The 288,358-nt window shown below is 37.6% G+C and overlaps 7 protein-coding genes across 7 annotated transcripts; 2 read left to right on the plus strand and 5 right to left on the minus strand.

Annotated features, from left to right (window-relative positions):
* Positions 1-15,025: 15,025 nt before the first annotated feature.
* On the minus strand, positions 15,026-21,538 carry LOC140169168 (cilia- and flagella-associated protein 44-like; the record flags this gene model as incomplete). Its single annotated transcript, XM_072192425.1, has 4 exons — positions 15,026-17,766; positions 18,477-18,545; positions 20,626-20,643; positions 21,443-21,538. Coding segments are annotated over 4 exons (324 nt in total), but the record flags the coding sequence as incomplete, so codon positions are not given.
* Positions 21,539-21,560: 22 nt separating this feature from the next.
* Positions 21,561-78,751, minus strand: LOC140169169 (cilia- and flagella-associated protein 44-like; the record flags this gene model as incomplete). Its single annotated transcript, XM_072192426.1, has 34 exons — positions 78,673-78,751; positions 74,232-74,360; positions 68,725-69,699; positions 67,169-67,552; positions 66,211-66,397; positions 64,377-64,539; positions 63,658-63,805; positions 63,112-63,283; positions 62,061-62,340; positions 61,067-61,225; positions 58,623-58,770; positions 58,042-58,136; positions 57,677-57,889; positions 55,841-55,951; positions 54,757-54,909; positions 53,299-53,425; positions 52,507-52,607; positions 51,451-51,611; positions 50,266-50,578; positions 49,479-49,694; positions 48,686-48,816; positions 47,908-48,059; positions 46,230-46,432; positions 45,004-45,192; positions 43,163-43,347; positions 41,886-42,030; positions 40,416-40,705; positions 38,811-38,925; positions 28,470-28,656; positions 28,110-28,222; positions 26,425-26,601; positions 25,402-25,598; positions 23,460-23,685; positions 21,561-21,578 (listed from the first exon to the last, which is right to left on the minus strand). Coding segments are annotated over exons 1-34 (6,591 nt in total), but the record flags the coding sequence as incomplete, so codon positions are not given.
* A 5,352-nt stretch (positions 78,752-84,103) lies between these two features.
* LOC140169664 (ammonium transporter Rh type B-like) lies at positions 84,104-179,157 on the plus strand. The gene is made up of 10 exons (XM_072192950.1): positions 84,104-84,399; positions 100,146-100,332; positions 140,691-140,841; positions 142,929-143,073; positions 157,477-157,640; positions 163,050-163,187; positions 164,948-165,081; positions 168,741-168,916; positions 169,793-169,869; positions 173,662-179,157. Exons 1-10 carry the CDS (start codon positions 84,234-84,236, stop codon positions 173,749-173,751), a joined length of 1,428 nt encoding a protein of 475 aa, XP_072049051.1. The 5' UTR covers positions 84,104-84,233; the 3' UTR covers positions 173,752-179,157.
* An 11,346-nt stretch (positions 179,158-190,503) lies between these two features.
* On the minus strand, positions 190,504-194,891 carry LOC140169661 (small ribosomal subunit protein eS25-like). The gene is made up of 4 exons (XM_072192947.1): positions 194,815-194,891; positions 192,795-192,884; positions 192,069-192,252; positions 190,504-191,076 (listed from the first exon to the last, which is right to left on the minus strand). Exons 1-4 carry the CDS (start codon positions 194,815-194,817, stop codon positions 190,982-190,984), a joined length of 372 nt encoding a protein of 123 aa, XP_072049048.1. The 5' UTR covers positions 194,818-194,891; the 3' UTR covers positions 190,504-190,981.
* Positions 194,892-195,089: 198 nt separating this feature from the next.
* LOC140169662 (uncharacterized) lies at positions 195,090-207,769 on the plus strand. Its single transcript, XM_072192948.1, has 3 exons — positions 195,090-195,187; positions 201,602-202,517; positions 205,472-207,769. The coding sequence occupies exons 2-3, from the start codon at positions 201,629-201,631 to the stop codon at positions 205,909-205,911; spliced, it is 1,329 nt and encodes a 442-aa protein (XP_072049049.1). The 5' UTR covers positions 195,090-195,187; positions 201,602-201,628; the 3' UTR covers positions 205,912-207,769.
* Positions 195,922-197,739, minus strand: LOC140169170 (uncharacterized). Its single transcript, XM_072192427.1, has 2 exons — positions 197,363-197,739; positions 195,922-196,294 (listed from the first exon to the last, which is right to left on the minus strand). Exons 1-2 carry the CDS (start codon positions 197,737-197,739, stop codon positions 195,922-195,924), a joined length of 750 nt encoding a protein of 249 aa, XP_072048528.1.
* Positions 207,770-211,603: 3,834 nt separating the features above from the next.
* Positions 211,604-262,572, minus strand: LOC140169663 (phytanoyl-CoA dioxygenase domain-containing protein 1 homolog). Its single transcript, XM_072192949.1, has 10 exons — positions 262,484-262,572; positions 259,612-259,701; positions 253,773-253,910; positions 228,097-228,246; positions 224,159-224,262; positions 223,032-223,151; positions 221,510-221,576; positions 220,329-220,441; positions 214,503-214,605; positions 211,604-213,499 (listed from the first exon to the last, which is right to left on the minus strand). The coding sequence occupies exons 1-10, from the start codon at positions 262,496-262,498 to the stop codon at positions 213,437-213,439; spliced, it is 963 nt and encodes a 320-aa protein (XP_072049050.1). The 5' UTR covers positions 262,499-262,572; the 3' UTR covers positions 211,604-213,436.
* Positions 262,573-288,358: the final 25,786 nt, after the last annotated feature.

A 288,358-nucleotide genomic window follows, 5' to 3' on the forward strand; every position in this document is an offset into this window, starting at 1 on the left:
AAGAGAATCGTTTTGTATAGAAACAGTTCCATATGAACAAAGTAGTTGTTTTGATGAAGGTAATAATGTCGATGTTATGGTAGGTAATGTAATGATTACAATGATTGTGATGATAAATGATATGATATGATAGGATAGGATAGGATACGATAGGATAAGATAGGATGGGATAGGATGGGATATGATATGATGGGGTGATGTGATATGATGGGATGGGATGGGATGGGATGGGATGGGATAGGATGGGATGTGATGTGATGTGATGTGATGTGATGTGATGTGATGTGATGTGATGGGATGATGTGATGGATGGGATGTGATGGGATGTGATGTGATGGGATGGTGATATGATGGGATGTGATGGGATGGGATGGGATGGGATGTGACGGCGCTCTTCCGATCTATATGCGCAGATATAGCTCTGATGTGATGTGATGCGATATGATATGTTACGATATGATGTGATGCGATGGGATGGGATATGATGGGATGGGATATGATGGGGTATGATGTGATATGATGTGATATGATGGGATGGGATGGGATAGGATATGATATGATACGATATGATATGATATGATATATGATATGATATATGATATGATATGATATGATATGATATGATATGATATGATATGATGTGATACGATATGATACGATATGATATGATATGATATGATATGATTGATATGATATGATATGATACGATATGACATGATATGATAGGATAGGATATGATGATATGATATGATATGATATGATATGTTATGATAATGATACGATATGACATAAACTAAGCAAATGAATTGTGATTTATAATGGGCTGTTCCATTTAAGATCCACACCCCTATGGAAGATTTTGGAAATATATTCCACATAGGGAGTATGAATTTCATAGAATGAACACATTAGGCAGCTCCATACACCCTCTTAGAAAGATTCAACCTGAGGGAGGGTGAGTTTCAAATGAAACTGCTAATGTGTTAATTCCATTTGAAATTCATACTCCCCCTATGGAAGATCAAAATCTTCCACAGGGGGAGCGTGGATTTCAACTGGAATAGCCCAATTGAAACATTTATAAAATATTGATGATAAAAGATGTTAATCTGGATGGTCAGTGATGATTTTATCACTCGCTGTCATTATTTTATTTATGTTGAGATTGATAAAAATGGTTTAGAAATAGTACAGAGTTAAAAAGCTTAAAGCATATTATGATAATCATTGAAAGACATGAACAACGTTTCTAAAAAAGGAAACCATCGTTAAGTTTATAGCTTAAAGCTTAATGTGATTGTATTACTTATCTACCGTATATAGTTAATGTAATGGGTATTTGTACTAAAAATGTGATTTCAAGTTGATTGTTGCTTTGTATACAGAACCTTTGATTACATAATGTCATGTAATATTATAAAACAAAACTTGTTGTTTTGATGAGAATAATTATGGTGATGATATGATAATGATTATAAAGATTGTGCAAGAATACTTTAATTCACTCAGTGGTTTAATATTTTGGGCAAACATTTTTCGCAAAATATTTTTTAAACCCCAGAATAACATTCTGTTTAGGATGTTTTGTATCAAGTTTTAAAAAATGTTTTTGGAATGTTATTAAAACGTTTTTATACCCTTTATATAACCCGACATTTAAACGTTTTCTGTAATACATTTTGTGCTTGCTGGGCAGTAGATTATCAAAAAATGTTTTTAATCTTATGAAAACGTTTTATACCCTTAATATAACCTTTATATAACCCGACATTTAAACGTTTTCTGACAACCTTTTATAACCTTTTGCGAATGATGTCGAAAACGTTTTGTGTTTGCTGGTACGTTACTAAAAATGACAAACCATCGTTAAGTTTACAGCATAGCGGTAATGTATTTATTTATTTATTTATTTATTTATTTATTTGATATGTCTTTGTATTAAAATGTGAATTCAAATTGATGTATTAATAGATCTTTCGTATCATATATATAACCTTTGGTGTTATGAATGTTAAAATACTATAACATATCAATTTGTAAGCGCTCTTTTTTAAAAGTCATAGATCATTGAATTTACAACCGTATGACAAAACAGGCGAAAACAGTAACTTTTTGCACAAGATTAGCAATTTAAAGAGAATTGACCATTGCTTATTCTAGTGACGCTAGTATATGGACAATATAAGTGTGCTTTTTCATTTAATGACATAAAATGTGAAAAATATTGTAAGGAACACTTCAGGTTTTGACTTTTAAAACTTACATTTTGGTCAAAAAATGTGCTTGGATAGGTAGTTTCAACAGATTTTCCACATTCGCCTTGCTATAACATTGAATTGCGTTATCTGTTACCATAGGATATGATATATGATATGATATGATATGATATGATATGATATGATATGATATGATATGATATGATATGATATGATATGATATGATATGATAGGATGGGATGTGATATGATGGGATGGGATAGGATGGGATAGGATAGGATAGGATGGGATGTGATATGATATGATATGATATGATATGATAGGATAGGATATGATATGACATGACATGATATGATGGGATGGGATGGGATGGGATGGGATATGATGGGGTGTGATATGATATGATGGGATGGGATATGATATGATGGGATGGGATGGGATAGGATGGGATATGATATGATACAATATGATATGATATGATATGATTGATATAATATGATACGATACGACACGATATGATATGTTACGATATGATAGGATACGATATGATATGATAGGATAGGATAGGATATGATAGGATATGATGATATGATATGATAGGATAGGATAGGATAGGATATGACATAAACTAAGCAAATGAATTGTGATTTATAATGGGCTGTTCCATTTAAGATCCACACCCCTATGGAAGATTTTGGAAATATATTCCACATAGGGAGTATGAATTTCATAGAATGAACACATTAGGCAGCTCTATTTGAATTTCATACACCCTCTGAGAAAGATTCAACCTGAGGGAGGGTGAGTTTCAAATGAAACTGCTAATGTGTTAATTCCATTTGAAATTCATACTCCCCCTATGGAAGATCAAAATCTTCCACAGGGGGAGCGTGGATTTCAACTGGAATAGCCCAATTGAAACATTTATAAAATATTGATGATAAAAGATGTTAATCTGGATGGTCAGTGATGATTTTATCACTCGCTGTCATTATTTTATTTATGTTGAGATTGATAAAAATGGTATAGAAATAGTACAGAGTTAAAAAGCTTAAAGCATATTATGATAATCATTGAAAGACATGAACAACGTTTCTAAAAAAGGAAACCATCGTTAAGTTTATAGCTTAAAGCTTAATGTGACTATTTTACTTATCTACCGTATATGCAGTAAGCCAAATAATTAAGGTACCAGTTACGTTCACCCCCTGTATATCCTAAACAAAGGCAGGTGTGTCATAATTGGAACCATCAGCCAATAGCTGCATCTTTTAGCTCGAATTTAAGACCTCATTCGTTGAAATTGTTCAAGAAATAAAGACACGACGATCCAAGGAAGATGCAAATATAAAAGTCGCAGTTTGCCACATTGCATGTCATATTGATTTGTACACAAAGTGTTCGCGAACAAGAGAAGTAGCGCCGTGCTTCCATTGATTTAGCACGAAAAAATTTTGCTGAGATATTACCTATGCAAAACCCCAATTGTACATTTTTTTTTACATTTTTACCCCCCTGAAAACCAATGTCAGACATTTTGCCCCACCATCAACTTCAGGTATGTTGAAGATATGTCCTTGGACATCATTTCTGAGAGATATTGGCTTTGGGACTCGATGGCTTCAACACATCACTTAGGTTTGCCTACTCCATAGAGTTGTACACATTTTTGATTTCGCATGTATAATGACCTATGTACAACTCTATGGAGAATGCAAACCTCATGGGTAATATCTCAGCTAAAATTATTCGAATATGCTCAATTTTGGATAAGAGTAATGTCCTACCAAAGGGCTCTGACTGGCCAAAAAAATGGACTGTAAAATTATTTTTACTTTTGGAGTTCTGACCCCCAAAGTTGGTCCTGGATGGACGAAGTTGCATTTTCAGGGCCCTATATCTTTTAAAGTAAAGGAGTTACAAGTTTTCTGATGCCAGATTTGAATTCTACACAAATAAGTACCCCAGGATACATACTTTTCAAAGTTGTAAAGGGTTCCTTTATACATTTGTGGACCTCCAAACGTCGTCTTTCGCGTTGCGACACATTTTTATGCTGACCCCCTAAATTTCAAATTGATGCCACGGGAAAACGAAATGGAGTATGAAGCTCAAATTTTCGGGATTGTACTTTCTCATCAATATCTACCACCACACAGAAAAAGAACAAAATTGAAGAGGTGCTGCGGTGCACATCCCTGGAGTTGACATGGAATGGGTCTCGTGCTTTTATCATTGATTAGAACACAAAATTGCAACTTTTTATTTCGTATCTTCATTAGGTTTTGGATCACCATTTCTATAATTCTCAACCAATTTCAACAAATAAGGTCTTAAATCAGAGTTAAAGAGTACAGGTATTGACTGCTTGTTTTAATTTTGACATATTTGTCTTTATTTAGAATATACAGGGGTGAACATAACTGGTACCTTAATTCTTTGGCTCACTGTAGTTAATGTAATGGGTATTTGTACTAAAAATGCGATTTCAAGTTGATATGTTGATTGTTCCTTTGTATACATAACCTTTGATTGCATAATGTCATGTAATATTATAAAACAAAACTTGTTGTTTTGATGAGAATAATAATGGTAATGATATGATAATGATTATAGTGATTGTGCAAGAATACTTTAATTCACTCAGTGGTTTAATAAAAGTGATCTATTTGTGATAATTTTGTATTATGTGTTCATTTATTTATACATTGATTGTATTTTGACACCTTGTATTTTTAAGTATTTTGGTTTAAATCTTTTGGCGTGCCTAAAAATCTTTATCCACTCCCCTAAGGCCCATTCAGTAATTTACTCATCCGGACGATTGTAAAAATGATCAACATTCAGATTTTGGTACCTTTGTCATTGTCATAGATGTGCTAACATGGCCTGCTAGTGGTTCAGCCGGAAACCGTGTATTTAAGACAAACTAAGGTATTTTACATGAATCTATCATTTATATACTTCATTTTTTGCCAAATTCTTCATTTCAAAAATACTAAATGACAATTTGAATGACTTATCCTTCACCTTTAAGCAATTTATAAACAATTTCGGGTTTTTTTACACTTGCGCTGGGATCACTGAATTATCTCTGAATTTGACAGGTGCTAATTGACGTTTTAATGTTATTGCATCAATTAGCACTTGTCAAATTCAGAGATAACCTTGTCACTGATTAATTTGATAACTAGGCAGGTTTGGTTTACCCCAGAAGAACTGCTCTGGCTTCCTCTTTAACGCATGTGCGATATATTGGGCAACCCAATTATATATATAATCATACGGTGCGAGCAGCAGGAGTATTTGAGTTAATGCTTTCCTAAATTATGAATGTATCCCAAACAGCTGTGTCAAGAATCATCCCCCCTACCCTACCAAAAATGCCCGTAAAATGATTGGCCCTCTGTCGGCTTGGAACCTAAAATACATTCCTCGGGAAGGTAAAGGAAACGAAAGGGGCAAGGAGCCTGTTTCCCATCAAAACTCACCATTTTCCTGATCGTGTGCCAAAATAGTGTAGAATACTAAAATGAAGTTTCATTTTGAAGCTCGCACCGTATTGTACGGTAATTTATCAACGCTGAACAATACGAAATTATATCATTTGGCTATTAACCAATGAAGGATAGGATATGATATGATAGAATATGATAGGATATGATAGGATATGATAGGATAGGATAGGATAGGATAGGATAGGATAGGATAGGATAGGATATGATATGATATGATAGGATAGGATAGGATAGGATAGGATAGGATAGGATAGGATAGGATAGGATAGGATAGGATAGGATAGGATAGGATAGGATAGGATAGGATAGGATACGATATGATTGATATGACAAAAAAAATGAAAGAGAAAATCCGGGAGGGCAAAGGAAAAGAATAGGGGCAATGAGCCCCTTTTCCATTCAAATTCACCCTGATCATGGGCCAAAATAGTGTAAAATACAAAATGTTTGCACGCTGTTTGCGCACATTGTCACATTACCAGCAGGGCAGACTGCCCCCTGACAAAAAAGGAAAGAAAAAGTGCCCCTCTGACCAAAGGGCAAAGGAAAAGAAAAGGGCAAAAGGAGACCCTTTTCCATAAAAATTCACCCCGATCATGGGCCAAAATAATGTAAAATACAAAATTTGTGCACGCTGCGCGCGCACATTGTCACAATAAAGCCATTCTCATATCGATCATGAGCAAAAAATAGTATCAAAATCAAACTTTTTACGCGCTACACTGGCAGCAAATTTTCCGATTATCCCGTCAAAACAGCAAATTACGGAATAACCGGAAAATTTGCTGCTTTCACTGGTCAAGCTGTTGATGTCAGTGGCGGTACCACGAAGGGTTTTGGATGAAATCTGGGGGGTGATGTGAAATCTGGGGGTAAATTCAAACTTGGTGATTTTTTGTTCTAATTGGGGGAAACTGCCGCAGATTAGGGATCTTCCCTCGCCACGGGTTTTCACATACGCACATTGACGTTTTAATGTATGAAAAGAGTAAAGTGATTAAGACGAAAAAGTAAAAATTGTTGATAGGCATGCCATATTTCTGTTTAAATAATAAAGGATGAAAGGAAGCAATACAATAGCTAAATCGCCATATTTAATATCAACAAAACAAATAGTTGATAAGGAAACAAAAGAAGCTAATTTTATCAATATTTTAATAAGAAAAGAGCAAAGTGATTAAGACGAAAGTAAAAAACAAGCTACTTTTACACATATTAATATCAATAGGTCTGCAGTTCATTATCCGTTTAGTGCAAAAAACAACCAAAACAAAACAAATGATATACACTGAGATAAATTGCAATGAGGCAATTGCTAAACAATAAAAAACAAAGAGACGAATTCAAGGAAACGAAATTCAATAAAGGGGTGTAACGAGTTATCCTTGGGTCATAAAAAATACAGGATATTAAAGTTTCTTATTTTATCATCTGGACAAATGAGTTTTGTTGAAAAACAAAACAAGAAGCAAAGCAGAACCTAAAGGCACGACACAGGTTGGCGCACTAAGGACAAAAATGGCAACAAGTTGAGTGACCGACTGGCCATGCTGTTCATGCCAGTGAGGAATGAAACTCGGGAGATGGTAAGGTGAAATCGAGGGAGGGGATCTTTTTCCTACAATTTAAAGACTATTTGGTAATTTTTTGGTTCTGACTGGGGGTTTTGCAAGTTGAATGACCGACTTGCCATGCTGTTCATGCCAGTGGCGCGGCGGCGAGGAATGAAACTCGGGAGATGGTAAGGTGAAATCGGGGGAGCGGGATATTCTCGCTACAATTTGGAAACTATTTGGTAATTTTTTTTGTTCTGAGTTCATTTCACTAAATATAAAAACGGTCTATTGGGTTATTTTGATAAAACTGTACTTTTGTGTGCGAATTCATAACAATGTCACATTTAAAAACGTTGCTTTTACAACTCTACTAAGCTACATTCATGCTGTTTCATGTTTATAATAATGACCTTTGGTGACTTATTTTTTCAGCAGCGCCCTCTATTTTCACTCAAATGTTGGATAGGCCGAAAACGGGTTATCAATGTTTCTATTTTTTACACTCAGGGCCGGATTTACCTTTTTGGGGGCCCTGGGCCAGGCTAAAATTCGGAAGCCTCCAAATTCACTGCTACCCTCAGAAAGGCATGCGCACTCAAGTGACCAAGTATTGGTTTCCGTATAATATCGACAGTGGCGGCGGAAGCATTAAAGTTTTGAGGGGATCAGGGAGTCATATTTAGTTCCGATTACATAAGGAGAGTTGCGCGAGAAGCGCGCCAAAAATTTCAATTTCAGACTATTTTAGCCCAAAATGAAGGTAAGTATTGTTTTTTGTTGAACCAGTGCGCGCAAAGCATGGGCTGAATGGGAAGATCGATGTGCAGGGCAATTTGAGGGCCCCAAATTTTGGGGGCCCTGGGCCCATCTGGCCGCTGGCCCCACGGTAAATCCGGCCCTGTTTACACTGACCACAACTGACATTTCACTTGATTTTCACCACTGTTGATAGGCAAACCATATTTCTGATTAAATAATAATAAGGGATGAAAACAAGTAATAAAATAGCTACATATCACCACTTTGTAATATCAACAAATCAAGTATATACTTGATAAGGAAACAAAAGAAGCTAATTTAATTAATATATTAATAAGGAAAGCAAGTGATTAAGACGAAAAAGTGAAAACAAGCTACTTTTATTCATTTTAATATCAACAGGTCTGTTGTCAAAAATAAAACAAATGCTACACACTGAGATAAATTTGACAAAAATTGCTAAACAATACAAAACAACGACACGAATTCAAGGAAACGACATTCAATAAAGGGGTGTAACGAGTTATCCTTGGGTCACAAAAATACAGGATATTAAAGTTTCTTATTTTATCACCTGGTCAAGGAGTTTTGATGAAAAACAAAACAATAAAAATCCCCTTTAAAAGGGAAAGCCAGCCTCAATGTAGAAGAGGTCTTGTAATTAGTTTTGGTCAATGTGAAAGGCATTTTTAGGATCACGCTTACATCTACATGGCAGTCCACCAAACCATCAACGATGAGAACATGCACACTGAAACAGCAGAAAACATTAATTCCTAATCTCATGTCAACTCTTTTAATTCATTACATGTACTCCAAATTGTTCTGGTCTGTTTGTTTTGTTGTTGTTGTTGTTGTTGTTGTCGTTGGTTTTTTTGTCTTTTCAGCTTTTTACCCACGATATCTCAATTTCCAATTTTGTAATGCCAGAACTTACGAACTCAATATCTTCGCTTAGGAATGTCCGATTTCACTGCTTTCGATATATACACTGCCGGTTTGAGTTAACTTACATGTACATTTTATTTTAAAATAACTTAATTAATTCGCAATGTATAGTTTAAGCCTACTATATTATAATAGATAGTGGCCAGCACATTTATAAAGGACTGGTTACTCACTACAATCTTCACTCTTAAACTGTGTTTTTCTGAATGTGCTGATCATGTTGATTGCTAGTCGGAAACTCCTGCGAAGCTATGGACATGGCATCTTACATACTCCATTCTATAACAGTCTGCCTAGTGCCTTGTGTGTTTTCTCTTCAATCATTTTGTTGAATGTAATTTTATGAATCAAATAGTTATGTGTCATTTTATTTATAATAAAGAAGTTATTAAATTAATAAAGTAAGACAATTTATTTATCTATAAGTGCATGTCAAATGGGGTACATTGTTCAATACTATATGCATAAATTATGCCCATATTATAGCTAGGCCCTAAAAACTTTATTTTGCATCGGATTTTTCCCGTTGAAAAGACAAAACTGATGTTTATGATAGCAACCATTTCATCAATAACATTTTGAGTCATTTTTATCCATAAAACGACACAGGATATGATAGATAACTACTTTCACATCAATATGGTCCATATGATCACAGATTGTTGAGAATCTGTGATATGATCCGAGGATATGATGAAGATTTTGATTCTATAGATCTGTTATCAACATGACATCACGCTGTTCAGTGTTCTTCTGCTGACCATATGATGCTATATATATTAACTATTATTGTTACATTTAGGCCTTTAAACTTTTAAAGTCATAATTAATTAGTTCAAACATAACTTTGGTAATACTCACTCGTTTTCGTTCGTTGAAACGGCAAAACATACTTACTTTTCCTAACAAATCGAATTAAAATATTTTTAAAAAATTTAACCACAAAAGTAAAAAAAAAAAATCATTCCAATACCACTAAAATATAATCTCTTGAGTAAACTGACCCCAAACCTGAAACAGGTACCAGCCCCGAATGGGCTGGCGAAAAGCAAGAACCTATTAAAAGGCATGACACAGGTTGGCGCACTAAAGAGCTACTAAGGACAAAATGCCAACAAGTTCGGACTGGCCATGCTGTTGATGCCAGTAGCGGTACTACGAAGGGTACCGGGTTTTTTCGGGTGGAAATCCGGGAGGGTAAGGTGAACAGTTCATGAATCGAATCTGGGGTAAATGGGATATTTTACTTCAAAATTAAAAAAATATTTGGTGGTCTTTTTTTGTTCTAATTGGGGGGAAACTGGGTAAGCCCATGATCTGACAAGGCGGTAAACGTAGCGGAACGTCCTCTTGTTATCCAAGACAGATTATAGAGATTATATTCAGCATCGAAGTGGTTACGTAATTCTCTTGGTTACCGGATCACGCTACTTTGGTATGCCTTCGAGTGCCATATACTTTATGTGGTGATCATTTCGATCGTGGTTCATTACTCTAGCGCGCGTGATCCCGTTGACATAGTAACATTACGTAACTTCGATACTGAATTGACCGACGAACTCCTAGAGCAGCTTACCCAATATCAAGTGCACCGATCAATCGATCGTGGTGACCTCTATCTATCAATTACTATTGATCATGTTGAGCACGTGATATACCGTTATGCTACCGTTATGCTGGTACTTGTCCGTATTGATGTGCGTTTGATGCTATTGTTTTGTGCCCGGGTTCATATTATACACGTATTAAAATGTTATTTTCTTCTCTCTCTCTATTTATTTTTTATTATAATCCATTTGTTTAGTATATTAACCTTGTTTATTTATTTATTTTTTATTTTATTTTAATTTATTCCTTTTAGAATTTATTTATTTATTTATTTATTTATTTATTTATTTATTTATTTATTTATTTATTTATTTATTTATTTATTTATTTATTTTTATTTATTTATTTAGTCTTATTTATTTGTTTAAATTTGTGCAAGTGCATGTTATTTTCTCTGTTTATTTATTTATAATTAATCAATTTATATTATTAGCCTGATTTATTTATTTATTTATTTATTTATTTATTTATTTATTTATTTATTTATTTATTTTTGTTTGTTTAATGTGTATGCTATTCTCTCTCTCTCTCGCTCTTATTTTAATATATATTTATAATAATTCATTTATTTATTTAATAGCCTTATTTATTTATCTATTTATTCATATTTGTTGATTGTTTCTTATTTAAATGTCTTTAATATTTTCACAAAAATTGATAATATATGTATTTTTTATATTTGTCTTTTCTTTTCTCTAATTGTTCTTTCACTCTCCCTCTTTCTCCCCCTCTCTCTCTCTCTCTGGCTCTCTTGTTATGTATCCTTCGAGTAAATGGTGTCTTCCCTAGGGGTGTCCTCACTTTCAGTTGATACAAATAGTAACCATAAACGTACACACTTGCCAGATGAATAAAATATTCAACACCTAGCAAGATGTGTAAATCTGTGGCCCCATCTGTTGCGGTGAGTTTGGTGTCTGGGCTGATGCAGAATGGACGTGATGGATGCTGGTATATATGGTGCGGTTTCAGTGGTGCTGTCATTGTAGGCCTAACTGCAGAATTCGCAAAACCAGTCTCCTTCAGGTTGCTCTTTCAAACCGGCACATTTCCTGCAGAAATGAAGAAGAAAACACAAAATGTGGTTATTTTATGTTGGCGATTGATATACTATTTTTTCAGAATCATGTCAGTAGAAAGATGTGATAAGCAGAGGTAGAACCAGGAAGGATTAAAATGTCACCGTAATAACATAGTTCTTAAAATTTTTGCACATTACATACTTCAAAAGCATTCAAATAACATTGATCAGGTGTATAGCTTTATACATTTTATTTTAACCTAAGTTAGTTCATCAAAACTTACCAATGAAGCCACTTTTCACAGCTGCAGCATTCCACCATGTTTAAGGCGTGGGTAACCAGTGGACAAACAAGACACTCCCAGATTTCTCGCTTCTTCTTGACTGTAACAGGAAAAAACATAACGATAAACTTATTAAAACAAAGGCCATTATTGATGGGTTTTTGAACGTATTTAAATCAGTTTATATGGTACAAATTGTTATTTCATTGTAACATTATACTAATATGCTTACTTGTTTGTCTGTAGACTAGCCAACCATCGTCGGAGAAAAACTCCCTTAGATGTTCGTCGCCCTTAAAATCAACAGCTGGGTCCGGGATCTCTTCGGGTCGGGTTTCCACCTCACTTTCTTGGATTGGTTGTCCGCCATTCAATACAGCACGTGCGTAGGCTTCCTGGTCACAGAAGTGCTGGATGTAGCTATGGTCATAGTTCCTTACAGGCTGTAAAAGTTGCATGGAATTATTGGAAATGTTCTAGGCACTTTTCTTTGGTTTGCCTCAAATTCAGCAGTGACGTCAATGTCTTTTCATGGCTGCGCCACACGAACCACCCTTTTTTTTTTTTTTTTTAACTATACGCACACGATTCAATACGGCGCCCACTAAAATATGCACCTACGTCACTACTGAACTTGAGGGGAACCAATGTATAGCCAAGGTTCCCTAGTCCAAAAATACGGATCGCTAGTCCGAAAAAATAGGAAATGGTTCACAAGTCCAAAAATAAATAAGGTTTACAAGACCTTAGCAATGGAAAATCTGCAGCCATTAGGACTAGCGACCATTTTTTCTTGGACTAGTGACATTTATGACTAGCGCACCTTAGGATTAGCGGATGCAGGATAGAGTAATTGTAGACCAAATTGTTTAGTAGCTGCTACTGGTTTACCTTCATCCCCGTAAATATGATGAGTATCCAGTCCACTAATCAAGGGTTTAGGACCAGAAGGCCTAACTGCAATAGCTGCCCCATAGACATTTTGATAATTTATCTAAAATATGACACTTGGCAGCTATTGCAGATAAGGCCTCGTTAATGTCTGTTATTTATTAAATAAATAAAAGAAGACCCTACATGTAAACCCTTAACATAAAACTAAAATAAAAGAAGGTCCTACATGTAAACCCTTGACTTATAAATGCTTTTAAAGGAGTGTAAGTGATCTGGGACCGAGTAAGTGCAAGGTAATGTAGGTTTGCTTCACGAGGGAACCTCCTGACACTCCTAGATGTAGGTGGGTGTGAGTTGTATGAATGTGAGTGTGAGATTTTGCCTCAGCAAGTGCAATTAATTTCTTTAAGCAATTTTATTGTGATTTTATGTATCTTTTATTTGTTTTTATGTCTTTTAATGTAAACAATTCAAATGTAATATTTGATGTAATTTCCCTACGGGCCACGAATTTGAATTCGAATCTAATCCGACAGAGCAGACGGACACCGCTGAAATTTGCTGAATAGTTTAGTATAAACTTCATTATGGTCTCAAAATAATAAAAGTTAAATTCTGGTCGTTCTATTCTACATCCTCTGTACCAGGCCAACTCTGGCCAGGAAGGCAGCCAACATCTGTTTTTCTTTGGTTATTGACGTACCGTATCTTTCTTTTCTTTCTTTTTTTACACTGACCACCGCTGACACTTGATTTTTACCATTATTGATAGGCACATCATATTTCTGGTTTAATAATAAGGGATGAAAACAAGCAATACAAGAGCACCACTGGTGCTGTAGCTCATTTGTTATGGGTTATGGTCAGGAATACCATGCGTAGCTATGTATAGCCATGCATAGATATGTATAGCCATGCATAGCTATGTATAGCCATGCATAGCTACGTATAGCCATGCATAGCTATGTATAGCCATGCATAGTATAGCCATGCATAGTTATGTATAGCCATGCATAGCTATGTATAGCCATGCATAGCTATGTATAGCCATGCATAGCTATGTATAGCCATGGATAGCTATGTATAGCCATGGATAGCTATGTATGGTCATGTAACCATGTCATGGCCATGTATAGCCATGTATAGCTATGTATACAGGGCTGCCAACTTTGAAAAACACATTTCAGTATTCTCAAAATCACCATAGTGCTGTGATCAAGCACAAATCAGCATTTTGAAAATATACTTACGTTCTCAAGATATTTATTTATTCAAGGCATTTATTTATTTGTACCTTTTGCTTGTCGAGTATCCTTTGATTTTATTTTGTTTAATACAGTTTTGTTTGTATATTTAATGTCTCGGATGCACCATCGGATAGATGAGTGCCACTGATGTAAAAGCAATTTCCAAATAAAAACTTGAAACTTAAAAACTACAACACTTTCATGGTAAATGGCATGCATAGCTATGTATAGCCATGCATAGTTATGTATAGTCATGCATAGCTATGTATAGCCATGCTCCCTTCAATCTTCAGAACAGGGAAAGGCCACTAGCCTAGTGTTTACCCCCAGCACTTCCCTGTTCAGACTTTCTGTTTGTCTGTTTTGTAATGTCAGAGAGGGGTTGTCATGGTCCCATATACTGATATACTAGGCCAGTGCCAGTCAAAAGGACATTTCACCTTGATTAAATGTTTACATAACTAATTGGGTCAAGATGTGTGATATAAAGTGTAAATGAGTGAGATGTTTGTTCATAGTCAGGGTTGCCAACTAACAATTTGTTAGCCCAATTAGTTCTGATTTGGGAGAATTTGAGACACTATTTGCTCATGGCTCTTGCACAGAAGTAAGGGCCTATAGACAGCACAAGCCCAATTGGTGCTAAAAGCAACACTGAAAAGCAGACATTGTCCTATTTTGCTGTGTTCTTAACCAATTGTCCTTCATAGCAAACAATTTGAGACCATTTTCATAAAAATCAGAGGATGGTCCTTTGGCTATTTTAAATTGTGTTGGTTCATGTTTGTAAATTCGTATATACCTGGGTACTTTAAGATAGCCAAGACCACGCAGAAGATAAAAATTATTTAAGCAGCTAAATACACTGGTTACTGGTTATAAGAATATTTCTTAATTTATCTTAATTTTTTTTTTTAATGAGCTGTATTTTGCTGACATCATGAGTTAGCCCACACAGAATAAATACAACAATCTTGTGTCATTTATAGCATCTTTATCAATAATTTTATTGGACGGAAAAATACATTGTAATATTTTGTTAAATATTAATAGTTACACTGTAAAATTTACTTAATACTGAAAGTATATACTATAAATCACACAATACGGATGCACAGAAGTTTGCATTTAGCAGGATATTTGGCGCTTTAGAATTTTTACCAAGCAAATGCAACGTTCACCCCAGAACTTTGGGAAAATATCAAATTTTGAGAAAATCACACACAAAAAGGTTTTTCCACCCAAAATCAAAACTTTTAACCACCACACAAGTTATATGCTCACTCTAAAACTTATAAAACAGAATATCATTATATCTCCAGCCAAAAACTAGTCACTACTTTTAAGGGTCCTCAAATTTGGTTTATGGCCCTAAACATTTGTAAGTTTATGGGAGTGGGGAATGCAAATTTTGGCAATTTCTTGTCCATATTTTAAAAACTGGGCAGAATTTGTGAAAATTGGGGAAATTAAGATAGCAGTAACTAGATTGTTGTCTCTAGATCAAAATAAATGTTCCCATTTAATTTACAAATGTAAGCGATTAGTACATGTTATGGTGTTTAAACACGTTTAGGTGGAAACTCCAGTTTGAGTACTTTTATTTTACAAATGGATCCATTTCTCATTTCAAAAACAGTTGCATTGCAATCCTTGCAATATTTTATGCCAAACACAACCTTTCATGCATCCTTAAAGAAGATCCATTAAGATTTTATTGCTAACAATAATGAAAATAGCACTTTGATAACTGGACGGTATAATTTGGATGGAGAAGTACATTAATGGACGGAATATGCTCAATAATCATTTTTAATACCTTATTTGATTAATAATATTACAAATTAAAGGCACTAGTCTATCATTACTTACACATTTCTCTTAAAATTTATATTATTTTATTGCATTACAATTTGATAATATATTGTAATATAAATATATAAACAGATTCAAAAATTAAACCGACAAAATAAATACTTTTCATCCTGTTGAGGATTGGCATTTTGATTAGTCCAAGGTCCTGGAAAAATTGTGAATACACAAGTCCTAAGTTCCCCCTATGACTTTTTAAAAGAAATCGAAAAGTTGTTGACAAAATTAAAAATTTGTAAAAGTCGTTGATAGCCTATTTTATTTTGCACACCTGGTCTAATTTACAACGTCAGACGTCCTTGCGTTTGGTCATAATGGCTTATCAGGTAACAAAAGTTTAGAAAGTTGCACTTTTTTTCATTCAACTTTCACGAAGCATGTACATGTAGCATATTCTAAACCATAACATTAAATTCTGCTTTAAGATTAAATTTGATTTATTTTAAAAAGTCGGAAGAGGAAACTTGTGAACCCTTTTGGGTCTGAAAGCAGTTTTGGTAAATATATGGTCAAGATGGAAGCATTGTATTGTATAAAAATTGATATTATTCTATCCTGCTTGGTGAGTTCTAATAATATATCACATTGAAAAAAGCCTCTATTTTATGACTTTGAATACAGTACATAACTCGGACAAGAGGGCATAATGTAACAATTACTGAATCAGTAAGCTATTTGTTAACCATCATTAGTCTCACTTACTGACACAACTTTTTCATTTAATTTAGTATAATTAGATTGTTGGGGACAATTTGGTGACAGACTGACAGAATATAATAACATCAATTTCATAAGAAGAGTGATTCAAACCAGAGAATAACAGGAGACACAGATAATGAATGAATTTGCACATCACTTAAAAGTAAGGAAATGGAGCTCAGACAAACTGGCATTATAATAAAGGAGAGAAAAAATCAGAACCGTTCGGATTCGAACCAGCGTGCACCCACGGTTCCATGTCATTGAGTTCACCACCACACCCCACAACAGCTCATGGAGTATCTGCTGGCGAATTGAACTTGTAATGTCTCACGGTCAATGTAAATTAATTATAAATAGAGAGGCCGCCATCTCTATTTATAATCACTTAAAAGTAATAAAAGCCAATTGGTCTTTGATGTGGGAAAAACTTAACCAATAGCCTTTTCCTTGCACAGTGTAAAGGTGGGGCTTCAATCAAACTTGAAGCATATAAAATAAGAATTAAACCAGTTATATAACATTTGTGTAAAGTGTAAAGGTACAAAATTCTTCCTTTCATCTCTTTTGCCAGTTTGTAGCTCTGCCTAATATGGCAGAACCATGCAAGGGGTGAATAGAACCACATATTTTTCCAAAGTGCAATACTATTTTTCACATAAACTTAAGGACACTCTAAAACATGTATGCATACATAATAGGCACATGTCATAAAACGACAGCCCCTCACGAATATGGGACAAACACAGTCTCATGTAAATCACCTGGATTGTCAAAATTCATGCCTGATCTGCGATTAACGATTAACACACTCTGCTGTATAGCTGAGAATATCACCTAACTTGAATACACTGAAGAAGGACATCAAGTTGTGGAAAGCTGCCATAGTTCTCAAGACAGTATTTATACTCAGCTCCAAGAATTATTCTTTTTGACACACCAATAAATCTAACAAAAGATTGCAACACTCTAAACAACATTTTTTTATGTACATGTGTTTATTTTATGTTGTCCCACTCATGGGAGGTCTGACTAAAGGGGACCCCTGGGGTATTGGGGGCTGGGTAGGGGGAAGGATATGTCCACCTTTCCTGGAGAGTAAGCTGATTTCTTCCTTCAAGGCTTCTACTTCCTGTGCTTGAAGCTGTAACAAAACAAAATAAAAAACAAGGGTTAAATTTTGATTTTAACGATAATTTCCAGTCTACCAGGTAATTTCTGTCAAACGTTTTCAGCTTGACTGCTATTATAGTTATGTCCATAAGTATCTCAACCCCACAGCCACTACTTCCTTTCGTACAGACGCCCTGATTGGTTAATTACATGATTTAATCATTTGAGAAACCAATCAAAATAGAGCTTTCTTCTCTCTTAGCAATTTCAAGCTTAATTCCTTCAGCCTTATCGCCTATTCTTACAATATCTATGATTGGTCAATACATGATTTTACCGTATTTCCTGGAATAGTTGACCTGGGGGTGTTGCATTTTCCAAAGGGTGGCATTTATTAAAGGTCATTTTTAGAACGATAATTAGGTAAGCTGAAATGATGAACTATGACCATAGGAATGACGACTTCCTATTCACTTTCGAGTTTACGATAAGATTTTTGTCAACTTCCGACACCATGTGTGCACCTTGGTAATCTTATTCCACAAGATAGCATAAAATATCGGCATTTTTTAAACATCGTGTTTGAAAAAAGTGGTGGTGGCGTTTATTTCAAGAGGGCGACTATTCGAGGAAATACGGTAGTCCTCTTTGTAACCAATCAAAATAGCTCTAAGATGCTGATATGGGGTAAATTATTTAAGTTTGATAGGCATAGCCAACTAATATTGAGACAGTATTTACCTGTACAAGTTGTATCAATCGTTGTCGTTCCTCTACATCAGCTTTCCGGACACCCTGAAACTCTCCACCCTGTGTAAGAGGAAACATGCCATATGGTTATCCATTGATGTTGTGTAACATTCTTGACTGACCTAAAGTTTCCATAATTCAAGGGTTAAGACCAACCTTAATTTACACTCGTATCATCTACTTCTTTCCTTTAGTATTTGAACTAATAAAAACTAAAAAAATATTCTGCGATTAGCGGTTGGATCAACTAAACACATTGATTTCTAACAGCCAGGTATCGGGTCACATGCGCAATGCAATTTGAGCCCCATTCCTTTGCAGCCAGTTTGCCAGGTTTTGAAGTTGGCTAAAAAAGGGCTTCAATGAAACTGTATTAAAATTGCTAAAGTTCAAGAAACAAAGATTTTGGTAGTTTATGGGGCACTATGTGCATATATTGTGATATTAAGTTAAAAAAAAGATATGGCAGCTTTAATGGCAGTGGTGTAAGGATTTCTCTACAGCTTTCTATTTATATTTCAAATCGTGATTGTGTCACTGCAAAAACAAATATACTGCGTAAGTATCCTTACACTTCGAAACTGAACAATATTGGGGTAAATTTGTTTTTTTAATAGATGCACTATTTAATCCTGAATGTTATGAGACCACATTGAATACAATGTGACCTCAAGAGGTAAAGTTACAAGCAATTGAATAGACGAAGGTCCAGTTTTAAAAGTGACATACAAGTGCAAAAAGATTCCAACAAGCGCAACAAAGAGACAACACAGTTTCGTCAATGAAGCGTTATTTAAAGCGGTTTTTATTTCAGTTTTTACTTCTCTGTACTTTCATAACTTAAATTTTATTGTCAGTTCTTTTGTTTCAGTTTTCTTTTGTTCCTTTTGTTTTAAATTAAAGCCAAACGCATAAATTAGCCATTCACCACTCTCAAACCAGATGTCTAGTCTGTGGAGTTTTGAATAGGCCAGATTGTCACTTTAAAAACTGGACCTTCGTCTAATCAAATGCTTGTAACTTTGCTTCTTGAAGTCACATTGGATTCAATGTGGTGTCATGATGTGCAGGATTAGATAGTGCATCTATTAAAAAAGAAATTTACCCCAATATTGTTCAGTTTGGAAATTGTGATTATTTTTCCAAGTGTAAGGAAACTTTATTGGTGTAATATATAAGTTATCAAGCAAGGCTCCACAGACTTGCAAATTCTGTAACTTTTTTGATGTATTATTTCTGGAATTTCCCTGACCATAATCAAAATTCCACAGCTTTTGTCTTTTGATGAATTATTTCAGAATTTTCCTGACCATAATCAAAATTCCATGACTTTTGTCTTTTGACTAATTATTTCTGAAATTTCCCTGACCATAATCAAAATTCCATAGCTGACCCTTGCTGGAACTTCCATAACCAAAATCAAAATTTCACTTTCCCATGATTTTGGCAAATTTTTAACATTTCAGAGAATTTGTAGGTACCCAAATAAGTCTGTTAATTGATGCCTTACACAGGCATGCCAAATGGGTTATTTAAAATCATTTTATAAATGTGCATAATTGTTTTCTTGGCTTTAATCAGTTTCATATCAAGTTGTGCACACATCAAATTCACACAATGTATTTTTTTCATCCTCATGACAGCATACTCAGAGTTAGCCTTGTATCAAGACAGGGATTAAACAGCTGATGGAATAAAGCTGTGTAATGCTGGTTTCATACTTTCTGCCGCTTGCCGCTGAGCGGCATGACGCTTCATCATGCTGATTGTACTTTTCTGCAAGCGGAGTGGCACACCGCTGAGCGGCATGACTCTGAAAGCCATTGTTGCCGCTCAGCACCACTCCAAACTCGTATTTTGTTAATTCAACTCCCATCGATGCTGCCGCTTGGGCAAAACGGTGAAGTGGTCGATATATCGGCTTCCCACTGGTCACCGCTAGCGTTTCTGGTGTGACTGCCTAGTAAAACAAAATCATCTTCAGAGCGGCAAAGCGACAAGTGGCAGGAAAGTATGAAACCAGCATAATCCCTCAATAAAATCATGACAACAGGCTAATTTAGTGTATACTGACATGAAGGATAGACCCAGAGATTAGATGTGCGATTGGTTAGATTGTGCATATTGTAATTGTAATTACCGATTTGGATCCCAGAGTCTTTGATTGCAGAAAAGTGACAAGACAAATTATTATTTAACAATCATTAACATTTTTTTTTTTAAAGCATTAAAATTAAAATCATTAAAATTATCCAAAGCAGTGACAATGCATGGAAATTATAATTAACACTTTTAGGAAAAGAAGTGAATCTGTCTTAATGTAATTTTGACTAAATACAATTGAAACACACAGCTTCAACAGGGATTAGACTAGAAAATATTTCAATAAATCTGACTTCATTTGTAAGTAGACGTTGGTATCCTAGGTATCTGAAGTAATTTGGACCTGCTGAATACACAAATGGTGATTACCAAGCTTTATATAGCTTTTAATGAGTCTGTAGAACATTTTAGTGATGTACTTACTGGCTCAGAAGCAACTTCCCAGTAGCGCTACCACAGGGGCTCAATTTCATCGCACTTTGCGCCAATTAAAATTAATTGATGTTCTCACAATTACATCTAGCAAGAATCAAGGCAGAATTAATTCTACTTCTTGCAAACTAAGTTTAGGAGATTATTGTTGCGAGAATCGATCATCTCATTCTCATCAAATTTGAGGCCCTGCCCTCAGATGATTAGTTTTGATTTCAAAATGCAACAAATTTATTTTTAAAAAAAACAAATTAAAAATTAAAAACAGAAAAAATAGTGGAATTTTTTTCTAGCGATTATAATCCACAGACCATCAAAAATTATCTGTTCAACAAAAACATAATCAAATAGTGCTATTTTTTTCAAGTTTATATAAGGTCATTAAAACCATGCTATTATGCTATAGCAATATAGTAACTTACCAAGCTTGTTTGTCTGGTGTCTAAAGCTTTCTCCAAGACCTTATTCTCACCGACAAGAAGTGTAAGATGACGGAGGCGCTCTGTGTTCTTTTTTTTCAATTAATGATACGTCGACTTTTGTGTTGCTTATCTTTCCCTACACAAATATAAATTTAAAAATTAGAGGCACATAAATAAGGTAACAGGTTAGACATTTAAAAAGAATATTAGAAACCTTTCAAAACTTTACAAGTAACAGGTTCATGTTGATGCACAGATCAGGGATGTAAGTAACCCTGAAGAAAAAATACGGAAAATACGGAAAAAAGCGCGTAAATTCAGGCTAAAAAGCCCAAAATGGGCTGAAAATAAAAGAAATTGCGTAAATCTGGACTACAAAATTACAGAATTCTGTAAAAATACAGAAAATTTACATCCCTGACAGATCAATGTGCTTGTGCAGCTCGTCAACAATAATGCAGACCTTAGCGAGCAAACAAATAATTATATCAGATAATCTGGACTTAGCATTTTACATGGTTGCAGTATTACATCTCATCATCAGGGGCACTTAAAGGCCCTTTCAGTGATTTTACAGGAATATTAAAAAAATGGAAATTTGTCAGAGTTGCTTAGAAATAAAGAATAAGTCTACAGAATTTCATTAAACCACTTTTCCCTGAATACATCGACAAATTAGTCAAAAAAACAGAAGTTTTAGAAAGGTTTTCTACTTCAACTCAGATCGACTCGAGAAAATCGAGATTTTCGTACAGTGCGCCACCAATCGACTGGAATAACTTCCTAGTCCAGTGTTTCTAACACGGGGGAAGTAGAGTCTAAATTGATTTAAAACAGACGCTTAATTTTTGTAGTAGAAAACAAAATAAGCAATTAAAGGTCACCGAGGCAAACTAACGGTAAATTCAAATATGAAAAACAGTTAAAATTGTGTATTTTGTTTAAAATAGTAGCTACTGATGTAATAAGTAGTAGAAACAATACGCAACGCGTGTTGGTACGTGGAGAGTGAGCTTCTTTCGATCTCGAGTCGGACTTTTGTACTGTCAGTATCAAAAGTCCAGAATCATGCAAATGCTTTATTTTGTCTAAAATACACGGCTTTCGACCGAACCACTAGCAGGCTATGTTAGCACATCTATGCCAATTACAAAGGTACCAAAATCTGAATTTTGATGATTTTTACGATCGTCCGGATGAGCAAATCACTGAATGGGCCTTTAACACAAATGACCATACGCATATATGCTCCCCTAGCAAGACCCACATTTTTAGAATTTATCAAAACAGAGTACTGAAAGACCCCTGCTTTTAATAATTTCAGCTCTAAAAGATCCCTTAATTGACCATTCCTCACATTTTTGTCTGTTCCAGGCAATTTTCAACCGGAAAGCCAACACAGACCCTTGATTTTGGCCATTTGCACCAACAAAGAACACCAGGCAAAGCCTAATTAACTGTCACACTGTCAAAAAAAAAAACCACTTCTATGGGGTGCTGATAGTGGTAGGCAGTGTCACTACCAAGTTGGGACTTTATTGATGCACACAATAACAAAAACAAAATATTTTTTGCCAAATTATAAGCTGAACAAAGAAAAGCTATATCCTGCTATTTGCAGAGCATAAATAATTCCTTTCAAGAACAGATTTTTGCCTACTTTAAGGGGGTACTACACCCCTGCCCAATTTTGTGCCTATTTTTCTCAAAAATTATCGAGCATTGGTGACAAGTAAGATATGTATATTATAGGGGCAAGGACTACAACTGCTACACTGGAAATTTTATTTCAGCACAGACAACAGTTGTGGAGTTACAGTCAAAAATGAGGGAAAACCAATATTTGATCAATAAATCAATAACTACTTGCCTTGAGTTGCTGAATTTTCAGTGCAGTAGTTGTAGTCCTAGCCCCTATAATATACATATCTTACTTGTCACCAATGCTCTATAATTTTTGAGAAAAATGCAAAAATAAGCAAAAATTGGCTAGGGGTGTAGTACCCCCTTAACTTACATTCCATTTCTGCAGCTCCTCTGCATTATCTCCTTCATTGATACGCAACCTTTCTTTCAACTCTTCCACAGTCCTATTCACTCCTACTGACTCCAGTTTCTCCAGGTCTACAAGGCGTCCAAACTTGAGTCGCATCATCTCGTTGCATTTCTCTTGCAACTCTTCGATGCGGTTCTCCATCAGTTTGCGATCTTTGATCAACTGCACATGCTGCTGACGGTGTTCCCTGGAATTGGTAATTAAAAGAGGTAATTAGTGATTTATTGCTGAATCAGAACATTGGGCTATTCCAGTTGAAATCCACACTACCCCTGTGGAACATTTTGGAAATATCTGCCACAGAAGGTGCCCCCTGCATTATGGCTTAACCTATATCTTCCACAACAGGAGTGCATATTTCAAATTGAAGTAATCCAATTGTCAGGGTAGTGTGAATTTTAAAATGGAATAACCCAAAATTCAGATTGAGGCATTTTTGGAACTATACACCCCTGCAAATAGCAAAGCCATCTAATAAAGACCAAGTCACAGACATCACAGACAATCAATGAAGTCCACCATCAGCTTGTACACATTTACGGATATATCATACTAGCAATCACAGCATGCTACTCAAAAATCGCTAGTGATCAAATCCTGCTAGCATTTTCACTTTCAGTCCTCGCAAGCCACGTACTGATAAAGTTACCTTCAAGTCACTCTGGTTGTGATTTGATGCCAGGTCTTGCTAGCGACTTATCAATCAGGTATCAGCAATCCCTTTTCTGATGAGTGACGGAAGTTATGTCACAAAAAACCAGCTTTGCTCCTTGCGATTTTGATGACATGGCCATTATTCAGACAACACGCACTAGGATCTCAGACAAACTCATCTGTCAGGACAGAGTTCACTAACCTTGATATATTTATACACTGAGGTCAAATTTTGAGGACTGTTTTTTAAATGGAGGCTAACCCTAATACGGACCCTGTTTTTTTGCTACTGGAAGACAGAGATGGAACAAAAAAGGATAGAAGATGAACAAAGAAGTCACTTGGTACCTCCAAGAATTGAACTTGGGACCCCTCACATGCCAAGTGCGAGATCACCAACCTCTAGCCACGGGCGTTTCCGTACGTATATATGACTTAGGATGATTGCGTCATGGCAACACATGGTATACATGCATGCACAGTAGTTTTCCTTGCAGTTAAGGGCTGGGGTATGAACGTTTGGACAGTATTTATTGTGGGACATTAGAACACATCAGGCATATCGAATTGCATTCTGAATACGAAGAATGTCATTCTGATATCAAATAATTTTGATTTTTGAAATTCGCAATTTAATACACATTTTATGGCAAATCATTAAAATTGATATTTTTGATATTTAACAGTACTTGAAGTAAACTTTATAAATCTGATGATTTATACTTAAAGTGTATGTAGGTGGGATGAAAAGCCGACGATCAATTGAAAATTTTGACCTTTCAGATGATGGATTTTTTTCCCAAAACACCAAAAAAAAATTAGGTCTTTTGGGAAAAAATCCATATCTTCAATATGAAAGGTCAAAATTTTCAATTGACCATCGGCTTTTCCTCCCTGCTACATACACTTTAAGAATATGTCATTAGATTTATATAATTTACTTCGAGGACTGTTATATATCAAAATTTGAAAAATATCAAATTTTTATAATTTGTCATAAAATTTGTATTATATTGTGATTTTCAAAAATGAAAATTATTTGATATCAGAAAGACATGCTTCAGTATTCAGAATGCAATTCGATAGGTCTGAGGTGATCTCATGTCCCACAAAAAATACTGTCGAAACGCAATAAACGCTCATTTTAGATCCCTTAATGAACTATTAAGTGTCCCACTGATTTAATAAAAATAATACTTCCAAGTAAGAACATTTTTGGCTCATGGTGAAGGTTTGTTCAGTCTCTTACTTGTAATGTCTCCTCTGGGCTGATTTCTCTTCCTTCAGTTCTCTAATACGTTTCTGTAGTCTAGTCATACCAGCATTGTTGAAGACCAGACATGAGGTGAGGTCCTGAGGCATCTGACCATTGACAACATGCTCCACTTGGTTTAGATTCAGTGTAACCACCACATCTAACTCGTTCAACTTCTGCTGCTTCTCTAGCTATAAGGGGAGAAAGAAGATGGAAGGTGATGGTTCAATTAAGCTGTATATGCTCAATGCACAGCACACGACTCAAAATCACATTGAAAACAATTAGTAAATTTACTTTGTAGATCAAATTCAGACTCCACTCTCATCCATGGTCCATTTAGAATTGAGTAAACCAACCATGAGGGTACTTCGTCCTTATGAGGGGAGGTTAAACCGTCAGTCCCGCATAGAGTCATACTACATGTATATCACATTGCAAAGAGTTGGGTCTTTACTCCTGGTTTTCTACCCTGGCTGACCCCGGAGGGGGGTACTTGGTACAAATGACCATACGGGGATGTGCCGCAAACATGGGTAGCATTTTCCGAATTTTGGTATATCAATGACCACTTCTTCTAGGCCAATCCATCTTCTTGGTATATGGATTGGTCCTTTGTTCAAGATTTTCTCAATTTATTCAACATTTTTTTGAAATTTCGCCAAAATTTGGGGAAAATTTGTAAAATCTAAAACAATTTCGTTTGAATTTGGCCGAAAATTTTTGACTTTTGGTATATCGATGGGTCCAAATGTCTTGAAAAAATGGTATATTAATGAGTCAACTTTTAAATTCTCAGTAGCACACCCCTACCAAAACTAAACTTGAGTATTATTATTATTATTATCATTATTTGACCCAATCCGTCTAGCTTGTTGATGGGGAGCCCTTAAGTTTGCATATATAGGTAGGCCCTACCCTTCTGCTTAAACAGTAAAACTGTAAAATCTAAATAAATGACACGAAATGAGAAAAAAATTGGAAACTAAAAGAAAAATGGACATAAAATCAGCATACCTGGAAAGCTTCCAGATCAGCCTCAGCCGTCTTCAGATTGCTCTCAATGATCTTCTGTTTCTTAGTCAGTGCATCAACTTCTTTCTTGAGTCCTTCAGCTGTCTTCTTCTCCTCAGTCATTGCTTCCTCAATGTCTAGACGCTTCTCACGCAGGGCGCAGGTGTTGTCAAATAATGCCTGGGAATATATCAGGAGATTGTTATTGGTAAGCAGGCTTAAAAAATTGATTTCCTCGGAATAGGCCAAATTTTCCACAAAGATAACTGAATTTCTCACTATGTATTTCTTTACATGTGACAAAAGAAAGACGAATGAGTCTATAATGTCAACAATATTTAATTTTGAGTGATTCTCTAAATTGAAACACAAAATCAACCATGATAATGTATCATATATTTGTATCAATTACTCAAAATCAATATTTCTCTTGATCATGTCACATATGGCGAGCAAAATCTCCCTCAAAATGCCATTTTCCCTGGAAGGAGTTTCCTGGTATCCATTTTTTTAAAGCCCTATAAAAGGTAAAAAGGCATCATGCTCTTTCTTGATCAGTTTCTTTCTTTCTGTCTTCTAACAGCATATTTCCTAACTACTTTTCCTTACTCTTACTGCTATACTCTACACCACCCAAGTGGGTAAGCAGAAAGACTCCTAAATTTTATGTTATTGTTGATGAAATATGTGTAATGTGTAATATGTTAATTACGGTATTCTAAATGTGCAATATCTAATATTTATGTTTTGAGTTCTCTTGTCTCGGTGGGTTGGAGGGGTCACACCCCTCGGGTGATAGTGTTCACGCTCCTGGCTCCTCCTGGCTAGCCTACCGGGACAATCTTTTATAATTTTTATTTTATGACATGCTTTGTATGTGTATTTTTTATGTATTTTAGCCAGTTATGTAAATAAATAAATAAATAAAGAGTGTGGTGTGGTCTGCGTATGTTGTCTTGAATCCTTTGAGTCTGGTTGCTGGGTTAATAATTGTGGCAATGAGCTTCCTATACCATGCCTGCACACTAAGTGTAATGCTCTTTGCTATCTACTATCTCTGCATATGCACACACCCCTACTCACACAGAAACCCACTTCCTTTCTATTTCATTATCTTCAACCTGGTATACTTGATCACATTCAAGACAACACACAGAATCATCACTGTCTGTCACCCCCCCCCGCTTCCTTTCATCTTTCATCACTTCATGAAGTTCATCCCCCTCCTACTATCTAATGCCACCTCACACCCACCTCCAATATGACTACCGTAAACGTTTGCCTAATGGCGCACCTGGGCTCCTTTGCCTTGGGGTAAATTTCATATACAAATAGAAATCTCCCTCCTCTAAAAATCCTAACAATTAAGGGTATGTGCCCTAATTTGCTGGTGGGGTTTTATGGGAAGACACTTTTAGTTTGTATCTTAAATTCCAGTTATGTCAAGGGAGCCCATAGCGCAATTTGGCGAACGTTTACGGTATATAATATAAATGATCACACCAAGGACAGACATAGTCATCTAAACCATCTCGATCACTCTCATCCTCTTGCCTGCCTGACAACTCAATACTTCATCCTCATCTATCCAATACCACCAAAACACTCCACTTCCCATATGCTTACAATTAACCAACCCTCTTGCTCAATCCCTCCTATCACCCCATATTATCATGCTTACAACATACCTGATCACACCCTGGAGGACACACAGAGTCATCTAAACCATCTTCATCACTGTCTTCTTCTTCACTGTCCCAATCTGACTCATCTTCAGAACTCTCGCTCTCTTCATCTGATCCTGTGATGAAAGATAAAATATAATTAAATTAATAAACATGGTAAAATAAAGTAATTACAAGTTACAATTACTAAAAGTAAAAGCAGGGAGGTAAGTAGGCCTGAAGAAAAAAGCATGAAAATCTGGAGAAAAAAAAAAGCCCGAAAAATGCCTGCAAATATATACCCAAACAATCTGGAATTTCATATTAATCCTGAAATCTTACATCCTTGTAAAAGATGCAATTTAAGTACATAATTTTCCTCACCTTCTCCAGTGCTCTCCTTCTTTTTTGCTCTTTTGATCTTCTTCTTGAAGACTTTATTCAAAAACTCAGCAAACTTATTGTTCTCTCCTAGCGATGCTTGGAATGTCGCATACAAAGCCTTCTCTTTCTCCTGCAAGCGTTCAATATCCTTTCGTTTGCTGTCTAGCTTCTGCTGACAATCAGATACCTAAAACAACAAAAAACATCAGAACATATTGTTTAAGGCTATGAAATACAAAAAGAAACAAAAATCATGAAAAACACCATATCATAGATAGGGAAAAATTAAGCATTCATTGAACATTTTGAAGCAAAAAAAAAACCTGCAAAAAATACCCGAGAGTGTGTTTAATAAGATCTGAATATGAGCTATATTTTACCCGAAAAAATCATGAAATTTGCCCAAAAATTGGGTTTTTGAAGAAATAAAAACATTAAACAGAATTCAATACAAGAATGGCTCAATTGAAAGATTTAGTTTCTTCTTTCATCATCTGACCGGACACCAAATTTGAGTTGGGAGCACTTGTAGTTTAAGATATCAAGATTTTCCATTTTTGCCAAAAGTTTACTTTATGTGGAATTTGTTCAGTTGAGTTTAAAATTTGCCAATTACAGACATGCTCGTATTGGAAAATAAAGCTGTAAATCAATATTATTGAACAAAAAAATTGAACTCATTCTGGAAGTATTGTTGTCATCAAGGTATTTCATACAAGCTTCAATAAAATGTATCATTTTGCTATGTTATCATTGACCAAAGTGGTAATACATTGCGTGAAAAAAAGGCAAGGTCATGCTCCAAAATTTGATTACAAATTTAAAAATATTTTCTTCTGGGTTTGTTCTACATGATTGTGTTGGTAAAAAGCATTTGTATTAATGAATAGGAAACAGTGGGGTTCGTGTGACTTAGGCCAAAAAAAAAAAAGCTCACGAGAAATTAAAAAACAAATACGAAATGCGATTTTTTTTTTTTTATTCCTGACTTTTTTTCATGGTATTTTGAGAAAAAAGTCTGATTTTCGCCGATTTTTTCTGGAAAAAACTATAAAAAAAAATTTTGAAATAAAAAAATTTCCGATTTCTTTTTTTGTCAAATCGTATGCGATTTTACAAACGCTGCGTCGCAAGCTTTGAGACAAACCTTTTTTTTTTTTGCCTTATCAGTGTGCCTTGTAACAAAATGAAAAAATGAAATTACTTTTGAAAATTTTCACAACACTCAGTTGAAAATGCAATCAGGTATATATCAGTGATATCATCCTATATTATTCTTTACTCACCCTGTACACCAGCTACATTTTAGCACAGTTGGATTCCTTAGAACATAAGCTTTCATATAAATGTATCTAGTTTTGTTGGCGTGAATTATCCAGTGTAAATCACACCCGGGATCACACCAAACTATTTTTCAGTGCAAGAATAAGCATCTTTTAATTATTCCAAGTGTTGCACTTATTTTATGGGAACCCCTAAACATTCAAAAAGTGTGGACAGCTAACATGTTGTGTGTGTTCAATTACAAATACAGCCACAGGTCACAAACAGAGTATTTGTCACCATTTCCCTCATGATCAGTCAATATTTGTATGCTTGCTATCAGTGAGAGTTCATCATAGATTGTAAATATGATTACAATGCTATTAATAATCATAATTATGTCTGTTGTGGCATAAGAAGTGTTTCAATTTAGAAAAAAAAAATTATTACCAAATCTTATAGCCATTGGTCTACTTGATCTTCCTTTTTTTATCTTTTATATATTTTGCATGATATGTTTTAATCATTGAAATGTACATTGGTTTCATAATTTGATCTTGTTTTCTCCATAAAAGTAAGCATATAGAAAAACTTGGAAGTAATATTTAGAGTTACTAGATATACATAGAAAATTAACCAGTTAGAGTAGGTCTGTAGTTTACGCCCCAAGATAACATATAAGCCAAGTGTTGGGGCAACATGGCGGAAGCCAGTTCCCTGGCATCAGCGATAGACAGACATTTTCTAGAGTGTGTGATCTGTTCTGACCGTTTCAATGATCCAAGAATTTTGCCATGTCAACATTCTTTCTGTTGTGAGTGTTTGGAAAATTGGGCCAAAACATGCAGTAATGATAATAGCATTGTGAGTTGTCCTCTCTGTAAAAAGATCTACCGGATTCCAGAAGAGGAAGGAATAAAAGGTTTTCCTGTTCATTTTCTTGTGACTAATTTGCAAGACACTGTAGCAAAGCAGGTATGTAGTGTACTTTTAATTGAGACTAGCGGGTACCCGCGCTTCGCGCGGGCCCCCGCTAGATGAGTAAATGGTAGCGGTTAGTAAACGGAGCGGTTAGTATAAACGATGGAAATGGTAATCATGGCAATTGGTATCGCTTTTAACAGCTCAATTATTACGCGGTTATTGATGTGGTAGGCCTACCATTTGTTGCCTCTACTTTTGCAAACGACTTCCTTAGCATAAAATCTTTTATGTAATTTTTGTACCAAACACCCTTTTGACTTATTTTTTTTTTTTTTTTCCCTTTTTTCTTTCAGTTTCTCTCTCTCTCTCTTTCCTCGTTCCATTTCTCTTTTCTTTTTTCTTGCTTGTTCTCTCTCTCTCTCTCTCTCTCTTCTTTCTTTTTTTTGTCTAATTTTCTTTGTCTTTCCCTGTCTTTCTTTTCGTTTATCTCTCCCTTTCTCTCTCTTGCTTTCCCGTTGTTTCTCTTTTTTTTTTTTTTTTTCTTTCTTTCTCTCTCTTTCGTTCTTTCTTTCCCTCTTTCTTTCCCTCTTTCCTTCCCCTTTTTACTTCTTTTTCTGTCTTTCCCTTTCTTTCTTTCAGTTTCTCTCTCTCTTTCCTGCGTTTTTCTCTCTTTCTTTTTCTTGCTTGTTCACTTTCTTTCTCTCTCTCTCTTCTTTCTTTTTTTCTGTCTGTCAATTTTTTTCTTTGTTTTTCCCTTTCTTTCTTGTCGTTTCTCTCTTCCTTTCTCTTTCTTGCTTTTCCGTTGTTTTCCTTTCTTTCTTTCCCTCTTTCTGTCCCTCTTTCTTTCTCTCTTTCCTTCCCTCTTTCCCTCCCTCCTTCCTTCTTTCCCTCCTTCCTTCCTTTTTTCCTTCCTTCCTTCTTCTTTCTTTACATAGGCATAAATCCCGGGGTGAGTACCGTAATAAATTCCTCAATATTTTGATAAGGGGCATGGTCTACTGAATCACCTCCATGTTGACGCATATGTGGGTTTCTTTCTTTCTTTGGTTCGTTCTTTCTTATAAATTTGTTTCTGTTTCATCAAGTAGGCCTATAGCAACATTGGGTTACAAGAAGGTTGAGTTACATGCTGGTGGTATGGGGTGGGGAATACCCCCCCCCCCACAATATTTTGATAAGGTCAATGGTCCATACAATCACCCCAAGTTGACACCTGTATACATATGTACATGTGGGTTTCTGACAAAATTAACCTCATATTTGGCCAAACTATAAAAAGTGCCCATTTTTGCGGCCTTCGTGCGAATTTGTTCCACTTTTGCACGCATGTATTGTGGCCGTTTCTTTTCTTTCTTTCGTTCGTTCTTTCTTTTAAATTTGTTTCTGTTTCATCAAGTAGGCCTAGGCCTATAGCAACATTGGGTTTCAAGACGGTTGAGTTACATAGGCGTAAATTCCCAGTGGTGGGGTTTGATAAGGGCAATGGTCCATACAATCACCCCCAAGTTGACACCTGTATACATGTACATGTGGGTTTCTGACAAAATTAACCTCATTATTTGGCTAAAAAAGTCACAGTGGCAATTGTTGCGGTCTTCGTCGTGCGAATTTGTTTCACTTTTGCACCATATAATTCACCATTTTAGCTTCAAAATTCATCTGTCGCCAAAAGGTGCTGGATTCACTGTAGGCCTATTTCAAGAAATTGATTTAAACGGACCCCATCCTCCATGTCAAAAGAAACCTACGCCATCATCGTTAATGTTGCCAAAAGGTGCCAGATTCACTATTAATATGCCTACTTCTAAGAAATGCTTTTCATCCCTATCCCCCCAATGTCAAAAAGAAATCTACGGAGCCATTGTTAATGCTAATCAGGCCTAGGCCTACCTTAAAATCTTTGGAAAGTCATCACAAAAGAAGTTTCCGAAAATCATCATAAACGAATGCAGTTGATTACGGTTGTGATTTATACCGTGCTGGAAGTTTTGTTACCATTAGCGCGTCGGGAAGTTGCCACGACCTGTGCGTAATCCGCGTATAACAACGCAGCAACGGACCGTAAATAAGCGGGCCACCATTGGTGGATGCATCAAACAAATCCAAATAATTATTTGTTTTTATTAATTTATCTATCTGTCTATGCATTAACCATTAATCTGGAAATGCTAGAACTTATTTAATCATCTATTTATTAATTTATCTATAATCTCTGAGATGATACCGATGAATCGATCCCAAGAAGTATCGATTATCGGCAAGTTCCTCTTCAAAATATCGATTATCGGCAAGTTCCTCTTTAATAGTATAGATATCTGCTACATGTAGTGCTTCTAGTGCACAGCTTGATTGCTAACCGCTAAGTGGTCCTATTCTTGGCATTCATTTTGTAAAACTCAGAGCATAACATGTTTAACTAATCTCAATTTTCAATTTTGCAATTTATTTTACACAGGGTATAATTCGTAGGGGCATTAAAAACAACAAAATTGTGTTGCCCTTATAACTTTTTTGTTAGGGTCAGCTGGTCATTTTTTGTTTTTGTTTTTTTTTTAGAGGGGGGGTACATTGTACCCGTGTAATTGGGTATTTTTACTCCCACCGAAACTGGTATCGTCCACAGGACATCATCATTCTTTTTGGGTATGTGTCCCCTGAAAATTAAAAATGGTGTCTGTTTCTGTTTCTAATAAGAACAATACTGATGATACATATCACATAAAGATTTTGCTGTGCTGTGCTCTGTCATGCAGTGGTGTAGCCAAGTGAACCAACAGAAATATTTTTTTGCCAACAGAAGTTGTGAATTGTTGAGTGTTGACCCCAATATTTTTGGCCCAGTGTGCTAAAGAATCTAAAAAGTGGGAGGGGCAGAGCAAGACATTAATATATCAATATCCTTCTTGTGGCAACATAAACAGGCAAAATGTCAAGGGTCACATCCAACCCCAAGTATTAGAGGAGAAACATGCATGTACTTTTGTTTCTTGCACAGTGCACACAAATTTGTCTATTGTTGACCCCAATTTTTTTACCAAGGTCATGAACCCCGCCCCCGCCGTACTACTGCCGTGTTGAAATAGCATAGGCTGTTTTAGAGCTGGAAACTGGCTGGAAATTATGTGCAAACATACTAGTCTCAAAATAATTACTAATAAATTGAGTAAATAAATTTAAAAAAATAAAGATTAACAATGAACAACAAATTATAAACTTCAATTTCAAATGCTGACGCAGTTTGTTTTACATTACATAAACTATTTGCCCAACTAGATGCGAAGAGTAAATTAAACTTAAAGCCATATTATAACATTTCTTTAAAAATAGATTAGTATTCATTTTCAATAAAATGTTAGCATTTACTGTCAGATATGTCCCCTTTTAATTTTGAGCCGAACAAGTGAGGTAAAGCAAAGAAAATTGGAATTTACTACTAGCGCCAATGCATGTTACTCCGGCGGTTGTAATATGGTACGATCCTCTGGCATGTGTGTGTGTCCCGCACGCCGTGTACGTAGTACTGTGTTGACATCGAATACGCGTTCGACTAATATTTCCATCATAATAATAAAACACAGATTCCAGCGCTTTATTCAAAATCTCACATTTTGACAAAACTACAGCACCAGAACTCTTGATTTTTGCAGAGAATCTTTATTTACTAAAGTACATTACAATCGTGCAAAAACCTGAATTTAAATATTTTTTGAGGGCGTTCTACTCAGCAAATGTTATAATATGGCTTTATAACTATTGTGTAAAAATATTACACAAATTCTGTTGTTCGCATGGTTATTTATAGACAGGTGTCCAAAATTAAATGGAATGAAGTATTTTTAGTTGTTTTTTCAATTGAATTTAAAAATACAATAGGTGTGTGACTGCAAACAATCTCTTCAAAGAAGGTTCATACAAAATTACTAATATTTACCGAAATGCATTAAATTCTATTTATCTCCTAACATTGTCTTCTTCCTCTTCTTTTCTTTTTACCACAGAAGAAATCTACCACAGAACGCTGTGACAACCATGGCCAGGAGAAGAAGTACTTCTGTGAGAATTGTGGCTGCACTGCCTGCTCTGACTGTGCTGTTCTTGACCCCAGTCATAGAGGCCATTCATTCATCCGGCTGAAAGAAGCATCACAGCAACTCTGCCGCCCTTTGGAAAACCTCACCAGAAGAGTTAGAAATGTAGAAGAGAAATATACAACTGCCATCCAACAAATGCAGCAGGTAAAACAGAATCTTGACCGAGATACAGATGCAAAGATACAGGCCATAGATGAAGCAAGGAATGAATTTATGCAGCAAGTAGACAATCTAGTTAGAGCTTACAAGCAAGATGCCTATCGTAAGAAAAAGGAAAATGTGAGAGCAATTGAACAGATTGAGGAAAAGCTCCAGGTTGATCTAGCCAGTTTAAGAAATTCAACTGAACTAGCCAGCAATGTCATCGAGTCTGGCTCTCTTTCTGATATCATCTCCCTCTACCCATCATTGTCATCATCACTACAACAACTTGCTGAATCACAACCCACTCCAGAAGATAGTACACTTGGTCAGATCAAACTAGAGCCTACTACCACCGATTTGCCTTCTTTAGAGCAACTGCTATGTAATAAGTTGCATATCACTGTTGCACCTACCCACCACACTCAAGTAAGCCATCAAATGAGCAACTTATTGGCAAAACCAGCAGCAACAAAACCTGTGTCATCAGCAACAGCAAAAAACTTGCCATCATCAGCAGCAGCAGCATCAGTTAGGTCCCAATCTGTGCAAAGTACCAAGCCAAGCACTTGTAAAAAGTGGAAAGAATGTAGAACAATTAAAACTACACCACACGTCCGATATCCAAACGGTATTGCCATTCATCCTAATGGGGATATTTTGTTGACCAGCATGGATTCACCTGTGACAGTGTTCTCTAGGAATGGTGATTTCAAACATGTCAAAGGCTCTCATTCTGGTATCTTTGACATTGCTGTTACTCCAAGCAACCAATACATCATACCTGGCAAGCCTGGTACGAAGGAATTCTACATATATGACAGTCAAGGTGTCCTAGTCAGTACTACTCGCACATATGATATCAACAATCAGCCATCCACACCTAGATCAGTTGCTGTAGATTCAACAGGTAGAATCATAGTAGGATTAGGTTGGGATTATCACAAGACTGTGTCCATTCATCAGCCTGATGGGACTCTGATATCCAAGTATGAAACAAAATCATCTCCAGGAAAGCTAACCTGTACACCAGATCATAAGCTTATCATATCATTTGTTGACAATACCCTGCAAGTAATGGATCAATCAGGTCACAATGCTAGCATCATTCAGCCTCCTCCTGGTATTCAATCATGGAAGCCTTGGTATGTGTGCTGCAGCAAACAAGGGGAACTGTTTGTTGGCAACCAGGGTAATCCTAATGCTGTGTATAGATATGTGTGTACTGATGGAGAATACAAGTATCTAGACTGCATCACTAGGATGAGAAATGATCCAGATGGTATTGATATGTCTGCAGATGAACAGGAATTGTTTGTAGTTGATCGGTTGTCACATCTTGTCAAAATATTTAGATAGAGACAAATCAACATTAACAATATTTTTTAGAAATATATAAAAACAGTTATTATTTACACTACCTAGGAATTACAATGTAAGTGTCTTGTTGTACTTGTGCAAGAAGCCAATACCTGTACTCTTTAGTTCTGATTTAAGACCTTAGTTGTTGAAATTGGTTGAGAATTAAAGAAACGGTGATCGAAAACCTAATGAAGAAACGAAATCAAAAGTTGCACTTTTGTGTTCTAATCAATGAAAGCACGATTCTAGTTTTAACATGCTATTCAATGGAAGCACGGCGTTAGTTCTCTTGTTCGCGAATGCTTTGTGTATAAACCAATAGGACTTGCAATGGAGCAAACTGCAACTTTTAATTTGGCATCTTCCTTGGGTATTTGGATCGTCATGGTTTTATTTCTAGAACAATTTCAACAAATGAGGTCTTAAATTCAAGCTAAAAGATGCAGCTATTGGCTGCAGGTTCCAATTATGACATATCTGTCTTTGTTTAGGATATACAGGGGGTGAACATAACTGGTACCTTAATTTTTTGGCTTACTGTAGACCAAAATGACAGAGCACAAAATGGAACAGTTATAGTTTAAATTGAAAAGGGTAACTTTCAAGAAAAACATTGTTAATTTGGAAGAAAGTGACTAATTTTAGTGTTCAAGAAGACTATTATGTACCACATACGACCTTTTATTTCAAATGAGGTTCGCAAAATATTAGTGCAAGAAAATCATGTACCACATGTATACAACCTTTTATTTAACATGAAGATTGTGAAATAGTAGCGTAAGAAAGTCAATAGGACTACAATTATTCTCTATGATGTCAGAGGTTATCATTATAACACTGTTCTTATCAATAGCTGTAACTGTAAATAAACCTTTGGATTTAGGCCTCAGATAAAGTGTAATGATCAGAATGATGCCATAATGGTTTAAATGTATTCGGCTAAAAATAAGCACTGGGCCTGTCATGGGCTAATTGAAAAATTACCGTACGGGGATGTGCCAAAATTGAAAATTGAGTTACTATAATTACTAACTTGCTCAAACTTCCTGATGTTGAATCCCTAGGTCTCTTGAATACTTGGTTGCAAAGTTATGAGCATTTTATATATCCATTTTCTTATGATTTCTACTGTTTTTTTCTCCTCACTTTTTGCCTATATCTCAGTTTCATTAATGCGAACTTTAGCCTGATTGGACCAGATCCGGTCACATTTGATTTATATTGTAAGGATTGTATTTATCTAAATTAGCAAATTTCATATTGTGTATTTGAATGTATGTAGCATTTTTAATTTTAATTTTTAAACCTTTTTGAATTATGTAAATGTTGTACTGATCCCTGGGCCTCAAGGAAGAACAGACAATTAATTGTGTTTGCAACTGATTGATTGTCCCAGGTTACAGAAGAAATAAAACAAACTTTCCTATCAATGGTACTTTTGGTCAATTTAATTGGGGTTTCTTTTGGCCACTTCAATTTTTTTGTTCAGCTATGGTGTGGTAACCGATCTTGTTTTGAATATAACACAAAAAAGAAGGGAAAAAATCAACAAAATATATATTTTGCATTAAGTTTTCAATAATATATTTTATACCATTTATACAACCTGACATTTAAATATTTTCTGTAAAACATTATGTGTTAGCTGTGTATGCATGCAGTCTTCCGAGTGACACATTTTTTTTATTTGGCCTAATAATAAAAACACTGAATCTCTTGCATGCTTGGTTTAAAAAAGAATTGAGGTTTAAGGTGTGCGAGTGCGATCGCATACCTTAAATTACCTGTCCAAATGCCATTTATAGTACACCTCAATTCCTAAACTTCTTACCAAGTGCTATTTTGTAGCAAACCTGACAGTCCCCCTTAACAATTTTAGAAGTGCAATTTGTAGCACGTCTGTTATTTTCAAAACTCAACCCCTGTTAAGAAATTTAGAAAATTCCTGTTTTTCATCAGGTTTCCTATTACTTTTTTGCAAATGTTTTGCCTGCTTCTCAAAATCTAAATTTTACAACATTGGCCACAGCGGAATGTCACAAATTGAAATACTGAATAAATAATGGACTTGGAATTCCCTTCCCAACACCATCCGCAATATCACTTATCTCGCTCAATTCAAATTTAGTCTTAAAACTCATTTTTTCCAACTTGCTTTCCCTGAATCTTAAGATTTTTTGTGTTTCACTGTGTGTCCTTTGCTTTTTTGTTTTCGCACCCTGAGATCTTTTTGATGATTTTTGATATAAATCGCTCCATTATTATTATTATTATTAAATAAGAAGAATGATCATTAGGCCCTGTATCCATAGGCTGTTCCCTTGTGGTGTGTGCCCTTGTTCCGTGTTCACTTGTTCCCATGTGACCTGACACACAGACAAGGTGCTTAGTGGCCGCTTCGGCCACTAAGCAAAACAAAGGTTCGTTGTCTGTGTGGCAGGTCACATGGAAACAAGTGAACACGGAACAAGGGCATATGCCACAAGGGAACAGCCTATGGATACGGGGCCTTATAAAGGAAGACATATCGCACACTTATCTCATGTTCTCTTTATCATACCTTTTGTTGCATGTCATTCTTTTCCTTGGCTTTGGCTTCTACTTTCTCAGCAAACACATCTTCTCTCTTCTCAAAGTCCTTGAGAAGTTTCAGCTCTTCAAATAGGGTGACACATCTGCAAGTGTACAAAAAGAATAATTTAAAATTGTCTTCCAAATTCTATCAATGATGTCAATAATATAGCAAAAAATATTTTAAATGTTTGCAAATTACAATGCTACCTTTAGGTCTTGGAAACTTATAGCTCTAGATTTGCACAGAAATGTGACCGATTCAGTCTTCACTTCTAAGGTTTTATTTGTATGTTTAGATTTTGACATTAGAATCTGCATATGCCGTTAAGATGGCTTAATGGCGCATTATGCGCTCCCTTCACATCACTTGAAACTAAAAGTGCCCTCCCACACAAGTGCCCTCCCACCAGGCGAATCATTACAGTATAAATAATAATATTACTAAATGTTTTTTCTATCTTTTTAAATATGTTCTGTTTAATGTTTTTTTGTACATTATATGTACGATTTAAACATAGTTCTGGTTTTATCATAACTAGCGGAATGCCTGCGCTCTACGCAGGCCTCCGCTAGTTGAGTTAACGGGAGCGATTACTAAAACGGGAAGTATCGCTGAACAGATTACATGATGATAGAGACTATTTATAGGCATAGGGCCTAATGCTTCCTTCCTTCCTCCCGTACCCTTACGATATATAGTAGGCCTAATCACGTTATCCCATCCCGTATACCATAAACCGTACCCGTGTGAAAGTTGGCTATGCGCACCCGCGTGCGAGCCGAGTCACGCGCACGGACGGTACGCCGACCCGCTAACGACGGCGCAATTTCTGCTAGCCAAGTGGACGCGTTGGTTAATTGGCATAGCCCGTAAACAAACAGCAGCTAGGGGATCTATATATTTGCCCGAAAAACCAAATAAACTTTAAACACATTGTCATATATTCCTTGATTTCCCGTGTGAATTTGGCGACATTTGGATTGAAACTGACAGAGCTGGTTCGTTCCCATATATACACACACACAAACCCATAACATTCGCCTATTTATAGTAAGATGTGCAAACAGAACATTAACAATCCAAAATTGGCTCAAAACAGCAGTGTGTGTCCAGAAAAAGAACTTGCAACCATGCAACACTGTGTGGGAGTAGTAATAAGGGTCCTAAGAGGATTGCATGGTGATAGTGTGGCCAGGTTCGGTTTGATCCTTATTTAATGTCAAGTGTCTGAATTTGTGAAATAAACTAACCCCGAAAATCAAATCAGCTCCTTAATCTGTGCAAAGACAGCTATTAAGTTCCTGGTTCCTAGTTCCAGACTCAACTTCTCATGTCTAAATCCTAAACATTTCCCTGAAGTCTTATTATTTTTAGTCCTAACTCTAAACCTAACATTCTTCAAAATCCATTTCCAGATCAGCTTCCCATGTCTTAATCCTATGTCTACCCATCAATTCTTAATCTTAACCCTAATCTTAACCCCAAAACCTAACATTAATCCCAATGTCTTGATGCAGCTGCTGTAAAGTTTTGCCCCATCTCTCTAACTTTGGTTGAATATAAAAAAAAAATCATGAAACATTTTCCCACCTCAAATCCGCATTCTTCAAATCCACTTCCAGCTTGAACTTCTCATGTCTCAGCATCCGTAACTCGGCATCAAAATCCTGAATCAAATCGTAGATCACCTGGATCAGTTCCTCCTGCCGATATACCAGACGTATCTCCTCCATGGTACGCAACTGCTGCTCTACAGGGGTGAGCTCACGTCCTGCTGCAGCTGCATCCATCATGCTTGGGATAGGGGTTCTTAGAGACATGCTAGAGAATATACGCTGTGACGAAGGTGTGGCAGCTTTGTCTGCTGTTGCGCCTGGTTTCTGTGGGGTTAGAATACATACAAAAAGTGAGATGGAAGCTGTCTTTTTAACCCTATGGCCACTTTGGCTACTACAGTGCCAATGATTGGTTGATTACATGATATTTGGCCTAAAAATATATATAATAATAATAATAATAATGGAGCGTATTTATAACGCGAAAAAATCATCAAAAAGATCTCAGGGCGCGAAAACAAAAAAGAACCAAAGGACACACAGTGAAACACAAAAACCTTAGGAATCAGGGAAAGCATGTTGGAAAAAATGAGTTTTAGACTACATTTGAATTGAGCAAGAGAAGTGATATTATGGATGTTGTTGGGAAGGGAATTCCAAGCTACAGGGGCAGCATAACGAAAGGCACGATACCGGCAGATGATAAATTAACACGCGGGGTCCTGAGTAGCTTTTCAGATGATGAACGGAGGGAGCGTTGAGGAACATAAGTACAGAGAACCGCGGAGAGGTAAGGCGGAAGGGTACCCTCAAAGTGCCGGTATGCAAACACACATAATTTAAACTGAATCCGGAATTTTATGGGTAGCCAATGAAGCTCATAAAGTATGGGGGTGATGTGATCATATTTCCGTTTTTTTTTTTTTTTTTCATATATATATATATATGTATATATATATATATATATATATATATATATATACATATATATATATATATGTATTGCCCTTTGACAGACCCTAAAATCTGAAAAAAAAGGGTTCCATTTTTGTTACATATTTGAATTTTATATTCTTGTATAATATTTGCAAATTGCTTTGCCTGGTTGTACGTGTAATTTGTACTGCACAACTTTTGATATATTACAAAATAATTTAAAGAGCCTGATAAACCTGTATTCTTTGTTAACCATCATATTTTGTGGTGAACTTGCGTTTTTTTTAAATATTGTATTTGGCTTTTTTTTTTAATACCAACCATGACATGGGAGCAAATTTTAGAAATTGAGTTATAACCATTTAATACTAACTTGTTCAGTGCTTAAGCTTACTGACATTGATGTCTGTGGTATACTTGGTTGCAAAGTCACACATATTTTATATGCCCATTTTCTTGTTACTGTTTTATTTGCCTATATCTCAATTTCAGTATTGCCGACTTCAGTCTGATTGGATCAGATCATATGTCACATATCACCCTACTTACTACCACATCATTTGCATACCTGTTCTGTATTTCCACCACCACCACCACCTCCACCAAACCCTCCAAACATGCCCCCACCATCTCCACCAGTCTTCTCATTGATAGCCTTCTGAGCCATCTCCTCTTTAAACTTCAGCAGGCTCTCCTTCGTGTATTCAAGTTTCCTGCATTGGGTAAACAAAATAATGAGATAAAATCCAGTAAATGATTTGCATCTAATGAAAATAACACTTTTGCGATTTTTTAAAGAAAATATCAATATAATGCTGAAAATAGTACCAAGTGGTAATTTTGCAAGAATTTTATTTTCACCAATACACCAATGTCACAAATTGAACGACACACAAATATGAACTTTTACCGTATTTTGTTAACATACTAACACGCCCAAAAGTCTACTTCGTCGGAAGTCATGAAATATAAATGATCCTACACAAGCTGGTAAAATTCTGTTCCGACCATTAAAAGTTCATAGTGGGTTTCTGAACCACAAGTGTCACCTGATTTTGTGATTACCATGAGGGATTGTATTCTCTATATGAATATGTGAATAATATCAAGTTGCACACTGTTTGGTCTTGATGTCTTGCATATAACAAGTACAGTATCCTAGTTAGAACTGCCAATGGTAACCAACAACTAAAATTCCTAAACGAGCCCCAGTTCACTCACACGGCCGTTACTTGAGAATGCATGATTTACCCCAACTTTCCATATTTGGGTCTTCCCTACAATGCACTTTGAATCTTACTTTAATATTAACATCACAAATTATTATTGCCAGCCCCTTTTTTATGTCTGATTACATCAATGAGGTAGAACCAATGAGTACCGACTCTGCTATGTTGCATGTCGTTCACAGAATAGTGTACCTATACTTAATTTTTCGCTATGCATCCAACAAATTTGCAAAGAGCCCAAAATTTAACGATAATTTGCATCGTTAAGCTTGAGTATTACACAAATTTGTACACTCAGTGCTTAGCGCACATTTTTGTAATACTCCATCGCTGAGCGATTGGTATTAGACCAATGAGGTAGTGTATTTTCACTGACGCAACAGAAAGCGTGCTTTCTCATTATCTAGAAACCAATCGCTCATCGATGGAGTATAAATTTAGCTTAATGCTCAAGTTTAAAGATTCAAATTATCATTCAATTTCGGCCTCTTGTCGAAAAACTCCGCAGGTACACTATTTACCCTCCATGAGTGATAATCCAATATAGTGGATTTACCATAGCATTACACACAGGGAAATTTTGAATCTATGGGTCAAATCTCTTTGCATAACATACTTTTCTGGTGTTTCACACGGTTGAAGCTCAGGGCATTCAGGCAGTTCTTTACACTGCTCCTTGGTAAGCTTAGTCTGGATGTTAGACAACTCCTCCAGGTATTTCTTGATGGTATCGATAAGATTGATCTTCTTATTACGCAGTGCTATCACCTTGATGTTGAAGTTCGACTTGTGCTGGTGGATCTGTAAAAAAAATCATGACAATTTTGAAAACACTATCAGTGGTTTGGTAATCAGTAAATCAAAAATAACTTCGAAAATCAGATTTTTGCATTTTTGTCAAAAGGATATGTGGCTATAGTCTGTAAACCTTCCTCGAGTCAGTAATTTAGATATTGTTTTTTATTGTTTCAACAAATCTTCCTATACCTTTGCACAGGAGCCAAGCGTTCTTAATCCATGATGAATCCACAGTCCAGTAGCGTATACGCGAACGCAAGGTTACGCGTACTGCGTTACGCATGAGCGCGTAAAATTTGTCATGTCTGGAATGTATGCGTAAACATGCACGAGATCTCTTTGGCGGTAGCAGCTAAATACATGAAATATTACCGCTTTATTCTTTAGTTTTATTGCTGATATAAACTGAGAAATACCGCGATCTTCTTGTAAGGTTGAGTGGCAATGACAAACGAACATTCTGAATGAAAGAATCATGTGAATTAGATGATCTTTAGCTTGTTTTCGTTGTTGAAAGGGATTCAATCATGTATCACCGTTGTTCATCACCGATTAACAACTCGCGTCCGGCGTGCCTGCGTGGTTTACTTCGCTCGGTACTTCCTCGCGAAGTAAACCACTCAGACGATGCTGATGCATTGTTGTTAAACGGTGATGAACAACGGTGAAACATAATTGAATCCCTAAATCTATAAATGTAATGATGAGAAGTATATAAAAGTATACATTTTCAGAAAGAAAATGATGTAAGGAATAGCATAACAGATACCTGCAAAAATTAACAGTTTTGAGAAAATTGCAAAATTTGATTTTACTAAACTGAGGAAGATATACAGAATGTAATATACCCTGCAAGTTTTAAGACCAAACATGGCATAATAAAGGTAGATGGTCACATTTAGTCAATTTTGGTGTAGTCTGTCCATATACACTAATCCGACAAGCCAAGTGATGGTCAGAATTCATTCCGTCCATTACAGGGGGCCATCCACACCAAACTGGTGTTGTAACTGCCCAATTGGGTGGAAAAGTGCTGCTTCAAAATCAATCTTATATCGTATTGCATTGTAAACATTCAACATGCTTTTGTCACACGGGTGATGGAACACACTTTAAAATTCCTGCATAGGCTGAATCATTTCACACTTCAATGGCTGCCATTGTGGTGTAGGAATGCGTGGAATCGGATTTGTGTATAGACACAGCTGAATGGAGCTTCGTAATTTATCACCACTGCCGTTTTCTTCATTTTTCTATAATGTTTCTTGTAAAAAAACACACAAAGACAATGTTAATAACAGGGGTGTGATTCAAAGCTTGTGAAATATCCTGAAAGTAGAAGAAAATCCTGAAAAACAGCATGAAATTGAGCTAAAATACCCCAAAATGGGCTGAAAATCAATATAAATGCGTAAATTTTTGCCATAAAAAATCTTGAAGAATCACACCCCTGTCCCCTGTAATAACTAACTAGTCCTTCATATTTAAGACATTCCTCACACCCGATGAAAGACATGACCTTAATCTCCCACACATTAATTGCATGTATAAGGTTCATATAGTTGCCCTACTTTTACATCATAAGGTTTTGCATATGACCTTTGACATTACATGGGATTTATTCTGCCCAGCGACAATATATATATTGATTTGCCTTACCAGTTCTTCTAATGTGAGCAGCTGATTGCGTTTCTTGAGTGCATTCATTCTAAGATGTTCAGGGACCACATAATCTTTGGCAGTCTTCAGCTTGAAGTCTCCCATGTGTTCCTGAGCTTCCTTAATGGCTCCAACATCAGCTGGGTCCTCAAAGTCTTCAGGGGGTTTACTGCTATATAATGCATCCCACTGTAACGGAAAAGAAAATTATTTAAAAATTTAACAAATACTGCTCAACAGAAGCTTTTGTTTGGTTTCATTATTTGTTGATTTCAGCATAGAAATATTTCCTATATTTAAAAAAATTAATAATAACCCAAAAAATGAACTGCCATATTTTTACTGTTAACTGACTTAATTCAGATTAATTTGACAATTATTTTAATGCAGATGGGCAACTTTTTGAACTCTGCGGGCCAGAAATAACCAAATGAAAAATTCCTTGGGCCACAGATTAATTTTTAGAATAGTGGGGGGTACAAGAAATTTGTTTGCGAGAGGAAGGGCATGGAGGAATTTAAGTGAATTTCAAAGGGGTCAAAAATCATGAAATTTTCACAAAATTGCTGCAAAAATTGTTAATTTGTGTATTGTATTTATTTTTATTGGGGGTAGTATCTGGGGGAAGATCATGTGATGGGGGAGAAGATCTCTGACTGGTGGCATTTTCATCTGATTGTCCGCATTACTTTATCAAGTTAAGTTATAGATGTAATTGTTCCCTTTGCGCAGGTCTAATAATCGCTGTCCCAAATTATTGACAAGATCATTGAAACGTGTGCCTGTAGCGACATCTTTCAATCCCCAAAACAACAATAATTGTACAGAACAAAACATTTCACATTTATAACAACAATATTTTCCTGAATATGATCGCTGTCAAGATGTTCTCCGACATGGTCAAGTAAATAATTTCAGTGATTTCACCGTACCACTTCCGAGAAATCATGCTCACGAGTTCGAACAGGCTGATGAATGGACAACCAGGAAACACAATGTCTCCGGTGGAAGCATTATGGGCTATTGCAGTTAAATACCACACTCCCCCTATGGAAGACATGATATCAATCTCCAACACAAGGGCTGTAGATTTCAAATGGAGTCGCCCATTTAGGTAACCCCATTTGAAATTCAGACTCCCTGTGTGGGAGATTAACGCCATGTCTTCCATACGGGGTGTGTGGTGTTTAACTGCAACAGCCCAATTCTCCTAGCATATTACCTACCTGTGCTTGTCTGGCTAGTCTCTTCTGTTTAATCTTCTCAGCTTTCTGTAGCTGCTTAGCAATCTTGTCTCCCAGCCTTCCTTTCAGCACGGTATTCTTCTTGGCCATATCCTTAGCCCCTGGGGTCAGCAGAGTGTCTGACAAACTCTCGCTATGTTTAGACTGGCCTGTCAATGTGTCCCTTGTTGCATCTCTGGACAAACCTAACAAGAAAATAAAATTACTTGTATTATGAAATGTTTTTGCTTTATGTTCAATTTCTTTTCTGTTTGACCTTTACACGACCTTTGACCTCAGACATAGCTGTTTACATCTACAAAGGATGACTAAAGAGGTAAGTAACACTAAATCTGCCTGTGAAGCAGTTTCCGGCAAAAGTTTAACATGCCTAGTCCCAACTTTGCATAAAATTGTGCAAAATTGGTACAATATTAGTGTTGAAAATCATGTTTTACTAGAACTTGTGAATGTGATCTCTACTTAAAAAGAAAACATGAAACTTTGAGTGATTTTACGATGATGTGCACATGAGTACACAAAGTCAAAACACGGTTAACAGTCGGATGTAAATATGTAAAAATCTGGCCTTTTTATATAGTGCTAATTTTCTCAATAAGTAGACGGAAAATGTGGAGTCATTTTCAGATATATTATGCAGAATTCTGTCCTGATTAAGATAATATAAAATACATGTATATATTTCAAAGCTGAAGGTAACTCGACTTATGGCTTAAAACATGACCCCTATTTAGCACGTAAAGTCTATGGAAAGCTAGTTTGTCGTCTGTACCCTTAACATTTCTATGGCATACATTCACAGAGCTTGTTCTATGAACCTCTCAAGTTAATTTGCCAGGAACCAAAAAATGCAACATATGAAAAATCAGTTGACAAAAAAGAACCAAAGGATGTCACAGGAAGACCTTTGTGGACCGACTTCAAAGGAAACACACGATACACAGTAACAGAAATTAAGACCAGCACACAGTGTCATCGACCCTATATCTTCATGGGAGGAATCCCCATGGTAGGTTAAATCCACAGCCACGATTAGCCATTTGGTTCAAACCTTTAAAGCTCTTTTAAACTAATAATTAGTCGAGGGACATAACTAAGGCTACTCACAATAGCCGGGTAATCGATCTTGGTTGTGCGTGATTAAGCTTGTATACCCCATTGAGGTCAATGGTCATCGACTTTTATACTGCCTACAGTGAGTGCAGCTGTACTACACGCGCGCTGCACGCTGTAGTCCATAACAGGACCAACGCAATATAAAATGGTCAAATTTTGAGTTCAAAGCGCACGGCCAATTTTCAAAGCGCATTCTAGCGACTATCATATCTGTTCAACACGTATTTCCAAGTTTATGAGACCAAATCTGGTTTCTTGAGAAAAAAAAATCATGACGGAGATATTCATCATTTTCTAACCCGGTATCAGAAGATTTTCGTCTGATATCAAAATCGTGCATAGCAATTCACGTGTATCGATCCCGTGTATTCATTTTAGTGTCCCTTCTGCACCAAATAATTATTAGCCAGGCGGTGTCGGTGTGCAGCATGCAGGACATGCGGTTTTGGTGATGCCCGACAGCAAGAGTAGACAGAGTAAGAGAGAGTTGACAATAATAATTTTTCTATAAAGAAGCAATTTTTGTCTTGTTCAAGTCAAATACCTTTTTCAGTGAGCATGGTTGCCCGGCGTGTTAATTCTCGTTTTGTTTGTATAAACTCATCTGTCATTTGTGTGGTTCTGTACGTGGCTACCTGATGTGATGACTTGATAGACACTACCACAACACGCTCACATTCCAACTCAGCTTTGAATCTGAAAAAAATTTATATAGGTTTGTATTTTACATTTTATTGTGCTACTGTGTGTTAACCTGCTCTGTGTATTAGCACTAAGTATGTGATTTTCGGGTTATTTTGTGCCTATCTGCAGGGATCAAGTAAAAGTGGAGTGCAAAATTTGCATTTCTTTTACTCCAAACAGTTGTGTGTATGTAGCAATGATATTTATTCGAAATATATACATGCAAAATATAATGTAAACAGGTTAAAGATTAGCTTTCTTTCACATTGAACTCAGGCCTCATTGTAATTGGATTTTGGCTACTACATACCACAGGGACCAAGTTGATCAACTCACTATGATGCCATTCAACTTTGAAGGCAAATTTGTCACACAAACTAGGGATGGCAAGGCTTGTAAATATATTAAATAATGTCCTTCGGGTACCAAGCAGCTGGTTTTTGTACCCAGATAGCACGATTTTTGGGCGGGACTTGATTTCCCAGGTATTACTAACAGGCTTAATTAGCACCCACTGACTGATTGGCTATTGCAACAAGACTGATTGACCTTTTACATGTATGTCACAAATCATTGTGTGAGTGCAGCAACAATTTGTATAACATTTGAGTTATGTAGTACATATATTTCAAACTAACCTTTCCTTGAGTTTTTCCAATCCGATGCGATGTTTCTCAGCTACCCAGGCAAGCTCCCTGTGGACCATCTCTATTTTCTCAGCTGTCTGTCTCTCCAACTCACGCCTGATGCCAGGATCCATTTCAAATTCCTGGAAAAAAAGAGAAAATGTGAAAAATATCTTGTGAACTATAGATGCCGTCAGCGTGACGTCATATGCCGCCATCTTGTGGGTACACGCTGTGATGGTCGTTCGATCTCCATGCGAGAACAGCAAAATCACTGTGTTGATGCGCGATAACAGCTGCGTGGCAAGCTGCACCCTGCGTGTAGTGTCCAACACATGAACACATAGATCATTTGTACCCACAAGATGGCGAAAGGCTGACGGCCTCTATTCCATTTCCCTTATGTATCATTAGTGCCATGAAACCGTCATATTTCAGCTGCAGTTCTGTGCGTCTGCTTGTGAGCTTCACAAGACAACCGGTACTGATATCCCGCATATATGGCGAGTTGCACCGACCACTAGGAACTGTGACGAGACAATGAGGTTATATACACTCAGAGGGAAATAGTAGTACGATTTCCCGGGGAAATAATACTTCCAATAGTACCCCGTTACCTGATCAATCAGCTTTTTGACTACTTTGCAAAATAGCAAAAATATTTTTGGTCACATGATACTCGTCTAACCAATTAATGAACGAAAATATATTAATGAAGGGTATAATAGTATATATGTTGACAACAAGTGATTTTGAATTTTTAAATAAAGCAAATTACAGAAGATGCATGACTTTAAAACAATACCTTTCTTTGTAATTGAAGATGTGATGGTAGTTCTTGGTTCTTCACCAGCAGCGTCTTGAATTGTCTTCTCAACTTTGCGATGGTTCGTCTGACATCCATCTTACGCTGCTCTGCTAATTTCATCATCTTATCATGCTCAGCCTTCTGTTTCTCCAATTCTATGCTGTAGTGGTCTGTGCTTTCGATATCCGTCACTTTGCGTTCTTCGTCTTCTTTCTGTTGTGAAATGAATGTCCGGGAATTCATACCAAATGAAAAAAAAAATTCCACTTTAGAATCAACATGTGGCATTTGGCAAAAAGAAAATAATTTGTTTGTTTGCCACAAGGTGACAAAAAATGTATTCTACACACCAGGCCAACTCAGATTTTGCATTTTGCTGCATGCATGGAAATCAGCAATTTTTTGGCAAAAAAGTGGATTGATTTTGACCTAAAAAGAGGGAAGCAAGGGATTTCTTTGAGTCACTTGCAAACAAAACAAGTACATCCCCCAAAAAAACACCCTACTTAAATGGACCATCCACTTGTAAAGTTTTTTCGGCTTATATAAGGTGGAAAAATAAGACTGATAACACGGTGTATTGATATAGAATGGCAAGCACGCAGTTGGGCGCAATGCTTACACTAGTTGTGCGTTACGTAATGCATGACTGGCGCACACTTATGTGACATTACGCGAGCGTGAGTTGGGACTTTATTGACGCATGCAGTGACAAAAGCCGAATAATTTCTGCCTTATACAAGCTGAACAAACTTTAGAACAGGTTTATTTGATTAATTCCTACCTTTGCAGATGGGATCTTTGCCCTAGCAACCGCCTTAGACTCCTCCACCTTCTCATGACTCATCATCTCAAACACAAACATGTTACCATCACTACCAGATGTAAACAAGTACTGATCATCCTCGCTCATCTTAACACCTGTGATCTGACCGTAGTTGTTGTCATGGACGTTCAGCATCCAAAAGGGTCCAAAAGTCGAGAAGTCGGCTTGAGAAGAGTTGGGGATGTGTTTGCGTTTGCCGTCCTGGTCGTCTAGAGTCTGGATACGGATCATGCCGTTTTCCATACCGAGGATGACCTGGTGCCCATGTGACCTAGAAAAAGATAACATAGGTGCATAAAGTTAATAAAGTGCACCTAAAAACACACTTTTTATTAATATGGTTTGTTTTCTCTTTTTGTTCTTTTTACTACTTACATGTGTCTTATTTTCATGCTTCATCATTAAGCCTGTATTTCTGCTTCTATCGATCACTTCTACAGACAATTAATGCATTTAAACAGCGTTCGAAATAGGGCCGGTCAGCCGGCCATTGGCCTGTAACTTTTTGGCCTGGCCTGTAACTTTTCTGACTGGCATCTATTTGCCGGCCCGACTGGCCGGTAACTTTTTAAGGTCAAGCCTGGCTGGCCTGTAACTTTTTGAGGCATATTTCGAACACTGCATTTGAAGTGTAGTATATTTTAAAATGGTTGTTTTAGGGTCATTGGCGAAAAACACCCAAAGAAACCAACAAAAAAAACCAATACCTCTCACATGAATACACTATACATTTATTATGTTCATGTGAGAGGTATTGGGTTTTTTTTTTTGGTTTCTTGGTTTTTTTTGGCCAATGACCCTAAAACGACCATCAACATCTGGGTAAAAGTTTTTGCACTTGCTTCGCTCCTATTTTTTTCAGTGCAACCAGTAACTTATTGCATCAATTGCAGAAATTTCATGGAAAGAGGACCCTGCAGCATCTAAAGCATCAGCCTCTGGATCGTCACTGTGGCATAAGTCCTGGACCCTAGTAGTGGTACTTAAGCAGTCCCTAACTAAAACAGTGAGATATGTTCCACTAGCATTGCTCTGGTTAGTAGTGGAGTTTGTTTCACTTTATTTTACAGCTGCACTTGACAAACTAATTGAGATTGTCTGATGAATGCTTTTCTCTGCTTGTTTGTTTGTTAGTCAACTTACCCAAAGTGCATGGTACGTATTGGTATATCATCACCGTCTAATACAGGCACAGCTCTGACTGGTTCTCCTATGGCTTCTTCTCTTCCTTCTTTTATCATGATAGCTTTAGCTGCATCATCATGGAATTTACACTCATACAGATAACCTGCATCAAAATCACCCTGAAAACAAAGCAATACGCAAATTAATTGTATGCAACCATAAATCATTGCGACTGAGGGGACAACATCCAAACTAAATCTGCAAAAGGCAGCTACTACTAACATACTTACAAATCACATGATTACAATAGTTGCCTTTGTGCTATTCGCTAAATTTTTTATCAGACGTCAGTGGTGAAAAGCCTATAGTGGAAATTTCATTTGAATGTACACAGCTGCCAATGGATAGTAGTCCACGTACACTATGTGATGAACGACCGCGTGTGTGTGATGCTGAAGTGAAGCCAACTTTACCAACTCGGGTGTGATTGATTAATATTTTCATCAAGTATACAAGGTTGTGCGTTTGCTTTGTATTTTGAAATATTATTTTTAATGTGATCAAGCAACAAACTTTGATTAAAGAATCACTCCTTTGATTTTTATATCAATAGAAGTTTCCTAACCTTCACCTCCAGATGTTAAATAAAAAACTTGTTCACCCATAAAAATGTGTGGTTTATCCTTCGCGTACAGAACAAAGAATTAGCCTAGCAAAGAAGTCTTCTGTTAAAGGATTAAACAGCTTTATTCCGCATATATGAATCCTTACAAAATTAAATTAAAATTCATCAATGGAGTCTTTACACTAGTCTAAGTCATGAATATCTTACACCTAGGATACACCCAGCATTAAAGCATTTTCCACCCTGATGCGGCAGATGTCAACAAGTTGAGGCAGCTATTTCGCGTGCGCATCTATGCGACGTCTTTTACTGCGTGCGTGTGTACGCCAGCGCTTTGAGCGAACACTAGTGACTTGTAGCTGCGCCCAATGAAATACGTACTGACGTCACTGCCACATCAGGGTGGAAAATGCTTGAGCCTTTGTTTCCTATTTCCAGTTGACACTCACCATTGAAACCCAGAACCTATGTGGATCTTCAGGTGAGTACACGCCACAATGAATTGCACTGGGATTCTCTGGGATGTATAATGGTCCTGGGTCTTCCTCCTCTGCAACACAATGATAACATTTTAAGTTAACAGCCTACATATATTTAAGTGATCCCAGTGAAAGAATGACAAAATCAAATTGCCTAAAAGTGAAGGATAAGTCATTAAAATTGTCATTAGATATTTTTCAGATGAAAATTTTGGCAAAAAACAATAATTTTAGTTCAAGCCCCAATCAATAAAATGTATCTAATTTCTGTACTTAGAGAAATTACAGATTCATGTAAAATGTCTTATTTTGCCTTTATTTTGCTTTCAGGTTAATCACTAGTAGACTATGTTAGCACATCTATGACGCTAACATTGAATTACGATGATTTTTACGATCCTCCGGATCAACAAAATCACTTAATAGACTTTTAAGTAAACAAAAAGTTATTGATACCCATCTCAAAGCGTAAGCATTAATAGTTTGCACAATTAGAGCTGAGTAAGCATTGCAATATTGTCACAACACATTAAATTTAAGTGATGGAGTTTGTATGTCCCTTTCTCCACCTTTGGTGTCCTTCATGTACAGTGTCCTGTAAAGTGTGCTGAGGCTTGTGGATCAACGTCTAGGCGTTGTGCCTGTGCGTAGCGCACTATAAATCACTGCGCTTTGCGCTTCATAATGATTGTATCAGGACAATGTAAAATGGATGGAGCTCAAGTCCTTGCTGGAGTAATGTTACTCATTATTACATCTCACCTTGTTCTTCCTCCTCCTCTTCCTCTTCATCCTCCAATCCTCTTTCTCTCCTTATTCTTCTCTGACGTTCTTTCTCCTTCCTTCTCTCTTCCTCTTCTGCTGCTTTGCGTGCTTCCTCCTCTTCCCTCTGTAATTTGTAAAAACAAAAAGTTCAAGAATAATAAAACTCCAAAAACATGACCCAAAACATAAGACTAACTTATTCCTATTTTGATATAATATAAAAGTTGTGATTGATAATCCCTCATCCTGCTACTAATTTTAACTCAAAACTCCTTTCTTTGTGTATTCTTTAAGTAAAATAGAGTATAATATTTTCCACGGTTCCTTTGACAGCGTTAACCATCGCGTATACATGCGCGACGTCAAGCGTGTGCATTGGACCTTGTGCAAAATAATATGCGCTGGACGGCTACACTTAATTTGTAAAAAGGAAATCTGAATAACATTATACCCTCAAATAAATGGCATTATGTGCTGTTTATTCCGTCATGCATTTAGTATGGGCAGCCATCAATAATCTTGTTTGGGATATTGTTCTCATTTCTCCTTGGATTGAACTTGTGAAACTTTTGGCATAAAAAGCTCTTAAGGTGTGGTTTAAAGATGTCAAAATTGAAATTGATTGTGCTTGCAAAACGACTGTGCATGTCCCGTAAGAACAATATTCAATGCAAATGTGACACTTTATTCTGGGTGTCCTTCCCAAGAGTAGTAAAAAAAACCATGCAAATCCTGTCCAGTTGATCAAGGTCAAAGACGAGACTGTGTATTGGGATATTCAAACATTGTGACACATAATAATAATTTATTAGACTTCAACATTACTTGTTTATTTCGCTTACAGAGAGCGCTTTCAAGGAACCTCCTCCACGTCAGCCAATGTTGTTAACTCTGATGTTTTCTTGCAAAAGGCTAAAGCTAACAACATCAGAGCTATAATTTGGTTCACCTCAAGTTTGGTAGTGACGTCAATGCTCTTTTGCGGTTGCGCCGCAAGCGTGCTGACAAACCGCCCCTGTGCACGTGTGTGTACACTCAGGGCGTTTAACTTTACGCGCGCGATTCGATATTGCGGCGAGCGAAATACGCACCTACGTCACTACCGAACTTGAGATGAACCAAATTATAACAACAGCGGCTGAGGAAGTTCCTTGAAAGCACTCCCGGTAAGCAAAATACACAGGCATGAGAATGCACTTTTCTTTTTTAAAAAAAAAAAAAATGAAAATGTGCATGAAATTGGGCAAAAAGTACCAAAAACAGGCTAACATTAAATAAAGTTGCAGAAATAAAAAAAAAAAAAAACTGAATTCAGTTTAAAACTGAAAATTCTCATGCCTGACAAGCAGTGTTGAAGTCTAATTTTGAATAATTCTCATTTTATTACCATATACGAATCTGCAATTCTATATTGCAACACAAGTTTCATTGCTAAAACAAAAATAATCTTCTTACCCTTAACCTGGACTTGATACTCTTGAACGTTGTCTGTCTAGATGGCAATCCGGTTATCTTAAACGTCTTTGATGTGTCATAATTACCAGATTCTGGTGCCTCGATTTCCACCACTTCACCGCTCTCACAAAATACCAGCAATGTGTTCTTTTCCTGTTGAATGGGGAAATATCATAAAAGTAATATAGAATGTCGAAATATACATTCATTCGTATAAGACAAAAATGGACACAAAATCGTACCAAAAATCAATCATACATAAATCAACACAATGAAAAGTTATACACCAAAAAGATCGTACACACCAAAATGCTGAATTGCCAGGATGACCCATAAAACTCTATCTTCCTGTGTAGACTTAATTCCAATTGGGTCTCACGAACCCATTGGAAACAACCTCAGAAACTCACCTCAGACACAGAACAGTGTATGCACCAACAAAAAATCATGGTTTTAATTAAGTGCAGTCTGCCAGTTTGGACAAGCCTGCTAGCGTACAAAAGTATTCACATGCTAAAGAATGGGTTATTCCTGTTGAAATCCATACAGGACCTATTGAAGACCTAATTTGCACCCTCCCCTAATAAGCACCCTCTATGGATTTTTTTTTACAACTAAAAGCCCCTTTTTTTCATGCAGTTGTACAACTAAATGTGGTCAAATGTCCTAATAAAAGTTCCATCAAAACAATCTGGCTTTGCACTATAATGATATGACTTTTGAAAAATTGTATTTGTCCATGATGCAAGTAAATGGCAAATTTGAACTTCAATTTCATGATTTTATATACAAGCGCTTCCCGAATATGATTAACTTTTTTATGCGCCAGGGATGATCAAGGTTAGAACAGGTACACTTAAACAGGAAGCCCCACTTGGCCAGTTCTCCACAGAAGAACTGACTTACACCTGTTACTTTGATGACAGACAGAACAGAATTTACATGGATAAATTTTAACCTTGACTAATTCCCTAAGGAACTTGAACCAAAAGTGGGGCTTTCACTTTAACATACATTGTAGTAAACTGATTCTGATCCATTAAGTAATTTGTGTGAATAACAATAATTAATGTACTAAACTTACAAAATATCCGGGTGACCATGTCATGCAAGACACAGGTCCAGGCACTTCAATAAAACCAATGGGGTTGAAAGTATTGTCTACATTCAGGAAAAACACTGTACCATCAGCTCCCTGCAAAGAAAATATAAACAAACCACATACTCAATTAAATATCAGATTGTGTTGTACAAGTCCAAAATTTTACTCATGTTTTAGACGTTACATCTTCTGTGCGGAAGACCAGTAATGCACCAATCTCACTCACTGCACCCACAGCAGCTGATAGGTGTATCCCATCATGCTCTGCGGTAACATTGTAGAACTGTACATGCCATAGAAAGTGTACACAAAATCCCTCACTTCAACTTTCAATTACTCACTTTTATCAGAGGAGCTTAGACTTTTGTTTGAAAAAATATGATCTCTAAAGTATTGTGAAACTATCCATAGCTTTCAATATTTAAGCGGCCCTTACTTATGTTATGTATGTATTTGCTATGGAGCAAACAAATAGACTGCAATGCATGATGGGATACTCCTCTCAACTGCTGTGCACTGTACCACCTAGTCTGGCAATCCACCTACTCTCATCCCCAGGGTGTGTAGTTTCTTGCAGTGTTTGCCATCTAACTTTAAAACTGACAACAATTTCTTTTGTTGCATATTGTTGTGGAAACACTTCCAACTGTTCAAATCTTAGGAACTGAATGTTCAATTTCAATGGGGTTTTTGCAAAATGTACCTTTATACAATCATGTAAAAATATGAAAATTATATATGCCTGACTTGAGATTTTGCTTGATCACAACACAAATTACCATATCCCTGGAATCATACATGTAAGTCCAATTGTGATGGAGTTCTAATCTCTGAAAATGGCACATATAATGAACTTTGAAAATTCAATTTTGATTTTGCCAGACAAACGACTCATTTGCTTGATCTATCTGCGTGTTTACACTGAGCACTCTGTATTTTTACCCGGTATTACCTGGTAACCCACAATCCGGTTAAGGCAACAACCAGCATGTTTCTACTGATGCTTAAAATAAGCATTGTGGTGTGTACCGGAAGCACTGAAAATATTTTCCTGACCCCCAAGCTGCTTTTAAGGTCACGATGTGATACATAAAATGTACATAAAAGAAATTCAACACCCAGCAACCGTTAACCGTTGTGTTTCCACTGACAGAAATACCGGGTGACATACATGGTCTATCTCATGAGGTAGATCATGGTTGCCGGGTGTCCACACTGCATCACTCTGAACCGATCTGTTTCCACTGAGAACATTAACCGGCAACACTCTAAACTAAGCCACATTACCAGCCAACCGTTCCCCAGTAGAAACACACAGATTTTGCCCGGTTTGTCTGGCAAAATCAAAATTGAATTTTCAAGTCACAATCTGCGTGTTTACACTGAGCACTCTGTATTTTTACTCGGTATTACCGGGTAACCCACAATCCGATTCAGGCAACAACCACCACGTTTCTACAGGCGCTTAAAATAAGGGTTGCGGTGTGTACCGGAAGTACTGAAAGTATTTTCCTGACCCCAAGCTGCTTTTAAGAGCTTTTAAGGTCACGATGTGATACATGAAATCAACATAAAAGATGTTCAACACCCAGAAATAACGGGTGTCACACCACATCGTCTACCTCATGAGGTGGATCACGGTTGCCGGGTGTCCACACCGCATCACTCTGAACCGATCTGTTTCCATTGGGCACATTAACCGGTAACACTCTAAACTAAACCACATTACCCGCCAACCGTTCCCCAGTAGAAACACGCAGATTGATACTCCACTGTTCTAAAGAGTCTTTGCAAAAAAATGATTAAATACACACTTACACCAGTAGCCAGGAATTCTCCCTTTGAATCAAGCGCCATGGCAGTCGTACGCTTTGTATGTGGTTTGAATGCTTGCTTGAGTATCAGTGAGGCGGTAGGGTGGAGATTTTTCTTGGGGTGATGATGATCTTGAGGGTCCTTTCTTGCGATGGTCAAAGCTCTCACCACACCATCCTCAAAACCGGCTAGGACAGTGCTACCTTTGGGATCAACCTGAAAAATGTGAAAAATAAAGTACATAATGAAATCCCTATATGGAATAATTTCTTGTGTGTTTGGATCAAAAGTTTTATATTTCAATCATTTAATATACCAACACAGATGAACTGTCCTGAAAGTTATCAAAGAATGCAAAAAATACTTACTATTTCTGGTAGCCACAGTAGAGAAGTGGCTCCAGCATTGAATGATGATGAACAAAGTGGTGTTTTAGAAGCATAGTCATAAACACTGACGGACTCTGTAAGAAAATAAGAAATTAGTATTAGTTTAAGTTTGCAATGTTCATCATCCATACTTTTAACATTTTCTTCTGTTGGGTATAGTTTACAGTACAGTCATATTATTTAACATAAAAAGTTTCAACTTTTCTCTGACATATTAATTAAGATTTACATCCGCTATAGAAGATATGACCTTAATTTCCCACAAAGGTACTAGTGTGAATTTCAATTGAATGGGCCACCTTGTTATTCTCAAGCACTGTTAGAAAAGACCGAAACATAATAACAATGCTAATGTTACACTGAACAAAATTTTTTTTAAAGACCCTCCTTTCTCATCAATTCATGAAAACTCTCCTGATGAGAACCAACCAATTTCATGTGGCCTAATACAATGCCGCCAGCATGTTTGATAAGCATGTGGCATGATATGATCGTGTGTGTATCATATATGGATGCGACTGCCTCAAGAAACCCAAATGAGATATAAATAATATACTTACTGTCTACAGCAGTAGAAGCTACAAGCTGTGATACAGGTGACACATCAATGGCAGTGATCTCTCCGGCATGATATGACACCAGTCTCTCAGGAGCTTTGGTTGTATGGGAGAAAGACAAGTCCAGTCTCCATATGGCACCATTGCTATCCTGAAGATTCACACAAAAATAAAGACAATAATCTAGACTGGATGATAAAAGTTGTACTTTTGTTCAAATGGAAGCTGCAAATTTGTATTCGTCGAGAGTGAAGTTTTAGATTTTGTAACACCAGGCGTAGATAACGTTCCAGGTGAGCTTGTTCAAGCAGCATGTGATACAGCTATTGACATGCTTACAAAGATATGTAACAACATTTGGAAGACCGGCAAATGGCCTACACCTTGGACACAGTCTCTAGTGATTACACTCCCCAAGAAAGGAAATCTCCAGCTTTGTCAGAACTACCGCACAATCAGCCTCATCAGCCACCCCAGCAAAATAATGTTAAGACTTATCGTGAACAGACTGAAACCTCTGGCGGAGAACATCATCGCTGAAGAACAGGCAGGCTTCAGAGCAGGAAGGAGTACCGCAGAACAGATATTCAACCTGTGTGAAAAACATCTCCAACACCAGCAGGACCTATACCATGTTTCATTGACTTTAAGAAGGCGTTTGATAGGGTGTGGCATGCTGCTTTTTGGGCCACTATGAGGACGTATAACATCAACCCAAGATTAGTGCGTACCATCGAACAGCTGTATAGTAATGCCACAAGTGCAGTGCTAGCAAATGGAAACATAGGAGACTGGTTTCAAACATCAGTCGGGTGAGACAAGGTTGCCTGCTATCACCAACGCTTTTCAACTTGTTCCTGGAAAGAACTATGGCTGATGCACTAGAGAACCATGAGGGAACTGTTAGCATCGGAGGCAGAGCAGTTTCTAATTTTCGCTTCGCTGATGATATAGATGGTTTAGCTGGCAGTGAGAAAGAACTCAAGTGCCTGATTAATAACCTTCATCAAACATCACAGAGGTATGGAATGGAAATAAGTGCAGAAAAGATCAAGTTTATGACCAACAATCCATCAGGAATCAATGAAGCAGTGGAAATAAGTGAGCAAAGGCTAGGCATAGTAACCAGCTTCAAATACCTTGGTGAGCTTGTATCAGATGAAGGGTCAAAACCTGAAGTGCTTTCCAGGATTGCACAAACAACCAGTGCCATGGCAAAATTAAAGCCATTATGGAATGACAAGAACATCTCACTGGGATCAAAAATCAAACTGATGCGCACCCTCGCCATATCCATCTTCCTGTATGCCTGTGAAACGTGGACACTGACAGCTTACTTGGAAAGGAGAATACAAGCACTGGAGTTGAGGTGTTTTCATAAGATCCTTTTAACATCTCATATAAAGACCATGTGACCAACGAGGAGGTGCGGACCAGAGTGAAGCACGCTATTGGTCCCTACGATGACCTACTAACAACAGTCTCTCGCTCCTCTGGTTTAGCAAAGACAATCCTACAGGGTACAGTGGTTGGGTCAAGAAGAAGAGGAAGACAGAAAAAGAGATGGGAAGACAACATAAGAGAATGGACTGGCCTGAACTTTGCTACCTCACAGAGGGCAGTGGAAGACAGGAACAGATGGAGAGAGATTGTCAAGATGTCATCAGTGGTGCCCGACGACCAAGCCGGTTAAGGGAGCAGTAAGCAGTAAGTAACACACGATTGCAAGTTTAATAAATTATCTAATTCATTTACACAATTCATCACAACATCAAAAATATTGTATTGCACTGAGAAAGAAATGGGCTATACAAAACTTGCTGCCATCCACTGCAAACACATGCAAATTAAAGAATTATTAATTTTTCAATTACATTTTGAAAACTTGGCTGACAAAAATGTTTCCACTTTTTCTTCATTTATAGCGGCTACTTTCATCTTCAGTTTTTTGAAGGCTGTTTTTGAGTACAAATGAATACAATTCTTGCGTAATGGCCGGTTACCTAAGCTGAGAATTTCTGACATCATTTGTCATTCATACAATTCATCACAGTATTGGCAATTAACTTTTGAACACAAATGATGAATGCCTTCAAAAGTTACTGGCCCAACAAAAAAACTAAAGTTAACCCCAAAGAAGTTATCTTAAACTTTCCCATAATGCACTTCTCCCATTTCATACTGATTTGCTATCTGGTACAACATGGGTCGATAGTGACGAAAGGTACCTCAATGAATGGAGAACATCCAGACCTTGCAAAATATGTTTATTTCTTGACTATCGACCCATGTTCAGCCAGTCTATGCTCAAAATAAAACCAAAGAGAACCTGCATGTACAAAGTAATGAGAGTGTCATTTGATGAAATGAGGTGATGTATCATGTTGCAAAGGCTTCTGGGAAGGGTAAGCTTTCTTCTCTGTTAAACCCTATACACACCCACTCACCTGAGCATACCAGATGTTCTCAACTTCAGGGTCCACACTCTTAACCATAGATAAGAGATGTACATCGTTACCAACTTTGAGTTCATTCATACAATCCATTTCAAAGAGACCCGAATCATCTGTGGAATCTGCTGTATCTATCTTCTCAAAATCCCATACCTGTCAAATAAATAAATCGGGTCAAATGCAAAGATGAAATTAACTTTTCTAACACGACTCATTTTTGGAAAAAAGTGAGTCCTGGTTTGCCTCAATTTCGCCTCAATCAGGACATACTTTGGCTTACCAGGACTCACTTTCTTTCAGAAAAAAATATTGGGAAATACTGTCTAGAAATACAAACGTCACCATTGCTAAAAATCAAAATTGTGGTTATGCTGGCAATCGGACAATTTACACGTGTTACCAAGCTTAAACAAGGCAAAACAGTGCCATATTATGACCCCTGGAGGCAAATATCAAGAAAAGCTGGCGAAATATTAGGTAAAAGATGAAAATTGGTACTGCATTTTGTTGAAAGAAATGGCCCATAATTTGGTATTTTCTATATATCTTTCATATGGCATGACCGGTGTTTCTTTGGGATAAAAGTATGACCTGATCCTTTTTTGTCATTCACAAGTGACAGGTGAGTCATGGGCATGGAATACACCCCCCCCCACCCGTTAGATTTCACCCTGGGTCAAATGTATATGTCATGTCATTTGAAGTTATTTGATATGACATCGCAGAATCATCCGGGAGGGGGGTTCACTTGTTTCATTTTTAGGTACTTTGTTCTGAGGAAGTCAGAACTACTCCTGATGAAAGCTTGACAGTTCCAAACTGTCCGATGGCAAACACGGTAAACAACTTACTAATTGTTATGAACTCCTGTCGTAAAACCCTATCAAACAATTTGTTCTAGGCCCAGTCAACTATAATTGAGAGTGTCAAATTTCTACAAACTGAAGAAAAAAAATGTCATTGATTTGATATGATTCCAGACACCTACCCTGACAAACCCATCTTCACCGATAGTTAACAGCTCTCCTTCATCCATTGAAAACTGCTCAATATTCCCCACGTGACACGGTTTCTTATTCTTCCTTGATATCTGCACTTTGATGAGTCCACCATCCCATAACAACATATTGCCCCATTCTGTTCCTGATAAGACTTTGCCATCTGGGAGTTCCACATAGCCGTGGATGTCGGAGATCTCTGTGCGACCAAACTTGCCGAGTTGTCCTTGAAGCTTGAGACCGGTGAATGTGTCCGCCATTTTCCAGAACCTGTGTGTGTGAAAATACAACATTTGTTGGCACTGGGATACATGTCTGGGTACAGTTCTGGGAAAGAACCATTATTGCACATCAAATCAGATCAGAAAGCTGTTCGTTCCCATTTAAAATGTGACAGAAACAAAATATGTTACAGTTAAATAATTATTTGCAATATTATTATGAGCTATAAAGTTGGTCCGCTATGGAAATGATTAGTTACTTTTTGCAATGAAAAATAGGAATAAATGACAATTTACTATCCACAAAGAGCACAATCGTAATTTGTATTTACTCTGGTCTATGCCGAAATGGTATAAACGCATACAAAACCAATGGATCTTTACTATTTCAGCATAGGCCAGAGTAAAATACAAATTACAACTTTACACTTTGTGGAAAGTAAATTGTAATTTTTGGGTAACTTTTTTTTAACATAACAATTGTTTATATTGACAAATTGTTTATATTATTTCAATTAATTTCCAAAAACTAGATATAAATAATAGGAACCGTTTTTCAATTTTGACCAACATTAAAAAATATTCACCAAACAGAGTTGAACAATGCACAATTTTATGCAAAATTTTTGGGGGATTTTTTTTCCAAAACTGAGCATTTTTACAAAATTTCACATCACAGATGGATTCAAATGGAGTCAAATGATTGTCATTCTAATATGTATACTTTTATGTACTTTAGTCCAAATAATGTAGCAGTTATGAGGCCTAAAAGTTTTCCATAATTCCAGGGTCCAAGTTACTTTTCACAGATTAAACTTGCCTTATATGACCAGTACCACTAGTCGTCAGCTGTCCTTCATTGTCAGGTGAAAACGTCACCCGGAAGACATCTTGGGAGAAAGCTTTAGATCTCAGCATAATCTTCTCCTGCATCCAGTCCCATAGGGTCAGCATGTAATCTGGTGCTGAACCTACTGAAGCCAACAAAGTACCTGCAAAATACAAATAATAAGTTTTGGTCATTTAGCATACTTAACAATGACCCAACATGAGTAAAAAATGAGGTACATCATAATTATCATTGTAAACCGTGACCCCTATTTTGCACGTAAAGTCTATGGAAAGCTATTTTGTGTTATTCCTTAACCATTTCACTGAGTTGATCAATGGTGCCAGTGTATGAGCTCGGGATATCAAAATGGCGAGCGTGGGCTTCCAAATTCTTACTCCGGAGTAAAAAACATCAAAGCAAATTTGATTTCTTGCAACCATTTTCGGACAACTGACAAGGACAAGTACAACAATGTAGAATCTGAAGACAACAATCCATTTTTCCTTATTTTAGACGTTGTCCTTCATTGCTTACCAGACGGATTGAAGTCCACAAAGGAGTATGCCTTCTCTGTGCCTTCCCTTAGAATTCTGTAGAGCTTGAGGGATGGGAACTCATAAACATTGATGTTTGGCATAGTGCCTTTCTCAGCTACAGCAAAGTATTTCATACTGGGATGAACCTGGAGGGTATACAGGGAAAAAGATTCTTGTCAATTAAGTCTGGTCTAATATAATGTATCATGTACAAAATGATAATCACAAAGGGAATACAAAGCCCTGTCTATGTCAATCATTGCCAGCGTGCATGCATCACTCAGAGCAAGAGAGGTCCATTCCTCTCTGAAGCTAATAATGTAGTTGATACCAACTTAATAAACGGTGTGAATGTTTTGATCAACAATGTCTTACTTATTGTCATCCGGTAATGTACAGGATTAATAACAAGATACCATTACTTGAACAAAACCTTCATGACTTTTTATTTTGATTATGTAATGTCAAATGGTAAAAGTAACTTTCATAGTTGATAGCAAGATTGCCCTAAACTGTTGCACCAAGATTTGTTCTGTTGTTTGCTTTATTTCTCATTTAACCTCAGTGGTTATTTATTTAGTGTATACAAGTAATCAAATCCTTCTTCCATGTGCCCCGGGGGTATCAATCTTTTATACCCCGGGGGGGGGGGGGGAATCTTTTATATATATGCCTCAAAATAAGGTGGCCAGGTATGTGTGAAGAAATATATCCTACCGTGATTGCACCAATACCGCCGCCACTAGTACTGCGAATGTAGCGTTGTTCTTTGGTTTGTAGATCTAGCAGCTGTACTACGTTACCAGCAGCAAAGATGACAGTGTCCTTGTCAATCATATGCAAATTAGCCATCTTCTTGCAGTCATATCCAAATGAATGACTGAGGAGGTTTCGAGTTAAGGAAACCTTTGCATACACTAGCCCCCATACAATTTTTTGGAAATGTACCTTTGGCATGGTGTTAGAATTACTGCTGCCACTCACAGAAATTAAGATTAGGGTTAGGTTTTAAGGTTAGGATTGAGATTAGGATTATGGTTATTATTAGGATTACGTTTAAGAGACTGTGATGCCGAGTTTAGCATTATGGCTTGAATAATAGTTGAGGTGTTAACCATTATTCTAAAGTTGGTCTGAACTTACAAATAAGAACTTTTTGATTGGTTACAAATAAGGCTATACAGGGTGTAACAATAAAATTTGTACAATTTTGAAAATAGAATGACACAAGTATGCTGCTTATTTTTTGGTTTGATATTTATATGTCTATCAAGATAATTTCTTTAGCCACCAGATAAGCTTTGTTCCAATAAAATCGTAGGTATACAAGTGAAGATATAGCCAATTATGTAACCTAGTCTTAAAACCGCTTGGGCCACTTTTGTCACTTTTGTCTAAAAGTGACTGAATAGAGTTGAACCATGGACCAGTTGGACGGTGCTCTTATAATAGATCGTTTTAAACAATGGGGTATATTCGAAGTGGTAGAAATGATTACATAATAGAATATCTCCTTGAGTTTTTGAAAGTCACAACTAAGCTCTGACATAACAACCTCATTTACTAGAAATCGTAGCTGCAGCTGAACAACTTCAACCCCAATTTACTTTTGAAGAGCGCATTTTTATGGTTGTTACATTAGGTAGCACATGGAGTCAAGCAGAAACCATAAGATTGTTTACATCTCATTTTCCAAACTCTGGTCTTCCATCAAGGCATACAATTACATATAACTATGAGAAGTATGTAAAATTTGTTGATAGAAATGCTGGCAATAGTGGTCGGCCCAGAACAGCTAGAAGCCCAGCTGAACTTAATTTCAATTTTTTATTGTTTTGTACTTATGGGTGCAAAACTGTTCTCAGTTTTACCAATGATATTTCAGGGATATGAGAAATTACTTTATTTATAAGATAATTTGAAAGAAATATCATGACTTCATTTATAGATTTTAAAGAAATATCATATTATTATTAAGTTCATGTTAATTATATGAAGAAACACCACTTATAATTCTTTTGTGTCAGTTCTTTGATGTTTAATCATGATAAGCACAATCGAATCTACGCGGTTCAAACTTGATATACGCTAACATGGCAAAAGTGGCCCAACACGTTTTTCTGGACGGTTTAATTAATCGGACATAACTTTTGAACCCAAGCTAGTAGAGAAACCAACTAAACGTCTTCTTTTAGCCAAGATATTACTAATTCTATTGCATATAACATTTGTGCCGTAACTTTTTTAGTTTTTTCCTGATAAGTCAAAATGCAATTGTACAAATTTTATTGTTACACCCTGTATTATGAATCGAGTCAATCGTATATAAGAAAAAAAGTTTTTTGGTTGTTCTCGACCACCTTGTGGAAGACAGGGTCGATAAGTTGAGGACAACAAAACAACTTTTTTTAGCCTAAGAATAGTCAGTAGATAAGCTTCAAATTGATATGAGATCTAAAAGTTCAATTTTGATTGGTTACTCATTATGATTATATCATGTAATGAACCAATCAGGGGCTCTGTTAGAAAGATAATTTCAAATCAAGGATACTATAATGTAATCATATCCTCTGGCAATCCCGATTCCTCTGTGATCTTAGCTTTGGATGCATGCTCCTCATAGTTATAAAAGAAATCTTCCGCTATCTTATTCTCGTCTTCTTCCTTTGCCTTCGTCCCTTCCTCTCCTTCACCTTCTTGGGTTTCTCCTTCAGCAGCTGCTTCTGTACTTGTGGTTTCTACAAAAATTAAAATATGCAGAATTAATAACTTGCACTTCTGACTTTCAGATAATAACAAATTTTTCTTGTGTTTCAGCAGAAAAATAACAAATTAAACATGCACAATTGACTGGCAAATAACTATCCATAATTGCTGCAATAATCAATTTCTTGCTCACAGGTGAAACTATTCGGGCATAGACATTAAAATGTTCTTCTTTTTATCACTTTGATGACTAATACTGTTTGCTACTTTGTAGGTGACAATTTTTGAGTGAATTCTAATTTGTAGCTGAAAGAAACTTATATGCATTAAGTTTATGGTTGGGGCTCCAAATTTAGCATGTACAAAGTTGTGTACGGTATATGATTCATATAATTTCACAAAAAATTGTACTTTACTATTTACTGACAGAAAGATTCGAACCAGGTATACCAACAATTAGGTTGTAATTTTGTTAACTTTGTCTACTATCCCTGTGGTTTTGGATTTCTTCTAGTGCAGTAACAATGTACACCATTCTGGTTTACATACTGCAGTAGTTTTTATCTTGTCTTTGTCTTTATTCCCCACACCAAGTTGGTACCCTGGCTCGAATCTTTCTATTTTTATAAATTCTAGGTATCCTCTTGTATTATCCTTTGATCCTTGGTGTGTTTTGTACCTCGTCCGTTGGAGGCACCATTACCTACTTTGAATTTACTGACAGTCTTAGCATTTAACTTGGTGCCACATACAAATAGTACTCAGCAAATGCCTCAGGGCTTCCGACCTTCAACCTTGCATACCTGTCTTTTCCTGTCCATCAGCAGGCTCCTTTGTTTCTTCTCCATCTTTCTTAGTCTCATTAGTGGCATTTTCCGGGGCATTTTCTGTGCCATTTTCAGCAGTAGCTCCACTTTCTCCCTCTGTTGCTGGTGGTTCTTGATCTCCAGCTTGCTCCCCTGCTGTCACTTGGTCTGTATTCTCAGTACTTGCATTTTGCTGGTTTGCATCTTCTTCCCCTGCTGCTTGCTCATCATCTCCGCCATCTGTTTCATTGTTGTTGTTTACATTGGATGTCTCTTCCACATTTTCAGGTGCATCATCGTTGTTGTTGTTTACATTAGCTGCATCCCCACTACTTCCAACATCTTGTTCTGCTGATTTATCTGTAGTAGATTCGTCTTGAGCTGATAAAAAGGGAAGCAAAAAATGAATTTCAAAACAGAATATTGGATTGTCCAATTTCAAAGGGACTCATAATGAAAAAATTAGTTCCACTTCCAACAGAGAAATATATTTCATACAAGTACCTGATACCATACATTATGTATTCAAATGACTGGTACCCAACAGTTTCCAGTGATTAGTATGGATAAGACTGCACCAACAAAATGTAACATAAGATCCACTTAATTTGTAGATTTGTGTCATCAAATAACTACACAAAGTGTGACCAGTCAATTCAAGAGGATCTCATGTGTACATTACGAAGCAAGTTTTTTAAAAAAAGAAGAAAAAAACAGATCAAAACTGATGTCTGGGTACTTTTGATGCAACCTGTAGAAATGTTAGTACTTGTGTCTGAATATTATTTTATTACAAGCTGCATCCCCAATTTGAGAAAAATGAATTGGCAAAATAGGAAAAATGACATAATGGGTCATCTGTCTTATGTCAAGAACGGCTTTCTAAATTGTTTTCAGCAGCTGATAATATCTAAACCTTAATTCGCAACAAAGTGTGAGGATCCTTTTGGAATCTCCCAGTGGAATTTTGCAAGAAGCCACAGATTCTCGCCATATAACTTTGTATGATAAACTAAAATATTTACGAGAATCAATTTAGATTCTTGCAATTTTGTTGACGAGAATCTTTGTGAGCATGGATTCTCGTCAACAAAATTTCTGAAGGTGACCAGAAATGTCACAAAATCTTTCCGATTGTGAAATCAATACATAAATGCAAATGTCCATTGGCACCTCAGTTCCTGGATAACCGGGGATGGCTGGGCAGTTGACATTTGGATGGAGCGATGACACAAATTTGTCCCAGCAGAGCCATGTATGTGCTGGGCCTTGTTCAGGAAGTAGACCAAGTCCAAAGAACCAGGAATTTGGGCGGGGACTTAAGTCATGGCAAAAATCTGTGGTTTGCAGCAATTGCCCTGGTAGTGGTGTTGGGCCCTGGGGTCAGGACTTGGCTGGGGTTTTACATGCAAGTATTGCCCTGTCAGTCAGGGACTTGGTCGGATGGTTTAACATATAAAAATGCATCTCATGTGCACGGCCCGACCATCCCCTAGTACCCAGGGGCCAGGGCATCAACTGCCAAGTACATTAATAAGCTCTAGCTATCTTACCTTTGTCAACATTAGCCTTTACTTCTTGTTCTTCCTCCACTTGCCCTTCATCTTTGGCTGCATTCTCTTCAGTCTTCTCTGCATCATCTTCTTCTTCCGATGGCTTCTCACCCTCGGCATCCTTTTTATCATTGTCAGCACGTTGCTCTTCTGTTTTCAACTCAGCATCACCAGGCTTCTCATCAGTAGTTTGAGGATCTTCACTTTCTTGCACCTCCTCCCCAACTGGAGCTGTTTTGTCTTTCTGTTCATCCTCCCCAACTGGAGCTGTTGTATCTTTCTGTCCTTCCTTCCCATCTGGTGCTGTTGTATCTTTATGTTCTTTCTCCCCTTCTGGTGCTGTTGTATCTTTCTCTCCTTCCTTTCCATCTGGTGCTGTTGTATCTTTCTGTTCATCCTCCCCAACTGGAGGTGTTGTATCTTTCTGTTCATCCTCCCCAACTGGAGCCGTTGCCTCTTTCTGCTCATCCTCCCCAACTGGGGCTGTTGTATGTTTCTGCTCATCCTCTCCAACTGGTGCTGTTGCATCTTTCTGTTCATCCTCCCCATTTTGTTCTGTTGTTTCTTTTGCCTCATTGTTCCTACTCTCTTCCACTGTTTCATTCTTTACATCCCCTCCTTTTTCTTCCAGTGTCTCATTCTTTTCACCCTCTCCACTCTGATCTGATTCTTTCTGTCCATTCTCTGCCCTCTCTCCTGGTGTCTTCTCCTGTTCAGCCTCTTCACCTCCTGCAGTCTCTTGGTCTTTCCCACCTTCTCCTTCAGCCACTCCATCCTTCCCACTTTCTTCCGGAGCCTCTTTCTCTACACCATCACCATCTTGTTTTGGTGGTTCCTCTTGTCCATTCTCACCACCAGTATTGGCAGCATTGTCATCTGCAGTATCTCCTTTAGTTCCATCCTCCATGTTTGCAGCTTCTGGCTGTTCTACTGGCTGTCCCTGCTCCCCCTGTGTATCACCTCCTTGATCAGGTCCTAGTTGGCATGAAATGAACAAAATAAAACAAGATAATCTTGTTAGACTTCCATTTGATATTTTGGAACAAATTAGCAAATATCACCTGAGCAATAACTGAACATTCTGTTAGTAGGTTGAGATACACACTGATACATGCAGGATGATAATAATTATTTAAATTGGAATATTGAGGACATAAGATCCACAGATCAAAATAACTGAAGAGTACCAATATGATTAGGCTCATTCAATCAAAGATTTGCCTTATAACTCTCAAACATTTACGCAGACACATATGCCATTAAAAACTTTTACCCTTGAATAGCCAGTATCGGGGGTAATAAATATGCTTTCTGATCCCTAAACTTATTTTCAAATACCACTGTCAGCAGGGTAGAAGGGCAAGGGTTATTACACATGTCTTGGTTGGAGCTCTCCTCTGCCCTGCTGACCGTGTTATGTGAAAATAAGAGCAGGGTAAGAAAATTTTTACCCAGATACTTGCTATTCAGGGATAAAAGTTTTTAAGGGAAGGGGTATGAACGTTTGGACAGTATTTATTGTGGGACATGAGAGCACATCAGACATATCGAATTGCATTCTGAATACGAAGAATGTCCTTCTGATATCAAGTAATTTTGATTTTTTGAAATTCGCAACGTAATACACATTTTATGGCAAATCATTAAAAATTGATGCTTTTGATATTTAACAGTACTCGAAGTAAACTTTATAAATCTGATAATTTATACTTAAAGTGTATGTAAGTGGGATGAAAAGCCGACGATCAATTGAAAATTGTGACCTTTCGTATTGAAGATATGGATTTTGTTCCCAAAACACACACAAAAAAAGGTCTTTTTGGGAAAAAAATCCATATCATCAATATGAAAGGTCAAAATTTTCAATTGATCGTCGTCTTTTCCTCCCAGCTACATACACTTTAAGAATATGTCATTAGATTTATAAAATATACTTCGAGGACAGTTATATATCAAAAATTTGAAAAATATCAAATTTTAATAATTTGTCATAAAATTTGTATTATATCGTGAATTTCAAAAAATGAAAATGATTTGATATCAGAAAGACATGCTTCGTATTCAGAATGCAATTCGATACATCTGAGGTGCTGTCATGTCCCACAAAAAATACTGTCGAAATGCTCAAAACGCTCATTCCAGATCCCTTAAGGACATGTCCACATAATGTTTAATACTTCACAAACATAGCTGTCTTGGTAACCTCTTGTCTTACATGAATGGTCTTGAATACAGAATACAATACCATACATTTAACTTCTGATTGCTAAAATTTGAATCAACCAAAATTGTGTGTGCAGTTACAAGATAAATTGTGGCATTTACAATATGTCACTCAGGGCTAGAAATTTGGAGAGAATCTGAGAATTGATTCTCACAAAGATTGCCGTAAAAATGTTTGTGTGATACATTACGCAAAATAGAAGTGAGTAAATGAAAAGTAAATTCTTCAGCGAGAATCTAAATAGATTATTGCAGAATATACAAACTTCTAGCCTTCAATGCTCATACAAATTAAAAATGGCTACTTCATTCTTTGAGTGAAATTAACCTCAAGTATAATGAAGGCTGAATAATTACATGATCAATGCATACGTGAGAATGTTGTACGGTACCACAAGACCCGTACTTTACATGACAATAATTTTTCTTAAAGGAACACTCAAGCAATCATAACATTATGCCTTATAATTATGTTAGAAAAATAATAATCAAGCACAAATCACATGGTTTTATTTTAACAAACTCATATTGACAAAAACAAATAAAAACAGCCGTCTCTCATGACAATATTCAAATTTCCCTGGCACCAAAATTGTTTGTGGCACTGACGTGCCAGTAACACAATAAAGGCTGACGACAATTGAGCAATTTTGGCACAAGAATTTTGAATACCGCGTGTTGGGAGGCTGTTTTTATTCATTTTTTATGGTCACTATGAGTTTGATTTAAATAAAACCATGTGATTCGTGCTTGACAATTGTTTTTCTTAAGGCATAATATTGTGATCATGATTGCCGGAGTGTTCGGTTAATAGTGTACTGTGCCCAGGACAATAATGTTGTGCAGCAATGAGTGCCCATGATATGACGTGACATGAAGTTGACATCAAATTGCCAATTTTGTTTTCAAGTGTTGTCATACCTGTGAACTATTCAGCCATTCTTTGGAGGAAATGAACTCTCTTTTATAATGTTCATAAAATGTACATTAAAGGTACACATTTTATACATTTTGGCATAAACAATATACATCTATAAATTGGGTTTCAGGTGTTAGGGTTTTCGGGTGTTAGTGTTATACACCCAGCTTGAAAATTATCACACAGCTTGAAAATTATCATCATGAGATCAGTAGAGAGCATACAGAAATCCTTCCACAGAACCGTATATTCAAAACATGCCTTTCAAACAAGACTTTTATAGTTAGCACTAAGTATGCAGTGCATGTCCATGGGAAATTTGAGAGCAAGACCAATATATTCTCATCATGCACCATTCCAGGGTACTGCAGAAATCCATACACCCCTATAGAAGACATGACCTTAATCTACCACAAACATGGGAGTGTCAACTTCAAACGGAGTACCCATTCAGGTAACCCCATTTGAAATTCACAAGTGCTCCCTGTGTGTAAGATGAAGGTCATGTGTATGGATTTCAACTGGAATCTAGCCCAATATCGCAGACAGACTTAACCCTAAGACTGGTGGTTTGTGTGATGTAGGGAAGTCAGATCTCATGGAATAGCACTATAGGAGAAATATGTTGTACAAAATACAATTATTATACATTGCACTAGTATGGTCAGGAATCAGGATATCTTGAAGTTGTGTCGTAACCATATACTAAACAGATACAGACTATCCACAAACAGGTAAAAGGCCCATTCAGTGATTTGCTCATCCGGACGATCGGAAAAATCATCAAAATTCAGATTTTGGTATCTTTGTCATTGTCATAGATGTGCTAACATAGCCTGCCACTCTGCCAGTGGTTCAGCTGAAAGCCTTGTATTTAAGACAAAATAAGACATTTTACCCAAATCTGTAATTTAGATGCCGACTAGTATTAGCTTTTAGTTAGCTAAATTTGTCTTTTCAAAAATACCAAATGACAATTTGAATGACTTATCCTTCACTTTTAAGAAATTTATAAACAATTTTATTTTTTTACACTTGCGCTGGGATCACTGAATGAGTCTCACCTGTTAATGAGGGCCAAAGCGCGACAAACAAAAGTCTTTCGCGCCAACGCAAAGACACCCAATGCTCTATCACATATAAAGCAAAAGGCACACAATGCTGGCGTGATTGTTAGACACATACGATTGAACGACCATGCAACCCTCACGAATATGCGAGAATTCACATATGGACTTTGGCTGTTTGCGAATAGTCTATAGATCTCTTTAGTTTATGGTTGTCATGCATGCTATGGGTAGAATATTTCAAGGCGAGGTCAAAGTTTCCAATCCATGCAATGTTAGCTGAAAAGGGGATCAAGATTAATTAAAGCATTAAAATTGTAAAGACATTATTTGAGAAATTCAAACATTAACATTTTTTAATTAGAGCTAGGTTTTGTCAAACAGGCATGCCAATTAAATTAAAGAACAGGCAAGACAACAAAATGAAAATTAATATGGCACAACAAATGACTCGCATTACTTGTGTATGATGCTAGGGTATTACACTGTATATGAATGGTTACATAATTGGACATTATGGCCTCAAGTTCGTCAAGAATCAGAGAATCAAAATTGATTATCGTGAAGTCATATCTGTTACTGTACCTGGTATATTAGGATGACCAATCGATTCTCACATTTTCGCCAGATGAGAATGCAAGAATCGATTTTGATTCAAGTATATTGCGACGAAATCGAGCCCCTGGGACATTATTGATACATATAGACTTCCTGGGGTTGGATGCGTGGACTGAAAGTACACTGACTTACATGGGATTGTGAATGATGAGAGGGTTGCACGACTTACGTTTTTTGTTATATTTTAAGTCTACAATGTAGGACTATAAAATTTAAAAGCACCATGCAAAATAGTTGCATGTGACCATTGTGACTATTAGAAATGATAATTTTTAAGTTACATATGTATTGTTTAAAATGTTCAAACAACAGATAACATGAACAATGCATTGTACGACTCATTAGGCCTATAATAGCCAAACCGGTTTGGGGGACTTAAATATTAAATGGTTTTGCAAAATAGATACCGGTACTTGACTATTACCACATCATAGCGCACAGCCCTTTAAGTCAGCTAAAAGTAAGGTACCGGTACATGACATTTTGCAGTACGTACGGCAACAGTACACACCGCACTTTGGCAATTGCTGCGTAGTATGAACGGACCAGTTTAATCGTGCAACCCTAACAAAGATGTAGGTATAAAGTGATCCTTGATTGGTGTTCTGATATTCATAAAAAAGGTGAGAGGTAAAATAATATATCGGTATGATCATAACGTGCAATGCATGCATCTCTACCTTCCCCTGTAACCTCATTATCATGATCAGCAGCCTCATCCTCAGTATGCGCAAGTTGATAACGCCGCAATGCCTCAGCCTTCAGTCGATGTGTGGCGCTACGTAGAGCTCTGGGTTTGGAGTATTCTCCTGAACATTAAAAGGGGCATATGATGTGTTTTGACGATTAGAACAAAAAAGATTACAAAGCAACAACAACAAAGCAAATTCTATTCATTGTACGTACAGATAATACCCTTGGCCTTGCTAACCAGGGGTAGCGTTTTAAGGGGTCTCGGGGTCCAGGACTCCTTGATTTGGCAGGTCCCCGTGATTTGGACCCCTTAATTTTGTACGTCTGTGTAGAATTAGATGCCTGGACCCCTTTATTTGCCAATTTGGACCCCTGGACTCAGCAGGTCACCGCTAACCCTGTTGCTAACCTTACGTTACGTGTAGGCCTACCCGTTTTAGTGCAAATTTACAAGCAGCAAAGCTTTTTAAAACATAATATTAATAACATTTATATCTGCAATTTGTTTTCATTACATATATCTCAAGGTACATCGACTAGTTCATTAATGATCAGCTTTACTTATTCCGAACCATTAAAAATTGCAAAGTTCGACTCATTTTCTGAATCTGAGTTCAAATTCAAGAGGGCAACAACATGACTAACATAACAACATACCGTTACGAGATCCAGCATTTGGGCAAATTCATTATGGGTAGGCCAACCGTATGTGGCCCCTGGTTCATCCAAAGTTCATCCACTTTTGTTGCCAAAGTGGCCCCTGGTCAAGGCTCAAACTCTCTTATTTTCACCCTTGGCGACAGCCACAGAAGAAAGCATACACGCTTAATGCGCTACATGGATTTAGCGCGCATTTTCCAGTTGCCCAAGAAATACTAAATTTTATTATAATCAAATTAAGTAATTCTTGGCCAAACTGGAACATGCGCGTTGCATCCATGTAGTGTACTAAGCGTGTACGCACTAAGCAAGGCGCGTGTGGCGATCTTTTCTTTTAGACCACCCGAGCTATATAAGGTTAAAATTACGAATTTATCAAATTAAACTTTCGCATCAAGGTTAAACATGTTCTTAGCTATACAAACATACCTTTTATTTCGTCGAACAAGCTTTATTTTGTTCCAAAATCCATGTTTTTATTGCAATTTTTGATGTAAAAGAGCTGAATGCAAAACCGGTGATGCAAGCTCCAAAACTTTAGCGTAGCACGGGCGCTTGGTGTACGCCGCTCGTTTGACGGTGATTTACGCTCAGCGTATCAAGCATTTTCAAGCGGCGTTTGAGTGTACTTTACTGCAGGGCGCAATTCTGCATTTATTCAAGATGGCGAATCCTCAAAAAACACGATGTATTTTTATTTACAAAATTACTTTATTTCACAAATTCTTTTCCACTTTCCACTGATCTATTCATCTTTTTATGTGACGGAAGTGATGCTGATTTTATGAAGGTATGTTTCTTGCTTTTCCAATAATTTTTTAATTGTTTTTTGAGGCAAAACTTTCCTAGCAAAATGGCCGTTTTCACCTATTTTCAAAAAGTTGTTTTAACCTTGTTTTTTACCCCATAATTTCCCTCATTTATCGAAGCCCTGCCCTCCATCCACTACATTAAACCTTGACTTCAAAGTGTTTGGCAACTGTTTAAGCTTGATGCAAAAGTAAACCTTGATGCAAAAGTAATAATTTAGTCCCTATATAGCGAGGGTGGTCTAAAGGAAAAGATCGGCGCGCGTGTATACTTTCTTCTGTAGGCCTACCACGCTATATTCGCGTGTGTTTATCGTGGAGCCACTAGCGTTCACTGTGTTCCAGTTTGGCCAAGAATTACTTAATTTGATTATAGAGTGAAAGTGGTGCTAGTACCTACACTACACCCATCGAATGTGTGTCATCAGCCCGGTTATCGGCCCTCAGTCCCAGACACACACACACAGCCTCAGGCATAGAGTTCTGCAGTAGCATGCTTTGTTGACATTGTTTTAATGTTTATTTTCATGACAGTTCTAATACCATCATCTGACAACTCAAATACAAAGGATATCAGTTGGTAATCTTAATGTTATGCAATCAAGTTTATAACACTTTCAGTCTTACAATGAGCAGAAAGTCAATGAGTCACGCCATTCAAGTACCGTACCAATATTGATTACCTCGGCTCAAGTGGCCTACTTTATAGTCCTGCCAGCAAGACTTCAGTCTTTATCATAAACATAATGACATAGACAGACCTGAAGTCTTGCAGCAGTACATAGGGATGCACTGTACGTTTAAGAAATCCAAACTTCAAGCATCAAGAAATATACCTTGTTAGCCAGGCTCACATCACACACTATAGGTGGCGCTATTCGTCCATAGGGAAGTGGAATGTGCCTGTACGGTCCAAAAATGGCTTTACTGTGAGGCTCAATGGAAAAAATTACTAAAAATTAATTTTGACAACCAAAACCTAAGTGATGTTGCCTTATGTTGGTACTGGCATAATAATGGATTCTTAAGCTATCACATAGTGCAATCTATGTTCCACCAAGTGGACGCTCGTTAAAGCGCAAAAGCAATTTGTGTGTAAATCAAGACCATCCAAAACAGCTTTCTTACAGTAAAGAATAGGAGGTCATCTGGGGTCACATACAGTAGTGTACATTGTACATGTGCCTGCTGTCACAATTTCACACACAAAATTTTGGACAATTTGGTGACACTATTTTTGTCTGTAACTTCAAAAGTATATGCACTAGAAACATGATTGACCCCTTATTGTTTAGGTAATTTGATTCTCTTTCAAATGAAAGAACTTTCAGCTAAAAATATTGAACTTCAAAATTTTATGAACATACCTAACCTTGTATTTGTCAGTTTTACCTCTAGGTATGACGAGTTACAGTTACTGGAACTACCTACTTTAGTGACCAGATATGAACCTGTGTTATTTCCATGATATTTTGCATTAACAAAACCATGTTTTCCTTGATTTTGGTATGAAATTGAGCAAATAAAAGTCATGTCAATTTGGAGTTATTAAGGCAAGCCACACAGGGCAACTAAAACTGATTTGAGGTAAGTTTTATCTGTTTGGAATCTGTAAGTATTGACTATCAGTATCATGACTATTCTGAGGTAGCCAGGCTCACATCACACACTGTAGGTGGCGCTATTCGTCCATAGGGAAGTGGAATGTGCCTGTACTGTCCAAAAATGGCTTTACTGTGGGGCTCAAATGGAAAAAATTACTAAAAATTAATTTTGACAACCAAAACCTAAGTGATGTTGACTTATGTTGGTACTAGCATAATAATGGATTCATAAGCTATCACATAGTGTAATCTATGTTCCACCAAGTGGACACTCGTTAAAAGCGCAAAAAAGCAATTTGTGTGTAAATCAAGACCATCCAAAACAGCTTTCTTACAGTAAAGAATAGGAGGTCATCTGGGGTCACATACAGTAGTGTACATTGTACATGTGCCTGCTGTCACAATCTCACACACAAAATTTTGGGCAATTTGGTGACACTATTTTTGTCTGTAACTTCAAAAGTATATGCACTAGAAACATGATTGACCCCTTATTGTTTAGGTAATTTGATTCTCTTTCAAATGAAGGAACTTTCAGCTAAAAATATTGAACTTCAAAATTTTATGAGCATACCTATCTGAGGGAATTACTGCCAATGTAAACAAACAAACTAAACTCATGGCCCATATGAACATGCTGTACTGGTTTTCAGTACCCTGTTTTCCATGGGTGACTGTAGGAACCCAGGTGGTGTATGACGTGCATTCCCTAAATTCAGTAAATTTTCATCACAACCGTGTAATTGAATGGGATTATTTTGAAATTTTAAAACGCTTGAAATATCACAAACAAATAGGCCTATGTTGATAAATAATATAAATACAAGCTAAAACCGTTGGGGTTCGATAATGAACATGGCATGGATTCGATCCATGTAGCGAGTACCTCGCATGCTCGGGCTTATTAGCCTGAAACAATAAATAAACCGTCACGACCGTCAAAACAAAGTCAAAGAGCAATGCAAGGCAATGGCAATGCAATGAATTTTGCCAAACGTTTTCTTTCATTTTACCTCATTATTTCGGTTTAAAATGGTCAGAAAACCTCCCTAACATTTATTACTTATATTATCTAGTTATTAATGCGTTGTAATAAAATAACAACATTCAAAATTTGACCTAAATCGGTCATGGGTATATGGCTTAAAAGTTTAAGCTTACCGTACATGCGTATGCAAAACATTTGACATGTCACCAGCAGTTTACGTTTCGTTATTGGTCACAACCCGCGGCTTGAATTTAAAATGTAACGATATGAATGAGCGTAACATAGCTAACAATCTGTCCGTTCATCTAATTACATGTTTAATTCCACATTAAAAGAGAAATGACATAATTTTTAATCAATACGCTACCTTCTTTTCCTGGCTGATCATCCTCCATCTTGAAACTTTACAGCGGTTGCCATGGCAGAGCAACTGCGCATGCCAGGACTGCAAAGTTTGTGGTTATAGCGCCATCTAATCGTAATGCAACTCTCACTTGGATTTTTTTTAAAGTGATGGGGTACTTTATACTTATAGGACCTATTCAGCTGCATTTCAGACTGACATTTACCGGTAGGCTGGGCCAGAAAACGTTAATTAAATAAATATTCTAATGAATTTGGCAAAAAAATGTTTGTATAAATATTTTGCAATAATAGTTTGACAACATGATGTTGTTGCAGGCCTAGTGTGTTTCATACAAAACAAAATCCGCATAGGCCTAGGCCTAAGCCAAAACTCAAAATATAACATTTTAAAAACGTTTTGTGAGTACGGTTGAGATTTCAATGAGGGCCTGTGGCTGTGGGCCCGGGCCTGTGGGGTTTAGATTTATTAGACCTCAACCCGTGAGGCTAGGCCCCTATAGGCATATAATTGGCCAAATAAAAAGATTAATTCGTTTCACGTCCACCTTCATTGGTCCCTCCTCACTTTCTGCATCATGGGATCATTTTATCAGTCTATAAGTACCCGGCTATTATATACCAGTAGTAGGCCTATTATATAAGCCTTTTTTTCAATTCTCATGTTAGTTTTTATTAATACTTAAGTAAAATGTTAATGCCGGGAGGAAATGCTGATAAATAAGTTTATTAGCATGGCTATATTTTTGGGCTGTTTTTCGCAAAATATAGGTCACATAGAACCCATTTTCCCTCTATTTTATCACAAATTTTTAACTTCACCTAGGATTGTTGGGGGGGGCGGGGAGGCTGAAAGGTATTCCAGCCCGCACTGACCAAAATTATTGAGAGGGCTGAGCCCACCCCCGGTTCCTAAGCCTATGATCGATTAGTCAGCAGCATGAATCACTTCCAAGTGAGTTAGTCGAATTAATGGTCTAACCACTCATCGTAATCCTAATTTCAAAAAAAAGCCTCATCGTTTTCTGATGCTGAACTGCTATAGGCAGTGGCGTACCGTGGCCGTACCCCGGGGGCTGAAGAAAATTCAATTTTGCCGCCCTTCCTCAACAGCCCGAAAAGGTTGACCCTATTTTTTTCGGTGGTTTGAAAAAGAAAAGAGCCAAAAAAAAAAAAAAGGATTATAGGCGCTAGCGCCCTAAAAGCAACACATTTTGATGTACAGTGCCATTTTTTCACTATTTTTTAATACTTTTTCACATTTTCCGCCCTTTTTCTGTACTAATTCCTTTTGCCGCCCCTTCTTCTTCCGTCGCCCCTTCGCCTCTGCTTTTACCCCGGGGGCTCGCGCCCCCAAAGCCCCCCCCCCCCAAAAAAAATACGCGCATGAATTAGGGGGCCTAGTATTGTCCGTTACCTGAAAACTGATGTATTTTGTCAATTTAAATTTAGCAAATGAAGGTATGAAAATACGCTGAATGTTTTTGGTTTGTGCACTCTTAGAAAAAAGGAGGAACTTAGAACCCTTTTTGCCTGATATAGGCCTAGGCCTAAGCAACGATAAGTGTAAAGAACCTTGAAAGTTTCTAGGAAGAACCTTAAATATTTTAATAGGCATGTTAGAAATGGCCAATTCATTAATTTAGGGACTCCTCGCAAAGTTAAGAAAAGTGAAAAGGAGTGTCAAAATTTTTTTGGTTCTGGAAAATATTTTTCTTTGCTACTTTTTATATTCTATTTAGAACTCTTTAAGGGTTCTTTATTAAGGGTTCATTAAAGGTTCTTCAAGCTTAAGGTTCTACATAGAATCTTTAAGGAACCCTTAATAAAGAACCATTCAAGGGTTCTTTGTAGAAAACAAAAAAGATTACTTAGCCAAGAAAATGGTTTTGTTGAACCAACGGTTCACGATGCTTTTCATTTTTTCTTATTTTTGAGTTAATTAGAAAATCCTTAGGCCTATTTAAGATCTTTAAGGTTCGTTTAAGAACTTTTTATACGGAAAATAAAGTTGCACCTTTGTTTCTAAGAAAGACCTATATAGATAAAATTTGCTTTAGTAGATTTTAATAAATTAAAGAAATCTGGTAAATGACTAAATTTTAGCTTAGATTGACACCCAAAAAATTAGTTATATTTTGGGGAAAATAAAATGTGTTCATAATTAACGTAAAGTTCTATATTTTTAACAATCTGTTTTTGGATTTGTAGTGAAAATTGTGTCATTACATTTTGTAGCGTAATACACCTAAATTTCGGGTGGCACGAAGAAGAAAAAATAAATATTATTTTTCAGGGTTTTTTGTGGGGTCGCGTCGGGGGCATAAAAAATTCGGTAAAGACAAAACAAATTCATCAATTTTACCCAGTATTGTCGGTGGGATATGTAGGCCTACTGTTTTTTTAGAGAGACTTACATTTAAACTATTACGTTTTTCTCTTAAAGTGACACCACTCGGGGTACCTTCTTGGCATCATCAGTGGAGATATGTCCATTTCAGACCAAACAGTAAAAGTAAACAAGGAAGTATAGGATAGACTAATAGGCTGAGCTGAGACCATCTCATGGTTCAGCAAAAAGTCTTCAAGCTTTTGCATTTATGATCGGGGTTAATTTTGGAAGGAAACTGGCTCCTTGCCCCTTTCATTTGCCCTCCCGATTTTCTCTTTTATTTATTGTTAGGTGGGCACTCTTCTCTTTCTTTCCTCCTCCTCCTAAGAGCCCAGCAATAAGAGTAAGATTCAAATAACATGCATCGTCCCCGTCCTCACCAATTTTTTGATATTTTCAATGATTTTTGTTATTATTTGTTCTCTATACTTTGTTTCTAAAATTGTTGTGATGAAAAGACATGTTATTGTTAAGAAGTTCTTTGTGATCATTTTACATTGCAAATATCTTCTTCAAGCTGTATCGTAGGGCTCAGTGGTGGGGAAATAACAAAATTATGACGGAGGTGTGGGTAGGCCTACCTCGGGCTACTTACTTACCAACAGACATAGGCCTATCGTGTACACTACACACACACATCTGCGTAAAAATATACCACTTCACATAACTACTATCAGCAGTAGATAGCACGGTGGTTTTCAAACAATAGAGAGCTTGCGAAATGAAGTTACTTTAACTTTAACTTTAACGTCTAGAGGATTGATTATAGAGGATTATGTATTCAAAACCAAGGTGGTTTTGAATACATAATCGATCCTCTAGACGTTAAAATTAAAGTTAAAGTAACGTCATTTCGCAAGCTCTCTATTGTCATATACCATGCAGTGTTACGAGTCGTACTTGACTCAAGGCCAAAATCACCTTTTACCCGAACTCACACGATTCACACGAATGCACAACACAAATACACTGTTTGATTAAGCTAACAAAATCTAAGTCTTTAATTGAAAGCACGTTATGATTGGTATAATATATGACAACAAATGCACATACACAACAATCAAATATAATCACTCTTTGTCTATTTAGTACTTAGCCAGCATTCTTCTTCTTGGTGATCATAAAGTTCTTGCAATGTTCTGGACGACTGATGTAATATATCTTTTATATTCACTTGTCCTGTGAAAATCAGCGAAGTCCAGTGTGCATTGATATCCTTGCGTATATGAAATCCTCACACAAAAATGGCGTTGCTTTCTCCTTGCGCTGCTTTCTCTAAACTTAACTCCTTGCGCTGCTTTCTCCAAACTTGGTGCTATTTCCACCTTTCACACAATATCTTAAGGAAGCAGGACTGCGATGCAGTTGTCCCCACTTATTTTGACAGTTGTGTTGCTCCTTTAACCAGACTTCAGCAAATCGGCAGAAGAATATATATTCCTTTCTTGGAAGAAGTACGTTCTTTGACGTATTCTATAGTCTTCTCCGACAACACCGGCAGGTAGTAGTGCATTGACTTAAATTAATTCTGGTTAGCAATTTCCTTTCTTTGAAGGAACTGGACTGTAAGCATATTAGCTAGCTAGCCCAGACCAACACTATAAACTGTGACAATAATTGTGTTTACATTTTCTTATATATCAAGCAATGGGAAATCCCAAGTATTAATAGCCAAGTGATCTTGGAAATTCCCAAGCCTTAATTATAACATTAACCTTTCTCATCACTTCCTTAGGGGAATTCCATTACATCATTCTCACTTTACAACCTCAGGGGTTGTATATTTCCAAATATTCCAAATTAGATATGATTCAACTTGTTTTGCTCAATTTGAGAGGGGAATTCCCCCAGAATGTCATCACTCATGTAACTTTGTAAACAAAGATAAATCATCAAATTAAATTACTGAGGGCACATCACAACCAGCAGTGGCGTAGCTGCCGGGGGGGGGGGGGGGGGGGCAATTGCCCCCCCTGGCAAAAAAATTGCCTATTTGGGCCCCCTGCCCCCCTAGTGCAAGGAAAAAGAGGAAAAGGAGGGAGAAAGAGAAAAAGAGAGGAGAGAGAGGGAGAGGAGGGCAGAGAGATGGGGAAGCCATACGATATGCAATATTTTATGATTATTATCAATAAGCCTGGCAAAATTGTCTATTTGGGCCCCTGCCCCCCTCCCCCCCTAGTGCAGGGAAATTTGGTAGATTTGGGCCCCCGCCCCATACAGGCTTGCCCCCCCCCCTGGAAAAAATCCCAGCTACGCCGCTGACAACCAGTCATAATGAATGTGTGTGAGCTTTATTTTTGTCAATATTTGAGTGCAAACATGGTGCAAACACCGTTAGTCCGCTATGCTATTAACCGGGCTATTAACGCTCAGTTTAGCCCCTATAATTAATTATAGGCCTAGGAAGACCAACGATTTTTTACATTATTAGGCGTATAAAGCATGGTAAGCATCAAATGTTATCATTATGTTTCGGATCAATTTTATTTTGACAGGCTTCTTCGATCCCTAGGGACTTGAATGCACCAAACATTTAAATTTTGATGATTTTTACGATCCCCGGGATTTTCCAAATGAGCAAATCGCTGCAATGAAAGTTTTACCGTGTTTACGTTCGTTTTCAACCACACACCATCACACACCTCTGCCACGCCCACTACTCTGCATTTCTGGTAGTATCCAACAACTTTTTGACACCAGTTTGGCACTACCAACTGTCGTATTTTTCACACCAATAAAATTTATCTCAAACATAACTTTACTTTCGTTGAGTAGACTGAGTACGTGCAAATAGATAGAACTATATTTATTAAAGACAATGATGGCCTTTTTCTGAAATTCATACAAAAACAAATCTTTAATTAAATTTGAAATCCATTGAAATTTGAATCGTGAAAAACATTGACCGTAAAAATAACCTTGAACGTAAACAAAAGCGCATGTGCGTGTTTAGTGTTGACTGATTTCATTGGCGTCCACAGTGACTCCACCGAGTTTACCAGTTCAGTAAGTTTGCATGTGGCATTGCATTGGCAGGTTGCGGTCACGGTGGTGTACTTGACAGGGATTCGCCTCGTTTGTTGATCAACATTAGTTATCAGATTTAGTGATCGAAAGTGGTTTCTACCCATCTTCTCATCTAGTTCTAAAAGTAGACAAACAACTGATCAAAAATGGCGTGGTACCGAGGCAAATTAGCGATGTTTTTGCTGATTTTTCAGGCCATATTCTTGGTTCTGTTTGGCGTGTTGGTTGAGTATGACCCAGCCGCGGATGCTCGGACAGAGCACATCGAGGAGGAGCACGGCTACCAGAATCCCGTGGACTTCTATTATGCAAGTAAGTGTAGGGGAGCAAGTCCAAATTTTCGTCCATTTTGTCAATTTGTTGTCCCATTTTTAGTCATTTGAAGGAACACTCTAGGCTTATTTTCTGTGGCTGGGCAGTTTAAAAATTGCCCCTTCCCCGACTCCCCGATCCCCGGCCCTGTTTAAAACCGAAGGCATGAAAATTGCATGTAGGCCAGCCTACTACATGTAAGTACTAGGCCCTATATAAGTACACGCATGTACTATAAAAATAAAGGCCTACATGTTTGCCCCCAATCAATTTGAAAATATTTAGAAAATCCAATAGGGAAATTGTCAAAAAGGTGTCCCCAATCTGGCCATGAGTTCACCCACATGCCTGGCAAAATGACTGGCAATTGGATGACTCTAACTTTAAATAAAGCCACAGATTCTGAAAGCAAAAATATTATTTTTGTATACCAGTACCAATTTGATTTTCATAAAATGGTCCATAAAAAACGTGATAAAAAACGGTCCGTTACCCCTAACACCAGTAAAAACCACAAAATACCACGATGAAAAATTCATAACATGCATGCATCCCAGGGTCTCATGATGCGACGCAATCACCCGAAGTGTGATATGATCACGGAATTGCTGGCCGGGCAGCAATAACCCGAGCAGCTACCGGTCCGCGTTCGCTCGCTTGGCATGCGAGGGGTCAAAGGTTCAATCCCAAAAGCCAAGTCAAAATTCTTCTTCTTCTTGAACAAATCGGATCTTCTCTGACTTCCGATACCAAAAAGCATGGGTCAGTGTTAGGGTTAAAATACATGTATTTTTCCAGATTAGAGTGTCCTTTACCCCTAACACCAGTAAAAACCACAAAATACCACGATGAAAAATTCATAACATGCATGCATCCCAGGGTCTCGCGATGGCGCAATCACCGAAGTGTGATATGATCACGGAATTGCTGGCCGGGCAGCAATAACCCGAGCAGCTACCGGTCCGCGTTAAGATTTCGCTTGGCATGCGAGGGGTCAAAGGTTCAATCCAAAAGGGTGCCAAGTCAAAATTCTTCTTCTTCTTGAACAAATCGGATCTTCTCTGACTTCCGATACCAAAAAGCATGGGTCAGTGTTAGGGTTAATAATATAGTAAGTCCATTTGTTGTGTGTAAATAAATTTCAGCTTCTCCCAGGGATAATAAAATTAAAATGCTGCAATGTATAACCACAGATCCTGTGGGTATAAACCTGTATTACTGGTACTACTGTATTGGAGCACAACGTGGTCAAACGGCCGTGACCTGCAAATAATGAAAGTGAATTCTGATTGAAAGTGTTTATTTTAAAATAATAATGACTGGTGTCAAAGAAAATGCATTTAAATAGCCATATTATTATACTTGGTACATATAATATGAAGAGTTCTGGTGCAAAAGCTAGAAGGCCATAAAAAATAAAATGTTTGTCTCTGAAACATTTGGTCAAAAAGCTATGCAGTTTATTGTGTTTTTTAATTGTTTTAATATATAATTAAATTGATAAATATTAATTAAATTAATTAACATAGGCCTATACATTATGTGCAGATTGGGATTAGGCCTATCATGTCAGTTTCATCAATAATCAATATTATGTTATGGGTGGCATCTGGCTGTTTTACAAGGCCATGGTCATGGATGGTCCTCACCATGCAGTTGCCATGCACCAAGATCATGATCATACATGTAGACCTAAATGTTTATTGTTTATCATGTAGAATACTCGGCAAAGTGATTTTGTATTTGGCCCTTCACAATGATTCTTAGTTTCCTGTTTCATGGTTGAAAACAAGGCATGGGGTGACTTTTAATTATTAATTATTAATTATCTATTACTTTCTTTATTTAAAAAAAGTGGTCACAAACCTATAACATCAAGCCATTTTGACAAGGAACATGCATTTAATTATTTAACAACTATGTTTGATTTTATACATAAGTAATATGGTACAGTTATGTTCTTTGTTTATTCATCGAGCCAAGTCAGAAAGTAGCAAATGGAAGTCATTAAAAGTTATTTTAAAAGAGAAAATCCAAAATATAAATAAAATAATTAAATATTTTGCAATTCTACTTTGGACGCGGGCGGGAAACAGGAAACTAAGAATAAATTGTAAAGGGCCTAAACTATGGTGTGTGTGTGTGGAGCAGAGGCGTAGCCAGCACTTTTTCAGAGGTGGGGAAAGGGTGGGGGGAAAGACAACTTTTAAGGGGGAAAACTTTGACGAAAATGGTCAAAATGGGCTAACAAGTACAAAAAGGGCTATAAGCCTTACTTTTAATTAGGCCAGCATCTCACATGGGGGAAAGACTTCTCATGGGGGGTGGGGAGCTTCCCCCTTGCCCCTCCCCCCTGGCTACACCACTGGTGTGGAGAGGGGGGCTAAACATGCTACATCTTTGCCAAACGGTGTGAGCCTACACCAGGGGTTGCATTCTTGCGCGTCTGCATGTCTGTAGACTGCTCAGCATCCCCTTTTTGAACAATTCATACCATTCCATGCATAAAACACAACACATCCCCAGTGACTGCCTGCCCAGAGAAAAAAAGCCATTTTTCTCATGGATAGCTAGCTGTTGGATCAGAACAGGATTGGTTGATTTTCCATGCATGGTCAGAGGGATGATAAATTAAAATGGTCTACTACAGTAGACTAGCATGTCCTGGGACCCCTTACTTTTTTTTGTTTGGACCCCTTAGGGCTTAAATTAGTAAGATCAACGGGTCCGATCAAAACTGCATGGACCCCTTACATTTTACGATGCACAGAAGCTTAACTAAATGTAAATCCTTAGCCGAGTTGCTCATAATAAAATTTGGTCATTGTCCATACATAAGAAAAAGGAACCAAGTATTTTATGCACATTTAAGATTACTAACTTGAACACATAACTTGAACCCTGAGTGAGATGAAGATTAGATTTGGCCAGGAGGGGTGCAATAACCTCATTTTAGGTCATGGGGCAATATTATATAAAAAACAAAAATATTTGTGTAACAAAATTTTCATAGTATTTATAATATGCTACTTGAGCAAGTACAACAGCGGAAATGGGAAGAGGGTGCTATTAGGCCCCTAACAGTCAATTTTGAGTTTCCCGTCACATAATTTTTGAAAACAAGTGAGGTAACTTTTTCATTATTCATTATTCATTATTTGTCTGCCTTTCATTATATGACCAACACGCATGTAAAATGTGTTGTTGTTTGCCGCTCACTCACTTGAAGATGGATGTTTAGCCCAAATGAGATTCAAAAGTATATTACAAAGAGTCTGCAAGGTTGACAGCAAAATGTAGGTACTATGTTTTGATTTTTCCACAAAAAATAAAGGGATATTCATATTTTTTTTGCAAATATAACCAGTTTTATTGGTATTTTTGGAAAATCACAATAATGAATTCAAGTGAGGGTCAGAAAATGAAGTGAGGGCGGGTGACGGGAAACTCAAAATCGACTTTCCTTGGCCTTATACTGCATGTACCCAACACAACCAATGTCCAATTACCTCAAAAAGTGGTGGTAGAAAGGTGCATGGGCCCTGCAAGCAAATAAGACCCCCTGGCATAAAACACTTTGGTGTTTACATAAATGCGTCTTTCATGGTAAGATTAATTCCAGTTTTGCTTCATTACTTTTTATAGCTTTGATTTACTGGTAGAGCTCATTTGTACTGGTATTAGTACCGTAACTGATTTTGTGATTTAGCATGCTTGATCCAAAAATGTCAAAATATGAAAGTACTGCATACTATTACTTGTGAATTTTATGATGTTCTGGTTCAGCAAGTCAGTCATGGTGTGTGTGGTAAACTAAATAAATCATTTCTAGGGTCTGTGATAAAGCATAATATTAATTGTTTAGTTTGGCGATTGATCACTAAATAAAATATTTGTTTTGTGCATGATAACTGTTGCCCATGATCATCAATCATGATTCAGGCTTTGGCTCTGTTCAAGGTTCACAAATTTACTACAAACTCTGTTCAAAATAGGCAATTATTTTAGCCCACATGTTCAATCAGTGGTGTAGCATCATAGGGGCACGGAGGGGGGGAGGGGGGTGACCTCCCCCAATCGATTGCAAAATTTAGAAAATCCCATAGGAAAATGGTCAAAAACAGCTTGTGCCCCAATCAGACCCAGTGCCTCCCCCATATGATGACCCATGCTACGCCTCTGTTTTCAATATTTTTCTTTATTATTACTGCAGGAAAACTTGTGAAAGATATGTCACACTTCTCCTAAGTAATTATTTTAAAACAGAGACCTGAGAGAAATCTGAAGCTGATTTATGTTTCCAAAAAAGTAGGCCTATACATGTCATGTTATGCCAGTTCCAAAGGTACCAAGAAACCTTTATCCTACCCCCCACCAAATTGATTTAAATTGATTTTTCCTTTATTGACCAAATTTTAGCAAATCAGAAATTTTCTGCCATTTTCAACAGTGTGTTTATCACTATGAGCATTTAGAGAACACAAATTGACAATTACACATGAGAATTAGAAAACATTGTGCAATTTGCCAGTCACTTAATTTATTTTGTGCCACTTCTTAATTATTGTTCCCACGTTACTGCCTTTTTCTATGCCCTGCTCACATTAATACGTTTGTATAGACAAAATCTGAGAAAGTGTCTATACAAATATCAACATAAGCTTGAAAACAATGATGTTGGAATTAAAGATGACAGCAAAATCAGCAAAGAATGTCTACTCAACTTTTGTAGAAAAAAATGTGATTATAAATCTGGCGCCACAATCATAGGATGCAACCAGCCATTCAATATTACTTATAAAGTGGATGAGCTTTTAGAGAAGAATGCAACCCAATTTGTAAGATGATTAGGCCATGGTTGTCTGGTCAATTATCAGTTTATGGAGTAACACTGTTTGAAAGAATAACAAGCACACTTTATCAATTCATTTGAGAAGGAGGTCACAACAGAATTTACTATACAATTAGTAAAAATAAAGTACTAGGCTATACAAAAGGACCTTTGTTAACAAACCAAACATTTAGGCCTACTTATTTATCTGTCTACCCAGACACACCTCTACAAAATGCTGGGAAAGTGCAATGCACCAACTATTTATATTTCTTTGGGCACATGTCTCAGCTGCTAATGGTTCCAATATTTAATAAGCGGAGTAAAAAATAAAACATGTTTCTCGTCCCCCCCCTTCCTTTCTTGAGGCCACTTCAATTTTATTTTTTATTTTTTATTTTTCATAAATTCAATTATAACTTTTGAAAATAGATGTCTAGGAAATTGAGATACTTTCTATATTTAGCCTTGAGCAAAATGTACTTTTAAACAAAGAAACTCTCAGTGGAAGGTTTTGTGATCATTTTAGTTTGGCCTAAAATAACAAGATCTTCCTTTTTTCCAGGCATTTTGTATGTAATGCTAAATACAGGGCCAAATATAGGCCTACACCTATCTTTCAAAAAAAAGAAATAGCTCCTCATGAAAATAAAAAAAAACCGGTAGGAGGAACATGGTTTTAATTTTACTTGGCCTTAACCAAAAATGCACCCAAAAAACAAACCCATTCCCCTGCAGTGCTGTGCGCAAGGGGGGGGGGGGGTACCCCACTTTTGTCAGTCAGTTGGAGGAAATGCACCCAATTAGAGGAAAATTGGGGAATTGGCTATTTTACATTGATCAATGTGAGCTGAAAACTTTCAAAAAAGCTGTGGACGCCACTGTTCCACTGTAGTTACCTGGTTGGTTCCACCATGGATTGTAGAAAAAGGGTGATTCACTTCCAAATGCAGACCTTTTCAAGAGAAATCTTCATTTTGACAAAAAGTAAACCTTATTTATCTCATTGATTTTTGAATCATATTTTAAATTAAATTCCACCAAAAGTTCATGATTTGGGGTTAGCCTATATTTATCAAAATGTTTGAAATTTTGGCCCAATGTTGCTATACAGACAATGCAGACCATCACAGATTTTCAGGGGTGTGTCGCCCTCACCTCACACTATTTGCTAGGGCTAGTGCCTGGCTATTTTGTACACTTGTAGTTACTGTACCTGTACAAGCTGAGACAAATTCATCTCAGGTACAAGTACATCAGCTCCCAAAGCAAGTAAGTTGACATTGGAGTCAGCATGGTCAGTGGCAATCCTTTTCACTATAAAAACAGTCTTGCTCTTTACTAAACTTGACATTTGATCATAGGTATTTGACCTTAAACATGACCTCTTAATTGTGACTTTCTGACTAGCATGAGAAAGCTACTGACCTTGTTAGTACTCCATCAGTATGGGTCCCAGCACATTAGGCCAAGTAAAAAATAAAACATGTTTCACGTCCGGGTTTTTGAAAAAAAGGAGGAAAAGGGGGCTTTTTATTTTCTATTTTTTATCGCAAAATTGGTGTAAATACCCATACTTAGATATGTTTTAGCGTACATAGGGAGCCTACAATAATGCCTGGAAAAAGGAGGAGGCCTTTTTACAATCGCAAATTTCCAATTTGCGAGTGTTCTGTTTTTGGTCAGTTCTTCTTTCTTTCTTTCTTCTGTCAAACTTTTAACGAGCCATCGTAGCTATATGCTTTAAGCCAATGTGACCATATTTGGTCACAAGGACCATTGGGTGGGGGGACAAATGTTACATGACCAACTCGGGGTCAAAGGTCATCCAAAGGTCATTATGGCCAAAATGTGATTTTCACTAAAAATACTTCTTCTTCCACAAATTACATAACACTATGCCGGCCGTTGCATACCTGCATCGCCTTTAGCCAGTGTCTAAAAGTTGTACAAAGAATTGGGGTCAAAGGACATTAAGGGGGTAAAATCTTACAATTGCGGTAAAATCTTACAATTGCATTATCTCAACATCCGTAAGGGGTATGGGGCTCAAACTCAGTGACAACAAATCTCATGACCAGGGGAACATTTTACAGGGTCAGGTCAAAGTTCATGCAGAGGTCAAATTTAAGAAATGCATTTTCTGTACATCTGTAATGGGTACGGGACTCAAACTCTGTGACAACAAACTTAATGACCAGGGGAATATTTTGGAACACTTTGCAGGGGTCGGGTCAAAGGTTATCTTGGGTCAAATCTTACAATTTCCTTTTCTGGACATCTGTAAGGGATATGGGGCTCAAACTCAGTGACAACAAATCTCATGACCAGGGGAACATTTTGTAGGGGTCAGGTCAAAGGTAAAATTTTAGAAATGCATTTTTGGGACATTTATTGGGTACGAGACTCAAACTCGGTGACAACAAACTTAATGACCAGGGAGAATATGTTTGCAGGGTCAGGTCAAAGGTTATCTGAGGTCAAATCTTATACCGTAATTTCATTGTTTGTAAGGGGTATGGGGGCTTAATTTCGGAGACAACAAACCTTGTGACCCGGGAAACATTAAGGTCAAAGGTCAGGTCAAACGGCCATTAAAGGATTACATGCCTTGCGATTGTCTCGCGCTCTGTGAGCGCAAATTATCTCTAGTTTTATTTGTTGTTCTGAGAGTTAGGCCGAGTAAAAAAACAAACATGTTTCTCGTCCGCGCCCTCCTCATTTTTTGAAGATTTTTCAAATTTCTTTTTATTTTGTAAACTTTCAGTTATAACTTGTAGAAAAAGATGTTTCAGAAGTTGAAACTTATTTTACGGTTTTGTAAATGCATAATACATCATTTAAGAAGAGTTTTGTGATCACTAGAGGGTCTACCTCTCAAAACAAAAAATAAAAAGGGCGGCCTCCTCCTTTTTCTCAGATATCAATCTGTATGTCGAATACCGAAACATGGTGCCAAATACAGGTATTTAGCGTCGTTTTTCAATAAAAAATAAAAAATAAAAAGCCCCTCATTCTCCTAATTTTTAAAAACCCGGACGAGAAACATGTTTTTATTTTTACTTGGCCTTACACCCTCTCTAATGATCCCAAAACCTTTCTAAAATGTTTCTTGTATCTTAACAAGGCTATAGAAAGCATCCCAACTTCCTAGACATATTTTTTGAAAAGTTATAGCTGAATTTCAAAAAATAAAAATATATTTCAGGAAACCTCGAAAAAGGAAGCGGGAGGGGATGTGAAACATGTTTATTTTTTTATTTGGCCTTATAAAAACAATAATGGAGTTTCTTGTGGGACCTTCATACCAGTTTCAATTTTCACTTTCACTGCAGCCAATACATGTGCAGTCTTTGCCAATCTTTAACTTGACATTTGATCTACAGGTATTTTACCTCAAGCTAGAGATGACCTGTTTATGGTAGAGATTTCCAAGGTGCATACAGTGTAGGCCTATGTGCATATAGGAAGCATTGACCCACAGTGGCATTGACCTTGTTGACTGCATCATTAGACTGCAGATGGACTCCCTGCTTTATTGCACAGCTTTTCCAGTTCCTTTTCCATTTTAACAATTCACCCATGCCCTTCCACAAAACCCAACCAATTTAGACTGCAGATGGACTCCCTACATAAAAGTTCCTCAAACTTGATGGGTGGGTGTACATGTATCTTGACCCCAGACAGAACCTTTGGTATTGGTTAGTGGGTTAAGGTCACTGAGGTCATCCAGTAAAAACTGTGGTATGGGCATGAAACTTGGTGGGTACGGTCAACATTTAAGGCCAAATTTTGGAAGGTCATTTTGAGGTCACCGGGGGTCATCTGAGGTCAAATTAGTAAAAACTGTTGGATGGGCATGAAACTTGGTGGGTACAGTCTACATTTAGAGCCAAATTTTTGGAAGGTCATTTCGGGGTCACCAGGGGACCGCCCAGCCAGGGGGATCATGTGGTTCGAGAACCGCCTATTTTTGACCAGGTTCGACATGTGACTCATTCCCCTTGATCAGGTCCAAAAAAAAAAGATGGTATGCTTGTCCTTCACCGACCGACCCTTAAATCTGGAAAATCTGGAAAAAAGTTTTTACTGTACGGTACAAATGAATACTGACCCTAATTTTGGAAATTCAAGAAAAAGTTGTTTTTTGTCTTTTAACATTTTTGACATCCAGAAATGTATTTTTTACAGTTTCTACACACTTCTAAACTGTTTTAACTAGAGCGGTTACCACACCATAGCTGAACCATGGGGCTTCGGCAGTATATTGTGGTACATATATGTGGTATATTATGTCTCACATTGTGGACATAAAAACCAATCCATCAAAATATTCCCACAAATGTGTCAGATGCAAAGTTATCCAATCATTTTCATAATGTGTACAGTAAAAGCTGCCGACTCTTTCTCCACAAATGAATTTGACCTGAGCTGAAATCTTTTCTAATCTGTTATTGAGTCAGGCAGGGGCTGTGCAATAATTATATGTACCTCTGGGGACTGGGGTAGTGAATTCTCAAAATGGTGTGCCAAAAATCGCTCCCCTCCCCCCTTTGGCTGTGCCAAAAACATGCATTTTGAAAACTTGACCTTTGACACCTTTATGGCCCCTTAATGACCTTAAATGAATTTGAAAATATTTTGAACATGTTTAGAATGTCATAAGGATCATTGCATTTAAATATCGACTCAATTGGAGCATTTTTGAAAACTTGACCTTTGACCCCTTTATAATGACCTTAAATGAATAGTAAAATATTTTTAACATGACTAGTTTAGAATGTCATAAACTCAGATTAATAAGTAAACAGTATACAGCAGAGAAATATCCCAATTCACAACTGTTTGGCTATTTATTAAGCTAATTAAAGGCATGTACAATCATGTTTTGACTGTGAGTTTAAAAAAAAAAAAAAAAATCTGACCGACCGACCCAATTCTGAAAAAGTTGTGGAGCACAAGCAAACAATCTTTTTTATTTGGCCTCATGTCATATATAATTTCAAAAAGGCTTATTGCCTAGTCTTTGTCAAAATACTGTGGGCATTGGCTTAAGAAGATTTTCAACATTGGGGTGGCAGGGGGTGGGGCTGACCAAACAAAACATTTTTGTGCTCCATCCCCGGGGGTGGCCAGTCAAGGGCCCCCCCTCTGTGTCAGGAAATTTTGTAAAAAATAGGTCAAAACCACCCATTTTTCCTGGTATCTGGAAAAATAGGGGGGACTGAGCCCCACACCCAAATTATTGAGGGGGCTGAGCCCCTGCAAGCCCCCAGTTCCTAAGCCTATGGTGGGTCTAGTTTGCTGTGAGTTGAGCACTGAAGGCAAGATATGATACAGTAGGCATAACCCTAACCGAACAAAACATCTAATATCCTCAATTCACAAAAGCATCTGCAGATGCAGGTATCCCATGTGAGGTGCAGATTATTTCATGATGCGAACCAGCAGTCATATCATGGGCACAGAATTTTAGCTTGGCTTGCCAAGTTAGACACCGTGGCAAGGTATCCCCTGTGCACATGTGTCTGGCACCCACCCGAGGGGTCCATGATTCAAAACCGCACCCGAGTGAAAAAGTTTCTCTTTCCTAGCTTCCTTTTAATCCCCCTTACCAAAAAGTGCAAATGCAGTATTCTTTCTCAGTGCAAGATTCTCAATGAGTGGGTGAAAAATCATATTGATCGACCAATTTGGACTAAAAAACAGACTAGGATAGATTCCTATTCTTTTGTATACAGGCTGAAAATGTAATTTTCTAAAATTCGGAACAAAACCATGATGTCTCCCAGAAATATGATCTTGTGCTCCAAAATGCTGGCATCCTTCAGACTTGAAACCTTGGATTAAATTTAAAAATCATGGAGTATTAGTACAAATCCATGATTAAAATACTGTGGGAAATGCATGGTTTGGTGTTTTCACTGTTTTGTTTGAAAAATTAGTTGACATTTTAAAATTATAAAGGCTCAACATGACATGTTATTTTATATGATGAAAGTCCTTGTGACCTTAAAAAATCCTGTCTGCTATTTTATTTCTATTTTATTTAGTTGTGTTCACATTTCAAGTTACACCCGGCAGCATTTAAACTTTCCCTATAGATAAACATTTCCAAAATTCCACAAATATTTTCTTACCCCTACCTCCATCGTACACTTAGCCTACTCCTACTTAGCACTTACGCTGACCAGTTCTACCAAGCATTCACTTCTGGTCGGCATAAACATTGGCTACCACTTCCAGTGTTTCTATCTGTGACCTTTTTCAACCATGGGAAATCTGGGGAAATGTAGCCCTATTTCCCCAGATTTCCCATGGTTGAAAAAGGTTTTTTTTCTTTTCAAATTTGTGCATTCTGAAGATGTAAATAAAAATAGAGCTTGTGTTCAACATTTTAGTTGTTTTGTTGTGTTAGTTGATTCTTTTTGACACCAAAATTGTCTAATTTTTCATATGTGGAGCCTTAAAAATAATACAAACAGTAGAGTTTGCTAGTAATTAAAAAAAAAGGGGAAAAAAATCAGTCCGACCGACCCAATTGTTAAAATTCATTTGAGGGCAAGCAAACAATTTTTTTTTTCTTGGCCTAATTGCATTAAATGAGTACAAACAAGGCTAACAAGCCCATTTAATATTGGTTCATTAGTTTGATCTTGAGACAGCTCACTTAGGACCTTTCATGTTGAAAGCCTCCTTGAACTCTCTTGACGCGGGTGTCGACTGCAGTCGACAAGTTTCAACATTTTTTTTTAATTCAAAAATTTCAGAAATGTGAATTTTCATGACCATATTTGGAATCAGCATGAAAAATGCATTAAAATGAGTACAAACAAGCCTAGTATTGATTCAGTAGTTCTTAAGATAGCTCTTGATTTTTTGAAATATTTCAAAACTTGAACTTTTTTCATTGAAAAGCTTCACAGAATGGAAGAAAAGCCATCAAATATTTTCAGAATGGATTTAAATGGAGGTAGGCCTATTATTTGTAAACCTTCAAAACCAATCAGACAGGTCATTTTTTAGATGTTTTGATACAATGGAAGGGGTGGGCATATTTTGTGGTACAAGTTGTAATTTTCAATATAGACTAGACAAGATTTCAATGAAATAAATAATGCCATTTGTTACTAAAAGTTCAACTGTTAACCTTGATATCTGAAAATTACGACCTGCTGAATCCAATCTCACTTCCCTGATCCAACAAGCCTTCTGAGTCAATTACCTTCAAAAGGACCCTGGAAATGAGCCCATAGGGTTATACAGGGGTCAAAAATTTAACATGCTCACTGGTTGACAGAAAAATATGTTAATTTTGGTATTGTGTACAATTTTGCAAGTTTATGCCAATAAAGGTAAATTTTCAATATGTCTTCTATCAAACTTTGTGAGTTACACAAGTTTCAACTTTGGTGGCTCACTCCGAAAACAGCTCAACCCTGATCGCCGCCTGGGATTGCAGGGAATGCCAGGGATGATAAATTAGAAGGGGGCTACAAACCCGGGGTCACTCCTATTGTGGCCTGTACACCATCCGCGATAATCAGTGGCGTAGCCAGTGGGGGGGGGCAGACTCCCCCTCCCCCCCGGACAACTAAAATGGGGACAGAGAAGTGGGAAAATGGGGACGGAAAAAAGAAGAGAAAAGAGAAAAAGAAGGGAAGGAGAGGGAGAAAGAGAAGGGGGAAGGAGAGGGAAGAAAAAGGGAAGGAAAAAGGAAAAGAGAAGGAAAAGGAGAGGAAGAGAAGGGAAAGGAAAGAAAGAAAGAGGAGAGAGAAAAAAAGGGGAGAAGGAGATTTAACCCCAAAATTTATTTCATCGCGCTTCTGTACGCTTCGTTATTTACCACAACATGTAGACTCGCGTGCTACGCACACTCGATATTGCGATAAAAAGAATAGGGACGATAACGACGTTTTAGGGACGATAAAGACGTTTGCCCCCTCGGACTGACATTGCTGGCTACGCGCCTGGCGATAATCAACTTTTGAAAAGCACCCTAAACAAGGATTTAACCCTTGGCTAAAACGATACCCTAAACAGGGATTTTATTCCTTGCATCAAATTTCATACCCTAAATTTCATGAACCGCGTATTAGCAATTGTGATTTTGCTACCCTTTTTTCCAATATTACATGTTGTTGACACCCTAAATGTGTTACTCGCGTATCGTGCATACCCACAAAAAACTACCCTTTTTTTACGCGTTTTCATTATCACGGATGGTGTACAGGCCACAATGGGAGTGACCCCCGGGGCTACAAAGTAGACTAGATAGAGAAAGCATGATGATTGATGAAGAACCCTTCCCAAGCAGGACTACCCACAGGCCCATGCATAGCCAGCGGGGTGTGGTGGGGCGACTCACCCCCATAAATCTGCAAAAGGTCTGTTTTGTCTGTAAAAATTGACAAAATTGGGCCAAAAATGTCAAAAATTTAGCTAAATATACCCCAAATCATGAACTTTCTGTGAAAATCATTAAAAACAGAATCCAAAAATCAATTGCAGAGGGGATAAAGGTCTACTTTGGGCTAAAATAAAGATTTCGCTTGAAAATTTGCAACCCTGCCCCAGGCAATATTCTGGCTACGGGCCTGGTCATCCATAGTCTTTGTCAGAGACTACTTGTGATTCACGAGCCGTGATGCCCCACGAAGAGCGAGTGTGTGTGGTTCCCAGTAGTTTATCTCCCTATGGGTAATATAGGTACACTTAGCACAGACTAGGTCATCCATACCATCATGTTCAAAAATAATTTGCATAGGACCTCTTAATCCATTCGTAATAAATCTCAGAATGTATAACATTTTTTGGTGACTTGTTTTCTTTAATGTACATGCAGCTATGCACTGTGAGAGTATTATTATCACATTCCCACCATAGGCCTGATTGCCTGATGCAGTATCCATTGACAATTTTAATTGTTCCTACCTGTTATTCAGGGAGTGTTATTCCAAAGGGGATTTAGGGACCGTTCACAAACACTTGTTAGGGGAGCCTGATGCAAAAAGGGGGCTCTTAGTTTTGACCCTCCTAGGGGGGGGGGGCTCTGAAAAAATTGACCATAAACTTTCCTGGGAAAATTGAGTTTATATGCTTTTCTATGGGTTGACCCATAATTTTCATGTCAAAAGAGGGCCCTGAATTTTTGAGACCTGAAAAGTGGGGGTCCTTAAAATTTTCGCGATGAGATTTTTTGCATCAGGCCCCCCTGGCTATATGTTTGTGAACAGTCCCTTATTCCGATTTGAACAAGAGGTGCATTATTCTGAAATTTTGCAAAACCCTAGCATAGCCTTAACACTAACCTTAACCTTGGACTTATCTCATTGTGGTCTGGAATTATGTGTGATTCGACTGATTCCTCTGTGTATGCAAAAGTCATGGAATTGAAAAAAACTGAAAGCCTTCAAATGTACTTTTAAAATGCATTGAAACATCATTGAAAGCATTAGGCCAAAAAAAATAATGGTTTGTCTCAAAGCTCACGAGTGGTTTGAAAACAAATGCGAAATGCGATTTTTTTAAATTTTTTTATTCCCGACTTTTTTCATGGTATTTAGAGAAAAAAATCTGATTTTCGGCGAATTTTTTTGAAAAAACTAAAAAAAAAAAAAATTGGAAAAAAAAAAAAAATGCATTTCTTTTTTCCAAATCTCACGAATTTACAAATTGCGCGCGCGAGCTTTGAGACAAACCTTTTTTTTTTGTCCTTATTACCCTGCAGAAATAAACTGTGTTATTTTTAAAAGCAAAATGAACAAAACTGGAAAAATATGGTCTGGAAGGCTTCAAGTCGCCTTTCGGCATGAGATTAAGGGGGTACACCCCTGCCCAATTTTGGACCTATTTTTGCATTTTTCTCAAAATTCATAGCGTATTGGGGACAAGTAAGATATGTATATTATAGGGGCAAGGACTACAATTACTGCACTGGAAATTTCATTTCAGCACAGACAACAGTTGTGGAGTTACAGTCAAAAATGAGGGAAAACCAATATTTAATCAATAAATCAATAACTACTTACTTTGAGTTGCTGAATTTTCAGTACGGAAGTTGTAGTCCTTGCCCCTATAATATACATCTTATTTGTCACCAATATGCTATAATTTTGAGAAAATGCAAAAATAGGCAATAAAATTGGCCAGGGTGTTAAGTACCCCTTAATTGTATCTGATTGTATTGTATCATACCGTAATATGTTTATGGGTCTGCACATAGTTTCATGCACTGCCTATAAAATGTTGCATGATTTGTTTTCAAGTAATACCGTAGTTGATTGTCAAACTTCCTTCCAGGGGCCTAATTCATTTCTTTACACTTGACGATTTTATTGATTTGTAAATAATGCAATTTTATAGTTCTAGCATGCACGCAACAATGGAACAGAAGTTTATGCTAAATAATGGTTGCCTCAAAAGATTGGGCTCATAAAGGGTAAATAAAATGCCCCTAAAATGACAAAACATTTTCGTGCATAACTTCGTGCGCATTTTGACCATTTGGCAAAAACCTGTGAAAAGAGGAAACAACAAAATAAAGTTATCCCATTTCAAAATTATTTTCCCTCTTTCCCAAAAAAAAATTCACACATTTCAAAAATGATGTTTTTATGCAACTTTAAAACATCCAACCTGTACAGTGAAGTTATAGACAATGATGTTGGACCCCCTGATTATCAAATATTGATGAATTAAAATATGGTTTTATTTTTCTCATTTGAAAAGATAGTTGCCAGAAAAACCTTTAAAAGTGTTGGGTAATATATAAAGAGTACGAGTATATTTAGGGAACAAACCAAAAGACCAGATAAAGGGTAGATCAATTCTTTTGAGCCCTCTCCACCAGAAAGGAATGATACCTATAATAATTGGTAACTAACTCATTTTATCTCCCCATTATTCTATCCAGTGTTCCAAGATGTCCATGTCATGGTCTTCGTCGGTTTCGGCTTTTTGATGACATTCCTCAGGAAGTACTCATTTAGCAGCGTAGGTTTCAACTTCCTCGCAGCTTTCATGATAGAATGGGCGACGCTTATGAGAGGCTTCATGGAACTGGGACATCATCATGGCAAGATTACTGTCAACATTGAATCGTAAGTTGGTTGCAGGTTTCTATTGTTGGGAGGAGGAGGCTGGGGTTGTGGTTAGTCCGGGGTACTCAGTTCAAAGGCTATGCGACCGCAAATGTGGGTAGCATTTTTGGCCTTTAAGTATATATCAATGACCCTTTTTCCCAGGCCAGATTTGCTATGGATGGGTCTTTTTTTTCAAAATGTTCCCAATCTTCTCCAAAAGAGAATGTTCTCCAAAATTTGGAGGAAAATTTCAAAAAACGTAAGACAATAAATTCTCAGGCTCAACGGCACAGTGCCCCTACCAAAACCAAACTTGAGTACCCCCGGGTTGGTCACCCCACTCCAATTTGACACTGACCACATTACTTATTCGCTATAATGGGTAATGCTTAAATGAGACTTTCTGGAGGATTGCAAGATTCATGTCAATATTGAATCATATAAGTTGGTTGCAGGGTTCTATTGTGAAACTCATCAAAATTGTGAGATAATTGATACTGTTCTTTGTCTCTGTTCATGGTGGTACCACTCCTCTTTTTATCAATTTTTCATCACATTTTCGATGAGTTTCTTCATCAGGGACCAAGAAAATCCTCAGATAAAATAATCAATTGACAACTCAAAGCCCTGGGAGCACTCGACTTTGGAAGTGATGGGGTCTTTCGGTGAGAACCTTTCAGTGAGAAAGCCCCAAAAAAGGGGGTCTTTCCACGAGACTGGTGGAAATCTTACCAAATAGGGGTTCATCAAGTGAGACTGGGAAAAATTGGGTCAAAATATAAAAGTTGATAAAAAATGTTCAAAAGTTTTGAAAAATTTGAAAAAATTTGGAAAATTTTATAAAATTTGATGTTTTCCCAAAATTTTGAAAAAAGGGAGTCTTTTGGTGACAGGAAAACAAAAAAAGGGTCATTGGGTGAGAGGGAGTTCATTAAAACAAAAAAGGGGGTCATTAGGTGAGAGAGAGTTGAAAAATGGGTTCAGTGTGGCTGCACATCCCCCTCACCCATCTTAGTGAGTGCCCCCCGGGACTCGAAGAGCTGCGAGATCCATCTAGCATCACTTGCCAGTATACAAATATTAACTGTATTAATTAATGAGTGTGATGGTCGAAATATAATCACGAGGTGAAAGATGGATTGTTCCATTTCACGAGCCGGAACGGCGAGTGGAATGGAACAATACATCTTTCACCGAGTGATTATATTTCACCATTACACTAATTTAAGACAGTTAATATTTGTTTTATATCACTCATGCATAAATTCTATTACTAAAATACTATTTAAGGTAGCAAATACATTTTTTCATCAACATAACACCATGTTTTGCCGTGATATACTTCACATTTTGGGGTCCACCCCATAACTAAATCGGCGAGTCCAAGAGTCAGCGCACGGCTTGGCTTGGCGCACTACGGCAGAGCACATGATGGTAAAGACTATCACACGGAGAGGGTGATAGTAAAAATGATAAATGTTAATCAACCAATGAACTGTCTAGAATTTATGTATGAGTGATATAATAGCAGTAACTCATCATCAAGTGTTGACAAAGGTAACAATGTTTTATACTGAAATGTACACAAGAAAGTGCATTTTCTGGGTTAGATACAAGAACCTTGTTTACTACGTTTACTCTGCCGGGTCGGAATGAATTTGTTCAAGCCATCCCGAGCTATTTGTCGCGGATCCTAACGGAAATAAGCGGTGCTTTAGATGCTTTGTTGGATTATCCAGGGTTAATATCAAGTAATCCAAATAATAACAAACACTTACTACCTTCACATGTATGATGTACTAGTATTCATGATTCAATCAAATATAGGTCAGAAAATCTGTATGTTATATTTTATTTTTCATTTTATCACTTTGAATTGATTGAACATTGAAATTTGCTGAAATCCCAAATATAGTACGTCAGCCCAGGACAATTTGGTCAAATGAAAAAGGTTTCAACATCCAACCCCAGGGACATTTATGCCATTTGCATATATGTCTTCTTCTTCTTCCTTATAAGTGCCTCCCTCATATGTATGAGTATTGTCGCTTTCATGTACAGACAAGCTGTACTTATTTTTACTCTGGAACCTAGAGTAGATGAGTGTATTTTGAAGTACAGTCAACATGACCGGATGATCCCTGCTCTTTTCGAATAGCCTGTGACGTTCTTTAACGTGCACACTACATTAATGTGAGAAAATATGCATGTACACGGGACAGACAGATTAAAGTCCCCTCCGAAGCACTAAGCAAGTAGAGTGAAGTGTCTTGCTCAAGGACACAAAGAGCCGGACCTGGGATTTGAACCCTTGACCCTTGGGTTCACAGTCCTATGCCTTAACCGCTAGGCCACGCTCTCGCTATGTGCGTCTGGCGGGTCTCCCCCACCCGCTGAGTTTGACCCGGGGGGGACATAAAAAATTTGGTGGGTATGTTTCTCTTTGGGAGCTGACGCCGTACAGGTTAAAGGGGGTCTTTTGGAGCTGCGCACAAGTAAAATGGGGTCTTTTGGAGCTGCAAACAGTCAAAATCAAGGGCCTTTCTTGGCTTTTTGGTTGAAAATCGCCTGAAAAAAACAGAAATATGAGGAATGAGAAATTTTTGGGTCTTTTTGAGCTGAAATTATCAAAATCAAGGGTCTTTCAGAGCTCTATTTTGGTCAAATATAGGGGTCTTCGAGCTGCAAAATCCAAAAAGGGGGTCTTTTCGGGGAACATACCCGTATGGTCATTTGTGTTGAGTGCCCCCCTCCCCCGGTTTGACCCCTGGGTACCTTAAAAGGGGGGTAAAAATGTGTTAGATCAAACAGAAGAGGTACCACCTCAAACCTATTTTAAATGAACAAGTATATCACACAGAGTACAGAATGGACCCTGCCAGACAAATTATTCACTGTAGGCCTAAAGGGGGTGCCAGACATCCGCAAAGGACCCCACACACTTGTGCTAGATCAAACATAGGAGGTACCACATGAAACCAATTTCATATGAATAGTTGCATCCCATAGAGCACAGAATGTAGTTTGCCAGACAAATAACTGCTGCGAAGGGGTGCCACCCTTGCTTTACCCCAAAGCCCCCTCAATATATGCGCATGCAAACCAGAAAAATTGTCATGCACTATGGTATATGTACTATAAAAATACTGAATCAGTAAATAATTTTTAAGTTCAATTCTGAAAAACAAACTTTGGGTAAGTTCTGGGGTAAAAATGCCAAATTGTGCTCTTGAACTTAAACTTAAACTAAATTTATATTTATAAACAGGATTAACATTCCCCCACAGAGATTGACATACATGTACTAAATAAATATTTACTGAGCAAACAATAGCTAACAATAAGACTGGTATTATAGTCTGGCGTCATCATGCGTGATGGATTTTCGTCATTGTGTTATAATTTTCATCCAAATCACAGCTGTACTGAGCATGCCGAGGCCTAATTCCATAGTAATTTGTATTTCAAATTTTGCGACACATCATACGACTTAAAAAGTGGAGTGTATATCAAAGTTAAAAGTGTTCTATTGCAAGAAATATCTATTTTTATGGAAATGTTACAGGCCTACATGTAAATAGGCCTACATAAAGAGTCTTTGTTAGAAACTTGATTCCCATCATTTGAGTCAAAGTGTCTGTCTTCAGCTTCAGCAGCCAAACTGAGGGATCTGTGATTTCAAATGTGAATACTGTATCTAGGCGATGAAAAAAACCCTGTTCTTTGGGTCCAACCGACCCACAAAATGTGAAAATCAAGAAGTAGTTTGCATTTGTTTACCTGATATAAAGGATATAAAGTCAACTTCAGATTTATTGACTTAAAAAGTAGTTTGCATTTTGTTATGTAGTGAAGGATATAAAGTCAACTTATCAGATTTATTGACTTAAAAGTAGTTTGCATTTTGTTATGTCATGGTGAAGTCAACTTATCATACTTATGGACTTTAAAACTAGTGCACTCTTACATTAAAAGTCAACTTCGTGGACATTAATCAAAGTAACAGTGACAACTTGATTGTTGGCGCCTGAACATGTCAGAATTTGTGCGAGAATAAACTAGATTGCCTTTATTGCTATTGAAAAGTAATGAGAATCAGTGTGAAAGGAAAATGTCTGCTAATAAATGATAATTGCATGGGCGGGGGCATGGGTGTAACGAAGCATTTAATACGACGTAATTGCATAGTGTCACGCAAGTCCTGTCACTGATAATTTTGAAAACATAACCCAGGATTTTTGTAAGACTGGGTTATTTTTTCTAAAAGGAGAATGTTAACTTTACCTGTAGGCCCAGTACTAAACTAGGTTCCAGAGAAGTAGGCCTACATTACTCCTTTGCTTGTGGTGAGCAAACACAGTGTAAACACAGAGGTGGGGTTCCGATTGACAATCATCTGACAATCATAACAACATATCAATCTGACTGACCGATTACGCGTCAAAGTGATTGACGGAGAGTGGTGCTCATCAAAGCCCCGGCCCCCAACTCAACCCAAAATTGGCAACCATGAGAGTTACCAAATAGCGTGGAAAAGGGGTAATTTTTTTACCAGTAGCAAGGACCACGAAATTGGCAAAATAGGGGGTATTTAAGCTGGACTGTCCGCAAAATTTGGTGCTTGAGAAAATCCGGTAATTTTATGTCAATATTTAGTGTCATTGAAAAAGGGATGTTTGAAATTCTAATCATTGAAAAGGGGTGTTTGAAATTCATTGAAAAGCACAAAAAAGGGGTTGTTTTTGGCCAAATTTTGTCCTTGATTTTGCATGAAAAAGGGGGGGGTAAATTTGATGAAAAATCATTGCAAAGGGGTCTTTGAAAGATTTGGTAACTTTTGACAACTTTTGTGTTGAGTTGGTGGGCGGGGTCAAAGCCCAGCGTATGGCACTCATTAATAGGATGTGTGCATCAATGGCGCGTCCATAAGAGCAAGAGAGTGCTTGGTACCCCTTCACATGATCACCAACCGGTACGGTAGCCACAGGGCTGGCCAGCGATTCCGTGCAATAGGACTTGTGGTGATTGCGTCTTGGCATCACATGGGATGCAGATGCATGCATGCACAGTGGTTTATGTAAAGTCTGCACAAAAAGTAATGCAGCTGTTATAAGTACGCCTATAGCTTCATAAATAATAATTGTTACCACAATATTTCTACATAGAAAGAAGGCTGATTTTATTATTTATGTGCATTTTGACCGGGCATTTTGATACCCCATTTGTCAAATGTCGTTCAATATTAACAACACAGTAATGCTTTTAAAGAAAAATACCCAAATTTAAAAGTTGCACGCTTTTATACAGCGATCAATGGTTATTATTATGCAAGCATTGTGGCACGTCAACCTACCATCCTTAATATACAGAGCTGCTGTGTAGCCAATCGAGGGGCTGCAGAGAATGCAAATAAGATGCAAGGATGCGCAGTGCCAATGGATTCAAGGTTGCAAAGAGGATGCAAAACAGCGTGTGCAGATGATGCAAATTGGATGCAAAAGAATGCGATGGATGGAATGATGCGGGGAGGTTGCATATGCCCCCTCAAAAATAATTTTTACATACATCATTAACGAAGTACATCACTCAAACTATCAAAGCACTTGTGATTTTAAGCTTATGACAGTATCAGACAGTTTTAGGCCAAATAAAAAATAAACATGTTTCAAGTCCCCTCCCGCTTCCTTTTTTGAGGTTTTCTCAAATATATTTTTATTTTTTGAAATTCGGTTATAACTTTTCAAAAAATATGTCCAGGAAGTTGGGATGCATTCTATAGCCTTGTTAAGATACAAGAAACACTTTAGGAAGGTTTTGTGATCATTAGAGGGGGTGTAACTCTCAGAACAACAAATAAAAAAGGGTCTCCTCCTTTTTCCAGGCATTATTGTATACGCTAAAACAGCTCTAAGTATGGGTATGTAGTACTATTTACACTAATTTTGCGATAAAAAAATAGAAAATAAAAAGCCCCCACTTCCTCCTTTTTTTCGAAAACCCGGACGTGAAACATGTTTTATTTTTTACTTGGCCTTATACAATAAATACAATTGTGCATTTTATGTAACCACTTTCCTGATATTATAAATACCGTGATTGTCGAATAAACGCCCTGGGGCGCGTACATTTTCCCAAGGGGGGGCGTTTATTAGAGGTCATTTTTAGCACGAAAATTCCCGTTAAAATCATTAGGTAAGCTTAAAAGTCACGCTAAAATGACGAACTATGACCTTTTGACACTGACTTTTGGTTCACTTCCGGTTCGGATGCAGATTTTCGCCATTTATTGCTGCTACTCATGCGACCATGTGAGCAACTTGGTAAGCTTACTACACAAGATAGCATGGAAATATCAGAATTTGTTTAATATCTTGGTTGAAAAAAGTGGTGGGGGGGCGTTTATTTGAGGGGGGGGGCGAATATTTGACGAAATACGGTAGGCCTACTTGACTTGTGTATAAACAATAAAATGAGCTCATAACTACTAGTAATGCATTTATGAGTAGGTATGGTTCAAATACAAAATGGGATAATATTTCCAATGGTTGCCTTGTGTAAATATAGGCCTATATCACATATGTGATGACCATCCATCTCAGGCGGCGAGTGGCATGATCGAGCCGGCAACTCGTGAAACCGCCCGGCCGTATGGCATTTTCCATATACTCGGTTAGTTTTGTGGGGTTCATTACCTATCCATGTGTCTGATAGGTAGGGGTCACTGAGCAGATTTCCATCTTGTAATAATGTAATGATGTGTACATCCATATCGGGAGGGTGGGCTTGTCGGCTGCTGCATGTGTCTCTTTTCATTTGTTGGCCTTGGGTGGATGCCGGACTCGTCCTGGGTCCCGGTCGCGTGGGGTCGGCACCGGGTTGCCTGGTTTGGGAATGTTTTCTGTATTCCTTCATGTAGGCAATGTGGCTTGGGGATGATTTGGAGTGGCCTCCACGTGGCATGGGTCTGGTTTTTGTTCCTGGCTGGTGGGTGGCTGGCGGGTGCATCCTTGTAATGTGGATGTACACACAATGTGTTTAAACAGTGCAATAGTATATCTTTTATGTAATTGCCCCAATGGGTTGGAGGAGTCACACCTTTTGGTGACAGTGTCTTGATGCTTCTGACTCTTCCTGGCTAGCCCATTGGGTCTATTTTTAATTTTGTTTCCTTTTGTATGTATTGCGTAATTTTACTTTGGTTTTTGATGTATTTTTAGCCGAATTTGTAAAATAAATAAAAAATAAAATAAAATAAATCGAACCCCAACGGTTTTAGCTTGTATTTATATTATTTATCAACATAGGCCTATTTGTTTGTGATATTTCAAGCGTTTTAAAATTTCAAAATAATCCCATTCAATTACACGGTTGACGATGAAAATTTACTGAATTTAGGGACTGCACGTCATACACCACCTGATCCATCTCAAACCGCTCGTAAAGTCGGCAAATTGTATTTCGAGTTACAGTGCAAAATGTGCATAAAGGTTGTATTCATATTTACCTAATGCTTGTCCTACATGTTTCTCATTTTAGTGTCAGTTAAACACCAATCTTTAATCCTATTGTTGAAGAGGATAAGCTTATAAATACTTAGTTAGTAAATAGCTCTAGTCTTTGTTTGCTTTGGCCAAATCCTGTTCAAGTGGTGGGTTAACTAACAATCAACAATGAGAGGACAATCTTGAACCTCGTTGACTTGGGGATGATTTGAAGTGACCGCCAATTATGACAATTTGATATGTAATAGGCCTACCACCGATGTGGAAAAAGAGAAATAATGTAGCACCAAAATAATGTACCCTTTTACTGAAGGAGCAAAGTTTAACCATTTATTTATATACCTCCATGGTTTAACAAGCCATAACTCCGCTTCTGGATATTGTTTGAAGTCAAATGATATATCATTGTAAAGCTTATGATATATAGGCCCTATTTTCTAGACACGGAAGAAAACAAAATCGACCAGGGGCCGACTATACAAGCGTTTCAACGTGGACGGTCGCATATATTGTTGGGAGTGTACAAAATAATGCACACATACTGAGATGTTAAATGTGTCTAATGTACGAGGGGGCATGTGCCCTGGGCACCACCTTAGGGGGCACACCGAATTAACCAATTCACCATCAATTGTGCGCCCCTCCAAGCGATGAAAGTCAAAATGTTTATGTGTTTTGTGTGCATTTCAGCACAAAATCGTCTGACAGATCAATTTAAGACCGATATTCAACTTTATTATAATAGTGATAGGCTGTATAAGGGTGTAGTTGCAAACAGCTTAGGGTACCAGCTTATTTGATGCAGCTTGTTGTTCCGAGTAATTTGACACCAATTTTATTGAAATCGGCCCAAAATTGAGACAGTGCCGGCCAAATAACGACACACAAGGGGGGGGGGGCAGATTTGGCCTTTATTTTCTAGTTTTAAGGGAATTTTATCACATTAAGGATTATGTAATGCATTTTTGGTATCTACTTACATAGTTTTAGGTCCATGAAGGTCATTTATGCACATAGTGTCAAATGAAACTTTTTAGTGTCCTTAAAATTAACGTTTTTGGGTAAAATTAGGCCGTGAGGGCGCTTTACCTTTTACTGACCCCTTTCGCAACCATTTTTGATTTTTAAGTTAATCATACTAGAGATAATCATCAATCATCCATATTCTGAAATTTTCAGCCATTTATCACAGTTGGTGTGACCGTGGCACTAATTTTTAATACAGGGGTAACCTGCCCATAGCAATATACAGGGGTCAACGAACTTTGTATCACATGTAAGTCAATGGAAGCGTCTCTACACATATTCAGATGGGTACCACGCACAAGTGAAATAAGGTTGAGAGTTCAAATTTGGACATATGATGTTATTTATCAGTAACTTTGATTTGATAATAAGAAATGATTAAATTTTAGTAGGGGGGATACATAACAGCTATTAGGCTGAACAGCGCCCTCACATCCTAAATTGCCCCTTAAACTTGCATCAAAACATATGATTTGTGTAAAAATTGCATAAATATATCCAGGGGACCCAAAATTATGTAAATAATCGGGTTTTGATTGAGCAAACTTCAATCAAAACCAAAATTGTCATTGGCGTAATAAGCCCTGGGTTTTGTTGAAAAGGGTTTCATTGTCCTGTAGATCAATAAAAGGTGGAGCCATGCATGTTGTGACATCAGGCCGACACCTGTTGTGCATCCATGCCCTGTGTCGAGTCGCGTGCCAGTAGCCAATCATAGGCAGCGGTTCTGGGGGCGTGGCTGTTTTCTCAGAAATTATTGCCGGGAAAATTCATAAGCTGTTTTGATACCATCCGAAGAGGTCAGGAAAATTTTAAAACCCACCCACCACTCCCTTTATGAAAAATATGATATTAAATGGCATTGTTTCTTTTGCTTTTTACCATTTTGTCCAATATATGAATCAAAATGGAGATACATTGCTGCATTTGAGCAAGTCATTGGGAATGTTTTCACATACTTAATATTTAATGTCAATTCCAAATTAGGCTGTTTGGAAATTGAATGGGGTTGTCCTAATTCCGGAAATGAGTAATGATTAGGTCCAAGCCAAATTATGCTGTTTGGGATTTGAAAACCGTAAATGGCATCAGATGATATAGCTGTCTGATTGCGTAAAAAGGTATCAGATGATATTGCTGTCTGGATACATATATGATTGCTGTCTGATACATAAAGCTCAGATGATATAGCTGTCTGAAGTGATATTAAAAGTATTAGATAATATAGACAGTTGATTTCCTGTCAACTGTGTATACTCTCAGATAATACAGCCGCCTGAGGTGATATTAAATGAGTAATTGTTTAAGTCCTAGCCAAATTATGCTGTTTGGAGAATGGGACAGGTATCAGATGTTGTAGCTGTCTGATACATCTGAAGTAATATACATGTAAGAACCTCAGATGATATAGCTGTCTGAGGTGATACAAAATGTATGTGATATTAAATTAAGTATGAAGAACACAGTTGACACTTGATCAACTGTGTAAATGAAAGGAAATAAAAGATTCGGATGGTAAAGATCCAGCTCCGGCAATAGTTGTGTTTGATCTACTTATTGCGTCCATATGACAATCATTAGAATCCCACAAACAGCAAAGAAAACACCCATAATTGTCAAAATAGTGAAAAATAGGGGGTCCCAAGAAATCCCCTTATGCGTAGTTTTTGGCCGGCACTGTCTCATTTTTTCAACCGATTTTTTTTTAAAAGGTGTCAAAATGCTCAGGATGATTAGCTGCTTCAATTCAGCTGGTACCCTAAGCTTTTTGAAACATCACCCTTTTTTTTGGCCTGTACAGCCTATCGCTAATTATAACCATTGAACTCAATTAGTGGTAAGGCCCTATTTGTGCAAATTTTTGCACGCTCTGCATGCATTTGTGAATTTGGGGAGGGGGACATTATGCATAATTATGTATCCCTGGGCACCACAACCCCTACATGTATGTAGGCCTACTTGTAGCCACGCCACTGATAAAACAAAGAACACATGATGAATCCTACAATGTAAAAGCATGACATAAGGCCCATGAAAATCAATTCCGAGTTTATATCGTCCCTTTTTTTTCCCAGGTTGATGAGGTGACTTTTTCATTATTTCATCAGATTTCATTATTGACCTAAAATGCGTGTTGATTAAAAGCCACACTCATACATGTTATTTATAAACATGTTTTCATATGGGTAGGGACTAGAAAAGTTAGAAAAGAGCCTGGTTCTGCTTCCAAGTTATGAATTTATATGTTTTACAAACAAAAATATAAGTTTCCAATTGCTAAAACTGGTGAAAACACTGATACTTTGAAAATAATGAATTATTTTGGCATTTTTGAAAATTTGACGCGGGTGTTTTTGGTTTCCAAAAGTGACGCGGGCAGGGGACGATAAACTCGGAATCGACTTTTTACGCACCTAATGCGTGACATAATGCAATCAATATAACAATTTTGATAAAAGATAACCCACAAGGCAGCAATGATGGACTTTACATTTTGGCCAGAACTCTTCATAATTATAATGTGTCATCTGGTGTCAGGCAGCCAATATGCATGGCACAGATGGGTGGATCCCACATGTAATATCAAAACTGTAAAATCTAGTCTTGTTTGATCAAAAACCTAGAATTTGAGAACTATAGAATTTGAGGTATGTAGGCTATAATATTGAGGTAAATGGTCACACAACTAAGAAAAAATTTGACTTACATAGTCTATACATTTTGTACATGCATGACTTTCATTTATACCCCTATTGTCTGATAGTTTCAGACCGGAATTTAACTGGCATCTGGTATTTTTGCAGACATTTTTCTCAATATTTAAGATATGTATAAAAAACACTCAAAATTGATAACCTCAGCAGCCCAAAAGCCAGGCCCAAAAGTCCGGGGGCACTCAACTTTAGAAGTGACGGTATGTGCCTACCGGTGTCGCTAAGTAGGGGCCTATCGGTAACAAAGCGTTATTTTAAAAAGGGGTCATTGGGTACAAACAAAATAAAAAAGGGGTCATTGGGTATAATATTTTGAAAAAAGGGGGTCATTGAGTATAAGATTTCAAAAATGGGTCATCGGGTAGAAAATTTTGAAAAAATGGAGCAAAATTTGAACGTTTCGGGAATTATTTTGTTGCATTTTCATGATGCTCTTCTAGAAAATCTAGGAAAAAAAGGGGGTCATTGGGTAGCCGCAACCAAAGAAAGGGGGTCATTGGGTAGCCGCAACTTTAAAAAAGGGGGTCATCGGGTATAGTCGACTTCAAAAGAGGGGGCCTATTGACAGGCACATACCGTCACTTCCAAAGTTGAGTGCCCCCCCCCCCCGGGGCCAAAAGTGTCCCCTTTTGATATACAATGCACCGCGCCACAAAGATTCAAAGTTGAATGAAAAAGTATGAATTGGGCTTAAGCTACTTGTTGCCCTTGACCGATTTCACTTTTGAAAACTTAGGAAAGCCATGGCAGTGAAATATACCTTGCTGTTTTGTAGTTGTATCATGTTGCATGCTGGTATGGTGCATTACCATGGGTGCATGTAGGGCTTTGTAGGCCTATTGTTGGATTGAGGTTTGTGTTGTAAAACTACTTGTTGCCCTTGACTGATTTCATAGGAAAGTTGCAGATTTCAAAAACTGATATCATGAAAGAGCATTAACAAACCTTACAATATGCTTAATACGGTACCTTTATATGCACGGTACCCTTTAGCTAAAAATTTTTTTAGAAAGAGGAAAGTTTGTTTGCCCGTACGTAGGCTGCGCTGTGTATGTGGGTTTTTTGGGGGGGGGGGAAATTTTACCACATTTTTTTAATTTTTTATTTGAGTAAAATATTTTAGTTGGGATCTTCATTTCATTTCATTTCAATTTTATTTATACACGGAAAAGCCCAGATCAGCCCTTGAGCTGGTCTTCCCTGGGGCCGTGTTGCTACATAAATTTACATGTTACATTACATCATTAATCAAGGATATTAAAAGTAAATGGAAATACAAAACAAGTATAAAAACTATATATGACAAAGTGATAAAATATAAATTAAACATACAAAGCAAGTACAATTGACAAAGTAATAACCAAAAGCAAACATCATCTTCTTCAATCAGCCCCCTCCCCCTCTTTATTAATGGCTCCCATTTGCCTCTGGGCATGTCCAATTCAAATTCAGCAATGAGCCATAGACCCTGGAAAAAGAATGTGTGTAAGCCATTGAAGTTCACCAGTATGCAGTATATACAAAGTATGTACATGTCCTTTTAGTATCTATGATTGTACCCACTACCCATGCAGGGTCCTGGTACAGGGTTTCGGGACAAACCTGCAAAAATGCATAAAACTCAAGGACAAAATTGATATTTATGTAATTTGTTTACTATTCCCAGTCACATTTTGTGGAGTTGTATGAGGACAAGGTCATTATGGTTCACAGTCATGATCAGTGTATATAGTTCAAAGGTTTCTGACAATATTTCCCAGGGTTTAGGTTGCCATGGTAACAGGTGGTTTGCTGTCAAAAGTCAAGTGCAGTTAAATGTGACAGCTTAATCCCAATGGATTTACATGTATAAACAAGGCATGCATGGTATTCTACATTTCAACTGGACTAAATGCCATCATAGACTTTCTTTTTTCAGTCTATGATGCCATGCCATGCACTACATTATAGACCAGCTTCATTCCAATGGCATAGTTCAAAAACCTCACTTTAGAATATAGTACAAACTTTGACCTCCAGTTGCAGAGTAGGAGTTTTTGTACTCAAATTTTCAAAGGTCGTTCAATAAATGTGCAAATGTATTAGGGTAAAAGAGCTGTACCCTGTTAGATGAGCAAGCAAATTGTGGTTCTGTTTATAGTTAGGGACGCACCATTAGACTTCAAGGGGGGTGGGGAGGAAGTTTAACTTCCCCCATAAATACATGAGCAAAAAAAAACACTTTCCCCACGGCCCACCAACACTAAAAAATAAATTAAATTAAACTTTCCCCACCTAATACACATGTCACTTGTATGACCCACCCCATGACCCCCGGGGTGGTGAGTCACTTTACAATGGTGCATCGGATTTAACTATACCACATGTGCGTCTAAACAATGACGGACATTTGCCGACAATGACTGAGCCCCTCGTCAAAATTGTGACGCACATGTTAAGGATTATGACTGTCCTCATGACGCAAATTTGACTAACCATTTAGGTATGTTGTACCTTTTATCATAATGACACATGCGTCACTAATTGGTTGGTAAATGACCCAACCATGACGCACATCCCCCGGGGGTCCTAGGGTGGGTCATACAAGTGACATGTGTATAAAATTGTATAAATGCATGAAAATTTAAAAAACTTGTCGCCTTTGGCGGCAAAAACAAACAAACGTGCGTCCCTTATTATACTGAGAACCTCAATGCACATTCACCTTCCACAGTTAATTGGATAAATCCAGGGTTTTGAAAGTGGAAGTCCAGAAAATAGTTTTTGTGGCCTTCAAGGTCATATTTTGAATGCTATGCACTGTATTGTAGTATAGGCTAACTTCCAGTGTCACCCACAAGATGTCACCAAACTGTTTCTATTGCTAGCTTTACTACTGGTATTCACCACAATAGGCCAAAAAAAAAAGTGTTTGTTTGCCCAGACACGACCGACCCAAAAAATCAAAAAACAACATACATTTTTTTGAAAATTATGTTTTTTTCCTATAAAAATGCCAAATGACACTTGAAATAATCACCACCAATCAACATCAATATAAAGAACCAAAGCATGACAAGTATGGTCTGGGATTTTGTTCGGGATTTTGTTCTCCAGCACATCACCCTTGCAACAAGCATGCATTTATACTGAATCTTTATCAAGATTTTGTTGCCAAAGAGATTAAAAGACAATCAAAAGGTTCTTATTTCTGATCCAATAAATTGCACTTACTGTGTACGTTTCGATAACCACTCGGTTATCTTTATCAACACTGAATGAAGACTGCTACTGTGAACTGGTCATCCAATCACCTATTGATTTTTTGGTGATTGACTTGTTGACTGTGTTGCCAGTTGATTTTTTTCCTGTTGGATGTTTTGATGGATTTTTCACAGGATGTAGCAGTTCATCAAAAATGTGAGAAAGCTGATATTGACCTTCATCTCTGTTCATGGTGGCGCCCCTTCTCTTCCTGATCTCTATAGCCTCCTTGACCCAACGTTTATATCTGTCTTGTTCCGTGCCTATGACCTCTGCCTCCCCCCAACCGATGACATGGTTCCTCTCTGCAACATGGTCTGTGATGGCCGATTTATGGATGGTTGTAAGCGATGCTTTCCTACTTGCTCTGGTGACTGTTGAAAAATGGGTGGTAAACCTTTCAAAATACAAGTTAAATCCAGAGCAGACCAGTGTGTTAGCAAGAGGACTCAATTTCACCGTTTAGCCACCAGAGATATGTGCGGAAGAATTTGTATTGGCTACCGAGTTGGCATGTAAACACCTACCTCAGGATGATAGAATCCAACTAAGAGCGAAAGTAGCGAGCACGTTGAAGTCTTCAAAAGCACCAGAGCAAAACATTACCAAAGAAGAAAGGAAGGCCATAAAAGAACTGAAACAAGCGGAAGATATTATAATCTTGCCGGCGGACAAGGGAAAATCCACTGTCGTGTTAGACAAGGATAAATATGACGAGCAAGTAACATCCATGTTAAGCGATAAGAAAACATATGAAGAGCTACCAGGTGACCCGACGCCAAAATACAAACGCAAACTTGTGTCCATCCTTTCCGATTTGAAGAAGGAAGGCAAGATCACAGAAAGAAAATATAAAGATCTTTACCCGACGGCCGAGAATGTTCCTAGGTTGTATTGTACCCCCAAAATACATAAGCCTAACACCCCGCTTTCAAGTCCCTATTGTGGATTATACGGCGACCATTGGGTACAGCACTTCTAGATGGCTGGCTGATATCTTGGGTGGTTTGGTTGGAAATACACAGCATCATGTGAAAAATTCAAAGCATCTAGCAGAAGAACTGGCTGAGTTGGTCATTGAAGAAGACGAGATACTCAATTCCCATGATGTTGTCAGTTTGTTTACAAACACTCCAATCGATCAGGTTCTGGACATAGTGAAACACAGACTGGAAAAAGAAAGCTTGTTGAGAGTATATAACAAAGAAACAGGTTTCAACTTGACTAGTGAGGATGTGGTGAAACTTCTGGATTTTATTCTGACCACCACCTATTTCACCTTCAGAGGGAAGATTTACCGTCAGTTGTTTGGGACCGCGATGGGAAGCCCAGTATCACCGATTGCGGCTAATATCTTTATGGAAGCTCTAGAACAACAAGCTATTACTACGGCTCCCCTGGATTGCAAGCCAAAATTGTGGCTAAGATATGTTGATGACATCCTTGAGGTGGTGAAGAGAAACACGGTGCAACAGCTAACAGACCACATCAACAAAACGGATAAATCAGACTCCATAAAGTTCACCTATGAGGAAGAGTCGGAAGGAACCATCCCATTTCTGGATACCCTCATAGTCAGAAAGGAAGACGGTACGGTTAAGCTTCTCGTTTATCGCAAGCCAACCCATACTGACCAGTACCTGAGTTTCCAGTCCCACCACCCACTGCACCAAAAAATGGGTGTCATAAGAACTCTATTTGACAGGAAAGATCGCATTATTACTGAAGAGGAAGATAAGATCGCAGAAGAAGAGAAGGTCCAGGAAGCGCTGAAAGTATGTGGTTATCCTGATTGGACATTTAAACGGGTGAAAGACCAGATGCAGGCAGTCAAACCTAAGAAATCCACCAAGAGTACAGAAGAACAGACAAAGAGCAAAGGGATGGTTGTCCTGCCATATGTCAAAGGCGTCAGTGAAAGAGTGTCGAGAGTCATGAAATCCTACAACATCTCCACTGCTATGCGTCCACACAGCACCCTTAGGAAACAGCTGGTGCACCCGAAGGATAAACGCGATCCGCTTAATACAACTCAAGCCATATACAACATTCCTTGCTTGAACTGCGATCTCTCATACGTGGGAGAGACGGAAGGAAATTTGGTACTCGACTAGATGAGCACCGCTGCGAAGCAGAAAAAGAACTTGAAAAAACAGTCACCAGAGCAAGTAGGAAAGCATCGCTTACAACCATCCATAAATCGGCCATCACAGACCATGTTGCAGAGAGGAACCATGTCATCGGTTGGGGGGAGGCAGAGGTCATAGGCACGGAACAAGACAGATATAAACGTTGGGTCAAGGAGGCTATAGAGATCAGGAAGAGAAGGGGCGCCACCATGAACAGAGATGAAGGTCAATATCAGCTTTCTCACATTTTTGATGAACTGCTACATCCTGTGAAAAATCCATCAAAACATCCAACAGGAAAAAATCAACTGGCAACACAGTCAACAAGTCAATCACCAAAAAATCAATAGGTGATTGGATGACCAGTTCACAGTAGCAGTCTTCATTCAGTGTTGATAAAGATAACCGAGTGGTTATCGAAACGTACACAGTAAGTGCAATTTATTGGATCAGAAATAAGAACCTTTTGATTGACTTTACTCTACCGATCCTGATGAATTTGTTCAACCAGAGATTAAAAGAGGTTGAAATACATTCATACGCAGGTGTACTACGCACACGTTTCGTAGGATTGATTCATTTTTGGGCAGGTTCATGCATTTATCGACCCTTACCTTTAAAAGGAAATCGACCTACCTGTTTCTACCCCATGTCAGAGGATGATTTAAGCACTTCCCACCACGCCACTGTGTTGACATGCAGTTAGCACAGCTGTGTGAGTGAACATGACACCACTGCTTGCACATTGCATTGACGGGCATGGTTAAATTTGAATTTGGACTGATATATTTACAATAAAAACACATTCAAAATGCTAGTCGATTTCACATTTTATGTTACCTACAGAAGGTGTGAATTATTCTTTATGCATACATCACTTTTGTTCTGAAATCGACCAAGTAATAATGACACACGCACAATTCTTAAACAACATCTTTTGCACAGAATTCAATGGGATTTGAAAAGTATAAAGTGGCAGTTGAAACTCTAGTGATAACACATTTGCAGTGCATGATGGGGCTGCCTTAAATCATCCTCTGACCCCATGTCTGGGCAAACAAACACTTTTTTTTTGCCTTATCGCGCATTCACCTGCTGGGGCTGTAACTGCGTATTCCTCGCATTCACTAGAATTCACCGGCAACCATTTGCCCAGTACAAACATGCTGAATGTTTAAAAAGATTGATAAAAAAGAATGAACTGTGCAAAAAGTATGTAGGCCTATAATGTAGGCCTAATGCTTGTGTACAATTTTAGTAGTAGAACACACAGAGCTTACCTCCTGTGTGATCATGCCTATGTAGTCCCTAGTCTAGAGGGAGCTTTTGGCAGGGCAAAATTTATTGTATGCCATAAAAGCTTTAGGCCCCTTAAGGGAAGGGGTATAATGTTTGGACAGTATTTATTGTGGGACATTAGAGCACATCAGACATATCGAATTGCATTCTGAATACGAAGAATGTCATTCTGATATCAAATCATTTTGATTTTTTGAAATTCGCAATGTAATATACATTTTATGGCAAATCATTAAAAATTGATATTTTTGATATTTAACAGTACTCGAAGTAAACTTTATAAATCTGATGATTTACACTTAATGCTTAACGTGTATGTAGGTGGGATGAAACGCCGACGATCAATTGAAAATTTTGACCTTTCGTATTGAAGATATGGATTTTTTTTCCCAAAACACCTATTGATCGTCGGCTTTTCCTCCCAGCTACATACACTTTAAGAATATATCATTGGAATTATAAAATTTACTTTGAGGACTGTTTGGCCTATATATCAAAAATTTGAAAAATATCAAATTTTTATAATTTGTCATAAAATTTGTATTATATCGTGATTTTCAAAAATGAAAATTATTTGATATCAGAAAGACATGCTTCAGATTCAGAATGCAATTCGATAGGTCTGAGGTGCTCTCATGTAGTCGAAACGCTCAAAACGCTCATTCCAGATCCCTTAAGGTTGCATAACTTTCAAAAGTGCACTTGTCAAAATGCATATTTCCCAAAAAGATTGATTACAATCAGGTGTTAACTAGGCATTTTATTTCACATTCATGTTCTAGTTCACATTCACACCCACCGGTATCACAGGCAGTCACATATTTCCATGTAAATAATGTCAACTAGTCTGACAGAACTGTGAAAAAATATGTGAACTTTGTAAACTTATTGGCAAGGAGCCACAACCATAGTGTAGTTTTATGCTTAGTCTAGTGTTCAATATATTAATCTCTATTAGCTCGTAAAAACCTTACAAAGGAAACCACTGCACACAGGGCCAGATTTACCCTTTTTGGGGGGCCCTGGGGCCAGGTCAAAATTTTGAGGCCCCCAAAATCACTGAGGAAGGAATGTGCACTCAAGTGGCCAGGTTTTGGTTTAGATATTATAAGATCGATAAGGGCGGTGAGAGCATTACAATTATGCTATAAAATTATTTTGCTATAAAATGGGTTAGTTCGTGCGAAGCGCGCAAAATTTTGTAATTTTAACCTATTTTGGCCAAAAACAGGGCCTAAAAAGGAAGATGAACAGGGCAATTTTGGGGGCTCTGGGCATGGGCCCAATGGTTAATCCGCCCTGACGACTGCGCGCGCATGCATGCATCGCAATCAGCGTAAATCATATATACCCAGGGAATCACTGGCTGGGCCAGCCAAACCTCTGGGCCTCTGTAGCTACGAGGGGGTATCCAAAAGTTTTTGACATCACCCAGAAGTGAAAGAGCTATACCGATGAAATTTTGTCAGTGTAATCCAAAAATTGTCTCATAAGTATGTTCACTTTCTTCACAGGTGGCGCTAGATGGGAAATAGGCGATAAACTTTTCATGATAAGATCCTCCACTTTCTTGAGTTTTTTCACTGTGGCCACATCATCCGTAAGTGATGGGCGTCCACTTCTTGGCTCATCTGTGAGGGACATGTGGCCAGTTTGGGAATTCCTTTTTCATCAAAAAGCAATAGTGCCATATGATGGGCAATCATCGCATAGATTGCTTTCATTTCATCATAGATCTTCTGAGCATTGTAGGCCTAACCCTTCAAATGCAGGAACTTAATCATGCTGCGTGCCTTAATTTTCACTTGCAGGTTATGCGCCTACTGACCATCTAGCGCCACCTGTGAGAAAGTAAACATACGTATGAGACCATTTTTGGACCATAATGTACATAAGGACCAGTGATTACACTGAACTAATATAGGAATTTTCATACTGATTCCAAATTATGGTCATGGCAATGAACAGTTCTAAATTTTGAATTTTTAAAGAAGACACAATCTACAGGTGGAGAGGTTTAAACTGTTTATTATTTGCCATATTCCCGGGAGCCAGATTTTTAAATGCAAGCATTAAAATGACATGAAAATAAGGCACAATCCTGGGGGAGAGGGGCACTCAACTTAAATTTTGTGTGCGGCGGTGTGAAGCTCTTAACTTTGTGCTTGATTTGAAATGTCAACTTTTTTGGGGGGTCTAGTGAACTAAAATTGGGCCAAATAATTATTGGTTGTGTGAGCTAAATTTTTTTTCCAAATATGAGCTCAAGAGCTACAATCTTCAGAGTTAAAAGGCTCAAAGAACGGGAGCACGATCCAAATGTGGGTCTTAGGGAACTGCCAGAGAGCACATACCCATACACACCGACATCGCCTGGCTAATAATTATTTGGTGCAGCAGAGACATTAAAATGAATACACGGATCGATACACGTGAATTGCTATGCACGATTTTGATATCAGACTAAAATCTTCGTATATTGGTTAGAAAATGATGAATATCTCCCGTAAATGAATTTTTTTTTATTTTTCAGATGTGGTCTCATACACTTGAAAATACGTGTTGAACAGATATTATAGTCGTTAGCGTGCGCTTTGAAAATTGGCCGTGCGCTTTGAACTCAAAATTTGACCAAAACTCTCAATTTTATATTGCGTTGGTCCTGTAGGCCTATGGATTACAGCGCGCAGCAGGCTATAGCGGCACTCACTCAAGTGGAGACAGTATATTAACCATTGACCGCAATGTCGTGTACAAGCTTGCTCACACAGCGAGAAATCAATTACCCCGTCTATTGTCATAGCCTTAGTCAGGTCACTTCGCTAATAATATGCATCTCATAAGGTCCGAATAAAATAGCCATGTGTGGCTGTGGATTCAACCTACCATGGCGATTTCTACTATGAAGATATCGGGGCGATGTCACTGTGCCATATACCACCTTTATTACCACATACATACATATATACACGAGTACATAATGAGCATGTATACAATGTATAAGCACTGCTACATTAAGCAATTAAAAAACAATTTTAATGTATTTAAGGGATCGAAAAGCAAGGTTTCCACACCAGACACATCCAAATTGCATCCTGAATACGAGGAATGCATGTCCTTATGATATCAATAATTTAATTTTTTTTTGAAATTCAGCATGTAGGCCTACTGTAGTACAAATTTTACCATGGCAAATTATAAAAATTAATATTTTGGATATTAGTCCTCACTCCTCAAAGTAAACTTTATAAGTTAAAGGGGGGTAACCCTATTGGTTTTGGATATGGATTGTCTTTAAAATTACATAATAATATCAAATATCGCCTCCTTTATGCTGCTTTGTGAAAAACGAGAGCATTTTCAGCGTAAATGTGAATAAATAGCCAAATTTGCAATCCAATACCTTGGTATACGTGAATTGCATTCTGGGCAGGCAATGACGAATGCTGACATGCTGTACAATGCCCGGCCCGTATTGAACGGAAATGTGTTTTTTTCGCACTGCTTTCAGAAAAAAAGGAAACAAAATATATTTCCCCTTGCAATATGTACATTTCAAATGAATATAAAAAAGTTTGGGTAAAATGGAGAGGAAAAAAACCTTCCGAGACCGGTTTTGAACCGGTACCTCTCGGTAAAAAAAAAAACGCTTAGTCAATTGAGCTATTTAGCACACCACGCTTACTGTTGCCGCTTTCATAACTATATACGGCGCACCGCCTCCTCAGCAGTTAGTGTGGTTCGCTTTTTCACAGAATGTGTATGACGCTAAAACCAAAGTAGCTGTTGCGGTGACTGATATTTCGCTCATAATTCCTCTCAGAAATCCAAAGTATTTACCATTGTTTACAAACTGGTATACCTGTAAAACCGCTGTGATTCATGATTCTCCGAAATACATCGACTTGGAGCGCCAAATTTCAGGATAGTAATGAGAAAAATAGTATCTATTATGTGATACCAAAACCTCATCAACAATGAAAAAATCGGGGATGATGCTGTCGATCGGGTTACGGACCTTTAATGCCAAGTTTTAATCACCTGTATGCAAAATTGTTAATATTTTTTTTTGGGGGGGGGGTGGTCAAATCCCAATTCTTCGGTGTGTGAATTTTCAAAATTGCTCAATTCTTGCTGTAAACCGCTCCATTGTATTGCTTTGGCCATAAGGGTTTAGGAAAAGTATAGTTTGACCTATCTGTTGTTGGCCCCCTAGTAGATGCAACTATACATTTTTAGTGGGGATTTTTCCGTCAAGAGTTTCCTAAACTGATGTTAGAACTGAAATCAGTTCCACCACAAACCCTCTAGAAAAGATTGAGCACACTCTGTACTTAATTCCAATTATTGGGACTTTTTGAATGACAAGCGTGAATGGTCATTGACATTAGATTTTATCCAGCAAATTCATCAATTATTTTAAATGACAGGTTGTTTTGCAGTAGGATTTGTACATAATTTATCTTGTCCATTTACAGTTAAGACATTGTGTCAATATTGAAGTTAATTGAATGCAGAATATTAATTGACAATGAACTTGAACTTAAATTTCAATAGATGGGTTTTCCTTTAGTATCCAATACTGTATAAGTGGTAATTTTTGCGAGGGTTTTATTTTCGCGGATTTCGCGAATGGAGTGCCATCCGCGAAATTAACACCTCGTGAATATATGTATAATGTATAGGGCAAGACTAGGCAATCGCGAAAATAACAATCCCAAAAATGTGTCTCGCACTCCAATTCGCGAAAATAACTGTACGCGAAAATTACCACTTATACAGTAATTAGTCCTGCTCTGGAAAGCAATTATTGTAGCGTCACACAGTGTGCACGTGCCCTCCCAATCTATCTGAAAATTTATAAAATCCCCTTTGAAAATTGCCGAAAAATGGCTTGTGCTCCTAATCAGACCTGGTTCATGGTGCCCCCATTCATGGTACGCCACTGCCATATACAGCAAGTTAAGACTGGTCATTGTGATATCAACAAATTTCTCAAATCAATAACTGTTAACTTGTGTTGCCGGTATTTAACCTAAATAAATCTTGTCATTTTTGCTACCTGTGTATTTAAAATTTCAACAAAAGTAACAATTTGTTGTTAATATTTTATACTATTCTTGTACCTTTTGTTGTTTAGTTGAAAATATGCCCATAAATCAAATAAGAAAAGATGTGATGTAAACTGATGTTTCTTTGAATTTGTTACTTGAATTTGTTAAGGGTACACGAGGTATTGTTGGTCGAAGCAGCCCCCCAAAAAAGACAAGATTTTCATTGTCTAAATCAATATATTATTGAAAAATAACACTTTGATGTTTTCCGGGTATGTTTTGCAAAAGTTCATTCTACAAGTCATATACTCTGAAAACTTGCTTGATTTATTGTTGTTAATGAGTTGGACGCTTTTAGAAAAGTGTTGTTGTTTCAGCCCTCTTTATAACTCAAGAACCACAGAACCTACAAAAGTATATCTGTGATATTTGAATTCTTCTACACACTCTATGAAATGATGAATGCAATTGTTGCCAAAGCTCACTACCATTCACAAGATGCTGTGAACTACCAAATTGCAACAGTTTAAAATAGTTGCTAACCTCAAATGAATGACAAGAGTGAATGGTGGGGTAATTGGCATCAGTATTTATCTATGACCATGATCACATTAGAAAATTTCTTCATTCCACGAAGATAAGTTTAATAATCTTGATTAACTAATTAAGCATGTGTACACGTTACTGAACGAAGATCAAACAAAGACATTGTACTACACGCATTTCATGAAAAATTAACGAAGCTATTAACGCCCGGCTATTATTAAAGCCAGCGAGGGTCACTTGTCACGTATGATCACTTTCCTTCATTGAACGAAGCTAGCATTGAACAAAGCAATTTTAATCTTCGTCGAAGGAAGAAAAGTGTGTACACATTTAGGAAAAAAGGATTTTTAATCTTCGTTCAAGGTTCATCGAAAGAAGAAAATTTTCTAATGTGAACAGGGTCTATATAGTAAATTCCTCAAACCAATATTGTTGCTGACAGGTTGTTTTGCACGTAGGATTTGTACATAATTATCTTGTCAATTTACAATTTTAAAAGACATTGTGTCCATTTGAATGTAGAATATTAATTGACAATAGATGGATTTTCCCTAAGTATCCAGTAAATCAGTTCCGTTCTGGAAAACAATTTCTGCCAGGAGATAGATAGGGCAAGGTAAATCATTGTGACATAAGCCATGTTCAGACGCACACCCGGCGCAAGGTCGGTGTAAGGATGGGTGGGCAGAAGGTCGTGGGAAATGTCGGAATAGTGCCAATGTGAACGCTAGTTGTGTTAAGCTACTCCGACCTTCCTACGACCAATTTACTCCTGACTTGTCAGGAGTAACGCGTAAACACAACTTCGTGGATCGGAGTAGCTGCAAGTGTGAACAAGTATAACACAACCAGTTGGAGTAAGATGACCTTTCACAACGAGCTGGTGACTTTTTGTTTGCTTTTTGGGACAGATATTTCATGCTTCTTCATCATTCTATTTGACACTTAGCTCCGCTCTGTTGATTATGTTAATGGGCAATTGTAGTGATGCAAGGGGTAGGCGTGGAGAAATTAATAGTTAAATGTCAAAAAAAAGTATTAGGCTTAAAAAGCAGAATAACAAATTGCAGCTGACAAAAAAAAGTTAAAAAAACTGCCAGCAGCAATTTGTTTTCACCAAATTTCCACTGTCAGCAGCAATTTGTTTTGACCAAATTTCGTTTGGGCGTTCGATTAATACAGAACTCGTACCATAAAGCAACAATGTGTATGCAGCACTGCCACTTTACTTCCAGAAGTTACTCCCTGCGAAGGTTGTGTTAAATTTGTCTGCGAGCCAGTGGTAAAGTAGTCATCAGCGTAAGCGGGGGTGAATGCGTGCGTGTGAAATTGTTTGGAATGCCGGTGTAAATTTACGCCGACTGGTACCCACATCTGAACATGGCTATAATGGCAGCAAATTCTTCAAATAAATAAATGTCAGCTTGTGTTGCTGGTACCGATTAAATAAATCTTGTCATTTTTCTTGCCTTTGTATTTAAAATTTAAACAAAAGCCACAATTTGTTTTCAATATTTTATACTATTCTTGTACTTTTTGTTGTTTAGTTGAAAATATGTCCATAAATCAAATAAGAAAAGATGTGATGTAAACTGATGTTTCCTTGAATTTGTTAAATCACTATATAGGTCATTAAGTCGTTTGTAAATGCAGGCCACTACTTATGGCTATTCAGTGATTTGTTCATTCAGTGGATAAAGTGTACTTGCAGAGTTTCAATGTATTGTAAATATCAATGTCGACTTATCAATGTTTTCAATCTATTAACATTGACAACATTGAAATCATCAAATTGTCAATGTTTGTGACATGAAAAGGGAATTAAATAGTTGTTCATAAGACAGCGTTCAAGCTTTGACTTACGTTTGGCGGACAAACCGTGAAAAAAGTATTTAGGGGTGAAAACAGTCAAAATTCTTGATTACTTAAGAGGACTTGTCCAGGAAATTCGACTTTTGGGTGGCAACGGCCAAAAATAGATTTTCCTTATAAGTTGAGTGGTAAGAGGCCTTTGTCTCATATAAACACTGGTGGATTTATTTTGACAATTTATATCTTGTTGCCATAGTAACGGACTTTTTTTTCCCATTATTAGCCAATTTAACCAATTGTCACACTTTCGAGCAGTAAAATACCCTTTTATTAGAGTAACTGTACCTCACACATAAAATTTCTTAATATTTTCTTATAAGTTTTCCGATATAGATGGAAGGCTTAGTAGCAAATACATTGCATAACAAATTAGAATGGGGTCAGAATTGGGCTATACCATTTATTTTAAATAGGGTGTTTTTGATAATTTTGAATATTCCCATTTAGACCTAACTTCTGGGCTTCATACCCGTATGGTAACGCTTCATTTGATTTGTCATTTAAGGGTTGACTTGATGGGACATTGTTACATTGAAAATGGGAGAAATTAGTTTGGGGAAAATCATGTGGTAAACGGGGTGTTGCCAGAAAATGTTGCATACTTTCAATTTTGTAAATGGATTTAGGTGCATCATAAAGCTGATTCTCGTGATAGAATACTTGTATAAAATTGTACTATTATCGTGTACAATAGTTTAGTGTACTTTGTATAATGTATTTATATAAAAAAAAGCAGAGTTGCCATTCCGATGTAAGTGTTGCCATTTTTGGCAAAAATGTACTACATCTGTAAAAAGTTAAACGCATGCTTGCAACACTGATGGTGTTCATGATGAACTATAAATAATAAACCGTACTTTGATATTGACTTGTCATGAATAGCTGCATATAACTAAAATTGACATTATTATAATAATATTTGGATTGTATTTACAATATCTATAGTTAAAAGTTCTATATCAACTTCTCATAGGCTTAATCCCCCCTTGAAATATGTGTAAAAATTCCGGTATTCTTTGCTCGTTTTGAGGCCTTTTGGGCACCTTTTGAGATATTTTATGACAACCAGTCGATTGCAAATCGATGAAAGTTTAACATATGATTCAATGTATGGGTAGCCTGAAGTTCCACCTCGCTTTTCCAGGTACGAGGCACTAAACAGCGCCTCACTGTTTTTGATATGCTCTCAAGACTATTTCGCTGACCTATTTTCTCGATAATTATAAAAATGCGACTTTTTTGGCGACTTAAATTCATGCATAGGCTTTACACTTTATTTGAGATATAATTTGCTACTCTCTCTGATTATTTGTATAAAGGGCAGCCCAAATACCTCAAAAAGTTTTTGTATTTTACCGAACTCATTAGGGTTACACAAATGGCGCATTGATTTAATGGTGTGTTCCCTTCAAGGGTAGGCTACCGAATGTTCATAAAACTTTTGTTATTATGTTCTTGAAATATAAAATGTTTTTAGTAAAACACTCAAGGTTTGAGTGCTCTGTGACACTAGCCCTATTAAATTTATATGGTGAATTCTGAAAATGTGCACATTTTCAATATTTTGACCATCTATTTAGATTTGCATTAAATACCAATTATCTACCTTTAGTTTTTGACCGCTTATCTACTAAAACCGCTTTAACCCTATAGCTAGAACTACTAAAAACAACCCCTCTCCTAACATTTTTTATCCGTCATAAAAACACATGTGCTCATTAAACGACCTAAGCTAGTCAGAGATCCATCCTTTGCGCTCATTTGAGTGATAAAATGTTCTTACCCGGGTAGAACCGATCGTCAAAGATGACTATAGAGGGGGGTTGGTGAGGCACCCATTGGTTTGTACAGTAAAATCAATGATTTTCATTTCGCGAATAGTGTGTCTTTTCCTAAGTTTATATTGAGGAGAATATTCACTGAAAATTAAATTTTTGTAGAATTTTTAGCCCAAAATCAATTTTTCCTACCGTATATACTTTTGTACATGGGCAGAATTTCCCAAATTTTCATGGGCACCCTCACATTATGACATCATAGCAACATTGTGTGGGGAATATTTGTACTTATTTTGGTATTACTGGGTAGAGGAGACCCATAGTTATACATTGGTACCAAATATAATGGTATCAAAAATTAGGGGGTTACATTATTTCTGTTGGTAAATTAAAATGATTTTTTTTCCCGAATTCAATTAATGTAATAATAATAATAATGATAATGATAATGATAATGATAATGATAATAATAATAATAACACTAACAACAACAACAACAACAACAACAACAATAATAATAATAATAATAATAATAATAATAATAATACTAATAATAATAATAATAATAATAATAACAATAATAATAATAATAATAATAATAATAATATAAAATACTTAAAATGCAGTTTTCCAATTTTTTTAAATAGAAACACTGCTTTTTTGGAGAAGTTGTTATTCATTAATATTTTATAAATTGTTAAATGCTACCAAAATACTTTGTTATGCAAAATGGTTCTCTACTAGTAAGATTATCCCTGAACTAATTTTTCTTGAACTAAAATGAATGATTAAAACCAAAATACTATAGAAACACTGTATTTTCAGCATTTTGATATTTCTGTAATCTCATATTTATATTTGCAATACATTAGGCTTACAATCTCCAATAATTGTAATTTTCCCAATGCTAATATTACAAATATAGGCGAAATAGACAAATAAGAGATTGTAAAAATAGGGAAATTTCTAGAAACACTGTGAGCATACAGATGATTTCCCCAAACCCTTTTTTCTATAAATTCTTAAAGCATACTTTAATCTTCCAGGAAACAAAAGTTTGTTGAATTGGAAGCGTTACATGATACTTACAACCGCTTCAACCATACAGGTTTTATGTACTTTTTAAAATAATAAAAAACACCCCTCTTAGAAAAAGTGGTATCTCCTAAATCAAAAGGCCCTCAGTTCCCATTTAGGTCCTGAAACACAGACAAGACCTGGACCTAAATTCTACCCTCACCAACTTGAATGAACCCGCTCTAACTTTCTTCCAGAATGATATCGAATTGACAGAAAATTTTACACATAATTTTGCCAAAATCACTCAATTTAAGGGGAAAAGAACAATTAGCCGTTTCCATGGCAACAAGAAGCTGGTGTCACTGTAAATGTTATTTTTGATACATCACCCTAAAGTATCATTGATTGACAAAATATGAAGAAAATTGATGATTTTGCGTTTTGCCAAAAATATGAAAAATAAGTCTATTTTCCTGGACAAGTCCTCTTAAATGTGTACATCCATATCAAAAAGCGATGCACTTGTGGTTGCTACATGTGTCTCATTTCACATAATAACTAGAATAAATACCAGACTCATATCAGTGTAGGTCACTTCATATCATCCCCAAGTCAAATTTTATAAGGAATGTTCTCTGTATTCCTAAACCATGTGACTTGGGATGATTTGAAGTGACCTCCACTTCGGAGATGAGGCTGGTATTTATTCCTAGCCAATATGTGAAATGAGACACATGTAGCAGCCGACAAGTGCATCGTTTTGATATGGATGTACACAAATGTTATTAGGGGTAAAATGTCACATATTTTCAGATTTTGGCACTTAAAACCCCTTATTTTTTACTGATTTTGAGAAAAATTCATCTTTTGGTCCAATTTTGGCCGAAAATGGCCGTTTTGGGGTGACAAAAATTTTGACTTGCTAATTTCCTGTGAGTGTATGAACATGAAAACTATCAAATAGTGCCTAATTTTCTATGCTAATTGTGTAACAAGGGTACAATTGTGATATTAAAAGCATTGAATGGGATCCATATATTTCTTTATTTTCGTAGCAGGGGTAGAAACTCAAAGGTTCGGGTGACAATTGATTTGGAAAAAAGTATAATATTTGCCTCATTTTCGATTTGAAAATGGCATATCTCCACAATGGTATGAGCTATAGGGATGTTTTAAGTGTCTTTTTGCTCAGTATTTCAATAGCTAAATGGTGATATAAAAAATAAGTAAGCTAGATTTATAGAAAAGAAAATAACTTGCAATATGCTACCCCCACCCCTAAGAATTTTGAGGCGTGAAAAAGTAATGGATTTTGTTAAAAAATAAGTCCTTCAAAACTGAGGTTTAAGGCTAACGAAGAACATGTTGCTCTAACCAATACCTTTCTCTAGAGCAACATGTTTTTTGTTTAGCCCTAAGTATCTCCATTTTGAAGGACTTATTTTTTTAACAAAACTTTTTACCCAAATTTGACGGTTTTGGGCAGAAATATGCCTGTACAGTGCTATGGGGAAAATTTTCAAGTTGATAATTCTGCATTTTTTATGTCAGATTCAGTTTCTACACAAAATTTCACCCTAGAAAAAGTTCCTTTAAGTAGGATATCTTTCACTTCAAGTTTCCTCCATTCTGTCCGCCAAACGTAAGTCAAAGCTTGAACGCTGTCATAATTTCTTGATTGTAATACAGGTTACAAGTTACCTCATGCCTTTAATAACTTAACTAAGAATTAATTGTGAAGGGCCTTAAGGGATCCAAAATGAGCGTTTATTGCATTTCGACAGTATTTTTTGTGGGACATGAGAGCATCTCAGACCTATCGAATTGCATTCTGAATACGAAGCATGTCTTTCTGATATCAAATAATTTTCATTTTTTGAAAATCACAATGTAATACAAATTTTATGACAAATTAGGCCAAATAAAAAAATAAACATGTTTCACGTCCCCTCCCGCTTCCTTTTTTGAGGTTTCCTCAAATTTATTTTTGTTTTTCGAAATTCAGTTATAACTTAAACAAAAAATATGTCTAGGAAGTTGGGATGCTTTCTATAGCTTTGTTAAGATACAAGAAACATTTTAAGAAGGTTTTGTGATCATTAGAGGGGGTGCAACTCTCAGAACAACAAATAAAAAAGGGCCTCCTCCTTTTTCCAGACATTATTGTATACGCTAAAACAGCTCTAAGTATGGGTATTTACACCAATTTTGCGATAAAAAATAGAAAATAAAAGCCCCCTCTTCCTCCTTTTTTTCGAAAACCCGGACGTGAAACATGTTTTATTTTTTACTTGGCCTTATAAAAATTTGATATTTTTCAAATTTTTGATATATAAAAGTCCTCGAAGTAAATTATATAAATCTAATGATATAGTCTTAAAGTGTATGTAGCAGGGAAGAAAAGCCGACGGTCAATTGAAAATTTTGACCTTTCATATTGAAGATATGGATTTTTTTCCCAAAAAGACATAATTTTTTTTTGTGTTTTGGGAACAAAAATCCATATCTTCAATACGAAAGGTCAAAATTTTCAATTGATCGTCGGCTTTTCATCCCACCTACATACACTTTAAGTATAAATCATCAGATTTATAAAGTTTACTCCAAGTACTGTTAAATATCAAAAATATCAATTTTTAATGATTTGCCATAAAATGTGTATTAAATTGCAAATTTCAAAAAATCAAAAATATTTGATATCAGAATGACATTCTTCGTATTCAGAATGCAATTCGATATTATATGTCTGATGTGCTCTAGTGTCCCAAAATAAATACTGTCCAAACGTTCATACCCCAGCCCTTAAAGACCTGGGTCAATAGCTTAATCCTAACACGCCTGAATACTACATAATACTACTTGATATATGCGCTGTTCATGTGTGCATCCCATGTGGTGTGATGACGCAATTGCCTAGGCACGGTTTCGCTGGTCACCAAAGCCCAAGACCTGTGGCAAAGTGTCGTCGACCCAGTGCTTGGAATGCGAGGGGTCTCTGGTTCGAATCCCACCCAGAGCAAACAACTTTTTCTTTCTTTTTCTCTTTATTCCTTCCTTCTTTCCCTTCCCTCGCTAAAAGCCCTGGCGGTTTGGGTTAGGTGACCACTATCGAAACTCAATAGGCTCAGTTAACCCTAACACGCCGGAATACTACAAAATACTACTTGATATATGCGCTGTTCTTGCGTGCATCCCACGTGGTGTGATGACGCAATCGCCGTAAGTGATATATAGGCACAGTTTCGCTGGCCAGCGAAGCCCAAGACCCATGGCAAAGTGTCGTTGACCCAGTGCTTGGCATGCGAGGGGTCTCGGGTTCGAATCCCACCCAGAACAAACAACTTCTTTCTTTCTTTTCTCTCTTTATTCCTTCCTTCTTTGCCTTCCCGTCGCCAAAAAGCCCCTGGCGGGTTATGGTTAAGCCACATGGTTCAGCTATGGTGCGGTAACCATTCTTGTATTAAAAAGCCTAAAAAGGTATAGCCAAGCACTATCGTTTTATCTGACATTACTGAAAAAAACACTAAAGAATATTATTATTGTTTTTCATTTGACCAAGAAAATTAATTTCAATGAGGACGAAATGCATTTGCCTACTTCCAAGCCTCGAAATAAGCAGGCACCCAGGAGCCATTTACCCAATGATCATGTTAATATTTTGGCTCTTGGTCCACACCGAAATCATGTGAACCAGGCTCTACATTTTCTACAGAATAGAACATGGTAGTTAAAGCGGGTTTTGTATTTTATGTGTACAATTAACATTTAAATGACATAAAATAACATAAAAATGGCTCCTGGTTCACTAAATCAGGCCTTCTCAACTGGCGGTGTGCACGCCACTTGTGGTGCTTGGAGTCAGTCGAAGTGGTGCACGAAGTAGCGCAAGGTAACTTTTTCACATAAATCTTGAACAAAAAAGGGGTGAAAAATACCCAATCTGGGCCTTTTAAAAACCTTAAAATCCACTGAGCTTGTTGCGCTGCCCCGTGGACTCCCGATAAAGCACCACTGCACCTTACCCGCTATGCATACGCGCTACCTCGCAGAGTCCTCCCTTGACATGTTGGCACTTCATGATCACTAAAATTTTCCAGTTGGCACTTCAAATTTAAACTAGTTGAGAAGGCTTGCACTAGATAATCACAGGATCGGGAGCCACTTTTCCACTTGTGTGGCTCATGGTCCAGATCTGCTTATTTGGAGGCTTGCCTACTTCATTTCAAAGTAGCCTAGATTTTGGTTCAAAGGGAATGGTCTTGACTGAATGCAATATCACCCAGGCTGGAGCCTACATGGGTGAAAAAGGTGTACCTCAGAATTGTGTCAATTTCAACATGTATGGATCAACTTCTAGCACAACTAAACATCTCAAAAAAAGTAACTAACCCCCCTTAAATAATGGCCATTATTCAAAAAGGGGCTATTGTATTACAAATCTGTAAAATGTGTTGGAAGCAGAATTTATTTCTACGCATTTTGACACCTCATTTGATACGATAGCCCAGAAAACAATAAAACACCGCCGGTCAATTTAATGTAGTGAGGTCCAGATTTGAAAGTTGCTTACATTTATACAAAAACACTCAGATATCATTCCACAGATTTCCTTCCATTATACTGAATACAAAATCAATACAATTGACTGCAACTTTCAAATCTTGGGTTACATTGATTTTTTAAATGTATGCTGTGACGTCAATATTTAGTCAATTGCTACAAATAAAGTATCAAAATGTGCAGAAATAAATTCTGCTTCCAACACATTTTACAGATTTGCAATACAATCGCCCGTTTTTGAATAATGGTCATTATTTAAGGGGGGTAGTTACTTTTTGTTTGTTTATATGCATAACAATAGAGAGTGGCAGGGGCGGATTTAGGGGGGGGGGCGCAGCGGGCGGGCGCCCCCTCTATTTTTTGACCAGCAACGGGCGCCGGTAACTTAAAAATACAAAAATTGTAAGAAATTTAAAAAAAAGGAACAAATTCGGCCATGAACAGCAAACAATGGGCCAAAACCGTTGAGTTTTCGAGGGGGTAACCCCCTTTAACACATTGTTTTCGTCGTCGACCAAAAGGCGCCCCTTTATCAAAAATTCCTGGATCCGACCCTGTGTGGGCAGGAGCATTCGTGAGTATATAGACCAGATATGCAGCAATATATCACACAAGATGGCGGTTGATCAAACACAGATACCTACCCTCTTTCCCCAATAAATCAAAGACTTAGTAACTTTTGTGAGAATGACAAGACTGGCGCTACCTGATTAATAATCTAGTTTTGCAGCATATCTTCAATTACTGACAAGTTGCATTGTAGATAGATTTGATACAAAATTTCTGATCTTTCATTTTCTTTTTTAACAAAATATTTTACAATGCAACTGGTATCTTTGTTGTCTGGACAAAAATTTCTATTTAAATAAATAAAAATTGGTGTGATGTTTAGTTGTTTAAGGCCAAACAAAAAAAAAGGTTGGTCTCAAAGCTCACAAGTGGTTTGAAAACAGATGCGGAAATGCAATTTTTTTTTAAATTCCAGACTTGGTATTTTTTATGGTACTTCGCTGGCGAATCGTGGTAGGCCATTGCTTTGAAATCAGACCAGGTCATTGAGTATTATTATGTATCTTTGGGTATTATACTTTTATTGGCTGTAAGTTACAGGCCTATAAGCAACAACAAAAAAGCATTGTACCAAAAAAATTTTTACAGTCTATAGTTTAATAGGATCCACATTAACAATAGCAAAAGGTGAAGTTTGGTGAACAAAACAGGAATACTTGGATTTGTTTGTTGATTATCCATATTTGGAATGACAAATGCCCCGGGGACAAATGACACATCACAGATCTATGAGCCTATAGAGAAAATAGACATGTGATCAGTCATGTGACGGGGTAGTCAGGGTAGAAGTACATAGTAACCTTTTTGTCCTTTTTGCTGGGCCTTTTTAAGCAGAGTGGATATTTTACGCAATTGTCACGTCCACATGCTGAAGCCTTTTTGCCCTTTTTGAAGCAGAGTGCGAATTTGAAGCAATTGTCATGTCCAGCATGCAGAAACGATTTGACAAGCCAGTGAGGTCATGGACAGCCCTTGGGGCCCTAAAAGGCCTAAGTGGCAGGCGGGGTCTACTGAGAGGGGGGTTGAGGTGGAGTAGCAGGCATCATCCTAAGGATGGGGCGCCAACCATGATTGGGGCACCTGGCCCCTGATACGGTGGGCACAAGCCAGTGTTCAAAATTTTGGTTGTCCGTTCGCCCGGGACAACCAAAACATGCACCAGACAACCAAAAATAATGCTCTAGTTGTCCGGCGGACAACCAAAGATCTACAGCCAAAAGTCACTCAACATATTTGTTTGCTCAAACCTGACACAACTGATGAATTGTTAAATATTTAAGAGTAATTGTTCATAAATTGACTACACTCATTCCACTTTATTGGTCACATGTAGTTGTTTCAGATTGTGGCAGCTTACGGACAACCAAAAACTTTGGTGGACAACCAGAAATTAGAACCTGTTTGTCCGTGGGACAACCCCTTTTATTTTCTTAATTCGGACACTGGCACAAGCCATTTTTCAGCAGTTTTTCTATGGGATTCTCTCAATTTTCAGATCGGTGTGGTAAAACTGCCGCTATGACACTCCTACCCCACTGGGGCAGTCTCTGGGACTTCAGTGATCAGAGGGTTTGTGCATGGTTTAGGAAAGCTGTCAGCAATATTGATCATACATGTTTGATTCATATCTGGCATATTTGATTCAGTACCATAGTCTGCTGCAGCTGATATTTTGTCATATTTTGAAATTTAGTATAAATATTTAAATTTGTTAATTTGATGTTTTTTGCAATATTTGGTGAAAGTCAATATTTTGTGTGCAACTTGTTTTCGATGTCTTTTAAATTACTTTATTAAAGTAGTTCTTAGAGGGGTACTACACCTGCCCAATTTTATGTTTATTTTTTGCATTTTTTCAAAATTATAAAGCATTAGGGGACAAGTAAGATATGTATATTATAGGGGCAAGGACTACAACTACTGCACTGGAAATTTTATTTCAGCACAGACAACAGTTGTGGAGTTACAGTCAAAAATGAGGGAAACCAATATTTGATCAATAAATCAATAACTACTTGCTTTGTGTTGCTGAATTTTCAGTACAGTAGTTGTACTCCTAGCCCCTATAATATACATATCTTACTTGCCACCAATGTGCTATAATTTTTGAGAAAAATGCAAAATAGGCAAAATTGGCCAGGTGTAGTACCCCTTAATGTTGTTATCATTGAACTGTAATTTTATGATATGTGATAAATAAAAAATTAAAACATTCCCATTAAAATTCTTTTTATCATAACTGTATGTTTGAAGTTGGATCAACTCATCCAAATTATGTAAAAATTCTGGGTCAAATTTAGGCCAAGTATATTGACCTAAATATTTGGTGACTTTTTAACTCTTGACCTTGCCCATAAAAAACCCAAATGTACCTAAAACCAGGATTTTTGCTGAACCATGCATTACAAGATGGCACATGACCCAGTTCTCTTTTCAATAATTATTTAAAAGATTTCAATCATTTTGTTTCAGAAAAGGACATGTTCAAGTTGTGGCAACATTCACTAAAAGCTACTGTTCCAAAATTTTTTTACCGTATACCATTTGACCTTTGACTCCCCTGGGAACCTGTGTACTTTTCCAAATGTCATGTGCCATCTTATAGTGAATGGACTATTAGGCCAAAAAAAAATTTGTTGTGTTGACCTCAACCGCCCGACCCTAAATCCTGGAAAATCAGGGGAGCAATTGTTTTTTTTGTTTTTTTTGAATGATGATTTTTACAGATTTGTTCAAAAAATCAAAGTTTTTCACTTTAAATTAATATTTTATTGAGAGACTAGTCTTTAATTGATGTCTAACAGGTATCCAGAAGTCAAAATTGACAAATGTCTCCTAATTGAAGAAGTATTATTTAATATTTGAGGGGATTTTTAAAAACTTAAGGTTTAAAAAAAAAAAAAAATTTTTTTTTGGCCTTAGTGTAATACTTAGTTACTTACTGACTATGACTAACCTTTTGGTCTGAAATGGACATATCTCGAAATGCCACGAAGGTATGACCCCCCCCCCCACCTGACTGGTGTTAAATGAAAGAGATAAAAGTAAAGAATATAATAAAAATATTTTCCCACCTGGGGGTGACACACAAGACCCGGGTCGATATTTTTGGTTGTCCTTTTCAATTTCATATCGCGAAATCCCAAGAAGGTATGACCATGACCCCGAGTGGTGTCAAATGACACAGTTCACATCCAATTGCAACCATACTTGAGCCAAAGCTGCATTATGGGAACTTTCATGTAATGGATCCAAGGTCACTCAGGGGTCATCTGAGATCAAATTACTAAAACCTCATCTGGATATGAAACTTAGTGGGTACAGTCAACATTCAGTGTTAAATGTTTTAGAAGGTCATCCGAGGTCACCCATGGGTCATCTGAGGTCAAATTACTAAAAACTGTCACATGGGCATGAAACTTAGTGTGTACAGTCAACATTTAGAGATACATTTTTGGAAGGTCATTTCGGAGTCACTAGGGGTCATCTGAGGTCAAATTAGTAAAAACTGTCGGATGGGGATGAGACTTGGTGGGTACAGTCGCCATCAGCCAGGTAATTGTGCCCAGCCGAAAATTTACGGGTCAAAGGTCAAATTTCAATATTGGTCCAATCAAGTTCAAATTGAACAGGCAAATCATCATGGGTTGTTGCAGGTTCATTTACTTCTACCAAAAGTAATCGCGAAAGCAGGCGAGACTCGTGGTTCGAGAACCGCCTTGTCTTAACTATTGAATATTACCGTACATGCTGTCAGTCACAATAATAAACACTTCATAATATCAAGAATTTCACGACCAACTCATTGTCATTGTGTTAACTTATAAGATGAGACCATAAAGAACAAAAGCAATAACAGCTTACTAACCACTCCACTTAAAATATTGATTATTGATGGATGTATTATGCTCTGCAAATAAGATACAGCTACCAACCAACAAGATGTATGATTGCATGTGATCTGGCACATATTAATGATTTCATCTGTTGCGCATTAGACTCCAATTACTTTCACATTCAAAAAAGCACAGAGCCACAGCGCCATTGGTGCTCTTGTTAGTCATTTTGACGAAACTTTACTCTAGCTTTGCCATCCCCATTTTATCCCTGAAAATTTATGCGGCCTCTGGGCAATTTCGCCTCCCCCCCTCCTTCCAGCTACACCACTGGCTGTGACTAGAGCCTGTTTTTATATAATACCTTACACAGGGTGGATTGGTTGTTTCAATCTAGTTGTGTTCTTATATTCATGGTTTTCATTGTAAGATCCACAGACAATCGCCAGGTGGTGTATGACGTGCAGTCCCTAAATTCAGTAAATTTTCATTGTCAACCGTGTAATTGAATGGGATTATTTTGAAATTTTAAAACGCTTGAAATATCACAAACAAATAGGCCTATGTTGATAAATAATATAATTACAAGCTAAAACCGTTGGGGTTCGATAATGAACCCCACAAAACTAACCGAGTACATGGAAAATGCCATACGGCCGGGCGGTTTCGCGAGTTGCCGGCTCGATCATGTCATCCGCCGCCTGACAATCGCAAGGCATGTAACCCTTTAATGGCCGTTTGACCTGACCTTTGACCTTAATGTTTCCCAGGTCACGAGGTTTGTTTGTCACCGAAATTAAGCTCCCATACCCCTTACAGACAATGAAATTATGGTATCAGATTTGACCCCAGATAACCTTTGACCTGACCCCTGCAAAGTGTTCCAACATATTCCCCCTGGTCATTAAGTTTGTTGTCACTGAGTTTGAGCCTCGTAAAATGCATTTCTAAAATTTGACCTTTGACCTGATCCCTGCAAAATGTTCCCCTGGTCATGAGATTTGTTGTCACTGAGTTTGAGCCACATACCCCTTACAGATGAGATGTCCAGAAAAGGAAATTATAAGATTTGACCCCAGATAACCTTTGACCTGACCCCTGCAAAGTGTTCCAAAATATTCCCCTGGTCATTAAGTTTGTTGTCACAGAGTTTGAGTCCTGCACCCATTACAGATGTACAGAAAATGCATTTCTTAAATTTGACCTCTGCATGACCTTTGACCTGACCCCTGTAAAATTTTCCCCTGGTCATGAGATTTATTGTCACTGAGTTTGAGCCCCATACCCCTTACGGATGTTGAGATAATGCAATTGTAAGATTTTATCCCCTTAATGACCTTTGACCCCAATTCTTTGTACAACTTTTAGACACTGGCTACAGGCGATGCAGGTATGCAAGTGACGACATTGTGTTATGTAATTTGTGGAAGAAGAAGCATTTTTAGTGAAAATCACATTTTGGCCATAATGACCTTTGGATGACCTTTGACCCCTAGTTGGTCATGTAACATTTGTGCCCCCACCCAATGGTCCTTGTGACCAAATATGGTCACATTGGCTTAAAGCATATGGCTACGATGGCTTGTTAAAAGTTTGACAGAAGAAAGAAGAAGAACTGACCAAAAACAGACTAGTGGCAAATGGTGGTCATAGACCACAAACCTAGCTGGGGCTTGTTGGTGTTGTGGAGGTATCTGACCCCTGCAAAATGTTCCAAAAATATTTCCCTGGTCATGAGGTTTGTTGTCACCGAGTTTGAGTCCCGTGCTCCTTACAGATGTCCAGAAAATGCAATTCTAAGATTTGACCTCAGATGACCTTTGACCTGACCCCTGCAAAATGTTCCAAAAATTTTCCCCTGGTCATCAAGTTTGTTGTCACGCAATTCTAAGATTTGACCCCAGATGACCTTTGACCCTTGCAAGATGTTCAATAATGTCCCCCTGGTCATGAGGTTTGTTGTCACCGAGAGTGAGACCTATACCTCTTACAGATGTCCAGATAACGCAGCTCTAAGATTTAGCCCCAGATGACCTTTGACCTGACCCTTCAAATTGTTCCCTGGTCACGAGGTTTGTTTGTCACCGAGTTTGAGCTTTGAACCCCTTACAGATGTCCAGATAATGAAATTCTAAGATTTGACCTAAGATGACCTTTGACCTGACCCCTGCAAATGTATCAAAATTTTCCCCAGGTCATGAAGTTGGTTGTCACCAAGTTTGAGCCCCATACCCTTACAGATTTCCAGAAAATGCATTTCTAAGATTTGACCTCTGCATGACCTATGACCTGACCCCTGTAAAATTTTCCCTGGTCATGAGATTTGTTGTCAATGAGTTTGAGCCACATATCCCTTACATATGTCCAGATAATGCAATTGAAAGATTTTACCCCCTTAATGACCTTTGACCCCAATTCTGTGTACAAGTTATAGGCACTGGGTATAGTCGATGCATATGTGCAAGTGACGTGTTTGTGCTATGTAATTTGTGGTAGAAGAAGCATTTTAAAGGTATTTGGTTATATACCTGTAATGTCCCCTTAATGACCTTTGAACCCCATTCTGTTTACTCCCTTTGGGCACTGGGTATAGCCGATGCTTATGGTCAAGTGACGCCATTGTAGAATGTTACATGTAGGAGAAGAAGAATTTTAGCTGAAATCACATTTTTAGCCTATTTGACCCCTCTGTAACCTTTAACCTACTAAAAGTCAGGTGCCGTGTATGGTCGTGGCCAATGATGGTTGTGATCAAGTTAGGTCAAAATCGGTCAAAGCATGTCTGAGCTAGAGCAAAAAATGTGCAATTTGTTGCCAGAAGAAAGAATGGATAGCATTACAGTACCTAGCTGGGGGGGTGGCTAGGTAAATATTCGCAAATTGGGAATGTGCGATTGTAAAAATATTTCACAAAATGTAAAATGGTATATGTGTGTAGCCTTATTTGTTTTACACATCTGGACCAAGTTATAGCATCATAAATTATTGCATTCAGTCACAATAGTTCATAAATGTAAACAAATAGGCAGTTTTAAAAGTTGCATCTGAGTCCAGATAAAAACCTCATACCCAAACTTTAGGGTTAGATATTGTGCTCTGATTGTTTAATGGAAGATTGAACTTACCCATTGGAGATGAGATCATTCTGGTCCATAGTGTAGCTAGATCCAACAAATTAGAGTAAAGATTAACTACGGTACTTAATTTTCTTTTTACGTCTTCCACAGAATGATATTGGCTGATTTCACAGCAGCAACTGTCCTCATTTCATTTGGAGCTTTGCTTGGGAAGATCTCACCATTACAGCTTATCATTATGGCATTCATTGAAGTCATTCTTGCAGTAGTTAATGAGTACATTGCATTGGAGATATTTGGGGTAGGTACTGTCCACATCATTCGGCACCACAGCCGAATTTCTTAAATCTTTGGATCGACCACCAATGCTGCTTCAATGCTCGTTATCAATGAACTATTAAAGGATGACTCCGGCAATCACAACATTATGCCTTATGTTAGAAAAACAATTATCAAGCACGAATCACATGGTTTTATTTGAAACAAACTCATATTGACCATAAAAACGAATAAAAACATCCATCTAAAATTCCCGGGCACCGAAATTGTCGAGTGCAATGACATCCCAGTAATACAATGAAGGCTGACGACAATTGAGCACAAATAACCATTTCGTCATTGCACTTAGACAATTTCGGCGCGGGAATTTTGAATATCGCGTGTTGAGACCCGACTGTTTTTATTTGTTTTTATGGTCAATATGAGCTTGTTTTAAATAAAACCATGTGATTCATGCTTGATAATTATTTTTCTAACATATAAGGCATAATTTTGTGTTTGCCGGAAACACCCTAAATAATTGATTAGAATTAATAGAAAATAATTTGTATTGGTCAATATCATTATATGTGACCGTCCAGGTCGAAACGCTCGTAAAATCGGCCCCTGGTCAAAAATGTTTTCTTCCGTGTTTAGAAAATATATATCATAAGCTTAACAATGATATATCATTTGACTTCAAACGATATCCAGAAGTGGAGTTATAACTTGTTAAAGTTTGCTCCTTCAGTAAAAGGGTACATTATTTTAGCACTACATTATTTCGTTTTTTCCACATTGCTGGTATTAAATATCAAATGGTCATAATTGGCGGTCACTTCAAATCATCCCCAACTGAACGAGGTTCAGGAATGTCCTCTCATTGTTGGTATAAACCCACCACTTGAACAGGATTTAGCCAAAGCAAACAAAGACTTGAAGGCCGCTATAAATATCTGGAAAACACATAGAGCTGTGTAAAGTTTGTTGGTATAGAGGTGAACAATAACTAAACATTGGCTTGATTATATTTTAAGCCTACTTAATTGGGTTACCCTTGAAAGTTTGCCTGGTCAACTGGATTCCTCTTTAAGCTTTGTACTAATGCTTATTATAAGCTTATTATCCTCTTCAACAATAGGATTAAACATTGGTGTTTGACTGGACTAAAATGAGAAACATGTCGGACAAATATTAGGGATATGAATACAACCTCTATGCATATTTTGCACTGTAACTCGAAATACAATTTGCCGACTTTACGAGCGGTTTGAGATGGATGGTCACATATATACATTCATATACAATTAACCAAATAGAACAAGCATTGGTGGTCAATCGGAAGATCAGATAAAGCACTTCTGGCGTCTTTTACATGGATATGATGCGGCTGTCAGTCCCTGCCCCCGGGGATATCGGGGATTTAATTTTGGAATATAATTTTGGGCAATATTTTCTTGTACATCTCCGGGCAAGTCCCTGCCCCTAACCCCGGGGCAACCGCCGAAAAGATCACAAAATGTGCATGAATTCCGAGACTCAAATCATATCAAAGAACCTGGATTCCCCTAGTAAATGGATAGAACAGATCAGTGTTTCCCCCGCTTACGACCCTGCACAGTTGAGATGACTCTTTTATACAGGGATGTGAGAGTTCCTCTTTTCAGCTGATTTCCTCTTTTTTTGTTGCCAAAATTTACGCGTTTTTCTTTTATTTTCAGCGTTTTTACCCTGATTTTACGCTGTTTTTAGTGATTTTGCCTCGTTTTTGGTCTGTGGCCTCTCACACTCCTGTTTATAACGTCCTGGGTAGATCTCCGGCCCTTTCAAGATGCATTACATCCCCGTATAAGTCCCGGCTACGTCATGGCAGTGCGGGGACCCAATGAGCTGTTACATCCCAGGCTAAATCCCAGCTAGGTCCCCGCTATTGCCTGGGTCCCCGGGGGCGTGGACTGCAATTGACAGGGGCATTACAATCGTTCATAAAGTAAAAATTCAAGAAAAATTCCGATCACACATTATGGTTTTAAAGTACCGTACCGGTAACACAAGTTACAAAGTTGCTAGGGGGCGCTTATTACATTGAACACAGTACTTTTTACTATCTTAATATTGATTGTATTTTAGGCTGTAGATGTTGGTGGCTCCATGGTTATACACGCCTTTGGTGCCTACTTTGGTTTGACTGTGGCAAGAGTACTAGCAACAGAAAAATCAAGAATAAGCAGCAAAGAAGGAAGTAACTACACATCGGATTTGTTCTCAATGATTGGTAGGTTTAACAGTCACTTATAATCTTTCTTACAATGCAGTGGCAGGGGCGTCGCTAGACCAATATGATTCGGGGGGTGTACAGTATGGTTTGCCGACAGAAATTGTTTGTAATTTGTTGACCCAAAATTTTTTTAGCCAGGACGGCGCTCAGAAATCTAAAAAGTGGGGGGGGGGGGTAGGAGTCAAAAAAATTTCAAAACAATTTCAAAACTAGTAACTACTATAACATTCACAGTAGGTCTATTACATTAAAACAACACAATTACGTAACACATGATTAATCTTTTATATGGCTCTCACAATTTGCCGACAATCACACATACCTTTGACTACATTTGCCGACAGTCACATGATTTTGCCGACAGCAATAAAATTTTGCCGACAAAATTGTGTATTGGGGGGGTGTCACACCCCCCTCTAGCGACGGCCCTGACCAGGGGGTGTTGGGTGCTGAAGCCCCCGCACTTTGTTAAAAATCATGTAAAATCAGCCATTTTTTTGGCGATTTTAGCCATTAAGCTCACCCACACCCCCGTATAACTCTGAAAAAGGGGCCCAAGATCCTGGACACGCCGGTGCATGTTCTTTTACATGTTTCAGGAAGTGCCATTTTGTAAGATTTGCATCTTGACAATCCTTTTTTGACAGTACAATAAAATATGAATCACAATTTTTACAGATACGAGCGTATGTTTAAAAAAATCAATAGTTTTCACTTAAAACTAATATTTTATTGCTTGTCTTAAATTGATTATTTGACAAGTATCCATTTGTCAAAATTGACTAATGGAAGAAGCAGTGTGGGTTTTAAAACAAATTGACCAAACGACCCAGCCTCCCAGGGTTCGAATTCATTTAAAAATTTTGCATAGCAGTTTTTGGCTAATTCATCATAACCAGGATACTTCCATATACTAAAGCACTATAAAAAGTGCTATACAAATGCAAAATTGGGTAGCACTTACTTCAAAATAAGGAGCAAACTGCTATGCAATACAGCCGAATTCGAACCCTGCAGCCTTCCCATTTTCCCACTTGAGGGTATCACAACAATTTTTTGGCCTTCTGGTGGTGTATACCAGTTTCAACTCATGATCATAAGGTGTTTTAGGGAGGCCCCCCCCCCCCAATTTTCAAAAGTATAAAAATGTCTCAAATTATCACAATTTGTAAGCGTTTTTGGTCCAAAAGGTTCACAAAATTGTCCCCCTTGGAAAAAAAAATCCTCTTTTTCAAAATCAGCACCCTAAAAAAAAAAAAAATTATGCATACGGGCCTGGTCATCCCGACTGGGGGGGGTTGGAGGAAAAGTCTCTATTTAAAGGTAATTCTGGTAGTGGTTCAGTGCCAATATAAACTAGTGGCAAATGGTGGTCATAGACCACAAACCTAGCTGGGGCATGTTGGTGTTGTGGAGGTATCTGACCCCTACAAAATGTTCCAAAAATGCTCCCCTGGTCATGGGGTTTGTTTTCACCGAGTTTGAGTCCCGTACTCCTAACAGATGTCCAAAAAATTCAATTCTAAGATTTGACCCCAGATGACCTTTGACCTGACCTATGCATGATGTTCCATAATGTTCCCCTGGTCATGAGGTTTGTTGTCACCATGTTTGAGCCCTGTACCTCTTACAGATATCCAGAAAATGAAATTTTACTATTTGACCCCAGATGACCTTTGACATGACCCTTGCACAGTGTTCCAAAATGTTCCCCAGGTCAGTAAGTTTGTTGTTGTGGAGTTTGAGCCCCGTACCCCTAGCAGATGTCCAGACAATGCATTTAGAAAATTTGACCTCTACATGACCTCTTGACCTGACCCCTGCAAAATGTTCCCCTGGTCATGAGATTTGTTGTCACTGAGTTTGAGCCCCATACCCCTTGCAGATATCCAGAAAATGAAGTTATAAAGATTTGACCCCAGATAACCTTTGACCTGACCCCTGCAAGTGTTCCAACATGTTCCCCTGATCATTAAGTTTGTTGTCACCAAGTTTGAGCCCTGCACTCCTTACAGATGTCCAGGAAATGCGTTTCTAAAATTTGACCTCTGCATGACCTTTGACCTGACCCCCGCAAACTGTTCCCCTGGTCATGAGATTTATTGTATCGAGTTTGAGCCCCATACTCCTTACAGATGTCCAGATAATGCAATTGTAAGATTTTACCCCCTTAATGACCTTTGACCCCAATTCTGTGTGCAAGGTATGGGCACTGGGTAAAGCCGATGCACATGTGTAAATAACGTCATTGTAATATGTAATATGTGGCAGAAGAAGCATTTTGAAGATATTTGGTTATATACCGAAAATGCCCCTTTAATGACATTTGATCCCAATTCTGTTTGCACCATATGGGCACTGGATATAGGCGATACATATGTGCAAGTTACGTAATTGTAGGGTGTAACATGTAGGAGGAGAAGCATTTTGAAGTTTGTTGCCAGAAGAAGAAGAAGAAGAACTAGTGGCAAATGGTGGTCATAGACCACAAACCTAGCTGGGGCGTGTTGGTGTTGTGGAGGTATTTGACCCCTGCAAAATGTTCCAAAAATGTTCCCCTGGTCATGAGGTTTGTTGTCACCGAGTTTGAGTCCCGTATTCCTTACAGATGTATAAATACATTTATAAGATTTGACCTCTGTATGACCTTTGACCTGACCCCTGCAAAATGTTCCCCTGATCATGAGATTTGTTGTCACAGAGTTTGGGCCACATACCCCTTACAGATATCCAGAAAATGAAATTATAAGATTTGACCCCAGATAACCTTTGACCTGACCCCTGCAAAGTGTTCCAAAATGTCCCCCTTATCATTAAGTTTGTTGTCACCAAGTCTGAGCCCCGTGCACTCTTTACAGATGTCCAGGAAATTCATTTCTAAAATTTGACCTCTGCATGACCTTTGACCTGACCTGTGCAAATTGTTCCCCTGGTCATGAGATTTGTTGTCACCGAGTTTGAGCCCCATACCCCTTACAGATGTCCAGATAATGCAATTGTAAGATTTTGCCCCTTTAATGACATTTGACCCCAATTCTGTAAGCAAGTTCTAGGCGTGGGGTATAGCCGATGCATATATGCAAATGACATCATTGTACTATATAATATGTGGCAGGAGAAGCATTTTGAAGGTATTTGGTTAAATACGGAAATGCCCCTTAATGACTATTTACCCCAATTCTGTTTAGACCCTATGGGCACTGGATATAGCCGATACATATGTGCAAGTTACGTAACTGTAGGGTGTAACATGTAGGAGGAGAAGCATTTTGAAATTTATTGCCAGAAAGAAGAAAGAAGAAAGATCGGATAGCATTACAGTACCTAGCTGGGGGGTGTAAACCCCCCAGCTAGGTAAGAAAGAAAGAAGAATCGGAGAGCATTACAGTACCTAGCTGGGGGGTGTAAACCCCCCAGCTAGGTAATCAGAGAGCTTGTTATTTTGCCCACATTTGGCTCTTGGCTAGGCAAGATCATGTACTGTTGCAGTGTGAGCTACAAATGTGTAAACAATACATTTTGACACCATCAGTTCAAACACCTTGCATGGTCTGATTCATCACCTGATGATCAATCAACCCAACCAGCTTGATGAATGGTACCTTCATGCATTCTTGATCAAAAGGTATTTCCCAGGCTCCAAGGTAAATTGTAGCAATAGCATTCTATGGGATCTATCACCCCAAGTCCCTGCCATTGACATCTCATTTATATAAATAGTTACCATTGACCAGCTTTGATTATATTTTGAAACACAATCTGTGTTTGAAAAGTCACAGTGAAGGTGAGAAAGTGTATACATACATGACAGGCAACCATTCATGCATGACATGCCTCGCACGACATGCCTCAGGCAATACGCGTGTATATGTAGGTCTTAGTTCTGGAATTTTGGTAAGAAAAAGATGATTAGACCCAACCACAAATAGCCTAATTACTGATAATTAGCCCTTTTGGCCAGTTCTTCTCCAAACTCATCATAATACTATTTAATCATGCCACAGTGATAAACTACGCAATAGCGATGATCACAGGGGCTGGTACTACTCCCTATTCCAGAAAATACAGAACTAATTTTTTGGGATTAAAAAAATATTATCCTGTTTTGCCAAATGAAATAAAGCTTAATCCTAATCTTTAATTAGTCCTAACTGGGGATAAAAGAAAAAGTTCACTATTTTACTAATTTCTTGAAAAAAGAGCCAAAAACATGCATTTTTGGCATGTTTTCTGACAATCGAGTCACAAAAAATCAAAGACTTGGCACAAGTCTAAGCATTCAAAATCTTGAGTATATGCCGAAATTTTGCTCAAATTTTCACTTTTTGTCTTACCTTAATTCAATGCGGCAGGTTCGTTTTGCATACCTGCATACTGCATATTTTTAGAGTTTCTTAGTGGCGAGTATATTAAAGCTACATTATTTGGAGAGCATGTTTTGGTGATGTTGGTGCGAACTTTGAGGTGGTGGCGTGTATGGAGAGAGGTGGATGGGTGTGTATGCACTTCAGTTTAATTTCATGATATTTTTCATTTTGATAGGTTAATGAGTGTTATGTTTTAATTTCAATAATATAAATTGGGGAAAAAGAACCCAAGATATGTAGTAGATGCACTGTCACCTTAACAGTTTCACTGGACCTCCCCAAGGGATGATCATTAATCTTTATCCAAACTTTCCTCTAACCACATGTGTATGGTTTATCTACCATTTCGTTTTTGTATTAAATTGTATCATTGCAAACAAGCAATGTATTGTATCATTTATAAAACAGGAAGTAACTTTACTGATGAGCCCCATAATAGAATTGAATAACAAAAAGAGGCAGCCTCACCTTTATCAAATGTTTACTTTTATGAATTGCATGGCACCATTTTGGGCGAAAAAAAAAATCAATGTTTTGGTTCTCGTATCCTCCCTCCTCAATTTCTGAGATTTGTCAGATTAGATTTTTCAAATATTTTGGAATGCTTTTATAGGAAAACTTCATACATAGACCTAAATAAGTTTATTAATATTAAAGTAACAATAATCACTTCCAAGTCTTTTCTAAGGGGTTTAACCCTAATAATGTTTTAGAAGAGAAAAGAAAAGGGACATTCCTACTGAAGGACTTTCCTGAAGATTAGGAAAAGATTGAAACTACTAACAATGCAAATTTTACATGATACTAAGTTTAAATTATACCCCTCCCCCAATGCTGCTTCACCAAATGTTAGGGTTCAGGTTATATATTTTGAACTCAAACTATTTCCAATATTGGCATGTTTTTTTAGATGTCTTTATGGTGTCAGGTCATAGCTCAAAAATCTGGATTTCATATTATGTCCCATCATTCAGTGGGACATTCCACCTTAATACTGTAGTACCGGGGTATAAGCATAGACCATCCAAAGATAGGCATTATGGGATATGATGTCACAAATCTACACTCATAATTGACATAAACAATGTGTATTTTGTTTTGGAGAATATTTGTCAAGAAGGCAAGAACAGAACAGCCATGTGCTAAATGAAATAGTTTATGTTAAGGTGATGCTGACTGAATCATTTAAGACTGAATGTTTTTCCAAATTGAGATGCAGACACCTAGAAAATTAATTCATACTCATAACACAGAGCTCGAGCATTGCACAGTCATCCAATCTAATCTATAGCATCTAGCTCTTGCAAATTCTAAGATGTCTGCGGTCAAACAAAAATGTTTATATCATATGTGTTTATATTTTGTTTACGATATATGCCCAATCTTGCAACAATTGATGCTTACAACTCGCCACTAAGAAACTCTAGAAATATGCAGTATGCAGGTATGCAAAACGAACCTGCCGTAATTCAATGATTGATTATAAGAATGAAACATGTCTTTTCCAAAAATTAGAATGCATAAACTGAAATTAGTCTTAGGACAAGTATTTGGGCTTGATCGTCACAGCATACGAAAAACACCCTAAAAACACATGTTTTTGACCCTTAGTTCAAAAAATTGGCCAAATATTAAAATTTTACTTTTATTGCTAGTTAGGACTAACTAAAGGATTAGGATTTAGCTATGTTTCATTTGGCAAAACAGGATAATACTTTTTTAATCCAAAAAAATTAGTTCTGTATTTTTCTGGAATAGGGGATAGAAGGGCAAAGTCATCCTTAACACTGATACTTGTTCACACAATCCCATCCCGCTGACCATTGGCTTTTTGGTGACGGGAAGGGAAAGAAGGAAGGAATAAAGAGAGAAAACAAACAAAGAAGTTGTTAGCTCTTGTCAGGATTCAAACCCAAGACCCCTCGCATGCTAAGCAGTAGGTCGGCGACCGGTAGCCACTGGTCTTTCGTTGGCCCGGCCAACTAAAGCATGCCTATGTAAGGGGTTCGAATTAGTTTAAAAATTTTGTGTAGCAGTTTTTGGCTAATTCATCATAATCAGGATACTTCCATATACTAAAGCACTATAAAAGGTGCTATACAAATGCAAAATTGGGTAGCAGTTGCTTCAAAATAAGGAGCAAACTGCTACATGTATGCGATACAGCCGAATTCGAACCCTGCTTATGTATCACTTAACGTGATTGTGTCATCACACCATGTGGAATGCACGCATGCGCAATGCATCGTTCACTGTGAATTCACAGATTCCTCTGAATTCACAGACCGTCTGTGAATTCAAATACTCTTACTAACTTCTTAAGAGCATTTTTAGGTAGTTTTGTTTCAAGCAAGGTGCTTGCATTTTTGCGGCTTAAACATTTCCTATGTGCTACAACAACGTACTATCTTTGAACAAAGTTATGCTGCAAAATTTTTGGATAATTCTGCTTTATTGTGTCATTTTGCTCTGCTTTAAAAAGAAATGCATAGAAATTTAATTTGCACGGATGAATTTGAAGCAAAAAGCTCTTTAACTATCTAATGTACGGGACAGGTAAATGGTGAGTTAAAAATGGGCGAATTAGATGAAAGCGAGTTAGAATGGCAAGTTACCCCCTGCAGAGATTAAAGAGTGACCCCTGCTGAGAATACGACAAGTCCTGCTGGCATGTTACAATTTTACGGCAAGTCCCGCCAGAGAGTTAAGATTTTTATGGCAAGTCCTGCTGGCGAGTAAAACAACCTAATCTCCCGGGTCAAAATTCAAAAAAATTAAAAAACGGCTCCTAGATATTTTTATCTAGTTTTTAAAAATTAATAAAAAAAATATTTTGGCCCAAGAATGTTTTTGTTACGTTGCACGAAAAAGAAGTGGGCCAAAAACCATTATTATTGGGATTTGGGGCCAAAAATGGCATTTTGGCCCAAATTTGACCTCACAGATGAACTTATCAAGTCTTTGCCATTCTAAATATGTATACTTTTATATACTTTAAGCTCTCGTCACACGGTCAATCTTTGCCAACATACTTCCATAGGGAATGGCAATGATAAATTGCCTGCACCTGGTTCATAGCAGTTTGAAGACAAATTTGACCGTGTAACTGCCACTGTTTGGTCAATCTTTACACAATTTGGGGTTACAGGAATGTCAAAATAGTTTGCAAGAAAATACAACATGTTCTATTTTTCCTTCAAATTTTACATTACCTAGGGAATCATGAGCCAATTATAGAACAAGAATGTGGGTAGATTGAGGGATTTTCACAGAAAATTTTGACATAGTCAATATAATATCAGTGTCACTGTATCAGTATCTATAGAAAGAGTACAGAATTTTGTTTTGCTGCATGGTAAGTTGCTCAATGTTTGTGCATAGAAACTAGTATCATCATGTCTAGAGGTAAAACATTAAACACTACCTGTACTTGAGAGGAGGAGGTTCTTTGGAACATCAAAGTGAGGATTATATTAAGATAAAGATACTTTCTATATAGCCAAGAAACACTTCTGGAAGGGTCTTAATCATTAGATGAGGCTTGCCTATCAGAACAATAAAACAAAAAGACCTCCTCCTTAAACTCAGGCTATATGTCTATGTTCAATTCATAGGCCTATATCACCTATATGGGTGTTTACGCTTATCTTTTGATAAAAAATAAATAGATCCTCCTCAGGATCCACACATTTTTATTTTTAAAGTGTAGGCCTAATTTAATGGTATAGCATTGTGCTAAGGGCTATGCGTAAACATCTGTATGAAAAACAATGTAAAGCCTAATACTAATACTTTGTATAGGCCCTCTACTTTAATAGTTAGATTTTTAACAGAAAGGAAACTGTATATTTTAATAGTAGGCCTATACAGTTTCAAAGTTTGTTAAATGTTTTATTTTAACATGTTTATTTTTTAATCTAATAGGCCTATAATATTAATTTAATTTTACAGAACAAGACATAAAGGCAAAATCAACAGTATGAGTATATAAAGACATAATACAACATGTGGACTATTAAGAGTGTCCCTTTCTCTTAATACAGTGGCCCTGCTAATACCACAATATTTCAAAAACATTTGATGCAAATATTTGATAGTGTGACTGGGTTTGGTTAGGATCATCAAATATCTGTCAAATCGAAATTTGAAGCCAAGTTTGATGTAAAGATTGACCGTGTGACGAGAGCTTTAGACCAACAATTTAGCAGTTATGAGGCCCGAAAGTTTCCATAATTCCAGGGTTCAGACCAACCTTTTAATAATGGCAATTCTCAGGGCAATTTAATACACTGTAGTGACACTTGGAATTTCAGATCTACAGAAAAAAATGGAGGTTGATGCCCCTCTACATGGCTACTACTGAGTTTTGATATGGGTCATGGCCAAGGGCAAGCTAAATTCCTCAGTAACCATGGTAACTATAATCTGGAAACACAAGAAAATGCAACCTTTGACATATATTGGACCACATAATATATGAAGCACATAATACACCAAGACATGTACAAGCAAGGAAAAGGAGGAAAATAACCTTAAAATCTGGAATTAAAAGTGCTTTTGAATGAACATTTTAATTAAATTAAATCTTTAAATTAAATTTTGGATTTTATTTAGGTCAAATAAATAGGCCTAAGTCCAATAAATATGTATACCCTAGATGTTGTTTTTTTTACTTTAATTAATGTTTTATACTTGTATTCAGTTTTTGATATTTTGTTGCTGTAACTTTCCCCCCTTCCCCATGGACCAGGGGTGGGCACTCCCTTTTGAAATGATGGGTATTGTCTTGAAAACAAAGAGGATAATTGGCCGGCTCATATTCAACAAGAATTTGTCTTTAAAAAAGACAAGTTCACGGATCAGGTGTATAGTACATGTACTTTGAGCTACTTTGGTCTAACATTCAATATTCATATAAACCTACTCTGCACTTATTCGACAATAAATAAAGTCTAAATAAGTGATATGAGGCTTAATAATGATACCTGCATCTTGACTCTGGAAACAATATTTTTAAAAACCTCATTTTGCATTTAGTTTTTAAGCCACCTCGGAGCCACCTACAGGATCTCGTTTTGCATTTAGGTTTTCTATTGTGTTGCAAAGTAGCAAAACTTTCTTTATATATGGCCCAATTCCTGCCTAGAAAAGTTGTCAGTACCTCAATACATATGCTCAATACCATATTTTGAAAGTTTTATCACAGCAGGTACATTTTTTGATCACAAATGCCATACAGCTTTATCAAGGCCAGCATTACTGTCAGATTCTGTTGCTATGAGGTTAATTTGCCATAGCTCAAGTAAAAGAGCTTCTGTATAAAATCTGCACTATCCACAAACAATCTAAGGCCAAGTAAATAAAAAAAAACATGTTTCTCGTCCCCTCCCGCTTCCTTTTTTGAAGATTTTGCATTTTTCTTTTTTTCTTTTGCAATCCTTCTGTCATAACTTTTTGTAAAGATACTAGAGAGACTTTTACAATAGTATTTAAAAGCATTTGTGAAGTGTTTTGTGATGACCAGAGGGGTTGACATGTCAAAACAACAAAATAAAAAGAGCCTCTTCATGTTTTTCAGCCTCTAATCTTTACGCTATAAAAAGGATAAAAAGCGTCTAAATAGGGCAATTTAGGGCATTTTTTCAATAAAAAATAAAATGCCCTATCCTCCTATTTTTCCAAAACCTGGACAAGAAACATATTTTATTTTTTACTTTGCCTAACCTATATACATACATTAGTACTTTCTATGCTGAGGTTTAGGCAGAGTCGAGGGTTGGTGGCCTGGTCAGTGGTGGCACCAGGATTTTTTTTTGGGGGGGGCATGGGGGGAAAAGTCAATTTCAGGGGGAGGGGCAAAATCGACAAATTATGCGCAAAAAGTGGAAATTTACGTAATTTTGGGAAAGAAAAAAATTCCCCCTCTCCCCCACTGTAGCGCTGCCACTGGGCCTGGTTGGTGAACCACCACAGATCCTGGCTGCATGCTCATCAGCCTCCTTGAAGACTCGGCATTCAGCCAACGGTGCGCACCTCAGCAGCTGCTCAATATCAGCGCTACGCGCCTCTGCTCCCGCTAACTCGCTTGTTGTTTGGGCATTGCGATCTGAGGGACCTGATTAATATTATACCATAGGCCTATAATAGATACACCATGGAGGTATACTAGTAGTAGTAGGTTGTTTGTAAGGTCAATAAACTCTTGAAGTTACAAAGTACACATATCATTATCTGTAAACAAATAAGATATTCAGTAACAAAAAATAACCCATCTTTGTTGTGCAAATGCTTCAAACAAGTTTTTATTTGCCAAGTGACTAAGCAAATAAATTATAATAATGGTTTGATACAGTCAGCAGAATTCATTTGCAAACAAATGTCTGAAAAGTCATACAAGCATGCATCCATTTTGTAGTATCCCTGGTTAGGCCCTTCACAATTAATTCTTAGTTTCCTGTTTCAAGTTTGAAAATAAAGGACGAGGCGACTTTTAATTATTAATTATTAATTATCTATTAATTATTAATTATCTATTACTTTCTTTATTTTGAAAATGTGGTCGTGACTATTATCAACAGTCCATTTGGTCATTTTGACTAAGACTATGGATTGAATTATTTTACCTTTATAATGGATTTTTAACATTAATATTAGTAGGGGACCCTACAATGTTCTTGTTTTATATTCATAATCAAGTTGAGATGATCAAAAACAGATATTAGCAAATAAAAGTAATTACAAAGTCAATTAAAAGATGAAAATACGTAAATAAAAATAAAATAATTAAATATTTTTCCATTCTTGATTTTGGACGCGCGAGGGAAACAGGAAACTAAGGATCAATTGTAATTGGCCTTATACATGCATGGTCCAAATGTCACAATAAATGGGCCAATAATTATGAGCCAGGGGGGATAAAATTTCCAAATGGTGTGCCAAAAATGGTGTGCCCCTCATGGCCTGCCAAAAATCGCCTGATGTCCACCGTCTGCTTTTGACCCCCCCTTTTGCACATGGCAAATTTTTGGTATCCCAACCTAGATATATGTTGCAAGTGCACCAAGCAGGAAAATTTAAATATTTAGGTGTTTCTGTACTGTTTCCTGAGCCTTTTTAGAGCATTTTATTTAAAAGGCGCCTCATGAATGTGCACCAAAAATTGCTTCCCCCCCTCCCCCGGCTTACCAAAAATTGCTTGCTCCCCCCTCCTTCCGGCTCGCCAAAAATGTCTACCCCCTCCCCCAATTTTACCCACCCAATAATTATTACACAGCCCCACACCAATTTCTTATGGTCTATGATCTGATGAGCATGCAGCTAGCATAAGAACAGGTTATTGGCGAGTTAAAAAATAGGCGAGTTAGAAAAAGGCGAGTTAAAATAGCGAGTTACCCCCTGCAGTGTTTTCCGGAAAGTCCATGCGGCGAGTTGTGAATTTCCGGAAAGTCCATCTGGCGAGTTGTGAATTTCCGAAAGTCCATGCGGCGAGTTGTGAATTTCCGGAAAGTCCATGCGGCGAAGTTGTGAATTTCCGGAAAGTCTACGCGGCGAGTTGTGAATTTCCAGAAGGTCCACATGGCGAGTTGTGAATTTCCGGAAAGTCCACGCGGCGAGTTGTGAATTTCCGGAAAGTCCATGTGGCGAGTTGTGAATTTCCGGAAAGTCCAAGATTTTGAACCAAAAATGCAGTTTTGGTCAAAATTCAAAAACTGATTATTTAAAAAAATTGATACTTGTATTCTTTGAATCATGTCAGTTCCATAATTATACTTCAGAGGTTGTTAAAATGTAACCCCAGAATACATTGCAGTCACTGATGGCATGTGGTTTGAGAAACACATGGTTATTTTCAGAAAATATCACACTGGGCTCCTGCTGTGCATGGTCAAGGTTGTTATACAACCAGATAAGCTATGTGTCTGCATGCATGCATGTGCAAGAAAACTTTGCTGGTTTCATCTTCTTTTCCCAAGCATTTAAAATGTCTTTTGTTTAAAAAAAACACGCCTTTTTAACTTTCTTGGTGGCAATGTATCCACAAACATTAGCCGTACCAAATTATCAATTCAAAACATAATAGTCTCGATGAATATTCCATCAACTCACTGTTGGGACTTCATCATAGTGTTACTGTAACTCGCCACCAGGATTTCATAGTGTTACTGTAACTCGCCACCGGGACTTCATAGTGTTACTGTAACTCGCCACGGGACTTCATAGTGTTACTGTAACTTCGCCACCGGGACTTCATAGTGTTACTGTAACTCGCCACCAGGACTTCATAGTGTTACTGTGACTCGCCACCGGGACTTCATAGTGTTGCTGTAACTCGCCACCCGGACTTCATAGTGTTACTGTAACTCGCCACCAGGACTTCATAGTGTTACCCATGGAATATCTAAAAATAGCCTGACTCTGTGGGGGTAACTCGCCTTTTAACTCGCCTTTACCTAACTTCGCCCATATTGTAACTCGCCTAAAACATGCTCTCAGCTAGCATGGGAGTCCAGGAGAAACCTGTACTTGGACATTTCATCAAGTTCACTAACTGTTTAAAACAAACAAACACAATAGTACTTTGACCGTACCCAAATACATTAAAACCAAGATAGAGACAAATGATATATCATTTGACCTTGCTGTTGATGGATCTACCATGGTATGGTGTTTGACATTGTGCTATTATAATATTTTAAGGTTCTTCTTGCATTGATGAGGACATAGGCTTAGATCCCTGAGGGATGGAGGGATAAATCCCGGAAATCCCCCAATATTTTATGGGGGATGAATCCATGCAATCATCCCCAATGTTCATATGTTGATGCTTGTATGTGGGTTTTTGACCAAATTAACCTCATACTTGGCCATTTTAGTTCCAAAAGTGCCCATTTTTGCACGCTTCATGCAAATTTATTCTACTTTTGCACCATATTTCATCCGTTTAGCTTCAATATGGCAAAAAAAATGTGTGTGCTTCGCGCGCATTTTTACCATCAATTTATTCTGTCGCCAAACGGTACTGGATTCCATATACTTCAAGAAATTTTTCCCAACCCTACCCCCCCCCTGTCAAAAACAAATCTACACCACTGGATGAGGAGCAACTTCAGACAAATGCAGTGTTCACTGTCCTAACCATAATCCCAACCTTAACCCTGATCACTGGAATCAGTCCAAATCCTAACCCTAAAACTTAATCATCTGCATAGGTATATCCTACAAATCCTGGTACATGGGATGTGCAGAGACCATAGATTGCAGTATATCAAAACAAGTCTTAATGCTATCTACCGTAGATATCACTATATCAATTAGGGATTCAATCATGTTTCACCATTGTTTATCACCGTTTAACAATGATGCGTCCACATCGTCTGCGTGTTTGCCTGAGCGAAGTAAACCATGCAGACGCGTGGGATGCGAAGTTGTTAAACGGTGATGAACAACGGTGAAACATGATTGAATCCCTTTCAACAACGAAAACAATCTAAAGATCGTATAATTCACTAATCATTGCCACTCAGCTTTACAAAAAGATCGGTGATGGAAATTACTTGGGACTAAAACTACAGAATAAAACGGCAATGTTTAGCCGCTACCTCCAAAATACTGAATTCAACTTGTAAGCATGTATACGCAGACAGGTTCCAGGCATGACGAATCTCATGTTCCCACACATAACGCACATACGCGCTTGTGTTCGCGTACATACAATATATTGTAAACTGTGGATTCATCATGGATTAACAATGGTTGGATCCTGTACAAAGATATAGGAAGAGTTGTTGAAAGTAATGCTATCTACCATCGGTAGCAGTGTGTGTGTGGCGTGTGTACGTAATTCTATATCAATCCATGATATTATGAGTCTACTCCTACCTATAAACCTGATCATAGAACAACTTTTGTCTAGAAGCCCTATCTTAGAAAATTTTGTCACTCGAAAATACCCCTTTACAATTTGAAATATAAAGCAAGCAAAAAAAATGAATTAATAAAATAATAGCTATCTAACGTTGTTCTTATCTTCCAGGTACCATTTTCCTGTGGTTGTTCTGGCCTAGTTTTAACAGTGCCCTTGCAGCTGAAGATGCTCGTCACCGTGCTGTTCTTAACACCTATTACTCCCTGGCAGCCTGCTGTATCGTTACTTTTGCATTTTCAAGCTTGTTTAACAAAGAAGGAAAGATGCAGATGGTTAGTATTATATCATGATTACAGTGACTCCGGGCAGTGACTTTAGCCGTGTGATAGTTTTTATTATATCACTCATACATAAATTCTAGACAGTTCATTGGTTGATTACCATTTGCCATTTTACTATCACCCTCTCCGTGTGATAGTCTTTACCATCATGTGCTCTGCCGTGAGTGCGCCTGCTTGCGCAAACCGTCGCGCTGACTCTTGGACTCGTTGATTTAGTTATGGGTGGACCCCAAAATGTGAAATATATCACGGCAAAAACATGGTGTTATGTTGATGAAAAATGTATTTCCTACCTTAAATAGTATTTTAGTAATAGAATTTATGCATGAGTGATATAAAACAAATATTAACTGTCTTAAATTAGTGTAATAATGGTAGAAATATAATCACTCGGTGAAAGATGTAATGTTCCATTCCACTGCCGTTCCGGCTCGTGGAATGGAACAATCCATCTTTCACCTCGTGATTATATTTCACCATCACACTCATAGACAGTTAATATTTGTATACTATCACATGGCATGAAGAGAAACCATGTGATATCATGATATAAAGCAAATATTACATGCTAATATTCGTGTGATAGCTGCAGCCATCAAAGTACCCCGGATCCGTGCTTGTCAAGGAGAATGGTCCAGTTAACATGGTTAACTATATTTTGGGACCCACTTTTACTGAGACAACATTTTGAGTTAAGTCCACCAACATCTGCTCTATTAATGTTGGCTTTAAAGTTACACCCTTCTCAAAAATCTGAGGTTATATTATTTTGACCAGTTATATTTATCTGGGGGCACTCAACTTAAATTTTGGTAGGGGTGTGCAGCACAAAGCGCCAAACTTTTGGGAACTAAGAACTTATTTTCGGGCAAAATGGGGGCTTGATGGGGGGGGGGGTGGTCTAGTGAACTATTGGGCCAAAGTATAGGTTGTGTGTAGCTCTAAAAAAATCCAACTTTGTCCAAATTTGAGCTAAAGAGCCACAATTTTCAGAGTTTGAGGCTAAAAGAACTGGAGCATGTTCCAAATGTGGGTCTTAGGAACTGCCAGAGAGCCTGAAAAAGGGACCCTTGACCCGTACCACCTTTACATGTGAGTCTCAACAGAGTAAAGCCTGGTGGATAGTCACAGCGTTTTTCACGCAGAGGCAAATCGCCGCGATATCTCGCCAACGTGTGCGACTTTTCGGCGAAAGTGTGCGACTTATCACGCTTTCAATTGCGAGAAAAAAAAAATTATAGGCTGGCGTTGCCAGTCTATTATGGTGACATATGTTGCCTAAATAATAGCGTCTTGTCCGTTTGTATGCATTTTATAACAGTGTCATTTTCGTATGAAGTAATAATGCATGATATATAGGATGGTATACCAGTGATTTTTGAAGGACAAGATTTTCTTTCTCTCTCTCTCTCTCTTGTGCTTTGAATATTCACCGCCAAATAGATAGTCTCGAGTCTTGCACAATGGCAAATACTCCGGCGGAGTCAAGCGGTCAGGCTAAATAACCTAATAGGCCTATATTAAAATAATAATAATAATTATATAGTGGTTATGTTAGGCCCTAAGCTGCCCTATACCACTGAGGATCATGAAAGTAGCCTAGATCACTGCACATCACAGGCATGAGAATCTTCCTGCTTTTGCAGGTCCAAATTTCCACTTTCTTATAATTTCAGCCCGTTTTTGGCCTTTTTTAGCCTCATTTCACACACTTTTTCAGGCTTTTTCAAACTGTTCAGGTTTTTTCATGGCTGATCATTCTTATGCCTGACATCATGATGCACATAGGCCTACTGACTATTGAAAAAGATCAAAAGATCTATCTCTTCCCTGCATCCACTCCTTCGATTATTTAACAAATAGCAATGGATTGTAAGGAATTCATTTTCTTTTGGACATCACGATAATCAATCCGATGTAAGATATAGAGATGAGGATATTGTTCCACTTTTAATTTGAAGCTGTTCAATTTGTTCGTCGGTCAAGTTCGCCACGATGTCTGTGATTTCTTCATGCTTACTTTGGGGCAAGTCACGTGGGGAAATAACACGACCTGATTGGACAAGTACAGAAAATCGCCAGCTAAAATCGTTTCCAGTAGAAAAATTTCTACTTGAACTTTTTCTATCGCAACTCCGTCGGCGGCAAAAATGGACTCGCTAGCGTTTTCCGCTGAACAAGTGCGACAAAGTCGCTGTTCGTCGGCGGGAAAAAAATCGCTGCGATTTGCCGCTGCGAGTAAAACGCTGTGACTATCCACCAGGCTTAATATAAAAATTAAAAAGACAGTAGAATTGCCTTCACCCTTCCTGGCAGTTATTATTGCTGTTAGGCCAAAACAAAAATTGTTTGCTTGCCCTCGAATGGATTTTAAAAATTGGGTGGGTCGGTCGGTCGGGAAAAGGTTTTTTTTTTTTCCGTTTCCCAGAAACAGACATGGCGAATACCGAATCGGCGAATGCAATTAATGGTTCAAGCATTTCCGTAGCAGCAACATCACGCCATGGTCCAGCATCTGTGCTCGCCACTTGCACCTTAAACAATTGTAGCTCTTCTACATGTAGGCCTACGTTTAATAAAGTGTACAATTCTCCTACATGTAGTGTTTTCTGCTTTTCAAAACTATCATATTAATCAGCGTGTTCGGTCCCTTGCTTCACCTGTACAGCTAGCGCTACTCGTGTTGTGTCCGCCATGTTTAAAGTGAAATCATATTTATACCAAGCGATTTGTGCTCTTAATAAAAGTAGCCTCAACAAACATGTTGAAAAAAATAGTGCAATGTTATACTTCCTAGTCGATACAAACAAATATCATGAATCTAAATATTTATAAACAAGAAATGAATATCTGGTACAACTGTTTTCAAATTTTATCTACTTTTACCATATTTTAACATCTGCTATATTGTATCCATTCTTGCACGATATGCACGGTTATATTTTGCCTGTAAATAAACTCATCCCTAGATGCGCCGTCCGAAATGTGCAGGTGGATAGCAAATTGTATTAGAGCTTAGACAGTGAGGTGGTATACGAAATTGCGGAACCCGACAGTCAGGTACAGCCGGACACGTAAACATGCAGGATATGGTATTTTACAACGTTTCTTTTAAATCATCGGTTTTTCAGGCGAAAAATACATGCCATTTTGGGAAAATCGCAAAAAAAAAAACTTTTTCAAAAAAAAAAAGTTCTCTGGTCGGGACTGCCGAGACGGTCGGTCGGACGAGGGCAAGCAAACAACTTTTTTTTGGCCTTATTTCAGCATTTTGGGTAAAGAATAACGTATTAACAAAATGAAAAGTTGACAGAAATTGTACGTCATTATGGCTTTAAGCCCACCAACATCTTCCCTGCATGTAGTAACCTGGGGGTGGGAGGGTAATGTCCATACGATGTATGTACCGCAAACATGGGTAGCATTTTTTGCCTTTTGGTATATCAATGACCCCTAGGTCAATTTTGGTATTATATGGATGGTTCTTTTTCCATTGGAAAATAGCCCAATTTTTGCCTCAATCTAACCAAAATCTTTGAAATTTCGTCAAAATTTGGGTGATAATTGGTATAAAACGAAGACACTTCGGGTTAAATTTGGCCGAAAACATTTGGTATATCAATGGATTCAAATTTCTTGAAAAATGGGTATATTGATGAGTCTACTTTCAAATTCTCAGTGGCACACCCCAACCAAAACCAAACTTGAGTACCCTGCCTGTGGTTTGAAATGATGCCATACTTAACATCCCAAGGTTAATTTGTTTTTATATTTGACCAGTTGTATTTACTTATATTTAAAATTTAGAAAATGGATGTGTTTTTGCAGCTGATCTCTTTATTTGCACAAACATTGAGCAGGCTTGGCAAATTTTAACTCAAAATAAGGCATTTTATAATTAGACCAACATAGGAAGGACACCTAGTTTATTAAAAAGCCAGTACTTTTATGCAGGGCCATAGATTTGTCTTCAAAAAGTAAATATTGTCGGCAAAATAATGTGCTTGTTAGCTGATTAAATCATAGCCGCCCCACTTTTTGAGAAATTTGTTATGTTTTTCTTTATATCTTTATTCCAATTTGGACATTGTATTTTGGCTGCTCAACCTTGCTATGACTCTGCATTAAATACAATGTGTTGTGCATTGCTGAGGGCATTGGAACTTATAATGGAAGTTATATTGGAATATTAATTTTGTTTGAAAGTACAGTCCATGAGCCTCTCTTATCCAGCCACAATGGCACCAAGCATTGGCTGTAAGTGTAAAATCTGGATAAGTAAAAAATTACTCAAAGTGGGGATACGGGGGGGGGGGGTACTCAGTACAAACGCCCATACGGGGGCGTGCCGCAACCATGGGTAGCATTTTCGGCCTTCTGGTATATCAATGACCCTTTTTCAAAGCCTATTTTGGTATATGAATGGGTCCTTTTTTTAAATTTTTCTCAATTTTTTCGGAAAACAGCCCAATTTTTCCTTAATCTAGCCAAAATTTTCAAAATTTTCCCAAAATTTTGGGAAAATTTGTAAAAACTAAGACAATTTTAGTTAAATTCGGACGAAAATTTGGACTTTTGGTATATCAATAGGTCCAAATTTCTTGAAAAATTGGTATATTTATGGGTCCACTTCCAAAATCTCAGTGGCATGTCCCTACCAAAACCAAACTTGAGTACCCCCCGGGGGGATATTAACACAAAAGGATGGTATTTGAGTGCTGTAAGCCACATAGTTATGTCCTAGCTTCTATGCTTCAGTGCATAGACCCTACCCTAGGGTCTATGTTTAGCGTTCCCTGTGATCGCGATGCCCCGATTGCAATTCGTGCGAGATCGAGGCACATACTATCACTTCTAAAGTTGAGTGCCCCCAGGCTGTAAGTACATATACGATTTTTAAAGTTTACTTCAAGGACTGTTAAATGTCGAAATTATATATATAATAAGTTTTAATAATTTGCCATAAAATTATTTATTAAAATTATTTGATATCAGAAGGACATTCCTCATATTTAGAATGCAACTTCGCGTGTCTGATGTGCTCACAAAAACCAAAAAAAATACTGTGCAAACGTTGCTATCCGATTCTTTAAAGGGTAAGAAAAACAGTAAAGAACAAAAACAGTAAAGAACATGCCAGGGAATACGAGTAGATACACATAGTTTCTCTGTTTTCAAGATGAAGAATTTTATTGAGATTTTTTACTTAAAGGCTCTTTTTATGATTGACCACAAATCCTGGAAAGATGGTCGACGTGAGATTTTTGTGTGGTGGATGTTGGGAAAAAAAGTTCCTCAATCCCATGGGAACAACGTGCAAAAAGCGAGCAATTTTACTAATGAGAAAAACTATTAAATTAAAATGGCTTTATCATTGTGATTATGTTGTGTACTTTACAGGAGCATATTCAAAATGCCACATTAGCCGGAGGTGTTGCAGTGGGTACCACAGCTGATTTGATGATCTTCCCGTGGGGAGCCGTGCTGCTTGGATCCTTAGCTGGATTTATCACAACATTTGGATTCCACTATGTTACAGTAAGATATAAAATTTGCGGGAACTTCAGGGGCGTGCCCAGAAACAGGGACCCCGGGGGGCTGAAGTCTGAACGAAAAATGTTTTTAAAGGTTTAACATGGGTGCGTAAGCGCCGCAGCAAGCGACAGGGGTGTGTCTGAGGGGGGGCCCTCAGAATTGGAAAAATTTTGAAAGTGAAAGCCCCAGTGGAGCCATTTGGTGCAACATTTGTACACATTTATTGATTATTTTTGGAGCATTATATTTTAACAGATTTCCAACTGAGCCGTGAATTTTAGTTTTATATGAACACGCATGATCAATAACTCGCAATCAAAGCTTAAATGAAGGCATTTGGTGCAACATTTTTACATTATTATTGGATATTTTGGAGCATAGGCCTATTATATGCATCTATTTATAGGAATATTTTCCATTCAGCTCCATTCTCGGAAAATTTGACCGAAAAAGTGGCTATAAAATGCATTCAAATTTCCTTCAAAATTTGTGAAATAGGCCTATGGATCCACTTTTAGGGCGCCTTTTCTCCCCCCTTTTGATTTTAGGGGTACTATGCCCCCTGGCTATGCCACTCTCACTTCCTCTCCCTCCCTCTCTCTTTTCCTTCTCTCTCTCTCTCTCTTTCTCCCTCTTTTTTATTTTTTTTAAAGACCGGGGGCTGAAGCCCCAAAGCCCCCGGCTGCACTCTGCACTTATGGGTGGATTTAGTCAGTTGTGGGGTGGGATCAGGGCTTGCAGAATGGCTTGTCTGGCTGCCCAGGATTAAAATCATGACACTCCATTGAAAAAATATGCAAATCAAGAAATTCCCTGAAGAAAGCGCTATCATGGTTGTTTGATGGCATGTAGAACTGTGATCATTTCCAAACAAAGTTGAACACTGATGGCGCTATTTATCTTAAATCTTGTTTGCAACTTCACAAGGGGTAGACACTAATGAAAAATGAGAAACAAATGGCATGGAATGAAAGGAATAACTTATATTAGTGGGCTAAATTAAACTTAAAATGTATTATAGCACCCCCCCAATTTGCACACAAATGCACACAGCAGAAAAAAAAAAATCTGCGAGTCCTGGGTGGGGTGCAGCTGGGACCTTAGCAAATGGGATGAACTTTCCATAGCAAAATACCCCTAATTTTACCTAAGGGGCCCAAATTTCGAATTATTTGTGGTAAAAAAAAGTTTCCAAAATTGAAATGTGGCAAAAATTGGGGCCTCTGGTATAATAATGGGTCCAAATTTCATGGAAATTTGTATAATGATTTGTCCACTTCAGATTCTCAGAGACACATCCGTAAGACAAAAATTTGTGTTTGTTTTTACTCCACAGCTTTGAAAGAGGAGGTGCAGGAGGGCAGATTTTTTTAAATGTTGTTTTTAGGATTTGGAGTATCCCTGGACCTCGCTAGAGTTAAATGCTCTAAAGGATCATTCATGGTGACTTTAAAAAAAATCATTTTATTTCTTCTACATGTATATGCAAAGTTATAATTTGTGTTCATGTCATAGTCTGTAATGAATGATTTCAAAATGGATACAAATCCAATGTATTTTGAAATCAATAATAATAGACTATGACATGAACACAAATTATAACTTTGTATATTGAAGACATGAAACTAAAACAAACCTCATGATGGTGAATCTGAGCTATGAGATGGGACCCCGGGCCGGAGGTCCAGAGGTGGGTGCGGTTATTCCTTAAATGCTTTTAAAATCTTTGAAGTTTCAATATCTTGACTCTCAATTTTTTTCAGCCGTGGATGTCCAAGAAACTCAAGATTCATGATACATGTGGTGTAAACAATCTCCATGGTATGCCTGGCATTGTCGCAGCTCTTGGGGGCGCTGTGGTAGCAAGCCTTGCAGACAAGGATCTCTATGGTAGAAAGTAAGTCACTCTAGCTCAATGGTGAATCCAAGAAATTACTCATAATTCAACAGTTTCTGTGGCCAAGTGAGGCTGAGTAGCACTCTAGGTAGAAATAATATATGACATTACCTGACAGTCCAAAATAGGCCATTCCGACATTAAGAGTGAACGATGTCTTTGTCCATTGTCTTTGTTGGCCCTCTTTGTACCTGTTGCTTAAAAATAAGTTCCGATTATTATGTAATTGTTCATGATCGTTGGTAACTGGTGGTTCATTATGTCTTTTCGCCCTCCACCAGTTCCAACATAGACCATGGTTCCAAGCACAGGGAATAATAAAAAAAGCTTTGAAAGTTGCCCAAATTGCTAAAAATTTGCAGCAAAAAGTTACCAAAACATTGTGGGAATCGCTACCAATCGCTGGTTAAGTAGCATTGTTTGTAGGGTGTCTTGGGCTACCTGGTTGCATTAGAATTTGACTACGCACATATTTTATTATTCGCAGGCCTTCGGCCAGGTTTTCGACAAAAGTGTGAAGCTGTATATGCCACATACATTAATCATATGCCAATTTATTTACGGTGAAGGTAACTTTCAGTCAGCTATTGACTGATGAGATTCAACGAAAACGTGAATAGCCTCAATTTGGGGGGAAGGGAGGTCATGAGGATAAAACTAGGCATAGCTTTGTATTAATAACACAACTTGTCTACATTTAGACTGCCAGTATGTTTACCATTTACACAGCTTATTAGGATATTTATGTGTGTTTTAAGGTGGTACTAAACCCCTTGATAAATTTGTGACTATTTTTTCTTTTTTTTCAAAAAATAATAACACACTGGTAACAAAGGTTATGTATATTATACTAGGGCAAAGAATCCAGTTACTAGACTGGAATTTCAGTGACTCAAGACAAGTGGTACGTCATTTATGATAAGAAAAGAGGTACTGCTTGAATGTACCTCATTTCTTAACATATATAATGAACCACTTGTCTTGACTCACTGAAATTTTAGTGAAGTAATTGGATTCCTTGCCCCTATAATATACATAACTTTGTTACCAGTGTGTAGTTATGTTTTTGAGAAAAATGCAAAATTAGTCACAAAATTTTTCAGGGGGTGTAGTACCCCCTTAAAATACCAAAATATACCAACAATTTTCAGGTCTTCTATTTCTGGTTGGCCATGACACTGATTACTGCTTTATACTCATTTGCCTCGGGTAGAGACACAGACTTTATGCCATGTGAAGCGTGAAATTAGTAATTATCTGATTTCTACACGCACAAAAAGTGCTGAGTCTGGTATTATGAAAGGCTATAGATTAATAAATCCAAAAGGGTTAACAACCCTGGTGCTGTTGATCTTATCCGGCTATTCCATTTGAAATCTACCCCCCCCCCCCCAGTGTGGGAGATTAAGGTCATGTCTCAGGGGTGTATGGATTTCAAGTGGAATAGCCCATTTGAAGAGTGGGAAAATGGGATATATTCAAAGGCTGGCTGGCTTGTGTATATTTTGTATTCATTTTTTGTGATGTTTAATGTATTGAAAAATATCAATGTTTTTCTGACATTGACTTTATTAATGTTTTCAATTATTAGCATTGACACCATAGAAATTGATTGATTGATTTTATTTGGTTCTATTCAAAACAGAGTATTATACAAATCAGAGATACATAAATATATATTATTACAAGTTTAAAATATGTTACATATGACACTAGACCAGGCCTTGTCAACTAGTTTATTTGAAGTACCAACTGAAAAATTTTAGTGATCATGAAGTGCCATCAGCATGTCAAGGGAGGACTCTGCGAGATAGCGCGTATGCATAGCAGTTAAGGTGCAGTGGTGCTTTATGGGGGGTCCAGGGGGCAGTGCCCCTGGAAGCTGATGATTTTAAGGTTTTTAAAGGCCCAGATTGGATATTTTTACCCCTTTTTTGTTCAAGATTTATGTGAAAAAATTATTAAAATTACCGCGCACCACTTTGACTGACTCCTAGCGCCACAAGTTGCGCGTGCGCCGCCAGTTGAGAAGAAGATAAAAATAAATTAGGAACCAGGGTAACCCATAAAAGTAATTTTTCAGAGTAACCTATAAAAGTAATGTATCAGGCTTATTTTCAATAATGGGGTCCTTCATAATCATCAAATTGTCTATGTTGTTGACATGAAAATTTTATTAATAAAGAAGACAAAATTACAACCAAATCAGTGAAATCACAGCATACGTCATTGCTAAAAGGGACTGGGTACATGATTGGTATGATTTTAAAGCTTTCAGGTTAAGATTTCAAATATAATATTGTTATTGTTATACTGTAAACGTTCGTATAAATAGAGAGCTACCTCCTCTAAAAATCCCAACAACAAAAGTCAACAATTAAGGGCATGTGCCCTATTTGCTGGTGGGATTTTTATGGGAGGGAACTTTTAGTGTGTGTCTAAAATTCCAGTTAAGAGAGCCCATAGCTCCATTAGGCGACCGTTTACGGTATCTCAAAAAGTTATTTTTTTTGACGTTGTGCTCCTTATGTTGGAGTGAGTCACAGATATTCAATGTAATCGATGTTTTCACTGGTTTTATTTCAATGTCAATGGTCAATGTTTTTTAAACATCGCAGCAGCTTAATTGTATGTATTCAAAGCAGGAAATCAAGGTGTCAAAGCCATGGACGAAAGAACAGACTGCGTACTATCAGTCAAATCCCTGTGCATTGTATGCTGTGAATTCTTGCATATTCACGAGGGCCGATTTTTTTATCGTTCCGCATCTAACAATCACATAAGCGTTGCGTGCCTTAGCGTATACGCGATAGAGCATTGCGTGTCTTCGCGATTATGTGATAGACCGTAAAAATATACAGTAAGTGCGTAGCAGTCTCTCCTGCCGCATTTCATGGAACAATCTGCTATCTCTTTCGTCCATGGTCAAAGCATTATAAACGTGTTTTCCTGTCAAATTCAGAGGTTCAGATAATTAATGCTAGACTGTATTCCGGGGGCAACAGTCACTCAGAAGACCCATTACTCAGAAGGCCCACTATTCAGAAAACGTCACCCAGAAGGTCCGCTGTTCAGAATTCTGAATAGCGGGCTTGTTTTCATTTAAAAGAAGACCCGCTAATCAGAACACCTGTAAATCCCACTAGTACTCAGAAAATGATTAAAACAGCTCACGAGTCAGAATTGTGAATAGTGGGCATTCTGAGTAGCTGGTCTTTTGGGTAACGGATACAGCCCGCTAGCCAGAAAACCTGCTAGTCAGAAAAAAATCTGAGTAGCGGGACTTTAACATGAAATACAACAAAAAGCCCACTATTCAGAAAGTCTGTTATTCAGAAGGCCGGCTACTCGGAAAATTCTAACTAGTGGGCCTTCTGAATAATGGGTTTTCTGAATAGCAGATCTTCTGAGTGATGGGGTGCACCCACTAGCCCTATTACAGGGCCTTTTTGCTATAAACTGAGAATTGCTAAAAACCCAGTGATAGCTCACAACCCACTAACCGCTGTCCCCGAGAACAGCGGTTAGTGGGTTAAGCAGTTCTCGGGGTATAGCGTGTCTCTGAGTATAGCATGTAAAAAAAGAAAGAAAAAAAGGCCCTGTAGTAGGGCTAGCACCCACTGTATTCATAATATATATTCTATGTTCCTGTCTTACAGTCTGTATGTCATGTTTCCTGCACTTAAACCTGGTGGGGAAGGAGAGATGGAAGACATGGTGACGGGCAGCCCAGAGAAGATGATGTCTGGACGATCAGCTAGCGGTCAAGCTGGATATCAACTGGCTGCACTTGCTGTTACACTCGTCATTGCTATTGTGGGTGGTCTTGTCACTGGTATGTATTACACATGTGTGGTGTGGTGGCGAAAAAGGTGCCCCAGTCAGAATTTTTGCCCCCCCCCACCTGCAGTTTTCCCAGTAAAAAACACTTTTTGCGTAAAATGTGTTGCCTTTTTGCCCCTTCCATATTTTTTTTGCCCACCCTTGAACACAGTCACATATGTAGATTAATTTAAGTATTTATTGTGTGCAGGTGTGTGATGGGAAATCATCCAAAAAGGGCTGTTTTAAATTTGTAATTTTATTTTTCTGTCTCGATGTTGTTGGAAAATGGAGGGGCCGTCTCCCTCCTGCTGCTCATTTTGAGAATATATTGAAACCTAAACTTATCAATAGTAGCGGTATTAGAATTTCTTTCCAGGAAAGGAGCAAAGTGAATTTAAAGGGAAATATTTTGAGAAATTAAGTGTTTTTCCTTCAAAGTGGATTTTTTTCAGATGTGCCATTTTATTTTGGGGGAAAAGTGGGGGGGATGCACTTGCCTACCTTGCCACCACTGGTCAGAAATTAGAGTAATCTTACAAACAAACAATAAAAATGTGTACACCACTTTATTACACCACACAATTGCAATACTACAACTTGCAAAACATCAATTTCAAAGACCACCTTAAAACATATTTAGCTAAAGTTTACCTTGGAAATTTTTTTAACAGTGTGTAACTTATTGAAAACCAGGCAGCATTAGGGGGCAGATGTTGGTGGTCTTAACTCGGGAGAATTTTTAAATGATGTTTTAGTGGATCTGCATCGCATCATTTAGAGATAGACTTACATTGAGGGTTGTATTGCAAAGTTTACATTTAAAAAAAAAGTTGTACTGGTCTGATCCTAAATATTTTTACTGTTAACATGATTTTTGTTTTTTTAGGTTTTGTCCTGAAGCTGCCCTTCTGGAATGAGCCTAAGGAAGATGATGAACTGTTTGATGATCACCAGAACTGGGAGGTAAGTTACAATCCATCCATGTAGCAACTCATCCCTCACTTCATTCATCCTTCCTCATTCCCTCCCTCCTCTAATCCACCTCCCTCCCTCCACCCCTTCATCCATCCAAACACCTCCTCCATCCACCCACCCATCCACCTCCTTCCATCCTTCCTACCTCCCTTCTTCTCCACCTCCTTTCCTTCCTCCCTTACATCTATTTTCCCATTCCTACCCCCTTCCTTATCCACCTCCTTTCCTTCCTCTGTCACATCCATTCTTCCTTCCATTCCTACCCCCTCCCTCTCTTCTCCTTCCCTTCTCTTCCTTCCTCACATCCATTCTCCCTTCCATTCAACCACCTCCTCCGTTCTTCACCTCATTCCCTTCACCCTTTGCCTTTCGTCCCTCCCTCCCATCCTTCCTTTCATCCATCCTTCATATCTCCTTCCCTTCCCTTTCCTTTCCTACCTCCCTCTTCCATACATCCCTCCTACTCTCTTCCCTACTCCATCTCTTTTCTTTAACTCCCTTTCTTTCCTCCCTTCCATTCATCTTCTCTTTGTACTTTCCTTCTTCACATCCCTTCCCTCCCTCCAGCCACCTACCGTGCACCTTCCCTTTTACACTCCCTTCCATCATTCTCAATTTCCATCTTATGTCTTACTTTGAGCATATTACTATTTACTCACTTTTGCATTTAAAAATAATCTATGGTTTTAAAGTAAAGCACAAGAAATTGAACAGTTGTAATAAACTCAAAACCTAAAGCTAACATTGAAACTAAATTTAGCAGAGTCTAATAAGATAGCATTAGGATCTCAAACATGACAATCTCTTGGAAACAGTTCCTTAACCCTAATATGCTTCTACATTTCAAGAATGACCTTTGGATGTGTTACACAACTTGGGGTCAAAATTTGAGCCTTGCTTGTTTTATGGGGGTCATTGAGCTATGCCATCTGGGATGATGTTATAATGTTTCATAATGTTGGGAAAGTTAAAGTGCAATAACAGAAGTCAGACACATTAAAGCAAACATTTAGTTAAATTGATAAGATACAGTTATACAGAGAACACAATGAAGTCTTCTGATAAATGTGTGGTGGGGCATTTTAAATGAGTTTCTATACCCAACACAATCAAGGTCATTTATGTATGTCTCTCCTTATTAATTCTGTAATGTACTCACTTCATTGGGGTTAAAGAACTATATGTGATATGATCAAGAGGAATGAGTCACATGTTGACCCTGGTCTAAAATGAGTTTTATATACGTATTTAGTGAAATAAACTCCCCGAGGCGTTACATTTTCCCAAGGGGCGTTTATTCAAGGTCAATTTTAGAAACGATAAAAAAGCGCTAAAATGATGAAATATGAACTAGAAACACTGACTTCTGGCTCACTTCGGGTTTCCAATCCAGATTTTCGCCAATTATTGACGCTATTATCGACCATGTGGGGAACTTGGTAAGCTTACTACACAAGATGGCATGGATATACTGGCATTTTTGAAACATCTTGGTTGAAAAAAGTGGTGGGGGCGTTTATTTGAGGGGGGCGACTATTTGACGAAATACGGTATGTTTCTAAAGAGGACACTTCGAGCTTTCAGAAAAACCCCATGTTGATACGACTTTCCTTTGCGAAGTTATGTCAATTTATCAATCGCTGAAAACAATGTAAAACAAAAGAATTTTAATACTCTCTTTGCCAGTATCTCAAAATTAATATTAGTGACATCCATATCCAACTCATTTCCCTTGATCGTGTCACATATGTCTAATAGATGAACATATTCATGAGTCAAACTGGTCCACTTCCTGTGACATAGGGTGCAATAACCTTCATTTAATAATTCCTAAAAAAAAACAATCTATACTGTGCCAAAATAGTAGCCTTTTTAAATTTGGAAAAATAATCACAATTTTAAATTGAACCATAAATTTAATCTCATCCTGCACATTATGACACCACATTGAATCCAATGTGACCTCAAGAAATTATGTTACAAGCAATTGAATAGACAAAGTTCCAGTGTTAAAAGTGACAAACTGGGCTATACAAGGCGCAAAAAGATTCCAACAAGCGCAACAAAGAGGCAACACAGTTTCTTCAATGAAGGAACTTTTTATTTCAGTTTTTACTTCTCCGTACTTTTCATAACTTTCATTTTATTTGTCAGTTCTTTTTTACAGTTTTCATTTGTTCCTTTTGTTTTAAATTAAAGGTGCGCATTCACCACTACTCTCAAACCAGATGTCTAGTCCGTGGAGTTTTGAATAGGCCAGATTGTCACTTTTAAAACTGCACCTTTGTCTAATCAAATGCTTGTAACTTTGCTTCTTGAAGTCATTGGATTTAATGGAGTGTCATAATGTACCAGATAATATAGTGCATCTATTAAAAAAAACCACACGTTTACCCCAATATAGTTCAGTTTTGAAATTGTGATTATTTTTCAAGTGTAAGGATACTTTTTTGGTGCAGTATATTATCCTTTTTAGACTGACCCAAATCTTAAAAATTAGCAAAACGTTTTTTTACTGTACAAATGAAAACTGGTCCAATATTTAATTTTCAAAGATGTATTTTTTTCCGGACATATTATAGCATGAAAATTATGCCTAAATAAAAACTTTTAAACAAATATTGGCCATATTTTTTATGGTTTAGCAAGCAGATAAACATAAACTGTAGTGCATAGGCTTAGGAACTGTGGGAGGGGTGGACTTGGGGGGCTCAGCCCCCTCAATAATTTTGGTGCGGGGCTGGAATACCTTTCAGCCCCCCCCCAATAATCCTAGGTGAAGTTAAAAAATTGTGATAAAATAGAGGGAAAATGGGTGTTTGTGACCTATATTTTGCAAAATTTTCTGATTCCGAAGGGGGAACCCCCCTCAGGCACCCCCCCCCCCAATTTTTTTTTCAAGTTTCAGCCCCCAATGTTGAAAACCTTCCTAAGCACATGTAGTGTAGGCTTATGGAGTACAAGGTTTAATAAAAGGTATACATGGGTCGTGTTTTAAAGAAAAGTTGTTTGTCAAAAGACAGATACTAAAGCAATTACGGAACTGATAGCATCAGTACATTGGTCAACAACTTCCTGAAGTACTTTGGTAAAGTATCTCAATTTATGTTATGTTGTAGGGTCTGATATAGTAGCAAGACCTGTTTTCCTGCAGTGTCCATTATCCACTATGTCATGGTCAAGTTTCCTGTCAATTTACCAGATACTTGACCATGACAAAATGGACAATGGACACCGCAAGGTTTAGTAAAAGGTACAAATGGAAATATTAAAGCAATTACTGAACTCGTTTTAACTTGCTGTAGATGTGACATAATTAATCGGATTAACTACCATATCAATAGATGAATACAGTTTTGAATATATTGCCCTGCACTGCAACGTTCACGCAGTACCTATGCATTGAACCATAGATCATAGATGTCAAAGAACAGGAATAAAGACCTGGATTGTAATTTTATAGAATATTCATATCATGCTGATCACTCGCACCTGTAAGATTAGTATCTTTGAAAAGAGCGGTATTGTAAATTCAATCTATGATTGCAGACATACACAGGTGATGAGTGCAACCTGCTTGTAGTGAAGGGCAATATATTCAAAATTGTATTCATCTATTGCTATGGTAGTTAATCCGATTATTACGTCACTTCTACAGCGAATTGGATTAGCCCACTGCAGTATTTTTATTTGCTTATAAACTGGTAGAATTAACTTATACACTGCTATATGTTCATATCAATAATTATTTCTACTTGATTGTTTTGGTTCAATAAACAGCTCCCTGAGGAAGAAGAAAGGATGATCAATGGCAACTCTCCATCCAAGAAACCACTTACCAAGCACGGGGAAGCTGAAGATAAGGTCTAATACTGCCATTAATAGAGGGCGCTTGCCAGGTTGAACAAAAACATGCTAAAAAAAAAAACAAGCACTTCTGGGCAAGATTTTTATATGTCAATTATCACAATGATTGGTTTTAGACTATGTCACCAAATAGCTTAGAACATTGTCGGTTTCACTGATGTTGATTAACAGTTACCTTTAGACTCAAGGGATAAAGTGTGTTCACAATAAGGTAAAACATGACCTTCTGTTGCTCTTATTTAATTCTTGGATACGACATGTACAAATTGAAAGCAAATGATGCGTTCACAAGCATTTCACACGCACCAGTCACGCTACGCATTGTTTTGATTAAGTAGCCGGTCGCTAAGGTCAGAGCTTCTGTGAAGTATGCACACACATTTGACACAACACTCGGCATGTACACTTTTGTCTAAGAAATAAAAACAGCGCAACAGTACACCAAAATGCACAGATCTTACACAAATGGGGCAAAGGTCATGTTGTTAACTTAATAGTAGGAACACATACTGTAGTTGGTAAAGATCATTTAGAGTAAATGGAATATGATGTTGGACAGGGTGTATGAGATAACAAAGGTTAAATGATAGGGTCATGATCCATGTTATACTGAACACACTATAATCATGTAAAATTGATGGTGAAATGGATTAGCCCATTTTCCTCTTTGTACACCCATACCAGTGTTAACTCAGGTTAAGAAATTGCCTTTTAAAATGTAACTCAGGTTAAATAATGACCTTTCGTGAAGGCCATCTTAGTTATTTTTGTACAAACTGATAGTCTATCACTTTGGTTTCCCAATTTTTGCATTAAATTGGTGCCTGAATGACCTAGTAGTTTGTGGCTTAATAAGTGTTAGTTAACTTAAGTCCAATGACAATGTCTTCGTTGATTTGTACGTATAGTAATTCTGACAATATGTCATTGCCGTTACATTTATACTCTAGTATTGTATTCAAATTGTGCATATCTAATTAGTGCCTTAAATTGTTCAGCCATTTAACCTTGACATTTTTAAAAATCGTTACATTTGTTGTGCTGATATTTTGTTGCGAGCAAAGTTTAACAATGAAGCACTTGGCAGTTCATAATCTGTTTTAATCTATATTTTATATACAAGATCGTGGATACATGTATTTTAGCATATTTAGCAAATGTATTGAGCTTTGCTATATCATATATTTTCTGAAGTTTTCAGCTTTTTTAGCAAATGCTGTTCATGCTTGAATAACATGTTTAGAAAAATTGCGAAGGTTAGCAGTATTTTATAGATAGCAAATGTACATTTTGCTAGATAGATTATTGTGCAAAAGTTTTAAAATGGTTTTAGCATTTCTAGATATGACCTGATGTTTAATGATGACATAGTATTATAACGCAGCAATTGGCATCAGGCATAAATAGCTCGGTTATCGATTGATATGTAGGGCTGTCGGGTTGTCACCAAGATGGCGGTTTACATCCCGCCTGATGTTTAATGATGACATAGTATTACACAGCTATGGGCATTATAGGTATTAACAATGCAGTTATCGGTTACTCTGTAGGGCTAACAGGTTGTCACAAGATGGCAGTTTACAATCCGCTTATAGCTCTGTGTATCCTGATTGGAAACAACAAGGTCAGAGGGCATTCCATATCTGCATATTTTACCATATATGTTATTATGGTAAAACGTTGCATAATATAGACTGCAACCAGGGGTAAGATTTTTCATGTGATGTTGTGCGATGGTTTGAATATTTATATGTGAGATCCAATATTATCCAATGGGTTTATGGGTAAACAGATTGGTTTATGGGTAGGCATAAAGTGTTAAGTTGTTTGTTGTACTACAATGAGGTGCATGTTATGACCTCAATTAAATTTAACAGAGTGTCCTCTCTATTTTGGGCAGACTAGGCTTCATTTTTATCGGCCTTTTGTCTGGCAAATTTTTTAAAAGAGTTTATAGTTTTATGAAGGAACCATAGAAATATTGAAGTAGAATCCGAACTCCCTGTATTGCCTTATATATTGGGGCGTTTAGGTACATATTGCCGATTTATGCGGAAACAAACAAAAACAAGCCTGCATAACATCTTGTGATAAATATGCATTTGTGTTAGAGCTTCTTTCTATGCTGTGAAGTGTTTCAAATTGCATCTACTGTTAGAAATTAAGTTCCAAATGCAAAATATGTATACCCAAAAGGTTTCTTCCATGCTTCCGATAAAGATGGGAGAAAGTCCTGATTCTTTTCATTATTTCTGTGATAGGGTTTTTTACGAAGATTTTCTTGAGAATAAAGCTTTGGGCTATTCCAGTTGTAATCCATACCCACTATACAAGATCGACCTTATCTCCCACGCAGGAGATGTAGATTTCAAATGGAGTCACCCATTCATGCCCCATTAATGTTGTGTCTTCCATAGAGGGTGTATGGATTTCAACTGGTATACATGTATAATAGCCCTTTATGTTTTAGGTGCCGCAATTTTTCTCTACTAAAATGGTGCTTTTAGCCTTTTAATCTTGGGCATTAGATATTATTAACAGTTCACTTCATAAGTATAAATAACAAGAAATATTTACAACAGGTATGTTAAAATTCTATTTTGGAAATTCAATAACATTAATTAGTATTGTAAACTGTAAATACCTGTATAACAGGATGGGTTTTTTTTATCTACTAGTAACTCTTTTGGTTGTACTTATTACTTTTTTTTTAAATATTAAAGTAAACCCTTGTATTTCTTCAGTAAATATATCTTAGAAGATTTAAAAAAAGTGAAATACGTTTTAAGAATGAAATAAGAGAGGCCATGTGTGGAAAGTTTATTTCATTGACATTTTCAAGGAGAATCTTTTACTTTTTATCTGCTATAGTTTTGTTTTAAAAACTTCTGAAAGTTGATAAAATTATACAACACAATATTTATATATGAAAAGTACATTAGTAACAATTGCATGTGTAAGATTTATTTCACTCCAAATTTCCATATATCATATGAACCACATTCCTTTATCAAAAAACATTTTCCAAAGTATCAAGATATTAGTAGTTGTAACTTGGTGTACTAATGTTTGGTCAAAATGGGCAACTAGTACTAGTTTTCTAAATATCCAGCCCAGTAACAGTACTTTAATATTTGTATGTCTGCTGCATGCTATGTGTCAAGGAAATTGTACTATGGATTATTATTTTCAGGGTTTTATCTAGTCCTAGATGCCCTCTACACAACATCTGAATAATTGATTTCGGGCAAAATATCACCGCATAAACACTTCATATTTTTCAAAAAACTTTCAGGTACACAAAATGGGAGAAATGTCATTGAGCTTTGGGCCTCACCACAACTTCACTGACTAGGCAGTTCTCTTGTTAAAATAAATTGGGTTTTATAGGTCTTGTGCAGGGTATTCTTTAAGCAGTTTGATGAAGGGGTTTTTTCAAATTTTTTTGAAACTTTCATTTGTGAATGTTTCCTCTGAAGGGGTCCAAAATATTGCCCAAGGGATATTTTTATTTTTTGGAGACGTTTTTAACAATATTGGGTGTTTCTGTATTCAAATCTTGTAATATTTGAACATGTACGTTTTCAAGATTTTGTACGCGTTGGGCTTTGAACTTTGGATTTGAAGTGGTCCGTAAAGAGTGTGAACACGTAAATACACATGTTTTGTGCGTTAAAGTAAACCCTGGTCTTGTGTAGATGGCATCTGTGTGTATGTTTTATTGATATGTATATAAATCAACTAGCATTAGAACATGTAACTTTTATAACTGTATTAGATATACTTTACTACAACATAATACTGCTAACTGCATATCATGGTACAGTGTTATAAGCATGCAAAAACCTTGGCTTTTATACTACATATACTGCTGTTAGGGACACAGTGACGCAGCGGTCTGTGACTTTGACTCATAATCATGAAGTAGCTCAAGGTTGTGTGTTCGAATCCACACAACGTCAATGTGTTGTGCACTTGGGCAAGGCTCTTTACCCTATATTGCCTTCTCCCTCCCAGGTGTACAAATAGGTACTTTATTCAGTGCTGGTAACAGACTCACTGTGGAGGAGATGAAGTGATCCTCCGCAGCAACATTACATGGAGGAGTCCGGGCCAATTGCTTTGAAAGACAGTTGGGTTTTCAGCCTGTGAATACCGGTGCATTATCATTAACATATAAACTTATAGGTTAGAAGAATAAAAAAGCACGCACAAGACTCTAGATTATATGTGTATATTCCTCCTTTTAAAATCATTAATGTACCGTTTTATTTTCTACTATATTCATTAGTTGTATTGGGCTATGCCAGTTGAAATCCATACACCCCGTATGGAAGACATGACCTTAACCTCCCACACATGGGGTGTAGATTTCAAATGAAATCACCTATTCATGATAACCCATTTGAAATCTACACTCCTGTGTGGAATTAAACTAATGCCATATGTCTTCCTTAGACAGTGTATGGGTTTCAACTGGAAAGTAGCTCATTTTACCTGAAAGAGGAAGCCCCACCAGAACAGTTCTTCTGGGGTGAGCCAAACCTGCCTGGTTATCAAATTAATCAGTGACAAGGTTATCTCTGAATTTGACAGGTGCTAATTGATGCAATAATATTAAAACATCAATTAACACCTGTCAAATTCAGAGAAAACCTTGTCATTTTTTAAATTGATAACCAGGCAGGTTTGGCTCACCCCAAAAGAGTTGCTCTGCCAGGCCTTCCTCTTTAATTGTGTATCATACGACTCAATTTGATGTATATATATATTTTAATAATCAACCATGTTACTAGAGTATCTTATGTAGACTTAGACCTATGTAAACTATAATCAGTTTTAGAAGTTTTAAAAAGTATAATTTTTACTAGTCATGTTAGCCTTGAACAAAAGGATTGGACAAACAATCAGTAATTTTATCTTCCACAAATTTCTCATTGATAGTTTTGCAGAATAATGTAGCAATGTAAAATTTTAATCAAATTGTATATGACAAAATAATAACTGTTAGGAAAGTTTTGTGTCCATTTTATGCCGAAATAGTGAGATAAAATCAATGTAAACCCACTACTATATTGGCTGTTTAACTGTGGAGCCCAAAGGGTGATTTATTTTCACGTTATGATAATAATTTCAAATCACTCTCCAAACACAACAAATTAAGCTGATTCTAATTGTTGTTGGGACATGTATAAAAACATCACAAATTAAGCTAAAAAATCAGGTTTGAAATGTTTTAAACAAATTTGTTAAAAAAGATTGTACAGTTTGGCTCTATTGAATGTGTTGATATTAGAAAAAATACATTTCCATCTAGAAAGTACAAATCCACCAATTTTCACAATTTTAGAAATGGAATACTCTTGGTAGAGTAGCAGTAGTTAGTAGAGGAGTTGGTTTCACTGTTTATTAGGCAAAAAAAAAAAAGAAGGTTTGTCTCAAAGATCACGAGAAATTTAAAAACAAATGCGAAATGCGATTTTTTTTTTTCTTTTTATTCCGACTTTTTTTCATGGTATTTTGAAAAAAAAAGTCTGATTTTCGCCGATTTTTTCTGGAAAAAACTATAAAAAAAAAATTTTTGAAATAAAAAAAATTTCCGCATTTGTTTTTTGTCAAATCGTGGGATTTTACAAACACGCGCGCAAGCTTTGAGACGGAACTTGTTTTTTTTTTTTTTTTTTGCCTTATGTTTTGTAAATAATGGGTATACTCAGCTCAGCTGTGCTCATAAGAATATTATTAGCGGTTCCTGAAGATTCTGCTGAGCCATTCTGAGATGAAAATCATACAAATGACTGTATAGCAGGATATATTATTGGTATCAATATCAGCATGGGCTTTACAAGTACCTAGGGAGCCAAGCCATTTGAAGTGACATGGCATGTTATAAAAGGTTGGCCTGTGGAGGTCAAAATTTGACCTTTGACCTTTTTGCTTATAACTCAAGAACCATAAGTCACAGGTAGGTCAAACTGTACTTTTTCTGAATCCTTAATGACCAGAGGAATACTTTGGTCGGGTGTAAAAAAAGATTCAAGCAATTTTGAAATTTGACCCCAAGTAACATTTGACCCCATGCTGGGACCCCCTGTAGAGGATTGATTTAGTTGGCCACCCAGAAGTTATTGGCCATGACCCATAGAAAACCCCTAAATAGGCCAAAATGTTATAACTCAACATGTCACTTGCTAGCAAAATATGGGATTTGGCTCCCCAAGTAGTCCACAGTTGTAAAATTATCTGCAAAAATTGTGAAATGTCAACCTTACAGAAATTTCCTGCTGTACACTATAATACAGTATCATTTTTCATCATACTGGTGCATGAAGCAGAGTTTTCTACATTGGACATTGCCAGTTGAAATATATACTCCCTGTATGGAAAATATGACCTTAATCTCCCACACAGGGAGTATGAATTTCAAATAGGGTTACCTGAATGGGTGATTCCGTTTGCAACCTACATTCCCTGTGTGGGAGATTAAGGTCATGACTTCCATAGGGGGTGTATGGATTTCGACTGCAATTGCCCAATATGCATACCTCTATCAGTACTTTAAACTACAAGGAACGAATTCAATGTTATCCCTTGTCATGGTGTCTTCCATCTGCACGTCCAGAAATGAAACAGGACATAGCTCAAATAACTATTATCGAGCACATGATATTTCACACATACTGTTGCTATCTTTAATTCTCGGACACAACCTGTACAATTTAAAAGCAAAAATTGTGTACACAAGAATTCCACATGCATAATACATTGCAAATCATGCACAGCAAGGCAGCTGGTCGCTATGGTCTATGCTTCTGTGAAGTACGCATATGCATTTGGTGTAACGTTCAGTACATACACTTTTGTCCGAAAAATAAAAATAACAATGGTTGTTTTATATGATATGTCTATCCAGAATAGTGGGTATCAATGGAAATGTATATTTTATATTTTATGTGAATAAAAAAGGTTGTTTTGGGACAACCAAAAATATTATTGTGTCACAATGTTTAATGAAGTATATCATCATATTTTTGACAGGTATTATTTAATGCAGTATGCGATGCCATCACATTGAGTTTTGACCAGTATATAGTATGTTGGTTTTTGCATTCATATTCCCATCTATTTTCTGATCTCCACTTGACTTTAATCTTCTCCTCAATGTATTGCTGCTCGAATGTTGCCCCTAATTATCCCTCCAGCAAAAATCCATGCAAGGCAGTGAGTGAACCATGATCCTTTGGGGTGCAATTGGCACTTACCAATACCATTCAGTGATCCCATCGAAAGTGTAAAAAATTTAAAATTGTGTATAAATTGCCAAAGTGAAGGCAAAGTAATTCAAATTGTTGTGATAGTTTCGATTATGAAAAATTTGGCAAAAAAAAATAAAGAGAAAAACCACGAGTATTGACAAACTTGAAGCCCCATTCGTGGTAGATTCGAAATGAAAAATTTGGCAAACAAAATAAATAAAGAGAAAAACACCAGTATTGACAAACTTGAAGCCCCATTCGTAGTAGTTTCGAAATGAAAAATTTGGCCAAAAAAAATTAATTAAGAGAAAAACACCAGTATTGACAAACTTGAAGCCCCATTCGTGGTAGTTTCGAAATGAAAAATTTGGCAAAAAAAAAATAAATAAGAAAAACACCAGTATTGACAAACGTGAAGCCCCATTCGTGGTAGTTTCGAAATGAAAAATTTGGCCAAAAAAAATAAATCAGAAAAACACCAGTATTGTAAAACTTGAAGCCCCATTCGTGGTAGTTTCGAAATGAAAAATTTGGCAAAAAAAAATAAATCAGAAAAACACCAGTATTGACAAACTTGAAGCCCCATTCGTGGTAGTTTCAAAATGAAAAATTTGGCAAAAAAATATATAAGAAAATCACAAGTATTGACAAACTTGAAGCCCCATTCGTGATAGTTTCGAAATGAAAAATTTGGCAAATAAAGAGAAAAACACCAGTATTGACAAACTTGAAGCCCCATTCGTGGCAGTTTCGAAATGAAAAATTTGGCAAAAAAAAATAAAGAGAAAAACACCAGTATTGACAAACTTGAAGCCACATTCGTGGTAGTTCTGAAATGAAAAATTTGGCAAACAAAATAAATAAAGAGAAAAACACCAGTATTGACAAACTTGAAGCCCCATTCGTGGCAGTATCGAAATGAAAAATTTGGCAAAAAAAAATAAATAAAGAGAAAAACACCAGTATTGACAAACTTGAAGCCCCATTCGTGGTAGTTTCAAAATGAAAAATTTGGCCAAAAAAATAAATAAAGAGAAAAACACCAGTAGTGACAAACTTGAAGCCCCATTCGTGGTAGTTTCGAAATGAAAAATTTGGCAAAAAAAATAAATAAAGAGAAAAACACCAGTATTGACAAACTTGAAGCCCCATTTGTGGTTGTTTCGAAATGAAAAATTTGGCAACAAAAAAAAAAATAAAGAGAAAAACACCAGTATTGACAAACTTGAAGCCCCATTTGTGGTAGTTAATTTATCTGCTCATCTTATTTTGTCTTTAAGGAGGTACTACACCCCTGGCCAATTTTTTGCCTATTTTTGCAATTTTCTCAAAAATTATAACACATTGGTGACAAGTAAGATATGTATATTATAGGGGCAAGGACTACAACTACTGTACTGAAAATTCAGCAACTCAAAGCAAGTAGTTATTGATTTATTGATCAAATAGTGGTTTTCCTCATTTTTGACTGTAACTCCACAACTGTTGTCTGTGCTGAAATAAAATTTCCAGTGCAGTAGTTGCAGTCCTTGCCCCTATAATATACATATCTTACTTGTCCCCAATGTGCTATAATTTTTGAGAAAAATGCAAAAATAGGCACAAAATTGGGCAGGGGTGTAGTACCCCCTTAATACATGGCTTTTGTCTTAACCACTAACAGACAGGTTATGAAAGCACATTTATGGCACTAACAGAGGTGCCAAAATCTGAATTTTGATGATTTTTAATTACAATTCTGATGAGCAAATCACTTACAGGAGTATTTTATGGTCCTAGCATCCTTGTTTTCAGGTTTTGCATTTTGAGTTAATGCAAATTTAATACTATAAATGCAATACAAATTTGACAATATCTTTGCTTAACAAAATAATCTGCAAGAAATGTTTTACACATTTTGTAGCCAGATGTTTCCAGTTTTATCTCACCTTTTTTTGAGAAAATTGGGGGATGAGGCTGTGGATCACGAAATGCCCCTTTAATATGCCTTCAACAGGACCATATCAAAATGAATTAATCAGCAGAGCAGAAGATATCATAGTGCACTGATATACAAAGCTTATTAACAGTAAATGGGGCATTGATAAACTACTTCCTAACAGCAGTAGATTGGCATTGATAAACTACTTGCTATTAGCAGTGGATTGGCATTGATAAACTACTTGCTATCAACAGTAGATGGGCATTGATAAACTACTTGCTATCAGCAGTAGATTGGCATTGATAAACTACTTGCTATCAGAAGTAGATAGGGCATTGATAAACTACTTGCTATCAACAGTAGATGGGCATTGATAAACTACTTGCTATCAACAGTAAATGGGGCATTGATAAACTACTTGCTATCAACAGTAAATGGGGCATTGATAAACTACTTGCTATCAACAGTAGATTGGCATTGATAAACTACTTCCTATCAGCAGTAGATTGGCATTGATAAACTACTTGCTATCAACAGTAGATGGGCATTGATAAACTACTTGCTATCAACAGTAAATGGGGCATTGATAAACTACTTGCTATCAACAGTAAATGGGGCATTGATAAACTACTTGCTATCAACAGTAGATTGGCATTGATAAACTACTTCCTATCAGCAGTAGATTGGCATTGATAAACTACTTCCTATCAACAGTAAATGGGGCGTTGATAAACTACTTCCTATCAACAGTAAATGGGGCATTGATAAACTACTTGCTATCAGCAGTAGATGGGCATTGATAAACTACTTCCTATCAACAGTATATTGGCATTGATAAACTACTTGCTATTAGCAGTGGATTGGCATTGATAAACTACTTCCTATCAACAGTAAATGGGGCATTGATAAACTACTTGCTATCAACAGTAGATTGGCATTGATAAACTACTTCCTATCAGCAGTAGATTGGCATTGATAAACTACTTGCTATCAACAATAAATGGGGCGTTGATAAACTACTTCCTATCAACAGTAAATGGGGCATTGATAAACTACTTGCTATCAGCAGTAGATGGGCATTGATAAACTACTTGCTATCAGCAGTAGATGGGCATTGATAAACTACTTCCTATCAACAGTAGATTGGCATTGATAAACTACTTGCTATTAGCAGTGGATGGGCATTGATAAACTACTTGCTATTAACAGTAGATTGGCATTGATAAACTACTTGCTATTAGCAGTGGATGGGCATTGATAAACTACTTGCTATTAACAGTAGATTGGCATTGATAAACTACTTGCTGTCAGCAGTAGATGGGCATTGATAAACTACTTCCTATCAACAGTAGATTGGCATTGATAAACTACTTGCTATTAGCAGTGGATGGGCATTGATAAACTACTTGCTATTAACAGTAGATTGGCATTGATAAACTACTTGCTATTAGCAGTGGATGGGCATTGATAAACTACTTGCTATTAACAGTAGATTGGCATTAATAAACTACTTGCTATCAGAAGTAGATAGGGCATTGATAAACTACTTGCTATTAGCTGAGCATTGAGACTACATGCTATCAGCAATATATGGGCATTGATAAACTACTTGATATCAGCAGTAGATGGGGCATTGATAAACTGCTTGCTATCAGCAGTAGATGGGGCATTGATAAACTACTTCCTATCAACAGTAGATGGGCATTGATAGGCTATCAGCAGTAGTAGATGAGGTATAGGTAAACTACGTGCTATTAGCAGTATTGGGCATTGATACTTGCTATCAGCAGTAGATTGGGCATTTAAAAACTACTGACTATTAGCAGTAGATATACTGTGGCATTCACCATGTTCACTACATGATATCAGCAGTAGATGGGTATTGACAAACTACCTGATAAACTACATATCAACAGTAGATAAGCATTGAAAAGGTACTTTGGGGTACATAACAATTGACATTGATAAACTACTCGCTATCAGCAGTAGATTGGGAATTGATAAACTACTTCCTATCAACAGTAGATTGCCATTGATAAACTACTTGCTATTAGCAGTAGATTGGCATTGATAAACTACTTCCTATCAACAGTGGATTGGCATTGATAAACTACCTGCTATCAGCAGGAGATGGGACATTGATAAATTACTTGATATCAGCAGATGGGCATTGATAAACTACTTGCTATCAACAGTAGATTGGCATTGATAAACTACTTGCTATCAACAGTATATGGGGCATAGATAAACTACGTGTTATCAGCAGCAGATTGTGCATTGATAAAATACTAGTCTTGCTATCAGCAGTAGATGGGGCATTGATAACCTACTTGCTATCAGCTCATAGTGCAGTTTTGTCCACGGTCCTCCCATAGAACTGCCTGTTACCGGCAGTAGATGGACATTGATAAACTACTTGCTATTAGCAGTGGATGGGCATTGATAAACTACTTCCTATTAACAGTAGATTGGCATTGATAAACTACTTGCTATCAGAAGTAGATAGGGCATTGATAAACTACTTGCTATCAGCTGAGCATTGAGACTACTTGCTATCAGCAATATATGGGTATTGATAACTACTTGCTGTCAGCAGTAGATTGGCATTGATAAACTACTTGCTATCAGAAGTAGATAGGGCATCGATAAACTACTTGCTATCAGCTGAGCCTTGAGCATTGAGAGTACTTGTTAGTAGCAATATATGGGCATTGATAAACAATTTGATATCAGCAGTAGACGGGAGGGGCATTGAGAATCTACTTGCTGTGAGCAGTAGGTGGGGCATTGATAAACTGCTCGCTATCAGCAGTAGATAAGGTATTGAAAGCCTACTTACTATCAGCAGTAGATAGGCATTGATAAAATACTTGCTATCAGAAGTAGATAGGCATTGATAAACTACTTGCTATCAGCAGTAGATGGGGCATTGATAAAATACTTCCTATCAGAAGTAGATAGGGCATTGATAAACTACTTGCTATCAGCAGTAGATGGGCATTGATAAAATACTTTCTACCAGCAGTAGATAGGGTATTGATAACTACTTGTTATCAGCAGTAGATAGGCATTGATAAAATACTTGCTATCAGAAGTAGATAGGGCATTGATAAACTACTTTATATCAGCAGTAGATGGGCATTGATAGACTACCCAGCAAACACTAAACGTTTTCGACATCATTAGCAAAAGGTTATAAAAGGTTGTCAGAAAACGTTTAAATGTCGGGTTATATAAAGGGTAGGCCTATATTAAAGGATCTGGAATAATGAGCGTTTCGACAGTATTTTTTGTGGGACATGAGAGCACATCAGACATATCGAATTGCATTCTGAATACGAAGAATGTCTTTCTGATATCAAATAATTTTCATATCTTTGAACAAGTTCATTTGGATTGTTAGATTTCACTGTTGACATATTTCTTTTTGTACAAATCCAATAAAAATGAAGATGTTAGACTCACATTTTAGTGACGTTTCACCACTACACTAGTGGTTTCATCAGACTGGCAACTCATCACATCTGACAAGCACTTACATCGGAGAAACCGGCCGTCCTTTCGGCGTTCGCCTCAAAGAACACCAAAAAGAGGTGGAGAAATTTGAAACTAAGCCCTACACACGAGCCAGCCGCAAGTCATCAATTACAGACATTCACAAGTCAGCTATCACCGATCACGTTGCCTCGACAAACCATTCCATCAATTGGGAGGACTCAAAAGTCATCGATAGAGAAGCTGACAAGACCACCAGATGGCTGAAAGAAGCCATCTGGATTCGCCGAAAAGGAAAAGACACTCTAAACAAGGACGAGGGGGCCTACTCACTCAATAACATCTTTGACCAACTCATCACGCCCTAGTATAGCGGTTCCTGTTGCCTATAAAAGGAAGCAGTCAGATGTGATGAGTTGCCATGCCAGTCTGATGAAACCACTAGTGTAGTGGTGAAACGTCACTAAAATGTGAGTCTAACATCTTCATTTTTATTGGATTTGTACAAAAAGAAATATGTCAACAGTGAAATAATTTTCATTTTTTGAAATTCACGGTATAATACAAATTTTATGACAAATTATAAAAATTTGATATTTTTCACATTTTTGATATATAACAGTCCTCGAAGTTAATTTTATAAATCTAATGATATATTCTTAAAGTGTATGTAGCTGGGAGGAAAAGCCGACGATCAATTGAAAATTTTGACCTTTTATATTGAAGATATGGATTTTTTCCCAAAAAGACCTACATTTTTTGGTGTTTTGGAAAAAAAATCCATATCTTCAATACGAAAGGTCACAATTTTCAATTAATCGTCGGCTTTTCATCCCACCTACATACACGTTAAGTGTAAATCGTCAGATTCATAAAGTTTCCTTCGAGTACTGTTAAATATAAAAAATATCAATTTTTAATAATTTGCCATAAAATGTGTATTACATTGCGAATTTCAAAAAAATCAAAATTATTTGATATCATCAGGACATTCTTCGTATTCAGAATGCAATTCGATATGTCTGATGTGCTCTAATGTCCCACAATAAATACTGTCCAAACGTCGTTCATACCCCTTCCTTAAGAGTATAAAACGTTTTCATAACCTTAAAAAACATTTTTGATAATCTACTGCTCAGCAAACAAAAATGTTTTACAGAAAACGTTTAAATGTCGGGTTATATAAAGGGTATAAAAACGTTTTAATAACATTCCAAAAACATTCTTGAAAACTTGATACAAAACATTCTAAACAGAATGTTATTTTGGGGTTGAAAAAAAATATTTGGCGAAAAATGTTTGCCCAAAATATTTTCAATAACGTTTTAAAAACGTTTTCATGACCTTTATATAACCCAACATTTAAATGTTATTAAAATGTTTTGAAAAAACATTTTAAGAACATTTCTGTGTTTGCTGGGTTCAAATATTTTAACATCATGTTATTTTTAGTATTGACACAATATTTGGCAAAAATGTTTGCAAAAATAGGGTACAATAACATTTTGTGAAAACATTTAAAAATATTGTTGTAGTGTGTTTTCATACAAAACGTTTTAAAACGTTATCATGACCTTTATATAACCCAACATTTTAATGTTATTAAAACGTTTTTACCTAAACCAAAAGCCAAAATATAACTTATCTAAAACGTTTTTAAAAATCAGCTCATAGTGCAGTTTTGTCCACGGTCCTCCCATAGAACTGCATGTTAAATGGCCAAAATAACCAGGATTTATTTCACCTTACCTTGTTATTTCAACTTAAAATGGACAGTAACTCTTCCCGGCAGTTATTACTAATATTATTTCAACATTTTCAACACTTTGCCCCGGTGTCCCCTACCTGATATCAGCGGTATTAAAGGTGGGCATCGATGAACTACTTGCAATCAGCAGTAGACAGGGAATGATCAAAGATACTCAATTTCACCAATAGATTTAGCATTGACAAACTACTTGGGGCTATATAACAATTGACATTGATAAACTACTCGCTATCAGCAGTAGATGGGGCATTGATAAACTACTTGATATCAGCAGTAGATGGGACATTGATAAACTACTCGCTATCAGCAGTAGATGGGGCATTGATAAATTACTTGCTACATGTATCAGCAGTGGATAGGGCATTGAGACACATATGGGGGAGACCGGGGTAAAGTGAACCACGGGGAAAAATGAAAGACCCCCATTAACTCTTTATATGCTGCCTTCAATCTCTAAACTCATGTATTCAGAACACGGCATGGATCCAGCTCCAGCATTGTTTGTGATACTATCGGCAGTGGGTGGGGCATTGATCAACTACATGTACTTGCTATATCAGCAGTAAATGGGGCATTGATGAAGTACTTACTGTCAGCAGTAGATGGGCATTGATTAACTACCTGCTATCAGCAGTTTGATAAACAATTCGATACGTCTGAGGTGCTCTCATGTCCCACAAAAAATACTGTCGAAACGCCATAAACACTCATTCTAGATCCCTTAAGATTACTCAACCAAGAAAACAGCATTAGCATGTTGAGGGCCCAATGCAACAAAAGCTGATCTCCATTGGCACCCCTGGGTAATGTAATTCATTCTCACAATTGCAATATTGCATGTATACACAACATTGCCCCGGGGGGAGGGGGGTATAATGGTAATAAGCCATTGTTGCACTGAGCCCTTAAAGTGATGACATTTCCCAGTCCATCTGCCTTTAAAATATAATAACAAGGGTTCACAACTAGGCCACATGTCACAGGGGAAGTTGCCCAAAGTTGTCAAAATTCTCCAAAAATGGCTGAAATTTTGCAACATTTTTTAATGTTACGTAATGTTCCCCAAAGCTACGTAAGATTGTCATTATCTGTTTGTGCTGCATTTGAAAATTTGATGAAATCCGCGCCCACTTTACGCAGCTTGCGTGGGAGGTGAAGTACTTTTGAGTAATTTTGAAAACTTTTGAGCATCTTTTCAGCAATTTTGCGAAACTTTGAATAACTTTACGCGATTTTGAGAAACTTTAACCCTAACACCCAAAAATCTTACAAAATCTTAAGATGAAAAAATCTGCGCATGCATGAATCCCAGGGTCTGCGATGGCGCAATCACTCTAAGTGTTATATCGCATGCGGAGTTGCTGGCGGGCAGCAATAACCCGTGTAGCTACCGGTCCGTGATCGTGTGCTTGGCATGCGAGGGTCAAAGGTTCGAATCCCGGGGTGCCAAGTCAAAATTCTTCTTCTCCTTGACTTTTTCGGATCTTCTTTGACTTCCGATCCCAAAAAGCAGGGTCCAGTGTTAGGGTTAACTAAGATGTATTTTTCCAGATTAGAGCCTACCCTAACCCTAACACCCAAAAATCTTACGATGAAAAAATCTGCGCATGCATGAATCCCAGGGTCTGCGATGACGCAATCACCCTAATTGTTATATGCGCACGGAGTTGCTGGCCGGGTAGCAATAACCTGTGTAGCTACCGTCCGTGATCGTGTGCTTGGCATGCGAGGGTCAAAGGTTCGAATCCCGGGGGTGCCAAGTCAAAAATTCTTCTTCTCCTTGACTTTTTCGGATCTTCTTTGACTTCCGATCCCAAAAAGCAGGGTCCAGTGTTAGGGTTAAAGCAAGTTCCCCTGTGACATGGGGCCCACAACTATAAAGCCGTAAGTCACTATGACCAGCTCTCACAAAATGAGCATCAAGTTAGCTCTTTGCTTTGGCCTTCAAAAATCAATATTTCTTCCACAATGTCTTTTGTTTTCTATTGAATTTTTTCATGATTAATGAACTGTAACTGTATCTTCTACAGGCATGAGAATGATCATGAAAAAACCTGAAAAGTTTGAAAAAGCATGTGAAATGAGGCTAAAAAGGCCAAAAACAAGCTGAAATTCAAAGAAAGTGCGGAAATTCGGACCACAAAAAAGCAGGAAATCCTGCAAAAGCAGTCAAATTCTCATGCCTGCTACTACAGTGTCCTGGCGACTTTATGCTCATTTTGTGGGAGCAGGTGATTGTGAGTTTAGGCTTTCTGGGTCTCAACCTTCGATATATCGTACAACAAAAAATATTGAAGACACTAACAAACAAGAGCTGTGTTGACAAAATGTGTATTACATTTTATTGACCACCATGATCAACAGAAATTTTACAAAACTGGGATACGGACAAGCCGTTGTTATGATGGAAAATATTTGACAAGCACGCAACTGATACGTTGCATTATTATGTATGTCAGTAAAAACTGCACAAATAATGTTGTTGCAAGTTCTTCAGTTACATTGCTTCATGCTTGTGAATTATCGAGTCAAATAATCTTTGTACCAGAGTTTAAATCAGACAATTTTGGGAAATATGCGAGTCAGTCCAGATGGTTTTTGTGGGTAAAATTTGATAAGCATGTAATTATTATGTGCTTTCAGCACTGAAACTGCACAAATGTTGTTGCAAGTTTTTCAATTACGTGTTGCAAGCTCTTCAGTTACATGATTCATGCTTTGTACCGGAGTTCAGATCTGATAATTTTGGGAAATGTGAAATTCAGTCTGGTTTCTTTGAGTAGAGATATTGTTCTATTTGGCGTCTTTGGCCTCCTCCTCTTCGGGTCCCTTTGTTGCACGAGTGTAGATCACCTGGGAATGATGCTTGATAATTTGCTTGATCAGACCTGGATATGGGAACAAAGTAGAGAACAACATGGGTTATAATGCCTTTGATACTCTTAGCATGAAGAAATTATACAGGGGGAAACTACACCTCAAATGTGTTGCTGTGAGTTTGGTAGTCTCTGTATGTGGGAGAGCGTTCAGATTGTGCCACTAAGCAATTTTTGGCACATTCATGGGGCACCTTTTAAATAAAACGCTCTAAATAGGCTAGGAAAACAGTACGGAAACCCTTGCATATATGCAAATTTCCCTGCTCGCTGCGGTCGCAATAATGTAAACCATATAAGTTTGTAAATTGGGATCCCCCAAAATAGCTTGTGCAAGGAGGATTAAAGATTTTTTGGCAGGTCGAGGGGAGGGGAGAAGGTAAGCATTTTAGCACGCTGTGTTTAAATTTTACCCCTCCCTAATTAATTATTGCACAGCCCTAAACAATACTAAGGACTAGCAAATTATATATTTACAGGAAATTAATAAACATGAAATTGTTGTTAAAAATAGGCCTACGTTGATTAAGTATTGGTCAAAACCCTGGGCCTGAATTTGATACATGTATACGGACTCGGACTCGACTACGACACTGGTAGTGAATGGAGACATTCAACATGCATTGAATTAACCATAGGATATGACCGTCAACATTAATTAAATTTTCTAACAATTAACATATGGACAATCCCATCGAAATTTAGTGTGCACCATTTTATAATAATTTCAAAAAGTTTTGAACGGGTCCACCATTTGTTATCAACCATGTTTTTTACGTCAAATTAGTTAGAATGGTTAGCGATTTTTTTGAACATTTTTACGGCTCCCTGAAAATGTATACAAATATTTTATGTATTAAAACATGAATAAAAGCTATTTTTTTCATCAAACATTTCTTATCCTTCACTTATTCACAATTATGGCCTATTTTTCACTTGACTAAAATTTTGCACTTGGGGTTCCATTAGAGTCTTCATTTACTCTGTCCACATCATAGGCCTACCTTTCCTGCGGAGTTCTTCCAGGGCGAATCTAGCAAGTGATCCACGGATCTTGAGTCTTTCTGATACCACTGATGGGGTAATCAGCTTGTAACTGGGAACTTCTTTGTACAGTTTGTCATAGGTGGCCTTGTCAAACAACACCAAGTTGTTGAGCTTGTCACGGACTTTTCCCTTGGACCACTTCTGTGCTCGGTGAAAAAGACAAAAGTGAAATCAACTTGGTAAGTAAATAAATAAATAAATGTAGATATTTATATAGCGCTTTATGCCGTAAACAGCCTCAAAGCGCTTTACATTTATTCTGCCATTATTAGAATATGTCGTAACCATATGGCGCAGGGTTCATCAGTACAATGACTATGAGTATGACTGCCTATAACAGCTTCCCATTGCACCTGGGTGGGGTGAAGCAAGCGAGACAAAGCGCCTTGCTCAAGGGCGCAACACGGTGGCGGGACAGGGACTCGAACCCACACACGTAAAGCAAGCTCTCAGATTATGAGTCCAAGGTCGTAACCACTGAGCCACCGTGCCCTCAGTAACACAGAATACACAACTTCTGGCATGCAATGCGCAAAATTGCGCATGAAATGTTTAGGAGAAGTTAGAGGAAATTTGTGGATTTATTTAGCAATAGCAAATTATTCTGCACTTCTAGAATTACCAGAAATTCCAACAAAAAATGAACAGGATTTTGTCGTGTAGCTACTGTAAATTATTCTTACCTTCTTCTTGGCCTTTCCTCCACCAGATGACTTGGCGGTCTTCTGTGGTTTCCCACCTTTGTCCTTCCCCTTTTGCTGTTGCTTGGGTGGCTGCAAAAGGAAATTTAGAATTATCGTTGAGAACTAGGCAAAATTACATGCATGTTTATAAGCTTGCAAATTATTTGCTTCAAAATCAGGTTTTAGATTTTGTTTTCAGAAAATTTGTGGTTGAAAAAAATATGGAACTGTACAACATGTTGATTAGCAGGGCATGAAAAAATGTTTATTTCCCTGGAAGCAAGCGAGCAGGAAATATATCAAATTTCCCACTATACTGTTATGTTATGTACAAAAAAGAAAAATTTCCCTCCAAACACTAAAAATGTCCTGAGGGGGCACCCCCACGACGTAGGCCGTAGCGTCATAGGAGTACGTCCCCCCGCCCCATCAATTTGAACATTTAGAAAATCAAATAGGAAAATGGCCACCCCCAGTCAGTCATTCAGCATCTATCATTATTTAGCAAAAATCTGCTAGCGCTATGCATGATAGGATAGGAATAGGAAAGGTCCAAATTTGCTTCTTCCCCCGACTGACATAGTCGGCACAGAACGAGAATCTAGCTATCCCAGCATCCACAGCATGAGCCCATTCAATTATACGCAAACCATGCCTGGGTTAAACATGTTCACTCACTGCTGGCAAAAGTCTAGTGCCGTACTATTACGCTGACTTTCGTATTCGGCGAGGAGGACGATTTCGACCTCCTGGTTTGTTTACAAACAGAGAGGTAGACAAAAAACCGTTCCGCTTGTCCAAACACTCAAGTATCAGAAGGATGGTCCACAATAGCATGATTCACGTAACCTAGGCTGAATAGGGATTAAAAAGCTGTCACGTAGAACCATGTGCTTCTATTGTCCAATTTGCCATCAAGATTTCATATAGAAATATAACCCAGCATGCAGTTAAAAAGGCCCAGCGAGTTTTAAGTATCGTCAAAAGAAATCTTTGGAGTTGCCCAGAAAAGGTGAAGACAACCGCCTACTTGACGCTTGTTCGTCCCCACTTGGAGTATGGTACAGCTGCATGGTGTCCTTACAAGAAGTTAAATAAATCTGCTTTGGAAAGAGTCCAACGCCAGGCTGCGAGATTCTGCAAGAGGGACTACACCAGAGAACCTGGGTCTATGACCAAGATTTTGCATGAACTCAACTGGAACACATTGGAAGAAAGAAGAACAGGGAAACGGCTCACAACCTTTTACAGTCAAGATGGTCAACAAGCTCATTGATGTTCAGATGGATGAGTATTTAACCCCAAATACCAGGCTTACCAGAGGGCACCAACTCAAGTTTAAAGAGACATCAACCAGGCTAAATAGTTACAAGAACTCCTTCTTTCCAGGCACTACCAAGATGTGGAATAGTTTGCCCGCATCTGTTGTCAATTCTGCGAGTTTAGGGACCTTCAAGAGTAATGTTATGGAGCATATCACAGGAAGTAGGAGTCAAAATTAATTTAAGTCCTCCATGCGGCGAAAGGTCAACGTTGGTTTAGATGTGTTGCAGCAGCTCACCGTTACCGACGAAACCACATTGAGATTGAGATTGAGTTCAGACCCAGTACACGATCATGTCAGAAATTAATATTTTGTTCTGGGTCTGATTATTCGGACTAGCAAAAGTCGCCGAATTCGTCAAGTATACACTCTCTGGTTTTTACTCTAGTATAACTATAAGCTAACGATTTTCATCTACCGGAACCTTGGCAATTGGGACATAAATATTCTCACATTACATCGGTACAGAATTTTGCAGCTAAGCCTAATAATCATCACGTTGCATTCAATAAATGTGTGGTTGGACATGTTGGAGGACCAGGGTTGTGCAGCGTTTAGCAGCAAAATTCCTTTTTTTCGGGAAGGTTAAGGGATATGTATAACCAAAACAACATTCGGCATCTACATTTAGTTAAAAATGTTGTATGTATATTGTTCAAAAGAGGCATTTATTTTAGAGCTCCATGTGACTCTCACCATTTTGCGTTGATACACCAGACTAAAAGGTCAAATCCTTGTCGAGCAACTCGGAAACCCGTTTCTTTTATTTTAATCTTTTCAGTCTAAATTAGTATAACAGATAGTTTCGTTTCATTTTCTTTATCTATTAAATATTTTTATTACTTAATTACAGGTTAATTACTAATTAAAGTTGATTAATCTACAAAAGAAAGACAATTTTAAACAAAATTAGCTAATTGATTGGTCAAAGTTGAAGGTTACAGGAAATTGATGAAGCTTAGAAACAGCTCGTCACCACACACTTTGGCACGAAAACACGAGAATTGAATTAGAGGAACGTGGAAATTTACGATTTTAATGTCTACATTGCATAATTTCGTAATATTGAGTACGTCACATTTATGTCTGCCTTCATAATTGATAGTTGATTTAATTTGATTTGCAGCATGAAACTGTAGTAAAAGATATTGTAATTTTAAGCGTACTATAGAATACTATAAATTAACACATGTTGGCTTTCCTCAACGCAAACTTTTAGACTAGGGTTTATTGATTTTATTTTCATAGGTGACTGCACACCCAACACTCTTTGTGCACTCATCTCCTTCAATCCACTCATAAACTGTTGTCCAGTGTCATCATCCACTTCAGATACATCATACTTGACTGAAGTACCAAGTATAGCAAGTGCTTGCGTTGGAGTCACTCAACCGTGTCCCTCATTTGGAGACATTTGAGTAGATTCTATTCTAAATGTTTGCGTTGCTCAGAGCCAGCATGATGATTAAACTCATACTCATAGCACAGTCTGTCCACTTAGAGTTAGAAGTACAAAGTAAATAGACCTCGGAAACTGGAGGTATGAGAATAATTATTTCAGTGCAATGCTTCTTTGGCGCGCCAACTACTGCGCGATTTGTGCACCACGCTCTTTAGTACGCGTCGCGTCGCACTCGCGTATGTGTGACGCAAAGCATCGACCCCCGATGCCACAGATTTGGTTTCTGGTTCTGGTTCAGGTTCAGTCGGAATCACAGTCAAGCTGCATCTTCTCCAACATTCTTTGAAGATTTGGGTGGTCAATGTGCTGTGTGTGTCTCTCGTAACTCGCGGAAGAATAAATTAATTACTAATACATGTAGCTGCTTGAGGTCCTACTTTTGACCCCAACTGGTTCCAGTCTGTAATTGTTCTGGGAATGAAGCTGTATCTGTGGACGTCTTTCTTTACATGTGGCCGGTAGATCTTCTGTGATCCCCTTCTGTTAGCCCTGGTGGTCTTTGTGAGTTGAATGATGCTATCAGCCTTGATCCCCACCTCGTTGTTGATGATTTTGTTCATCATCTGGATTCTTGTTTCTTTCCTCCTGTGTTCTAATGTCTCCCACTTCAGCTCCTCTATCATCTGAGTGACACTATCCCTTTGTTTGTAGTTGTTGAGGCAAAACCTGGCAGCTTTCCTCTGGATTGCTTCTAATGACTGTACATCTCCCTTCCTGTATGGATCCCAGACACTACTTGCATTAGTGGTCGGTTAAAAAATCTTGATGCTTCAAATTTCTTAGGGAACAGGCTTATTTGATGCAGTATGATCTCCTGAGCATTTTGACACCATTTTCATCCAAATCGGCCAAAAAATGAGTTGGTGCCGGCCAAAACAAGTATCTGGACAGGGGGGTCTGTGGGGGGTCTGAAAATCAATATTTTTGACAATAATCATTATTATATGCCTAATTCTGTTAAAGTTGGTGCTGATTTGTATGTAATTGATGTCTAGAATTCCATTTATGAAAGTTGCATAAAAATTGGAGTTGTCGTTTTCTTAAAATGGCTGTTTTACGTCCAAATATGGATGTGAGGGCGATTTTCATAAATCACGCAAACGGTCTTTCAAAAGGAAATTTCAATGATGTATGTATGAAGACAATCATAGTTAGTACCTGCTCAAGAAATTTGAGCGGTTTTCATAGTACGGTTTGATTTTGGGAGCCATTTGAATATTTCATAGAATGCTCCCATTTAACTGTACAGGGTCAATGCACTTTAAAAGCGTATGCTTTCAATGGAAGGCTTCCTGAGAATACGAAAAATAGTACCACGGTCAAACGAAAAGCAATATACTGCCCAAATTTCTTGAGGATATGCCACATGTGATTATCTTCAAACTGGCATCATTAAAATTTCTTGTGAAAAGAACATGTGCATGTTTTATGCAAAGCGCCCTCACATCCATATTTGGACGTTAAACAGCCATTTTAAGAAAACGACAACTCCAATTTTTATGCAACTTTCATAAATGGAATTCTAGACATCATTTACATACAAATCAGCACCAACTTTAACAGAATTAGGCATATAATAATGATTATTGTCAAAAATATTGATTTTCAGACCCCCCTGTCCAAATACTTGTTTTGGCGGCACCAACTCATTTTTGGCCGATTTGGATGAAAATGGTGTCAAAATGCTCAGGAGATCATACTGCATCAAATAAGCCTGTTCCCTAAGAAATATGAAACATCACCCTTTTTAAAAGGCTGTTTAACCTACCCCTACTTGCATACTCCAGTGTTGGTCTCACAAGAGTTTTGTAGGCATTCTCTTTGATCTCCCTTGAACAGTGCCACAAATTCCTCTTAAGGAAGCCAAGGACACGGTTTGCCTTGGCTGTTGTCTTGTTGTAATGAACATTCCATCTCAACTTGCTGTCGAGTTCCACACCTAGGTAAGGATGGGAGTCAACTTCCTTCAGTGTTTCCCCACAGAAAGTGTAGGCCTTGTCAGGTGGTAATTTGCTGTTAGAGATCTTCATAACAGAGCATTTGCTGGGGTTGAAGGACATGGACCAGGTGTTTTGCCATTCTTCTAGCTTGTTTAGATCTTCCTGCAATACTTCAAATTCGCTGTTGATTTCCCGATGCATAAAGTATGCAATCGTCATGCGAAAAAAGTCTTGCAGTACAGCGTAGATTCTCAGGAAGGTCGTTTATGTATATCAGGAAGTCTAGGGGCCTGTCACGGTACCCTGAGGAACACTTGATATGACTTTCTTTGGTTCAGATGTTGCTCCATTACAGACCACCTTCTGTGTCCTGGCAGTAAGAAAGTGCCTCATCCAGTTCAAGATGGGACCTCTTATTCCATGATACTCCAGTTTCCCCAATAGCCTTTCATGAGGGACCTTATCAAAGGCCTTGGCAAAATCAAGGATTGCCATGTGCACTGTTTCACCTCTTTCTATGCTGCTAGTGAGGTCATGAGCTGTAAGAATGAGCTGGGTGACTGTAGAATGTTTCGCCCTGAAGCCATGCTGGGCATCAACCAGTATACTATTAGCCTCCAGATGGTCCATCACATGCGAATGCACGATATGCTCCAACACCTTACTCACAACACTAGTCAGTGACACTCCTCTGTAATTTGCGGGGTCCGATTTATCGCCTTTCTTGAATATGGGACAGATGTTGGCTTCTCTCCTGTTTGTACAAGTGGACAGACTATAGTAACAATGAACATATTAGGGATAAACATGTCATGCCTGTTAAATCGCATAAATGTAACACACCACAGTCAGTCCACACTTAAGTCGCAATTGATATGCATTCATGACATGGATGATACTGCGGAACTTATTGCCTTCATAATGATTCATATTTATTCAGCCCTCGACATTAAAAATAGTACAATTGCAGTTTGCACAATTAAATGTCACATCATTGCAAATACAGGGATTTATACCATGATTACACTTTCGGGGGTCAAAGCTTTTTTATTTTGGCAGGCCAAAAGCATGAAAGGGGGAGGGGAACATATTTTGGCAAGTCAAAGGGGGTGAGGTGCAATTTTTGTTATGTTTGGGCACAGTTTCTATGCCTTAAAAACGTTGAGAACATGTTCAAATTATAATTATATCAATATTGAAAATTTCCTGCTCGCTGGGCTCGCATCATAATATGAGACAATTTATAGATATAAAAGGTAAATACAAATTTGCCATCAATCCGCATCATTTTATATATCAAATTGAAGCCCTTGAGTAAAGAAAGCCAAAACTGAAAAGGTTGTGTGTCATGAATTGGGGGCCAAATGCGTTACATGCTCAAAATTAGAAAAATAATCACGCTTTCACATAAAAATGATTGTAATTCATCTCATGTTTGTCAGAAACCTACAATTTTTATATCATCATAAAGCTGAAAGTGTAAGGAAGACAATTGTTCAACTTTTAAGTTGATATACAGGGTGCCACAAATATTATATAGGGTGGAAAAGTTACATTTTCGTTCAAAAAGTAAAAAAATTGGTTCCTCTCTTTCTCACTAACATAAACACCTGTTCTGCTAAAACCTTTTTACATGTTCTAATAACATTGTAGGCTCTCAAAAAAAGCAAACTTGTAATGATGAGTTATGTAGCCTAACTGAGATACAGGGTGTTTAAAAGTGGTACATAAATTTTTATGATTTTTATGATTTTTATGACATTATCAATTAAAACTTTTTTCCTTCATGTCCTACACAAAAACCAATGGCATATTTGAATTCCTCATCAAATTTCCTTCTAAAAATGATTAACTTTTACAGAAGTAGGGTAACTTCTTCAAGAAATATGACATTCAGAACATTTTGGAGCACAAATGCATGCTTAGTACAGTAACGATAGGCGCCTAGAACCCATGACACAGAATGCAGCACATTAACAACAAATTAAACCAGCTTGGAGTAAAATTGGTCAAGTTACCTACTAGACATAAATACCAAAACAATGGTACATAATCCATCCTAATACCTTGCTGGGTTATGAAGTTACAGTAAAAAATAAATTTGAGAGGCACTGAAAATCAATATTCCCTATACTTTAACACACGCCTCAACCGTGAGGCACTGACCACCACCCTGACTTTGCATCGTTTGAATTGCAATATCTCAAAAAGTAAATACAGTGTGAAGTTTTTACTTTCCACAGTTTTAGGTAGATAAATTAGCAACAAAATGAGACCATTTCTAGTTCAGTAGCCCTCTACATTCTTGAGATCTGGGCCAAAACGTCCTGAATTTTTTTTTTAATGTAACACCACCACCCTTTCCTATACCCCAAATCATAACGCACGACCAAAACCGTTTTGTCGTAGCACTTTCCGTAGCAAAGTTACATCTTGTCAAAGATTGATCATCAAAAATATTCAGCCATTATTTTAAAATGCATCGATATTAAAAAAACAAAACAGCATCTATAGTGCAGCTATGTGGAACTGCTATCACAATCCCTCTAAAATTCCATGTGCGATTCTCTCATCACAAAAATAAATCATATATCTGGGTTAAGTGAATTAACGTGAAGTATACACAACATATTTATGTAGGTTTCCTTGACAAATCTTTTCTTTTAAATTTCTATGTAAATATGTAATTGTGTTTGGGCCCCGTTTTAGGCCAATTTGGCTGACTAGCAAATTGTGTTAACTAAGGTTTGCCTTTCGGGTTTTAAATTTGAATTCCCAAAAATCTTTGTGTGTAAAGGGGGGGAAGATTTTTTTGACATGAGGCCATGCGTTTTGAGTTGGGCCGGTAATGCGTTACATGTTTTCACGAGATGAAAATTGCATGTTTTTTCATTTATATGCATATCTTTCACATATTATACCCAACATAAAAGTATACCGTTACATTTTCTGACTGCAAATGAACCAAGGAATCCAAAAATGCACTTTAAAATGGCACAGGGTGTAACACTAAGGAGTTATGAAACTGAAAATACCAAATATTTTAGGGAAAAAATGTAAAATTTGGCAAATTAAAAAAAGTTGGCTTCACCCACATATTTAAAAGTTCCATATTTGAATTCCTCTCAGTCAGAGCTTTAAATACATATAACATCATAGGGTTCAATAAAATTAAAATGATTTTGCGCCAGCCTCTTTCAAGGGATATTTTCCCATTGACTTCAATGTGTAACCCGAACGGAAAATAAAAATGCAAAATTGCTTCTCAAAGCAAATTAAATTACCAAATGATTGTTTGGCTGTATCTGAAAATCAATATTTCCAACTTCCGACTGCTTTTGCTTGATCACATCACATTTCTCGCTGAACCATATGATTCATGATGGTGTGAAATCTAAATTCAATTAATCATGAACATGTTACACCTTATATGTATGTTTAAAACAACAACAAAAAGAGAAACACTTTTTGATTAATTTGTTTTATAGAGTGAAAGAGGTCTTAAACAAAAAGTGAAGACAGAAAAATGGCTGCAACTTTTTTGGGGCCAAAAATGTCATAAATTCATTTTTCAGTGAAGATAATAAAAGGTAGCAACAAAACCCCACTCACTTGGTGCACAATTAAATTAATCTTTGTTCCAAACAGGGACTGTCTTTTGAAATTTGCAGGAGAGCATTAAATAGCTCTTCTGGGGCCTTCAGGAGGAGCTGTTAATTTATTACAAGTCTGCCCTACCCCAACCCTAAGCCCCATAAACGAGGACTGGACTCAAGTCTAGCAACTTGCACCCTATTCGGTAATTGTACCGCATTTACAATAGACTGTAAGGAGAGAATGGTCAACTAAGGAGTACTAATAATCACTCTCTTATATCAGATTTAATGTAAAGAGATCAGTTGAGTGTGATTGCTCTCGCTCTCCTCAAAAAGGCAGGACCCTGAAAACTTTAAAATAGAGAAATGATCGATTGGATTATACCAAAATGTCTTGGTGGGGACTTACAAGTTTTGGGAATCCTGTATTTCAAGACCCAACTAATCTTGCCTCTTACACTCTCCTTGTTTGTTTTCCTTTTCAGAGAAGTGACAGACTTTGTGTTGATGAAATGGCTTCTTTAGCTATCAGGAGAAATAGTCTTGGAGTGTTCATGCGGAAGTTTCGGAACTGCAGACCGATTGCAACATCAAGTGGTATGGCTCCTGTCATGCTTGGACGGAAAAAACATGTTTTGTACAAGTGTAATGCAGGCCTACCCTTTATGCAAACTTGTTTATCTCACATTTATATGAAGGACCATGAAACAAGTATGCTGGTATGTACCTTGCCCTGGTCATCAGTAAGAAGATACTCTGATATGCAACAAAAACAAAATCACCGATTTGGGACAAAAAGGAAGCAAGATACAAATATGGCTAAACAAAGCGACATTACAATGCCAAAACACCATACCGATAAACTTCAGCTGAGCTTTGATGACGACGATCTTGCTGAGCTTCTCGTTGATACCAAAAATCTTTTGAACACAGATAGTTTCAAACGTGCCGGTGTGACAGGCAAAGAAGCGGAAACAATGCTAGAGAATCTGGTGAAATACTTATGCTTCTGTCAATGTTCACCGGGGAACATTTTGCACACTATTGAGAGTAATCCCGATATAATGCATACACCCTGGCATTCTCTCCAGACAGTAATCTTATTATTAGAAGAAATTGGACTTCGAAGAGGACAGCTCTTGAAAGCTCTAAACGAACATAAACCACTATGGGGTATGGAGTCGGGGACCATACGGAAGCGTCTCGGTCAGCTGCGACAGATAGGATTCAACGATGATCTGAAGAAGGCTGTAGCAAAATGGCCGCAGATTTTGACCATTTCGGGCAAGCAGCTGAACAAAGTTTTTGAAGCACTAAAGCAGTGTGATTTCTCACGACAGGAGATCAAAACGATCATTGCCGATCATCCGTGGGTTTTGAGCGACTCACCACACGATATTGGTAAGCTACAGTTTTTATTGGTGAATTTTTAGCATTCCAGACAGCAATCAATCCTACGCTTTTTTTGGAGAGGTTTTTTATGAAGGATTAATTCCTAAATGAAGTGATGAATTGTGTGGTGATTAAATTATGTCTACATTATAGTGTCCACTTCATGAAGGGCCATTTGAATTGGGGATGGATTTCAACTGGAACATACCATTGCTGAATTTCCTGGTTTGTGGATAGCATGCGATATTTAGGGGGGGCTTTGGGGTGCCAGCCCCGGGGTAAAAGCAGGGGCGGCCAAAATGAAGGGCGGCAGAAGAAGAAGGCGACAAAAGAGGGCGGCAAAAACGAAAGGGCGGCAAAAAGAATTAGTAAATAAAAAGGGCGGAAAAATTTGATAAAGCCTAAAAATTTTGAAAATGTGCTGCTTTTAGTGCGCTAGCGCCTGAAACCCTTTTTTTCAACCTTTTCGGGCTGTTGAGGAAGGGGCGGCAAAATTGAATTTTCTTCAGCCCCCCGGGGTTGGGCGGCCACGGTACGCCACTGGATATGGTAGTGGCTATGGCACTTACATGTATGTAGAGCTAGTATTATAAGGGGCTGTCCATAATTTTCGCCATTTTCACTTACTTACAAAGCGTACGTAACTTTTTACCCCCCTCCTTCCCTCGAGTTATGTACAAATAAAATGGCGAACTTTGATTTCCATGAGCAAAATTGAGATGTTGGGGTTAGAGTTTAGGTTATTGGTTCGATTAGGTTTATGGTTATGGTTATATTAGTGTTCCAGGAGGACAGATGGTTCTGGATTAATGTTTTTACAGATATTAGTTGAGAAATGCTGAAAAAAACTTCATTTTTTAACCATATTTTCATGAAAATGAAAGCCATCAATAAATTAAAATATAGCTTTTAAAAAATGCAGCCCGATTTTCTGCCCGAATCTAAACTAAATGACTAATGCACTCCAAAATCTGTTGAACATACATCCTAGGCCTACTCTCTTTTTCCACTAAGAACCCCCCGAATATCCCTTTGGCATGTTTGGTGTATGTTCTTGCAATTAAACTTGGGGTTTCATGTCTTTTGTCGCAACAGTGACAATCCACATTAGAGCCTTTGCTGCCATTGATCCTAGCGCAGATAGAAAATGCTTTTTTTTAAAAGTATTTTGGTATGAAATAAAGTAAGCATAATGTAAAATATGACCACTGTGCATATTAGACTCAAAATTAAAGAGAAAATCATTGTTTGCATGGCATGTTATAGAAATTGTTAAAACGAGTTGAACAATTTTAGGTCAATTGGTTATAACTTATGAACAAAATATTTGAAAATACCATAATTTTTCACTTCAATTTTTTATATTGCTCAAACAAATCGCCATTTTTCTTACGTAAACATGCCCAGGATTTTTATGCCAAAAAATTATAGACGGCCCCTAAGGAGAACAAACTTGGATAAAATGATTTTTGGCATATTTGTAGGGTTTATGCGTTTCTCAACTTGCACCTAAATGACATTAGCAGAATTTGTTGTATTAATTTGTAAGCCTTGTACATGTAGGTCAACAGTGCAATTTTGACATAAAGTCATAATTATGACTTAAAATCCACCATAGAACTCCATGTTAAACAACCAAAATAGCTAGTGGGGTTTCTTTCACTTAAGGGGGTACTACACCCCTGGCCAATTTTGTGCCTATTTTTGCATTTTTCTCAAAAATTATAACGCATTGGTGACAAGTAAGATGTATATTATAGGGGCAAGGACTACAACTACTGCACTGAAAATTCATCAACTCAAGGCAAGTAGTTATTGATTTATTGATCAAATATTGGTTTTCCCTCATTTTTGACTGTAACTCCACAACTGCTGTCTGTGCTGAAATAAAATTTCCAGTGCAGTAGTTGTAGTCCTTGCCCCTATATAATATACATATCTTACTTGTCAACAATGCTCTCTAATTTTTGAGAAAAATGCAAAAATAGACACAAAATTGGGCAGGGGTGTAGTACCCCCTTAACCTTGTTATTCCGGTTTAAACTAGACAGAAACCCTTCCTGGAAGTTATTACTAACATTATTTCAGCATTTTGGGTAAAGAATAAAAAAATATTAAAATTTGACGGAAATGTAGTTACCCAAATTGAATTTCCATTGTTCTTTGCCCTGCAGTGTGCGTACGCATATCATAGTTTGCTCAGGGCATGTGCATTTTAAATCGCCCACCAGTACAAGATAACAAGAAAGCCATTGAAGAGGACGTGTAGCAGTTTGTTTAAGCGTATTGATAGATCAGTCCCTAGCCTTTGTTGATAATTCATAACCTCATTTAAACGCGATGCGTGCGATCCAGTTACATTTAGTTATTTGTTAAAAGGCGAACGCAAATCGAGGTCATTAATATCTCACAATTGGGAATTGACCGCAAAATGCGTAATTGTTCCAATGTCGCACACAATTGACCGGCGTTTGCGTGTTGTTGTCGCGTCGAACTTCTGCGCTGCCGCTGGCTGCCAGTATTTGGATTAAGCGCGCTACCATATTTGCACAGATTGTGATACGCACTTTTGTTATTGGTGGTCCTGTTTTAGCCTGATCGATTTTTGGAAAGGTAGAAAGGGTAGATTTTTGGAAAGGGTAGATTTTTTTAAAACTTTTGAGCAAAATTTTGTGTTATTTTGTAAGGTGAAGAGATTAAAGTGACGGTTATGGATGAGGTTAATAAATTTGCATCGGTAACTTGTCGGGCATTGTGAAAAATCTAATTATTTTGCTTTGGATCTCGGAATATCCCTCGGTTCCAAAGGCAAAATGTTTAGATTTTTCACAATGCCCTCCAAATAACCAATGCGCAGTTATTAACCTTTAAACAGTGATGTCAAGTGGTCTATAGTCAGTACATTTCTTCTCCTAATTTACATTCATCATTATTTATTACAAATTTGTTTCCCTTTCATCCAGTTGTCCGATTCCAGTATGTTCACTTCTGCATGGGAATCACCGAAGGCAAAGAACTGGTTCACGGCAAGATCTTTCGCTACCCTTTGGACCACACCCGATCCAGACACATTCTGCTTGAGAGAATGGGCATCTTCCGGACTCCGGACAAGCACAAGATTGATAGCGCCAAGAACCCCCAGCTTCAGATGATCATTGATACAACTGATGCGCGATTCTGCAGCAAGGTTGCGGCTGGGATAAGCGTAGAGGACTTTGAGGTCTTTAAGAGGAATTTGAAGGATGAGTTGAAGGAGATGGGTATGGATGATGCTGTAGATGATGATGGATATATCTCACATGATTATGAGTCGGATGAATATAGCGATGATGATGATGATGGTGATGAAGAAGAGTATAGTGATAGTGATGAAGATGAACCAAAGACAAGATATCGTAGGTGATTTGTAATTTGTTGTACATGTTCATTGTGATAGCTAGCCTAAAACTTGTGACGTCTTCACATATTTTTTGTGGGACCTGATGAGAGCACATTAGACTTATCAAATTGCATTTTGAATACAAGGAATATTACTTCGAGGACTGTTAAATATCAAAAATATCAAATTTTAATAATTTGTCATAAAATTTGTATTATATTGCAAATTTAAAAAAGGACATTCCTCTTATTCAGAATGCAATTTCATATCTGATGTGCTCTCAGGTCCCACAAAAATACTGTGCAAACGCTGCTATCTTATTCCGTAATTTGTAACAATATTCTGGGGCAGAATTTCATTGCACAGTGCAAGAATAAAACTTGATTCTCGTAATAGTTAATCGGAAGAATGAAAGGATTTTCACCCAATTTTTTGCTTAACTAGTAAACAAGAAAGTTAACTGAGAATCAGGATTCACACAAATTTGCCAACAAGAATCTTTGTGAGAATCGACTTATGGATTCTTGCCGATTCTAAACCTACATGTAATCTCAACCCTAACCATACTGTAAAAGTAGAAATGTTCGCGAGGTTTTTATTTTTTGCGAGTGGTCAGAAAATCGCATTAGGTTTCTGTTGTATCAAAATCAAAACCGCACACTTTAATTCTCGCACAATTGACAAAATCTTCAAAATCGTGAAAATATCTTCTCGCAAAAATATTGACTTTTACAGTAACCCTAACCAGCTGCAGGTGGCATTGGGCAGCTATTCCAAAAGGATTGCATTGGTCAGTGCCGGTCAGTAATAACCACCAGCAGCCAGCACTCAGGCTGACCAACCGGCACTGAAATAGAGACATTCTATTTTTTGTACCTTCAAAACAGCTGGAAAATGATTCATGAGAATATTTCGGAAAAATTATATGAAAATTTTGCCAGTACCAAATTTAGTCAACCCTTCATTAATTCCAGTTAAAATCCATACACACCCCTATAGAATACATGACCTTAATCTCCCAAACGGGGTGTAGATTTCACCCATTCATGTAAACCCCCATTTGAATTTCACACTCCCTCTGTTGAAGATTAAGGTCATGTCTTCCATAGGGTGTGTATGTATTTCAAATACAATAGCTTAGATTTTAACAGGTTTTTGAGGAGCAAAAGTGAGTATTTTGTCAACTTTGGTTGCATTTGGCAAGACCTCAAATTCCTTCTAGTGGCTGTTGGTCAGTTTGAGTGCTGGTTAGGCAAATGAATAGGTCTTTTTGCCCATTGAGCAGAAAATTTATTTGGATCATACATGTAGGTAGATTTTTATTTATTTATTTATTAAAAGAACCCAAAGCATGCTATTGCTAAAATCCCACTGGAACACACTGAATTTGTGAAAATAGTTCCAACTTTTGTTCTGATGCTTTATTATAGCAAAGTTTGGTGGAATTTATGCTGCAGAATAAAGCATTCGATAATCATGCGGTGGCATTTAACATTTTACATTATATACCTCGTATATAGATTCCTGTGACTGTCATCTGATTGGTTAAAAGTGGGGGCATTGTTTTAACTATTTAACTATGAGAGAATTTCATCAAAATGAACTGGACCGGTCATGGAAATGAACTATGGACCGGTCATGGAAACGAACTATGGACCAATCATGGAAACGAACTATGGACCGGTTATGTCCCGATCTAACTCAACGCGCTCGCAATAGCGGAGTTTGCATATAACCCATGCGGCGTCGATGTGCTGCCTGCCATTGGTGACGCGATTGATAAGTCATGAAACTTTATTTGTAAATTAACCAATCATGACAAAAATCTATATTATTCGGTATATAAAACAAATATTGACTGTTTTATTTGGGTCATGGTTAAAATTATGATAAGGATAATGAGTGCAGTGCATTAGTGAAGATAATCGCATGCGCCGTGGAGTTATTGCATTTAGCTCGAGAGCCGATAGGCTCGAGAGTTAAATGCAATAACTCCATGGCAAGTGAGATTATCTTGACGAATGCATTTGCACGAGTACATTATCCGTCATATACTTTGAGTGTATTAAAACAATAGGCAATATTAATTGCTGCATTCATTAGTTTGAATATTAGGTAAAATATCTTAAATTTTAAAAACACCGTCAGGTCATTGACCAGGTAGCATTTACTAGTAACTGGTCAAGAAAATCAATCACTGTATAAGTTAGCTATCGATGGGATCGATTGCGCCATACGTCATACTTTAGTAACTTATTTACGCATGGTTTGTAACCAATTGACTTTATGTTGTGATCATTTAATATCGTGGTTCCGAACACAGAGAGCAGTGAAGCAGTTGACCTGGAAACAATCGATTTTGAACACTTTTAAAACTGGATCTTCGCCGGGGATCTTCGTCTAATCAAATACTTGTAACTTTACTTCTTGAGGTCACCTTGGATTCAATGGGGTATCATAATATGCAGGCTTATAGAAAGTGCATTAACCCTAACAAGGAACATGCTATTTTGCTATCGGGAGGCAGAGAAGGAACGAAAAAGGAGAGAAGATGAAGAAAGTTTTCACTTGGCACCTGGGACCCCTCGGGTGCCACGCACACGATCACCGACCTCATGCCACCAACCAATTTTTTTTTGCCTAAAGGAAATGTTATTTGTGCCAAGACTTTCTGAATTCATTTTGAATTGAAATTATTCATTTTAATAAATATTGCAAAGGACAACTGATAAATAAATATGCACTCAACGTAAACAAGCAATATAAAAGAGTACTATCGAGTTGTTTATTCAAGTTTATACAAATAGTAAGCCTACTTTATAGTAAGCCATATATAATTTCAAATGATATACTGAAACATACATGTAATAAATATACTATACTATATTATACTGTACTATATTATACTATACTACATGTAATATAATATACTATACCATTGTTACTTTTATATTGATGTTTACACAAAATATTAATAAAGGTTTTTGAGGACACAAAATATTAATAAACTGATTAATAAACATGTTAAGTGTGCATCCCTTAAAATTTACTCATGTGTGAGGTACATGTAGAATCAAATAAAACAACCTGTTTTGTTTTGTTTTTAATACCTATTACCTACACAATACATATTTCATCACTGGCTATATATTAAAGGCACTTTTTTTGGTTTAGTAATTAAGTCTTCATGTTAGGCTTTATAAGCACAAAAAAGATGTATGAAAAGGTGGTATCATAGTCAGGTTGTGGTATCTTTCCCACTCCAATTCATTGTATCGGCCTTGATTTGGTAAAACGATCTAACTTGACATTTTGAGATAAATCCATATCTTGGGTAATGTGAGGGCACTCTTTCCATTGGTGACATCCTCAAATCACCACCATGCTTCATTTTGAAGATAGCAGAACCTATCTTGACACTTTTTTGTCACTTTGTGTATTATTTAATGTGGTAAAATGAGCTGTCTCAAAGTTAGATCATTTTACCACATTAGCCAAGACCCTCTAGAGAGCGTCAGATAAACCCTAACGCATTGATGATAACACTGCAAAATAACCTCAAGATCTCAAGATAGATCATTTTACCAAATTAATGAGTCTCGCTATGTTTATTTTTGTTACGAGGTAAAACAATGTAAAACAATCTAACTTTCTAAAAATGGTTGTCATTTCAAAATTACTCAACCAAATTAGCCAAATTTGTGCAAATAAAAAGATTTTTATATTTTCTAAGATATTAGATGTGTTTAATAATTTATTTTATTCAAAGAGAAAAACGTCAAGTGTTCAAACTTAAAAGCTGTTTTTCTCGAAACATCAATTTTTCAAGTTAGATCATTTTACCAAATCTGGGCCGACTATGCTTCACATACTGTCATATCTCTAAAGGCTGCCTTTTGTGATATTTGTATAATTGTTATCTAATTTTCATCTAATTGTGACGAGATATGCTGCAAAATTAACATTATATATTAATTTTGAGGTATTGTCGCAATATTACAATCTCATTGTATTTAAACGAAAGAAAGTAAGAAAATTATACAATAGCAATGAGAGATATTTTCTTTATTTATTTGAGATATCTTTTAATTTCATAGCATTCTTTAATTACTGATCAATGGAAAATTGTTGAGTCAATTGCTCAAGTAAAAATTAGGCCCAAAAAAAAAATTTGTTCGTTTGTCCACGTCCGACCGACCGTGTACTCTGGTCCCGACCGTGTCTTTTTTTTTTTTTTTTAAATTTATGTTGAATGTGCTAATAAAACAGTGGTTAGTATAAATTTAAAGAAAGAAAATGTAAAGAAAATGAACAGTATAACATGCAGAACCATCTCAAGAGTTAAACCAGTAAAATGCTGTGTGTTTTGACTTATTTACCAGTCTTCAAATTGCCAGTTTCAAGTGCAATATCTGTATAAAAAAAAAAAAAAAATCCGACCTACTGACCCAACTGTTTCATAAGCCTCTATGGACAAACAAACCTTTTTTGGCCTAAGTAGGGTCTGGCCTTTTTTTGCAATGACCTTAAAAATCACTAAAATCTGTAAACAGTTTGCAATATTTTGAAATACAAAATAAATTCCTTCAATTGTCAAAATTTGGATTGATCAGCATTCATTTGTACAGGAATATTTTTTCTCCAATCAAAATCTGAGTCTGTTGGGCCCATAGAACAGTGTTAGAATATTATAGTATTAATCAAAAAAATTTACATTATAAGTACTACAAGTCTTTGGTACATTAATAAAATAATTAAAATTACAATTAAAATATTTTTAAAAAAATAATAAAATAAAGAAATATATTGTTTATGTAAGAAGTAGATGTATCAGAGACAGCTATGCAGTGCTCAATACCAATAAATGGTAGAGCCAGTTTAACTTTAAACACAGATTTTGTTACATTTAATTCACTACACCGTGTTTCACCTGAAGATCACCATTGCATGAAGCCCAGCGCTGAAATGTAATAAGATGTGTTTAAATTGTTCATGTAGGCCCTAATATTTATTTCAGTGTACATTATTTTATTTTAATATTGCAAATAATTAGTTTTACTTAAATATAATTTTGCAGGTACAGTAGAAACTTATCAACAATCTGTTAACACAAAATTACTGAAAACACACAATGTCCCAAGCAAAAATATTTTATACATTATAAAAGACATGATTATACAAAATCCTGCTGACATAAACTAAAATCTGACAAATTTGTCTTAACAAGGTTCCTCTGTAAAGATCAGTTTCAAAAAATAAATTTCAATTATTTACATACATAAGGAATGTGTAATTACAAGAAGCTCCAAAGAGAAAATATTTAAGGGATGAAATCAAAACTAGACAACCGGTTCCGTCGGCTTTCTATTGTTCTAAACAACCGCCGGTCAAGTTTTGATTTCATCCCTAAGAGTTCATGGCAAACTTTGATTTTGTGCTTGTTTGCATTTTGATTGTAATGCATTTTGCAAATCATGCGCAACAAACACTAAATGCATAAAACTTTGTGACACTCGAGCTTAAAGATGAAAATTATCGTTCATTGCAGGCTATTTTGTTGATGGATGTAAACTATTTTGGTCTCCATCTGTGACAAACCAATACAGTGGATGTACCATACTCAGTGGCGGCACCAGGAATTTTTTTTTTGGGGGTGGGGGAGAGGGGCATGGGGGGAGAGGGGCATGGGGGGGGGGGGAAAAGTGAATTTGGGGGAGGCAAAATCAACAAATGTTGCCCAAAATTGCCTCAAAAATTTGAAATTTGTGTGATTTTGGCCTCAAAAGTGGTAGGGGGCAAGAAAAATATTTTTTTTGGGGGGGATGCCCTATCCCCCTCCCCGATAGCACTGCCACTGACCATAATGTACGCACTGTATTATTCCAAGTCTGAACTCTATAAGTCTTCTTATCTCTTTGGGAAACTCACACATTAAAGAACAAGACAAACCATTTTACCGACATAATAAAGAAAAAGCACACAATGGGTCAAAATGGGTAAATATATGATAGGAGTGTGGAACACACACACATTTGAAAACACCGTGTGTGTATTATGTGATGCGATCAAGCTATGATGTCGATCCAAATCATAATTCAGTTTTCAATTTCATTACATGAGCCATTCTGCTAAAATCCCCATCATAATAGGCTTATGGTTCCAGAGATAGGGTCATTTTAGTAAAAAATAAAATATTAAGAAAGTTGATTACTATTGTTGCCAATATCAATATTCCTGACATCGAGCCGATTTGGACCAGGAGCCACACATTTGGAAAAAGCGGCTCCTGGTTCTGTGATAATCTAGTGAACCAGGAGCCATTTTTAAAGACCTAGGAGTCATTTAAATTTTAATCGTACACATTAGACACAAAAAACGATTTAACTACCAGGCTCTATTTGGAAAAAAATGTAGAGCCTGGTTCACATGATTATGGTGTGGACCAGGAGCCAAAATGCCATGACCATTGGGTAAATGGCTCCTGGGTGCCTGGTTATTTCGAGGCCTGCCTGACATCCGACTCATTTTGCTTGATCGCATTACATATGTGGAGTGTAATTAGACACTTTTAACACACTGTGCTAGTATGAAAATTGTTCCTGATTGGCTTGGTGGTTCTACAATGTAAGATTGTATGAATTAGCATTAATACATTCCTGGAACCAAGTAGTCAATAAGAAAAAACCAATAACCACAAGTGTGTGGAAAGTGTTTAAACCTATAATCATAATGTGATAACCATATGGTGGCTGCAATGGGCTATTCCAATTAAAATCCACACTACCCTTGTGGAAGATTTAGCTAAAGTCTTCCACAGAGGGAGTATGAGTTTCTAATAGAATAGATAATTGGGTAACTTCCATTTGAAATATTCACTCCAGTTGAGGAAGATATAGGTAAAGCCATAATACAGGGAGTATGAGTTTCAAAATAATTAACCCTGGCCAATTCCATTTTAAAATTTCCAAAATCTTCCACAGGAGTAGTGTGGATTTCAACTGGAATAGCCAAATACTGCCTACACTTTCTTCAAATCTCTTTGACTGAAAATCTCAATTTAAAAAAAAGCGTAGTGATTTAAAGTGCGCTACGCACAGGCACAACGCCTAGACGTTGATCCACAAGCCTCGGCACACTTTACAGGTTAATGATTAATTTCTGGACGTTGCAAAGATTTGTAGAGAAGCTCTCTAGTTCTGATGAAGAGGCTAAGTTAGAAAATAATCCTAAATAACCAGAGGTACCACCCCCTACCAATAGCCTACAAAAAGTTAATTGGGTTCATCGCCTAGATCATGTGACCTAATTTGCGTTAATATCATCCAGTACTACAAGCCAATATCAGCAGTGCTGAAGAACTGTTGATCGGATGAGCCACAAAAAGTTCGCATGATTTCAAATTACCTTGCTTGCTTGCTATTGTGGAAAAAAAGTCTTTTAAAATTAAATCCAAAATAACCTTTCTCTGTTGTCTTCTACTCGTCAGAGGAGGATGGTTTCTCTGCTATCATTTGGTATCCAAGGTTTATAAAGCTGGTGCAATGCAACTTTAAGCCTTAGTCCAAGCCGGGTCATACACGACAGGGAAGAACTGCCCTACCAACTTCTCTCCCTGAAAGTGAGAATACATAAGGAAACAAGTTATAAGTTATTATAATTGTGCCTATCCACCACAAACTGGTCGTAAAGTCGGCATTTTCCATTTTGAGATACAATCAAAAACAGTATTTGGATTTCTATGTAAAATTAAGAAATTTGACCTTTGATGAACCATAACTTCACTTCCAGATGTCCGATGAAGCTGGTTGAGGTGTCATTTTAAAGCTGAAAGTACATTGTTACAAAATCTGCAATAAACAGAAAATGGTCTAGGGCCGACTCTACTACCACTTCGTGGTGGATGGTCACAATTATTCACTACAGCTCCCCCTCTTATGGGTAAATGTTTTGATAAATTCTCAATATTTTGAACCAAGGTATTTACAGAATGAAAAATGATTTGTATAATATTTTTAATTAAATTGTGGAAATTTTAAACAAATTATTTCCCATGGCAGCTTGTAGTAAGTAGACTAGTAACACAAATGAACATATGGGTATGCTGCCCTGGAAAGACCCGTTTTTGGACTGTGCAGTCAGCTCCGAAAGAATTTTACCAAAACAGAGCACTGAAAGACCTAAAGATCTATCAGGCCCCAAAATTGCTCATTCCTTGCATTTCTTTCAGAGTTTTTTTTTTTTAATTTTGACTGTTCGCAGCTCCGAAAGACACATTTTTACCTTTTCACAGCTCCAAAAGACCCGCTTTATCAGTATGCCATCAGCTCCCAAAGACTGGGGAAGCATACCCACCAAAAGTTTATGATGTGCTCCCTCAGGGGGCCTTTCCGAGTAGAAACGGTAATATGCACATCCTCCCTCTCAGCATGAAGCTAATCATCAAGTCATGTGACACTAGAACCACTAGCGGTCACATGACTAATACAGAATAAACCATTGACTCTTAAGGCTTGTGAATGCAAACCGCAGGCTACCACAGCTCTGAACAGCAATAATTGTGTAAGATGTACATGTAAGTTAAAACTTCCGGATTCCTTGTACTTAGTAATAATCACCTTTTTGTATGCTGGTAGTCCCTTCAGTAGTGGCTCATTGTCATTGCTGACTGTACCATCTGCAAAATAGTTGACTACACATGCTCTCCTGGGGTGCTCTGACCTAGGAATGAATGGTACCAAATGTTTGTTAAGTTTGAAAGCTTAAAATAGGGATGACCAATGAACCATCAACATGATTAGAACGCTCCCATAGACATGCAGGGAGCTCAACTGTGCACTGCTTGCACAGACATTTCTAAATTGATCTCATTCTTTTATTTTTCAATATTTTTTTGTACAAATTGGGGAAGTGAATACCAATTATATTTTGTAACTATCTTGCAAATTACAGCAACACAACTTATTTTATTTTCCTGTAAGTGCGAGTCAAAATTGTTCCATCGCCACAGTGTGTTTAATTGCCAGTGTCTAAGTTCAGCACTGCTCAAGAATGGCACAAAATATTCATGTCAATATAATTTCAGGTGAAAAACGTGGCCTACTGAGCTGTAATTTGGCAGAGTTGCCAGTAATACCTCTATCATACCCTCTGTAAAAAGGAAAAAAAATTGAACAAGTAGATCTCGAGTTACAAATTAAATCACCAGCTTCCCTTTGGAATTTCTATACTCCTTTCGAATCATGCTAAGAAGACACCTTTCTAAACATAAAGTTGAATCCAAACCCATGAATATATCAGTTGAATCCAAACCCATGAATATATCAGTTGAATCCAAACCCATGAATATATCATGTGGCGTGCCTCAAGGTAGTATATTAGGCCCACTGCTCTTCCTGTGTTATGTTAACGATATGTCATCAAGTGTTAACTGTAATCTTTTGTTATATGCTGACGACAGTGCGCTATTCACATCCCATAAAGACCCTAAAGTAATTTCCGATACCTTAAGTAGAGAACTTGAGTCTTGCAGACAGTGGCTGATTGACAACAAATTGTCACTACACCTTGGCAAAACAGAATCTATTCTTTTTGGTTCCAAAATCAGACTGAGCAGGGTGGACAAATTTGAAGTTTCTTGTGATGGTAAAATTATTAATCCCACCAACTCTGTCAAGTACCTTGGGATTACTCTTGATGATGATCTAAGTGGTGAAAGTATTGCAAAGTCAGTAATCAAAAAAGTATGTAGTAGACTAAGTTTCTTATATAGGCAAGGTCACTTTTTAAATGAACAAACCCGGAAGACCCTTTGCACTGCCCTTATACAATGCCATTTTGATTATTGTTGCTCTTCATGGTTTTCTGCACTTTCTGTAAAGCTAAAAAAGAAGCTGCAAGTAATGCAAAACAAAATGATTCGCTTCATATTGAAGCTAGAGCCCAGGTCCCATATTGGTGTTGAACAATTTAAGAAGTTGGATATGCTGAAAGTTGAAGACAGAGTTAAACAACTCAAACTCAATCATGTTTTTAAAATCTACAATGATATTGCACCAGAGTACCTAAATTCTCATTTTGTGAAATTTTCTCAGACTCACAATTACTTTACCAGGGGGCGTGCAACAAATTTTTTGGTACCAAAAGCCAAGGGCCAGAAGTGTAATACCTTCTTTTTTACTGGTGTCCAGGAATGGAATTTGCTTCCAATTGATGTTAAACAATCCACAACTCATTCACAGTTCAAAAAGGCAGTTAAAAGCCACTTTTTATCTTGAATTGAATCTGTTTTTATCATAATTATGCGATTTTGTCATATGCAGTTGTTTCATCAAATGTGCAATCATTTTTATGTATTTAATGTTTTTATTGTTTAACATCAATTGGAATTTTATAATAATAAAATAATAATAATAATAAAAATAAATAATAATAATAAATAAATAATAATAAGGACCCCAATGGAAATAAGCCCTTTTTAGGGCTTTCTTGGGCTATCCTTGGCATTGTATGTTGTTTTATAAATATGTTGTGTGATGTATTTTATGCATTTATTATGTTCTGATGTATCGTATAATGTTTTTTGAATTGCCAAATAAAATCTATCTATCTATCTAAGTTTCGTGCTCATTCGATGTATTTTTCACCTGATTTCAACCCTAAACGTTTTCTTATATTTAGGCCTATACCATCTACAACTTGCTGCTGGCTATACCTTGTTTAGTTAGAACTTTCAAAAGAAGTACCTGAATGTGCAACCATAACTGTTTCAAAATAGCCCTTGAAAGTCATGCAGGCGACTCGAGGTCATGCATTGAATTGGTTTGAATGAAGAATACTACGGGAACCAGCACCTTTTGTTAGAAGTCACACATGAGCATGATGAGTGAAGTGGATACCCTCTATTGTTGTGAATGAGTCAATGACCTTCAATGACACTTAAGATTTTGTTTGCATACACCTACTAATTGGTCATATTAAACCCAATAACATTGACATTTTGGTTGTGAAAAAAAAAGTTCACCTGTCGTTAGTGCAATTTTGATTTTGTGCCATATCGGCCATCTTGGATGATTTTTGGCAAATGTTCTCTAAATGCATGATTTCAATGCCTCGGTTTGAAAAAATAATTTATGCCATTGACTAGTAAAGTGCCATTTCATAAGAAACCCTTTGATACTTTCACAATATGCTTGTTTCATGTTTGCATATATGTTAAAATAAAAGAAATATATAAAGGTAAATATATGCTTATGCCAATTTTGCTCCCAATTGCTATTTTTGGACCTTGTCATTTTATTTCGTTCCAATGACCGGTCCGAATGGGAAACTTTGAAAATTCATAATTCGAAAAGTTTTTGACCGATTTTGACCATTTAACCACCAAAATACTTCTGTTGATGAGTTCTATCCAGAAAACAATCTTTTGTAGCAATAGGGGCAACATGAAATTTTGATGGTTTTCCCTACTTAAAAGGATAATCAGTGATGCAGATTACATTAAGAATGTCCTTTCACTTGACCCACAGGATGACAGTCAAATTGTTCATGTGATTTGTTGGGAGCAGACTTAATCTTTTCCATGATCTTTTCTTCAAATCTGTTTTTCTCTATTTTATCCAGTAGACCATGTAACATATTTTTATAGGCTTTTCAGGTCGACTGGCTTGAGCATTTTGTTTGAGCCTGAACCATTAAGAACTAAGTGTATCTGCACAATGAGTGAAATTTTAACAAACAACCCTAAAATTAATCAAAATTAAGATTTGCATTTTTGGAAAGCACAGATGTGGTAATGAAACTCACAAATAGCAAAGATGTTGTTAGGCAGGAAAAACCTCTTATGTGTCATTGGCCCCTGAACATGTTTAAAGCAAAACCTCCTTAAGGAACCTGTTGGCAGTTTTGGTTTAAACATGTTCTGGGGCCAAAAGCACACAGGAGGTTTTTCCTGCCGTGCCAAACGATAAAGACAATATGTGACCCCTCAGCACAACTGAGCCCTGAAGTCGCCAATCATCATTTTTGAGATATTCAACCAAAATATTCTGCTTGAAATTAGCTTTAAAATGATGTATATCATGTCTATAGTACTTGACATTTAAGTAGTGAAAAATCAATAAAACAGTCAATAAATCCTTTGTTTCCTATTGTTTATTGTTAAGCTCGATGGAGCATATCTCAATAGTGGCACTGGCGACATCCGGGCTCAGTTGTGGAGGATGGTCACATATCTGACATCAAAATGAAGGTAGGATAAATGTATACGGTCTGTATGCATTTATAATTCAGTGTGCATGTGTGAGTGATGCTATCAAATCTGGATATCATGGTCAGCCTATGTATTAAAACTACTAGAAAAGGGAATCGTAATTATAAGCTTGTCCTTTCTTTACTTCTGTTTTCATAGTTGAACAAATTTCAACTCATGAGCAATACATGCAGCTTGTGACCATGACATGAACTGCACTGCAATGCCTTATACATGCAACTGCCCACCAACTGAATCAGGGAGAGTGGTACTTCACGAGTGGCAGTTCCCTGATCTAATATTTTGCATTCACTTCTCTTTATCATTAATTCACTTTTCTTGATCATCAACTTTGGTTCAAGTGAAATATTCAAACAATATTAAAATTATCACCATTAATGGATACAAAATGTATTTTGTGGTAAAATGAAATTTGCAATATAATGTTGCCTGCACTCTCTATGATTAGTATAAATGAAAATCAATTGAAGTATTCACACTAAGATCTAACACATTCCTAGCAGTTCCCACATTTCTTTTAACCTCAATATACAGGGTGTCTCAATAAAAATAGGCCCTGTGGATTGGGGGACTTAACTTAAAATGTCGGCAGTAAAATGAAAACTTTTTTAAAGATTCAAAAACCACAACACTTCCTCTTTGCAATGGTGCACAAAACATCAAAATCCGTTCACGCGTCACTGAGATAATTGGGATTATACAAATAGACCCATTTTTGGGTCATTCCAATGGGACAATGCATGTTAAACACTGACGTGGTGCTGCATTGTAGTTTAGAATATACAAAAAGAAATAAAGTAAAGCTCTCAGTCTTGCTAGGTACGAGTTAAGAAAATTTACCAATCAAATAATCACTCGAAGAATGCTTTTCACACCTTTCTGTTTGGGTTAACAATTATTATGTGAAAACATAAGCATTCATCAAGCAACACCAGGGTCAACGGGAAGAACACCAGAAGAACACGAAAAAGGGTTCTTTTCCAAGAATGAATCTCACGAATGGTGTTTTAAAAACGCTACTTGGTGCGAGACTAGTGATTTTCAAAACAGCCTTAACCATGTAAAACAGGATTTGCCCTTTGGAGCAAAAACACCCATGGAATTTAGCGCATTTTACCAACAAATAAGTACGATTTTTATCTTAAAGGTACACTGGATTTAAAAAGAATACACCCTTTATATGTTTTTTAAAATCATTTTCCAATATTCATAAAGTTTGAGTGCTGGCCATGATGCATTTCAGTCGAGGAAACACGTTTTTGCGTATATTAGCGGGACCAATAAAATGTCTAAACGCATCAACTAGCGTTTTTGACCCGCCTAAACGCGATTCTTTCTCCGATTCATTTTCTGGTCACGTATGTGTACACTATGAAACTTAACTGACCCCGTTTTTTCTTGAGAAATGCATAGAAGGTATATTTTCACATATTGTTAATCCAAAGAGAAAGGTGTGAAAAACATTCTTTGAGAGATTGATTGGTTGGTTGGTTGGTTGTTTGATGTTTTCAACCCAGCAAGACTTTTTCCATTCTAAACTACAATGCAGCACTTTATGTGTATTGCCCCATTGGAACGGTCCAAAAATGGGTCTATTTGTACAATCCCATATATCTCAGTAACGCGTGAACGGATTTTGATTATTTGTGCCCCATTTTAAGGAGGAAATCTCATGGCTCTTGAATCTACAAAAAAGTTTTGATTTTACTGCTGATATTTTAAGTTACGTCCCCTAATCCACAGGGCCTATTTTTATTGAGACACCCTGTAATTGTACAGTATCAACTCACCTTTTAATATGTTAAGTACAAAAACTCTTACAATTTGAGGTCAAATTTTGATCTATGATTAGTGAATTGAGTTATTAAAGCGCCACAGGCAATGATGTCATTGTTGCGCATAGTGTCAGTCTAACCCATAGATGAAAAATATACAGACCATTCACCAACAGGCAAAGTCACAGTGCTTTGTATACTGAGAATTTTCGCATATTCATGAGGGCCAATCATTCTATAATTCACATGTCTAGCAAATTACATGCAATTCATTTGTGGCTATCATGAAGATGTATCTAAAGTTTTAATTACAGCTCTACTGTATGCCCTCCTTAACAAATGATGCTGGACTTTGCTTCCTGGTGAATGGTCTATATATGTTTCATCTATGGTCTAACCTGTTTCCCCAAGATCCATGTACAGCCAGGGGATGGTGGAAGCTGGCCTCTCCCTTCTTTAGTAACGATGGCACAGGCTTGAATTCGGCTAGCTCTTCGTCTGTAAGGATGGTCTACACAAGGTGAAATTGACAAGAAAATGGATAGAAAAAAAATGCTGTTAACATATTTTATCCAGATGATATCCTTATGTATAAACAGGCAAACCCAGCTTTTCAAAGGTAACTGCTTGCCCGCATTTTATGCCAAATAAGGCCCCCTCTCGGATAAAGGTGTTTGGTTGTCCTCAACCGACTGACCATACTTCTTGAGCCTCTGAACAGATTAGTTCAGGATCGTTCATAAATCACCAGTTGGTAAGCAAATGTTCTAAAAACAGATCCAAATAAGTAAATTAGGTACTCACTAGAAAAACCCATGTGACGTTATTAAGATCAGTCACAAAGATTGCTGATAACAACTAGAAACACCACCACTCACCAAACCTGCAGAGTGAACAAGCTTCCTGATAGAAATTATGTGTACCTAATTTACTTATTTGGATCTGTTTTGAGAACATTTGCTTACAAGACATACTTCTTGAGCTAACCAAAAACTTTTTTACAGTTGCTTACCATTATATTGCCACATTGTAAATTACCATGTTCCTGATTGGGTTACTAAATCATAATAATCTTCTTGTAATCAATCAGCAGGTAGCACATAATGCATCTTCCCACAGCCTTAATTATTTGGAAATATTGGTTCACTTGATGTGACACTTTAAGTCATAAATCATTATTGCACAGATGTATGCACACAAAGGTTTCACAACTAAGTTGGCCATAGTCACAGTCTGAATAATTTTGTAGTCAAGGCTTTGATAGTCAACTCCAGTTTCAATTGTGCATTTTGTTCATTAGTGTACCCTGCGCATTTATTCAACTCTAATGGCAAGAAAAAAGTTGTGATAGTCATCATAGCCACAACTTTTTGTTGCGCAATATAGTCACTATTAAGAGGACTACAGTCGTGCACCCCTAGCATCCACCAATCCACCCACACACCACCTCCACCCCCATTGATTTGAAAATTGCGAAAATGGCTTGTGCCCCCCCATCATGGTTGGCACCCCCCTAAGATGAATCATGCTGCACCACTACCTTCACCCGGCACATGTAGCCACCCCACATTGAAAGTACCTTGATAGATTCCATGTCTTTGAAGTTAAAATCTGTGACTGGCAATGGGTTCCCATTTCTTGTCCATCTGTAACAAAAAAGTGTCATTATCATGTTTAAAATTAGTTCTCTGTATTTTACTTCTGTAGAAATGTACTGTAACCATGCGGGTATAAGCTAGAGTGCGACGTTTCCCGTTTTACGGAAAATGGACAAAAATCACGGAATTGGAGGTACAACACGGAAAATGACATTTTTGTATGATGTGACAAAAATTGTTAAAAGAGAAGAGAAATAAATGTTAAAAACAATCATGAGTGGTGTGTGTCAATTTTTATGATGAAAATACTGTTTAATAATAGGCATGAACCCCTATATCCTTCCAAACATTGTAACAGTCGATCTATTATCGGTCTATTATCGTGAAAATGTTCCAATCAGAGCATATTGATTGTGATATTGAACACTTTATTGTGACATAAATATCATTGTTTATACATTTTAAGCTTTATTCATGAAACACGGATTTACAAATTTTACAACACGGAAAATGGATTTTAGAAAACGGTAAACTTCGAACTCTAGTATAAGCCCACCTTTGGCTATAAGGCCATCCTTATTTTTAAAACATTCTGGAAAAAAGTGTGCAGTAGTAATTTTGGCCAAGTTGAAAAATCAAATCAATGCTTCTATATGTGACTGGACACCGCGAATCACCCAAATTATTCGGCACAAAAGAGTGGTTTCTGAGCAATTTTACCAACCAGATTTTAAAAAATCGGAGCCGACTTCAACAGCGCCAATTTTATGCTTACCGATATCACTGAAACGACACACGCAATGTCTATCCTTGTTTAGGGCAATTCCTTGCTTAGGGTGTTTTTGTAATGTCTATTGTTTTAGCGTTACATTTCAAACTAATTCCTTGCTTAGGGTGTTTTTATTTCAGTAAAATCCTTGTTTAGGGTTAGTTTGACAAATTTTCAATATCCTAGCTCATTTTTGAAAGTCAATTCACACGGATGCTTACAACTTTTATACATGAGTGATCCCCCTGGGATCATTTCCGTCATCCTGCTCCTATCGACAGACTGTGGACAGTCCATGTTTAGGTGTGTGTCCACAGTTGAAGTGTGTTACCACAAATGCCCTCGTTTGGTGGCAAAAACCTACTCACCCTACCAGTGGTGTAGCGTGGGACGTCATAGGGGGGAGCACTGACCATGATTTGGGGGAAGTTGGTACTGGGTCTAATTGGGGGCACAGGCCATTTTCAGCAATTTTCCTGTGGGATTTGCTAAATTTTGCAATCGATTGGGGGGGGCATGTGCCCCAATGACGCTACACCACTGCACCCTACTTACTTTTGAGATCCAGGTACACAATGAAGTTTTCCATTTTGTCTGTGCATCTACTGTTACATGACTTACATGGATGGTCAGATGTTGCATGGGCCGAGTTCTTGTTATAGTTAATAGAACACCCAACAGCCTCCCCCCACACACACACATCTAGGGCTTATATGTATACAAAACCTACTTACCTATGTGATCCAGGTATATAATGAAGTCCTCCATTTTCTAGTGTCTGTGCATCTACTGCTACATGGATGGTCAGATGTTGCATGGGCTGAGTTCTTGTCCAGTAGGAATAGTCTTGATGCCTATGTTGTTAAAAATTTTGAACTTTTGTTAGGCCAAAATCAAAATGTTTATTTCATAAACAGATTGGATAAACAACGATGAGCTTTGTGATTTTTTTAATAGTAAGGGCAAAAAGTATGTCAGATCTTATTTTATTGAATTTTTGGTCCCATATTGCAAGTTTTCACATCCATTTTTTCTGACTTACTAAAAAGTAGCGCTACATGGAAAATTCATTATAGCTACCAGTGCGGGTTTCTGAGACAAACATTTTAACACTTTACCCAACTTAATTTTATGTTTTAGTGTATTCTCTTGAATTGACCAATTGAAATATTTCAATCTTTTAACAGGTGATAGGAATCAATCTAGAAAGATTGAAAAAAAGATTGAAGTGGATTTTTGGATTGACTCTTACTCCTTTTGTAGACTGGTTTCATCATCCAATCAAGTGTTACTCCTGGTGTAATCCAAATGGCACGTACATGTTGCATATGGTTGGAATGACTTTTTTAGTGTGACTATTTTCAATCTTTTTTTCATTTGGAAAAGATCATAATTCAAATCATATTTGATTGAATATTCAGCCAAAAATGATTTGTCCCTAACTGCAATCAGCAAAATATGGAATATTTGAATGGAATATTAAAGAGAGTAGATATCAAAATAAAGTATATGTGTTTTTGCAAAAATAGAAAAAAAAAAAACTTGTGTTCAAAATATACTATTGCTGGCTAGATTTGTGAAAATTCAAGATGTCAAATGGGGCAAACACTGGGGTAGAAACACCGAATGCATTTACATCAGAATGAACCTTTCCAGGTGGTGTGTTCATCACCAAAGTGATAATTGTATTTCAAAGACACTTACTATACTAATACACCGCCATGTCTGGGTGGTTTAGCAAACATCTGATCAAATGGGGCAAATATTGGGGTAGAAACACTGAATACATTTATATCAGACTGAACCTTTCCAGGTGGTGTGTTCTTTCCTGAAGTGATAATAACATTTCAAAAACACTCACCAAGCTACTACACCGCCATGCCTGGGTGGTTTAGCAAACATCTGGTCATGCCAAAATCTTACTTTTGTTTCTCTGCCTTTCACAAGAAGCTGTGATGCTGCTGCCTGAAAAGTAACATAAAAACACAAAACCAATTCAGTTCTGATGCTGTATGCTAATGCCCTTTCAATTCTTTCTGAGTTAACTTTAGACAGATGAAAACCATTAATGATCATGGGAACTGGTGGTTCATTGTGTATGTTTTTTCTCCCTCTGACAGTTCCAAGTACAGGGAATAAAAAAATGTTTGATGGTCCTCATTCGACCAAACCCTAATCTTGAAAGTTTTTACTGTACAAAACAATAATGACCCAAAATTCCAAAAACCTTTATTTTTCTTTCAAAATGTTTGACAGCCTGAAAAGTTTTTGAAACAAGTTTATTCTCAAAACTGTTGTACCACAGTTGAAGTGGTATTCAGTACACAGTGTCAACACCCTGTATTATAAATATTTTTTTCCATACAGCTCAATACTCCGTTGAAATCAATAATCTATTATTGACACAGATAAAGAAAGTTTACATATGCATTGTGTTAGTGGACGTGCACCTAGATGGGCTAAACGTGTTCCTTTATACCTATTATATATATATATAGTATAAATGTCATTCTCTAATTAAATATATCTCAATTTTTACACTGGATTTCAAATTTTTTACATTAAAAATGCAGTAAAAGATATCCACAGCAAGCTGCAAGGCCCCGCTAATTAGTGTACTGATTTTCGAGTGAGTGTACTGGAAACAAAAAACTCTGGTTTTACCTGAAAACAAATTTTTTTCTTGTAATAGAAACATCATATGGGGTACTAGAGCATACACAAATCGTAATAATGTGTAGAATATAGAAACGCTGTGGTATCTCATATGATAGTCATGGTATGCTTAGCCTGAGTCGCTTCGGCCTATCTCGAACAAAATCGCGATGCGTAGCTGTTAAAAAAACGAGAGGATTTGCTGTACTATCACGGCAATTTTTAACACGAAGATATAGGGATGATGACGATGTGCAGTATAGATATATCCAAAGTCACACCAGTTTTTGCAATTTACTTTAGCTAATTAGGCATAATACATGCTTTACCCCACACACAGTGTCAACGCCTGTATATTACAAATATTTTTTTCATATCCCGCTCCATACTCCGTTGGTGATCAATATTCTATTGTTGACACAGATAAAGAAAGTTTACATATGCATTGTGATATACACGATTACACATGCATGATCGAATATTCTATACAAGCAGCTGGATGGGCTAAATGTGTTCTTTTATATAATTGCAATTCTCAAAATTAAATATATCACAATTTTTACTTTGGATTTCAAAATCTTTACTTATAAAATGCAGTAAAAGATATCCACAGCAAGCTGCAAGGCCCCGCTAATTAGTGTATTGCTTTTCGAGTTAGGGTACTAGAGCATGCACAAATCGTAATAATGTGTAGAATATAGCAACTCTTTGGTATCTCATATGATAGTCATGGTATGCTTAGCCTGAGTCGCTCGGCCTATCTCGAACAAAATCGCCATGCGTAGCTATTGAAAAACGAGAGGATTCGCTGTACTATCACGGCAATTTTTAACACAAAGATATAGGGATGATGACGATGTGCCACACTACCCCTTGGAGATCTATGGACACCAAACAATATTTTTGGCCTTAAAGCAATATTATTGTAACATTTTCTGAGGAGGACACCCCCAAACAGTGTTGTAGTCGAGTCCTCGTCATCCGAGTCCGAGTCCGAGTCCGAGTCCTTGGTGTCCGAGTCCAAGTCCGAGTCCGAGTCCCTGCCAATTTCTGATGTCCGAGTCCGAGTCCGAGTCCTCAATGTTCGAGTCCGAGTCCGAGTGCGACATCTTAAGTAGCAAGTTCAAGACCGGGGTTTTCGCCAATACTTTATCAACGTAGGCCTATACTTAACCAGAATAGCATGCCTAGTATTGTTTTGGGACTGTGCAATAATTATCACGGAGCCGGAGGGGTGAAATTGCAAAAATGCTTATCCCTCTCGGACTGCCAAAATTGCCCCCCCCCCCTCCCGGCCTGCCAAAATCTTTGCACCCCCCTCTGCACATGCCATTTTTGGGATCCCAATTTAGATACATGTTGCAAGCGCAGCGAGCAGGGTAATTTGCATATGTAAGCGTTTCCGTACTGTTTTCTATAAGCCTTTTAGAGCATTTTATTTGAAAGGTTCTCCATATGTGCCAAAAATTGCTTGTTCCCCCTCTTGGTTCTCCAAAATTGCTTCCACCCTCCCTTTCGATCGGCCAAAAATTCCTTCCCCACCCCAATGCTCATAATTCTTGCTTCTAAAGCCCCTTAGGTAGCATACCTTGAAACCGGGGGGGGGGGGGGGGGGATTTCAATTTTGAGGACTATTTGTTCAAAAAAGGGGTCATTCAGTGTAGGCTACTGGAAAAAAACGGTGTCATTGGGTGTAGGGTTTGCCAAAAATAATTGGGTCATTTCATGGGCACATGACGTTTGTCAATATATGGGAGTGCTCCTCCCCCGGGCCTTGAAACAGAGTATAATCACAGACTCACAGTAACTTAGGCTTATGTTATAAAGAGGCAAAAGATGCAATATGACAATCAAAATATGACGTGACTCACCAAACTGCAGGTGCCAAACGAAGGGGTGCATGTTGGATCTGTAGGCCTATGCGGTATTATTCCGGGGTGGGGGAGGGGTCACTCACATGTAAAGGTGGTACGGGTATGTGCGGCGGTCAAGGGTCCCTTTTTCAGGCTCTCCGACTGTTCCTTAAGACCCACATTTGCATCATGCTCCAGTTCATTAAGCTGAACACTCTGAAAATTGTAGCTCTTTAGCTCAAATTTGGAAACATTTTAAATTTGTTAGCTCCAAAGCCTATAATTCGCCCAATTTTTAGTTCACAGACCTCTACAAAAATGTTGAAATTTCAGTTCATTAAGCCCCTATTTTGCCCCCAAATCAGTTCTTAGTTCCCAAAGTTCGGCACCGCACACCCCTACCAAAATTTAACTTTAATGCCCCAAAGTACAAAGTATTATTATTCATGTACATTCTAGACTTGTGTCTAACAAAGCAGTCATGTCAAAACAAACGATTATGATTAAAATCCATTTAACCAATTAAAGATGTAACTGAAAGCAATCTTGCTTTTTGGTTGTACTTTTATTTACAAACTAAATTTATTTGCATGCAAATCATGTGTTGTGATCATTGATCATCAAGCATAAGAGGAAGTTTTAAATGAACGAAAATAAAAGACCTAAAGAGACCCTATTTTGCCGGACTCGAGGAGGACTCGGAGCCGAGTCCCCGAGTCCTTGGGGTCCGAGTCCAAGTCCGAGTCCGAGTCCTTAGCTCCCGAGTCCAAGTCCGAGTCCGAGTCCTTGAAAAAAGGACTCGAGTCCGGACTCGAGTCCGAGTCCCGAGTCCTCCAACACTGCCCCCAAATATGTTTCAAACTTCTGATTTTTACATAAACTGTGACTTCAATTTGATGAACTAAAATCCCCTGCAAAAATCAAGGCTTGCTGCTTGATCATTTTTCATTTCATTTCATTTTAGAATTTTTTTTTTCAAATGGCTATTTTTGCCTACAAATTGGAGATTCAACAAATTTCTTATTTTGACTTGAGGAGGGTGTGAAATGAGGGACAAAGCCTAACAAATACATGAGGGGAAAGATTGTCCCCTTGAATATTCCAAAATATGTGTCAAATAACAAACAAAGGTCAAACGGTAAACTGTGACACAAAAGAGTAGAATCATTCCTCCAGATTCTGGTGCCGAATTTGACACAAAAGTTTCACAGAAACTAATAATCATCAAACCAATCTACTTTGACAAGCCCACTTTTATTTCCACAATGCTTACTATGCCTGGTATACTTACAGCAATAGATGGGAGAAAGACAAGATCATGGAACAGCGCAGTGAGCCTCCAATGACCCAGTGCATGGAGTAAGACGTTATCTGGATCACCACTCTGGTTTGAGTGCCACTCATACATCATCTCTATGCCTTCATAACTGGTGTTCTCATCCTGTATCACCGACAAATGGAAATATATTATTATGTTATTGTTAAGAACATACTTTGTGTACAAAAGTTCATTGACCGGTAGCACCCCCTAAACTTTTTTGAATTTTTTTCATATTTTGCAGGTATGATTTTATTATCAAAATGAACAAAATGAGGGGTGTCCCGCTTGAAAAATACCAATTTCATTTTTGTGAATCACCCTAGTGTGACATGTTATGACCGATGTTATGTGCTCAAATAATTTTTGCGAGTGCTGACTGCCATATTTGAACATCGTATGATACACCATAGACTGTCTATGATTACAGGGTAGTGTAATTGGTCACTAATGGCATTTCCCTTGTCGGCTGTTTGATTTTTTTTACAAGGAAACTAACAAATGAAGTTCAAATTTTATCTTGTTTTCAAGTCTATAGAAGAAAAGATATGATACAGATGAATAAAAAATTAAAAGTGAACGATATGAATGAGCTAGTTAATATGACTTTACATTAGCTATTTTTTTTTTTATTTTGAAAAATCTAAACATTTTGCTTGGACATCGGAATATCCTTTGGGCTGCTCCCCAAAGAATGTTCCTTGGTTACAAAGCAAAATGTTTAAATTTATGCAATACCCTAAAAACAAGTTATGTGCAATCATTTAACCTCTAATTTTAATGTTGATGTCATTTTCATTTATAAGGCATTGTAAAGTTCCCTTCAGACAGGCGATGTGTATGAGAAGTGATATGTTAACCTTACATGCTTATTCAGTGATCCCAGCCAGGTGACATCCCGCTATCTCTAAGGTCCGCTATCTCTAAGGTTCGCTATCTCTAAGGTCCGCTATCTCTAAGGTTCGCTATCTCTAAGGTCCGCTATCTCTAATTTCAAATAAGGTCCGCTATCTCTAATTTTAAATAAGGACCGCTATAGCGAACCTTATTTGAAATTAGAGATAGCGAACCTTATTTAAAATTAGAGATAGCGAACCTTATTTGAAATTAGTGATAGCGAACCTTAGAGATAGCGAACCTTAGAGATAGCGAACCTTATAGATAGCGGACCTTATTTAAAATTAGAGATAGCGAACCTTAGGGATACCGGGATTGTTAAAATTAGAGATAGCGGACCTTATTTTAAATTAGTGATAGCGAACATTAGAGATAGCGAACCTTCAATAAATTAGTGATAGCGGACCTTATTTAAAATTAGAGATAGCGAACCTTATTTAAAATTAGTGATATCGAACCTTAGAAATACCGAACCTTTTTCAAAATTAGTGATATCAAACCTTAGGTATAGCTTAACCTTTTCGTAATTAGTGATAACGAACCTTAGAGATAGCGAACCTTAGAGATAGCGGCGTAACCCCCAGCCAAAGATTAAATTTGTGTATAAATTTCCTAAAAGTGAAGGATAAGTCATTTAAATTGGCATCAGGTATTTTTGAAAATGAATAATTTGGCAAAAAACAGCAGGATTGAATTAGCCCCATCTATGACACTATAAAGCGAGGGCGAGTTAGCGCAGCGGTAGTTCCCTCGCTTTGCACCACTGAGGTCCCGGGTTCAAGCCCAGGCGCGCCCAAGGACTCATGTGCACTTGGTTTATCCCGATTCCATGCTCGCTCTCGCAGGTTTTCTCCGGGATCTCCGGTTTCCTCCTGTATCGCAAAAAATCGGTGATTAGTTGTTTGGTTATCAAAAACTTCCTTCACCCAATGGAATTTGGGGAGCTGCACAGATAATTGGTGGATGTTACAATCTAAATGCGGATATGTGTGCGCCGTTCGGCAGCAACCTAGTTGATGTGACCTGATTACAGCGCTTTGAGTCCTTTAAGATCTGGAGAAAGGCGCTTTATAAATCCAAAACATTTATTTATTTATTTTATTATCCTCACTCACCATTGTCTAAGCAAGTATGCAAGCAATCAGTCCAACACAAGATGACACCACACACCAAAAGCATGGAAGGACAAAATACATCAATACAATGTTTGGTGATATGAAATAAGGGGACCGAAAAACCCTGTTCTATTTTGCATTTTGGGAAAATTTTCCCGGAAATTTTTTGCTGTATGGAATTTAAAAGCAGCCATTTTTTGGCCAAAGTGAATTGATTTTGACTGAAATTTTTGAAAAAAATACAGACATTTTCAAAATATGTTTGCAAAAATGTTGCAGATTTTTTATAGAATAAAGGCAAAAATATGGGGTCAAAAACAATAAAATACATAAGAAAATAGGCATTACAAAACTTCAGTAACTTTAGAACCAAGTGTGCTACCTTTGGTATTTTCAGTATAATAGTAACTCAATTGTCAAAAATGCCTGCTTTGGTCCCCATGGACCAGATCATGTCACATAGAATACTGACTGACTGACACAACCCTACTTGGCAAGTTAGTCTGCCTGTAGAACAGGGTTTTCCCATCGCCAAAGCAAGCCAATGGTGATCTGCGATAGCTTCTAAATTTGTGAAATAAAGAAGAAAATTTTTCTTGTAGGGGAAAATGGAGTAACAAATTTACTGCTAAGCCTTGTGAAATAATGGCAAACAAACAAAACTGAGACATGGTTAAGGGCAGGGTTCCCGATAGGTCCAAAAGTGATGGGGACCAGTTGGACTCCATAATTCGCCAAATTCTAAATCTGACATGGTTATCAAATCAAGTTTTAATCTCAAATTATGGGGTCTGTGAACCCCATAATCTTCAAAATGCAAAAAAAAGATAGGTCCCTAACAATTTTACTGTGCAAAAAAGACCCCAAAACTCTCAACCATGGTTGAGGGGCCCGGGGGTCACTGGAATATAAAAGTGCTATCCATGCTTCCCTCAAAAAGAAAACCTAAATGGCATAACGGATGGTAGTAAATTTGGTGAATGGAATCTACTCCCTCTGTGTGTAAGATTTTAAGTCTTCCATATGGGATGGATTTCACTTGGAATTGGCTAATGATTTGATAAGCAATCATGATGTACATGTACAGTAGGCAGCATTTCTTGAGTGCCCTGAAATGAAAAATCTAAAGGAACAGCCATTAGTCTAAAGTGTTATTAGTCTGAAAAGGGTGTAAGGTTTGAAATTAGAATTAGGGTTATGGTAACGTTACCACTAGGGTTATCAGGGCCGTTCCTAGGGATTTTGCCGCCCTAGGCAAGTCTCTCCCTGCCGCCCCAGCAAAGCATACCAAAAAAGTTTTAAGGGGGTTACCCCCTTGAAAACTCATAAGTTTTGATCTATTTGTATACTGCCCCTTACCAATGTTGAAGCCTTATTAAGCAATATTTAAGCAATATCACAAGCAATAAACAAAATATGCTTTATTTTAGCAATACCACAAGCAGTGTTGAAGCATATTGCTTATATTTAATCAACTAGCTAGCAATATAAATATTTTAGGCAATATATTGTTAACTGAATCAATATCCATTTAGCAGTATAAAACTAAACAAACAATATAAACATTTCAAGCAATAGTAGTAAGCAATATAAAATTAGCAATATAAAATATTTAGCAATATGACCTCAGGGTCAAATGGTGCATTAGGCCAAAAAAAAAAAGTGTTTGTTTGCCCAGACATGGGGTTGAAAGGAGTGGGTCGGTAGGTCGATTTCCTTTTTTTTTTTTTTTTTTTTTTTGTCTTTAATAGATCTGTACACGTGTTGTAGCAAGTAGGGTAAGAGAAAATATACAACATTCTGCCTTACATTTTGTCAAACTTTAACTATAGGTTAATGAACGTGTAGGCCTATTACTTGTTGGGAGAGATATTAGACACAAATAATGCATGCGCGCTGATGTTGATGCTTGGTTCTCCATATTGATGTTGATTGATAGTAATAGTCCCAAACAGAAATGTTTGGTAGACTCATAACCGTGCGATCTTACCTTTCCGATGTTGATTAAGATACTTCTTGCATCGATCCCGAGATGCGGAAAAACCAATAGTCATTGTGTCCCACATAAATGAATAAATAACAAAAAAACCCGATCCCCGGTGGACTCACCCAAAAGGTGACGTCACACCATATGATCGCCCCTTATCCGACTTGGGATCCCCTACTCGGACCAAACTTGTAGGGGTGGCGGGGTCGGGATAATCAACATCGGAAAGGTAAGATCGCACGGTTATGAGTCTACCAAACATTTCTGTTTGGGACTAGACTCAGTACACCGGTCGATCTTACCGCTTCGATGTTGATTAAGATACTTCTTGCATCAACATCTGAAAGATCGATCTAGCAAGTAACCGGCGGATGGAGGTACAAGATTGGTCAGCATCTGATCAGGGATCGGGAGCGGGTAACGATGGTTTTCGCGAGGTCAGAAATTTTTTTTTTTTTCCCAACGGTCGGGAAAACAAAAAAGACCACGCGATCACAGACATAAACCTCCTTACTTAATAAGTTTGGTGGTTAAGAATAGCGACACTGGTTCTTACCATGCTGAGTATTCTGTATAGTCTGAAAACCTGGAACCCGTGACACCACCGTGATTATGATCGCCCGAACAATGTCCCGGTAAACCTCCCGCCCGTCTCTGATTACTAACGTAACGGAAGTATCGTAGAGAAGGGCGAAGGTGGCTTCCGGGACACCGCCTACTAGATCTCCTCAAGGGACAACCGAACGGTATACCCAAGATGATGAGATAGCTTTCGCGTGTCGAGTGGGTCGTGGGGCGCGAAACCTTCGCGATCCCCGGACTCCACCAACACCTGGACCAGCCATTGCGACAGCGGCTGGACCGAAAGGCTCTGTAAGGGTGATGAATGCGGTCGTGAGTCCCTCGCAAGGCTTGTGTTCGGAAGAAATAGTGCTGCAGCGCCTTATCGGACACCCCAGCCTGTCTTTGGCTTCAGCCGAACCTTGCCCAACCCCTGGGGATTGGAGAGGGACGAATGTCGGTATGCACCGCGCCCGTTCAGAGCCACGAGAACAGAGCGCCCGAAACAGTGTCGCCCAGTGTTTGTGAACACGGAAGCTAACCTCGAGACCGTGTGCAACTCAGCACCGCCGTCCCGAAGCCAACGCCAAACCGGAAAGCCATCTTGAGAGTTACGTATTTAAGCGTCGCTTTTGACGGAAGGTCAAAAGGGTGACCTTTAAAGTAATCTAAGGTAAGCTGACAATATTATTTATAAGGTTTCCTGCAGTAGAACGGACGCGCCGCATCTATTGTTTTTTATCCCCCAGGCCGCCGACACAATTAGTTGTTATCAGCTAATCTGTTTTATCACCGAAAAGTGTGAGACTGATCAATAAACACCATCAACTCAATACGAAGCCTACCGCGGTAAGCTTCCAGCACCGATCTATTTACATAGGCCTACCTAAAGTCACTGATTTGAAACTCTTATCTTAAAGCATGTTTATATTGTTAATTAACATATAACTGGTAGGGAAATGGCCTGGCGTGGTTGAAGCTTTTGGATTATAGCTTTTTCAAAGCCGATTGGGAGCCATTCTGGAAATAGGACTCATTTTAAAATCGCTGGAAAAAAAAAAAAAATGGTTTAACCATAGACCCTGGGTATAACCTAGAAAGGTTTTCGATTTCAACACACCAATAAATGAGCCTAATAGTAACATAATTATAACATTCCTCATGGTAATGTTACATGGGTTATAGAACTGTTTTTATACCGCGAAAACTTCAGATAACTATCCTGAAAACATCAGTCGCTAGTCGCATGCAATACACGGCATGACGGCAATCACCTTTTCCGCATTAAAATATCTGCACTATCGCCTCGTGTTTTCATACACCCCACTGCACGTGCGAATTGGCAATCTTTCCCAGTTTCGCGTTATTTCTAGAAAGGAGGGTGCAAGCATTCCCTGCATATTTTTTTCTACGATATCAGAATCAGAAGTTATGCTGAAAGGCATAGTCCATTATAATAAATCTTCCCAAGAGAGAAAAAATCTGATTTTTATATAATTTTTATATGAGCTTAAACTCCTAAAAATGTACTTATTAAAAATTTTAATAGTATATTTGAAAAACGCTTCAAGACAGAGTCGGGTTTCGCCCTTTACATGATAAATGAAAACATTGGGCGATCTAAAACATGCTTCAAAGTCTTACTTTTTAATCGAGTCGATCAATTTCATGTATATGATCAACCAAGCTTCATTAATAAAAATAAGTATAGTCCTGACGTTTGTGACAATGTACAGTATTTCAAATTCAAATTTTCCATTTCGTAGGTTGTCATGATCTGTTTGCCGATACACCTCCTGATTGAATCGCCGCCCCAATTAACATTGTTTGAGCATTCAATAGAATAATGAGATAATCTGTTAATTCTGTTTACCACTAAAGTGTGTGAATTGTTCTCGATTGACCGGGAACGGGACCGTGTTTACAACTCTATCCTAATTGCGAGATTAAATCAATTGCATGGGATTTGGCAGTTCACACATCGGATTTGGCAGCCGTGTTTACAACTCTATCCTAATTGCCAGATTAAATCAATTACATGGGATTTGGCAGTTCACACATCGGATTTGGCAGCCACAAGTCAATAATATATAATCTGCATTGCATTTGCCACTTCGATTTTCGTTTAGTGCCGGCCAGTTAGGGCCTACTAAAATAGGGCCTACTAGTGCCGCCCGTAGAAAGCAAAAAATCACTAGCTATCGATACCATCAACAATAGCTGGTTAATACTGTAACAGTAAACAGTTATATTCATCCATTATCACACATTCACACACACTCCCTAGATGTTTATAGTTATATTGACCCATGATTTAAACCAGCGTAAACAATGAACATTGTTTATTCAATGTGCACTAGTGCAGAAGTCCGTCAGACTGCGGTGTACCGCGACTGGTGCCACTACTATTAGTGACCATCGATTTTATCGGAAATCTCAAGAGGTGCTAATTGCTACTTACAGAAGTGTGAAAAAATGGGATGAGGTACGCCCCATTTGCGGGATCCCGCTAAAAACTGCAGTGCGACTGGGTAGGCTTTATAAATAATATTGTCAGCTTACCTAAGACTGTGTTGGGATCCCTTAGGAGGATCACTTTCCTTTTTGGTGGACACTCGTTGAACATACCGTCGAGGCGTAGACTAATAAGGTAACCATCGGCTATGATAGTCGAATTGCCCTCAAACCTCGGTGAATGGAGAGGACAGCTGACTTATAGCTGGCCCCAGTGGCCCGCTGAAGTCTTGCTTGGAACTTTTCTGTCAGAAACTCTGGAACTAGCAGCACAGAGGTTCTAGCGGAGAGCTATTTGTCTCATTGCACCAAGCGTAGTATGGAGCCAGACTCTGGCTATACGTGCACGGAGGGTAGACTTCCGCCTAGCCCCGGCGATGAGAAAAACAGCTTCTGATGAAAAGTATCCCTCCGCTGCGTGTTCCCTGGTAAGGGCCATGCAGCTAACTGCAGGTGCTCTAGTGATTGACTGGGTACCTCCGCTCCGGGCATCCGGAGTAGATCTGGTACCTCGGGGAGTGCCAGCGGCCCTGCCGCTAGCAGAATGACCATGCAGTCTTCCCACCCGATCTTGGCCACCACCCTCATGAGTAGTGAGATCGGAGGGACTGCATAAGCTGTCATCCCTCCCCAGTCTATGGACAGAGCGTCCACGGTGAATGCTTGGGGGTCCGCGACCCTTGAGCAGTACACCGGCAGTGGATGATTGCGCTGAGATGCGAACAGATCTTTCGAGGGGTGGTACATCCCCTTGAAGCTCGTCTGAGCGACCTGCGGAGGAAGGGACCATTCTGCTGGTCCCGACACCCTTCCTCGTGACAGATTGTGCGCGAGGATGCTGGTGACGCCCGCGATGTGTATCGCTCTCATCGTAATCTGCCTGAACTTGCACCACCCTATCAGGTGTCGTGCATGCAGGCTCAATCGTGGTGGCCCGGAGTCCCCTTGTCTGTTGGGGTAGGCTACCACGGTTGTGTTATCCGTCAGGACAACGGTATGTGATTCCACGATCACCTCCTCGTAAGCGAGGGAGGTTGATGTGAAACTCTGTCTCTATGGCCCCCCCAGGCCCGAGACGGAGTCTCCGTGGATGTGGACCCCCCAGCCCCGCTTTGACGCTATGGTCGCCACTACGTGACATACCGGGGTGCAGGAAACCTGACACCCTGGGTCAAATTGGGCTGATGGGTCAACCACCAGAGTTCCTCTCGCGATCTCCGACAACGGAACCGCGAGGGATATTGGGTGACGCCTGGGCCTGCAAGCAGGCTAGAAGGTGTAGTTGGGTAAGCCTAACGTAGAAACGGCAGTACAGTACGAGGTCTACCATACTGGCCATTAGGCCTACCACCTTCATCCATGCCACAGCAGGTTTTGCCCGAGACTCGCCAAGAGTCAGGCACACCGCACCATGTTCGCCACCCGCCGGGTGAGAGCACCGCCAACCCCTCCGTGAGGGTGATCTGAGCCCCTACAAATAGTGGTGTCTGCGTCGGGACCACGCTGGACTTTTTGAGCTGATCAAAAATCCAGGGTCCCGCACCCCACGGACTATCAACCCCATGAGACCCGTAGTCTTCAGTGGAGTGCGTCCGTATATGAGCCAAACGTCCAGGTAGCAACTGATGTTGACACCCCTGTGCTTCAGGTACGCTGCCACCGCTCTGACCAAGAGTGTAAACACCCTGGGAGAGATGGACGGCCGGATGGCCGGTATCAAAACTGGTAATTTTGATCCTGTACCTAGAAGCGCAGATGCCTCCGATCTTGAGAGGCGATTGGCATATGCAGATAGGCGTCCGAGAGATCTAGCGATGCTATTCCCATACCCCTGATGGGGCAGGCTAGCACCGAGGCGAGAGTCCCCATTCTGAACCTCTTGGGCCTGAAGAACTTGTTCAACAGCCTGCGGTTCCGGATGGGGCTCCCGTCGCCGGTCTTCCTTGGAGCCAATGGCTCCAAGATCACCCGTAGAACGGGGGGGGTAGACCGGGACAATCGCCCGCCGTGAGAAGCTGTGTGATCCCTGTCAGTAGTGCCCGACGCTGGGGGCCGTCTGACGGCACTACTGTGGACCTCTGAAATGCGCAGACGAATGTGGGGAGACTGGGTTGCCAGTCTGTAACCCCCACTCACCACTGACCATACCCAGGCGCCAAGAGAGATGGCTTCCCACCTCTGGGTGAAAGCCATAAGCGGTCGCCCACTGGGAGGTCCCCTGTGGAAAAACCGCTGAGCCCCCAGGAATGCTCTGCCTAGCTTCCCTTGGAAGAGCGCTTGCTCTTCTTCGGGTCTTGCCTGCTGTTCCTGTGCTACCCTTGCGCCTCCCAGAAATGGGTGCTACAGAGGTAGTGGGCTCGGTACTGTTGGTGGTGCACGGCCTGCTGAAGTCGGCGCTCCTACCCATGGTAAGGGCAGTTTCCGACCTCTTCAGAGTGCTCCCGTTGGTAGCTTCTTTGCACGGTCCTCCACCGTAGCGCAGAAGCATCCAAAGAGAAAAAGGACCCTGCCTTTCCATCGCTGAGCGATTGGAGTGGCAGGCCCCACCCCCGGGCGCTGAGTGGACACCCTATGGGCTAGGCCCATGGAGCTCTCGTTGAGGCTAGCTGTTAGCACCGCTAATAGGCTCACCTCATGGAAGAGCTCAGATGTTGTCTGAGCGTGATACGCTTGACGACATCTGGGTCCCTCTCGGATCCCCTCAGGTAGGTCCTGTGGTCCTCCCGCGCTACACGCAGAGGAAGCGTGCAAGCACGCGGCGTCATAGCTCTACTGAGCTCGACAGCCCTACGATATCTACCCGTGAGGTTTGCCGGGAATGAGAGTGCAGGCGTCCCCTGTGAGGAAGCAGCAGCTGAGCATCCTACTGAAAGGATCCCCTGGTCCTCCTCCATGGACTCCCCCTTAGGGGGTGTCCGGAGGAAGATCAGTGCTGTTGCTCCCCTCAAGGGCAGCGGGGAAGGAGATTGTAGTGATGTCACTACGGACTCAGCTTCCGACTCCTTTCCTCGCCCACAGTATCCGTATCATGCTCCGATGATGACGGTAACTGAGGACGGGCATCTGAAAGCGGGTAAGAAGGCATAACCACTGTGTGGCTCGCCGACTACCTGCCAGCAGAAGAGGGAGTACTCCCGCAAGACCCCGAGGTATCCGCCATGGCACCACTGGGTCCGCATGCTCTCGCAGCCGTCGATTAGCGCTTAGCAGCATCGGGCCTACCCTGATCAAGATCTGGGTTAGCCCCATGCCGGCTGGCCTGGTCAACAGCTGATGTTGGTACTGCGTGGCCATCGCTAGGCGACACTTGCCACGGTGCTAGGCCGTGGAAGAAACACCCTGCGGCGGGTACCACGGGGCATACCCAGCCGGCCGCTGACCCTGAAAGGATCCGCCACCAGGGTAACCCCATGGTACTGCAGTACCAGCACCGCCTCCCCCCCCTTGTTGCCACAGAGACTGTGGCGACTAAAGCGAATGCTGCGGTACCGGTGCGGTATCAGCGTGGGTACCCGTGAGGGTTCCCAACTGTGGACCGCTGTACCCTCGCCACACCGCGTTCCCTGTTTGGGGATCAAGCTGTGTGCTGGCGTGGTACCGGCGCGGTACTAGCATGGGTACCCGTGAGGGTTCCCGGCTGTGTACCGCTGTATGCGTGGTTCCAACATAGGTGCCCGTGAGGGCTCCCGGCTGTGTACCACTGTACCCATGCAGATGCCTCACTGCGTTCCCCGCAAGGATCAAGCCGCGTGTATGGGTACCCCGCTATACCGGCTGTCCCTTGGCTAGAGGGAGCTTGCCTAGTACCACGGGTAGCTGAGCGTGCATACCCCCCGATCAATCACCTCGCCACCTGAATAGGCAGCGTCAATCAATGGAGCTATGCTCTGTTGATTTGACAGTGATCGATCAAGAGAGGGTAATTGACCCATTGACGATAATGGATCACCCACGCTCCGCTGGCTCTCGAGGACATAAGTGGGTTGTTGATCAGCTAGGCTGTTCAAGCTACTTACTCTACCCTCTAGAGCTTCGCCCAAGGTCGCTGTGTGTGGCGGACTACTCACGGCAGCTATGGGCGGGTGCATAGCGGCTACCACTGAAATCAAGCCGTAGCTCGTCTTTGTAGCTGCCACCGAATGCACCTGGGTCGCTGTCCCGTGAGAGACTGCGAGCCCAACCCCTGAATAATCGCCAGCCAGTCCCTGTGGACAGCCAGCAGCTATTCTAGGGCCCAGGGTATCACTCGGCGGTCCCGCCATGGAACGCTGCCGTGTGACAACCCCAGTTGGTTCTGCTAAGACTACACCCACAGCGTTAGCCGCGGTATCGTCTCGGCTGAACCCATGCATGCTAGGGTTCAACCCAGGCAAGCCCGGGTACCCTTGCATGCTGCCCGTCGCTGGCTACTACTGTGGCTGTTTGAGCCCGTAGATATGCCTGCAACAGACGGGTGTCCTCCTGCTAAAAACCCGTGAGGATTTTCGCTAGAGGACTGGTATCCTCCTGCTACAAAACCCGCTAGGGTTTTCGCTGGTGGTTACCGCTCTGCTGCCTGCTACTTTGCTCCGACGTATAGTCAGTGCTTTCGCTGGCTGCTGAGCCTTTTGTCGCGCTGGCACGCCGCCCACCGAGCTCCACCCTCTTCCCCTACCGGAGGCTCCTCCGACAGCTCCGCCATGACCCATAGGGGCTGTCACAGCAGAATCTACCGTATCGACTTGTCTCCTCCTGCTGCAAAACCCGCTAGGGGTCTCGCTGGGGGGTCCCGCCCTGCTGCCTGCTACTTTGCTCCGGCGTATAGTCAGTGCTTTCGCTGGCTGCTGAGCCTTTGGACGCTTAGCAGTCCCGAAGGAACCGCCTGCTTGTCCGGGGACCGGAGCCCCTTAAGCAGACCTGCCATGACCCATAGGGGCTGTCACAGCAGAATCCACCGTGTCGACCTTACCAGTGCCCTTGGTAGATTTCTTCTTCGTCTTATGGCGATGACGGAGCCTATCCCAATCGTCAAGCTGGAACTCGGAGAGTCCTAAGCAAAAGAAAGACATCTAGAAGATCGTGAGCACTCCCTGTGGGTGAAGCAGAGCGGGTGTGGGTCCCACTCCGTCACCAGGGAAGGGCAAGCCCGACAGGGCCGAGGCGAAGCGAGGAGAAAAGGGAGGGGGGCACCACCCCCCCAACACGCGACTCAAGCCCAGTAAGCAAACCTGAGCACGGAGGCTGGTCGCTAACGTTAGTGGTAAAGCAAGGACTGGCTAACTTTATTACTAAAATGTCAGACGGGTCCCTACCAATCCCCACCGTATGAATATCTGATTAACTCGTCTTATCGGACGGTAATGAAGACATAACGATAGAGTAATCACCCTAACATAGCAACAATAACCTACCGTACATGAAATACAATGTGTATGTACAAACATCTATTGTAACTTACAGGCTGCAATGGTTGTTTTACGTGGGAAACAAAATGAATGGCGCCAACGAGCGGCCATTTTGAATTGCTCGTGTGTCCCGTGATACAAACGGAGGCACGATATGTAGCTAAGTTTTGGATCGTTTTTTGTCACTTTTTCGCTAGAAAATGCCGTCAAAACTATCCTCAGCCGAACAATACCGGTTTGGTTTTACCTAAGGTGTGAAACTACAACCGTATATCTCGCTTTGGTCGAGAAATTGATACACAGTGCTATGAACAATCGATAGGCACGTCTGTGTCAGTCGGAGACCAAGGAGGATAAGGGACGATCATATGGTGTGACGTCACCTTTTGGGTGAGTCCACCGGGGGATCGGGGGTTTCTTGTTATTTATTCATTTATGTGGGACAAAATGACTATTGGTTTTTCCGCATCTCGGGATCGATGCAAGAAGTATCTTAATCGACATCGGAAACGGTAAGATCGACCGGTGTACTGAGTCAATATTGTTGGCATAGTTGGGGAGGGCTAAATGGGAAAAATGAAAGCTGTGATTGCCAGGAATATTAACTTTCGAGTGTCATTTGGCATTTTTATCGGGAAAAAACATCCTTTTCTTTATTTTTATATCATTGTAAAAAAAAAAAAAAAATGATGTTTTATGATTTTTTGGGTCGGTCGTGTCTGGGCAAACAAACACTTTTTTTTTTTTGGCCTTATGGGAATATATTTCCAACTGTCATTTTGAATTGTGAGGACTGCAGAGATGACGAGTGAAAAACTTAGCATTCATATCATGTTGGAGTACAGTTGGACTCATGAAAATATTCATGTGCCCTATACTGCGACTTCCTCTTGGTGCTTGTGTCCTACTGCACTGTTCATGATAGGCCCGGGGGGTACTTAACATAAATGACCATACTGGTATGTTCCCTGGAAAGACCTCCTTTTGGATTTCGCAGCTCGGAAAGACCCCCTATATTTGACCAAAATAGACCTCTGAAAGACCATTAATTTTGATAATTTCCACTCTAAAAGACCCCAAAATTGCTCATTCCTTATATTTTTTGGATTTTTTAGGAGATTTTCAACCAAAAAGCCAAGAAAGACCCTTGATTCTGACTGTTCACAGCTTCAAAAGTCCCCATCATTTTACTTGTTCACAGCCTGGTTCGCAGCTCCAAAAGACCCCTTTTCCTGGTACGCCGTCAGCTCCCAAAGACCCATCACCTCACAAGGGATGACAGGATCCCGCTGTCCTGTGCTAAAATAATGTGTTCAAATACAAACGTGGTCAAAAGGTTAATTTGAACACAACCGCTGTCAAAACTGTGTAGTGTCTCCGTTCCCCAGATTCTAGGGAAAAGTCTTGACACTTTTTAACACTTTAAGTCATAATGTACGATCTTTTTTCAGAATTTACCTTTATTTTTTTCAAAACCGATTTTTTGGCATATTTGTAATACTTACACATGTTATAACTTAAATCTATGAGCAAACTGTCAAATTCGTCCTATTTGTAGTAAAACAGGACGATTCTGTTGATCCGACATAAAGTCATAATTTTTTAGATTATGACTTTATGTCGCCACGATCATAAACCGTAGTCTCGTACAAAACTAGCTTGGTTACGCTCCCTCCACATGTGGAGGAGCGTAACAAACTGGCCGCATAGTCGCATAAGGAGACTAACTCTGAGGCCGCACTCGCTGTCCTGATCCAAATAGTGCGATATGTTTCGAGTGATAGAGGTGAAGTTTATGATGTTGTTTCTTTGCAAATTCCCAATGTTTTTTGCGTCCAAATGTATTGGGAACTTTCATAATGATTGCATATTATCATTTTAGAAGAAAAAAAGAAAAATCTAAAAAGATCGTACATTAAGGCTTTAAGGCCCGTTCATACTACCACCGCATTTGCGATGCGATGCTTTGCGTTATCGCACTGCATCATACTGCAAACTACTGCATTGCGATATCGCAATAAAGTTAAATACATTTTAACTTGGAAATGCGACGAGTTGCATTGAATTACGGCAAAAGTAATCAATATATCGGCATCGCAAAGCAACGCATCGCAAATGCGATGGTACTATTGTAATGAAGCTACTTTTGGCCATTATGTTAAATGTATTTAAATTATCGTAGGCGTATTATATTACTATATAATGTGTGGTATAAATGTGCTGGTTAACTAAATAATGCTTTAATAGAAATGTAGACCTTAAAATTCAGCATGATCAGATAATTAATACAAGTAGGCCTTAAATTTCAGCATAATCAACTACAATGATGTCCGCGCTGCCCTGGCACGATCATACGCCCTCTATATTATTGTGGGCGGAGTCAACCTGGCTAGAAGTTGCAGCGCTAGACCAATCAGCTAATTCTGAGGAGTTGCGCATGAGCAATGAGACAGACTTTTGGCGTCGCTTTTTAAAACAAGTAGCGTCATTCCGACAGCAGACTTGATTCGTGAGAGACATAGTTTTTATTTAGCTCAATTATTTAGATTTACAGTTGATTTCTATTTCAACAGACAGAAGATCTGCAGGTGAGATGTAAAAGGGTTAGGAAAGCCACTGCCATGCCGGCAGTGGCCCATGCCAAATCCGGTATTTGGTACTAAATTTTAGGCCTAATTAATGACTAAATCAAATCTGGGCATGTAACTTTTTATGTATTGTAAGTCGGCTCGCTGATGATATGGAGGCTGATAGGCCTCCTGCAGGTTCCTGATGGAGATGTGGTTACTACAATGGCTGTGCAAAAGGTTGAGTCTTTGCTGTATAATATCTGGTATCTTCAGCCGTATGACCCATTTATGAGAGCTTCTTTGCTCCAAGGTGTCAATGCACATTTAAGATGACTGATACTGCCGGATGAAGCAAAGGTTAACCAGGGTTTTTAATTATTGGTTTAAGCTTAGCATAGACCGTTTGGCCTATGCAGTGTGCGTGCATCGGTTAAGCTTTTACCCCAGCCATTGTAGTGAACCATATCTCTGTCATAGAACCGAGCCATGTACTTGTTAAGCTAAATAACATCCCCCTCATTATTATAAATCAAAATCTTCCTGTGTCAACATTTGAACATCTAAAATAATAAACAACCCGCATGAGCGCAAATGGAGTCTTTTGCCAAATTATCATTATTTCAATACTGTATGCACGCATGTCTAAGGCATGAAGAAGCCTAGGCATAAGCCGCGTGATATTTAATGCGTGTTTTCGAATAGGTATTTAATGCTTGAGGTCGGCTGGCCTGGTGCTCGTAATTTGGTGTTAAAAATAACACTTTCTCTTTTAAAGACTCCCTTTCTGTATCTTGCTAGGTTATGCGTTAAACTTTAGGCCTAAATAACAGGTAGGCATTTGCTCTTTGTAAGCTTATGTATAAATGCCTTGTCATTTCTATCCCTCAGTACAAGCTAGTACAGCACGTAAATCCGCACCGAAAATATTGTATTAACTTACGGCATTGACTACGACTTTGTGTAGACAGCTATTGCTGTTGATAAAATCCAGTGACAAAAGGGAAATATGACTGTGAACATTCTACATCTTGTGTTTCGCCTGCTTTACTATATAATTAGGCCGTCCATTTACATGTCATTGTGACTCCCAGCACGGGTCCGTCCCGTCCGTAAAAATGGTCTATCGCCCTCATATTATTCTCATAATCCCCTCCCGGTTCTCCTGTTACACTGGCGTAGCGCGGCAGGATAAATTTTCTTTTCTATCAGGAAAATTGACCTCAAATTTTATTTTAAAAATCAGGAAAATGGAGAGTTTTATGAGAGAGTACCGAACCAGGATAGTAACTTTCCAATCTGGTGAAAATGGTTACAAAAGGGTAAAAAAAAAAAATTAAAAAATGTAATGCCCTGTCAAAGCTTACGTCAGATCCGATTTTGGATAAAAGAAATCAGGATGTTCCGTTAAAAATGGATTTATAATAGACATGGGGCATCAGTCTCCATAATTAGTGAGCCTAATCATGTTTTTGAGCAAATCACTGTAGAAACGGGTCGTATTAGAGCCTATTGATTAATTAAAAAGGTTTTGATTCAAATGTGTTATGAAATTAAAGGTAGGCAGTAAGCTAGGCTATGAGCAAGAAATGTGAGTAGCAAACACTCCTATAGGCCTACATGGTATCGTTAGGACAAAATTTCCTGCATGATCACAACTGTTAAGTAAATGTTCAAAATTGGTTTTAACGGAAAGTATACATCAGAGTCTGGTGAGGTATTAAAACAAAGATATTGTGGTGCTGTGCATGTCTTGTTATAAATATATAAATAAACAAACACTTCCTGGCCCTAAGAAGCGTGAACATAGATGAAATTTGTTTAAATTGGAGAAAATTTAAATTGACGTTGAAACTGAAATTAAGCAAATATAATTAAGGAGGGTCTATTTTATATCTGCAGGAAAATCAGCGTTAAAATTTGGAAAGATGGAAACCCAAGAAAGTAACGTGATTTTACGATCGGGGAAGCAAATAAGATCAGCGAGTAATCAGCCCTCAAATGAGCAAATTTCAGTGCAAGAAGGTGCGAGCGCTAGCTCTGCAAATGGAACGACAAATCAAACCCCAGTCCCTGTCAGAGAGGCCCCTGGTCCTTCTAATAACCAAGAAAATAGAGATGGTCTATCTGATGGTTCTGTGCGTAGAAAGAACACAGAGACTGTGAGCCATTCCATTCCTCAGGTTCTAGAGGAGGAAGAGGAAGTCCCTTTTGAAGATGCGAGTGCCCTTCATGAATGGGCTGGTGGTGATCAAGGTAACGATCTTGCTGGTATGGTCAAAGAAATTCGAGAAAGTCTATCTCAGTTAGAGCTCGTCTCCAAAAGAGATCAAAATACCCAGCAGATCTCTAGTAACCCAACTCCACTCAGGCCTTCTGAATCTAGACCAAATCGCAGAAAAACTGAAAGTAAGCCACGAACTTACGATGGTACTTCTTCCTGGCCTGATTACCTGATACAGTTCAGAATGATTGCGAAATTAAATGGGTGGGCTGAGGAGGAAAAATTGTTGCACTTAGGAGGATCTTTGGACGGTGTTGCTCGTGAGATTTTGGGGATATAGATGTTAGTAAGCGAGATACCTTTGAAGGCCTAGTCCAATGTATGGAAGATCGTTTTGGGCCTAGTAGGAAAGAGGAGATCTTTAAGACACTGTTGTGGAGCAAAGTTCAGAAACCAAACGAAGATTTCCCAGATTTGGCTTATGGTACTCGGCGCATGGTGCGAAATGCTTACCCCAATGCTTCATTTGACATGTTGGAGCTAATGTCCAAAGATCACTTCATGAAAGCAATTAGAGATCCTCATATTCAGTATATGGTACAGTTCAAAGAACCTGACACCCTTGATGAAGCCATTCGCACTGCAATTAAACTAGCTGCTCGCGAAGAAAACGGAAATTCAAAAACTGGGGGTACAAAGGTAGTATCGGTTTGCCGATCTATCCGATCAGAAAACCCGGATGAAACTGTTGCCCGTAGCCTAGTTAGCCTTGATAAGAGGGTGAGCAACCTTCAGGGTCAACTTGAGCAACTGTTAAACATGATGAAAAATATGAAATTTTCTGAGCAACCCCGTCATGTCAGAGAACCATTCCCAAGCTCCAACACCATTAGACCTACATGTTACTTCTGCAATAAGAAGGGTCATGTCCAAAGAGACTGCCCACGTAGAAATCAGAGAGCAAATTATCACTAAAAATTAGATCAAGTTGATCTCAAGGGTCGGAGTTAAACACCAGAAAGACCCTTTGCAGCGAATGAAAACATTAAACTGAGAAAGGATGGTGAATATAATCAAAAAAGGTTCAAGATGTAGATTTATCTTGATATTGATTCTGGCTCATTTGTCACTGAATTCTAATATTTATGAATAAACTCCTGTCACATTTAAACCTCCGTTTCTTTGACATTTCATCATGTTCATGATGACCGCTAGCGTGTAAATTGAAGTTAAAAGAAAAAGGCATTTTCAAATTAGATATATACGTAGATAATAAAACAATTGAGCATGGGTAGCCGTAATAGATGATAGCTTGGGCTACGATTTCTGTGCGCATCATTATGGTTGTTTAGATCTATAGTCAGTGGTGAGTTACCATTTGGGGAGTTACCCTGGTTAAAAACAAGTACAAAAAAAAGTACTGTACTTTTTATGTACTTTAAAAAAATGTACTTTTTTGGAACGCGAAATAAGTACATTTAAAGTATAAAAAAGTATAAGAAAAGAAAAGTACACTAAAAGTATAAACAGACCAAAAGTACATAAAAAGTATACTTTTTAGCCATAGGAAAAGTATACTTTATTTGGCAGTGTGAAAAGTATACTTTTTAATACTTTAAATGTACTTATTTCGCGTTCCAAAAAAGTACATTTTTTAAAAGTACATAAAAAGTACAGTATACTTTATTTAGCGATAGGAAAAGTATACTTTATTTGGCCATGTGAAAAGTATACTTTTTTGGTCTTGTGAAAAGTATACTTTTCACATGGCCAAATAAAGTATACTTTTCAAATGGCCAAATAAAGTATACTTTTCACATGGCCAAATAAAGTATACCATGCTCTACATATGGCTTAATAAATTATACTTAACATATGATTAAATTTGAAAATTTTCTTGTTGTAAGAAATTAGAAAAAGAATATTTTTAACTACTATGGTTGCTTTCTTGTCCAGGTAACACCACACATGTCAAGTTCAAATGCCTTAATTGTCCCTTCCTCCCGGGCACATTATTGCAACACATCAACAACAAATGTACAATAATACAAACAATATTATAATATAAATCAATACAAAATCAGATTAATGTTGAATAGTTCATGCATCAAGCCCGGTATAGGCATTTTGGAACAAATGTGTTTACAAGTTATTTGCTTTGAAATTACACAATTATGTTCTTGGTGGAGCGAACTGAAAATCGCAGGTTGTTCGAAATTTGTGCAGCTGAAACATGAAAATGATGAAATGATCTGTTGCCCCACTGGTTTCTGGCAACTACATGTAGCTGTTTCTTGAAGAAGTCTTTGTGTAGCAGAACGGAGATTACAAGCTGGTGATACAGTTCTGGACCTGATATATACGAAGTCTTGTGGACAACAAATTTCTTTGTTCAAAAGTAGCTAATGCAGATCATGTAAAAACAGGTGTAGGCCTAATGTGGTTTCATATGTAGAACTATATGTTCATGCATGCCACTGGTAGCACTTTATACAATGTTTCGAGTTATCTGTATAGTCTGTGCAGTTGAGTCTTGTGATGCCATGCAACAGAGTTGCCAATGTCTATCGTTGAGGTTATTGAATTCCTCAAACATATAGCACATTATACCATTGACCATATGGGTACGGAGAATTCAGCAGTGTTGTATGTTGACTGCATGGGCACTCATGAATGAAGCTGAATGAGCGTGTAAGCTTACCCAATTATCAGCATTATATGGCATTTCTTGGTGTACAAAATATTTTAAACAATAACAAACACATGGTACCTTCTTTTGTGTCCATTGAATGCAATCAGAAATCCAAGTCATAGCATAATTATATCCATGTAAAATCCACAAAATGATAGCTCCCATCTTAATATGCCATGTCAAAAACAGCTTCAAACTGAATGACAGTTATTTTTCAAATCCACAACAATATTGTCATGTGACAATTTGCATATCAGGTCAAATGCTAATCCAAGAAAAGTACAAATTAAGTACACTAAAAAGTATATTAAAAGTACAGTTGGTGACCTCCCAGAAAAGTACAAATTAAGTACAATGGTGCTTTTGAAAAAATGTCTGAGTCTGAAAAAGTATATTTTAAGTACATTTCATGAGGTCCAAAAAAGTTTAAGTCCAAGAAAAGTACAAATTAAGTACAGAAAAGTACAAATAAAGTACTTGTTGATGGGCAAAATCTTTGGAGTCAAAGAAAAGTACAAATAAAGTATAGAAAAGTATAATAAAAGTACAAAAAATTTTAACAAAGGGAGAAAAAGTACATTCAAAGTATACTTTAATTGTACTTTTAACTCGAAAAGTACAATAAAAGTACTTAAAAGTACACATAAAGTATACTTTATTTGTACTTATTTTTAACCAGGGTACCCAAGTCACCATGCTATTGACGAGTTCATTGAATCGCAATGTTGTAGTATATTATAGCTAGCAATCAAGATGTGATATTGCCGCCTGATGTGAGTGAATTAATGCTTATTCCTGCATTCTTCATAGATATGCCCTATTTTTTATGTGGAGTTGTTGAGCCTATACCTTTGAGATTACTGAGAAATGTGATTAAGTGTAACCAAAGGAGTTGGTAATCCAAGTGATGAAATTCAGAAAATTGATAAAGAGACCGTTTTGCTACTTGAGCCGATTTTAAAGTCGGAAATAGTGATTCAGTTATTCAGAGTTTTAATAAAGAAGAACTTAAACAACGTCAATAAGACCCCGAAATTGGGTAGGTTATAGATGTTACGCCGATAGTACTCAGAAACCGAAATGCAAGAAGTGAGTACTCGTAATCTAACATTCTGTAGAAATTGGGAATGTTGGCGATGACTTGGTATAACAGAAGGGTGTTCTGCCTTATACGGTTGATTAGGGATCCCTTGAAATATGCCAGGGTAGTGTTTCCTAAAAAAATTGCGTAAAAGTGCACATTACGACAATTGCACGATGCGAGATGTTCTGGGCATTTGGGTCAAGACAAAATTTTCGAACGTGTTAAGGAACACTACTTGTGGGTGGGGCAGCATCGGGAGGTCGTTGAATGGGTACAAAATGTCCCAAATGCATACAAAAGCTGAAACCCACGACTACGTAAAACCCTCCATAACAAGCCACAATGTTGATGCCCCGATGGAGCGATTATAGATGGATGTATACTGCCCTTGCCAGTAACAGACCAGTAATGCGTTTCATGTTGTGTATTGGAGAAAAGTTCTCCAAATGTGTAACTTCTATACCCTTGCCAAATCAAGATGCTGGTAAACCATTGCTTAAGTTCTGATTTACCATATTATAAGTATTTTGGAGTTCCAAAAAAAGTATACATTCAGATCTATAGGTAAATGTTGAAACTAATGAAAGTAAACTTTTTAGTCAATGATGGTACTCATGCTCATAGTAGACGTGTTAGGAGTACGTAAGAGTAGAACCACTAGAAAATAAAAACAGGACCTTATAACAGGTGCTCAAATTAAATACTCAACAAAATCAGAAAGACTGGGATTTTATCTCCCGTATGTAAATATGGCCTACAGATCGTCTGTGCAGAGCATAGCACTGGGTTTACACCCTGAGGTATTTCCAGGTAGAAATGTGAAGTTGCCCGTAGAATCTGGTATTTTAGGCCTGCTAAGAAAAAGGGGCGTGCAAAAATTAAAATCTTTCTGGGACGGTCATATAGGCCTACACCAGCGTTGAACAAACAAATCGTAGGCCTATTTTAGACCGTATGGTGGTAACGTAAGAAAACTAGAGCTGGACATATCTGAAGCTATATAAGCGAAGAAATCGATGATTTTTATGAGTCATAAGACGTTAGGCCTATGACTGCTGATATCCCAGAAACCCGGTCAAAAGGGGACGAATACTAAAAGAAACCCATGTGGTATGGGATCAGTAGATAAATAGCAGATAACAAGGCCTACTAAAATAATACATCGTAGGAAATATATGCATGACACGTCTATCAGTCTGAACAGGAAGTGGCAAAAATAAAACTTTTGTGATTAAAAACGTTCGAGAAATACGTTTGTTTGGTTTTATCAGATTTCAAAATAAGTCCTTGGTAAATAAATAATAAAAGAAAATTTATAAAATAGAAATATGAGGGTTTATCCTCATCTAAATAGAAATATGAGGGTGTATCCTCATCTAAATAGAAATATGAGGTTTATCCTCATCTATGAGGGTTATCCTCATGACGCCAACTCTGGAAGCAGTGTTTTCGAACAAGAATTCACCTCCAACTTTAGCGGACGGTAAAACGCGTGCGCACAGATACGGCCAATCGGAAACGTGGCTAATCTTAGTTGTCAAGCAAACCATAGATGTTAAATGAGCAAACGGAGCTGTATGTGCTACTCCTGGCGACCACGACACGGTGTCTCAACCAAACAGGAAGCTAAATGGCATTGGATTTTGAATTCGGAGATATACCAAAAAGAAAATAATATTCAAGAATGTGTATTTCATGATGCGTTCTCTTTGTAACAAAATATATATTTGATGGTTGTTTATGACAACCGGACAAGGGAAATAAATTTTATTATTAAATGCTAACAGTAAAGGTTGTGAGGAAAGCCTATGGTAATCCGAATACGTGCTGCTCTGGCATGTTCGACCACCACTGTTTGGGGCATTTAAATACTGGTTTAATAGCTTTTAATCATTTTTTGTTTTTAGAAAGGTCCTGATGTTTTAACATCAGGTGACTTTCGAATACTTGCTACTTGGGCAGGTGCACTGGAAGTTGACCAGTTTTTGTTCATAAAAAAAAAAAAAATTATGGCTGAGAGGCGTGATGATTCCAAATGGTTTCAATTACTGCATTGTTTTAGCTTTAAATCTGATGTCAGAGTTGCGCTAATTTTCAAGCAAAGAATTTAACATGCTTTAGCATGGCTTAAGAATGTTTTTTCAAAGGTGTAGGTCCTGTATGAATTCCCAGTATAGCTCAGTATGGTAGTTGTTTTCAAAACACGGGTATCAACCAAAACTTTTTGATAAAAGTTTCTGCGCACGCGTATTGTCATCAAATGTTTTCTTTGACACTCGCGAAATCTCAGTTTGTTTCTCTAAAATTGTTGATCGTGATTCCTCAGCCATAATTTGTGACATTGTTATATGTTTGAATTCTTCTAAGAACCCTTGAAATAATTCAAGAGTATTGTTCAATTGTTGGTTTTAGAAACAATAATAAAAATTTAGAAGGTTCGCTTAAATATAGAATGTTTCTTTTGTTAAATCCTGAAAATTTCGGATGACCTTTGACCGTATTTCCAGCTGCAGGATGTAAACAAAGGTACAAACAGGTATGAATGTGAAACCGTGTAAAAGGTCGATCCTTAAGATACAAATTCAGAAACATTTTGGTAAGTTGGGATATGGTCAGAGTAATCATAATGTATGGGTACGTCAGTTGACATTTATGGTGGATCTGTGAGGTCTTTCTACTGTGTTGTTTTGAAGAAAATAGGATGCACAAAGGTTAAGCTTCTGGTACTAAAACGTACTGGCAGTGGGAAATAAGCTCTGCGTGAGTTAACCTGTGTGTAGTAGAAGTAACCTCATAGATTACCGTGGTGTGCAGATGATGTACTTGTTTATAAAGATTTCATGTGAGTCTTACTGGTTCAGAAAGTCGCTTCATTATTTTTATTGTTTGTAGTATGTCAGATTATTTCCCCTGAAATAATCTTCCGCCTGATTGGGAGGAATGTAATGAAGCTACTTTTGGCCATTATGTTAAATGTATTTAAATTATCGTAGGCGTATTATATTACTATATAATGTGTGGTATAAATGTGCTGGTTAACTAAATAATGCTTTAATAGAAATGTAGACCTTAAAATTCAGCATGATCAGATAATTAATACAAGTAGGCCTTAAATTTCAGCATAATCAACTACAATGATGTCCGCGCTGCCCTGTTCTGCACGATCATCGCCTCTATATTATTGTGGGCGGAGTCAACCTGGCTAGAAGTTGCAGCGCTAGACCAATCAGCTAATTCTGAGGAGTTGCGCATGAGCAATGAGACAGACTTTTAGCGTCGCTTTTAAAACAAGTAGCGCATTCCGACAGCAGACTTGATTCGTGAGAGACATAGTTTTTATTTAGCTCAATTATTTAGATTTACAGTTGATTTCTATTTCAACAGACAGAAGATCTGCAGGTGAGATGTAAAAAGGGTTAGGAAAGCCACTGCCATGCCGGCAGTGGCCCATGCCAAATCCGGTATTTGGTACTAAATTTTAGGCCTAATTAATGACTAAATCAAATCTGGACATGTAACTTTTATGTATTGTAAGTCGGCTCGCTGATGATATGGAGGCTGATAGGCCTCCTGCAGGTTCCTGATGGAGATGTGGTTACTACAATGGCTGTGCAAAAGGTTGAGTCTTTGCTGTATAATATCTGGTATCTTCAGCCGTATGACCCATTTATGAGAGCTTCTTTGCTCCAAGGTGTCAATGCACATTTAAGATGACTGATACTGCCGGATGAAGCAAAGGTTAACCAGGGTTTTTAATTATTGGTTTAAGCTTAGCATAGACCGTTTGGCCTATGCAGTGTGTCGTGCATCGGTTAAGCTTTTACCCCAGCCATTGTAGTGAACCATATCTCTGTCATAGAACCGAGCCATGTACTTTTAAGCTAAATAACATCCCCCTCATTATTATAAATCAAAATCTTCCTGTGTCAACATTTGAACATCTAAAATAATAAACAACCCGCATGAGCGCAAATGGAGTCTTTTGCCAAATTATCATTATTTCAATACTGTATGCACGCATGTCTAAGGCATGAAGAAGCCTAGGCATAAGCCGCGTGATATTTAATGCGTGTTTTCGAATAGGTATTTAATGCTTGAGGTCGGCTGGCCTGGTGCTCGTAATTTGGTGTTAAAAATAACACTTTCTCTTTTAAAGACTCCCTTTCTGTATCTTGCTAGGTTGCGTTAAACTTTAGGCCTAAATAACAGGTAGGCATTTGCTCTTTGTAAGCTTATGTATAAATGCCTTGTCATTTCTATCCTCAGTACAAGCTAGTACAGCACGTAAATCCGCACCGAAAATATTGTATTAACTTACGGCATTGACTACGACTTTGTGTAGACAGCTATTGCTGTTGATAAAATCCAGTGACAAAAGGGAAATATGACTGTGAACATTCTACATCTTGTGTTTCGTCTGCTTTACTATATAATTAGGCCGTCCATTTACATGTCATTGTGACCCCAGCACGGGTCCGTCCCGTCCGTAAAAATGGTCTATCGCCCTCATATTATTCTCATAATCCCCTCCCGGTTCTCCTGTTACACTATGAACGGACCTAGCGTTTCTCAGTCGTCATTCCAGGACGAACGAGGGCATCAGCGTATTGTGTCCTGTACTCACCGCCATCTTCTGATAATCCTGTAGGATCTTATCACATTGCTGCTCAGATAGTACAGGTACATTGGTGATGAAGCCATCACGCCAAAATTGAGCCACCTGCTCCTCACTTAGTTTGAATTTACCCCACTCACTAGCATTCTGTTGTGAATGAATACATAGGTAAATAAATAAATAAGTGAATAATTGACAATACAATGAAATAAATTATAAACAAATAAAAATAAATAAATAAATAAATAAATAAATAAATAAATAAATAAATAAATAAATAAATAAATAAATAAATAAATAAATAAATAAATAAATAAATAAATAAATAAATAAATAATATCAATATTAAGGGGCTGTGCAATAATGGGGGGCTATTTGACAAGCCAAAAGGGGGTGATAATAAAGTACAAAATACCCTGTGATATACATGAATCAACAGATAGTCTAACCTGACCGGCCTAACGCCCAAGGGCTTTTTGGTGAAGAAGGAAGGAATAAAGAGAGAAAACAAAGAAAGAAGTTGTTTGCTCTGGGTGGGATTCGAACCCGTGACCCCTCGCATGCCAAGCACTGGGTCGGCGACACTTTGCCATGGGTGTTGGGCTTCGCAGGCCAGCGAAACCGTGCCTATATATAACTTTAATAGGGCAATTGCGTCATTACACCATGTGCAGGGGCGTGCCCAGAAATCAGGACCCCGGGGGGCTGAAGTCTGAATGCATAATGTTGAATGGTGTTACATTGGCGTGCCAGCGCCGCAGACGCGCTTGCGCGACAGGGGGTGTCTGAGGGGGGATGTGCCCTCTCAGAATTTGAATGGAGCCACTTGGTGCAACATTTTTACACATTTATGAGTTATTTTCGGAGCATGTATATTTTAACAGATTTCCAACTGAGCCGCGGATTTTAGTTTTATAAGAACACGCATTTAATATTATTGGTTATTTTGGAGCATAGGCCTTTTATATGCATCTATTTATAGGATTTTTGACCGAGAATCTGACCGAAAAAGTGGCTATAAAATGCATTCTAATTCCATTCAAAATTTGTGAAATAGGCCTATGGACCTACTTTTGGGCGCTTTTTTCTCCCCTTTTGATTTTAGGAGGTACTACGTCCCCCTCCCCCCATTGGCTATGCCACTCTCACTCCCTCCTCCCTTCCCTCCCTCTCTCTCTCTTTCTCCCTCTTTTTTTTTTTTTAAAGACCGGGGGCTGAAGCCCCCAAAGCCCCCAGACACGCGCGCCTGATGTGGGATGCACGCATACGAACAACGCATATATCAAGTAGTATTTTGTAGTACCTGGTACGGTTAGGGTTAATACATTGTTTTAGTTCACTCACAGAGTTCAAAGATCTATGTTTTAATATCAATGTTATAAAGGGGCTGTTCAATAATTGAAATTATGAGCATTGGGGGAGGGTAAAACTTACCCAGCACCTTTATGTATCATAAATGGAAATGGCTTAGGCAAACAGTGACGAAATGTTCATATATGCAAAATTTCCTGCTCGCTACGCATGCATTATACTAAACATCTAGAACCAAAACATTTTGGCATGTGCAAAGGGGGGGGGGGCAGGTATAGATTTTTGGCAGGCTATAAAGAAGGGGCAAGCAACTTTGGCCATAGACCATTTAAATGGTCTATGCTTTGGCAGGCCAGGAGGTAGCAATCCCCCCCCCGTTCATTAATTATTGCACAGTTCCTGACTCATTGAATACAATGCAATATAATCTATAATCGATGGCCTTGGCCTGTACATGGTTATTGCAACAGGGACAGAGTTTATTGGCACTGATGAAACCCAACATCATGATCCCATTGATTTACAAAATCTTTGCACAATACGTTTATGAAAAAAAAACCACACACGATAAAACAATGGCAAAAGGCTATAAGAAAAGCCTTCCAAGGGAGTATGTTAGATTATTTTCAACCCATACCTCCCCTGATATTGGGTTTACCTGGAGTGAGGGGTACTCCAGGGGGGCACTCAACTTTGGAAGTGACGACTATTCCCGATGACCCCCCTTTGTTTTTAGTTCGCTACCCAATGACCCCCTTTTTTGGTTGCGGCTACCCAATGACACCCTTTTTTCTAGATGTTCTAGAAGAGCATCATCAAAATGCAACAAAATAATGCCTAATCTTTCAAATTTTGCTCCATTTTTTCAAAATTATTATTTTTTTTTTTTTTTTTATCTTTTATTTTATTTGCTTCGTTGATTTCATCACATTATATATTTACATAACTCATTTGTTCTCACTTAACTAATTTCTGACTTTGCTAATTTCTACAATTTTTACTACATAAGCTTTCTGATTCTTAATTCAGAATGTAATAGACTGATCAAATCGGGATATTTCCCGTAACGATATTTACTAATTGACAGTTTACTAACACTTATTATTTTATTAATTGTAGTATTACATTTTCCTGCATGGTAGTAACCAAAGATAACATCTGCTTGTGTGGTTTTAATTTTAACATTGTAGTGTTGCAAAATTATTTTGTCCACTTCGCTCCATATCTTTTTATTTTTTTTGCAACCAAAAAAAAAGTGTTCAATATAATCTACTTCATTACAAATTTCACATACATTACTTTGTTCTTTTCCTATTTTGTTAAGAAAGACTTTTGTTGCATAAATATTACTGGTTATTTTCCAATTCAATGTCATTAGCCTAGGTTCTTTTGTTGCCAGAATATTTTTCCAAATTTTGCTCCAATTGAATTTCATATTTTTGAATTTATTTTCCCAAAAGGTTTGACATATTGGTTTAGTCGAAATCTTTGATAACATAGCTTTCCTATATAATTGTGTGGTGCAATTCATTAATGCAACAAAAGTTTTTCCATCATAAAAGTATATGTCCTTGTTAATAGCATTCTGCTGTTTATTTTTGCATGTCTTTAAAATTGCTTGTTTTAGAGCTAAATATTGTATACAAACACTGGCTGGCTGTGGAAACCTACTTTTGATTTCGTCTAGTGAATGAAAGACACCGCTTTTGATCATACAAGTCTGAAATACATATTATACCTCTTTTAGCCCATTCCTTGTAATAAAAAGTCTTACCTCTGCTAATTATACAAATATTGTTCCAAATAACTTCATCTCCCCAGTTTTGCACTTGGTTTTTGTCTTGAGTACTTTTTGTTGACAACCATACCTTGATTAGATTTCGGTAAAACATGGGCATCTCATTTATTATATATCTTACAACTGCATTGATATTTTCAAAATTACAGTTGCACTTAAAAATATGTACGCCTAACTGGGTTTTATTAATAATATATATATTTTTTCAAAATTATGCCGAAACTTTCAAAATTTTGCTCCATTTTTTCCAAATTTTCTACCCGATGACCCTTTTTTTGAAATCTAAGTTATACTCAATGACCCCCTTTTTTTCAAAATATTATACCCAATGACTCCCTTTTTTATTTTGTTTGTACCCAATGACCCCTTTTTTAAAATAACGCTTTGTTACCGATAGGCCCTACTTCGCGATACCGGTACTAGGCACATACCCGTCACTTCTAAAGTTGAGTGGCCTCCCCCCCGGGGGGTACTTGTATTCAGAGTTGTATATCATCCCTGGGATATCATCCTCAATACAAAAACAGGGGAAAGGGTCTTTTTTTGGGGTACTCACATATTATACTGGGGTTGCTTTTTTGCGAGAAAACCCCTTAACACTACACTGATACCACACACTGTGCCAAATCTATGACTGATGCTGGCGAATATGACAACTGATATTCAGAAGTATTTTCTTGGCAACCTTGAAATTGGGTTGTGGCAGGGAAGTTCAAAGTATCAGCAGTTCCAAATAGATATTTGTAACACTATCGTAGGATCTATATCAGTGCTTCCCATATTTTTTCCTGTGACCCAAATTTCATCAGATAAATATGGTGTGTCCCGATTAAGCATTTATACAGAAGTTGTTGGAGACACAATCAGTGGAGCACCGGGAAATTTTTTTCAAAGGCTGCAAAAAAAAGGACATACTGTTTTATACAGAAATGGACAAAAGGAAGGGTTTCACATACAGAGCCACACAATACTGGTTTTAGATTTAGCCTCAAACTTATTTATTGTTAAATTAATTTTCCTCAAAGGGTATTTTTTATGAAGAAAACACTTGCAATTTTGCTGAATTCTACATGCCATCTTTCAAGCAACTTTGTGTAACATGATATTAAAGTTATAGCTCTGTATGTGAAACAATTCTGTTTAAAATGTTATTACACTTATAGACCGATAATATTACCAGTGAGAAAGCTACACAGAACCTAGCCAAAAATTTCCTCTATGGAGTTGAACCTGTTGGGTTTTTTTTATTTACATACTGTCCTCCATTTATATTATTTGTTTTAGGCCAAATAAAAAAAATTTATCTCAAAGCTCCCGCACGCATTAGTTTATTCACCCGTATTAGTGAAAAGTGCAAAAAATATGATCGAAATGCCGTTTTGACAATTTTAGACCATGCTCTTTGATTACTTCACTTCAATACAATAGCAGCATCACACTATTGTTCAATACAACACTTCATACAGTAGAATAGGACTTTGAGGAAAATCTTTGGGAAAAAATAATAAAATAAAAACGCATTTCGAATTAACATTTTTATAATTTGGCCTTATTTCATTTTTTTTTTTTTTTTTCAGTCAAGTGCTCATGACCCACATTTGGGAGCCCTGATCTATATGGTATTTTGCTAACCCTATTGGATTGCCACTCTTGAGGACCAAAATAATCACCTCAACAAGGGCCCAACCTCAAATGATAATTGCCATTTGTGAATGTAGCATTTCAGTGAACATGTTATTGCCACAATGCATTGCAGGCAGAATGCAAAAAAGCACAAGTAGGACTTAGCCAGTGACTCGTCTGTCCGTGTTTAGCACAGGTAATTGGTATTGCATACTTGGACGGTGCGAAAATTGAAAAGGCCGTCCATACAATGGTGGCACTATGGGGAATTTGCCCCACCCCAATATTTTCTTTCCCCACTTTTGAGGCAAACTCCCCAAATTTCCACATTTTGCGGCCATTTTGAAATATGCGGCCCGAAAAATTTCTGGTGCCGCCACTGCGTCCATATTACAATTCGATAAAAATTGCAGATGAGATAAATTTATAGTACAATTTCCATCGAAAATTTTTTGCAAAAAGACCAATTTAAGCCTCTAAATGCAGTGTACAAGGAGGCAATTTTAGATGCATCATCATATCGCGGTCGGATCGTAGAACAACAGTTGTAGTATTGATATTGATAAATGTGCTGGCATATTTTGCCATGTGGTGGTGGCACCCTCACTGGCAGCAAATATCCTAGATCAGAACGGCCAATCGGGTCTGTGAACAGCCATTTTTTTATTCACCCTTGATGTTCTGACCAGGGAAGGGGGCTCCATGTCTGACGGGGAGGGGGGAACTGAGAAAGAGAATCTGAGTCGTGACAGGGGAGGTGGAACCGAGTCTGACTGGTGGGGGAAGTGAGTGTAACGGGGGATGGGGAAGTGAGTTTGATGGAGAGGGGGAAACCAAGTCTGACTAGGGGAGAGGGAACAAGAAGTTTTTCAGCAATTTTCAATGAGATTTTTTTTTCATTTTCACTTTCATGGGCTCGATGTGCCTCTATGATGTTTTGCCATGTCACAGTCACTGTTAACACTTGGCCCAATGAATTTAATAGCAAAAATTAGGTCAAAACCAAACTCTCTTCATCTACGGTACCTTAATATGTCACAGTCACTGTTAACACTTGGCCCAATGAATTTAATAGCAAAAATTAGGTCAAAACCAAACTCTCTTCATCTACGGTACCTTAATAGGATCAAACAATGTACCAGACGGCTTATGTAGCGTGCTCCAGTCTATGATACCAGGTTTGTATTCAGATGGCTCATCTCGGATCTGCAGAAGAAATAAGAAATATTACAACATATGCACAGTGTCATCATCCCTATTATCTTTGTGTCAAAAATTGCTGTGATAGTACGGCGAATCCACTTGTTTTTCAATAGCTACGCATGGCGATTTTGTTCAAGATAGGCCGAGGGACTCAGACTAAGCATATCATTTACACGATATGAGATACCACAGAGTTTCTATTCTACACGTTTTTATGATTTGCACATGCTCGACAGTATAGTACCCCATATGATGTTGCCATTACAAGAAAATTGATTTGTTGTCAGGTAAAACCCAGATTTTGTTTTCAATACCGTACACTAATTGGAAATTCAATACACTCAGCGGCGATTGCTGTTTTCTTTAAACGGATATATTTTACTGCATTTTCACCATAACGATTTTTAAATCGTACATTAAAAATGTGATATATTCAACTGTTTGAGAATTATAATCATATAAAAGGAACATGCCTATTGCCTAGCTTATTCAGCTCAGATCCACATGCTGTATAGAATATTAAATCACAAGTCTATAATACAATGCACCATATCGATCGAGACAGTATGCAACTTTCTTTATCTGCGTCAATAATAGAATATTGATTTAAATAGAATTGAATACATTTCTACATTTTGAGTTTGTACTTCACCACTGAGCAATCTAGCGATCGATTGCTAGCCAATCAGATAGGACTCCTTTTCTTGCGTTCGGTGAAATACCAATCGCCCGTCGCTCACCAACGGAGTATTAAGTCAAGATGTGATTCATTGCAGGGAAAAAATATTTATAATACAGGGTGTCGACACTGTGGGGTGTTTATGTTTTTCATGTGCTGTGACAATCAAGCCTCAAGCCCAGAGACTAACAAGTAGGCCTACTAGTCCTGTCAGCAAGACTTCAGTCTTTATCATAATGACATCTACGGACCTGAAGTCATGCTGCGGTATATAGGGATGCACTGTACGTTTAAGAAATTTAAACTTCAAGCATCAAGAAATATACCTTGTATTTGCCAGTTTTACCTCAGAGATGCTGTAGACCCTCTCTACACAGTGTAGAAACATCACAAGTAGAATGCTGCTCAATATGGTAAATCCAAATCATGAAAATTAAGACAATTTGCAGAGCAATATTTTGACCACTTTTGCACTAAGTAAATTACTCCCATGCAGATTGCAGGTTTTGCCAACTCAAGGAATTTTGAACCAACCCAAAAGATGAGATCAATGTAGATCAATTATCTCAAATTTGTGAGTATAGACTAGTACAGTGGGGTTAAAATCACGCCCAAACTCTGGTGCAATGGGATTAAAATCATCAGTGCATGCCAAACTGTCCTTGAGAGAGTTCCTCAGCTACAGAGCCCAAAATGAGCCCACATATTGTGATGTTTCTTATTTGTGGAATAGATGTTAATAGAGGGAACTGTAACTCGGTATGCCGAGTTACATATATATTATAGTTACTGGAACTAAGGCCAAGGAAAGTCGATTTTGAGTTTCCTGTCACCCGTGATTTTCCAAAAAATACCAATGAAAACTGGTTATATTTGCAAAAAAATTATGAATATCCCTTTATTTTTGTGGAAAAATCAAAATCAAAACATACATTTTGCTGTCAACCTTGCAGACTCTTTGTAATATACTTTTGAATCTCATTTGGGCTAAACATCCATCTTCAAGTGAGTGAGCAGCAAATAACAACACATTTTACATGCGTGTTGGTCATATAATGAAAGGCAGACAAATAATGAATAATGAATAATGAAAAAGTTACCTCACTTGTTTTCAGAAATTATGTGACGGGAAACTCAAAATTGACTGTTAGGGGCCTAAACATTAAAGTAACAAGCAATAAGCATGACAAGTAAGACTAATTTCAGGTTTATGCATTCGAATTTTTGAAAAAGACATTTTCTATAATTTTTTATTCAAGCCAAAGTTCCAAAACAATTGCGTGTAGTCCGAATAATCAAACCCAGAACAAAATATTAATTTTTGACATGATCCTGTTCTGGTAAATTGCGTGGTGCATTGACACATATCACATATGGCAGGACATGTATTAGAGAATAAATGATAGGATTTTATTTTGCCTATCCTCTACCGTGTGATAGACGACAGGCATGCAGGGCCAATATTTTGAGTAGTGGATGCCGATGCCGGCACAGCCGGTATCCACTACGATAAAAATATTGGACCTGCCTGTCGTCTATCATAGGTAGAGGATATGCAAAATAAAAATTCCTATCGTTTATTCTCATTCTTAGTCAGTTAAATATTATTTTAATAACTGTAAACAATGTTTTTAAAGCAAAAACTAAGTTACCGTCATAAAAACTCCCCTCATTATAAAATGAACGAAACTTGTTTACAACTTCACGTATTCTGTTGCGCGTATTGCTAGCGAGTTCGCGTATTCCGCACTAGTCTACGCATCCAGCGCGATACACACGCGCACCTCTACACGCGTGTTACGCATTATCGTGACGCATGATGACGTGGGGTCGTCTACGGCCGGATAGACGGCACCCGAAATCATGCGATTGTCCAATCAGAAATGTGTCTACGAACTAGACCACTCCCACTGACTAAGAATGTATTTTCATGGACGTACTTTAACTACTAAATCATTCAAGGAAGGTATTTTCCCGGGCCGGGGTATTTTATGCTAAAGTTAGTAAAATAAATAACTGAAAGGTCATAATTAACTGCCCAAGTCTGCACATATCTACCTAGCATAATCCTGGATATCAGCTGAAATTAAAATAACAGTTACTTACCTCAAATTCTGTCATTTTCTCGGTGAAATGAATCCGACAAAATATACGACACAACGCAACAACAACAACAACAATGTAGATCAGCTGATACCGTGATCATGTGACCATCTGCATCAGTTTCTTCCACACCACTCCACGCCATACATAAATTCTGCCAGTCACATTTCCCCAATATGAAATTTTTTTTAAGTAAAATTTTAATTTTAATATTACTTCATTAAAGTTTGGCGGAGGCGGGGTTCGAACTCACGGCGGCGGACAGCTTTGGATACACTATGAACCCAGCGCCTGAGACCACTCGGCTACCTGTCTTCTTGGAATTCATTTGAAACTTATTGGAAGATATAATCGCAACTTCAACATAGGCCTACCACGTGACAAGCAAAGGCAGAAAACGTACCATATTTTGGAATTTTATTTGCCTAAAAACATTTATGTGTACTATTAGCGCTCAATTATTGTTAACTGCGTGTTTTATACAAAAAAAAATCCAATAATGAACATGATAACTGGGCGTCTGTATGGACAATACATTATATCGATTTTGACACGTGCTTGTGTCTCAGTACATTTCCATGGTCAGTAAAATACTATAGAGGAAAACCTACCATTTTCTTGTATACACGTTCGATGTTTTTATCAATTACATAAAATTCCATTTTAGACCCCAAATGTTATTTCAGGAAATAACAGATTAGATTACCATAAAAACGAAACAGTAATCTATTGCCGGGTCTCATGTAATATTCACATAGGATTTTCAACGTTTTTTCTATCCTTATTCTTGCTCAATTAAAAAATATTTTGGCGTATATAAAATTGAAATAAAATTCTCTGCTTCTTAAACGACATCAAATGTGCCACAATTGGGTATCACGAATCGTTATATATGATGTGCAGTTAATATTCATATTTTCTTTTATACAGAGGATGCTTCAGTTTTGACAGGAAAAATATTATCTTGAAAACCCTCTCACTCGGTTATTTTAAAAAGGTAACCACGCTTCCCTAGAATGTGCAATAAATTAGCATTAAAATTTTTCTTATTCTAACAGCAAGCGTTTCTAGAATGTATTTTGGCGAAATGTGGTGTAAGTTTCTTCAACAGACAAGAGAACACACGCTGGGCGATTTTGCGTTGCCAAATTGAAATTCATGAACTTGTCATTTTGAATAGTGGTTTAAGGGCTCGGTCACCCACATTTGCACAGTATTTTTGTGGGACGGTATGCATCATATTGCATTCTGAATGCAAGGAATGTCCTTCTGATATCAAATAAATTTGATATTTTTGTAACTCTTGATATTATAGGCCTATTTTGTGAAATTAGACCTCACTTTATTTTTTGAAATTGGCGATACAAAACAAATTAAAATGACAAATGATTAAAAATTGATTTTTTTTTAGGCCTATTTATTTTTTTAATTCATTTTTCATATTTAACAGTCCTCGAAGTAAAAATGACAAATGGCTTCAATTGGGCCTTCATTGTCCAAAGGTTTCTCACCTCTATTGCCCCCGGACGCTGGTTGCCCTGATAGGCTATATCATATTTGTAGCCCTTTTGTAGGCCTACTTAGGCCTATTAGCCAATATTTGACTACTTTCGTCAAAGTTCCCCCCTTAAAAGTTGTCTTTCCCCACTTTGTTCACCCTCTGAAAAAGTGCTTGCTACGTCACTGCCTCTAAGGGGTCAAAAACCCTCTCAAACACCCTCTCCTCCCCCACTTTTCTGATAGGGTGAACGTCCCTGTTGGTGCCGCATGCGACGGATTCGCCGGTCATTTGTCGGACGTTGAACGATTGAATATAAAACGCCTGCAGGATTATTAGCGGCCACAACGCATAGAGAAACGAACGGGAATCGGACCCCCAAATCCGGTCATTTGTCGGACGTTGACCCCCAAATCCGGTCATTTGTCGGACGTTGAACGATCGAATATAAGACGCCTGCAGAATTATTAGCGGCCACAACGCATAGAGAAACGAACGGGAATCGGACCCCCAAATCCGGTCATTTGTCGGACATTGAACGATCGGATATAAGACGCCTGCAGGATTATTAGCGGCCACAACGCATAGAGAGACGAACGGGAATCGGACCCAAAATCCCACCGAATCTTCTGCCGGACTGGTGATTTTTCCACCGAATAAAATATTTTTGTATTCGGTGATGTAGGCTACGTTGATCCATTCCGTCGTAGTGTGACAGACATATAGGTCTAGAGTCCGAAGTTTACCGTTTTCTAAAATCCATTTTCCGTGTTGTAATCCGTGTTGTAAAATTTGTAAATCCGTGTCATGAATAAAGCTTAAAATGTATAAATAATGACAATGTCACAATAAAGTGTTCAGCTAGCATCCAGCTTCCATAATTGCTGATGCTATTTTTACTCGCACAATTGCACTTTCTTCACGTTCATCACTAGCACTTTTGTTCGCCTCGCCATGTTAATATTCAAGGTGCAGCAATACTCAATTTTGAGGGATGCACTATATTGAATGAAGAATATTGCGATCAATGTGTTCTAATTGGAATATTCTCACGATAATAGGACGACTATTACGATGTTTTTAGGGATATAGGGCGTTCATGCCTTGGTTACTTGGTAATAGGCCTATACCTTTATTTCATCTTACTATAAATAGGGAAATGTTGTATCTATGTATGTATGTATGTATCTATGTATGCCTATAAAGGCTCCGTCAGTTTCGATCCAAATGTCGCCAAATTCATACGGGATATCGATGAATATACGGGGACGTGTTTAAACTTTATTTGGTTGAAAACGGTCAAGAATTGGCTGCAAAAACAGTGAAAATGTGGGTAAAAACGGGTTTTTTGTTATGAAAATCCTTTGCCAGACTACGCGTCACTGCAGCTGGCCGGCAGCGCGTCGGCGCCTCGTGCGTAATGCGCACTACGCCAATGGGCGCGTAAACGGCGCAGAGCCACGCGACTGCGAGCCAGAGACCAGTGGACATGATGATACGGAAAGAAGGAAAAATAAAGGACAAAAAGGTACATGGACGGGTCACGGGATTATGATAACGGGTGAACACGTACGTCCGCAGACACGCTATGAGAGGACGTAATAAATACGGGAAAAAGATGTTTGTTGTTTAAACAACATGAAGCGGTACTATAAAGAAAAATCAAATTAAAATGACGACAAAAAAGTACGAGTAATAGGCCAACGGGTTAAAGTAACTAAATGAAACGGGAACGAAACAAAGAGGGAAAGAAACTAATCAGGAAATGTAAGAAAAAGAAGCTAAAATAATGAGAACAGAATTAAATAAAAAACATGGAAACGGGAAATCACAAGCAGCAAATAAACAAAGAAGCTAAAGGGAAATGTAAGAAAGAACAGATTTAGAAAATAATAGGATCTAGAACGAGGTTAAATAAATAAATAACATGGAAACGGAAAATCACAAGCTAAGCAAATAAAACTAAAAAAGAAAGTGTAAGCAGAGACAGGTTTAGAAAAATAAAAGGTACCTTTTCAATGATTCTACCTGTTCAGTAATTATTCCTATGGTGAACGCTCCCATCTAGCGGGGACCCGCGCGAAGCGCGGTATCCCGCTAGTCTTACTATAAATAGGGGAATGTTGTATGTATGTATCTATGTATCTATCTATGTATCATGTATAAAGGCTCCGTCAGTTTCGATCCAAATGTCGCCAAATTCATACGGGAGATCGAGGAACTTCCCTAGACGGTTAGGCCTATGCGAAAATTTGATTGGAAACGGGCAAGAATTGGCTGCAAAAACAGAGAAAATATGGGTAAAAACGGAGTTTTTGTTATGAAAAACTGCAGCTGACAGGCAGCGCGTCAGCGCCGCGTGCGTAATGCGCACTACGCCAATGCTCGCGTAAACGGCGCAGAGCCACGCGACTTGCGAGCCAGAGACCAGTGGACATGATAATATAGAAAGAAGGAAAATAAATAGAAAATAAAAGACAAAAAGGTACATGGACTGGTCACGGGATTATGATAACGGATGAACACGTTCGCATACACGCTATGAGAGGACGTAATAAATACGGGAAAAAGAAATAGTAAGATAAAATGTACCTTTTCAATGATTCTACCTGTTCAGTAATTCTTCCTGTTATAGTGAACGCTCCCATTTACTCATCTAGCGGGGACCCGCGCGAAGCGCGGGTATCCCGCTAGTCTTACTATAAATAGGGGAATGTTGTATGTAGGCCTATATCTATGTATGTATCTATGTAGGCCTATCTATGTATCACTATAAAGGCTCCGTCAGTTTCGATCCAAATGTCGCCAAATTCATACGGGAGATCGACGAATATACGGGAACGTGTTTAAACTTTATTTGGTTGAAAGCGGTCAAGAATTGGCCTCAAAATCAGTGAAAATGTGGTACGTTGCTATGCTGGGTAAACAAAAAAGGGAGTCAGTTGTCAAGCTAGCCCGTGCGCGTCGTACGGGCGTATCTAATGCCAAGCCGCTCGCGTAGCGCAGCGATAGCGCGCGGGTAACGCAGCACTACGCCATGTCTCGCGTAAACGACGCAGAGTCTCGCAATGAATGATAATATGGGTGAACGACCGACCGTAGGCGTAATAAATACGGGGAAAAGATGTGTGTTAAAAAGTACAAACAACATGAAGAGGTAGGCCTACTGTAATTAAAAAAGAAAACAAAATGAGGACAAACAGGTAGGCCTACGAGTATGTGGGTTAGCCTATAGCTAGTTAGTCACAGTAAGAAAATGAAAACGGGAATAAAATAGGCTAAAGAAGGAAAGAATAATAAAATCTAATAAAATTAGATGATTTAAATAAAAAAAAGCTATTAAACAGAGGACAGAACTAAATAAATAACATGAAAACGGGAAATCACAAGCTAAGCAGCAAATAAAAAATGAAGTCAACAGGGAAATGTAAGAAAGAACACATTTAGAAAATAATGGGAACGGGATTGAGTAAATAAAAAAACATGGTAACGGAAATTTGCAAGCTTAGGGAGCGATCGTTATTTATGGCAGGGGGGGAATGGGTAAATTTAGGGGAACACGAAATTTTTTGTGGTCTTGAGGGGGAACCTGAAATTTTAGTTGAACCAGGAGGGGATTGTTAAATTTTAAATGGAGAAAATTGGGAAAACAAGGGGGGAACGCGAAAATTTTGAGCGGACGCGAGGGGGGAACGCGAAATTTTTTGTCGATATTTTCGCCAAAACACCCATTCCCCCCCCCTGCCGTAAATAACGATCGGTCCCTTAGCAGCAAAATGTTTTTAAAAAATGGAACAAAATTGGCCCATGTAGAAGAAACTAAAAAGAAAGAAAGAAGCTAAAATGGAAACTTAGGCTTAACGAGGGTCAGACTCAGATAAATTAAATTTACCTTTTCAATGATTCTACCTGTTCAGTAATTCCTCCCGTTTTAGTGAACGCTCCCATTTACTCACCTAGCGGGGACCCGCGCGTAGCGCGGGTGTCCCGCTAGTCTTACTATAAATAGGGAAATGTTGTATGTATCTATCTATGTATCTATCTATCTATCTATCTATCTATCTATCTATCTATGTATCACTATAAAGGCTCCGTCAGTTTCGATCTAAATGTCGCCAAATTCATACGGGAGATCGATGAATATACGGGAACGTGTTTAAACTTTATTTGGTTGAAAACGGTCAAGAATTGGCCTCAAAATCAGTGAAAATGTGGTCCGTTGCTATCCAAGGTAAACAAAAAAAAGCAGTCAGTTACTAAGCTAGGCCTGCGCGTCGCACGGGCGTATCTAATGCCAATCCGCTCGCGTAGCGCAGCGATACCGCGCGGGTAACGCAGCACTACGCCATGGCACGCGTAAACGACGCAGAGTCACGTAATGAATGATATTACGGGTGAACGACCGTAGCGTAATAAATACGGGAAACAGATGTGTGTTAAAAAGTACAAACAACATGAAGAGGTAGGCCTACTATAAATAAAAAAAAAACAAAATGAGGACAAACAGGCTGTACGAGTATGTGGGTTATACTTAGTCACAAAATGAAACCGGGAATAAAATAGGCTAAAGAAGGAAAGAAAGAAACTCTTCAGGAAATGTAAGGGGAAAAAAGCTATTATAAAATCAGGAAGTTTAAATAAAAAACCTATTAAACTGAGGACAGAATTAAATAAATAACATGAAAACGGGAAATCACAAGCTATGCAGCAAATAAAATAGAAGCTAAAATGGAAATGTAAGAAAGGACAGATTTAGAAAATAACGGGAACGGGGTTGAATAAATAAAAAACATGCATGGTAACGGAAAATCGGAAGCTTAGCAGCAGAATTTTTTTTAATGGAACAAAATTGGCCCATGTAGAAAAAACTAAAAAGAAAGAAAGAAGTTAAAATGGAAACGTAGGCTTAAAGAGGGTCAGGTTCAGATAAATAAAATTTACCTTTTCAATGATTCTACCTGTTCAGTAATTCCTCCTGTTTTAGTGAACGCTCCCATTTACTCATCTAGCGGGGACCCGCGCGTAGCGCGGGTGTCCCGCTAGTCTTACTATAAATAGGGAAATGTTGTATGTATCTATCTATGTATGTATCTATCTATCTATCTATCTATGTATCATGGAAAGGCTCCGTCAGTTTCGATCCAAATGTCGCCAAATTCATACGGGAGATCGATGAATATACGGGAACGTGTTTAAACTTTATTTGGTTGAAAACGGTCAAGAATTGGCCTCAAAATCAGTGAAAATGTGGTACGTTGCTATGCTGGGTAAACAAAAAGGGAGTCAGTTGTCAAGCTAGCCCGTGCGCGTATCTAATGCCAAGCCGCCCGCGTAGCGCAGCGATAGCGCGCGTGTAACGCAGCACTACGCCATGTCGCGAGTAAAAGACGCAGAGTCGCGCAATGAATGATAATACGGGTGAACGACCGACCGTAGGCGTAATAAATACGGGGAAAAGATGTGTGTTGAAAAGTACAAACAACATGAAGAGGTAGGCCTACTGTAATTAAAAAAGAAAACAAAATGAGGACAAACAGGTAGGCCTACGAGTATGTGGGTTAGCCTATAGTTAGTCACAGTAAGAAAATGAAAACGGGAATAAAATAGGCTAAAGAAGGAAAGAATAATAAAATTTAATAAAATTAGATGATTTAAATAAAAAAAGCTATTAAACTGAGGACAGAACTAAATAAATAACATGAAAACGGGAAATCACAAGCTAAGCAGCAAATAAAAAATGAAGTCAACAGGGAAATGTAAAGGACAGATTTAGAAAATAATGGGAACGGGATTGAGTAAATAAAAAACATGGTAAGGGAAATTTGCAAGCTTAGCAGCAAAATGTTTTTAAAAAATGGAACAAAATTGGCCCATGTAGAAGAAACTAAAAAGAAAGAAAGAAGCTAAAATGGAAACTTAGGCTGAACGAGGGTCAGACTCAGATAAATGAAATTTACCGTTTCAATGATTCTACCTGTTCAGTAATTCCTCCCGTTTTAGTGAACGCTCCCATTTACTCACCTAGCGGGGACCCGCGCGTAGCGCGGGTGTCCCGCTAGTTATTATTAAACAGTATTTTTATCATAAAAATGGACGTACACAACTCATGATTGTTTTTACAATTAATTCCTCTTATCTTTTAACAATTTTTGTCACATCATACAAAAATGTAATTTTCCGTGTTGCAGGCCTACCTCCGATTCCGTGATTTTCTTCCGTTTTCCGTGAAACGAAAAACTTCGGACTCTAGGTAAACCCTTCGTCATTTGTTTCAGTTTAAATCAAATCGCATCAATGATCATGATTATATTCATATCATTATCATCGTCATTACATATCATAATAATTATCGCTATCACAAACATTAGCCTATATAATTATTATCATTGTCGTCACCAGTATCATATTTTCAAAAGCAATCAATAGGCCTAACATTTACAAATACATGACTATTATTTTAAAAGTTATCATTAATATCGTGGCCATTCTACTATCCAAAAGAACATCAATAACATGCTTATAATTAAAACATAATTATGTATCCAACCAATGAATTTACAGAGCAAAAAACAATCAATATGTTTATATTGCACAATAGGCCTACATAGCACATAAACATGACTTGATAAAGTTAAATACGATTATTATACACTCATGCTAATGTATAGAGGCCCTGCATGAAATTATCGATTGGCTCCAAACAAATGATCTGAGCCGGTGTCCTTCACCGTAGTTATGGCGGAATGCAGTCCATTCAATCAAATGTTGTCATCAACCTATTTGATCGTAGTGCAGGGTTATGTGTGTGAGACGAACTGTCACGGTAGATTGCAATCATGCTTTTGGTGAATGCATTTGAGTAGTCCGCCATATTTACGGGATGATACGTCACATGCAAGGCCTCTATAGCTTTTACATTTCATTCTGCTATTTCTAGCTATTATAATCAGAAAACTTGTGACTCAACAATATTACCATAGTCTTTGTTGCTGAAGCATATTTCAAACCACGTGATCAATGTTTACATCACAAATCATAATTCATTTCCTTAGCTTAAGGTAATACACTATTTTAAAGTGTTGCGATTTGGTAGTTCACAACATCTTGCGAATGGTAGTAAGTTTCAACAAAAAATTGCATTGCTCATTTCCTTGCGAGCGTGTAGAAGAATTCAAATATCACAGAAATACTTTTGTAGGTCCTGTGGTTCTTGAGTTATGATGTAAAGAGGGCTGAAACAACAACACTTTTGTAAAATGTACATAACTCATTAACAACAATAAATTAAGCAAGTTTTCAAAGTATATGATTTGTAGAATGAACTTTTGCAAAATATCAAAGTATTATTTTTCAATAATATATTGATTTAGACAATAAAATCGATTTTTTGGCTGCTTCGACCAACAATACCGCATCTACCCTTAAAAGTAAGTAAAGGAGTTGAACCTACATTTTTTTACACATGACAGGACGGAGTGCCCATCTCTCTTTCGTAAGCGATTAGGCCAGACCCCACCATGAAATGTTGCTGTGGGTGATCGCCGCACCTCCTCCACAGCGAATCTGTTACCATCCCAGCATTTAAGAATGCCGGTACCCATTTATACACCTGGGTGGAGAGGAGTAATCAAGATAAAGTGCCTTACTCAAGGGCACAACACGATCACGTCGGGGGCTCGAACCCGCATCCTTCCGATTATGAGTCGGGCCCGTTCCGCTCGACCACCGCGCTCCGAGTTATGAGCAAGATAGGAGTTGAACGAAGGACAACCCGATTTTGAGTGAGTGGAAAACGCTCTAAAATGAAAGAAAGGTTAGTAGGTCTACATTTTATTTATAGGCAATATTAACTCTTTTGAGAGTATACTACGGACTACTTTGTTCAATATACTTTTAGAGTGAAATTTTTTACTCAAAAATGGTTGTTCTCCCTTTCACTCCCTCACTCTTTTTTTTTTTTTTTCACACTTTTTCCACTCGGTGTATATTTGTACAATACAAACTAATAATCGTCAGCCTGCTACGCTAATTGCCTAAGTCATTTTTGTTGTTGTAATTGTGAGAACAAAGAACAAAATGTGGTTCAATCATGCATCAGTTACATAATCACTCTAATTATTTCAGATTATTCCATTTCATTTGTATCATTATCATTTGTTCTTGTGCAAAGATTATGTCTACAGTAGAATTCACCACGACCTTTGCAGGACTTAACCCCATTAAAAGCTATTAAACCAAGATAACACTCATTGAAAACAGCTCAACTGATTAAATCATATCTTCTCTTTTATGGTTAAATACACACAACATATGTTTCTGCTTTACATGTACAATGGAGCAATGAGCTGGTATTATAGTTTCAGTTGGGTGAACGATTATAAAGCCAACGCTAGAGAACAATTCTGTGTGGGCTTTTGTTTACGAAATGAGACAATACTCTGCCTATTGTTAACCAGCGTTCTTGAAAATGAGAAGCATGGTGGTTTGCAGACTTAACACGGTTCGGAAATAATTTCTTCATATTTTTGGTGTTATCTGTCGTTTACACATCCTTCCTAAAACACCAAAGTACGCCAGTTTCCAAACATCTAAATTAGCTAAAAATTTAGGAAATGTTACAAAACTATAATACTTTTAATATTGGCCGGTTATTTTTCACACAGCGACGTTAACTAGCCAATTACCCATACTTTTAACATACGCTATTTGTAGAGGTTACGCGTCAATGGTAAGAGCACTGTGTATTGTGTATAGACGAATCCAACGAGCCAAGTCATGGTCAGGATTTGGTCGGCCATCTTTGGTTTCCCGCTAGCACCAACCTGGGGTTTTGAGCGCCCGATTGTGCAAATAAAAGCCGCCTAACACCTGGAGAAGATGCAAAGACAAGGAGGGTTAATAGAATAATATATACAATAGAGGTAATCCTGTCGCATCTATTCATACATAGTCCTTTTGTTCATCCATTTGTACATCTATGAATAGATGCGACGGGATTACCTGCGGAATTATCTCTATTGTATTATTCTATTAACCCTCCTCGACCTTATCTAGGTGTAAGGCGGCTTTTATTTGCACATCTGTTGGAACTGTATTGTGTTGTAAACTTAAATCATTCCTTTGTCTACCTGTGTTTTCGCGGAAGGTGTAAAACGGGTGATGGAATGCAGTTTAAAATTTCCGCCAAGGCCGAATCATTTCACATTTTGGATGCATTGCAGCCGACGGGGACCCAACTAAAGGCTGGTTTGGATTCGTCTCCGGATTCGTCTATAGGAAAACGGACAGTAACTGCAGTATGTCTCGCTATTCCATTACAATTCCAGCTAAAGTAATCAACCTGACACTTTGTAAGAGTTAATCATTACTTTCAATAATTACCCACTGCTTATTGGATTTTGAAGCATTTCAATTCAAATAACTACATCAATGTTTACATCGTAAACTATTAGTCATTTGCTTCAGTTCAAATCAAATCACATCATTAATGATCATGATCATTTTTATTCCATTATCATCGTCATTACGTCATCATAATTATTATCACTACCAGTATTATCATCAATCATCATGATCACCATCATCAAAAGCAACATCAATAATATTTACAAAATTCTATTACTATGTTATAATTTTAAACACTACAGGGTGTATCAAAATGATTGGTACCGACGACTTTTCATTTTTTGCCGAATTATTTTGCTATCTTATGTACCAGTTTGGGGTAAATTGTTTAAATATTTGTAATTATAATAGTTTTATCTTCTCTAAGAATTTTAGATCATAAAGATAGCATGTTCTGTTCAGAAGTTACAAGAGTATACCGGAAGGTAGGTGTTTTTACACTTTTCATCGTAACGCTGGATCAGTAGCGCACCATTTTCAAAGCTCTATTTTACTACAAATACCATGTTTGAATGATATGTTGAAAATCATGGAAATGTTTAATTTTTCCTTGCCTATTTCTTCATTCATAATATGTATAAATGTTCTAATCAATATTTGTTGGTTCAAGCAATATTACTGTAGGTAGAGTGAAAGAAATTTGTGTATCAACACCTTCCAGCGCGGTAATTTATATTGTAGTATATTGAGATTACTAAGTAGATCGTATGGCATAATGGCTATAGACTGTAGACAGTGTAGGCTAGGTTAAACCTGGTAAAAACGTATTCCACAGTATTCCAAACTTCAGCGTGCATTCATAGTAAAGAATCGCTAGTTGATACGAAGCTATGGAGAAGTGCAGAGAAGATTTAGAAGACAGTTTCCAAGCGCAAGGACTATATCCCATGCAAACATGCTATAACTTGTAATGTTTCAAAATTTGATATGGGCAGTTACAGAATGGATTCATCCCACGTGTTAAGTTCATTCAAGATAGGGCTTCACCTCACACTGCCAGAGTCGTAAGGCAGGGACCTCTGGAACTATCGAAAAAAAGCGTGAGTAAAGCAATTTTATGTTATGCAGACTGAGGTGAGATATTGAAGAACATGTATGCAATAAATAGTTCAAGCAGTGAACCTATTCATTTTGTGTTGTGTAAGTAAAACCATGATTACGTCGATCTTCGTTTAAATGACAATAGATCCCACATGCATTAACCTATCATCTTCTAATTATTATATCAATAAGGTAACATATGCCCCTTTATATTTATAGTACAAAAACTATATCAATTAGCAATTTCATATTTTAAAAATATTTTTGAAAATGTCACATAGCCCGGTACCAATCATTTTGATACACCCTGTATATCATTAATATCATGGCATTTCTTACAATTATCTAAAATTATAGCAATACCATATACATAATTTTATCATTTTAAACATAGGTGTCCAAACAATGATTTTACAGAGCACAAAACAATCAATATTATTACTCAAAACACAGTGACATGACATAAACTTTATAATAATACTTGACTTGATAAAGTTAATCCTCGGCAGTAAAAACGTACGTTCGCCTGCGCGTCACCCATTATTTACGTTTTTACTTCCTCGGACACATTATTTTCGTGTAAAGGATAATGCATTACCCTTTATTTCTTAAATACAGTCATATGCACATTATGCCATAGATTTTGCATTTATCTTTCGATTCTGCTATTTCTAGCTATCGAAATCAGAAAACCTGTGACTCAACAATGCTACCATATTCTTTCAATAATCTTGTTGCTGAAGCACATTTCAAGCTATTTGATAAATGTTAACATCATTAACCACAATTAATTTCCTTACCCTATATCATATCATAATAATCATATTATATCATATCATATCATATCATATCATATCATATCATATCATATCACATATCATATCATATCATATCATATCATATCATATCATATCATATCATATCATATCACATATCATATCATATCATATCATATCATATCATATCATATCATATCATATCATATCATATCATTCAATTATCATCAAAATCAAGCCATTGTTATCATCACCATCATCATCATCATCAACAACACCATCATCATCATTATTATCACTGCAAAGACAACACTAATTTACACAAATTTTTATCATATTGAATTGCAAATACTGTGATTGTACCTATATTTTTTAGTTTGGGTAAACCACCTAAAATATAAGTATTAAGGGGGCACTACACCCCTAGCCAATTTTTTGCTTATTTTTGCGTTTTTGCTCAAAAATTATAGCGCATTGGTGACAAGTAAGATATGTATATTATAGGGCAAGGACTACAACTAATGCACTGAAAATTCAGCAACTCAAGGCAATTAGTTATTGATTTATTAATCAAATATTGGGTTTCCCCCATTTTTGACTGTAACTCCACAACTGTTGTCTGTGCTGAAATAAAATTTCCAGTGTAGCAGTTGTAGTCCTTGCCCCTATAATATACATATCTTACTTGTCACCAATACTCTATAATACGCAAAAATAAGCAAAAAATTGGGCAGGGGTGTAGTACCCCTTTAAGAGCACCCCTTTTTTGGCAATTCACCACGGTCTTGTTGACAACAGCATCTATTCAACAGGGAGTATCCTAGACTTACATGATTAGGTGGTTACCCAAATTATCCAGAAGCATTTCAATTCAAATAATTACATCAATGTTTACATCGTAAACCATTAGTCACTTGTTTCAGTTCAAATCAAATCACAAATCAAATCATGGTCATATTCATACCATTATGACCGGGATATAATGAATCAAACGGGGAATACGATGTTAAGTTGTAGAAGTAATATTTAATATCTATGTAACCATAATACGATGTTAACTCGACAGACCTCCAATCATAACTCTTCACTGCCGATCTCCTATCTTAACTACTACTGGTTGATACAACATAATTAATATACAATAAGAATATGTGTGGGAGTAAGAGATGAACTAACTCTGATTGGCCCAAAGTTATGGTATGTGAGCAGGAACATAATAGCTTCCTGTCTGTAAGACAAAGGACACCAAACATGGCCTAAGAATGTGTGATGTCACTGATGCAAGGTTATGCATTGTCTTGATGTTTCAGGGAAATCATCATGTCTTGGAATCAAACAATAATGCAATTGTAGCAACATTCAATTAACCTAATCTTAATAAGGGTGTGGAGGACAACATTAATAAAGCTTTAACAATATTCTTAGTAAATCATTGCCGTCATCAGAGTAAGTCATACACCTACTAAATTAGTATAATCTCCCTTGTTATACCATTATCGTCATCATTACATAATCATAATCATTATCATTATCACAAACATTATAATAACATTTTCATCACCACTATCACCAAATTCACCATTATTAAAAGCAACATCAAAAACATTTACATATAATATGCTATAATTTTAAGCATTATCATTAATATCATGGCAATTCTTACCTTTTCCAAAACAACATAATTATGTACATCATTTTACACATGTTTATATTACACAAAAACACAGCACATTAACTTTATATACAGCCTGTCTCAAAAAAAATTGTGCAAGTGAAAAGCGCCCTCTATGGCAATTAGAAAATACCGTTGTGACATAATGCTTATACCAACGTCAAGGGCGTAGTCTTAGCTCTCAAATGCCGTTTGTTCTATTCAATTTGCTTGTTTTAATCTCGAGATATGCTTACTTAACAACGAAAGGGTAAAATCACAATTGTGCCACTTTTACTAAGGAAGAGGGCTGTACATGTAAATCAAATGTATCATTAAGTTTATCAAGAGTTCCTCCGTGAAATCAAAAGAATGCATCAATTACACAACAATAAAAAATTGTTTTTACTGTTTTTACTGTTTTATCATGATACAGGTATAATGATTCTCTTTTTCCACTTACGACAAATTAAAAGATAAATAAATATTTCACATTCTGCTGTCAAATTAAATACATGTAAATGTCAATGATTTTATCATGGTAAATACTGTTCTCTTTGTCACTCAAGACATGTTAAAAGACAAACAAATATTGCTCACTTAATAGGTTAATGAACTTAGACAAGGTCATGAAATTTGACAAATTAATGCAATTAGACAAAATAATGCACGCGCACTGATGTAGATGCGTCTAATGCACGAGCCCCGAGAGGGGGAGTGCATTAGACGTCAGCTATCATTGATTTACATGTACAGCCCTATTCCCTAGTAAAAGTGGCACAATTGTGATTTTACCCTTTCGTTATTAACTAAACATATCTCGAGATTTAAAAAAGCAAATTGAACAGAACAAACGGTATTTGAGAGCTAAGTCTGTGCCCTTGACGTTGATGTAAGCATCATGTCACAACGGGATTTTCTAATTGCCACAGAGGGCGCTTTTCAGTTGCACAATTTTTTTTGAGACAGGCTGTAATAATACTTGAATATAAAGTTAACTAACTAATCAGAATATTGGTTAACTCAACAATATTAAAATATCATTTCAATAATTTTGATTCAGAAGCAAATGTCAAACCATTTGAAATGTGTACATCGCAAATCGTAATTCATATCATTAGCTTACATTATATCGTATCGTATCATATCGTATCATATCATATCATATTCTATCATATCTTATCCTGTCATATTCTATCCTATCCTATCCTATCCTATCATATCATATCATATCCTATCATATCATATCCTATCCTATCCTATCATATCCTATCCTATCATATCATATCATATCATATCATATCATATCATATCACATCCTATCCTATCATATCACATCATATCATATCCTATTATATCATATCCTATCCTATCATATCCATATCATATCATATCATATCATATCATATCATATCATATCCTAAACTATCATATCATATCATATCATATTATATCTATCATATAATATCCTATCCTATCATATCATATCATATCATATCATATCCTATCATATCATATCCTATCATATCCTATCCTATCATATCATATCATATCATATCATATCATATCCTAAACTATCATATCATATCATATCATATCATATCCTAAACTATCCTATCCTATCCTATCATATCCCATCCTAACCTATCATATCCCATCCTATCCTATACTATCCTATCCTATCCTATTATATCCTATCATATACTATCATATTATATCATATCCCATCCTATCCTATCCTATCATATCATAATCATATTCTATCATATCCTATCCTGTCATATCATATCATATCCTATCCTATCCTATCCTATCCTATCATATTATATCCTATCATATAATATCCTATCCTATCCTATCCTATCATATCATATCCATATCATATCATATCATATCACATATCATATCATATCCTATCCTATCATATCCTATTATATCCTATCATATCATATCATATCATATCATATCATATCATATCCTAAACTATCATATCATATCATATCATATCATATCCTAAACTATCCTATCATATCCTATCCTATCCTATCCTATCCTATCATATCCTATCCTATACTATCCTATCCTATCCTATTATATCCTATCATATACTATCATATTATATCATATCCCATCCTATCCTATCCTATCATATCATAATCATATCCTATCCTATCCTATCCTATCCTATCCTATCCCACCCTATCCTATCCTATCCTATACTATTATATCCTATCATATACTATCATATCATATCCCATCCTATCATATCCTATATCATATCATATCCTATCATACCCTATCATATCTTATCATATCATATCATATCCTATCCCATCCTATCCTATCATATCCTATCATATCCTATCCTATCATATCCTATCATATCATATCCTATCATATCCTATCATACCATATCATATCATATCCTATCATATAATATTCTATCCTATCATATCATATCATATCACATCCTATCATATCATATCCTATCCTATCCTATCCTATCATATCATATCCCAGCCTATCCTATCCTATCCTATCCTATCATATCCTATCCCATCCTATCGTATCATATCCTATCATAACCTATCCTATCATATCCTATCCTATCCTATCCTATCGTATCATATCCTATCCTATCATATCATATCCTATCATATCCTATCCCATCCTATCGTATCATATCATATCCTATCATATCATATCATATCATATCCTATCCTATCATATCCTATCATATCATATCATCATATCATATAATATCATATCCCATCCTATCATATCCTATCCTATCATATTATATCATATCATTCAATCATCATTACAATTATTGTAATCATTATCAACCCTAACCTTAACCTTAACCCTAACCCCAACCCCAACCCTTTCCTATGAGTTATAGATATATGCATGCGTCCCGTTATGGTTGCAGAAGAAAATTAAGCGTCCCGCACGTCATGTGTGTACTGTGTTATGACTAAAACGGTTCATGCGTCTTATTCAAAATCTAGGATTTTGACAAAACTACAGCACCTAGAGTCTTGATTTTTGCAGGGTATGTTGGTTTAATAAAGTACAATATAATTGAAAAATAATGAGGGCGTCCTCCTCTACAAATGTTATAGACAGGGTCAGGATTTGGTCGGCCATATTTGGTTGTGAGTGCCCAATTGGGTGGATGAAACCCGCTTAAAATTCGATGTTAGATTCTTTTGTGTTGTAAACTGTCATCATTCTTTTGTCTACGTGTAACACGGGTGATAGAATGCAGTTTAAAATACCCTTCAAGGCCGCATCATTTCACATTTTAGGTAAGATAGCTGGGTCCCCGTCGCGGCTATGGCTGCCATTGAGGAGTAGAAATGCGTGAAATTGGATTCGTCTATAATATGGCTTGAAGTAATATGTTAGGAAGTTTGTTTGAACCAAAAAAGGAATTGAAGGAACACAAAATAAACTTTAGTAAGAGCCAGTTTCAGATCTGGTTTCTTTATTGCGCATTGTTTTGCTCTCATTCAAACCACATGTTGTCTCGTGGACAAATAATTAAATTGGGTATCGCAGTATAAATGATTCGTAAAAATTAAACGGTAGATGCGATTCATTTCATTTTTTTTTTTTTTTGTGGCAATTATAGAAACTTTCAACAATGGGAAAGTTCAACTTGGTTCTTACGTAAATATCGATTCTTTGCCATGGCACCTTTTTTATTCACTCTTTATTTACGCAGACACAATGAAGACCTCAGTAACGCAGTCGTTAAAAATACGTCTATAGCTTCATAACTATTAATCGTATTCGTAATATTTTAACATAGAAAGACTGGTGGTTTATGTACGCGCATTTAGATACCCCATTCGTCCAATTTTGTTCAATATTAACAACACAGCAGTATTTTTAAGGACAAAACCCCGAATCTAAAGTGCGCTTTCACCGATCAATGATTATGAAGGTCAGTCAGTATGTAATGAAAGTTGACTTGTGACTCCATACATGGATTATTTTCATGGTATTTCTCTATGATCACATAAACAATGCACCTTTGTCTTTCAAAAACACATATAAAAAAGATATCACACACTCGATAGCTCTCGATTACGTGATAGCATTAACAGAAAAATGATCTATAGTCACTGGCTGAAAATGAGTCGTTTTGTTATAAGGGATTAGGGTTGAAATGAGGTATTGTTGTATATATATCTTAAATTTGTGAATTTTCTATAGAATTAAGATCCAGGTCTTTATGCCTGTCCTTTGATAATCAGTGGTGCAATGCAGAGTTACAGCGTACATCTAGTACAGGGCAATACATTCAAAAATTGTTTTCACCTATATCCCTGGTAATTAATCCTGTTACATCACTACATCTACAGCGAATTGTTACATGTTTGAAACACATAGAGGGTGTCAGGCCTGTGAGCATTGCTCCAGCATGACCTTTAACTTTGGGCTATTCCAGTTGAAATCCATACACCCCTATTAAAGACATGACCTGAATTTCCCACACAAAGAGTGTACATTTCAAAAATGAGGTTACCTGAATGCCTTACTCAATTTGATATCTTCACCCCCCGTGTATGCGATATTATGTCATGTCTTGCATAAGGTGTGTATGGATTTCAACTGGAATGATAGCCCTTGAAAGGAACTGTCTCTTTTGAATGAATCTAATACAACAATTTGGTTCCAAAGGAAATCAGTTATGAAAGAAGCGCCGTTCTTACGTTATTGTGGTCTAGTATATAATTCTTTCTATTTCTTTGGTTTCTCATTTAATTTGTAATTTAATTAATTCTTAAAGATCAATTCACTTCCTCATTATTTTCCATAATAATTCAATTTGCTCTTAATCACGTGACTGCATTGACGTCTTAAGTCTATTATTAGTGGTAGCAAATAGGTTTATTTTTATTTAGTTTATTTTACTAATTGTTTAATATAATTATAAAAGGTTACATTTTAGTTATAGATACACGTAATTTCATTTGCAGATCACACATGCCAATTGAAAGGTGACAGATCAATGGGAGGGGTGGAGGCAGTAGCGTAGCTAGCAGGGGGGGTAGGGGCAGAGTGCCCCCCCTGACAAAAAATTGAGAAAAGAAGCGTGCGTATTAAGCTCAAAAACTGACAAGAATTCTGATTTTATATGTGCCGAACTCCCGGGCTGAACTATAGCGCAGCGTAGGCCACTCGTAGAGGCATTCTAAAAGCAGATGACCTATGGCGTATACCATGCTCACTCACACACAGAGAGGTCAGTCACCAGGCTATTGTCAGTAGCCTTAGTCAGATGTCCCTCGGCCCATTATGCGTCTCAAAACTATTAAACAGGTCGGAACAAAATGGCCATGCTGGCGGTACTACCATGGCGATTTCTGCCATGAAGATATCGGGGCGATGACACGTTGTTACAAAGTGTATATTAGATTTATTTCCAAAACTCTGTTTACAACTACTGGGTGACTAAAAAAATGGCGTATATAAACAGCTTTTTTGGTCGGGGTGGGGGTGGTAAAATTGTGTATTTAACATTATATTGGATGAATTTTTGTGGAAAACGGGCTCCTCAGTGCTCTTTTCTTTATGTAAGTGGTCCATTGCACCACCTATATTGTCGAGCACGCGAATCTTCTTCTGATTCTTTTGGCAAACCCATTTTTAAAATGCTACTAGTGCCAGACGCTTACACCGATTTCGACTTAGTTTCCTTTGCCTTTCTGATGTTCTCTTTCATTTTTTGTCGAAGGGGCAGTTTGCCTCAAATTGATGAGGGTATACAGAAAAGGATTTATAGCAGAATTGAACGGTAAAACGAAGGCTACAGTCCACGCATAGGCTTCAGGCGAGATTGTAATGACTTGACACTGAGCTAGGATACAAACAAAGAGAAGAGGGACCCAGGTAAAGAAATCTGTAAGAACTATGGCAGACATTTTGATGGCCATCCGTATTTCTTTTTTGTCAATTTCTACTCGCCCAACTCGAGATGCAGATCTTCTCGCAATAAAGAAAATCTGAATGTAAAGGACCGCAATAAGAATGAAACAGATGAGATTGATTCCAATAAATACAATTAGTGAGAAATAAGTGGCCAATTGGTCACCAACGATATTTGAGGTCGTGTAATAATTCACTGATGGGATTAGATGAATCTCAATGAATGCGGCACTATTGATAATAGGCAACTGTATTGCAGTTCCGGTTGTCGGTGTCCGAATTGGAACAATAACGTTAACTACTGGAGTGTCAGTGATAATTGATCTTCTAGATATTTCTTCTAGGGGTCTCCTAACAATCGGAAGGCCGACACAAACTTCAGATACTTCATAAATATCTGGGAACATGTCAGAAAGACTTACTGCTACGACACTTATGGCGATCCACAAGAACCAAATTGCACCACAATACCGCCAAGCGTGGCGTGGTCTCATACGACGAGTACTGAAGGGATCGCTGGTTCCTTGAAATCTGTCGATACTGATCAGAGTAATCAAGAATACCGATACTTCACTGGATAGTAATGATAATATACTTGACAATTTGCAAATATATCCTTTTCGCCACTGATCAGAATACGACGGGAAATAATCTGCAAAATACGAATCAGCAGATGCCAATATCAACATGTCTATTCCCATTAAAAAATCGGACATTGCTAAATTGAGAATCAGTATTTTTTGAACTTTGTTCGATTTCTTATCGAAGCAACGGATGAAGAATACAAGGCCATTCCAAAATACAGCGAACAATCCAAGAACCCACATAGACACTCTCAGTCCGATTGAATCCAACATTCTCTTGCATGTTAGGTAGGCTGGTCGAGGGGCTTGCGAAATGCAATTGGCATCACTATTGTCAAAACAACAAGTAGCATATTCATCTACCAATAAAGTAACATTTCCAAATTCTATGAAAGATGACTTGGTTATAAGAAATAAGTCATTCTGTCGCAGATCTAAAGTTGTCAAATTATATCTGGAATTGTATATATCTTTTTCAATGATTTGGACGGAGTTATTGGAGCAATTCATTATTTTCAGTTGCGTTAAGTCATTAAACAGATCATTAGGGAGCTTTTTTATTTTGTTGTTCTGAATCTGGAGATATTCAAGGACATACAAACCCACAAAGAAGGAAGCGTCAACATGAGATAAGAGGTTGTTGGTTAAATCTAGAGTAACAAGGTTACTTAAGTTTGCGAATGTGTTTTCCTCAATACGTTTGATTAAATTATGACCTAAATACAAGGAGGATAATTCAAACTGATCTTGAAATATACCAGTTGGTAATTCGGTAATGACATTGTGGGCCAATGAAAGATAAATCATGCCAAACATGGAGGAGAATTGATCGGAACGCAATTTTGAAAGATTATTGCTACTCAAATCGAGGACTTGTAAACTTTCAGCGTGAACAAGTGGCACATGGGTTAACTCATTGTACGACAAATTAAAAAACTTAAGGTACGTGTACTCCATGTCTGTATCTATTTTATGTTGTGTTTGAAACGCGTTTAGTGGCAATTTCTGAATGTGGTTCTTGCTTAAATCTACGATCCTTAAACTTGACAAATTAGCAAATACAAAGTCATGAAAAGATATGAAATTATTATTCTCTAGGTACAGACCAGATAGACTTATTAAGAAGCTAAAAATATTGTCAGGCAAAGTTAGGAGAGCGTTGTGGCTTAAATTTAGCACTTGCAATTGAAGTGTGTCTTTAAAAACACCACTTGGGAGCGACACAAGATTGTTATAATCCAAGTGAATGTCCCTTAAACTGACACAACCGGCAAATATATTCTTTGGTAAGGTTGTCAGAAGGTTATGATACATGTAAACAGATGCCAAATATATTGTACCATTAAATAAGAAATCTGGCAATGAACGTATGTGGTTTTGATTAAGATACACAGTTTTAAGCCTGGGAGAGTCATTGAATACTCCTGGTGGCAACGTAATGAGATAGTTATGATCGAGATATATGGAATAAAGCCATATCAAGTCATTGAATATGCCAGGTGGTAATAAACGGATGTTGTTGCGACTTAAATAAAGTGACCGCAGACGATATGTAGCATTAAAGATGTCCTGAGATAAAGATATCATTGCGTTCATAGACAAATCTAAATAAGATAACTTCGGCATATCATTGAATACGCCTAAAGGCAACGTACTGAGGTAGTTATGATCGAAACGAATGTGTTGAAGCCTAGATAAGGAATTGAATACACCTAGTGGTAATACACTGATGTTGTTATGACTTAAATAAATTGTTTGCAGATTATATGAAGCATTGAAGGCATCTCGAGATATAGATGTTACTGCGTTCATTGACAAATTTAAAGCAGATAAATTCGGTAGATTATTGAATACGCCTGTTGGTATCGTACTGAGGTAGTTATGATCGAGACGAATGCGTTGAAGCCTAGTTAAGGAATTGAATACTCCCAGTGGTAATACAGTGATGTTGTTGTGACTTAAATAAATTGTTTGCAGATTATATGAAGCATTAAAGGCATCTAGAGATATAGATGTTATTGCGTTCATTGACAAATCTAATTGATATAAATTCGGTAGATCATTGAATACGCCTAGCGGTACCGTACTGAGATAGTTATGATCGAGATGAATGCGTTGAAGCATAGCTAAGGCATTGAATACACCTAATGGTAATACACTGAGGTTATTGTTACTTAATTGTACTTCACTCAGATAATATGAGGCATTAAAGGCATCTTGAGATATAGATGTTAATGCGTTCATTGACACATCTAAATTGGATAACTTCGGTATATCACTGAAAACTCCACTAGGAATGGTCTTCAAACCGTTATTGGCTAACTCCAGCTGAACATACCCATCTGTTATTAACCCACGAAACGTTCCCCTAGATAAAACCGTGATGTTGTTATTACTTAGGTCCAAATAATTAAAGCTGGCAGCATGTGATAAAAAACCATTGGGCAATGATACTATGTGGTTATGTTCAAACCTTACTTTCATTAGGTGAGTTAAACCATCGAATAGGCCGTCAGATATAAACGTGATTCCATTGTTGTTCATGTAAATATTTTTTAAATAGACTAAATCATGAAATACATTTCGAGGTAGCTCACTTATCAGGTTATATCCTAGATCAATTGTTTGTATTTGCACCAGACCTTGAAAAGATTGATCATACAAGAATTCTACGGAATTGAAGCGAAGAATTAACGATCGTACTAATGAAAGGCCGTCAAATACACCGGGTATAAGTTCGCGTAGGCGATTGTGTTGAAGGTCCAAATTACCTATTACATCTAATCCCAAAAAGGCCCATGGGGTAATGGTGTTAATACCCAAAAAACCAAGATCAAGATCATCTTCAAGTGAATCATATTGCACGAAAATAGTGCTCGAATTCCCAAATTCGAGACATACCACTGACCATGTTCTGTATGAAAAACTACAGGCACAATCGGCCTGGCACTTGGGAATGGGCAAAATGAATTCACGATTCCATACCCCGTGATCTTCTATGGCAACTGCGTCGTTATACCAAGTTACGTTACACTTCGGTATTTTGTTATAATAGGACAGTAAATCCGCGTGGTCATATGTTGGATCGCAATCATCTTGTGACACATTTCTTGCAATGACTTTGAGAAAAATACCAGCGTTTCGAACATGCACGGAGAATGCATCGTACGTGATAGAGGTAAAGCACGGCGTAGATGTTAATGAAAGTGATATGTATTTTTTATCACATGGCTGATTTAGGTCGTTTAAGTTTTCAATCAATAGATTCGAAATTGGAGTAGTGTTAGTGGTTTGTACTAGCTCTATGTACAAGGCGTTTCCGTCTAATGCAAACTCGCAGTTTTTGTCCTCATCTATACCCCCATTGATTACAACGGTACTTTTCTCTGAGGAATTATGGGCGATAAAATCAGTGTTATTTAATATCAAAATATCATTTGTTATATATGCCTCATTTGATATCAAAATTGAAGAATTTGTTCTTTTTCCATTAACTACACATTCGTCCAAGAAACTACCAGTTTTGCTTTTTTGTGTTAATGACAGTGTTAAGATTGCTAGGAGCAAACAGAGAATGGTTAAATGTGACATTATATCATGGTCCGTAAATTAACACTGCCTTCTTAAATTAATCACGAAAGAGTTAATCACTGAAGAGTTAATAACTTTTAAGAGTTAATCACTTAGGTAAAAACGACTTAGCTGCTGATTATCCACAACAGAAGCTTGCGTGGTGAAATCAAAGTTTCATCATATGGCTTTAACATTCAATACCTCTAAAATCTGAATTAAAGACAAAGTGTAGTTAAATGTTAATAATAATAGCGTACGTTGTACAAATTTCTAACATGCTTTCGTTATTTTCTTATATTACTGTGAACAATTTCCACTTACCCATGTCATACATGCACTGCCTTAATGTACTCCAAGTATACTATTCCACACATATATTTATTAACTTTTTCTCGGATCTACGAAGAAGATTGGTCAGATTTTGATCGTAATTATTTAAAGTTACAGATTTTGCCACTTAAATTTGCTTTTCTGCGATCGATGTCCGGTATAAATGTAGATATTCTTGAATTCTGGAGAAAATCATGGTATTATGAATTCCTGTGTGTACGGGAGATGAAAAAACAGAAGCTATGAAATACGTTGTCAGTTAAGTGATCCACGAGTAAGGGCTTGTGATGGAACAAGTGATGAACCTGATGAAGTCCTCCGATGTGAAGGACGAAATATTGTAGTGAGTAAATATTCACTTGGTTTTGTCAAGCTAAAATCTTTTGTCGTTTATTTAATCAACAAACCTGATGAACTTTATATTCAATTGCTATTTTCTTTAAATAATAATTGAAAACCTATTCACCACAAGTTGTAGCGTATAAACGCAGGTACATTTCGTAACGCAATAATGGTGTACCGAGTTCGGGTGTTCTGGGCGTATCGTCGAGAAGTCGATGAAGGAGATACAGTTTGACTCTAGAATACGAAATACGAGCAACGTCCATCTGTTGGACTCCAGAATGTGAATTACAGCAACGTCTATTCTCTTGAAGCAAGTTTTGGCACGGTTATCAGAAGCTGTTTACTCGTCTATATTCCCAGGGCTTGTCTTCTGAGTTCGGAAATTAAGAATTATTTAGTGTTCCGGGCGTATCATCGAAAAGTCGAAGAAGGAGTTACATGTTGCCTCCAGAGTACGAAATACGAGTAACGCCCATTCTTTGGACTGCAGAATGTGAATTACAGCAACGTCTATGCTCTTGAAGCAAGTTTTGGCACGGTTATCAGAAGCTGTTTACTCGTCTATATTCCCAGCGCTGGTTTTCTGAGTTCGGAAATTAAGAATTATTTAGTGTTCCGGGCGTATCATCGAGAAGTCGAAGAAGGAGATACAGTTTGACTCTAGAATACGACATACGAGTAACGTCCATCTGTTGGACTCCAGAATGTGAATTACAACAACGTCTATTCGCTTGA

The sequence above is a fragment of the Amphiura filiformis genome, chromosome 14, assembly GCF_039555335.1.
Source record: "Amphiura filiformis chromosome 14, Afil_fr2py, whole genome shotgun sequence".
Lineage (NCBI taxonomy): Eukaryota > Metazoa > Echinodermata > Ophiuroidea > Amphilepidida > Amphiuridae > Amphiura > Amphiura filiformis.

Coding starts and splice junctions, on each gene's coding strand:
- LOC140169662 (XM_072192948.1), top strand. CDS start 201,629: ATGGCTTCTTTAGCTATCAGGAGAAATAGTCTTGGAGTGTTCATGCGG. Junction 202,518..205,471: donor CGACTCACCACACGATATTG/GTAAGCTACAGT, acceptor CCTTTCATCCAG/TTGTCCGATTCCAGTATGTT.
- LOC140169664 (XM_072192950.1), top strand. CDS start 84,234: ATGGCGTGGTACCGAGGCAAATTAGCGATGTTTTTGCTGATTTTTCAG. Junction 143,074..157,476: donor GGATTTGTTCTCAATGATTG/GTAGGTTTAACA, acceptor CTTATCTTCCAG/GTACCATTTTCCTGTGGTTG. Junction 168,917..169,792: donor TGTGGGTGGTCTTGTCACTG/GTATGTATTACA, acceptor TTGTTTTTTTAG/GTTTTGTCCTGAAGCTGCCC.
- LOC140169170 (XM_072192427.1), bottom strand. CDS start 197,739: ATGACGATTGCATACTTTATGCATCGGGAAATCAACAGCGAATTTGAA. Junction 196,295..197,362: donor CTTGTGAGACCAACACTGGA/GTATGCAAGTAG, acceptor GGATCCATACAG/GAAGGGAGATGTACAGTCAT.
- LOC140169661 (XM_072192947.1), bottom strand. Junction 192,253..192,794: donor GAGGAAAGGCCAAGAAGAAG/GTAAGAATAATT, acceptor CACCGAGCACAG/AAGTGGTCCAAGGGAAAAGT. Junction 191,077..192,068: donor GGAAGAACTCCGCAGGAAAG/GTAGGCCTATGA, acceptor TCCCATATCCAG/GTCTGATCAAGCAAATTATC.
- LOC140169663 (XM_072192949.1), bottom strand. Junction 253,911..259,611: donor CATTGTTTGATCCTATTAAG/GTACCGTAGATG, acceptor CATTCACAACAG/AATGCTAGTGAGTGGGGTAA. Junction 220,442..221,509: donor AAGACATGGAATCTATCAAG/GTACTTTCAATG, acceptor CACCTTGTGTAG/ACCATCCTTACAGACGAAGA.